Source organism: Leuciscus leuciscus, assembly GCF_965113295.1.
Source record: "Leuciscus leuciscus genome assembly, chromosome: 2".
Classification (NCBI taxonomy): Eukaryota; Metazoa; Chordata; class Actinopteri; order Cypriniformes; family Leuciscidae; genus Leuciscus; species Leuciscus leuciscus.
This window is the reverse complement of record NC_138726.1, coordinates 55693011-55981368: the sequence shown is the minus strand read 5'-3', so window position 1 is coordinate 55981368 and position 288358 is coordinate 55693011. Positions and strand designations below refer to the sequence as shown.

Genomic DNA, 288358 nt, shown 5'->3' with positions numbered 1-288358 from the left:
GACTATAATGGACGTTCTATTGTCTTTGTCCAGTCTAGACACAGTGTTATGAACTAGCAGCGCTCAACCGCATGTTCTCAGTGTATGTTAACCTGACATAGTCCTGTGCCATGAACAACAAAGTTCATCGGACTCAGTGAAATCTTGGTTGTACATGGTTGGAAATTGAAATCCATGGCTTAGTGTGGATGTCAAAACCAAAATGGCATATTACTTAACAATTAGTTAATAGTCATGTGCCTCAACAAGTAAAGTCATAACATAATGATGCATTTGCAAATCATTAGTTAATGATTAATTAAAGCAGACAACTGGAAGTTGAAGTACATTGCCTTGACCAATTGTGGTAAGTAACGCATTGATTTAGACTTTTAGTTAATAAAATAAGTTATTAATGAATTAATACATTATGACACATTTAATTAATAACAATTCATATATTACTTTATATTAATCATTTAGAATCTTCATGATGCAGTAATCATTAATTAATGGTTTAGTTCTTCATGAGTCATACATTAACACATGATTATCTGTGCATTAGTTAAGCATGAATTAATGGTTATTAGTGCACCCGTATTGTAAAGTGTTACCAAATATTATATATAGTAATTACATACGGTTTTTCTTTTTACTTTTATTACGACAGCCAGTAATTACGAGAGCCATCTGCAAACGGAACAAAAGTCCGCAAGTTTTTTTTATTTAATTTTTTTATTCAAGCTGTTTATTCTTTTACAAGTCCGCAAGTCACAAATAATGCAGTCAAGCTTCATGTCAAACCATTTTCTTTTCACTTCTAGGACTGTTCGATTAACAGATGAAACTCCATTAACTGCATCTATGCTGCCAAGCTTCCTTTTTTTTAGGCCTGATACGCCACTATGTACGCTTGAAAACAAAATGTGGCGTTTTGAATGAACTTCTGATAATAAACTTCAATTTCTGCATCTGAGAAATTTCTCTTCTTCATTCGTTTTTGAGAAGACAAGTTGAAATCCTTCGTTTGGTGTCATAATATGATGCCCATATAGCCTATAGTTTTCAGTCGGTTTTAATGGGCGGGATTTATGGTAATTTAGAGAATGAGCGTGCACACGCGTCCCATTTACAACTGACTGGAATTCATTAACACACACACACACACACACACACACACACACACACACACACACACACACACACACACACACACACACACACACACACACACACACACACACACACACATTTCACTATCACATCTGACGTTTACGAAGTATTTCTGAATCAGGAGAAGAATTTTCGGGAATGTCGCCTTTACGCGCAAATCACTCACATATTTACTCGTATATTTACGATTTCATGAATGAGACCCATTGAGTGATTAATGAGTGTCTGTGTTAAGTAACTGTCGAAAAGTTCGATTAATGTGTCATTTGAACTGCGCATGTATATGATTTGTTACTGAAATGTTGAATCAGAAATGAATTATTGTACGTTTGCCTTGTGTTTTCCAAGGCTGCGTTTTCTTGTTCTCTGTTTTTTTTCCTATGTGAACGTGATCGGCAAGTGTATCCTGTTTTGTGCCATAAATAATCCTGTGGAGGTGAATCGCCTGCCTATTGAATACAATTAAATATGCACAAATGGCTAGCTGACCAGTGCCCATGGACCGGTTTCCACTTTGAACCATAATTTGAAACCATCAACTGGTAGGATAATTACAATTTTCTTTTGTTTTTCGGACTCACAGGACTTTTAATTTGTGAAATAAATTTATTTATTTTTACATCTGAAATGGAGAGACTTCAACTGATCGAGAGAAGTCTGAACAACTCTTTAAACTGAATCATTTGATTCACGAACTCTGGTCAGCTACGTCGTTATTCATGTTGTTGAACATACTATTTTACTATACAAAGATAAGGTGGTTAATTGGAAGGAATGATGAATCACATTGTCTTTTGAGTCAAATCCGATATCGGATTACTAGTATTTCTTTCGTCAACAAAAATTATAACTAAATATTGTCGTCAACGAACCACGTGACGAAAACGAGACGCAACGTAAATGCTGGTCATGTGACAATAACTATAATTAAATGTATAATGCAATATTGTTGACGAATAAAAACGAGACTAAATGTGGTTTACAAAATAAAAACTATGTTAAAATGTCTCTTCATTTTCGTTGACCAAAACGAGATGAAATGTTATGACGCTATTTCGTCTTGTTTAGTCACATTATTATTATTATTATTATTATTTTGCAGTATTTCTGTTTCCCGTGTCTCACTTCAGGGGCTGCATCAGGGCGCACTGCGCAGACGACGTCACTTCCTCAAGCCCCACTCGCGACATTATTTAGAAGATGCAGCTGCGGTGAGTTAGCGTAAACGACAACAAACAAAGTTAAGTCTGACGCCCGTTTCACACATAGGGCCCGATTTTAACGATCTGAAACGCAAGTATCAAGCGCGAAACGCAAGTAACTTTGTGGCCGGGTCTTGGGCGCTGTTGCTATTATACCGGCGGGATAAATTACTCTTGCGCTCAACGCAAATCTAAAATGTGTTGGTCTGCAGTAGCTTCATTACTCATAGGTGTGGTTTGGGTGTAACGTGAAATAAACCAATCAGAGCGTCATCTCACATTCCCTTTAAGAGCAGACGCGCTTATTCTATAGCGGATTCCTATTATAACGGTGGATTTGCCAGACGCGCGCCAGCAGCGATTCACAGCCGAGGAGACCGACGTTCTCGTCAGGGCCGTAAAACACAGAGAAGTGACATTGGGGATGGAGAAACACACCCAAATTAACTTCGGTTAAACAGGCGTATTATAATTTGGGTAAATGTGTAAACTAGAAGTATGCTTTTATAATTTATCTATCTATCTATCTATCTATCTATCTATCTATCTATCTATCTATCTATCTATCTATCTATCTATCGTAATGTATGATTTGCAAAAATGAAAACGGCTGCTTCTGTGTGAGAGAATCAAAGTGTATGTGCGTTGTGCACACGCTACATTGATTATGGCCAAGCATGCGCCCTTAAAATAGCATAAGAATAACATGTGCAACGCGCCACTGACTTTAAACTAGATTTTTTCAGTTAGTGGCGGAATTGTTTTCTAAACGTGCAAAATAGCATGAGGGAACGTTTGCGCCGGAACACGCCGCCTCTTTGCGCTGAACCGCCCCCGGGAGCGCAAGTGTATTTCTTAGTTAACCGACGTGCGTCTGTGGAGGGAAAAGTCCGCTGTGCGCGGGTGCAAAATAGGAATGATACATGCGTCGGTGTACAAAGTCAATTGCGCTGGGTGCAAGATAGGGCCCATACTCCGTGTGCAGTGCATATGCGGTGCAGGAGCAGCACTCGCTATAGTGCTTTCACATATGCTGCGTTTGCAGTGCGTAACTGATCCACGGCTGAACCACAAACACATACTCACTATTTTTATTTCAAATCCAGAAGTTATCAAATACTTTTATTTAAAAAAAGTTTTGTCAGCATTACGATTCTCTTTGTACACACATACTCTTTAATGGTCGTAATTCACTTTTAAGCACAATTTAAACAATGTATTCAATGCACTACTTCTATCTAGATTTATTAGCAAGTGGTAAAATATTTAGCCATATAGTTATATTAAAATGACAAATATTTTAAATTAAAACTTAAAATTGACAAAAACAACCAACTCTCATGCCTTTTCTTTTGCATTTAAATTAATACAGTAAATCTTGGATGTCAGAAAGAACTTGTTTTTCAACCTCCACGAATGAGACGAGTGTTACTTTTCTGTTCACTATTTTCGCTATTTTTCCATAGTGATACACTATATTGACTGGGTTAAATACAATTGCATTTCTAAAAAGAGACTAAAATACAATTTTCATTGACTAAAACTAGACTAAGGGCGCTTTCACACTTGGTTCGATTGCCTGTTCCTAACCCGAGTTCGATTGCTCCCCCCCTGCCCCCGATGGACTTGTGTTCACATATTATTTGTATCCGAACCGCAGTATGCTTGTGTCATCAAGTTGCAGCTGGTGCGTAATCGTGTTGCTTGGTAACCGCTATGAATGAAAAAGCGTCAAAATGGATAGAATTGCTCGCTTCACATTTGTTCTTTTTTTTTTTTTTTACCTTTGGTTTTGTTTGAAAAAAATCGTTCCAAAGGCAGCGGGCTGTCCGCCGAAGACAATTTTTGCGGAGGCAGCCAGAAATCATCTCTCTGCTTGCAGTGCGTCAATCCCGCTTTTCATCAAGTTAAGTGTATACATGACGAGAATAATTCCTGTTAGTGATCCAGAGCGCGATCCATTTAGACGCCGACAAACTTTATTGCTGCGGATAAAACAATAAACCTCCGCAGAAGCATTCCAGAGGTACTCCGCGAGGAACAAAACATGTTCCAAACATAAAACAGGCTATAACCACCTGACCGTTAGTCCGATTGACTTGAAAATTGGTATGCAGTGTCTTGGTCCAAGGTGTCATGTATGTCTATGAGGACATTGGTGTATCTCGAAAAACATGGCTGCCATCGGCCAATGATTTTGAGCACCTATTAGACAAGGTTAACGGAGGCCGATCGGAACGAAACTCGATGGGCATGTTCGACTCATGGCCCTAGAGGTCTGTAAGAATTTTGAAAGAAATCGGCCTCTAGTTGGCGCTAACGAGTTTTATGGCTCTGTAACCACGTGGTGTTACACTTATCGTCACAAAATGCATATCATTTGATAGATCTGCTCATGCTGAACAACTTTGCCTCAAGAACCATTGCTGTCAATTAAAACGTTCATTAAATATTTGTAATTATGTTAAAAACCTACTTTTGCGAACTAGTCCTAGGTTTTTCGCCCGATCAGAACCAAACGAGTCTAGGACAATTCTATGGACTCTTTAGATCAATAATTATCAAAAAAAAGTTGAACTTTTGCATTTTTCGCATGGGTATATTGGGTCATAAAGAAAATGGGCGTGGCAAAATGCACTCAAAAGCCTATAAATCCTAAAGGAAAACTCAGAACTTCACGAAAATTGGTGAGCATATGTGTCATAACATTCTAAACAAGCATGCAAAATTTCATGTAGATCGGACGATAGGTGGCGCTATAACTGTTAAAAAGCTTTAAAACCATATATTTCCTATGATAAATTGCCTGTATTGGCTGTAAATTGTGTTTTCCATATGATCATATAATGTTTATAAAATGATGTTAAAAAACCAGTGCAATACAATTCTCTGGACTCACTAGATCAATAATTGTCAGAAAAAGTTGAACTACTTCATTTGGATAGCTATAATAGGGTCACTTCAATATGTAGCCTTAAAATGAATACCATATTAAGCCAATAAGTGGTATTTTACTGCCCCCTGCTGTCATTTCATCATACTACTCCCTAATATTGTTATATAATTCATATTTAGACTTTATAAAATCATTATTTTAACATTTAACATGAAAACGAAAGTAAAACGGCATTTAGGCCACGCCCCCCCAGTACAAATTCACTCATAACTTGAAAACGGAAAGTCGTTGCGTGCTCAAATTTTGATGGTAAGGTCCTCTCCACGCTCTTGATCGAAACGTGTCATCGCGGGCCTCGGGAGCGTGCCCCCCCCGCGCATGGCAAGTCCGCGGGACCCCCGACTTTGAACGACCGCAACTCCCGACCCAAACCACCCTGAACCTTGTGTGAGAGCTCGTTGGAAAGGGCCCGTCCTTGGCTAACTTCGATTCAAATGTGGTGTAATTTGCCCTGGGCATTCCAGAGATAAAAGCCCCAAAAGACATGCCTTTGAACAGTCATAACTCCCGGGCCCAATCGCCCAAAAACACCGCGATGGTCTCATTCAACAGGGCTCCTCAAGCACTATCTATGCTCTGAGTTTAAGAATTTTTCGCCTTCTGGTTCCCGAGATATAAGTGAAAAACCAAATTCCCATTCATTAATTCATTCAATCACTTCAACTGTAAGATGGAAGCAGAAATACCACTGTCCACTAGAGGGAGCAGCAGTATTACATATGATCTTTTCATTAGTTTTCAGTATTGGGAAACAAACAAATGCTTTAAAAAGCAATCTTTTTTTCTTTTTTTTTTTCTTTTCTTTTTTATATTATTAGATCACAAAGGAATTCCTATAGAGCAATAAATATATTTTCTCAATAACATATCCCAAAACATTAAAAACATATTTGTGTGTGTGTGTGTGTGTGTGTGTGTGTAAGCATGCATTATTGAGTTAACATGGAAAAACTGGATTTCTTTAGTGCAGAAAACTAGTGAAAATCATGAAGTTTAAACTGAAAGTGAGCCAATAAGTGGTCTTCTACTGCCCTCTGCTGGCCATTCTACTTATTAATGAAGTCTTTTCACATGTGCTTTTCACATGTGCTCACATTCATATTTAAACTCTAAAAATCACTTATATAACAATAACTATTATAACACAATCAGATTTTGTCAGTGTTTATCACTTCATTTGCACTGACACTTCACATAATTGCTAGTAATGTGGAAAATCATGGTAAATCATAGTAAATAATACTAGAATGTGGTGTATCAAGGTAAATCATGCTAGAATCCTGGCAAATCATTCTAGAACATGGTATATCATGGTAAACTATGTTAGAATAGGGTAAATCATGGTAAACTATGATAAATCATGGTAAACTATGATAAATCATGGTAAACTATGATAAATCATGATAAACTATGGTAAACCATGCTAGAATCACAGTAAACAATGGTAAATAATACTAGAATGCGGTATATCATGGCAAATCATTCTAGAACATGGTAAACTATGCTAGAACAGGGTAAATCATGGTAAACTATGATAAATCATGGTAAACTATGATAAACTATGGTAAACCATGCTAGAATCACAGTTAACAATGGTAAATCATACTAGAATGTAGTATATTATGGTAAATCATGGTAAACTATGGTAAATCATGCTAGAATCATGGTAAATAATACTAGAATGTTGTAAATTGTTGTGGGAGGAGCCTATTTTACTAAAATGGCTATAACTCAAGAAGTAAATGAGATATCTTCACCAAACTCAGTACACATGTGTATGGGTTCAATTTGAGGTCACAGTAAACAATTTTATGGAGATCGGTCCATAGATGGCACTATAACTGCTATAAAAAGCTTTAAAACCATATATTTTCCATGGTAAACTGCCTGTATTGGCTGTAAATGGTCTTTTCCGTCTATTATGTCAGTGGTTACATGCTTGCTTAATAAATCTTAATAACTTTTGATGCTTTTGTGCTTAAATGCCTTAAAGGCCTTAACTGCTTGAACCCCGCTAAATGCTGCTTGCAGCTTTAATTAGGGGTTCAAGCACGAAGTGCTGAAACCCTATTGTAATTGTACTGATTTTTATTATTATTATTCTTCTGCCGTAAAACGCATCGTGCAGCCCAAACCGTAAGGGCTAGAGCCTTGAAACTTTGCCAGATGGTAGTACAAAAATCGAGGAGAGGTTATCAAATTATGACGCCGATTGGCCCATAGGTGGCGCTATAGCAACCAAAAGCGCAAAACTGATCATAACTCCTAGACGGTAAGTCATAGACTCAAGTGTCTTATATCATTGGAAAGCTGGACGCCTGACGAAAAAAACGTATATCTCCGATTTTATTTCCGCCATGATAGATTTTCCGCCATTTTGAATTTTGTCGAAAACCTACTTTTGCGAACTAGTCCCTGGTTTTTTGCCCGATCGGAACCAAACCAGTGCAGAATTGTTCTCTGGAGTCTGGCGATCAATAATTATCGAAAAAAAGTTGAAATTTCGATTCATGGTCGCTAGGGGGTGCAAAATTAACGTTGTGGGAGGAGCCTATATTACTAAAATGGCTATAACTCAAGAAGTAATTCAGTAAACTTCACCAATCTTGGTACACATGTGTCAAAGGTCAATCTGAGGTCACAGTAAAAAAATTGCGTCGATTGGCCACATGGTGGCGCTATAAAACAAAAAAAACGTATAGACACCTGACCGTTTTTCCGAATGACTTGAAATTTGGTATGCAGTGACTTGGCCCAAGGGGCCATGTATGTCTAAAAGGAAATTGCCGTATCTCGAAAAAAATGGCCGCCATTGGCCAATGAAATTTGAGCACCGTTAACGAAGTCCGATCGGAACGAAACTCGATGGGCATGTTCGACTCATGGCCCTAGAGGTCTGTAAGAATTTTGAAAGAAATCGGCCACTAGTTGGCGCTAACGAGTTTTATGGCTCTGTAATCACGTGGTGTTACACTTATCATCACAAAATGCATATCATCTGATAGATCTGCTCATGCTGAACAACTTTGCCTCAAGAACCATTGCTGTCAATCAAACCGTTCATTAAATATTCATGAATATGTTAAAAACCTACTTTTGCGAACTAGTCCCTGGTTTTTCGCCCGATCGGAACCAGACCAGTCTAGGACAATTCTCTGGACTCTCTAGATAAATAATTATCTAAAAAAAGTTGAACTTTTGCATTTGCCTGGCTGTAACAGGGTCATTTAGGAAAGGGGAGGGACAAAAAAACACTCAAAAGCCTATACAACCTAAGGGAAAACCCCAAACTTCACAAAAATCGATGAGCATGTGTGTCCTAACATGGTGAAGAAGCATGCCAAGTTTCGTGAAGATCGGACAATAGGTGGCGCTATAACTGGCAAAAACGTCTCTTCTTATTAGGGGTTCAAGCATGAAATGCTGAAACCCTATTGTAATTGTACTGATTTTTAGGGGTTCAAGCACGAAGTGCTGAACACCTATTGTATTTGTACTGATTTTTATTATTAGGGGTTCAAGCACGAAGTGCTGAAACCCTATTGTAATCGTCCTGATTTTTAGGGGTTCAAGCACGAAGTGCTGAAACCCTATTGTAATTGTACTGATTTTTATTATTATTATTATTATTATTATTCTTCCGCCGTAAAACGCATCGTGCAGCCCAAACCGTAAGTGCTAGAGACTTGAAACTTGGCCAGATGGTAGTACAAAAATCGAGGAGAGGTTATTAAATTATGACGCTGATTGGCCCATAGGTGGCGCTATAGCAACCAAAAGCGCGAAACTGGTCATAACTCCTAGACGGTAAGTCATAGACTCAAGTGTCTTATATCATTGGAAAGCTGGACGCCTGACGAACAAAACGTATATCTCCGATTTTATTTCCGTCATGATAGATTTTCCGCCATTTTGAATTTTGTCAAAAACCTACTTTTGCAAACTAGTCCCTGGTTTTTCGTCCGATCGGAACCAAACCAGAGAAGAATTGTTCTCTGGAGTCTGAAGATCAATAATTATCGAAAAAAAGTCAAAATTCCGATTCCTGGTCGCTAGGGGGTGATAAATTAAGGTTGTGGGAGGAGCCTATTTTACTAAAATGGCTATAACTCGAGAAGTAAATGAGATATCTTCACCAAACTTGGCACACATGTGTAAGAGGTCAATCTGAGGTCACAGTGAAAAAAATTGCGTCGATTGGCCACATGGTGGCGCTATAAACAAAAAAAAACATATAGACACCTGACCGTTTTTCCGAATGACTTGAAATTTGGTATGCAGTGTCTTGGCCCAAGGGGCCACGTATATCCAAAAGGATATTGGCGTATCTCGAAAAACATGGCCGCCATTGGCCAATGAGGTTTGAGCACCGTTAACGAAGTCCGATCGGAGCGAAACTCGGTGGGCATGTTCGGCTCAAGCCCCTAGAGGTCTGTAAGAATTTTGAAAGAAATCGGCCACTAGTTGGCGCTAACGAGTTTTATGGCTCTGTAATCACGTGGTGTTACACTGATCATCACAAAATGCATATCATCTTATAGATCTGCTCATGCTGAACAACTTTGCCTCAAGAACCATTGCTGTCAATCAAACATTTAATTAAATATTCATGAATATGTTAAAAACCTACTTTTGCGAACTAGTCCCTGGTTTTTCGCCCGATCGGAACCAGACCAGTCTAGGACAATTCTCTGGACTCTCTAGATCAATAATTATCGAAAAAAAGTTGAACTTTTGCATTTGGGTGGCTGTAATAGGGTAATTTATAAAAGGGGCGTGGCAAAATACACTAAAATGCCTATAAATCATAAATGAAAACTCAGAACTTCACAAAAATTGGTGAGCATATGTGACATAACATCATTAACAAGCATGCCAAATTTTATGGAGATCGGACCAAAGGTGGCGCTATAACTGTTAAAAAGCTTTAAAACCATATATTTCCCATGGTAAACTGCCTGTATTGGCTGTAAATGGTCTTTTCCGTCTATTATGTCAGTTGTTAAATGCTTTCTAAATAAAACTTAATGTCTTTTGATGCTTGTGTGCTTAAAGGCCTTAAAGGCGTTAACTGCTTGAACCCCGATAAATGCTGCTTGCAGCTTTAATTATTATTATTATTCTTCTGCCGTAAAACGCATCGTGCAGCCCAAACCGTAAGGGCTAGAGCATTGACACTTTGCCAGATGGTAGTACAAAAATCGAGGAGAGGTTATCAAATTATGACCCCGATTGGCCCATAGGTGGCGCTATAGCAACCAAAAGCGCGAAACAGCTCATAACTCATAGACCGTAAGTCGTAGACTCAAGTGTCTTATATCATTGGAAAGCTGGACGCCTGACGAACAAAACGTATATCTCCGATTTCATTTCCGTCATGATAGATTTTCCGCCATTTTGAATTTTGTCAAAAACCTACTTTTGCGAACTAGTCCTAGGTTTTTTGTCCGATCGGAACCAAACCAGTGCAGAATTGTTCTCTGGAGTCTGACAATCAATAATTATAAAAAAAAAGTCGAAATTTTGATTCATGGTCGCTAGGGGGTGCAAAATGAACGTTGTGGGAGGAGCCAATTTTACTAAAATGGCTATAACTCAAGAATTAATTGAGTAAACTTCACCAAACTTGGTACACATGTGTAGGAGGTCAATCTGAGGTCACAGTAAAAAAATTGCATCGATTGGCCACATGGTGGCGCTATAAACAAAAAAAACGTATAAACACCTGACCGTTTTTCCGAATGACTTGAAATTTGGTATGCAGTGTCTTGGGCCAAGAGGCCATGTATGTCTAAAAGGATATTGGCATATCTCGAAAAACATGGCCGCCATTGGCAAATGAGGTTTGAGCACCTATTAAACAAGGTTAACGAAGTCCAATTGTTTTATGAGTTTTATGGCTTTGTAATCACGTGGTGTTGCACACATCCACACAATATGCATATCATTTGATAGATCTGCTCATGCTGAACAACTTTGCCTCAAGAACCATTGCTGTCAATCAAACCGTTCATTAATTATTCGCAAATATGTTAAAAACCTACTTTTGCGAACTAGTCCTAGGTTTTTTGCCCGATCGGAACCAGACCAGTCTAGGACAATTCTCTGGACTCTCTAGATCAATAATTATCAAAAAAAAGTTGAACTTTTGCATTTGGATGGCTGTAATAGGGTCATTTATAAAATGGGCGTGGCAAAATACATTAAAAAGCCTATAAATCCTAAATGAAAACTCAGAACTTCACAAAAATTGGTGAGCATATGTGACATAACATCATTAACAAGCATGCCAAATTTTATGGACATCGGACCAAAGGTGGCGCTATAACTGTTAAAAAGCTTTAAAACCATATATTACCTATGGTGAATTGCCTGCATTGGCTATAAATGGTCTTTTTAATCTATTATGTCAGTGGTTACATGCTTGCTAAATAAAACTTTATAACTTTTGATGCTTTTGTGCTTAAAAACCTTAAACACCTTAACAGCTTGAACCCCGATAAATGCTGCTTGCAGCTTTAATTATTATTATTATTCTTCCGCCGTAAAACGCATCGTGCAGCCCAAACCGTAAGAGCTGGAACCTTGAAACTTTGCCAGATGGTAGTACAAAAATCGAGGAGAGGTTATCAAATTATGACGCCGATTGGCCAATAGGTGGCGCTATAGCAACCAAAAGCGCGAAACTGCTCATAACTCCTAGACGGTAAGTCATAGACTCAAGTGTCTTATATCATTGGAAAGGTGGTCGCCTGGCGAACAAAACGTATATCTCCGATTTTATTTCCGCCATTATAGATTTTCCGCCATTTTGAATTTTGTCGAAAACCTACTTTTGCAAACTAGTCCCTGGTTTTTGGCCCGATCGGAACCAAACCAGTGCAGAATTGTTCACTGGAGTCTGAAGATCAATAATTATCGAAAAAAAGTTGAAATTTCGATTCATGGTCGCTAGGGGGTGCAAAATTAACGTTGTGGGAGGAGCCTATTTTACTAAAATGGCTATAACTCAAGAAGTAATTAAGTAAACTTCACCAAACTTGGTACACATGTGTAAGAGGTCAATCTGAGGTCACAGTAAAAAAATTGCGTCGATTGGCCACATGGTGGCGCTATAAAACAAAAAAAACGTATAGACACCTGACCGTTTTTCCGAATGACTTGAAATTTGGTATGCAGTGTCTTGGCCCAAGGGGCCATGTATGTCTAAAAGGATATTGGCGTATCTCAAAAAACATGGCCGCCATTGGCCAATGAAATTTGAGCACCGTTAACGAAGTCCGATCGGAGCGAAACTCGGTGGGCATGTTTGGCTCAAGCCCCTAGAGGTCTGTAAGAATTTTGAAAGAAATCGGCCACTAGTTGGCGCTAACGAGTTTTATGGCTCTGTAATCACGTGGTGTTACACTTATCATCACAAAATGCATATCATTTGATAGATCTGCTCATGCTGAACAACTTTGCCTCAAGAACCATTGCTGTCAATCAAACCGTTCATTAAATATTCATGAATATGTTAAAAACCTACTTTTGCGAACTAGTCCCTGGTTTTTCGCCCGATCGGAACCAGACCAGTCTAGGACAATTGTCTGGACTCTCTAGATAAATAATTATCGAAAAAAAGTTGAACTTTTGCATTTGGGTGGCTGTAATAGGGTAATTTATAAAAGGGGCGTGGCAAAATACACTAAAAAGCCTATAAATCATAAATGAAAACTCAGAACTTCACGAAAATTGGTGAGCATATGTGCCATAACATTCTAAACAAGCATGCAAAATTTCATGTAGATCGGACCATAGGTGGCGCTATAACTGTTAAAAAGCTTTGAAAACCATATATTTCCTATGGTAAATTGCCTGTATTGGCTGTAAATGGACATTTCCATCTATTATTTCAGTGGTTAAAAGCTTTCTAAATAAATCTTAATGTCTTAAATGCTTATGTGCTTAAAGGCCTTAAATGCTTGAACCCCGATAAATGCTGCTTGCAGCTTTAATTATTATTATTATTATTCTTCTCCGCTAAAACGCATCGTGCAGCCCAAACCGTAAGGGCTAGAGCATTGAAACTTTGCCAGATGGTAGTACAAAAATCGAGGAGAGGTTCAGAGATTATGAACCCGATTGGCCCATAGGTGGCGCTATAGCAACCAAAAGCGCGAAACAGCTCATAACTCCAAGACCGTAATTCGTAGACTCAAGTGTCTTATATCATTGGAAAGCTGGACGGCTGCCGAACAAAACGTATATCTCCGATTTCATTTCCGCCATGAAAGATTTTCCGCCATTTTGAATTTTGTCAAAAACCTACTTTTGCGAACTAGTCTGTGGTTTTTCGCCCGATCGGAACCAAACCAGTGCAGAAATGTTCTCTGGAGTCTGAATATAAATAATTATCGAAAAAAAGTTGAAATTTCGATTCAAGGTCGCTAAGGGGCGCCAAAATGTATGTTGTGGGAGGAGCCTATTTTACTAAAACGGCTATAACTCCAGAAGTAAATGAGGTATATTTACCAAACTCGGTTCACTTGTGTAAGAGGTCAATCTGAGGTCACAGTAAAAAAATCGCGGTGATTGGCCACATGGTGGCGCTATAATATGAAAAAAACATAAAACAGGCTATAACCACCTGACCGTTAGTCCGATTGACTTGAAAATTGGTATGCAGTGTCTTGGTCCAAGGTGCCATGTATGTCTATGAGGACATTGGTGTATCTCAAAAAACATGGCCGCCATCGGCCAATGAAGTTTGAGCACCTATTAGACAAGGTTAACGGAGGCCGATCGGAACAAAACTCGATGGGCATGTTCAACTCATGGCCCTAGAGGTCTGTAAGAATTTTGAAAGAAATCGGCCACTAGTTGGCGCTAACGAGTTTTATGGCTCTGTAATCACGTGGTGTTAAACTTATTGTCACATTATGCCTATCATTTGATAGATCTGCTCATGCTGAACAACTTTGCCTCAAGAACCACTACTGTCAATCAAACCATTCATTAAATATTTGCAAACATGTTAAAAACCTACTTTTGCGAACTAGTCCCTGGTTTTTGGCCCGATCGGAACCAGACCAGTCTAGGGCAATTCTCTGGACTCTCTAGATCAATAATTATCGAAAAAAAGTTGAACTTTTGCATTTGGATGGCTGTAATAGGGTCATTTAGAAAATGGGCGTGGCAAAATGTACTCAAAAGCCTATAAATCATATATAAAAACTCAGAACTTCACAAAAATTGGTGAGCATATGTGACATAACATCATTAATAACCATGCAAAATTGTATGGAGATCGGACCATAGGTGGCGCTATAACTGTTAAAAAACTTTAAAACCATATATTTCCTATGGTAAATTGCCTGTATTGGCTGTAAATTGTCTTTTCCATCTATGCTCATATAATTTTCATATAATAATGTTCAAAACTAGTGCAGTACAATTCTCTGGACTCTCTAGATCAGTAATTATCAGAAAAAGTTGAACTACTTCATTTGGATGGCTATAATAGGGTCACTTCAAAATGTGGCCTTGACCAAGTGTCCCCGAAAGCTTATATCTTTTAAGATGCTCAGATCTTCTTAAAAACAAGTCAGAACACTGAACAAGCATGAGAAATTTCAGACAGATCGGACAAAATTTGACTCTATAACAGTTAAAAAGGGGAAAATGATATGGATGTAATGGCATATTAAGCCAATAAGTGGTATTTTACTGCCCCCTGCTGTTAAAAAAATGGTAATTTTGTCATATTGTTCTATAATTCATATTTAGACTTTATAAAATCACTCTTTTAACATTTACTATCACAAGTAGTCAGAATTCATCTGAAGTATTACTACTGACAATTGTGTCAGATTTAGAAATGTGATTCCTGAAGGAGACTTGCAGTAAACAGTTTGATCACATCATATAGTTCAAATGTCTGTATCTACAACAGAATGTGTGTGTGTGTAGTCTTAGGTTTCTGAATACATTTTGAATAATCTGATTAATAGTTTACAAAGACTTTGTGAAATGTTTTTAGACCATTCAAATATATTTTCATAATGACATATCCCAATAGCATTGAAAAAACTATTGTGTGTGTGTGTGTGTGTGTGTGTGTGTGTGTGTGTGTGTGTGTGTGTAAGCATGCATTATGGAGTTAAAATGGAAAAACTGGTTTGCTTTAGTGCAGAAAAATGGTGAAAATCAAGGAGTTTCAAGTGAAAGTGAGCCAATAAGTGGTCTTCTACTGCCCTCTGCTGGCCATTCTACTTATTAATGAAGTCTACTCACATATGCTTTTGCATTCATTAGACACAAAAAATCACTTATTTAACAATAAGACACAAAAAAATCACTTATATAACAATTACTATTGTAGCACAATCATTTTAGCACAATCAAATGAAATGTACCACTTCATTTGTACTGATAAATTTACATTTACATTTAGTCATTTAGCAGACGCTTTTATCCAAAGCGACTTACAAATTAGGACTAATTTAAGCGAGTCATCATAAAGAGGCAAAAAACAACAACAACACAAGAAGTGCTCAAAATACGAAGTTCAGGTATTATTCAGAGTAGCATAAGCCTGATAAGTGATGTTTCAAAGGGAAGCACATCTTTTTTTTTTCTTTTTTTTTTTATGAGGTTAAGTGCTCACGGAAGAGATGGGTTTTTAGCTGTCTTTTGAATGTTGTCAGGGATTCTGCATTCCGGATGAGGGTGGGGAGAGCGTTCCACCAGCATGGAACTGTGAATGAGAATGTTCTGGAAAGTGATTTAGTGGCTTTCTGTGATGGAACCACGAGACATCGCTCGTTGACCGATCGTAGGTGTCTGGTAGGGATGTAGACTCGTAGTAGTGAGTGAAAGTAGGAGGGAGCTGAGCCTGTGATGGATCTGTAAGCATGCGTCAATGCCTTGAACTTGATGCGAGCAGCGAGAGGTAGCCAGTGTAGAGAGATGAACAGAGGAGTGACGTGGGCCCTTTTTGGCTCGTTGAAGACAAGACGAGCTGCAGCATTCTGGATCATCTGTAGGGGTTTGATTGCACATGCTGGAAGTCCAGCCAGAAGGGCATTGATACTTCACATAATTGCTAGCAATGTGGTAAATCATGGTAAATAACGCTAAAAACATGGTAAATCATAATAAATAATACTAGAATCCTGGTACATCATTCTAGAACATGGTATATCATGGTACATCATGCTAGAACATGGTAAATCATGGTAAACTATGCTAGAACAGGGTAAATCATGGTAAACCATGATAAATCATGATAAACTATGGTAAATCATGTTAGAATATGGAATATCATGGTAAATCATGCTAGAACATGGTAAATCAGGGTAAACTATGCTAGAACAGGGTCAATCATGGGTAAACTATGATAAATCATGATAAATTATGGTAAATTATGGTTAACCAAGCTAGAATCACAGTACACAATGGTAAATCATACTAGAATGTAGTATATCATGGTAAACCATGGTAAATCATGCTAGAATCATAGTAAATAATACTAGAATGTGGTAAATTGTTGTGGGAGGAGCCTATTTTGACTAAAATGGCTATAACTCAAGAAGTAAATGAGATATCTTCACCAAACTCTGTACACATGTGTATGGGTTCAATTTGAGGTCAAAGTAAAAACAATTATGGAGATCGGACCGTTAAAAAGCTTAAAAAACATATATTTCCCATGGTAAACTGCCTGTTTTGGCTGTAAATGGTCTTTTCCATCTATTATGTCAGTGGTTACATGCTTGCTAAATAAAACTTAATGTCTTAAATGCTTATGTGCTTAAAGGCCTTAAATGCTTGAACCCCGATAAATGCTGCTTGCAGCTTTAATTAGGGGTTCAAGCACGAAGTGCTGAAACCCTATTGTAATTGTACTGATTTTTAGGGGTTCAAGCACGAAGTGCTGAAACCCTATTGTAATTGTCCTGATTTTTATTATTATTATTTTTCCGCCATAAAACGCATCGTGCAGCCCAAACCGTAAGACCTAGAGACTTGAAACTTTGCCAGATGGTAGTACTATTGCTCGCTACTCAGATACACGGACTCAGCCCAATCGGCCCATAGGTGGCGCTATAGCAATCAATAGCGCGAAACTGCTCAGAACTCCCAGACCGTAAGGCGTAGCTTCAAGTGTCTTATATCATTGAAATCCAGCGCTCCTGAAGAAAAAAACGTATATCTCCGATTTCATTTCCGCCATGATAGATTTTTCGCCATTTTGAATTTTGTCAAAAACCTACTTTTGCGAACTAGTCCCTGGTTTTTCGCCCGATCGGAACCAAACTAGTGCAGAATTGTTCTCTGGAGTCTGAAGATCAATAATTATCGAAAAGAAGTTGAAATTTCGATTCATGGTCGCTAGGGGGTGCCAAATTAACGTTGTGGGAGGAGCCTATTTTACTAAAATGGCTATAACTCAAGAAGTAATTAAGTAAACTTCACCAAACTTGGTACACATGTGTAAGAGGTCAATCTGAGGTCACAGTAAAAAAATTGCGTCGATTGGCCACATGGTGGCGCTATAAAATAAAATAAACGTATAGACACCTGACCGTTTTTCCGAATTACTTGAAATTTGGTATGCAGTGTCTTGGCCCAAGGGGCCACGTAAGTCTAAGAGGATTTTGGCGTATCTCGAAAAACATGGCCGCCATTGGCCAATGAGGTTTGAGCACCGTTAACGAAGTCCGATCGGAGCGAAACTCGGTGGGCATGTTCGGCTCAAGCCCCTAGAGGTCCGTAAGAATTTTGAAAGAAATCGGCCACTAGTTGGCGCTAACGAGTTTTAAGGCTCTGTAATCACGTGGTGTTACATTTATTGTCACAAAATGCATATCATTTGATAGATCTCCTCATGCTGAACAACTTTGCCTCAAGAACCATTGCTGTCAATCAGACCGTTCATTAAATATTCACGAACATGTTAAAAACCTACTTTTGCGAACTAGTCCCTGGTTTTTCGCCCGATCGGAACCAGACCAGTCTAGGACAATTCTATGGACTCTCTAGATCAATAATTATCAAAAAAAAGTTTAACTTTTGCATTTTGCGCATGGGTATATTTGGTCATAAAGAAAATGGACGTGGCAAAATGCACTAAAAAGCCTATAAATCATATATAAAAACTCAGAACTTCACAAAAATTGGTGAGCATATGTGACATAACATCATTAATAACCATGCAAAATTTTGTGGAGATCGGACCATAGGTTGCGCTATAACTGTTAAAAAACTTTAAAACCATATATTTCCTATGGTAAATTGCCTGTATTGGCTGTAAATTGTCTTTTCCATCTATGATCATATAATTTTCATATAATAATGTTCAAAATTAGTGCAGTACAATTCTCTGGACTCTCTAGATCAGTAATTATCAGAAAAAGTTGAACTACTTCATTTGGATGGCTATAATAGGGTCCCTTCAAAATGTGGCCTTGACCAAGTGTCCCCGAAAGCTTATATCTTTTAAGATGCTCAGATCTTCTTAAAAACAAGTCAGAACATGTGAAATATCACTCTGAACAAGCATGAGAAATTTCAGACAGATCAGACAAAGTTTGCCTCTACAACAGTTAAAAAGGGGAAAATGATATGAATGTAATGGCATATTAAGCCAATAAGTGGTATTTTACTGCCCCCTGCTGTTAAAAAATAGTAATTTTGTCAATTCATATTTAGACTTTATAAAATCACTCTTTTAACATTTACAATCACATATAGTCAGAATTCATCTATTGAAGTATTACTACTGACAATTGTGTCACATTTAGAAATGTGATTCCTGAAGGAGACTTGCAGTAAACAGTTTTGATCACATCATATAGTTGAAATGTAGTCTTAGGTTTCTGAATAAATTTTGAATAATCTGATTAATAGTTTACAAAGACTTTGTGAAATGTTTATAGACCATTCAAATATATTTTCATAATGACATGTCCCAATAGCATTGAAAAAACAACAACATTTTTCTTTGTGTGTGTGTGTGTGTGTGTGTGTGTGTGTGTGTGTGTGTGTAAGCATGCATTATGGAGTTAAAATGGAAAAACTGGTTTGCTTTAGTGCAGAAAAATTGTGAAAATCAAGAAGTTTAAAGTGAAAGTGAGCCAATAAGTGGTCTTCTACTGCCCTCTGGTGGCCATTCTACTCATTAATGAAGTCTACTCACATATGCTTTTGCATTCATTAGACACTAAAAAATCACTTATATAACAATTACCATTGTAGCACAATCATATTTTGTCAGAGTTTATCACTTAATTTGTACTGATATTTCACATAATTGCTAGCAATGTGGTAAATCATGGTAAATCACGCTAAAAACATGGTAAATCATAATAAATAATACTAGAATGTGGTGTATATCATGGTAAATTATGGTAAATCATGCTAGAATCATAGTAAATAATACTAGAATGTGGTAAATTGTTGTGGGAGGAGCCTATTTTTTACTAAAATGGCTATAACTCAAGAAGTAAATGAGATATCTTCACCAAACTCAGTACACATGTGTATGGGTTCAATTTGAGGTCAAAGAAAAAAATGTATGGAGATCGGACCATAGGTGGTGCTATAACTGTTAAAAAGCTTTAAAACCATATATTTCCCATGGTAAACTGCCTGTATTGGCTGTAAATGGTCTTTTCCATCTATTATGTCAGTGGTTACATGCTTGCTAAATAAATCTTAATAACTTTTGATGCTTTTGTGCTTAAATGCCTTAAAGGCCTTAACTGCTTGAACCCCGATAAATGCTGCTTGCAGCTTTAATTATTATTATTAGGGGTTCAAGCACGAAGTGCTGAAACCCTATTGTAATTGTGCTGATTTTTATTATTATTTTTCTTCCGCCGTAAAACGCATCGTGCAGCCCAAACCGTAAGAGCTGGAACCTTGAAACTTTGCCAGATGGTAGTACAAAAATCGAGGAGAGGTTCAGAGAGTATGACCCCGATTGGCCCATAGGTGGCGCTATAGCGACCAAAAGCGCGAAACTGGTCATAACTCCTAGACCATATGTCGTAGACTCAAGTGTCTTATATCAATGGAAAGCTGGACTCCTGAAGAAAAAAACGTATATCTCCGATTTCATTTCCGGTATGCAAATTTTTCCGCCATTTTGAATTTTGTCAGAAAACTACTTTTGCGAACTAGTCCTAGGTTTTTCGCCCGATCGGAACCAAACCAGTGTAGAATTGTTCTCTGGAGTCTGACTATCAATAATTATTAAAAAAAAGTTGAAATTTCGATTCACGGTCGCTAGGGGGCGCAAAATTAACGTTGTGGGAGGAGCCTATTTTACTAAAACGGCTATAACTCCAGAAGTAAATGAGGTATCTTCACCAGACTCAGTACACACGTGTAAGAGATCAATCTGAGGTCACAGTAAAAAAATCGAGGCGATTTGCCACATGGTGGCGCTATAACATGAAAAAAACATAAAACAGACTATAACCACCTGACCGTTAGTCCGATTGACTTGAAAATTGGTATGCAGTGTCTTGGTCCAAGGTGCCATGTATGTCTATGAGGACATTGGTGTATCTCGAAAAACATGGCCGCCATCGGCCAATGAATTTGAGCACCTATTAGACAAGGTTAACGGAGGCCGATCGGAACGAAACTCGATGGGCATGTTCGACTCATGGCCCTAGAGGTCTGTAAGAATTTTGAAAGAAATCGGCCACTAGTTGGCGCTAACGAGTTTTATGGCTCTGTAACCACGTGGTGTTACACTTATCGTCACAAAATGCATATCATTTGATAGATCTGCTCATGCTGAACAACTTTGCCTCAAGAACCATTGCTGTCAATCAAAACGTTCATTAAATATTTGTAATTATGTTAAAAACCTACTTTTGCGAACTAGTCCTAGGTTTTTCGCCCGATCAGAACCAAACGAGTCTAGGACAATTCTATGGACTCTTTAGATCAATAATTATCAAAAAAAAGTTGAACTTTTGCATTTTTCGCATGGGTATAATAGGGTCCTAAAGAAAATGGGCGTGGCAAAATGCACTAAAAAGCCTATAAATCCTAAACGAAAACTCAGAACTTCACAAAAATTGATGAGCATATGTGACATAACATCATTAACAAACATGCAACATTTTATGGAGATCGGACCATAGGTGGCGCTATAACTGTTAAAAGGCTTTAAAACCATATATTTCCTATGGTAAATTGCCTGTATTGGCTGTAAATAGTGTTTTCCATCTATGAACATATAATGTTCATATAATAATGTTCAAAACCAGTGCAGTGCAATTCTCTGGACTCTCTAGATAAATAATTATCAGAAAAAGTATAACTTCTTCATTTGGATGGCTATAATAGGGTCACTTCAATACGTAGCCTTAAAATGAATACCATGACATATTAAGCCAATAAGTGGTATTTTACTGCCCCCTGCTGTCATTTCATCATACTACTCCGTAATATTGTTATATAATTCATATTTAGACTTTATAAAATCATTATTTTAACATTTAACATGAAAACGAAAGTAAAACGGCATTTAGGCCACGCCCCCCCAGTACAAATTCACTCATAACTTGAAAACGGAAAGTCGTTTCGTGCTCAAATTTTGATGGTAAGGTCCTCTCCACGCTCTTGATCGAAACGTGTCATCGCGGGCCTCGGGAGCGCGCCCCCCCGCGCATCGCAAGCCCGCGGACCCCCGACTTTGAACGACCGCAACTCCCGACCCAAACCACCCCGAACCTTGTGTGAGAGCTCGTTGGAAAGGGCCCGTTCTCTGCTAGCTTCGATTCAAATGTGGTGTAATTTGCCCTGGGCATTCCCGAGATATAAGTGAAAAACCAAATTCCCATTCATTCATTCAAACACTTCAACTGTAAGATGGAGGCTGTAATTCCACTGTTGTCAACTAGAGGGAGCAGCAGTATTAGATATAGTATTAATCTTTTTATCAGCTTTCAGCTTTGGCCAACAAACAAATGGTTAAAGCTATTATTTTTTTTGACTGATAATATAGATCACATTGAAATATATGAAATGGTTAGACCATTAAAATATTTTTTTCACAATAACACATCCTAAAGACATTGAAAACATATTTGTATATGTGTGTGTGTGTGTGTGTGTGTGTGTGTGTGTGTGTGTGTGTGTGTGTGTGTGTGTGTGTGTGTGTGTAAGCATGCATTATTGAGTTAACATGGAACACACTTATATTACAATAACTATTATAACACAATCATATTTTGTCAGTGTTTATCACTTCATTTGCACTGACACTTCACATAATTGCTAGTATTTATACCCCCCAAATTTGCATTTTCCAGTCCATGTTCTAGGCCAGGCAGTGTTAATGTGGACCTGCACAGCCGAATCAGCAGAAGATCTGCAGGTATTGTGAAGAAGCAAGCAAGGACAATAGTGAAAATGGCAGATCATGTATATATATGTTATGTCTGAGGCTGTGCTGCGGATTTGAGAACTTTTCATTCCTTTCCCACAAAAGAGAACTGTCAACAGGCATGGTTGATGTTTACAACAGGATACCTCACCATTTTAATTCAAAGCTGTTAGTTTGCTCTTAACGGAGGCCGATCAGAACGAAACTCGGTGGGCATGTTCGACTCGTGGCCCTAGAGGTCTGTAAGAATTTTGAAAAATCAGCCACTAGTTGACGCTAACAGGTTTTACGGCTATGTAATCACGTGATGCATATCATTTGATAGATCTCCTCATACAGAACAACTTTGCCTCAAGAACTACTGCTGTCAATCAATTTGTTCATTAAATACTTGCGATTATGTTAAAAACCTACTTTTGCGAACTAGTCCTAGGTTTTTCGCCCGATCGGAAATATACCAGTGCAGTACAATTCTCTGGAAGCTTTAGATTATTAATTATATAAAAAACTTTAACTTTACCCATTGGGTAGCCATAACAGGATCATTTAGAAAATGGGTATGGCAAAAAACACTCAAAAGCCTGTAAATCCTAAACAAAAACTCAGACAACTCACTAAACTGCCTTATGTGCTTAAAGACCCTAAATGCTTGAACCCCGCTAAATGCTGCTTGCAGCTTTAATTATTAGGGGTTCAAGCACGAAGTGCTGAAACCCTATTGTAATTGTACTGATTTTTATTAGGGGTTCAAGCACGAAGTGCTGAAACCCTATTGTAATTGTACTGATTTTTATTATTAGGGGTTCAAGCACGAAGTGCTGAAACCCTATTGTAATTGTCCTGATTTTTATTATTATTTTTCTTCTGCCGTAAAACGCATCGTGCAGCCCAAACCGTAAAAGCTGGAACTTTGAAACTTTGCCATATGGTAGTACAAAAATCGAGGAGAGGTTATCAAATTATGACCTCGAATGGCCCATAGGTGGCGCTATAGCGACCAAAAGCGCGAAACTGCTCATAACTCCTAGACCGTATGTTGTAGACTCAAGTGTCTTATATCATTGGAAAGCTGGATGCCTGACGAACAAAACGTATATCTCCGATTTCATTTCCGCCATGATAGATTTTCCGCCATTTTGAATTTTGTCAAAAACCTACTTTTGCGAACTAGTCCCTGGTTTTTCGCCCGATCGGAACCAAACCAGTGCAGAAATGTTCTCTAGAAACTGAAGATCAATAATTATCGAAAAAAAGTCGAAATTTCGATTCACGGACGCTAAGGGGCGCCAAAACGTACGTTGTGGGAGGGGCCTTTACTAAAATGGCTATAACTCCAGAAGTAAATGAGGTATCTTCACCAAACTCGGTACACATATGTATGAGCTCAATATGAGGTAACAGTAAAAAAATCGCGGCGATTGGCCACATGGTGGCGCTATAATATGAAAAAAACATAAAACAGGCTTTAACCACCTGACCGTTAGTCCGATTGACTTGAAAATTGGTATGCAGTGTCTTGGTCCAAGGTGTCATGTATGTGTATGAGGACATTGGCGTATCTAAAAAAACATGGCCGCCATCGGCCAATGAAGTTTGAGCACCTATTAGACAAGGTTAACGGAGGCCGATCGGAACGAAACTCGGTGGGCATGTTCTACTCATGGCCCTAGAGGTCTGTAAGAATTTTAAAAGAAATCGGCCACTAGTTGGCGCTAACGAGTTTTATGGCTCTGTAATCACGTGGTGTTACACTTATTGTCACAAAATGCATACCATTTGATAGATCTCCTCTTGTTGAACAACTTTGCCTCAAGAACCATTGCTGTCAATCAAACCGTTCATTAAATATCCGTAATTATGTTAAAAACCTACTTTTGCGAACTAGTCCTAGGTTTTTCGCCCGATCGGAACCAAACCAGTCTAGGACAATTCTATGGACTCTCTAGGTCAATAATTATCAAAAAAAAGTTGAACTTTTGCATTTTTCGCATGGCTAACAGGGTCATTTAGAAAATGGGCGTGGTAAAATGCACTCAAAAGCCTATAAATCCTAAACGAAAACTCAGAACTTCACGAAAATTGATGAGCATATGTGTCATAACCTGCTTAAGAAGCATGGAAAATTTTATGGAGAGCGGACCATAGTTGGCGCTATAACTGTTAAAACGCTTTAAAACCATATATTTCCTATGGTAAATTGCCTGTATTTGCTGTAAATGGTGTCTTCTATCATATAATGTTCATATCATAATGTTCAAAACCAGTGCAGCACAATTCTCTGAACTCTCTAGATCAATAATTATCAGAAAAAAAGTTTAACTTCTTCAAAAGGTGATTTTATATGAATATAATGACATATTAAGCCAATAAGTGGTATTTTACTGCCCCCTGCTGTCATTTCATCATACTACTCCCTAATATTGTTATAAAATTCATATTTAGACTTTATAAAATCATTATTTTAACATTTACAATCACATTTTGTCAAAACTCATCTATTGAGTATTACTATTGACAATTGTGTTACACTGAGATATGGAAATGGACGAAAGTAAATGAATGAAATGAAACGAAAGTATAACGGCATTTAAGCCACGCCCCCAAATACAAATTCATTCATAACTCGAAAACGGAAAGTCGTTGCGCGCTCAAATTTTGATGGTGAGGACCTCTCGGGGCTCTTGATCGAAACGTGTCGTCGCGGGCCTCGGGAGCGCGCCCCCCCGCGCATCGCAAGCCCGCGGACCCCCGACTTTGAACGACCGCAACTCCCGACCCAAACCACCCCGAACCTTGTGTGAGAGCTCGTTGGAAAGGGCGCGTCCTTGGCTAGCTTCGATTCAAATGTGGTGTTATTTGCCCTGGGCATTCCAGAGATAATAGCCCAAACAGATATGCCTTATAACAGTCGTAACTCCCAGCCCCAATCGCCCAAAAACACCTTGATGGTCTCATTCAACAGGGCTCCTCAAGCACTATCTATGCTCTGAGTTTCAGAATTTTTCGCCTTTTGGTTCCTGAGATATAAGTAAAAAAAACTAATTCCCATTCATTCATTCAAACACTTCAACTGTAAAATGTAAGCTATAATACCACTGTTGTCCACTAGAGGGAGCAGCAGGATTACGCATGATCTTTTAATTCGCTTTCAGTATTGGGAAATAAACAAATGCTTTAAGAAGCAATCTTTTTTATTACGATGTTTTTTGTTTTATTATGATATTTGTATATATTTTATTTTTTTATTATGATTATGAACGGTTTGATTGACATTAGTGATTCTTGAGGCAAAGTTGTTCAAGATGAGGAGATGAAGATATTTTCACAATATCACATCATAAAAACATTGAAAACATATTTGTCTTTGTGTGTGTGTGTGTGTGTGTGTGTGTGTGTGTGTGTGTGTGTGTGTGTGTGTGTGTGTGTGTGTGTGTGTGTGTGTGGATGTGTTTGTGTTTGTGTGTGTGTCTGTGTGTGTAAGCATGCTTAAAGGGGTGGTTGATTGTGATTTCACTTTTTTCATTTTAAATAGTGTGTAATGTTGCTGTTGGTGCATGAACATTATCTGCAAAGTTGCTGCGCTGAAAGTTCAACGTAAGCAGAGATATCGTCTTTTAAAAATCAGGAAGTTTAATGCCTACAAAAACGACTCGAATGGGACTACAACGAGATACTTCCCGGGTTTTATACGTAGCTAACCCATGCAAAAAAGGGGGCATGGCCATATTTCTGCGGCTTTGTCGAAGAGGAAGAGTTATAGTGGAGAGCTGTAGCCATGCCGTCGAAAGTGTGTTATTTTCACCCAGCTGCCTTCTGTGTTCGGGCTTCATACGGACGCTGTAGTTCGTCAACAATGGCTAAAATTTATGTTTGATTATGTTCCTGAAAATGTCAATCGTAATAGCTCTCTGTGCTGCGCATTTTACGGAAGACAGCTTCCAGAATCTCCACGAATTCAATGCCGGATTCAACAAGAAACTCTTACTAAAACATGAAGCAGTTCCAACTTTACAACCAGAGACAACAGTTGTTGGGCCACAACCTGTAAGTAAGACTTAATCATTTTAAATGTATTTGCATGTATAATTTCAGACGTAATGTTTTAGTTTTATCAAGGACGTAAACAAATGCCAGCGCTGGCTTTAGTAGCCACTTACACGTACAAACGCGTACAAACATTTTGGACCTGAATTTGTAATTATGTACTAATTTTGTAAATGTATTTTCCATGTATATTTTATGACGATCGATTTGATCAGGAACGTAAACCAATGCCAACGCTGTTTGTTTATAGCCAGTTAGTTCGATGCTATTTTGTGTGTATAAGACAAACGTGTATAAAGTTACAAAAAATTATATAGCCTAATCGCAACAGCAAACTTCAGCTGCTGAAGTTAAAACAATAATTTTAAAAAACTGTATTACTCAGTCATTTATTCAGTTATATTAAATGTTTAATCAGGAGAAAACCGTATCTCAAAAGCTAACAAGCAGCAGTAGCATTTTCAAGTAACAGCATATCGGAATTCATATATAATAATAGTAGATTAGAATAGAATAATAATAATAATAAAAAATTTACCATTCAGAAACGTTTTGTAAGAGCCGTGTTTGCGGAGGTTGCTTGACTCTCTTCATTGCCGCTTTCTGGGTCTGATTCTGGCTCAAACTGATACGGCAGTATTGACACCATTATTTACATTTGACCGGAGCACATGCAACTTTCGCCCGTAAAGGTAATGGGCGTGAAGTTTCCGGACAACATGCACTACGCAGTTTAGCCAATTACAACACACCGGCCCAACTAACCAATCTGAGCCCATTGCCTGTTTCCGAGGGAGTGGTTTCATAGAATCAGGAAGTCAACCAGTCGTTCAAATGACAGAGGAGAAAGCAGCTTACAATAAAGGTGAAATTTATGAAAAATAAGACTTAAAAAAAACAAAAAACCCCGAAGACATGTTATATTGCACCCCACAAACACAATCATGCAAAGAAAAAAAGCAGTAAACCACCCCTTTAATGGAAAGAACATGGAGAAACTGCTTTGTTTTACTGGTGGATAAAAAAGTCTTTCAAATGAAAGTGAGTCAATTAGTGGTCTTCTACTGCCCTCTGCAGGACATTCTACTTAATAAAATATTTTCATCTGTGCTTTTGCATTAGTTTTTGGACTATATAAAATTACTTGCATGAAAATCACCTATTATAACACAGTCATGTTTTGTCAAAGTTTATCACTTCATTTTTACTGAGCTCTCAGTTTGAACAATTCTGCCTCTCAGTGATTAATTTGAAATCTGAAAATGGTGTTATACAGAGGAGATTTGCAATTATCATTTTGTTACCTATCTTTTATTTTAAATATCTACATCTACAAAAAAAATGTGTGTGCATGTGTGTGTTCAAGCATGGTTAGTGTATTAAGTATTATTGTTTAAGTATTATTGTTTTCATTTACATTTTAACCACCAGAAGAACACTCATTGGTTCATTCTGCTCACTAAAATATTATTTTTCATTTTTTTTTCCATTTGAAATATTGTTTAAACTTAATAAAATCATTAAAATAACATTTCAAATCATATTTTGTCTGTTTATAAATCCCACAGACTCACATTGGCTGCAATACTAATGTTTTTGTAAAACACAGACCTGATAGTCTAATCTGTGTGTATTGTGCATATATTATTGATATTATTACTATTGCAAATCATGTTATTGTAACTCATATCTTAATAGAATATTATTTGTAATTTTAATTCTTTATTTCTTAATTGTTTTTTTATGATTACTACAGATATTATCACCAAAGATATCAACTACACCTTCACTTTTAGTATTGATACGCTGCACACACAGCACAATCACACACTCACTAATGCATTCAAATAAATGTAATCTTACTGTGCTACTTTATTTGTACATGATTAGAATGAACAGAAATCTAAGAATATTTTTCTTCTTTTGTTAAAGCCATTTCAGACTCCAAGTAAGCATTATATTACTAATCATCTATTTTAAAGGTGCCATACAATTGAAAACTGTATTTATCTTGGCATAGTTGAATGATAAGAGTTCTGGACATGGAACTGACATACCGTGAGCCTCAAACACCATTGTTTCCTCCTTCATGTGTAAATCTCCTGTTTGCAAAAGACCGCTGAAAAATGAGTGAATCCCACCATAACACCGACTGTGACGTTGGAGTCAGGATCATTAATATTTATACCCCCCAAATTTGCATTTTCCAGTCCATGTTCTAGGCCAGGCAGTGTTAATGTGGACCTGCACAGCCGAATCATCAGAAGATCTGCAGGTATTGTGAAGAAGCAAGCAAGGACAATAGTGAAAATGGCAGATCATGGATATAAATGCTATGTCTGAGGCTGTGCTGCGGATTTGAGAACTTTTCATTCCCTTCCCACAAAAGAGAACTGTCAACAGGCATGGTTGATGTTTACAACAGGATACCTCACCATTTTAATTCAAAGCTGTTAGTTTGCTCTTAACGGAGGCCGATCAGAACGAAACTAGGTGGGCATGTTCGACTCGTGGCCCTAGAGGTCTGTAAGAATTTTGAAAAATCAGCCACTAGTTGACGCTAACAGGTTTTACGGCTATGTAATCACGTGATGCATATCATTTGATAGATCTCCTCATACTGAACAACTTTGCCTCAAGAACTACTGCTGTCAATCAATTTGTTCATTAAATACTTGCGATTATGTTAAAAAAACTACTTTTGCGAACTAGTCCTAGGTTTTTCGCCCGATCGGAAATATACCAGTGCAGTACAATTCTCTGGAAGCTCTAGATTATTAATTATATAAAAAACTTTAACTTTACCCATTGGGTAGCCATAACAGGATCATTTAGAAAATGTGTATGGCAAAAAACACTCAAAAGCCTGTAAATCCTAAACAAAAACTCAGACAACTCACTAAACTGCCTTATGTGCTTAAAGACCCTAAATGCTTGAACCCCGCTAAATGCTGCTTGCAGCTTTTATTAGGGGTTCAAGCACGAAGTGCTGAAACCCTATTGTAATTGTACTGATTTTTATTATTATTATTATTATTATTATTATTATTATTATTATTATTCTTCCGCCGTAAAACGCATCGTGCAGCCCAAACCGTAAGTGCTAGAGACTTGAAACTTGGCCAGATGGTAGTACAAAAATCGAGGAGAGGTTATCAAATTATGACGCTGATTGGCCCATAGGTGGCGCTATAGCAACCAAAAGCGCGAAACTGGTCATAACTCCTAGACGATAAGTCATAGACTCAAGTGTCTTATATCATTGGAAAGCTGGACGCCTGACGAACAAAACGTATATCTCCGATTTTATTTCCGTCATGATAGATTTTCCGCCATTTTGAATTTTGTCAAAAACCTACTTTTGCAAACTAGTCCCTGGTTTTTCGTCCGATCGGCACCAAACCAGAGCAGAATTGTTCTCTGGAGTCTGAAGATCAATAATTATTGAAAAAAAGTCGAAATTCCGATTCCTGGTCGCTAGGGGGTGATAAATTAAGGTTGTGGGAGGAGCCTATTTTACTAAAATGGCTATAACTCGAGAAGTAAATGAGATATCTTCACCAAACTTGGCACACATGTTTAAGAGGTCAATCTGAGGTCACAGTAAAAAAAAATGTGTCGATTGGCCACATGGTGGCGCTATAAAAAAAAAATAAACATATAGACACCTGACCGTTTTTCCGAATGACTTGAAATTTGGTGTGCAGTGTCTTGGCCCAAGGGGCCACCTATGTCTAAAAGGATATTGGCGTATCTCGAAAAACATGGCCGCCATTGGCCAATGAGGTTTGAGCACCGTTAACAAAGTCCGATCGGAGCGAAACTCGGTGGGCATGTTCGGCTCAAGCCCCTAGAGGTCTGTAAGAATTTTGAAAGAAATCGGCCACTAGTTGGCGCTAACGAGTTTTATGGCTCTGTAATCACGTGGTGTTACACTGATCATCACAAAATGCATATCATCTTATAGATCTGCTCATGCTGAACAACTTTGCCTCAAGAACCATTGCTGTCAATCAAACACTTAATTAAATATTCATGAATATGTTAAAAACCTACTTTTGCGAACTAGTCCCTGGTTTTTCGCCCGATCGGAACCAGACCAGTCTAGGACAATTCTCTGGACTCTCTAGATCAATAATTATCGAAAAAAAGTTTAACTTTTGCATTTGGGTGGCTGTAATAGGGTAATTTATAAAAGGGGCGTGGCAAAATACACTAAAATGCCTATAAATCATAAATGAAAACTCAGAACTTCACAAAAATTGGTGAGCATATGTGACATAACATCATTAACAAGCATGCCAAATTTTATGGAGATCGGACCAAAGGTGGCGCTATAACTGTTAAAAAGCTTTAAAACCATATATTTCCCATGGTAAACTGCCTGTATTGGCTGTAAATGGTCTTTTCCGTCTATTATGTCAGTTGTTAAATGCTTTCTAAATAAAACTTAATGTCTTTTGATGCTTGTGTGCTTAAAGGCCTTAAAGGCGTTAACTGCTTGAACCCCGATAAATGCTGCTTGCAGCTTTAATTAGGGGTTCAAGCACGAAGTGCTGAAACCCTATTGTAATTGTCCTGATTTTTATTATTATTTTTCTTCTGCCGTAAAACGCATCGTGCAGCCCAAACCGTAAGAGCTGGAACTTTGAAACTTTGCCATATGGTAGTACAAAAATCGAGGAGAGGTTATCAAATTATGACCTCGAATGGCCCATAGGTGGCGCTATAGCGACCAAAAGCGCGAAACTGCTCATAACTCCTAGACCGTATGTCGTAGACTCAAGTGTCTTATATCATTGGAAAGCTGGATGCCTGACGAACAAAACGTATATCTCCGATTTCATTTCCGCCATGATAGATTTTCCGCCATTTTGAATTTTGTCAAAAACCTACTTTTGCGAACTAGTCCCTGGTTTTTCGCCCGATCGGAACCAAACCAGTGCAGAAATGTTCTCTAGAAACTGAAGATCAATAATTATCGAAAAAAAGTCGAAATTTCGATTCACGGACGCTAAGGGGCGCCAAAACGTACGTTGTGGGAGGGGCCTATTTTACTAAAATGGCTATAACTCCAGAAGTAAATGAGGTATCTTCACCAAACTCGGTACACATATGTATGAGCTCAATATGAGGTAACAGTAAAAAAATCGCGGCGATTGGCCACATGGTGGCGCTATAATATGAAAAAAACATAAAACAGGCTTTAACCACCTGACCGTTAGTCCGATTGACTTGAAAATTGGTATGCAGTGTCTTGGTCCAAGGTGTCATGTATGTGTATGAGGACATTGGCGTATCTAAAAAAACATGGCCGCCATCGGCCAATGAAGTTTGAGCACCTATTAGACAAGGTTAACGGAGGCCGATCGGAACGAAACTCGGTGGGCATGTTCTACTCATGGCCCTAGAGGTCTGTAAGAATTTTAAAAGAAATCGGCCACTAGTTGGCGCTAACGAGTTTTATGGCTCTGTAATCACGTGGTGTTACACTTATTGTCACAAAATGCATACCATTTGATAGATCTCCTCTTGTTGAACAACTTTGCCTCAAGAACCATTGCTGTCAATCAAACCGTTCATTAAATATTCGTAATTATGTTAAAAACCTACTTTTGCGAACTAGTCCTAGGTTTTTCGCCCGATCGGAACCAAACCAGTCTAGGACAATTCTATGGACTCTCTAGGTCAATAATTATCAAAAAAAAGTTGAACTTTTGCATTTTTCGCATGGCTAACAGGGTCATTTAGAAAATGGGCGTGGTAAAATGCACTCAAAAGCCTATAAATCCTAAACGAAAACTCAGAACTTCACGAAAATTGATGAGCATATGTGTCATAACCTGCTTAAGAAGCATGGAAAATTTTATGGAGAGCGGACCATAGTTGGCGCTATAACTGTTAAAACGCTTTAAAACCATATATTTCCTATGGTAAATTGCCTGTATTTGCTGTAAATGGTGTCTTCTATCATATAATGTTCATATCATAATGTTCAAAACCAGTGCAGCACAATTCTCTGAACTCTCTAGATCAATAATTATCAGAAAAAAAGTTTAACTTCTTCAAAAGGTGATTTTATATGAATATAATGACATATTAAGCCAATAAGTGGTATTTTACTGCCCCCTGCTGTCATTTCATCATACTACTCCCTAATATTGTTATAAAATTCATATTTAGACTTTATAAAATCATTATTTTAACATTTACAATCACATTTTGTCAAAACTCATCTATTGAGTATTACTATTGACAATTGTGTTACACTGAGATATGTAAATGGACGAAAGTAAATGAATGAAATGAAACGAAAGTATAACGGCATTTAAGCCACGCCCCCAAATACAAATTCATTCATAACTCGAAAACGGAAAGTCGTTGCGCGCTCAAATTTTGATGGTGAGGACCTCTCGGGGCTCTTGATCGAAACGTGTCGTTGCGGGCCTCGGGAGCGCGCCCCCCCGCGCATCGCAAGCCCGCGGACCCCCGACTTTGAACGACCGCAACTCCCGACCCAAACCACCCCGAACCTTGTGTGAGAGCTCGTTGGAAAGGGCGCGTCCTTGGCTAGCTTCGATTCAAATGTGGTGTTATTTGCCCTGGGCATTCCAGAGATAATAGCCCGAACAGATATGCCTTATAACAGTCATAACTCCCAGCCCCAATCGCCCAAAAACACCTTGATGGTCTCATTCAACAGGGCTCCTCAAGCACTATCTATGCTCTGAGTTTCAGAATTTTTCGCCTTTTGGTTCCTGAGATATAAGTAAAAAAACAAATTCCCATTCATTCATTCAAACACTTCAACTGTAAAAAAAGCTATAATACCACTGTTGTCCACTAGAGGGAGCAGCAGGATTACGCATGATCTTTTAATTTGCTTTCAGTATTGGGAAATAAACAAATGCTTTAAGAAGCAATCTTTTTTATTACGATGTTTTTTGTTTTATTATGATATTTGTATATATTTTATTTTTTTATTATGATTATGAACGGTTTGATTGACATTAGTGATTCTTGAGGCAAAGATTTGCAATTATCATTTTGTTACCTATCTTTTATTTTAAATATCTACATCTACAAAAAAATGTGTGTGCATGTGTGTGTTCAAGCATGGTTAGTGTATTAAGTATTATTGTTTAAGTATTATTGTTTTCATTTACATTTTAACCACCAGAAGAAGAACACTCATTGGTTCATTCTGCTAACTAAAATATTATTTTTCTTTTTTTTTTCATTTGAAATATTGTTTAAACTTAATAAAATCATTAAAATAACATTTCAAGTCATATTTTGTCTGTTTATAAATCCCACAGACTCACATTGGCTGCAATACTAATGTTTTTGTAAAACACAGACCTGATAGTCTAATCTGTGTGTATTGTGCATATATTATTGATATTATTACTATTGCAAATCATGTTATTGTAACTCATATCTTAATAGAATATTATTTGTAATTTGAATTCTTTATTTCTTAATTGTTTTTTTATGATTACTACAGATATTATCACCAAAGATATCAACTACACCTTCACTTTTAGTATTGACACGCTGCACACACAGCACAATCACACACTCACTAATGCATTCAAATAAATGTAATCTTACTGTGCTACTTTATTTGTACATGATTAGAATGAACAGAAATCTAAGAATATTTTTCTTCTTTTGTTAAAGCCATTTCAGACTCCAAGTAAGCATTATATTACTAATCATCTATTTTAAAGGTGCCATACAATTGAAAACTGTATTTATCTTGGCATAGTTGAATGATAAGAGTTCTGGACATGGAACTGACATACCGTGAGCCTCAAACACCATTGTTTCCTCCTTCATGTGTAAATCTCCTGTTTGCAAAAGACCGCTGAAAAATGAGTGAATCCCACCATAACACCGACTGTGACGTTGGAGTCAGGATCATTAATATTTATACCCCCCAAATTTGGATTTTCCAGTCAATGTTCTAGGCCAGGCAGTGTTAATGTGGACCTGCACAGCCGAATCATCAGAAGATCTGCAGGTATTGTGAAGAAGCAAGCAAGGACAATAGTGAAAATGGCAGATCATGGATATAAATGTTATGTCTGAGGCTGTGCTGCGGATTTGAGAACTTTTCATTCCCTTCCCACAAAACTGTCAACAGGCATGGTTGATGTTTACAACAGGATACCTCACCATTTTAATTCAAAGCTGTTAGTTTGCTCTTAACGGAGGCCGATCAGAACGAAACTCGGTGGGCATGTTCGACTCGTGGCCCTAGAGGTCTGTAAGAATTTTGAAAAATCAGCCACTAGTTGACGCTAACAGGTTTTACGGCTATGTAATCACGTGATGCATATCATTTGATAGATCTCCTCATACTGAACAACTTTGCCTCAAGAACTACTGCTGTCAATCAATTTGTTCATTAAATACTTGCGATTATGTTAAAAACCTACTTTTGGGAACTAGTCCTAGGTTTTTCGCCCGATCGGAAATATACCAGTGCAGTACAATTCTCTGGAAGCTCTAGATTATTAATTATATAAAAAACTTTAACTTTACCCATTGGGTAGCCATAACAGGATCATTTAGAAAATGGGTATGGCAAAAAAACACTCAAAAGCCTGTAAATCCTAAACAAAAACTCAGACAACTCACTAAACTGCCTTATGTGCTTAAAGACCCTAAATGCTTGAACCCCGCTAAATGCTGCTTGCAGCTTTAATTATTATTATTATTATTATTATTATTCTTCCGCCGTAAAACGCATCGTGCAGCCCAAACCGTAAGTGCTAGAGACTTGAAACTTGGCCAGATGGTAGTACAAAAATCGAGGAGAGGTTATCAAATTATGACGCTGATTGGCCCATAGGTGGCGCTATAGCAACCAAAAGCGCGAAACTGGTCATAACTCCTAGACGATAAGTCATAGACTCAAGTGTCTTATATCATTGGAAAGCTGGACGCCTGACGAACAAAACGTATATCTCCGATTTTATTTCCGTCATGATAGATTTTCCGCCATTTTGAATTTTGTCAAAAACCTACTTTTGCAAACTAGTCCCTGGTTTTTCGTCCGATCGGAACCAAACCAGAGCAGAATTGTTCTCTGGAGTCTGAAGATCAATAATTATCGAAAAAAAGTCGAAATTCCGATTCCTGGTCGCTAGGGGGTGATAAATTAAGGTTGTGGGAGGAGCCTATTTTACTAAAATGGCTATAACTCGAGAAGTAAATGAGATATCTTCACCAAACTTGGCACACATGTTTAAGAGGTCAATCTGAGGTCACAGTAAAAAAATTGCATCGATTGGCCACATGGTGGCGCTATAAACAAAAAAAAACATATAGACACCTGACCGTTTTTCCGAATGACTTGAAATTTGGTATGCAGTGTCTTGGCCCAAGGGGCCATGTATGTCTAAAAGGATATTGGCGTATCTCGAAAAACATGGCCGCCATTGGCCAATGAGTTTTGAGCACCTATTAACGAAGTCCGATCGGAACGAAACTCGGTGGGCATGTTCGGCTCAAGCCCCTAGAGGTCTGTAAGAATTTTGAAAGAAATCGGCCACTAGTTGGCGCTAACAAGTTTTAAGGCTCTGTAATCACGTGGTGTTACACTTATTGTCACAAAATGCATATCATCTGATAGATCTGCTCATGCTGAACAACTTTGCCTCAAGAACCATTGCTGTCAATCAAACAGTTCATTAAATATTCATGAATATGTTAAAAACCTACTTTTGCGAACTAGTCCTAGGTTTTTCGCCCGATCAGAACCAGACCAGTCTAGGACAATTCTCTGGACTCTCTAGATCAATAATTATCAAAAAAAAGTTGAACTTTTGCATTTGGGTGGCTGTAATAGGGTCATTTATAAAATGGGTGTGCCAAAATACACTCAAAAGCCTATAAATCACAAATAAAAACTCAGAACTTCACGAAAATTGGTGTGCATAAGTGACATAACATCATTAACAAGCATGCCAAATTTTATAGAGATCGGACGATAGATGGCGCTATAACTGTTAAAAAGCTTTAAAACCATACATTTCCTATGGTACATTGCCTGTATTGGCTGTAAATGGTCTTTTCCATCTATGATCATATAATTTTCATATAATAATATTCAAAACTAGTGCAGTACAATTCTCTGGACTCTCTAGATCAGTAATTATCAGAAAAAGTTGAATTACTTCATTTGGATGGCTATAATAGGGTCACTTCAAAATGTGGCCTTGACCAAGTGTCCCCGAAAGCTTATATCTTTTAAGATGCTCAGATCTTCTTAAAAACAAGTCAGAACATGTGAAATATCACTCTGAACAAGCATGAAAAATTTCAGACAGATCGGACAAAATTTGACTCTATAACAGTTTAAAAAGGTGAAAATAATATGAATACAATGGCATATTAAGCCAATAAGTGGTATTTTACTGCCCCCTGCTGTTTAAAATAGTTATTTTGTCATATTGTTTCTATAATTCATATTTAGACTTTATAAAATCATTATTTTAACATTTACAATTACATTTAGTCAAAATCCGTCTGTTAAAGTATTTGTGTGTGTGTGTGTGTGTGTGTGTGTGTAAGCATGCATTATGGAGTTAACATGGAAAGACTGGTTTGCTTTAGTGCAGAAAGCTGGTGAAAATCATGAAGATTAAACTGAAACTGAGCCAATAATGGTCTTCTAGTGCCCTCTGCTGGCCATTCTACTTATTAATGAAGTCTTTTGAAATGTGCTTTTGAATTCATAATTAGACATTAAAAAATCACTTATATAACAATAACTATTATAACACAATCAGATTTTGTCAGTGTTTATCACTTCATTTGCACTGACACTTCACATACTTGCTAGTAATTTGGTAAATCATGGTAAATCACGCTAGAAACATTGTAAATCATAGTAAATAATACTAGAATGTGGTGTATCAAGGTAAATCATGCTAGAATCCTGTTATGTCATTCTACAACGTGGTATATCATGGTAAATCATTGTAAACTATGCTAGAACAGGGTAAATCATGGTAAACCAAGTTTATCATGATAAACTTTGGTAAATCATGCTAGAATGTGGCATATCATGGTAAACCATGCTAGAACATGGTAAATCAAGGTAAACTAAGATAAATTCATGGTAAACTATGCCAGAACAGGGTAAATCATGGTAAACCATGGTAAATCATGATAAACTATGGTAAATCATGCTAGAATGTGGAAAATCATGGTAAATCATGCTAGAACATGGTAAATCAAGGTAAACTAAGATGAATTCATGGTAAATCATGGTAAACCATGGTAAATCATGATAAACTATGGTAAATCATGCTAGAATGTGGTATATCATGGTAAATAATACTAAAACATGGTAAATCAAAGTAAATTAAGATAAAATCATGGTAAACTATGCTAGAACATGGTAAATAATGGTAAACCATGGTAAATCATGATAAACTGTGGTAAATCATGCTAGAATGTGGTATATCATGGTAAATCATGCTAGAACATGGTCTTTTCCATCTATTATGTCAGTGGTTACATGCTTGCTAAATAAAACTTTATAACTTTCAATGCTTAAAAACCTTAAAGACCTTAAAAGCTTGAACCCCGATAAATGCTGCTTGCAGCTTTAATTAGGGGTTCAAGCACGAAGTGCTGAAACCCTATTGTAATTGTACTGATTTTTATTAGGGGTTCAAGCACGAAGTGCTGAAACCCTATTGTAATTGTCCTGATTTTTATTATTATTATTTTTCCGCCATAAAACGCATCGTGCAGCCCAAACCGTAAGACCTAGAGACTTGAAACTTTGCCAGATGGTAGTACTATTGCTCGCTACTCAGATACACGGACTCAGCCCAATCGGCCCATAGGTGGCGCTATAGCAATCAATAGCGCGAAACTGCTCAGAACTCCCAGACCGTAAGGCGTAGCTTCAAGTGTCTTATATCATTGAAATCCAGAGATCCTGAAGAAAAAAATGTATATCTCCGATTTCATTTCCGCCATGATAGATTTTTCGCCATTTTGAATTTTGTCAAAAACCTACTTTTGCGAACTAGTCCCTGGTTTTTCGCCCGATCGAAACCAAACTAGTGCAGAATTGTTCTCTGGAGTCTGAACATCAATAATTATCGAAAAAAAGTTGAAATTTCGATTCATGGTCGCTAGGGGGTGCAAAATTAACGTTGTGGGAGGAGCCTATTTTACTAAAATGGCTATAACTCAAGAAGTAATTAAGTAAACTTCACCAAACTTGGTACACATGTGTAAGAGGTCAATCTGAGGTCACAGTAAAACAATTGCGTCGATTGGCCACATGGTGGCGCTATAAAACAAAAGAAAACGTATAGACACCTGACCGTTTTTCCGAATGACTTGAAAATTGGTATGCACTGTCTTGGCCCAAGGGGCCATGTATGTCTAAAAGGATATTGGCGTATCTCGAAAAACATGGCCGCCATTGGCCAATGAGGTTTGAGCACCGTTAACGAAGTCCGATCGGAGCGAAACTCGGTGGGCATGTTCGGCTCAAGCCCCTAGAGGTCTGTAAGAATTTTGAAAGAAATCGGCCACTAGTTGGCGCTAACGAGTTTTAATGCTCTGTAATCACGTGGTGTTACACTTATTGTCACAAAATTCATATCATTTGATAGATCTCCTCATGTTGAACAACTTTGCCTCAAGAACCATTGCTGTCAATCAAACCGTTCATTAAATATTCATGAATATGTTAAAAACCTACTTTTGCGAACTAGTCCCTGGTTTTTCGCCCGATCGGAACCAGACCAGTCTAGGACAATTCTATGGACTCTCTAGATCAATAATTATCGAAAAAAAAGTTGAACTTTTGCATTTGGGTGGCTGTAATAGGGTAATTTATAAAAGGGGCGTGGCAAAAAACACTAAAATGCCTATAAATCATAAATGAAAACTCAGAACTTCACAAAAATTGGTGAGCATATGTGACATAACATCATTAACAAGCGTGCCAAATTTTATGGAGATCGGACCAAAGGTGGCGCTATAACTGTTAAAAAGCTTTAAAACCATATATTTCCCATGGTAAACTGCCTGTATTGGCTGTAAATGGTCTTTTCCGTCTATTATGTCAGTTGTTAAATGCTTGCTAAATAAAACTTAATGTCTTTTGATGCTTGTGTGCTTAAAGGCCTTAAAGGCCTTAACTGCTTGAACCCCGATAAATGCTGCTTGCAGCTTTAATTATTAGGGGTTCAAGCACGAAGTGCTGAAACCCTATTGTAATTGTACTGATTTTTATTATTATTAGGGGTTCAAGCACGAAGTGCTGAAACCCTATTGTAATTGTACTGATTTTTATTATTATTATTAGGGGTTCAAGCACGAAGTGCTGAAACCCTATTGTAATTGTACTGATTTTTATTATTATTATTATTATTATTATTATTATTATTATTATTATTCTTCCGCCGTAAAACGCATCGTGCAGCCCAAACCGTAAGTGCTAGAGACATGAAACTTGGCCAGATGGTAGTACAAAAATCGAGGAGAGGTTATCAAATTATGACGCTGATTGGCCCATAGGTGGCGCTATAGCAACCAAAAGCGCGAAACTGGTCTTAACTCCTAGACGGTAAGTCATAGACTCAAGTGTCTTATATCATTGGAAAGCTGGACGCCTGACGAACAAAACGTATATCTCCGATTTTATTTCCGTCATGATAGATTTTCCGCCATTTTGAATTTTGTCAAAAACCTACTTTTGCAAACTAGTCCCTGGTTTTTCGTCCGATCGGAACCAAACCAGAGCAGAATTGTTCTCTGGAGTCTGACGATCAATAATTATCGAAAAAAAGTCGAAATTCCGATTCCTGGTCGCTAGGGGGTGATAAATTAAGGTTGTGGGAGGAGCCTATTTTACTAAAATGGCTATAACTCGAGAAGTAAATGAGATATCTTCACCAAACTTGGCACACATGTTTAAGAGGTCAATCTGAGGTCACAGTAAAAAAAATTGCGTCGATTGGCCACATGGTGGCGCTATAAACAAAAAAAAACATATAGACACCTGACCGTTTTTCCGAATGACTTGAAATTTGGTATGCAGTGTCTTGGCCCAAGGGGCCACCTATGTCTAAAAGGATATTGGCGTATCTCGAAAAACATGGCCGCCATTGGCCAATGAGGTTTGAGCACCGTTAACGAAGTCCGATCGGAGCGAAACTCGGTGGGCATGTTCGGCTCAAGCCCCTAGAGGTCTGTAAGAATTTTGAAAGAAATCGGCCACTAGTTGGCGCTAACGAGTTTTATGGCTCTGTAATCACGTGGTGTTACACTGATCATCACAAAATCCATATCATCTTATAGATCTGCTCATGCTGAACAACTTTGCCTCAAGAACCATTGCTGTCAATCAAACACTTAATTAAATATTCATGAATATGTTAAAAACCTACTTTTGCGAACTAGTCCTTGGTTTTTCGCCCGATCGGAACCAGACCAGTCTAGGACAATTCTCTGGACTCTCTAGATCAATAATTATTGAAAAAAAGTTTAACTTTTGCATTTGGGTAGCTGTAATAGGGTAATTTATAAAAGGGGCGTGGCAAAATACACTAAAATGCCTATAAATCATAAATGAAAACTCAAAACTTCACAAAAATTGGTGAGCATATGTGACATAACATCATTAACAAGCATGCCAAATTTTATGGAGATCGGACCAAAGGTGGCGCTATAACTGTTAAAAAGCTTTAAAACCATATATTTCCCATGGTAAACTGCCTGTATTGGCTGTAAATGGTCTTTTCCGTCTATTATGTCAGTTGTTAAATGCTTTCTAAATAAAACTTAATGTCTTTTGATACTTGTGTGCTTAAAGGCCTTAAAGGCGTTAACTGCTTGAACCCCGATAAATGCTGCTTGCAGCTTTAATTATTATTATTATTATTCTTCCGCCGTAAAACGCATCGTGCAGCCCAAACCGTAAGTGCTAGAGACTTGAAACTTGGCCAGATGGTAGTACAAAAATCGAGGAGAGGTTATCAAATTATGACGCTGATTGGCCCATAGGTGGCGCTATAGCAACCAAAAGCGCGAAACTGGTCATAACTCCTAGACGATAAGTCATAGACTCAAGTGTCTTATATCATTGGAAAGCTGGACGCCTGACGAACAAAACGTATATCTCCGATTTTATTTCCGTCATGATAGATTTTCCGCCATTTTGAATTTTGTCAAAAACCTACTTTTGCAAACTAGTCCCTGGTTTTTCGTCCGATCGGAACCAAACCAGAGCAGAATTGTTCTCTGGAGTCTGAAGATCAATAATTATCGAAAAAAAGTCGAAATTCCGATTCCTGGTCGCTAGGGGGTGATAAATTAAGGTTGTGGGAGGAGCCTATTTTACTAAAATGGCTATAACTCGAGAAGTAAATGAGATATCTTCACCAAAATTGGCACACATGTTTAAGAGGTCAATCTGAGGTCACAGTAAAAAAAATTGCGTCGATTGGCCACATGGTGGCGCTATAAACAAAAAAAAACATATAGACACCTGACCGTTTTTCCGAATGACTTGAAATTTGGTATGCAGTGTCTTGGCCCAAGTGGCCACCTATGTCTAAAAGGATATTGGCGTATCACGAAAAACATGGCCGCCATTGGCCAATGAGGTTTGAGCACCGTTAACGAAGTCCGATCGGAGCGAAACTCGGTGGGCATGTTCGGCTCAAGCCCCTAGAGGTCTGTAAGAATTTTGAAAGAAATCGGCCACTAGTTGGCGCTAACGAGTTTTATGGCTCTGTAATCACGTGGTGTTACACTGATCATCACAAAATGCATATCATCTTATAGATCTGCTCATGCTGAACAACTTTGCCTCAAGAACCATTGCTGTCAATCAAACACTTAATTAAATATTCATGAATATGTTAAAAACCTACTTTTGCGAACTAGTCCCTGGTTTTTCGCCCGATCGGAACCAGACCAGTCTAGGACAATTCTCTGGACTCTCTAGATCAATAATTATCGAAAAAAAGTTTAACTTTTGCATTTGGGTGGCTGTAATAGGGTAATTTATAAAAGGGGCGTGGCAAAATACACTAAAATGCCTATAAATCATAAATGAAAACTCAAAACTTCACAAAAATTGGTGAGCATATGTGACATAACATCATTAACAAGCATGCCAAATTTTATGGAGATCGGACCAAAGGTGGCGCTATAACTGTTAAAAAGCTTTAAAACCATATATTTCCCATGGTAAACTGCCTGTATTGGCTGTAAATGGTCTTTTCCGTCTATTATGTCAGTTGTTAAATGCTTTCTAAATAAAACTTAATGTCTTTTGATGCTTGTGTGCTTAAAGGCCTTAAAGGCGTTAACTGCTTGAACCCCGATAAATGCTGCTTGCAGCTTTAATTATTATTATTATTATTATTCTTCCGCCGTAAAACGCATCGTGCAGCCCAAACCGTAAGTGCTAGAGACTTGAAACTTGGCCAGATGGTAGTACAAAAATCGAGGAGAGGTTATCAAATTATGACCCCAATTGGCCCATAGGTGGCGCTATAACAACCAAAAGCGCGAAACTGGTCATAACTCCTAGACGATAAGTCATAGACTCAAGTGTCTTATATCATTGGAAAGCTGGACGCCTGACGAACAAAACGTATATCTCCGATTTTATTTCCGTCATGATAGATTTTCCGCCATTTTGAATTTTGTCAAAAACCTACTTTTGCAAACTAGTCCCTGGTTTTTCGTCCGATCGGAACCAAACCAGAGCAGAATTGTTCTCTGGAGTCTGAAGATCAATAATTATCGAAAAAAAGTCGAAATTGCGATTCCTGGTCGCTAGGGGGTGATAAATTAAGGTTGTGGGAGGAGCCTATTTTACTAAAATGGCTATAACTCGAGAAGTAAATGAGATATCTTCACCAAACTTGGCACACATGTTTAAGAGGTCAATCTGAGGTCACAGTAAAAATAAATGCGTCGATTGGCCACATGGTGGCGCTATAAACAAAAAAAAACATATAGACACCTGACCGTTTTTCCGAATGACTTGAAATTTGGTATGCAGTGTCTTGGCCCAAGGGGCCACCTATGTCTAAAAGGATATTGGCGTATCTCAAAAAACATGGCCGCCATTGGCCAATGAAGTTTGAGCACCGTTAACGAAGTCCGATCGGAGCGAAACTCATTGGGCATGTTCGGCTCAAGCCCCTAGAGGTCTGTAAGAATTTTGAAAGAAATCGGCCACTAGTTGGCGCTAACGAGTTTTATGGCTCTGTAATCACGTGGTGTTACACTTATCATCACAAAATGCATATCATCTGATAGATCTGCTCATGCTGAACAACTTTGCCTCAAGAACCATTGCTGTCAATCAAACAGTTCATTAAATATTCATGAATATGTTAAAAACCTACTTTTGCGAACTAGTCCCTGGTTTTTCGCCCGATCGGAACCAGACCAGTCTAGGACAATTCTCTGGACTCTCTAGATCAATAATTATCGAAAAAAAGTTGAACTTTTGCATTTTTCGCATGGGTATAATTGGGTCATAAAGAAAATGGGCGTGGCAAAATGCACTCAAAAGCCTATAAATCCTAAACGAAAACTCAGAACTTCACGAAAATGGGTGAGCATATGTGCCATAACATTCTAAACAAGCATGCAAAATTTCGTGTAGATCGGACCATAGGTGGCGCTATAACTGGCAAAAAGGTTTGAAAACCACATATTTCCTATGGTAAATTGCCTGTATTGGCTGTAAATGGATTTTTCCATCTATTATTTCAGTGGTTAAAAGCTTGCTAAATAAAACTTAATGTCTTAAATGCTTATGTGCTTAAATGCCTTAAATGCTTGAACCCCGATAAATGCTGCTTGCAGCTTTAATTATTATTATTATTATTATTCTTCCGCCGTAAAACGCATCGTGCAGCCCAAACCGTAAGTGCTAGAGACTTGAAACTTGGCCAGATGGTAGTACAAAAATCGAGGAGAGGTTATCAAATTATGACCCCAATTGGCCCATAGGTGGCGCTATAACAACCAAAAGCGCGAAACTGGTCATAACTCCTAGACGATAAGTCATAGACTCAAGTGTCTTATATCATTGGAAAGCTGGACGCCTGACGAACAAAACGTATATCTCCGATTTTATTTCCGTCATGATAGATTTTCCGCCATTTTGAATTTTGTCAAAAACCTACTTTTGCAAACTAGTCCCTGGTTTTTCGTCCGATCGGAACCAAACCAGAGCAGAATTGTTCTCTGGAGTCTGAAGATCAATAATTATCGAAAAAAAGTCGAAATTGCGATTCCTGGTCGCTAGGGGGTGATAAATTAAGGTTGTGGGAGGAGCCTATTTTACTAAAATGGCTATAACTCGAGAAGTAAATGAGATATCTTCACCAAACTTGGCACACATGTTTAAGAGGTCAATCTGAGGTCACAGTAAAAATAAATGCGTCGATTGGCCACATGGTGGCGCTATAAACAAAAAAAAACATATAGACACCTGACCGTTTTTCCGAATGACTTGAAATTTGGTATGCAGTGTCTTGGCCCAAGGGGCCACCTATGTCTAAAAGGATATTGGCGTATCTCAAAAAACATGGCCGCCATTGGCCAATGAAGTTTGAGCACCGTTAACGAAGTCCGATCGGAGCGAAACTCATTGGGCATGTTCGGCTCAAGCCCCTAGAGGTCTGTAAGAATTTTGAAAGAAATCGGCCACTAGTTGGCGCTAACGAGTTTTATGGCTCTGTAATCACGTGGTGTTACACTTATCATCACAAAATGCATATCATCTGATAGATCTGCTCATGCTGAACAACTTTGCCTCAAGAACCATTGCTGTCAATCAAACAGTTCATTAAATATTCATGAATATGTTAAAAACCTACTTTTGCGAACTAGTCCCTGGTTTTTCGCCCGATCGGAACCAGACCAGTCTAGGACAATTCTCTGGACTCTCTAGATCAATAATTATCGAAAAAAAGTTGAACTTTTGCATTTTTCGCATGGGTATAATTGGGTCATAAAGAAAATGGGCGTGGCAAAATGCACTCAAAAGCCTATAAATCCTAAACGAAAACTCAGAACTTCACGAAAATGGGTGAGCATATGTGCCATAACATTCTAAACAAGCATGCAAAATTTCGTGTAGATCGGACCATAGGTGGCGCTATAACTGGCAAAAAGGTTTGAAAACCACATATTTCCTATGGTAAATTGCCTGTATTGGCTGTAAATGGATTTTTCCATCTATTATTTCAGTGGTTAAAAGCTTGCTAAATAAAACTTAATGTCTTAAATGCTTATGTGCTTAAATGCCTTAAATGCTTGAACCCCGATAAATGCTGCTTGCAGCTTTAATTATTATTATTATTATTATTCTTCCGCCGTAAAACGCATCGTGCAGCCCAAACCGTAAGTGCTAGAGACTTGAAACTTGGCCAGATGGTAGTACAAAAATCGAGGAGAGGTTATCAAATTATGACCCCAATTGGCCCATAGGTGGCGCTATAACAACCAAAAGCGCGAAACTGGTCATAACTCCTAGACGATAAGTCATAGACTCAAGTGTCTTATATCATTGGAAAGCTGGACGCCTGACGAACAAAACGTATATCTCCGATTTTATTTCCGTCATGATAGATTTTCCGCCATTTTGAATTTTGTCAAAAACCTACTTTTGCAAACTAGTCCCTGGTTTTTCGTCCGATCGGAACCAAACCAGAGCAGAATTGTTCTCTGGAGTCTGAAGATCAATAATTATCGAAAAAAAGTCGAAATTGCGATTCCTGGTCGCTAGGGGGTGATAAATTAAGGTTGTGGGAGGAGCCTATTTTACTAAAATGGCTATAACTCGAGAAGTAAATGAGATATCTTCACCAAACTTGGCACACATGTTTAAGAGGTCAATCTGAGGTCACAGTAAAAATAAATGCGTCGATTGGCCACATGGTGGCGCTATAAACAAAAAAAAACATATAGACACCTGACCGTTTTTCCGAATGACTTGAAATTTGGTATGCAGTGTCTTGGCCCAAGGGGCCACCTATGTCTAAAAGGATATTGGCGTATCTCAAAAAACATGGCCGCCATTGGCCAATGAAGTTTGAGCACCGTTAACGAAGTCCGATCGGAGCGAAACTCATTGGGCATGTTCGGCTCAAGCCCCTAGAGGTCTGTAAGAATTTTGAAAGAAATCGGCCACTAGTTGGCGCTAACGAGTTTTATGGCTCTGTAATCACGTGGTGTTACACTTATCATCACAAAATGCATATCATCTGATAGATCTGCTCATGCTGAACAACTTTGCCTCAAGAACCATTGCTGTCAATCAAACAGTTCATTAAATATTCATGAATATGTTAAAAACCTACTTTTGCGAACTAGTCCCTGGTTTTTCGCCCGATCGGAACCAGACCAGTCTAGGACAATTCTCTGGACTCTCTAGATCAATAATTATCGAAAAAAAGTTGAACTTTTGCATTTTTCGCATGGGTATAATTGGGTCATAAAGAAAATGGGCGTGGCAAAATGCACTCAAAAGCCTATAAATCCTAAACGAAAACTCAGAACTTCACGAAAATGGGTGAGCATATGTGCCATAACATTCTAAACAAGCATGCAAAATTTCGTGTAGATCGGACCATAGGTGGCGCTATAACTGGCAAAAAGGTTTGAAAACCACATATTTCCTATGGTAAATTGCCTGTATTGGCTGTAAATGGATTTTTCCATCTATTATTTCAGTGGTTAAAAGCTTGCTAAATAAAACTTAATGTCTTAAATGCTTATGTGCTTAAATGCCTTAAATGCTTGAACCCCGATAAATGCTGCTTGCAGCTTTAATTAGGGGTTCAAGCACGAAGTGCTGAAACCCTATTGTAATTGTCCTGATTTTTAGGGGTTCAAGCATGAAATGCTGAAACCCTATTGTTATTGTAAGGATTTTTATTATTATTATTATTTTCCCCTAAAACGCATCGTGCAGACCAAACCGTAAGAGCTGGAACCTTGAAAGTTGGCCAAATGATAGTGCTCAATTTGGGGAGAACCTATCAAAATATGGCCCAGATTGGCCAATAGGTGGTGCTATAATGACCACATTTACTAAATTGGTCATAACTCATACATAGTTTGTCCTAGAGGCTCAAATTTAGCATCACTGTGATCCCTGGCTCCAGACGAACAACATGGCTATCTCCAAATCCCGATTTGAGCAAAAAAAAAATTTATATGGCCACTTTTGTCCAAAGCCTACTTTGGCAAACTAGTCCCTGGTTTTTGGTCCAATCGGAACCAGACCAGTCTAGGACAATTCTCTGGACTCTCTAGATCAATAATTATTGAAAAAAAGTTGAACTTTTGCATTTGCCTGGCTGTAACAGGGTCATTTAGGAAAGGGGAGGGACAAAAAACACTCAAAAGCCTATACAACCTAAGGGAAAACACCAAACTTCACAAAAATCGATGGACATATGTGTCCTAACATGGTGAAGAAGCATGCCAAGTTTCGTGAAGATCGGACAATAGGTGGCGCTATAACTGGCAAAAACGTCTCTTCTTATTAGGGGTTCAAGCATGAAATGCTGAAACCCTATTGTTATTGTAAGGATTTTTAGGGGTTCAAGCACGAAGTGCTGAAACCCTATTGTAATTGTAAGGATTTTTATTATTATTATTATTATTCTTCTCCGCTAAAACGCATCGTGCAGCCCAAACCGTAAGAGCTAGAGACTTGAAACTTGGCCACAAGGTAGTACAAAAATCGAGGAGAGGTTATCAAAGTATGAGCCCGATTGGCCAATAGGTGGCGCTATAGCGCAAAAAACAAAAAAAAATCACTATTTTGCTCATATCTCAATAACCATTTGTCTCAGCTTCAAGTGTCATACATCATTGGAATCCTTGGCTCAAGCCGAACAAGAAATATAGGAGGTATTTTATTTCCGGTATGCAAATTTTTCCGCCATTTTGGATTTTGTCCAAAACCTACTTTTGCGAACTAGTCCCTGGTTTTTCGCCCGATCGGAACCAAACCAGTGCAGAAATGTTCACAGTAGTCTGAATATCAATAATTATCGAAAAAAAGTTGAAATTTCGATTCACGGTCGCTAAGGGGTGCCAAAACGTTTGAAGAAGGCGGAGCCTATTTTACTAAAATGGCTATAACTCCAGAAGTAAATGAGGTATCTTCACCAAACTCGGTACACATGTGTAAGAGGTCAATCTGGGGTCACGGTAAAGAAATCGCGACGATTGAAGACTAGGTGGCGCTATAATATGAAAAAAACATAAATCAGGCTATAACCACCTGACCGTTAGTCCGATTGACTTGAAAATTGGTATGCAGTGTCTTGGTCCAAGGTGCCATGTATGTCTATAAGGACATTGGTGTATCTCAAAAAACATGGCCGCCATCGGCCAATGAAGTTTGAGCAACTATTAGACAAGGTTAACGGAGGCCGATCGGAACGAAACTCGATGGGCATGTTCGACTCATGGCCCTAGAGGTCTGTAAGAATTTTGAAAGAAATCGGCCACTAGTTGGTGCTAACGAGTTTTATGGCTCTGTAATCACGTGGTGTTACACTTATCGTCACAAAATGCATATCATTTGATAGAGCTGCTCATCCTGAACAACTTTGCCTCTAGAACCATTCCTGTCAATCAAACCGTTCATTAAATATTCATGAATATGTTAAAAACCTACTTTTGCGAACTAGTCCCTGGTTTTTCGCCCGATCGGAACCAGACCAGTCTAGGACAATTCTCTGGACTCTCTAGATCAATAATTATCAAAAAAAAGTTGAACTTTTGCATTTGTATGGCTGTAATAGGGTCATTTATAAAATGGGCGTGGCAAAATACACTAAAAAGCCTATAAATCCTAAATGAAAACTCAGAACTTCTAAGCTATTTTTTTTTTTGACTGATAATATAGATCACAATGAAATATATGAAATGGTTAGACCATTAAAATATTTTTTTCACAATAACACATCCTAAAGACATTGAAAACATATTTGTGTGTGTGTGTGTGTGTGTGTGTGTGTGTGTGTGTGTGTGTGTGTGTGTGTGTGTGTAAGCATGCATTATTGAGTTAACATGGAAAACACTTATATTACAATAACTATTATAACAATCATATTTTGTCAGTGTTTATCACTTCATTTGCACTGACACTTCACATAATTGCTAGTAATGTGGTAAATCACGCTAGAAACATGGTAAATCATAGTAAATAATTGATGGTCTCATTCAACAGGGCTCCTCAAGCACTATCTATGCTCTGAGTTTCAGAATTTTTCGCCTTCTGGTTCCCGAGATATAAGTGAAAAACCAAATTCCCATTCATTCATTCAAACACTTCAACTGTAAGATGGAGGCTGTAATTCCACTGTTGTCAACTAGAGGGAGCAGCAGTATTAGACATAGTATTAATCATTCTAGAATTCTGGCAAATCATTCTAGAACATGGTATATCATGGCAAATATGCTAGAACATGGTAAACTATGCTAGAACAGGGTTAATCATGGTAAACTATAATAAATCATGGTAAACTATGATAAATCATGATAAACTATGGTAAACCATGCTACAATCACAGTAAACAATGGTAAATCATACTAGAATGTAGTATTTCATGGTAAATCATGGTAAACTACGGTAAATCATGCTAGAATCATAGTAAATAATACTAGAATGTGGTAAATTGTTGTGGGAGGAGCCTATTTTACTAAAATGGCTATAACTCAAGAAGTAAATGAGATATCTTCACCAAACTTAGTACACATGTGTATGGGTTCAATTTGAGGTCACAGTAAACAATGTTATGGAGATCGGACCATAGGTGGTGCTATAACTGTTAAAAAGCTTTAAAACCATATATTTCCCATGGTAAACTGCCTGTATTGGCTGTAAATGGTCTTTTCCATCTATTATGTCAGTGGTTACATGCTTGCTTAATAACTCTTAATAACTTTTGATGCTTTTGTGCTTAAATGCCTTAAAGGCCTTAACAGCTTGAACCCCGATAAATGCTGCTTGCAGCTTTAATTATTATTATTATTTTTCCGCCATAAAACGCATTGTGCAGCCCAAACCGTAAGACCTAGAGACTTGAAACTTTGCCAGATGGTAGTACTAATGCTCGCTACTCAGATACACGGACTCAGCCCAATCGGCCCATAGGTGGCGCTATAGCAATCAATAGCGCGAAACTGCTCAGAACTCCCAGACCGTAAGGCGTAGCTTCAAGTGTCTTATATCATTGAAATCCAGAGCTCCTGAAGAAAAAAACGTATATCTCCGATTTCATTTCCGCCATGATAGATTTTTCGCCATTTTGAATTTTGTCAAAAACCTACTTTTGCGAACTAGTCCCTGGTTTTTCGCCCGATCGGAACCAAACTAGTGCAGAATTGTTCTCTGGAGTCTGAACATCAATAATTATCGAAAAAAAGTTGAAATTTCGATTCATGGTCGCTAGGGGGTGCAAAATTAACGTTGTGGGAGGAGCCTATTTTACTAAAATGGCTATAACTCAAGAAGTAATTAAGTAAACTTCACCAAACTTGGTACACATGTGTAAGAGGTCAATCTGAGGTCACAGTAAAAAAATTGCGTCGATTGGCCACATGGTGGTGCTATAAAACAAAAGAAAACGTATAGACACCTGACCGTTTTTCCGAATGACTTGAAAATTGGTATGCACTGTCTTGGCCCAAGGGGCCATGTATGTCTAAAAGGATATTGGCGTATCTCGAAAAACATGGCCGCCATTGGCCAATGAGGTTTGAGCACCGTAAACGAAGTCCGATCGGAGCGAAACTCGGTGGGCATGTTCGGCTCAAGCCCCTAGAGGTCTGTAAGAATTTTGAAAGAAATCGGCCACTAGTTGGCGCTAACGAGTTTTAAGGCTCTGTAATCACGTGGTGTTACACTTATTGTCACAAAATTCATATCATTTGATAGATCTCCTCATGTTGAACAACTTTGCCTCAAGAACCATTGCTGTCAATCAAACCGTTCATTAAATATTCATGAATATGTTAAAAACCTACTTTTGCGAACTAGTCCCTGGTTTTTCGCCCGATCGGAACCAGACCAGTCTAGGACAATTCTCTGGACTCTCTAGATCAATAATTATCAAAAAAAAGTTGAACTTTTGCATTTTTCGCATGGGTATAATTGGGTCATAAAGAAAATGGGCGTGGCAAAATGCACTCAAAAGCCTATAAATCCTAAACGAAAACTCAGAACTTCACGAAAATTGGTGAGCATATGTGCCATAACATTCTAAACAAGCATGCAAAATTTCATGTAGATCGGACCATAGGTGGCGCTATAACTGGCAAAAAGGTTTGAAAACCACATATTTCCTATGGTAAATTGCCTATATTGGCTGTAAATGGATTTTTCCATCTATTATTTCAGTGGTTAAAAGCTTGTTAAATAAAACGTAATGTCTTAAATGCTTATGTGTTTAAAGGCCTTAAATGCTTGAACCCCGATAAATGCTGCTTGCAGCTTTAATTATTATTATTATTATTATTCCGCCGTAAAACGCATCGTGCAGCCCAAACCGTAAGTGCTAGAGACTTGAAACTTTGCCAGATGGTAGTACAAAAATCGAGGAGAGGTTATCAAAATATGAGCCAGATTGGCCAATAGGTGGCGCTACAGCGCAAAAAACAAAAAAAATGCATATTTTTGCTTAAATCTCATTAACCGTTTGTCACAGACTCAAGTGTCTTATATCATTGGAATCCTTGGGTCAAGCCGAACAAAAATGGCCTCAAGGATTTCATTTCCGGTATGCAAATTTTTCCGCCATATTGGATTTTGTCCAAAACCTACTTTTGCGAACTAGTCCCTGGTTTTTTGCCCGATCGGAACCAAACCAGTGCAGAAATGTTCACAGGGGTCTGAATATCAATAATTATCGAAAAAAAGTTGAAATTTCGATCCACGGTTGCTAAGGGGTGTCAAAACGTTTGAAGGAGGCGGAGCCTATTTTACTAAAATGGCTATAACTCGTGAACAAAATGAGATATTTTCACCAAACTCGGTACACATGTGTATGGGTTCAGTCTGGGTTCACAGTAAAAAAATCGCGACGATTGAGCACTAGGTGGCGCTATAACATGAAAAAAACATGAAAAGGGCTATAACCACCTGACCATTAGTCAGATTGACTTGAAAATTGGTATGCAGTGTCTTGGTCCAAGGCCCCATGTATATCTATGAGGACATTGGTGTATCTGAAAAAACATGGCCGCCATTGGCCAATGAAGTTTGAGCACCTATTAGACAAGGTTAACGGAGGCCGATCGGAACGAAACTCGATGGGCATGTTCGAGTCATGGCCCTAGAGGTCTGTAAGAATTTTGAAAGAAATCGGCCACTAGTTGGCGCTAACGAGTTTTATGGCTCTGTAATCACGTGGCGTAACACTCATCCACACAATATGCATATCATTTGATAGATCTGCTCATGCTGAACAACTTTGCCTCAAGAACCATTGCTGTCAATCAAACCGTTCATTAATTATTTGCAAATATGTTAAAAACCTACTTTTGCGAACTAGTCCTAGGTTTTTTACCCGATCGGAACCAGACCAGTCTAGGACAATTCTATGGACTCTCTAGATCAATAATTATCGAAAAAAAGTTGAACTTTTGCATTTGGATGGCTGTAATAGGGTCATTTATAAAATGGGCGTGGCAAAATACATTAAAAAGCCTATAAATCCTAAATGAAAACTCAGAACTTCACAAAAATTGGTGAGCATATGTGACATAACATCATTAACAAGCATGCCCAATTTTATGGAGATCGGACCAAAGGTGGCGCTATAACTGTTAAAAAGCTTTAAAACCATATATTACCTATGGTAAATTGCCTGCATTGGCTGTAAATGGTCTTTTTAATCTATGATCATATAATTTTCATATAATAATGTTCAAAACTAGTGCAGTACAATTCTCTGGACTCTCTAGATCAGTAATTATCAGAAAAAGTTGAACTACTTCATTTGGATGGCTATAATAGGGTCACTTCAAAATGTGGCCTTGACCAAGTGTCCCCGAAAGCTTATATCTATTAAGATGCTCAGATCTTCTTAAAAACAAGTCAGAACATGTGAAATATCACTCTGAACAAGCATGACAAATTTCAGACAGATCGGACAAAATTTGAGTCTATAACAGTTTAAAAAGGTGAAAATAATATGAATACAATGGCATATTAAGCCAATAAGTGGTATTTTACTGCCCCCTGCTGTTTAAAATAGTTATTTTGTCATATTGTTTCTATAATTCATATTTAGACTTTATAAAATCATTATTTTAACATTTACAATTACAATTAGTCAAAATCCATCTGTTAAAGTATTAATATGTGTGTGTGTGTGTGTGTGTGTGTGTGTGTGTGTAAGCATGCATTATGGAGTTAACATGGAAAGACTGGTTTGCTTTAGTGCAGAAAACTAGTGAAAATCATGAAGATTAAACTGAAACTGAGCCAATAATGGTCTTCTAGTGCCCTCTGCTGGCCATTCTACTTATTAATGAAGTCTTTTGACATGTGCTTTTGAATTCATAATTAGACATTGTAAATCATAGTAAATAATACTAGAATGTGGTGTATCAAGGTAAATCATGCTAGAACATGGTAAATCATGGTAAACTATGCTAGAACAGGGTAAATCATGGTAAACCATGGTAAATCATGATAAACTTTGGTAAATAATGCTAGAATGTGGCATATCATGGTAAACCATGCTAGAACATGGTAAATCAAGGTAAACTAAGATAAATTCATGGTAAACTATGCCAGAACAGGGTAAATCATGGTAAACCATGGTAAATCATGATAAACTATGGTAAATCATGCTAGAATGTGGAAAATCATGGTAAATCATGCTAGAACATCGTAAATCAAGGTAAACTAAGATGAATTCATGGTAAACTATGCTAGAACAGGGTAAATCATGATAAACTATGGTAAATCATGCTAGAATGTGGTATATCATGATAAATCATGCTAGAACATGGTAAATCAAGGTAAACTAAGATGAATTCATGGTAAACTATGCTAGAACAGGGTAAATCATGGTAAACCATGGTAAATCATGATAAACTATGGTAAATCCTGCTAGAATGTGGTATATCATGGTAAATCATGCTAGAACATGGTAAATCAAGGTAAACTAAGATGATTTCATGGTAAACTATGCTAGAACAGGGTAAATCATGGTAAACCATGGTAAATCATGATAAACTATGGTAAATCATGCTATAATGTGGTATATCATGGTAAATCATGCTAAAACATGGTAAATCAAAGTAAATTAAGATAAAATCATGGTAAAACTATGCTAGAACATGGTAAATAATGGTAAACCATGGTAAATCATGATAAACTATGGTCAATCATGCTAGAATGTAGTATATCATGGTAAATCATGCTAGAACATGGTCTTTTCCATCTATTATGTCAGTGGTTACATGCTTGCTAAATAAAACTTTATAACTTTTGATGCTTAAAAACCTCAAAGACCTTAATAGCTTGAACCCCGATAAATGCTGCTTGCAGCTTTAATTATTATTATTATTCTTCTGCCGTAAAACGCATCGTGCAGCCCAAACCGTAAGGGCTAGAGCCTTGAAACTTTGCCAGATGGTAGTACAAAAATCGAGGAGAGGTTATCAAATTATGACGCCGATTGGCCCATAGGTGGCGCTATAGCAACCAAAAGCGCGAAACTGATCATAACTCCTAGACGGTAAGTCATAGACTCAAGTGTCTTATATCATTGGAAAGCTGGACGCCTGACGAAAAAAACGTATATCTCCGATTTTATTTCCGCCATGATAGATTTTCCGCCATTTTGAATTTTGTTGAAAACCTACTTTTGCAAACTAGTCCCTGGTTTTTTGCCCGATCGGAACCAAACCAGTGCAGAATTGTTCTCTGGAGTCTGAAGATCAATAATTATCGAAAAAAAGTTGAAATTTCGATTCATGGTCGCTAGGGGGTGCAAAATTAACGTTGTGGGAGGAGCCTATTTTACTAAAATGGCTATAACTCAAGAAGTAATTAAGTAAACTTCACCAAACTTGGTACACATGTGTCAGAGGTCAATCTGAGGTCACAGTAAAAAAATTGCGTCGATTGGCCACATGGTGGCGCTATGAAACAAAAAAAACGTATAGACACCTGACCGTTTTTCCGAATGACTTGAAATTTGGTATGCAGTGTCTTGGCCCAAGGGGCCATGTATGTCTAAAAGGATATTGGCGTATCTCAAAAAACATGGCCGCCATTGGCCAATGAAATTTGAGCACCGTTAACGAAGTCCGATCGGAGCGAAACTCGGTGGGCATGTTCGGCTCAAGCCCCTAGAGGTCTGTAAGAATTTTGAAAGAAATCGGCCACTAGTTGGCGCTAACGAGTTTTATGGCTCTGTAATCACGTGGTGTTACACTTATCATCACAAAATGCATATCATTTGATAGATCTGCTTATGCTGAACAACTTTGCCTCAAGAACCATTGCTGTCAATCAAACCGTTCATTAAATATTCATGAATATGTTAAAAACCTACTTTTGCGAACTAGTCCCTGGTTTTTCGCCCGATCGGAACCAGACCAGTCTAGGACAATTCTCTGGACTCTCTAGATAAATAATTATCGAAAAAAAGTTGAACTTTTGCATTTGGGTGGCTGTAATAGGGTAATTTATAAAAGGGGCGTGGCAAAATACACTAAAAAGTCTATAAATCATAAATGAAAACTCAGAACTTCACGAAAATTGGTGAGCATATGTGCCATAACATTCTAAACAAGCATGCAAAATTTCATGTAGATCGGACCATAGGTGGCGCTATAACTGTTAAAAAGCTTTGAAAACCATATATTTCCTATGGTAAATTGCCTGTATTGGCTGTAAATGGACTTTTCCATCTATTATTTCAGTGGTTAAAAGCTTTCTAAATAAATCTTAATGTCTTAAATGCTTATGTGCTTAAAGGCCTTAAATGCTTGAACCCCGATAAATGCTGCTTGCAGCTTTAATTATTATTATTATTATTATTATAGGCTAACAATAATAATTATTATTATTATTATTATTATTGTATTATTGTATCTGTCACGGTACAGAGAGAGGCAGACAGGTAAATAGTGAAATAGATGTTTCTTGAACAGAGGCACGGAGAGGAACAGCACGATGAGACTGGTGAGTAAGCAGTGGAGAATCAGAACAGGATGATGAACTGAGCTGGGTGATAATATAGATGTCTGTGTGCAGATGGAGGGACAGGATACGGCAGACTGATGATTGGAGACAGAAGACGGATGATGGGCGATCGGAGATTCGAGGGTGAAGTTCAGGTAAGTGATCTTCAGGTGAGGCGAGGAGTCTGTACATCAGGTAAGGACGAGACCAGACAATGAAGTGAAGGGGAAGTGTCTTTATATAGTGTGCGTTGATGATGAAGTGCAGGTCCGGTGAATCAGAGCGGAGTGTGCAGATCTGGTGACTCCGTGACAGTAATATTGTTATTAATAATAACAACTTTTTTGTAGACGTCTGACAGAAATAAAGTCAAACTGGTTAGGAAGAAGTGAAGCTGTAAAATGCTGTTTATGGAGTTGTTTAATCCTCCTCTGCTGAGATCTTGAGAGATTTAATGTCTTCTTTTATCTTCCGTTGATTTCATCTAAGACTGTGGCTGAAGTAGTTCTTGTGTTTCTGCTTGTCTCTTTTTCTGTTCTCTTCTTTCCTTCATTGATTCTGCTTGTTAACAGGCTTATTAAAGCTGAGATGATTAATATACACAGATTTTGTGGCTCAGACAAGGTCCAGTTCTGGTTTATTTCTTTGCTCTTGGCTGACATGTGGCACTGCTATGGCCTGCTTGTGGTCCAGATCTGGCAAACAGGAGTGGGCCACCCAACAGGGCCGTCATTCCACACCGCATGTGGGCCAGATCATCATTCTACATGTGCCAGATATGGGCCGGATCTGGGATGTCACAATGTTGCTATGTGGGACTGTATCATGATCATCACAATAAATTTCAACAATAAAGAGCAGTGAGACTGTGGGATCAGGCCTACACAACACTATAGTTTATCCCATCTTCAGCTGAATACATTAGAAACAGAATAAAGTTTGTACAGAATATGATCTTATACTCACAGATGAGAGGCAGTGCACTGGAGCCCATACTGTCACATTAATAGACTGTTTTAACAGCGCTGGGTGCTAAAACACACACTTCCTGTGTTTAAACAGTCATTTCACACTTCAAGAAGAGATGAGGGAGGAGGACACAAAACTCTAAAAAAGTTATTCCGGTAATTGTTGTAGAAATGCACACTGCCAGACACTACGGAATAAAAAGGCTCATTTGAGATGCGCCTCGCCTCACATTCAGCCGAGAGTAGGCGGCTATGGAATTCCAGAGCTGACTAAATAAATAAATAAATGAGGAAATATAAAAAAATAAAAAATAAAAAAATAAAAAAAACATAAATAAGTACATAAATAAATATACAACGGAATGTATTAATAAATAAATAAACGACTAGGTCTATTTATACTTTAATTTCCTTATTTATGTATATTTATTTATGTCTAGATTTTTTTTTTTTTTTACATTAACGTATTTATACATTTATATATTTCTACATGCGAATGTATGGACAACGAAACCTGCAAAAACAGTAAATACATAAATATGCAAACAAATAAATAAATCCACAAAATTCTACACAAATAAATATGTAAATAAATAAATGTGGTAATAAATACATAAATCAGCATATTCCTGCATAAGTATATATACATAAAATAAATGTAATAAATATAAATAGTTAAATGTGTGAGGAGATAAATAATGAAATAAATAAAACGATGTTGGGGCAAATAAAAATATTTCAAAGGAAATGGTAAACAGAAAATTTATTTAATTATTTATTTTTCCTTTAACAGTTTATTCATTTTTGAATGTAACTACTTTTTTTTTTTTTTTGACATAACATGCTAATGAGAGGGTGTCAACCAAACACCAGAAGGCCATGTATGCCACCATTGGCTGATTGCTGTTGAGATTGACACCTTATTATGTCTATATGGTTGACACCCTCTTCATTACATGTTGAGGCAAGGAAAATAAATACGAAGCTACATTCAAAAATGAATAAACATTTAAAAGGAAAAAAAAGACAACTTATAATTTAGCATTTCCTTTAACATTTGTTTTATTTCCTCCAACATTCATTTTATTTATTTGATTACTTCCTCACACATTCAATAATTTATATAAAATGTATGTTTGCAGGAATATGTGGATTTATGTATTTATTTATTTTATTATTTTTTGTTTTGGCAGGTTTTGTCCTCCATACCCAATGAGGGGACCCATGTTTTACCTCAGACATAGCAATCGAGCTTAGAGTGGCAGTGCTGAAGCTTTGAGGGCACAGTGACACCTTGTGGTGGGACCAAACGAATCGCAAGAGTTGTATCACAGAGGCCCGTTCTTCCTTTTGATATTAGCATAGGGCAGTGCATAATTTATGATAAAAACCTTTATGATGACAATGATACTTCTCTGAGCGAAGCATCATGCCTGAACCAGCGAAGCATGTGACCTGCTCAGATTTAATAAAAACACAGAGGTATATATATATATATATATATTTATAAACAGTTATATATATCTGTTTTCCACCAACATAATTCATGAAGAACAATCTGCCGATTCAGATGAACCCTGCTCTGCCTTTTAAAATCCATTCGCATGATCAGAAATCAAACAGATTTATTTCCTTTATATTGTTGAGACTTACAACATCCCCATCCCCTATCTCCTCTATTCATCTTTACAAAATTAAGAATATTCATCATGCTTTCATGTTTGAATATGAATTGATTGTAAATCAGTTGAGCTTCATGTTTCATAAAACATACTTTTTTTTTGAAAATGTTCCCCAGTGACCGCAGACAGATTCGTCTCAGAAACTCACGACAACCACAGTCAGATCTGGTATCAGGTCTATTTGAGCTCTGTGGGTTTAACCATGTCTGACAGTAAAGTGGGTTAAAATAAATATAAACTCAGTACTTCCGCATTGCTCAAGATCATCAAGCTATTTACAGTCACTCGGCATGTACAAACTCAGCGTAAGATAAAGTTTCCCTGAAGATAGAGATTGTAAAACTATTGTAAAAATTACAATAGTTTTACTGTAACAGCTAGCATGTAGTGACATCCAATAAAGAGATGCACAATGCAGAATGCCATAAACACAAAGAGCAGGAACACTATACATCTACTACAAACTTCAAGATGGAAAACAGAGTGCTTATAAACACAATACATGGTACTCAAAGAAACGGGGAACCAGAACCTTCAATTCTTCACACAAATATGATAATGCTGACATGTACACCTGCTTATATTTTAAGAGAGAGAACATTATGTAAATATTAATTTGTTTGCAGCTCTTCAACACAAACCCAATCTAAACAGTGCACCTCTGTGTTGTGCACATCAAATAAAATCAGTCTCAATAAATAAATGTAATTTCCAATATGCTACCTATTTGTTATTCATGATTAAGTAGTATCACTGAAAACCTATTTTTACCGTTAGTGACATGAGGCAAAATAATTTAGAATGAAGGATAAACTAAAATTTACAGCATTTCAACAAAACTTCTCCTCACGTATTTACTGTAAAGGCTGCTAATGGATCACTGAGGGTAAACGTCATATTATGCAACTACGCATTACTTTACAGAGAGCTTATGACCTAGCCACGTTCTGCCTTAAAGGGATAGTTCACATAGAAATTAAAATTCTGTCATTAATTACTCTAATGTCGTTCCAAACCCGTAAGACCTTCGTTCATCTTCGGAACACAAATGAAGATATTTTTGATGAAATCTGATGGCTAAGGGGGGCTCAACTGACAGCTATTTAATTAACTCTTTGAAGGCCCAAAAAGGTAGGAAAGACATAGTTAAAAAAGTGCGTTCAAAAAACGCATCCGGGAGTAAGTTCATCCAACTCAGAGTAGGTTCATGGCTAACACACAAGACATTCTCAACAGAGCGACTAATTGACAAATCACCATGAAACGTTCGCTAAGAAAAAAGCGCGCCATACTTTTTCTTTCTTCTGCTTTTGTAAAATGCCAAATTGCATATACTTGGTGTAACGGTCACCAGCTGGAGTGCCCTTGAGAGCCACCAGAGGGCACTCCACATCAGACACTCACGTTCACTCTCAGACTACATTTCCCATACTCACTGCCCGGACTCATCATCTCTGATCACTCATCACAGTCACCTGTACCTCATTATCACTGATTGCATTCACCTGTGTCCCATCACCCTGTTAGTCTCAGTCTATTTATACCATGTTCATTCATTCACTCACCGCGAAGTCTTGTTTTACTGTTACTACATTTCTGAGCGTTATTTACCCGTGTTTGATTCTTGTTTTGCTGACCTTGGACTGTTTCACCGTTTCCTGATCGTTTCTCTGCCTGGCCTGACTCGGATTGTTTATTGGACTCTGATTATTGCTGCCTGCCCTGACCTCTGCCTGTTATTTGGATATTCTCTGTGTTTCCTCCTTTGATCTGTTCGCTGTTGATGACCCTGCCTGTACGACTACTCCGTAAATAAACTGCATTTGGATCTTCACCTTCGAGTCTCGGAGCAGTTCGTAACACTTGGTGAATTTCGCCACCTGTTTGGTGGTTGTGCAATCATTTTCAATCTTTTCATTTAATAATCTTTTAAGTCCTCCTGTGGTGAAAATCAAGATTTTAATGTTGTTTATGTGTCTGTGTGGTGTTTTTAATACGCTTTACGCCTAATCATGTGTAAATAAGTCGACACCATTGCTGAGTATTTTCTCCTTAAAATTGCAGTGAACCAAAGACAGTCTCAAAAACACGCTTTGAAATCGCTGGTGTTTCTGACGTCACAAACTACCTTGTAACCAATCAGATCAACGTGTGATTGTCAACGAGTGGATCTCTGAGCTGAGTGAGTGGAGGTGGGGCTCATTTGCATATTCATAGAACCGCGTATACTAAATGTGGCAAGGGTGTAGAGTTACATCATTCAAGCTATCTTAAGGCATGACAGGGGTTTTTTCAAGGAAAAAACTTTTAAATAGGCTATGTCATTTTGGTGATCAAAGATGAGTTTTAACGGATACAATTATTGACTACAGGGGGACTTTTAATTACTGCGAAAAAATAATTATACTGTTTGTTTGATGCTAATTATATAATAAAAAAGACTGATTAAACTTAATAATAGTTTGTGATTGAAAAGATAGTGTAAAAGCAATTTTCAGAGATGAATAAAAACAGCATCAAAAGGTGTAAGAAACTTTCAAGAGGCAAAATTGTTTTAAAGAGAAAAGGTTTATTCTTTGAGGATTCTTTTCACAGCTGCAGCCACCCAGCTGTGAAACAGAATGACCTAGTGGACTCAATAAACAGAGACATTTTATACAGGTTTCTGACATTCTTGACTCCTCCTTTCCCAGTTTCTGTAAATTTCCTTAAAGACATCTTATATCTCAAGCTGGTATGGACTGGTTTCTACGTTGCTTGAAAGGTAAGATATATCATTGTAGCCCCTCACCCAGGTCCTACTCGCCTCGTCAGGCATTCTAACAAGGAGGCTAAAGAATACAGCCCCTAGCATCAGTCGCTAGAGTGCCTCTTGGGATCAGGGAAGTGAGGTTTTACTTGCACAACATACTAGCTGGCATCCGTTACATCATAAATGTTTTTTTATTTTTATATAGTTATAGAAATACATTATAACTAACCCGGGGCTATGAGCTGCTCCGGAGCAGGTTATGTTCAGAGAGCCTGCGTTTTTGGAACCGAAAGTTGAGGTTATCCGCTTACTTACCCTTAAACATACCCAGGTATGTCATAACCTGCTTTCTGGAATACCCCCAGGTGTTCGTCACTAATGGTCAATCATTAATCACTTAATTATCTCATTAACTTCAACACTGCTTCAGTGTTATTTTAACACCCTGTATAGTGTAGGCACAAATGAACATAGAGCAGTGTAAAATTAACACTTGGTATTTTGCCATGTACCCAAAAACAGACAGAACATGATGCCATGTGGAAACTTGTGGGTCAGCGTTAAACACACCAACCACAGACAAAATTTCCCTCTGTGAGTAACATATATTGTGCAAGCTTCACCAAGAGATTATTGTTGTTACTTCATGCTTCTCCTTTGTCATTATAAATCTTGTTTGCACATGCTTTCCTCTGTGTTTGTATTTCAGTGTGTGAGAGAAATTTAAAAATTAACTGTCGGTATCAATCCTAAAATAAATCCCAGGTATATAACACACTGTATGTGTGGTCTGTACGCTTCTTTTGAATCCCATGAATTGCAGTGACAACATATGAAGTTCAGGGACTGAACAAACATTTCCAAATTGTTGCAAGTCACATAGTTAGACCACATACTGCTGTCTAAAGAAGTACACAATTACAAGCAACTTACAAGATGAACATGACAACTAATGTGTTATAAGCAATAATATTTGTAGTACACAAATTTAAGATATAATAATCCAGTCAGCTTAGATGCGGTAGTGAAATGCAGAAAATATGACAAAGAGAACTAGTTATATAGTGGACAATATTTATGCAGCTTAAAGTGTATGTTGTGCTGTATCCAATAAGTATGATATATGGCCTAAAGTGTTTAAGAATGGTCTATAAATATCTGCAGGGCAATGAGGTTCTGTTCTGTAGTTTGCACTTGACCTTGATCTGGATTTGCATGATTTGTCATGTTTCATTAATACCTCATTGTTTATTGACTTATTTCAGGTCATCAGTGTTGTTACTGCATGGATGATTCAGCATTGATTTTTGCACCCCTTTATTTTGTCAAAAAGCTCTAAACACAAGCAGGAGTGATCACAATTATTCATGAATGTCCAAATAGAGTTATTCAAACAGGAAAAAGGCATCAATGAGTCTTAAGGAAATCATTTATAAATCCCAATTACCAATCCACTGGCAATGTGTGATTTTTAAGTCAAAATTGATTATAAATTATGCACTTCTATATAGCCAAGATTTATTTATTTATTTATTTATTTAGGTGTTGATGAATGGTGAAATGTCTTTGTCAGGCTATTGGGTGAGATTTTCTTCTTCGCCTTCTCTCTTGAGTACAGGAAACAACTTTCTTTAAAACAGACTGTGTGTTTGACAGCGTGTCATTAATAGATCATTATGGAGCTCAGTTCACTTCTTCTGATGCTCTGTGAGTATTATTTTCTCCTTTCAAGTCAAGTCATGTCATCTTCATTTATATAGCGCTTTTAACAATGTAGATTGTTCCAAAGCAGCTTTGCATTGATAATAGGAAATTAAAGTAAAGTGTTTTGGCTTTATAGCAGCTCTAGAATAAAGTTATTGTCCAGCTAAAGTAATTATGCATTTATTTTGCATTAGAGCAAATATCAGGTTTTGATATGTATTTTAACTCATTCATGCTGCTCTTATTCTATCCGGCAGAAGAATTATGTTTATAATGTGTGTGTCAGCTTGTACATCTTCAATGTTTACAGTTCAACTGTTTGACTCTTGAGCTTTCAGCAATCAGAAGTTGCTTATCAAAATATGAGGTCTACTTATGATGTTTGTAAAAACCTCTTTAAGCAATGATTTGTCAATTGACGGAGTTGGAAATGACGGTCCCCTTTAGCTTTGTTATTGTTTAGTTGGGTGGTTGTGATTCGCTGTGTGGTGGTCTAAGCAGATTTGTTGCTTTGGTTGAGAAGGTGATTTGTTGAGAATTTCCATCTTTTTGCCGCATCAGCATCTGATAATTGACTTGTTTCTTTCATGTTTAAACTGAAATCAGGTTCATTTTTCCCCTTTTTGTTTCTTAATTTGAGGTCATTCAGAATACTTGTTTGAAGTTTTCCTGATTTCAGTCCTACAGATTTTTGCATTGACTAAATTGTCAGTGCTGATTCCAACTCTTTTTTTTTTTTTTTTTTTTTTTTTTTGGGAACTTAGTTATTCTTGTTAGGGAAGAACTTAGTTAGGGACTTGGTTATTATTTACATTCTGAATCTGATGTTTGTATAATTCCACATGCCTCTTTCTTTCTTTCATTTGACCTATTCTCAATTAATTATTATTCTTTTTTTATCCTTTGTTCTTTATTAAAACATTAAAATTATAATTTCAATACTGCATACAGCATTCAATACTGCATACAGAGTCAGAAAATATATGCTGAATGGAGATAGAGCAGGTATAGTTAGTTTAATTACGGTTATAACTTATTTGTCATCTTGTTTTTTGTCCCCAATTAATACAAGCCTGTTGTAGCGGACCCTGTCTGAATGATGGCCAACAATATACTGATGAGTTTTATGAAGTTTATTGTACATCACACAAAAGATGAAGCGTTAGTTTTACTCCAGAGAATCACTGTAAGAGCTGAGTAAACACAGTATAAGAAGTGCGCATTAAAGTTTTGTCCATAAACGCTCTCTCTCATTTTCATTATCATTAACATCAGGCAAGTGTTATTTAAATAAACTCCTGATGTAGCCTACTTAGAAACAAGCGGGACGGTGTGTGCAAAGTGTGGGTCAATAAACAAATGTAAGTTGACTGTTTACAAAGTTAATGATATGCTGGTTAAGGAGTTTGTCAAGCCTTGATACAATGTTATCCTTTTATTATTGATTAACAGTGATGAAGCAGTTTATCGCGTGCTGTCGAGTGCACGTGAATGTGCCGATTATGTTCAATATTAGGCCTACTTCCAATTAATTAATAATGCACCCCGTGTTTGATTTGTATGTATGTATGTGTGATCATCACATTAACAGCTGAAATATTTTGTTTCTGTTTCTGATTATGTGCCGTTCATTTAAACCACTTCATTTTTAGTTTCGGTTTTGAATATTTTACCATTTCTGACCACTGGGTGGCGGTGTTGCGTAAAAATGTCGTTGCTTGTATATTGACATTGCTTGTATATTTTATTCGACAATTGAACTTGATAATCTCTTTATTTGAGAGATTTGGTAGCTTTGTGGAAATAATGTTTGTGTAATAATACACAAGACATTTGTTCATATATATCTTTATTCCTTTCCCTTTGTAAACACACTATTAAGGTGTAAAGCCTATGTACTGCTGTGTTGTGTACAGCCAAAGATTGTCAACAATAAACCTCCTTTGCCTGGAACTGATCGAATCCAGTGTGTTCTGACCAACACCCTATTGAGGAAAGCTACATATAAACGTACTCGGTTACCTAACGTAACCTCTGTTCTCTCTAGAGAGGGAACGAGTATTGCGTAAGTTTAGCTTACTGTTACGGGCGGACGGACACCACCCCTAACATAAATGGAGAGACGCACACAGAACAGCTCGTGTCCAACATAAGGGGTATGTTTATTTAGTAGGTTGTTCAGAAACAGAGGCAGTAATACTGAGGCGGAACGCTTTTGTTTCCCGGGGTGGACTCCTAACGCTTCAACGACAGCACGGCAGTGCATAGACTCCTGGCTCAGGCTCTGTGTGCCTCCAGGTGTGCTTCCGGAAAGCTTTTGTAGCTTCAGTATACGGCTGCGCTCAGGTGTGGCTCATCTGTAATTAAGAGCAGGGGAAACTCAAACACATAATTAGAACACAGCGGAGCTGAGGGACGTAACACCCCCACCCCGAAATGGTGACCTGTCGCCATACTCTAAACATAGGAAATACTTATTTTTACTCTAGCCTTCTGTGTTCAGCTTTCAGGTATCTGTATAGGCCTATGGAAACAAAATAGAATTACAGGAATGTAGTACTTTGATGTATAAGGTCAACTCATAGGCAATACACACTTATGTGTAAAAAAGAAAAAAAACATCGCTAGAGACTTATATTAGATTAGCAGGCTCAATAAACTAAAGTAAATCTCAGAGTAAATAACGAGTATATACGAGTATATATTAAAAAAAATTCATAAGAAAATTATTACTATTAAGCATCCACCCTAGACAACGCATCTGCGACAATATTGTCTACTCCTCGGATATGTACAATTTGGAGGTTAAACGGTTGAAGCAACAAACTCCAGCGCATTAACCTGCGGTTAGAATTGTACATGCGACTGAGGAACTTGAGTGGGTCATGGTCAGTATAGACCTTAACTGGATGTATGGTAGAACCCAAGTACACTTCGAAGTGTTGAATAGCCAATACTAGAGCCAAAGTCTCTTGCTCGATAGTGGAGTACCTTCGCTGGGCAGAATTAAACTTCCTTGAGAAGAAACTCACGGGATGATTTACATGGTCTGCACCTGACTGCAACAGTACGGCACCGGCGCCTACGTTGCTAGCGTCCACAGCAAGCTGAAACGGTCTGTTAAAATCTGGCGCAGCGAGCACGGGAGTTGTCAGTAAGAGAGCCTTGACGTTTTCGAATGCTCGGTTACAGGACTCCGTCCATTCAAACTTAGTTTTGGGGCTCAATAGGTTAGTGAGGGGACAAACCACAGTCGAAAAGTTCTTACAAAAACTGCGATAGTAGCCTACCATTCCTAAAAATCGGCGTAACGCACGCCGGTCGCAGGGCACAGGAAACTCCTGAATAGCGGCTACTTTAGCCATTACTGGCAAAACATGTCCTCTACCAACTATCCGCCCCAAGTAAGTGACAGTGGCTTTTCCGAACTCACATTTTGCTAGATTAATTGTGAGATTTGCATTGGATAGTCTACGGAAAAGCTCTCGAAGTTGTGTTATGTGTTCGGACCAGTGTGTACTATATAGGACTATGTCGTCCAAATACGCCTCGCAATTTGACATTCCAGCTAAAACAATATTTACTAAACGCTGGAATGTGGCAGGTGCATTCCGCATTCCGAAAGCCATAACCTTATAATTCATAAACGCATCGGGGGTCACAAAGGCTGATATCTGTTTTGCTCTTGGTGTAAGGGGCACCTGCCAGTAACCTTTTAGGAGGTCGATTTTAGTGACAAATGTAGCCGAGCCAACACGGTCCACACAGTCATCCATCCGCGGTAGTGGATAGCAGTCTGGCACAGTGATGGCATTAACACGCCTGTAGTCCGTGCAAAACCTGTAAGTGCCATCAGGTTTTCCAACTAAAAGGCACGGGGAACTCCACGGACTAGAGCTAGGTTCAGCAATATTATTCTGTATCATGTACTCAACTTCCCGTTTCAGGATAGCTCGCTTTTCTGGGTTTACTCTATATGGGTGCTGTTTAATCGGGCCCTTACATTTACATTTATTCATTTAGCTGACGCTTTTATACGAAGCGACTTACAATTGCTATATATGTCAGAGGTCGCACGCCTCTGGAGCAACTAGGGGTTAAGTGTCTTGCTCAGGGACACATTGGTGTCTCACAGTGGATTCGAACCCGGGTCTCTCACACCAAAGGCATGTGTCTTATCCACTGCGCCACTACCACCCCTTATCACCCACGTCTATGTCATGTTCCAGAACGGTGGTCACAGTCGGAACATCTCCGAATAATTCAGGAAAATCATCTATCACAGACGATATGTCAGTTGCTTGAGAGGGTGTTAAATGTGGCAAATGATTTACAATACCGGACAGCATAGCGGAGTTTTTAAGTCGACCTTCAATCACGCACCGCGACGGAGGAGTCACCTCATCATCATCATCTACCAGTGAAGACGGCAACACGGGGACCTCGACAGGACCGGGTACGTTAAGGTCACACAAGCTATTTTTAACCTCTTCACGTGTATAATATGGTTTAAGCATATTTACATGACAGACGCGAGAATGTCTTCGTCTGTCTGGGGTCACAATTACATAATTCAGATCCGATATTTTTTTTTCAACAGTATATGGTCCACTGAATCGAGCTTGAAACACAGAACCGGGCACGGGTAAGAGAACCAACACTTGGTCTCCAGGTTTAAACGAACGGGCTCTGGCCTTGCGATCATACCATGTTTTCATGCTAGATTGGGTCTTCTCTAAATTCTCTCTAGCGAGTTCACGCGCTCTGTGTAGTCGGGTGTGAACGTCACTTATAAATTGTACTGCACTACGAGAGGTAGGCTTGCTCATCCATTGATCTTTAATGACGCTCAAAGGCGTGCGAACATCATGAGCAAACACTAGTTCTGCAGGGCTGAAACCAATTGACTCTTGCACGACTTCTCTAGATGCCATAAGCATCCAAGGAATCGCCTCTTCCCAGTCTGCACCCACCTCCAAACAATATGCACGCAGCATAGATTTTAGCGTCTGATGGTAACGTTCGAGAGCGCCTTGGCTCTCCGGATGGAACGCGCTAGAAATGCGGTGCTTAATTTGGAGCGACTTTAGGACTTGAGAGAAAACACGCGAAGTGAAATTGGTTCCTTGGTCCGTTTGAACGACTTTCGGTAGCCCCACAAAAGCAAAGAATTTTAATAGAGCCCAGGGGCCTCATGTATCAATCTTGCGTACGCACAAAAACTTTGCGTACGCCAGCTTTCACGCTCACGGTCGTATGTACTAACAGTGAAATTAACGCGAGAATGTGCGTTCATCCACGCCAATTTCATGTCTGGCGTACGTACATTTCTCATTGTTTTTGTCCGTTGGCGACTCTTACAGGCAATGAAGTGAAGTTACAAACATTACACAACGAATTTTCGTTCTACAAGTCTATCGCACCACCACCTGTGGGAAGCATTGCTATTAATTTGCAATTTATAAAATAATTGACATAATATTGTCACACGAGCATTATGGGAATATTCTATCAATTATGCAATTAAGTAAGAACATATAAAAGCATATGCAAACTGATACAACCCTTAGTCTATGGCAATGACAGCTTTGGTTTAATGTCCACCTTTATATCAGACCATTTCTTTTTATGGTCATTTAGGGTAGACGGTGTACAGTTGAGACACCTTAAATAACTTGTGTTCGCAGCAAGCACAAGTTGTGATTTTTGCTGTGCGAGCGTATTAGAGTCCTCTTTGATCGTGGGAAATTTGAACAACGGACGCATCTCCGATCCGAAGATATCGGGGAAAGTTTTTTTTTTTCCTAAGATATGATGTTCACTTCACCATGCACTCTCCACAATGAATAGCTTTTTATCCCTATATGACTGTTAAACATAACTGGTATCACCACAAACGTTATTCTGTGCCCTAAAAACGGACATATTTCATGGTACTGTGTCATGCAAGGTAATTGCAAAATCTAGAGAAATGTGCGAGGTGGCCAGCGGGGGATTGTTGAGACACATATCTACTGTACCCCCGATAGAGTTCTATTAGGAAACACACTGTTTAGTTGTTCAGTGTGATGATAACAGGTTAAACGTCGTAATTAGCCAGCATAGGACGCAAATTAAAATAAAATTAGATATTTGTGATATTTAAACTGTGTATTATTAAGAAATATTGTTAATATCTTGTTCCTGCTTTATACATTTTAACCAGTGCTAATTTAAATAAAATGAATGAATATAAATGGATGAATAAAAAAAATGTTGCCCAATTGTTATTTTCTTTATTTGTCTTTATTTTTTATTATTTACAATGAATGGTTAGTTACCTTTACATCATTAAAAATGGGTGTCTCAACTGTACCATGCACTGTCTCAACTGTACCACATATTGGTACAGTTGAGACAAAGTTGAGACAAAAAGCACCTTATTTTTATGATCTAATTGTGGAAAATATAAACTACTTGTAGGAATTATTGATTGATAATATCTTAGTCTACAAGCTAATGAAATGTCATGTGGCATGTCATGTGGAAATTCACTTCTTTTCAGTGTCTATTTTTGTGTGGAAAATCAAAACGCAAAAAGTGTCTCAACTGTACTACTCTACAGTGCGACTTTCAGATCCCACCGGCATCAGCCAAACTCTCCCACTCATATTTTTTCCTTTTGTTATTAATTCCGGAGGACAAAGTTCCAAATAATTTTTTTTTTTTTTCGTTTCTACCTCCGATAGTAGCACCTCCTCCAATTCACTTTCTGTAAAGTTTCGTTTCTTGCCGCCATTTTATTACTGTTTTCTTTTGCCAAAGTGGACTCATTACCATATTTAAATTAATTTAATTAAGGGAGGAGACTGGGTGGGGCGTTGTGCTCGTGCATGTGCGCTCAATTTTACGTTAACTGGGATGTACAAAGAGAATATGCGTGGGATCCTTCGTACGCAGAGATTCATACATCTGGTTTTTTTTGTGCGTACGCACATTTACAGCTTTGTCCGTACGCAATGTTTTAGTATGAATTCAACGCAAGTCTTTGTACATGAGGCCCCTGGACACAATTCTAGCAGTGATTTTTCTCAGAGGCACCGTCTCTGGGAAACGAGTAGCAGTACACATGATTGTTAGTAGATACTGATATCCACTCTTAGACCGTGGAAGAGGACCGACGCAATCAATGATTACTTTCTCAAAAGGCTCACCCATGGCAGGTATGGGGTACAACGGTGCAGGTGGAATTACCTGGTTTGGTTTACCACTCACCTGGCAGACATGACACGATTTACAATACCGTCGCACATCACGCTTCAGCCCTGGCCAGAAAAAGTGACGAAGAACGCGGCCGAATGTTTTAGTCACACCTAAATGACCAGAAACACCATCATGCGCGACACTCAGAATAGCACGTCTGTTTCCAGACGGCATAACGATTTGCTCAATGTCATTCCATTCATTACTTTTCTGAGGTCTCCACCTCCGCATAAGTAAGCCGTCTCTGATGAAATAGGTCGGACTCTCGCTTGCACGGTCTGAAACCCGTGCAAGCGGAAGGGGTGGTGGTGGCGCAGTGGATAAGACACATGCCTTTGGTGTGAGAGACCCGGGTTCGAATCCACTGTGAGACACCAATGTGTCCCTGAGCAAGACACTTAACCCCTAGTTGCTCCAGAGGCGTGCGACCTCTGACATATATAGCAATTGTAAGTCGCTTCGGATATAAGCGTCAGCTAAAAAAAATGAATAAATGTAAATGAAACAGATTGAACTGCATTAAAACATGAAACAAGAGAGGGGTCTTTTTGTTGAGCATCAACAAGTTTCTCTAACGACAACGAGACATCTGATTGTTTTTTCTCTCTTTTCTCCTCGGTCACCATAGGCACAGGTCTACTGCGGCACTGAGTGAAATCGGGTTCGAAAAGCCTCTCACACTCTGCAGGGTGAGCGACGAAACTGTCACACAGGTTGACGTCACTAGGAGGCGCTGCACCCTTCAACCTCTGAGTCTGCGACCTAGTGACGACACTAGCGGGAAAAACCTCTGGGAATTTTTGTGCGCACTCATCGGGGCTCTTTTGAATGAGCGGCACAGCCACTACCTCGGGTGGAACATCGCCACGGTTCCACACGTTTCCACCTGCTAGGTCATTGCCAAGGAGAAACGTGACACCGGGGATTGGCAAAGAGTCTTGAACACCAACAACCACATCACCACACACCAAATCTGAATCAAGACGCACGCAATGTAACGGCACATCAAGAAAACCCATCTCGATTCCTCGAACAAGGACACTACTACCAGTTGCAGTCTTTTCAGACAACGGCACCAAGCCGCGAAGGAGTAAAGACTGTGCAGCTCCCGTATCACGCAAGATGCGCACAGCGACAGCCTCCTCACCAGGCACAGATACGGTCCCATTCGTCAGAAAGGGCTCGTACATGGACTGGGGTTTCTCTGATTTTAATGCTGCACGAAGGACAGGCGACATTTTCTTCGAAGAACTAACGAGACCCATTGGTTTCGTGGACTGTTTTTTTTTTTATATTAAACAGTCCGCCACAACATGCCCGGGCTTTTTACAATAAAAACAGTGTCTGTCTTCTTGCTTTACTGCATTCTTTTTCGTGTCTATATCAGTGGTCGTAGAGGGGTTAACTCTCAAGCGAAAACGTTCCCTGGCAATGTTATGCGTTAAGACATATTCGTCAGCAAGTATAGCAGCTTCAGAAATAGACTCGGCCTTCTGCTCAGCTAAATAGGTTGCCACAGCGGTTGGCAGGCAGTTCTTAAATTCTTCTAAAAGAATTAGTTCACGCAATTTCTCCTGACTATCAACACGCTGTGATGAGCACCAACGATCAAACAGGGCTGCTTTATCTCGACCAAATTCAACAAAAGTTTGACGCTCCGTTTTTTTAAAGTTCCTAAACTTCTGTCGGTATGCTTCAGGGACCAGCTGATAGCACCTCAGAACTGACGCTTTCACAACATCATAGTCACCGCTCTGCTCCACTGTTAGCGACGAGTAAACCTCCTGCGCCCGTCCCACTAAAACGCATTGCAGGAGGAATGCCCATGCAGTTTTCGGCCAATTTAAATTAGTCGCGACACGCTCAAAGTGGGGAAAATATTTTTCCACATCTCTTTCCACAAAAGGGGGCACAAGTCGGATGTGGCGAGTGACATCAAATGAATTAGGGTCAGAAGGAGCGACACCTTCCCTCTGAGCCGCGATTTCTAACTTTCTCAACGCGAGTCGGTTTTCAAGTTCATGCTTACGTGCCTGTGCTTGCATGCGCTCACGGTCGAACTCAATTTCCTTCTCTCTGATACCTAACTCTCTTAACCGAATCTGCAGCTGTAACGCTTCTGTAGACACGGAGGATTGTTTCTCTACAGGCAGAATGCCCTTACTAACCAAAGCAGCTTGTAAGACGGTCTTGATTGTATCTTTGGTGCGCTTTTCAGCAGAAGTGAGCTCAACCTCGTAAGTTGCAGCCAAATTCAGTAACTGCTCTTTCGAAAATTTCAAAAATAACTCGATAGAGGGTTCTTTAACGAATACTTCCTCTGTTGCCATTTTAACGCGTAATTTTTAAAGAGCTTGTTAACGTTTAATTTTAAAGGTAAAGACAGTTAAAGCGCGCACAAAATTTAAATTACAAAAACTACAAATAAACACTCACCAAAGCAGTTTAACTGCGACAAAGCTACGAGGTAGCGAATATCTAAAGTGGTCAAACGAAAAGCACAATATAGGCTACAAACGACCACGAATTTTAATGTCCACCCACAAATTAATCAATACGCTAGTACAATCAGAATTCCAGCGCTCACTAAATAGGCGATATGCCACAAATTATCACAAGCTATACAACTAAACTAAAAGGTATTCTGATAGGCAAAAATGTTGTCCCACTTCTCTAACTAACTATACACAAAACCAAAACAAAATCCTAAATACCTACGCAATCTTCAGTGGCTTACTCAGCTCGAGGCATCTCCTACGTGCCCCCTCCTGAGATATCCACCAAAATAAAATAAACGTCAACTAAACAAAGGAACAGACAATCATAATTGCTCACCAGAACACTCACCAAAATGTTGTAGCCTTCAAAAGTTCCGCAATTCACACTAAAGTCCGACTTAATCAAAATTATTAATCTCGGACGAGCCCCCAATATGTTACGGGCGGACGGACACCACCCCTAACATAAATGGAGAGACGCACACAGAACAGCTCGTGTCCAACATAAGGGGTATGTTTATTTAGTAGGTTGTTCAGAAACAGAGGCAGTAATACTGAGGCGGAACGCTTTTGTTTCCCGGGGTGGACTCCTAACGCTTCAACGACAGCACGGCAGTGCATAGACTCCTGGCTCAGGCTCTGTGTGCCTCCAGGTGTGCTTCCGGAAAGCTTTTGTAGCTTCAGTATACGGCTGCGCTCAGGTGTGGCTCATCTGTAATTAAGAGCAGGGGAAACTCAAACACATAATTAGAACACAGCGGAGCTGAGGGACGTAACACTTACGCTACGGGTAAAGTCATCTTTTCTCGAGATATGAAGCAAAAAAAATTATCCTTAATTTTTATATCTTGTCAACGCAGTGCGGCAGCAAGCAGACCTAGAGCAGGCAATCTAGCGTGCTCATAGGCTGCTCTGCGGCAACTGCAGCAGCCTATCACTGAGCCCTTGGCGTGACGTCACGCCCAATGAGCGCGAGCAGCGCGCCTACGCGTCACGGCCCGAGGCGGGGCGTGGCAGAGGGTATAAATATGGGCTGAGAGGCTGCTTTCACTGGTTTTTGTCGCAGAAGCGAGTGAGCTCGTGGCGCGAGCACGGCGGGTTACGCAATACTCGTTCCCTCTCTAGAGAGAACAGAGGTTACGTTAGGTAACCGAGTACGTTCTCTTACGAGAGGTTCTCTCGTATTGCGTAAGTTTAGCTTACGCTACGGGAACTCCCTTGTCAACGCCGTGCGCGCCCGGCATCCACTGAATGAGTCCCAGGGAAGCCCGGGGAACACGAGAGTGTGAGCCAGGCGGCCAATGATATGGCTAGCGCAAGTACATAAGCACATAGTAGGGGGAACAGAACGGCGCGGCCGGTCTGACTAACCAACCCTTATATTGTACAGCTCAACCAGGAGGGCTAAATCAAACAGCAGTAGCCCGCGCACAGAAGTGGGCCGGCCTACGCGAGATTTAGACTGATAAAAGTTTAGCCTGCAGGGCGGGAACTTCTAGATTGTAAAATCTAACAAATGTAGACGGGGAGGCCCAGCCCGCCGCCGTACAAATGTCATGAATAGAAATTCCGCTAGTCCAAGCCCATGACGAGGCCATGCCTCTAGTAGAGTGGGCTCTAATACCCAAAGGGCATTGCAGGTCTTTAGACGCATAAGCAGCTGCAATAGCGTCCACTATCCATCTGGACAGAGTGTGTTTCGAGGCGGCGAGACCCTTGGTGCGCCCACCAAACGAAACGAAAAGCTGCTCCGAGCGCCTCATGGCGGCGGAGCGCGTAATGTAATTTCTCAGCGCTCTGACAGGGCAAAGGAGATTACTGTCAACTTCGCTGCCGGTAGCCGGCAAAGCTGAGAGAGAAATGACCTGTGCTCTGAAGGGTGTGCCCAACACTTTGGGGACATAACCGTGTCTCGGTTTGAGAATGACTTTAGAGTCATTAGGTCCGAACTCGAGACATGCCGCGTTAACTGATAACGCATGGAGGTCACCCACACGTTTGACTGAAGACAGGGCTATCAGAAAAACGGTTTTGAGCGTGAGGTATTTCATATCCACAGTTTCCATGGGTTCAAAGGGATGCGCTTTCATGGCCTCTAAGACCAGGGAAAGATCCCAAATAGGAACCGAGGGGGGTCGCGGGGGGTTCATCCTCCTAGCTCCTCTAAGGAAGCGGATAATGAACTCATTCCTCCCTAATGCGCGGCCCAGCGCCGAGTCGGAAAAAGCTGATATGGCCGCAACATATACTTTGAGCGTGGAGGGGGACCTGCCCATGTCCAACAGCTCTTGGAGGAAACAAAGCACACGCGACACCTCACATGTTTGTGGATCCAGCCCTTGGGCGGTGCACCATTTATTAAACACAGACCATTTAGATGTGTAGAGCCGTCTCGTAGAGGGAGCTCTAGACTGTGTGATCGTGTTCACAACCCCTATTGGCAAGTCAACGGGTATCCGTTGACTATCCATACATGCAGAGACCAGCGCTCTGGATGAGGATGCCAGATCGAGCCGCGGGCTTGAGAGAGAAGGTCTCTTCTCACCGGTATCGGCCAGGGGGGTGTGTCCGCCAGCCGTATTAGATCTGGGAACCACGTTTGATTCTCCCAATACGGGGCTATGAGGAGCACCGTGTGGCGCGCTTCCCTGATTCTCCCGATGACTTGTGGCAGCAGAGAGACAGGGGGAAAAGCGTAAAGCGGGCCGCTGGGCCAGGTTTGGGCCAGCGCGTCCTCGCTCTTGGAAAAGAACCGTGGGCAGTGCGGGTTGTCTTTTGACGCAAAGAGGTCGACTTCCGCTCTGCCGAAACGGCGCCACAGTGACTGGACTGTTTGGGGATGCAAAGACCACTCCCCCAGGGGAACATTGTCCCTGGACAGTCTGTCTGGACCCTCGTTCAGGAGACCCGGCACATGCGCGGCTCTCAGCGAGCGCAGTGAGTGCTGAGCCCACACAAGGAGGCGTTCCGCCAGGGCGCAGAGTGTTTTGGATCTGACACCGCCCTGACGGTTCACATAGGCTACCACTGACATGTTGTCCGTGCGGACTAGTACATGGTGGCCCTGTAGGTATGGGAGGAAGTGCTTGAGCGCTTTCTCGACCGCCAGCATCTCTAGACAGTTTATATGAAGGTGACTCTCCTGGTCTGACCAAGGGCCATAGACCGGTCTGCCCTCTAATAGCGCTCCCCAACCTAGGTTGGACGCATCTGTCGAGACAACTTTCCGGTGCGAGACAACTCCCATCGTCACTCCCGTGCCATACCATTCGGCTGCTAGCCAGGGCTGCAGGGCTGAAACACAGCCATGATCCACTCTGACTCGTAAGCGGCCGGCCGTCCAGGCTCGGTGAGGCACTCGCGCTTTCAGCCAGCGTTGAAGCGGGCGCATGCGCAGTAAGCCCAGCTGGAGCACTGCTGCAGCTGAGGCCATATGCCCCAGGACTCGCTGGAATGTCCTCAGCGGAACCTGACTGCCCGTCTGGAAAGACGCGGCGAGATGTCGAATGCGGCGCGCGCGCTGCTCTGACAATCTGGCCGTCATAGCCACCGAGTCCAGTTCTATTCCGAGAAAGGAAGTCGACTGGCGGGGCAGTAATGAGCTCTTGGTCCAGTTGACCGAGAGACCCAAGCATTCCAGATGGCTGAGAAGCGCTGTTCTGTGAGACAAAAGCTCTGCCTCTGACTGCGCGAGGACTAGCCAGTCGTCCAGATAATTCAGTATCCGCATTCCTTGTCTCCTCAGGGGAGAGAGAGCCGCGTCCATGCACTTCGTAATGTACGGGGTGCTAAAGATAGACCGAACGGCAGGACGGTGTACTGATATACCCGACCGTCGAAGGCGAATCTCAAGAATGGCCTGTGACGGGGTATTATCTGAATCTGAAAATATGCGTCATTTAGATGGAGAGAGATGAACCAGTCTCCCGGGCGAATTTGCGCAAGGATTTGTCTGGTTGTGATCATTTTGAACGGCCGTCTCATGAGAGCTTTGTTCAAATGTCTCAGATCTAAAATAGGTCTCAGCGCTCCGTCCTTCTTGGGTACGAGGAAGTAACGGCTGTAAAGCCCGACTCGCTCAGAGAAGGATAAACCTGTTCTATAGCCCCTTTGCGCAGCAGCTTCGTTATTTCTGCTTGAAGCAGGTGCGCTGCTTCTAAAGTCACTTTTGTCTCCGTCTGCGCTAGAAAGCGCGGGGGGCGACGAGCGAATTGAAGCGAATAGCCGTGTTATATAGTATTCAGCACCCATTCTGACACGCCCTGAATAGCTTCCCATGCTTTTGCACGCATAGCTAGGGGTCGAATGGTCTCTGGGTTCAGATCGCCGCGCTGAGCGGGATGGGGAACCTGTATCAGAGAGGATGGGGCGGCGACGCGCCGCCAGTGCTCGAACACGGGGGCTGGAAAACAGTGCTGACTGGCTGTACAGCATATGATGGCTCGATCGCTACGGATGGAGCGAGTTTTGCTGCTAAACACCCCTGGCGCGAGAGCGGCGTGGGGGTTGTCATGTCTGAAAGTGGGTGCGCGTGCTCGTGAGCGGGCGCAGAGTTTACACTTATAACACGGCCAGTGTTTGGGAGCTTTGTAACCCGAGGTAACTGAGTGGCAGAGCAAGCAGCGGGTAGTTGTGAGCACAGGGTTGTGGGCACATTTACTACACTTGGTACTCGAGCGTGTGTCCGCTTTATGAGAGTGCGCTCTGAGCGTGTTACCATGGGGATAGTGTTTGTGTGTAGTGGTGAGCACATTTTCTACACTTATGACACCTTCGGCCAGAGCCGGAATGTTTGTGAGCTTTGGAGGATCTGCAACCCGGTGTAACTGTGTAACAGAGCGGGCAGTGGGTAGGTGTGGGCACAGAATTGTGGGCACATTCTCTACGCTTAGCACTCGAGCGGCGCATGCCCGCTATGAGAGTGCGCTCTGTGAGCGTTACCGGGGAGACCGTGTTTGTGTGTAGCAGTGAGCACGTGGGAGTGGGCACATATTCTACACTTATAACACCATTGGCGTTATAGGAAACTGATAGAGCGAATGCTTTGATGGCTCATATGTTTAGACGCTCATAAATACTCAAGCACCATCCTGTGAGCGGGAGGGTGCGAGATGCGGGTTCACTTTCTGAATGTAAGCAGAAAAAATATATTTATCTGCCGCCAGAGTCGGATTCGAACTCGGGTCTCCCGCACGGAAGCCTAGTGTTCTGCCACTGAGCCACAGGGGCACACATAAGCTCTCAGTTAGCGCGAGTATATGACAGAGCGTCGTGTTTCGTTTCGGCGTTTGTTTGCAGGCGCGCGTGTATTAAACAGGCTCGTTTACTGCAGTATTAGTATTTCCAGCCGCCTGAACTTTAGAGGGGACTGAGAAATATGTCAGGAACGGAGTTTAGTCCGACCTGGGTGGGACTTCCTCTTTTCGCCGGTGCTCGTGACGTCCGCTCTGATATCCCTTGAGAACGGCGCGGTTGCGCGGCTCGGACAAAGGGAGAGAGAGCGGGAAGATGTCATCATGTGCTGTGACATCGTTAGTTTGCAGACGTGCGTGTATGAAAACAGGCTCGTTTACTGCAACATAGATATTTCTAGTCGCCTGTAGCTTAGGAGGGGACTGAGAAATGGAGGTGGCCGGTAGGTGACGCGCACGACCGAGACGCGGGGTAGCTTTCTTATAACGTAAAGGAAGCCAGCCCGTGACCGCCTACTTCTGACATCCCTTGTGAGCGGCGCGTTTGCGCGGCTCGAACAGAGGGGGAGAGCGCAGGAAGGGCGAGCGTCGTCATGTTTTGCGTAGCGTTAGTTTGCAGGCGTGCGTGCATAAAAACAGGCTCGTTACTGCAATATATGTATTTCCAGTCGCCTGAGCTTAGGAGGGGACTGAGAAATATGTCAGGAATGGAGGTTAGTCCGCTAACACTCTACTCTCCTTTAGCCAGTGACGGGGGGGTAGCTTTCTTGTAACGTAAAGGAAGCTATAGCCCGAGACCGTCCGTTTCTGACATCCCTTGTGAGCGGCGCCGTTTGCGCGGCTTGACAGAGGGGTCTGACGTCATCTGCTTCGTCCCCTGAGGCGACGGCAGTGCGGGCAATGGCCGGCCGCTGCGCGTCGGTGAAGGGCGGGGGAGAAGGAGAGAGCGAGGCTCGCGGGAGGGGCTCCGGCGAGCGCTCAGCTGTCATACCCGGCTCGCTGTACGCAGCCGCCCGGGTAGAAGGCCAGGCAGAGAGCGCAATCACAAGGCGGTCTCCGTCGCTGAGCGTGGCTCTGCACGAGCACAGGATGAGCGAGGCATTTGAAACAACGTCTCGCGCTCTTTTAGATGCAAAGTGTGTCGCGGGGCGAGCACACAACACACACACATAGAGCAAATAAAGGATATATTCGCCGGATAGCGAAGCAGGCAGGGAAAGCTGAAGGCGGCGAAGGCGGCCGGCTTCCTCAGTCTGAGATCCTCGGCTTGCTGGTCGCTTGTTTCGACGGCGGCTTCCTCAGAGTCCAGCGATGCGGAGAGCTTCGCTGAAGAGACAAAAATCAGTGAAAGCAGCCTCTCAGCCCATATTTATACCCTCTGCCACGCCCCGCCTCGGGCCGTGACGCGTAGGCGCGCTGCTCGCGCTCATTGGGCGTGACGTCACGCCAAGGGCTCAGTGATAGGCTGCTGCAGTTGCCGCAGAGCAGCCTATGAGCACGCTAGATTGCCTGCTCTAGGTCTGCTTGCTGCCGCACTGCGTTGACAAGATATAAAAATTAAGGATAATTTTTTTTGCTTCATATCTCGAGAAAAGATGACTTTACCCGTAGCGTAAGCTAAACTTACGCAATACGAGAGAACCTCTCGTAAGAGAACCATCACCTATTACAGTCCAACCTTTTCAGTCCTACTATCGAACAAAAGGGACGGGTTTATGTGTCAACTGGCTGTCGGAGAGATTTGAGAGTGAGAAAGAACAGCGGGTATTGTGTATCTTGTGGAAGAGTTTCAGATATTTCAATATCGATATCTATCGGAAAATCTATATTTTTGACATAAAGCTTACTCTCGTCACGTAATCCGTGAACTCTGATTCCTGCTGCACTATGTACGAGCTTGTGTTGGATGAGCTGGATGGAATTGAAGCGACACTTATCCAACTGACTCACGAGATCTCGTCACAGTCGTAACACAAACTACAGAATGAATGAATGAGGCAATTATATAGCACTTTCATACGTACTAATGTACACCCGAAGCACTTTACAATTATCAGGGAATCTCTCCTCAACCACCACCAGTGTGAGCATCCACTTGGATGATGCGACGGCAGCCACAGTACAATGGCGCCAATGCGCCACACACACACACACACACACACACACACACGCTATAGGTGGAGAGCCAATTCAGTGGATGGGGATTATTAGGAGGACATGATTGATAAGGGCCAATGGGTGGAATGAGGCCAGGACACCAGGGTTCCACCTCTATTCTTTACGAAAAGTGCCATGGGATTTTTAATGACCACAGAGAGTCAGGACCTCGGTTTTACGTCTCATCCAAAGGACGGTGCTCTTTGACAGTAGCCTATAGTGTCCCGAAACTACGCTGTGGCGTTAGGACACACACAGACCACAGGGTGAGCACCCCCTGCTGGCCGCACTAACACCTCCTCCAGCAGCAACCTGGTTTTCTCAGGAGTCTCCCATCCAGATACTGACCATGCTCAACCCTGCTGAGCTTCAATGGTCTACAGGGTGATATGGCCAGCAGCCATATCACCCTCTATGCATATGAATGAATGTTTGTTTTACTGAAATACATTTCTGTGAATGTGGAATTTTCTTATAAATGTTTAGAATGACATGCATATGGACACCATACAAATATATGTCTTAATTTTTCAAAGCAGCATCTATAATTTGTGTTCTCTCTCTCTATTTCTCTCCCTCTTCGTTTCTTTTTGGGTTTTTTAGCGCTGACTTCAAATATCCATTCTGGACACACTCAATGTGAGTTGCATATTTGTTCTTTATAAAACAATACATGACACGTGACCATGATGACATGAGCAATACAGACATTACGTCCGACTGTACATTAACTCAATAATGTTTAACTCATTATATTCTTCCAGATAGACCAGTACCACATCTAATTGTATATCCCCAGAGATCTGTGTTCACGGGAGACACAGTAACTTTCACATGTGATCTGGGAATCTCGACTGGATGGACGTTTTCCTGGTTCATCAAGACCATGTGGATCAATTATGGCATAATAAATCATTATCAATTGATCAATGTTCAAGCCTCTGATGGAGGACATTATGGGTGTTCTGCAACCAGAATAATGTTCTACAACACAGAGTACTCAGAGTGCAGTGAAATGGTTATGTTAACAGTACAAGGTAAGCTTTTCTTTGGTTTTGTTTGTCTATACTGTTAAGTACAAATATTACAAAAATGTAGACTACCACTACTAAAGATACCCTGATCAGAGCCTGACTCCACCCACTGGCAATATTTGAAAAAGCCTTATGCACCTGAGACCCGCTTTCAATAATCATGTTCACATTAGCAGATAATGAGTTGCCATGAGAACGACTGACATCTTTAGCTTTTCATACAGATTACATACACAAAGAATATTTGCTTTCGTTTTGAATTAGATAATTTAATAGCAGAGACTTAAATTTTTATAAAGATATATTGCTTATGCCTGTGTGACTAGTATTCGCTGAGTTTTGTTTAAGTTTAGAGACGTGCTCCAGAAAAAAAGTTCACGGAGACGGAGAGGCAGACAGTATAACCTGTTTTCTTTATTTTACAAAAGTACAATGGTTTATTTTTTTTCAACTGTAAGTGGACACATCAAAAAGTAGACATTTAACAGTTTATCTGATACGCCGGCGCGTTTGTCAACCCCAGAGGATTAACTTTAGCCTAATAGGAAGGAAAAAAAATTGTGATTACAAATATATGCTCACTCACATCAAGACGCCGCTGCTGTGGTGGAGTCCATGCAGGAGGAGCAGCGTTTAGCACTGCGTCGCTTTTCAGCGCGAGCTGTGTGGAGAAGCCCATCTTACCTTAATGCTATGCTAACTAGATGCTAATATACGCTATCCTGATTGTTTTCAATACTCGCAATTCCAACTCCTGACTCACTACAGTGGGTTTGATGGAACAAGATGTTTTTATACCAGGGTCTGCTAAGGGCGTGGTGAGCTGGTGCCTGCTTATGTCACGTGGCACCACAACTTCCAATATGAAAATTCAACTGCAGTAGCAACTGTTCAACCTGAAGAGGGCAGCACTCCTATATTGTAGAATTGAAACACTTCATACCCAAATGTCAAAAAAATTACTCGAATTAATGAACAGCATTGATAAAGCCCCAGTATTACAGATCATTAACTAAAAAAAGTTGTTTTAGGGTTTAGTTACCCTTTAACATGTAATTTCAGTGGTTTTAATTCACACAAACACACACACACATACATTATTGTGGCATTAAACATACGCCATTTATCTTGTTTAACACGTTCATTTTGTCATTATTTGCTATATCCATCCAAGTAAACAATCAGACAGGTCTTATGGAAATAATATATATATATACTGTATATATATACTGTATATATATACAAGCTATGTCTGTGTGTTTATGCTGCATGAGTAATATATGCAATATATTACACATACAGTACTATATCTGATCACATATACATCTATATATTATGAGGTGTATTACTGAATACAAAATTACATAGGCTATATTATGATATATAAGTAAATATATTGTCACATATTAAATAAATAAATAAATAAATAAATAAATAAATAAATAAATAAATAAATAAATAAATAAATAAATAAATAAATAAATAAATAAATAAATAAATAAAATTCCATGGTTTGTTTGTTTTTTTATTAAAAGTTTCTCGTATCCCATTTGTGTGCGAAAAGACCTATAATTAAAGGGTTCATAAACTGCATTATTTTATTATTTTATGTTTCCTGGGGTGCACTTGCATCACTATTATGATTTTTACATCAAAATTGTAATAATTTAATAATAAAAGGCATTTTTCCTATCCTGATTTTAGCCCTCTGATTTGAATGCTCTGTTTTAATGGGCGTGTCTGCTGTGAGCATTCAGTGTAAACGCCCACTCTGCTGTAATTGGCTAACATCTTTGCATATGGAAATAGCTAAGTATTACATGTGGAATTCTCTCGAAAACGTTTAGTACATTTTTACTATTCCAGTTCTCAAGTCAAGTCACCTTTATTTATATAGCGCTTATAATACAGATTGTTTCAAAGCAGCTTTACAGTGATAACAGGAAAATAATGCAACAAAGTTTATTTCACTGTATAGCAGATCTAGAAGAAAATAGTGTCATAGTCCAGCTTACGTAAGTTCAGTGATGGTTCATTTTGTAAAGTTATTAATTTAGTTCATATATAGCCACTCTGGAGAAAACAGTGACGTCATCGTCCAGCTCAGTTCAGTTCTCACATAATGGTGTCAATGCAGGCAGATCAATAATATTGTTGAATGTTAAGTGTCCCCAACTAAGCAAGCCAAAAGCAAAAGGTTTTTGCTAACAGTGGCAAGGAACCAAAACTCTATCAGGTGGCAGAATGGAGAAAAAAAACCTTGTGAGAAACCAGGCTCAGTCGGGGGCCAGTTCTCCTTTGACCAATGAACGAACAGTGTATTATAATTCAGGGACCATTGTAGGTCAGAAGTCAGATTGGATTGGAACATTATTCAGAATATTTATCCAGTTCCATCTGGTTGAAGATCGTAGTCATCACGCCGGTATGGAGACGGGTTTGTTGAGGATCAGTGCCACTGACTGTCGTGTCTTCACATGGGAGAGTCTAGTTGACACAATCTCTACGGCGTTGTGGTCGTGTCTAGGCTCAGGTCTGATCTGGATACGGCCAGAATCCGGCTGTCTACAGTAAACCTCGGAATAAACAGAAAGATTAGTGCAGATGCCATTCTTCTTATGATGTAACAACGAGTACATTGGGTGTTATAATAAGTGCTCCCGGTTCTGGCTGACCTAGTTTATAGGTTTATGAGTCGTGGAATCGAGAGTCGGGGCGTTTGCAGTTGAAATTGAAAAAAGCAACTTTGAGCGAAAAAAGCGCCCGACGTCATCTGGGTTTTTTTTAAGCTTTTTTTTTTAGAGCACTCGTGATTAGACTGACAGGAAAGCGGACTCCCTGGTTACTTAGCAACATAAAAAACACAGCACACTGCCAGTTCTGTGTGATCGGGCCGATTGGCCGTGCTGTGTGCCTCGCGTTTTCGAACCTGAAAAACGCGTTAGGTGTGATCAGGGCTTAACTAAAGTTAAAAAAGTGAAATCATAGTCAAGGAACCCTTTAAGTCATTGGTAAATTCTAAGCACTATGATCTCCATATCTCTCTTTGAGTGGTCTGACATGTCATTTGTTGGCACAAACAAAAATGTGAGTTTGGTCTGGCACTATCTTTTGGTTTGAATAATGGAGGGTGGAGGTGGTATGTTTAGGAAACACACTCAGAAAGTACTTGGGATAAAAGCATCCACTAAACAAATAAATGTTAAAGGTCCCATTCCATGGATTATTTTTATTATTTTATAATGTTTCCAGGGGTGCCCTTATAATGTTAGTATGTTTTTTAGATCAAAAATTGTTATAATTTAGAAATAAAAGGTATATTTCCTAGCCTGATTTCATTCCCTGTTTTGAACACTCTGTTTGAAGGGGCGTGTCTGCTGTGAGACTTCAGTGTAAACGCCCTCTGCTGTGATTGGCTGACATGCTTGCATATGAAATATCTGGCATTACATGTGGAACTATCTGGAAAACTTTTACTATTACAGCTATCTGGATTAACGAATCGTGAGAATTTTTTTAAGTATTTAGATATATTCCCATCACATAAAAGGTTGCAGTGATTATGAGCATTGAGCAGATGACAGCCTGTTGATCGCGTGAAAGATCTTATCATTGCAACGCAGTTTCTGCACTCTCACTAATGATTTCACCAATGCTAACATGAGGCATATAAATAAAGTAAGAGCTTCGTTGTGCAGTGTAACAGCGTCATTGATTTCATAACGAGTTTTGGCAAGTGTCAGATAAACTCGCGCTGTGTGATTGACAGCTTGGGCGATTGGAAAGGGATTGTTCTTTGATCGCTTTCTGTATATTAATCACAGTTTAAGTAAGATTATTTTCATTCTACTAAGAGAAACGATGTGAAGAGTGATCACTACTTCCATATTAAATCACTACTTACCGCTTGCTGGAATATAGTTGAAATTGCCCCCTTCGTCAGTATGAAACGCTGAGAGAAGTCTGCTTGATATTATCCCAGGTTAGAAAAACAGTCCGTGGTGAAAAGGACAGAGCAAACTAACAACTTCGAATTAAACTTTTGCGGTATCCGATTATAGATAAACATCAACCACGTCTGTTGACATTTCGCCATCAATACGCCTGTGTTCCTGTGGGCGGAGGTTACGGTTCTAGTGACATCATTAAAGAAGGAAGTAGAGGGGTGTAGTCCAATCGAGCCGTTTTTTGTAGTCAACTTCTGTTAAATAAAATATCTCGCTTGGCATTGAACTTTGAGCTTTATAATTTTACAGATATTATTTATACTTTAACAACAACATTACACACTAACTAAAGTTTGAAACATGGGATCACATAGAACGGGACCTTTAATGCAAATCATTATTATCATTATTCGTTATTTTGGCTTTTTTCGTTGGGTGCTATTAGTAAAAGTGGAACAACACTTTTATATTTAAAAGAAAACATTTTCAGACAAACTGACAAATATGGAACATAATGCCTGTGTTTTGTTTTTTTGTTTTTTTCATTATTTATTTGTAAAGCACATTTAAAAACAACCCATGGACATGGTTGACCAAAGTTCTGAACAGAACAGAATAATCAGAACAAAGATAATACAATATAATAAAAATGCAAGAGCAATCAATACAATTACAAGCAATAGAATGAATAGTACATTGAATATAATGCAATTGAAGGTTAAGAGAGTACATAAAGGATCCACATTAAGAAAGTGTTTTTTGAGCTTTGATTTAAAAGTGGCAAATGACAAAACTGTTCTAATTGATAGTGGTAGGCTATTCCATAATTTGGGGCCTGCTACTGCAAAGGCTCGGTCACCTCGATGTTTCAGTCTCGATCTGCGCACTGCGAGCAATCCAAGGTTACTAGACCTAAGTGACCTAGGTGGGTTATGGTAGTGTATTAAGTCAGATAAGAACCCTGGTGCTAGGCTGTGTAATGATTTAACAACTAAAACTAAAATTTTAAACTCAATTCTCTGTTTGACTGGTATCCAGTTAACTTGAGAGTTGTTTGTGAGAGATACACTCAAGGTTGTTTCACTTTGTAGATAAACCGCAGCTGATTCTGACTGTAAAGCCCCAGAGTTCAGTGTTCACTGGAGACACAGTTACTCTCAGCTGTGACTTGGGAAGCTCAACTGGATGGACGTTTCACTGGTGGAAAGACTCAAACTGGGAATCCAGTGATTATGCAGGAACTAAAACAATCAGTTCTGTGAGAGTCTCTGATGGAGGAACATACGGGTGTAGAGCACAGCGAGGAAACTACTACACAGACCTCAGTCATGTTAAGATAACAGTGAGAGGTAAGGAATCTTTCTATATTTTGAGTTTTAATGACTTTCAGACATGTGAAATGTGTGTTTGCTTATTTCACAGAGAGACCCAAACCTGTAGTGAAGGTGAAGCCTGATGTTCGTGTGTTCAAAGGAGAGAGAGTCACTCTCACATGTGACATACAGGAGACAGGAGTCTGGAGGTACAGCTGGTATAAAGATCAAGATAACAGCAGAAGAACAGACCAGATCTATTACAGCACAGGACAAGACCAGATCTATATAATCACATCTGTGGATCCGTCTCATGCTGGTCTGTACAGCTGTAGAGGAACTCTGACAGAAACCCTACAGAACTCAGAGATCAGTGATGGAGTTACACTGACAGTATCAGGTGAGTGAGTTTATCTTTTCCTCACTGTGACAATCATGAGCCCACAAAGACATTAGATAACCAGGCAAATGTTGCTTAGTTTGTCTTTGTTTTTACTGCTTTTCACTGAAATAGTTGCAGCACACACTACTATCATGTTCCAATTCAGTTTATGTTCTAGATAACATTTTGCAAACAGACGTTGGTCCAATCAGCGATGGTGACTCTGTGACAGAGATTATGAGGCTATTTTAGTTCACAGAAAGTACACTCAAAGTCTCAATGTGCAGGACAGGTAGACTTAGCCTATGTCCTCAAGATATTTTCAGTTCATTCTAGTTGGCCTTCTCTTCATGTTATCAAAAGATGACTTGTAACCAGTGTATTGTGAAAGCTTGGATGTTATAGTTTGCCCTCGGTCAGACAGAGTCAAGATAAATGTCCTATAGAGGAGGCAGCCAGAAGGCGTATCTCCTCTTTCAAGCATTATTCATTGATTAAAAGAAAAAGAAAAAGAAAAAGGTCAAGTTGTGACCACTTTAATTCTGTAAATGCAATGGAGAATAGATCTGTTTTGAAGAAGCTCCTCTTGTTTTTGGAACTAAGAAATAATCTCCATGTAGTTTGTGACCTTAACACATAGAAACTATGCAGCTGAATATCTATTGGGAAACCATCATTTTCCACATCTATACTCTAATATCAGTGTTACACAAGTACATGTGATGTTTTCTGACTATTGTTATGTCCTATGAGTATCTAGGGTTCTTTTCTTAACAGAACATAACAAAATGAATGTTTTGAAGAGCATTTGTCTGGGTCCTGCCACAGCACCACAACAACAAGATCCTTTTTAACACCTTTATTCAAAGGCTCTTAACATATAACAGTTTACTTTCAGAGTAGGCCTACAACTTAAGCCCTATTCGCACGGGATAAGTATTACCTGGTGACCTCTAGTCATTTGTAATTGCGGATGTTGTCTGTGATCTTAATCCCGTGCGAATCGGCCATGTCTGTAATTTGGCGGGGTCTTATATCATTTTTTCAAGGTTTTTGTTTCCTGTGCATGCGCTTTTTTATCCATCTTTCGCGAAGAATGGAGGCTGCGTTGGAGTGTTTTGATTTTGGGTGCTGGGTCATATGGCTGAAAGCTCATGGTTTTGATTTGTTCTTTTGTCTATTTTTTTGTGCTCTGTTCTTGAGGTGTTATACCCTGGAAATCCAGAGTTCTCGCGAGAGCACAAGTTGAATTTGCTCAGCGAGTTACTCTGGCGTCGAGTAATGATGCTCATTAAATATGCCCTTGTATCCGAGCTGCACCAATCACATCGGGTTATCTGATATAGGCGGGCCAGAGGCGGGCTAAACAGATGACGACAGTGCTGTGACGTCAAAGTCATTAGTAAACACTGCAAGATGGCTATGGATGAACACCAGTTGTTTGAAACGGCTTTGGCCGCTACAATGAACGAGTTAGACTTGCCTTTTATCTAAAACAGGAACAGAAGACGCCGCTCGAATTGTTCCTTTGCAAGAAGGGCGTTTTTGCTGTTTTGCCGACCGGATACAGCAAGAGTCTAATTTACCAGTTAGCTCCGTTGGTAGCTATCGTATGGGGCTTATTGTGATTGGTCGTAGTGTTATCCAATTGCGTGCAGTGAGATTTTCAAATGCATGCTTGGTGCCGCCCCTCGAGCTGGACGATTTTCATTAGTCAATGCCAGACCATTAATCTTTCAGATTAAGGTCTGGATTTCCAGGCTGGAGGTGTTATAGAGTAAAGCAACAAGCCCTGTGAAGCCGTGGTTTACAGTAAATTTAGAACAGCTAAGGGACACTGTTAGGCAAGACGCCGAACACTCTTTTTATGGCATAGTCCATAAAAATATTTATTTTATTTATTTATGTTTGTAGTGTAATTTACAATGACTTCGAACACAGCTTAGCCAATCAGAATCAAGGACTGAAACTCTCTATTTTATAAGGTGTTTTTAAATATGCATTTTGTGTTTTTACACTTTATGTTTTGCTCCAGCACCTGTTCATAAATTATTTTATGTGAGTGCATCTTTTTTTCTCTTTTGTTGAACTATAGAATTGAGAAGAAAAGAAAAAAAAAAGAAGAAGAAAAAGCATTTGTTTGTTTGTTCTCATGTGTTGGTTGATTTTATCAGCATATGCCAAAGATAGTTGACAATTTTACAGTTTACATACATTTCTTGTGTTTGTAGACGGTGACGTGATTCTGGAGAGTTCTGTTAATCCTGTGATTGAGGGAGAGACTCTGACTCTACACTGTTTACATCGATCTACAAACTCCCCGATCCTCAGCGCTGATTTCTATAAAGACGGATCACTGATCCAGAATCAGACGACAGGAGAGATGAGCATCACTACTGTCTCAAAGTCACATGAGGGTTTCTACTACTGCAAAACAGAGAAAGTACAGTCACCCCACAGTTGGATCTCTGTAAAAGGTGAAAATGCATCAGCGCATATTTGTAAATGCATAAGAGTGCAATGCTTTCATGTTTTCTTGCTTGTGTATAACTTTGTCAGTTTGTTTTTCCAGAAGCTTCAATCTCAGTCCCCAAACTTCTCAGTTTTCTACTGGCAGCCTTCATGTTTCTGCTCGTGTCCATCATATTGGCTGTCAAATGCTACAGAGTTCATGGTGAGATCTCCTTTCTTTCAGTGTGACTGTTGAATTTCAGTGTGACTGTTGAATTTGTTGAATGCTCTGTCAGTTTTATTAACAAACAACACAGTATCTCAGGTTTGTGTGTGCATTTGTTCTACGAGTCCACCAGGGTTATTCAATAATGCAGAAAAGTGTGATATGCAATAACTTCCTAAATAATGTGATATGCGAAACAATAATGCACAAAACAGAAGTTGAATAATCAAATGTAAAAATAAAACTGCTGAGGCTTTACTGTAAAATAAACACTCCTATAAAAGTTATAAACGTTCTTCAGTCAAGAGCAGTGAGTGATTTTCTCTTTGTTTTTGTTGTTTTTTGATTAACATTAATGACACAGTCAACCGCAGGTTCATAGGCTGCTGTCACTTTAAGACATAATGCATGGATCCAGTATACTGATACACACGCGTTTTTCTGTCTCAACAGTCTATGTTCACTTAGCACATGAATACTCACCAAGACTGGCCTTTTGACATATTTTTTTGTGTATTTGGCCTTACGAGCTGTGGAAGAGAACTGAATTCGGGATTGTGCGCTGTCCGAGAAACCGCTTTGTGTGCATGCGAGTACCGCATTGAGTTTTTTAAACTATTTTTTAACATTATGTATATTACACGGATGTAACAGTCATGTGTACAGTCTGTTCTTTGCTATCTGCATTAAGCTAGCGTTTTGATTTGACCTAACTTTACATTCAGTTATTGCAAGCCATTGCGATATGCATATCACAATATGTATTTGTGATATATTGTTCAGTCCTTATAGAAGGTTTAGATTGTTTAGAAATAAACAAGGGAACATTTGTAAATATATTTAGCCAGAATTATTTTATAAGTTACATGGAAGTAGTAAAGTCAAATGCTTCTGTAGCATTTGTCATATAGTAAAGGAGAAAATTGTTCTACAGCCATTAGTCTGTAGTCATTATGATGAACTTTATGTAAAAACAATAAATGTATATGTGTCTTCATTTACACTGCAAGGTTAATGTGTATGTGTGTTTGTGTTTTACAGTTAAGCCTGATGAGATTATGCCATATACCAATATACAGTCACAGAGGAATGGAGTCATGATGAATCAATGAAATCAGAACTCTGTTTTCTTATATTCTAAAAGATACTGGCAAATGCACAGCAAATTGTCTGGTGTAACATGTTTGAAATTTGTTTTGATATATCCCGTCTGTATTATTAACCTTGAGTCTTGATTTGTTTTACTATGCAACTTAATTTGTTCTTTTATTTTAAATAAATCTGCACACCATCTGTTTGGCTCAGTTAATTATGTTTCATTCACCTCAGGCAGAGTAGATGGTTGTTAATTTGGCAGATGACTTTATCCAAAGCAGCTTACATTGCATACATTTTTTTTTTTATAAGTTCAAGCATTCCATGGGAATCGAACCCATGACCTTGGTGTTGCTAGCTTAATGCTTTTTGGGCTACAGAATTAAAGATAAATATAATAATACAGCACAAAGGAGTTTCCTTCTAGCCATGTAACTGTTATTGACTGCTGTTCAGTTTGCTGAAGCACATTTTATCAGTAACCTGGAGATAACCATAGACTAGAAGGTGTGTTCTTAATATGTTGTGCATAATTGCCTCTCAATTTGGAAATGTCAAACATGGCAGATCTGATACTTGATCTAAGAACCATAATTTTCAAATGATCCGGTGCCTTTGCTTTTTAACCCTTAAATATGAAAGTTATTTTTGTTCGAGCCTCTATTATGCTCTAACATGTAGTATAAATAATAATAATAATAATAATAATGTGTCTTTAAGAGACTGTCAGTTTAACTGATGTGTTCAGTAATTCAGTTAAACCATTGCATCATATTTTGAAAACATTCTAAACTGTAATGAGCTTTTGCCTTTTTGGTGCAATATCAGAGTCGGTAAACGATTCCTGTGACCAATGCACTGCATGCACATCATTTTATTTGCCCTAAATTATTAAAGGGGTGGTATAATGCCCTTTTCACAAGATGTAAAATATATCTATGATGTCCCCAGAGTGTGTGTGTGAAGTTTTAGTGCAAAATACCCCACAGATATTTTTATATAGCAAGTTAAAGTTGTCACTTTTTGAGGGTTTGCAAAAACGCACCGTTTTGTGCCTGGCCCTTTAAATGCAAATGAGCTGCTGCAGAGGGCGGGGTTTCAAGAGCTTGTGTGTGTTAGCAGCTGCTGTTACCTCACGCAGACACACTAAAATGACAGAAACTGTTCTGCCTTTAATGTTAAACGGAGTCAGATAAGGATGGAGAGACTCAAGAAGAAGTGACAACATGTAGAATGCAACAGGACGTCTATAGCTGCATTGGTCTGATGAAATAAAGGCCACGCTTCATACAGATGTCTTTGTAGTTTATTTTGTAGCTCTCTCTCTTCAGTAAACACCGTAGACACCGTGAAAACTACAAGAAATAAAAACATATACTCAAAATATGCATTTCTCAGTCCTTCACAAGTCTCTCGAGCCAATGTCCGATGAAATGCACGTGAATGTTGCAACAGAAATACGACAAATACAATCAACATCATGAATAGCACATCACATTACACGTAAAGTAATATAAAACAACACTATAAACATTATGAAATATATAAAGGCAAATTACCGTGTGCGCCTCTCAAACCATGCAGATCAGCAATTCCTTCTCAGACTACATGTCGTGTCTCTGCATCCATATTCGTTCTGACCCAAAAATGACGCAGACCCGCTCCAAACTGAACCGGGTCATGTGACACATCACGTTTTCTACGTAAATCTTACTTAAAGAACCCCTAACTTTAAACACCTCAAAGGGCATACATTATAAATATCGGCTTCTGAATATCACAATTGTTTTAAATTGAATGAACTCAAATTGACATTAATTTATAACAAACACATAAATACACATATCAACAAAAACATGTCCTTTGACAGTTACAACGTCTCTGAATGGTTAGTTGATGAATTTATGTCGCTGATGTGGAGTTAACTATCTTCAATTAGGATATTCTGTCATGATAAATCTATAAATTGCTCATATATGAACTGTTGTGAGATGCACACAGAGTGACTTTCTATTGCATGTGAAAAGATGGATGCTAAAGTTTGAGCTGACTCACAAATGTACTCTTAAATACAACAACTTTTCCTCTTCTCAACATGGACTGCGTGTTCCCAGGGGCGGGGTTTATGTAAATTCTAGGGTTAGTGATGTCACTAACCCGAGAGGAATGTCGTGTAGTCCCAAGCAAATATCTCCCTTTGCTTTGAACTTTGAGCGTTGTAACTTTGCAGATGTTGTTTATGCTCAAACAGCAACATTACACAATAACTACAGTTAGAAAAGTGAAATCACACTCAACCACCCCTTTAAACAAGAACCTCAAACCCACTCAGAATGAAACCATGCTTGTATGTTGCAACCGGTCAGATAATGAATTCACAAAGTATGAATAATAGCCTACAGTCATGCAGTTTTAGCAGTGTTCAATTTCTTTAAGTAAACATGGCTGATATGGCAAACATCCTTATAACAACTTGTCTTGGTCCTGTTGTAATCATCATAATTTAAAGTGATTAAAAAAAATGTGCATCAGTAACTGAGAAAATTAGTTCTGATCACACCATCCAATTACCAAATTTTAATTATTGTGTTTTTATTAAGGCTTACTTACATAATGAGTTATTAATTTCACGAGTTATTCAGCTGACAAGTTTAGTTTAGTACCGAGTCCTTCATCAACGCGCGTGTCTGTGCTCATTATTGACCTGCTGAATGCACGGAGTTTGAGCTTCGTTCTGGTATTCTAAAGCCATAAAGCAGCGAGATATGTAAGGAGCAATAGTAACTGCAGATAAACATCAGACATGAGAGTCATGAGAGTCACACACACAGACAAATGTGTGTGTGCTTCAAGCTTCACAAAACAACCTCTGAATGAAACACTCTACAAGTCCCTCAGCGATCTTTCTAACATTAAAGCATTGTCAAAGTGCTAGCTCAAAACCAGGATGACACACTGCATCTTTTACCACTGTTAACACACAAAATTACATGAAATATACACGCAGCCTTGTTCATTACCGGTGCACGCTTTGGATTTGATCTAACAATGTTTAAATAAATGTTCACTTGTCGCGTGTTTTAGTCTTCAATTAAAGTTCAATCTCTCTACTCGATGTGTACGTTGTTTTTACTCTACTAAACTCTTTTACAACTCCAGCTTTATTCCAAATATGAAAGGAGAAAACACAAGCAAAGGCGTTAGTGGAGGAGCAGACACTGAACAGAGCAGGTTGAGTCTACGCGGTTCTCATGCTGCGGTTAAATACGCTGCGGTTCATTGTCGATCACAGTCAGATTGTGTGAGTCCAGATTCACTCAGAGAAATCATGGCAGAAACCGCTCCAGCATCCGCGACCAAAGCGGCCAAGAAGAAATCAGCAGCTAAAAGCAAGAAAGCAGGTCCAGGCGTCCGCGAGCTGATCGTCAAGGCTGTGTCCGCATCTAAAGAGAGGAGCGGTGTGTCCCTCGCCGCCCTGAAGAAAGCGCTCGCTGCCGGTGGATACGATGTGGAGAAGAACAACTCCCGCGTCAAGACCGCCGTCAAGAGTCTCGTTACTAATGACATCCTAGTCCATACTAAAGGAACCGGCGCCTCGGGATCCTTCAAACTCAACAAGAAACAGACCGAGACCAAGAAGAAACCCGCCAAGAAAGCGGCTCCTAAAGCCAAGAAGCCCGCAGCCAAGAAACCCGCTGCCGCTAAGAAGCCCACAACTGCAGCAGCAAAGAAGCCCGTCGCTAAGAAATCCCCGAAGAAGGTGAAGAAACCCGCCGCTAAAAAGGCAACGAAGAGCCCCAAGAAGGCAAAGAAACCGGCGACTCCTAAGAAAGCAGCGAAGAGCCCCAAAAAGGCAAAGGCGGCCAAACCCAAAACGGCGAAACCTAAAGCAGCAAAACCTAAAGCCGCCAAGCCTAAAAAGGCAGCTCCCAAGAAGAAATAAACTCTTTTTTTTTTTTTTTTTTTTTTTTTATAAAATCAAAAAGGTTCTTTTAAGAGCCACCCACTAATTCATAGTGAAGAGTATTATTTCATCAGTCATCCGTTCAATGAAAGTCATTGTTACCGCGAAGACAATACATGGGCCCTTTATATTCATGTGCACACACATTTATCCCGTTTCACAGACAATGAAGGCTTAAGCCTTGTCCCAGACAAAAATGCATATTTTAGCTGTTTTTACTGAAAGAAACTTGCACTAACGTATCTTAAAATAGGTCGGTGCCATTGTTTTATCTCAAGATGCACACCAATAGGCCTAATGTGTGTGGTTTTTTTTTGTTTGTTTTTTTCAAAGGCACGTTTATAAAAGCTACTTATATTTCCTAATTGAACTAAATGTCCTAATCCTGGTTTAATTTGAGACGTAATACATTTAAATTTTAACATTTTGATTAAATATGTGTCTGTTCGTAGACGTTTATGTTCATGCCAGTGAACTTTGAAACTGCATTGCTTCAAGAGCGACTTTAATTCATTATTATGCGTAAAACCAGACAGGTAAAGTGAAAAATGGTAATTCAACATGCTTTACAAAGTCATACATACTAAATAAAAAATAAAAATAGTGAAAATTAAGAAACTGAAGAAATTAATGACCCATTAAAAACTTAAAGAAGGACATTAAAAGTAGCAAACACATTAAAAGTAGCAAACACTATTGAGAATAGTAGAAAGGGGGTTGGGTTTGGAGGGAAGTTCACTGATTGGCTCGATGATGTGTTCAGACCCAAGCCAATAGGAGACTGGTGAGCTTTCTTTTAAAAGTCAGAACACAGCTTTCGAAGGTATTATTCTCCGCAATAGAAGAGCAATAACTGCAAACTACAATGAGTGGAAGAGGTAAAACCGGGGGAAAGGCTCGTGCTAAGGCCAAGAGTCGCTCTTCCAGGGCGGGACTGCAGTTCCCCGTCGGCCGTGTTCACAGGCTTCTCCGCAAAGGCAACTATGCCCAGCGTGTCGGTGCCGGAGCTCCGGTGTATTTGGCCGCTGTGCTCGAGTATCTGACCGCTGAGATCCTGGAGTTGGCTGGAAACGCCGCTCGGGACAACAAGAAGACCCGCATCATCCCTCGACACCTGCAGCTGGCGGTGCGCAATGACGAGGAGCTGAACAAGCTTCTGGGTGGCGTGACCATCGCTCAGGGTGGTGTGTTGCCCAACATTCAGGCCGTGCTGCTGCCCAAGAAGACCGAGAAGCCCGCGAAGGCCAAGTAGACTGACGGAAGATTCTCTTCAAACCAAAGGCTCTTTTTAGAGCCACCCAATTTCTTCCTGAAAGAGTTATTTTATTCGTCCCGTCTTTATTAAATGTTTTATTAAAGTCAAGTCAAGTTTATTTGTATAGCGCTTTTCACAATACAGATTGCATCAAAGCAGCTTCACAGTATTCAATTAAAATAATACAACAAAGTTTGTTTCAAGAGGAATTTATTGATTGATAAAATTAAATTAAATATCCCCAAAATATCCCCAACTGAGCAAGCCAAAGGCAACAGTGGCAAAGTCCGTTTGATAAACGGAAAAAAGGCAGGAGAGCCAATGAACTGACCGTTCTTGTACTATTACAATGCTGACAATAAAAAAACTAAAATCAGTTTATTTTCAATGATGTTTGTATTCTTAAAAGCTGACTAGAAATACATGTCCCTAAATAATTCCAATGAGTAACATGTTTTATTGTTATCCAGTCTCACTGCACTATTTGTAAGGATTTAATGAATGTATTATGCAAGTGCATATAGTTTTATTAGCATGGCTAAAGAGATTTAAACTGATACATTGATATAAATACAAATAAATGAAACATAAGGTACAGATTGAGTATACGTACATATCTCAGTTTTTACTATTAGTTCGACAAGTCCAAGTCCAACTCTACACTTTCAATAATATTTTTAAAAATCAATCACCGGTTTTTACAGTACAAAATATAAAACTGATTTCGCCTATTCTATTTTCATGTATACAAAGAAACAAATGATGTTTGGGCGGGAACCACAAACTGTCGTGTCTTGTTTGAAAACAGGACCAACTGTCATTAACAGACGCCAGATAATAACCAATCGAATGCCTCTGAAGCAAAGCCATCCAATGAGCGCATGGCAGCCCTGGGCTTAAATACGCGCTGTGTGCTAGTGAACTATTCATTCATTCATTCGTTTTTCTGTTCACAGCTGTAACAGGACTTTGTTGAAATTATGGCGAGAACTAAGCAGACCGCTCGTAAGTCCACCGGAGGAAAAGCCCCGAGGAAGCAGCTGGCCACTAAAGCCGCCCGTAAGAGCGCACCAGCTACCGGTGGCGTTAAGAAGCCTCATCGTTACAGGCCCGGTACCGTGGCGCTGAGAGAGATCCGCCGTTATCAGAAATCCACTGAACTGCTGATTCGCAAACTGCCCTTCCAGCGCCTGGTGAGAGAAATCGCTCAGGATTTCAAGACGGATCTGCGCTTCCAGAGCTCGGCTGTCATGGCTCTGCAGGAGGCGAGCGAGGCTTATTTAGTGGGTCTGTTTGAGGACACCAACTTGTGCGCCATCCACGCCAAGAGAGTCACCATCATGCCCAAAGACATCCAGCTGGCCCGCCGCATCCGCGGAGAGCGCGCTTAAATCCACTGTGTATCAATCATACAAACCCAAAGGCTCTTCTAAGAGCCACCTCAATGTCTCTAAAAAAAAAAAGAAATTTCTTAATTGAACTCAACCTGAATTCAGTTTTGTGGCAACTGCACAAACTTGTTGAAGGTCATATTAAGTAGTTTTGAGTTGTATTAAACGCGTGCTTTTTATCATAATAAAAGTAGCACAATGGCAACAATACATGCCAGGGAGCAGGAAAATATTTAGATTTACAGTCTTATGTAATTGACAGATTGTAGTTGCATTGTTTCTGTTGTTCTAGCTGTCTCCATTTTCCTCCTTTAGGGTTGATTTTGGATGTAAAGAGGCTCTTGGTGATTGGACCAAAGAAGAGATCTGAAGGACAAGTTTCTCAGAATTCCTCTGAAGGAAGTGTACCAAGCTTTAATGACGCTGGCGCCCTCCGCTAGACATTTAATTTCGTTGCAGTTTAGGATGTGTTTTTGAATCACCTGACTATCATTTCTGCAATTTGCGGATCTGGTTCAATTTCTAGCGGATTTTTGTTCATACTGTGTGCGTATATCTTAAAAGTAGCAAAATACTCTTTCATGTATAGCCTATAACCTATATTGGTATTTTTAATTGCTACTACGTTATATTATGTTAAAAGAATGTTTATTCCTTGGAGGCAGTCAATGCACGCGTAAGCTCGTTCGCACATTCATTTAAGCATAAAAACGCTGAATTAGACTTTGAATGTTACTTTATGTATATTATGTGGAAGTATTTAATTATTTTTCGTCTGATATTTGATTTAAAGTGAATGTGTATAAACCTGGGGAAGTTTACAGCTGCTACACTTGTATAAATATGCACAATTATATTTATGCTATTGCATTACTTTTTTTATTGTTCAGTTATTACTGTTTCTGCCTCATGATTGTATCTATATTCATTATTGTTCATTTATAGAACCACACCCATACTGATGCATGAATCAAAAGACAACAGTAAAGAACTTTATTGTGGACCTGGACCAAGTGATTTATTGTTCTGCCTGAATAATCTGTAGCGGTTGTCATCTAGTTTAAGATCCGCACCTTAACAACTTTCATACAGGGAGCTCTCTCTGATGATTGCTGTGTGTAAAGACTGATTTCTGTGAAATCTCTCTCTTGTGGTGTTTAACAGAGTGCTGTTAGTTACTTTTGCTACAGTTGGATCTTTTGATATCAGTGCCCTATTGATACCGTATAACAACTTTATTTTTTGAGAAGCTGTAGGTTGTGAGTGCCTTATGTATTTCTGTAGGCCAAAAGGCCCCCACTTTTTCTCCTGTAAGGAGGTATGGTATGTTTTGTTTCTTTTATTTTGATTCGTAGAGAACTTTTGTTTGTTTATTGTTTAGGCATTAGCTCACCCCTGAAATTATTTATTTTTTGCTTCCTAACTGTTTGTTTCTTTGTTTGTTTGTTTGTTTTGTTTAAGAAATTGATTTGTTAAAACCACGAATATCACTGTGAAAATAGCCCGGAGAACAAGAAAATAAAAATGGGTAAATACAAAGTATTTGTTTGTCATTTGTAACACCCTGACCTAGACCAGGGACCATAACAAGAGCTTTCTTCTTGAAAGAATCAAAAATCAAATACATATAGGCAACTGTTTTATCTCTTCCAGAAAAAGGTTAAAGAAAGGCTTACACTTACAATATTTATACTTGTGTACAAAATATTTGGCCAGAAACAAAATTATCTTTATCTGAAGATAAATCCACAGGAGCAAAGTACATCAAAGTCGTCAGAAATAAACCTTCGGAAAAAAAACATTTGGGGATAGCAAGGATGCATCATTTTATAAGACTTTTCTTTGATCGAATTTTTTTTTTTTTTTGGGTGGCAAAGCCCACACTTCTCAAGTAGCCCGGTTAATTTCAACTACATGTCAGTTACAATAAATGATGGCATTAGGACAAGAGACAACATTTTTTTCTGGAAAAAAACACAAATACTCCTGTTGTTTGATTTGGTGGTAAGAGATAATTTACCAACATATGTATCAGATCAATTTTTTTGATATCTTGTTATTTTGTAGCTTGTTATTAAATCCATTTATAAACATAACAAACCCAGAAGGGATAATATCTAATTCCTTTGCTGTAATTAGGATTTTATAAAGTGACAAAAAATATTCATATTTTAAAGTAATTCCTTGGCCATTGAACTAATAACTGACTCACTAAAATTATATTTAAATATTTTTACATTTAGCAGACGCTTTTATCCAAAGCGACTTACATTGCATTATCCTATACATATATACATAGGTATGTGCAATCCCCTGGGATCGAACCCACAACCTTGCGTTGTTAACGCAATGCTCTTACCACTGAGCTATAGGAAATATTGAATATTGAACTATATTTCCATAAATAGTATGCAGAACGTGATGCCACAGTGATTGCTTGTTCCCTGAAGTGTGTGTTTGTTTGTTTGTTTTTTTAAACCAAGCTTTGGGCTTCTCACTGCAGATCCATGGGTGGGGTATGAGATCCAGCTCTCTTGAATGTAATTTGGGAAAGTGGTCGTATTGGATGAAGTTAGACGATGGTGCAACCAAACCCTCATACCCACCCATAACTCTATCCCTCCACCCATTATATCCACAGAGGTGGAGCTGAACTACGTCAAACTCGACGTCCAGAGAGGTGGAGCTCCATGTCATTTGGTGGACACCAGTTGGAGAGTAGCGTGTCGAGTGACGTTTAATAGAACCACCCATGAATTTGGTTTCAACTAGGTCCGCTAGCCGACTATAAACCTCTGTTTTCCAGCGGCAGTTCTGTATTCTGTTTGTGAATTGAATTTGCAGTCATGTCTGGAAGAGGAAAAGGCGGTAAAGGACTCGGGAAAGGAGGCGCTAAGCGTCACCGAAAGGTTCTTCGCGATAATATCCAGGGAATCACTAAACCCGCTATTCGTCGTCTTGCTCGACGTGGCGGCGTCAAGCGTATTTCTGGCCTGATCTATGAAGAGACTCGCGGTGTGTTGAAGGTGTTTCTGGAGAACGTCATTCGTGATGCTGTGACTTACACTGAACACGCCAAGAGAAAGACCGTCACCGCCATGGATGTTGTGTACGCGCTGAAGCGACAGGGACGCACTCTGTACGGGTTCGGGGGTTAAAAGATCCACGAAGAAGAAAAACCCAACGGCTCTTTTAAGAGCCACCCACATTGTCAAACAAAGAGTCAGTTTAAGCCACGTCCACCATGCCATTATTTATATAACTGTATCAGATTTGAGAACGAGCTTCATTAATTAGCTTTTAGAAGACGTTATAAAATAATGTAGTGATACTGTCAGTATATTTTCATTATCTTATACCGAAAGGTGTCTAAAATAGTGTTGCTTTCAATGGTGCTGGAATGCATTTTTATTTTAATTTACTGATGTCAAAGTTGTGATTTACAAAATAAAAAAACGAAATTGTATCAAAGTTAGCAGAAGTGAAAATGCAAAAACAGGAAGAACTCGAGTGGGCTTTTATTTACTATTTGTGTAAGGTTCGTTTAAACGGATAAAATTGTTTTATGAATCAATGAAGATCTGTTGAAAAACGGTTTAAAAGGGTGCCTGACCTGGTCTCTTTCCTCCAATACTCCCTTTATAGATCTAATGGGGTCTAAAATGTCACGATGGTGCACAATATTTGTCTAGAACTGCTTATTTTCTCAAAATATTACTATATTCTATAAATAAAGCGAGCGGGAAATAAACCGGAAACAGCCATGGTGTTGTTCAAACATTTGGCGGTAGGCGGGGCTATTATTTAACCTCATGTGATTGGCCCTCGTTCTTTCGTAATGCTTTGATTTGTCCAATGAAATACGAGTTTGTGGGTTTGGCCTATTTAAAGAGACAAACAATGAGATGGTTCCGCTAAATTAGCATAGGACAGTGAATAAAAGCCTCTGTATCACACATGAATTCACATTGATTCCACAGTTTTGCGATCATTCAGCATCATGCCTGAACCAGCGAAGTCCGCACCTAAGAAGGGCTCGAAGAAGGCCGTCACTAAAACCGCCGGCAAGGGCGGAAAGAAGCGCAGAAAGTCCAGGAAGGAGAGCTACGCGATCTACGTGTACAAAGTCCTGAAGCAGGTTCATCCCGACACCGGGATTTCCTCCAAGGCGATGGGAATCATGAACTCTTTCGTCAACGACATCTTCGAGCGCATCGCCGGTGAAGCGTCTCGTCTCGCTCACTACAACAAGCGCTCCACCATCACATCGAGAGAGATCCAGACCGCCGTGCGTCTGCTGCTGCCCGGAGAGCTGGCCAAACACGCCGTGTCTGAGGGCACAAAGGCTGTGACCAAATACACCAGCTCAAAGTAGAGCTCAGCTCAACACACAACACAAAGGCTCTTTTAAGAGCCACGCATGTTGTCTTTAAAAAGAGCTTCACTTTTTCTGCACCATTTTTGGTTCAATAGTTTAAGAAATGGTGTTCTTGTTTAACATTCTTGCTGTTTTTGGTAAAAAAACTAACGTGATCATTGAAGTTTTTCATTAATATGCTACTATTTTAACAACCTCAAAAATAAGTCTTTTAGGTTAGATTGTGTGTGTGTATATGTGTATATATATATATATATATATATATGAATATATAGAAGAATTAATATTTAAAAAAAATATATATATATATGAAGAATTTATAAAGAATATATATATATATATTTTTTTTTTAAATATTAATTCTTCTATATATTCATATATATATATATATATATATATATATATATATATATATGAATATATAGAAGAATTAATATTTAAAAAAAATATATATATATATATATTCTTTATAAATTCTTCATATATATATATTTTTTTTTTTTAAGGGAGTGGATTCTGGAATCCACTACATGCTTCAATAAATATCTAATGAGTGATTATAATCAAGGTATTAATATTTTCCTTCTAAATATCACATGAGTTGAATGACTTTTCTAAGCTTATGAGATTTTACTTTGTTATAGAAGTTACCAGTGTGATTACTGAAATTTTCTTTTTATGTGTTCTTTAATGTCTGTATTTGATATTTGAATGCAGTAACAGTGCTTGTTCATTTAGCACGGCTTCCAGAAATGAATTATTCTTTAATGTGTCAATACATGCATCTGCTTTTCTAGGTACCCTGACAACTATGGTCATTGAAGTCTATAGTTTAAGGGTCATTTCTTTGTTAAAGCCTTACTTTCCAACCTTGGAAAAGCTGTGTGTGTGTGTTTGTCTTATTGTTTACAGGTTAAGGAACCACTGGCATTATTGGAGATTGACTGACTTATTTTCTTCGACATGTTGGTCCCCAGTAACCCAAATCTGAGAACTGGAAGGTCACAACGTGCCTAACTTCAGGGTCCGAGTGTCAGCTGCATAATCGATGGGAGATATGCTTCAGTCTATCTGTATATGTGTGGAAAATTACTATATTTATCTTTCTTAGCCAATCAGAATAATTCAACCTGAATCAAGGACATAGTTCAGACCTCGGTGTAGGGTATAATTGCTGTGATCTTTGTAACTGTAAGCGGGGCGGCCTACGAACTCCTGTGTGAGTCTTGAAGCTGACTTCTGCTGATGAAACTGCAAACTATCTTCAGTAAAACTTTTCTTCAATTTATAATAATTCTGGTTCCGGGTCTTCATTCATCATATCTGGTTCTTGGTCTTTGACTGTAAATCCCCTTACTATATATATATATATATATATATATAGAGAGAGAGAGAGAGAGAGAGAGAGAGAATAATTAATAAAATAAATAATATGAATAAAGACACTATCATAAATATTGACCAGTTTGGAAAATGTCACTGCTTATCTGTTTTGTCTTATTAAAGATATTCCATCTGAAATGAGCATCATAAGCAAAGGGTCCTGGTGGCATTTTTATTATTTATTAGTACAATTCTTTTAGAATGAAAAGTTGACCAATTTTGTCATTTTATAGAAATAATGTCAGTGGAGATCTGTTTGCTCGAAATACAATACACCTGGATTTTCACACATTCAATACATATTCAACATATCAGATATAGTAGCATCTGTCTCAGCTTTTACTAACATTTTTCAAGTTTGAAATTATCATGTTTGTGAGTAGAAACATACAGTATATGTGCTGAAATTGCATCACGCTGTCAGTGGAAAGAACATTTCTCATTCATTTAGGCCTGTTATAAAACTTTACCTTGCACTGCCGACTTGTATTACTGTACATTACTCACTCATATTACACTGCTCACCTATATTACACTACTCATTAATATTACATTAAATTAATGCAATGTTTAGGGAGCCAATGCAGTGTTGACAGAACCTGGCTAATATGGTCATACTTCCTGGTTCTAGTAAGAACTCTAGCTGCTGCGTTTTGGACCAGCTGTAGTTTGTGTATTATGCGTGGTATAAACCCATTCGATTATTACAATAATCTAGCCTTGAGGTTATGAACGCATGAACTAACTTTTCCACATTTGTTATTGAGAGCTTATGTTGAAATTTAGATATATTTTTAAGATGGAAAAATGCAGTTTTACAGATGCTAGAAACATGGCTTTCAAATGAAAGATTGGTATCAAAGAGCACACCCAGGTTCCTAACCGACGATGAAGACTTGACAGAGCAGCCGTGTTAGACAGTATATTAATTATCTTTAAATAATAGGATGGGAAAGTAGAATTTAAAAAATTATATATTGCTTGAGTAATCTTTTTTTTATTATAAAGTTTTTTTCCTCCTTTCCATTGATGCTTTAAATTCCAGTCCAACCGCCATTAAACCAGAATAGTAAAGAAGACCATTAAGACAGAAGAGATGACAGAAACCATTAAAATATTCCTGGTAGAATAATAAATCAAATGTGTACAAAACAGATAAGAGAAAATAGATTCCTAAATATTAATTTAGGCCTAATGTTGTGGATTTTAACTCATAGCCAATATGTGCAGAACATTGCTGAACTGACATCAAAGAGTTTTGCTCTCTGTTCAGAGTTGAACAAAAGTGGCTCTTAAAAAAGAAAACAAATTGTGGTTTTCATATAAGTGTTGTTTTGGTCAGCTTGAAGCACACAAACATTATCCGAGCCTGTTTGTGACTCATAAGACGACAGAAGGCATATAGTAGATTGTGTACAGCAGGTTTATCATTTAAAGGCTTATTTGTGAATCAACAATGATAAAGTCGCTTCACCTGTCATCACTTACTCACCCTAATGTTGTTCTAAACCTCAATGGCTTTCTTTCTTCTGTGGAACATTAAAGAAAATAATTTTGTCCATACAATGAAAGTCAGTGGTCACTAAACGCTCTTACTTGTATCGAAATATCTTGTGTTCGGTAGAAGAATTGTCCCTTTACAAATGAATGCAAATGACACACTGACACAATTAAACAAAGTGGAAACTTGTTTTTACAGCATTTAATAATCTAGATTAACGTTACAAATTTTGGCCTCAGACTCTGATGTTTTCAAATTGGAAAAGTCCCTAAATTTAGGCTTAAGAGGTTGAATAAACATCCACAAAACTGAGACCTGCAGCAAAACAACATTTTTAAATTGTTTTAACATCATTAAATGTGTTTTGTTATAGTGTGAGCAAATCCAAGTGGAGAACCAGTTGCAGTGATTTGACTGAAACTGTAAGAAACCAGACGAGTCTAGTCTAGAGACCAGTAAACTCAACACTAATTCATTATCCTCATCATTTCAGTTCAACACCATCATTTAAAAAAAAAAAAAAAAAAAGAAAAGAATCTGTCTTAATAAATATATAAAGCATAATGGCCCATTGTACATACCTGACTATGTTGTGAATTAGCATGTATAGTGGTTAAAAGGAAATTATGACCTGCGCTCACAGAGTCACAGACAGACTCTTGAGACTCCAGATGATGTTTGTGTGCTTCAAGCTTCCCAAAACAACAGCTGTACAAGAGCCTCCTAACGCCCATCACTGATGCTGATTTCATTAAAGTCTCTTTCAGACTGTTAGCTGAGCACACAAATGACCAGTTCAGGCTTTTATCACCTTTTTCATAAAAAATATCCATCAGATTTGCACGCGGCTTTCCCCCGCGGCTGATGCTCGTCTTGGATTTGGTCTGACGAAAGCAAACGTAACGTTTCCTCTTTGCATTTTTTAGTCTCAAATGAAAGCCCAGAACCTCTGCTTGGTGTTCACTTAGTTTTGACTGAATCAAACTATTTAACAGCTCCAGGTTTGCTCCAAATGTAAGAGAAGAAAACACAAGCGTCAGCGAGCAGCAGAAACCGAGCGGGGCAGGTTGAGTCTACGAGGTTCTCATGTGTTGTTTAAGACCGCAGCGCCGCTCGAGCGCTATTCAAAACATTACTGAAACTAGACAGAGTTTGAAAGACTACAGATCCGATCAGAGAGACAGAGATGGCAGAAACCGCCCCAGCCCCCGCTCCTGCCGCCCCGGCCAAAGCACCCAAGAAGAAGTCCGCCGTGAAAGCCAAGAAAGCCGGTCCAGGCGTCGGCGAGCTCATCGTCAAGGCTGTGTCCGCATCCAAGGAGAGGAGCGGTGTGTCCCTCGCCGCCCTGAAGAAAGCGCTCGCTGCCGGTGGATACGATGTGGAGAAGAACAACTCCCGCGTCAAGATCGGCATCAAGAGTCTGGTGACTAAAGGCACCCTCGTTCAGGTCAAAGGGACCGGTGCCTCGGGCTCCTTCAAACTCAACAAGCAGCAAGCCGAGACCAAGAAGAAACCAGCCAAGAAAGCGGCACCTAAAGCCAAGAAGCCCGCAGCCAAGAAACCCGCTGCCGCTAAGAAGCCCAAAACTGCCGCAGCAAAGAAGCCCGCCGCTAAGAAATCGCCGAAGAAGGTGAAGAAACCCGCCGCTAAAAAGGCAACGAAGAGCCCCAAGAAGGCCAAGAAACCAGCGACTCCTAAGAAAGCAGCCAAGAGCCCCAAAAAGGCAAAGGCAGCAAAACCCAAAACGGTGAAACCTAAAGCAGCAAAACCTAAAGCCGCCAAGCCTAAAAAGGCAGCTCCCAAGAAGAAATAAATCTAACGTTACTGTTGGTTTCTCAACGGCTCTTTTAAGAGCCAACCACTGACTCTGAGTTAAGAGCAAAACTCATGTATATGATTGATTAGTTAATTCTGGAATCAAATAACCATGATGTGACTTTCGACCACTTAGACTCATGCAATTAATGAAGTCACCAAGTTTAGGTAAAACTCAAGTAAACCAATCTTATTTGTAAGAAATTGATTAAAAAGGCCAAAAAGCTTATGATGGTTCAAACAGGGTGATCACAGTCTAAATAGGATGTTGATTAACAGTACAGAATATATACACTACATAATATGCTGGAGAAATGTGACAATAGAAACAACAATGGCAGTGATTCAATTCCAATATTAAAATAGGATAATAATTCGTTACAGTATCAGATCTAGTCAATGTGCACAGAATAGTGTATGAAAGGTGAAGCACTGTTGGTAGGAAGAGTGTATAATACCCATTTTTGAATTTTCTATCAAACATGAGTCTCTTTTGTCAGTGTCTATGGTGTCTAGTCAATACATGTGATCGTTCCAAAAAGGGGGTTGGGTTTTGGAGCGAAGTTCAATGATTGGTTTGAAACTTATCACAGTCTAAACCAATGGGCGACTGGCACTCTCGTTTAAATACAGAATGTGCAATCATTGTTCTTAATCATTCTGTTATTTTCGTCAGAACGGTCTGTTGTAGTAACTGTTCTTAAAAATGAGTGGAAGAGGTAAAACCGGTGGAAAGGCTCGTGCTAAGGCCAAGAGTCGCTCTTCCAGGGCGGGACTGCAGTTCCCAGTCGGCCGTGTTCACAGGCTTCTCCGTAAAGGCAACTATGCGCAACGCGTCGGTGCCGGAGCTCCGGTGTATTTGGCCGCTGTGCTCGAGTATCTGACCGCTGAGATCCTGGAGTTGGCTGGAAACGCCGCTCGGGACAACAAGAAGACCCGCATCATCCCTCGACATCTGCAGCTGGCGGTGCGCAATGACGAGGAGCTGAACAAGCTTCTTGGTGGCGTGACCATCGCTCAGGGTGGTGTGTTGCCCAACATTCAGGCCGTGCTGCTGCCCAAGAAGACCGAGAAGGCCAAGTAGACTGACGGAAGATTCTCTTCAAACCAAAGGCTCTTTTAAGAGCCACCCAATTTCTCCAAGGAAGAGTGTTTTCATTCGTCTGATTTTTATTTGATTTTCTATTAAGGTTAGCTCGATAAAAACAAATAAAAATGGCAGAAGAATGTCCATGAATTGAAAGTTATGTACAAGGTTGGGTATTAATAAATAAAAACGTTAATCAAAGTGACAGGTTTAAGATTATTTCTTATGGAAACGCTCTTTTAAGTGTCAGCTTTTCAATGAAGCCATTTCTTTAAATCTTAAAATCTGACTAGAAATGCATGTCTCTAGATAATTAATTGAGTAATATGTTTTATTGATATCCGGTCTCACTACACTATATGTAAAGATTTAATGAATGTATTATGAAAGTGCATATAGTTTTATTAGCATAGCTAAACATATTTAAACTGATATCAATTCAAAGAAATGAAATATAACGTGGTTAAGTACGTTCTTATCTCAGTTTTACTATTAGTGCCACAAGTCCAACTCTGCACTTTCAATAATATTTTAAAAATCAATCACGGGTTTTGCTGTATTCATGCCTATTCTATTTTCACGTCTACAAAGAGAAACAAAGGATGTTCGTGAAAACAGTAGGCGTACAGCCATTGGCCAACTGTCATTTACCGACGCCAGACAATAACCAATCAAATGCCTCTGAAGCAAAGACATCCAATGAGCGCATGGCAGCCACGGGCATAAATACGCGCTGTGTTACAGAGAACTATTCATTCTTTCGTCTTCTTCACAGTAATAACTGATCTTCCAGGAAGCAATGGCGAGAACTAAGCAGACCGCTCGTAAGTCCACCGGAGGAAAAGCCCCGAGGAAGCAACTGGCCACTAAAGCCGCCCGTAAGAGCGCACCCGCTACCGGTGGCGTTAAGAAGCCTCATCGTTACAGGCCCGGTACCGTGGCGCTGAGAGAGATCCGCCGTTATCAGAAATCCACTGAACTGCTGATTCGCAAACTGCCCTTCCAGCGTCTGGTGAGAGAAATCGCTCAAGATTTCAAGACGGATCTGCGCTTCCAGAGCTCGGCTGTCATGGCCCTGCAGGAGGCGAGCGAGGCATATTTGGTGGGTCTGTTTGAGGACACCAACTTGTGCGCCATCCACGCCAAGAGAGTCACCATCATGCCAAAAGACATCCAGCTGGCCCGCCGCATCCGCGGAGAGCGCGCTTAAACCCCCAGCTGAAACAGTCATACAAACCCAAAGGCTCTTTTAAGAGCCACCTCAATGTCTCACAAAAGAGGTTTTCTTTGAGCTTGCTTTATAAAGCCATGTAATTATATTGATACAGATCAGCTGAAATATTCGTGTTTTTTTTTTTTTTATGAATGGTATCAGCACACTGATCTGCCCTTGTTTCAAGATCACATTACGTAGTTCTAATAAAAATAAGCTATATTTCCATAAACAGTATGCAGAACGGTCCGGGTATCGTTCGTTCATTTGTTTTTGCTCTCACATACGAAAAAGAAAAAACGAGAAAACAGCTCCTTTTTCCGTTTTTTCGTTTTTTTTTGAAAAACGAAAAAACGAAATTATGACTTGATTTTTGGTTTTCCCGTTCTTGCACGGAAATCAGAAAAACAACTTGATATTGGTCCGTGTACGTTTTGATAGTTTGTTTTCCAATTTGAAATGAAATAAGCAGAAACGAGAAAACGGCCCCTTTATTCGTTTTTTCGTTTTTTTTTAAAAAAACGAAAAAACGAGATTTCGGCTTGAGTTTTCGTTTTTTAGTTCACAGGCAAAAAACGAATAAATGACTTCAAAATTCGTTTTCCACATGTGGGCGGCCTGACACGCCCCCTTCCGCCGATTGGTCAAGCAAATCTGAGCATGTGACGTCATCAGTTGTCGCTCCGGTCAGGTCTGCTCAACAAAATAATAGTCCTCTACTATGGCTACAGATTCTTAAACTGTACAGGGCAGGTCCTACTGGGCTTTCTTCTGTGCAACTTTACACGTTTCACAGAAATATTTACATCAGAAATATTAATTATTAGTCTGCCACCAGCCCGTTTTATGTAGCTGTGCGGAGTTAAATCTGCTGACAGCGCCGAGCGGGAGACGCTCACTGACCAATGTTCAGATCAGCAGTCAGAACTTTTCTTTTAGACGCTCCGTTTTGCCACGGGATGGTGATTGCAAATACTGTAATGCCAATCGGCTGAGGGTGGGTACCGATGATGGTGAAATACAGTTTTACTGAAGCTGTAATCATAGCCGCGACCCGCGAGAATGAGACAGATGATTGACAGGACGATAGCGAAGGCAATTAAAGGCGCAAGATAACTTCTGTTAACAAAAACATAAATAAAAAAAAAGTTTAATATAAGTGACTTTGTCTTTGTTTTATTGTTTTTGTTGGTTTTAATCAAATCATTGTGAACCACAAACTGAGCCTTCGTTTTAAAGGGCAATTTCCAAATATATTTAATTTTTTTGTTATAATATGGGTATTTTATAATACAGCATAAATAAAAACAAACACACGTAATATGTATGCCTATAGGCAAAACACCACAGTTTTTTGGTTTTGTTTGTGTGAACTTTTATCCCCAACCATATTTCTTCATGGGCTCCACGCCAGGGGTCACGCTCAGCACCCCTACTTCCCATGGTAGCCTACTAACTGTAATTATGCTGACCCAGTTTATATGTAAAATCTTTGGTATATGTAATATCTAAAAACACTTTACAGTGTGATGGAAATAAACTTTTCTTAAAGCGTGTTGTATATCACCACAGATTTATTGACACCCTTCTATCTGTGTTGTATACTGAAATAGACAATTGTCCTGCAGAATGATGAGGTTTTTTGTAATAACACAATTATACCATAAAAAAAATAATATATATATATATATATATATATATATATATATATATATATATACAGTGCATAATTTGTAAAGTGGGAGGTCCCGGAGCGCAGAGGGGGTGTGGATCCGGCCACTCAAAACGGGGGTTGGAGGTAACAGAACAAAAAAAAAATAAAATAAAAAAATACACTGCCTACGTAGCTTCTCTGCAGGGACAGCGCCAGAGAATTGTTAACGCATGTGCTGAGTGGGTGCTAGATCATTGACGGGGAGCTGCGCAAAACTTGGCCACTAAATATTTAATATTCAGTTATGTTAATGATCACAATTACAGTTTTAATTTGATTAAATTGAACAAGCGCAACATTCAGCATTCAATCAAATAGGCCTATTCTAAAAGATGTAGGCTATTATTAATAATAATGTTATTTCAACACAATATCTCGTTATTTCGAAATAATATGTGTGCGTGCATCCGGTGACGCGTGTATTGATTTTTATTAATAAACAAGTGTTTTCTCTAAAAGTGTCGACTCGGCTGCAAAGATGAAGTTGACGATCGCCATCTCCGTGTGAACTCGCTTATAGAGAGAAATGCACATAAATAAGCCTAATGGATTACATAATCAGAAAGTAGCCTTTTTCTTTTTTCGTTTTGAATTATTTCGTTTAAAGACATTTCAAGCTTTGTGTATTTGATGTATTTGTCATGTCTGTGTGAGGCATACGCTGAGTTTCGTTAAGTTAGGATCGCGCGGGCGCCTCCGTTATATTTGTTTCATAGGCCTATTCATTAAATACAGGCAATTGGTTGATGAAAAATTGATTAAAATTAAGATACAATTTATACAAAACGAAATTCACTTTAAAGAAAGGCTTTCTACAAAACAACTTCAACTTCAACGGTCAAAATCATGTCTGACCCGCTCCATGTCTCATATTGCGCATCCTATCTTACTCGGTCGTGCTGTTCACTTTTCATAAATCAACATAAATGGAAGAAAAAATAAAAATAACATTATAATATTTTAACAAATATGAAACTAAATGCGCTTTTTTAATGGCTACAATAGTACGCCTACATACTCTCTATTTGTACAAATTTCTGCACATTCATTTAATTCTGAATTTTGCAAACACAAGTTGAAAGGCATTTGTTCAAATCAAGTTCACGGATAATTGTGCGTGCATTTATTAATCATTATGATACTAAAATCCTAACAAATAGGCTATGCTATGTACAAAAAATCAGATGAGCCCATAATATGAACGCATTTACACGTTAAGCATTTTCCTCCCATAGAAAAACATTATCGCTTAATGTGGCTTAATGCAGATTAGAATGTCCCCTTATTATGTCGAAATAACAAGATATTATGTCGATACTAGGCTACTGTGTCCACCGTGGTCTCCTTTTTGATCAGCGGGAACGATTTTTGCTTTTTTGGGATCTGACTGTCCAGCGTATTTGAAAAAGTTAAGCAAACTTTCCTGTCTTTTTGACATTTTTCCCCTGAGTGAAACGATCGAGGCTAACAGCAATCTCAACTCGTACAACAAGCGCGCAAGTCATGTGTCACAAACATTGAACACTACACAAACAGGAAAATTTTTTTTTTTTTTTTCATTTAGGCAATTAATTTTAGTGACACAGGAGGTGCCGGATCCAATAAAAAAGGTTCCGGATCCAATGTCGGAGGTGACGGAACATGTTCCGGCGTGTTCCGGCTCAAATTAAGCCCTATATATATATATATATATATATATATATATATATATATATATATATATATATGTGTGTGTGTGTGTGTGTATGTATATATGTGTAAAGGCAGGATCACCTACTGGTGGAACCTAAACGGAAGTCCAGTCCTGGCTGTATAATCAAACAATAAAAACGAGAAACAATGCATGCCATCAAGAACATTTATTGATTCCACAGGAACTTGATCCAGTTTCCCCCATTTTTACTAATAACTACTTTGTGTTAATTAACTACTTTCCGTTTGGGTTTCACCAGTAGGTGATCCTGCCTTTACACATATACATATACATATACATATACATATACATATACATATACATGTACACACACACACACACACACACACACACACACACACACACACACACACACACACACACACACACACACACACACACACACACACACATATATATATATATTTTCATGGTATAATTATGTAATCTGCTTATTGTGAGCCTAAATGAGTAAATTGGTATTCAATCATTATCAGGCTGACTTGCCACCAACTACTGGTGTTTTTTTATATATTGAAAGTAGTGTTTCATGTTGTCACTTCACATTTAATAGCCTCTTAGAATGAAATTGCTATGCAAATTCACAGTGCCTCCTTTGAGCTGCATTAGACAGTGTGTAATGTACATCTAAATGCAGGGTCAGATTCTGCTTCTGTGCCACCTATACTGCAAAGCTGGGTGTTTGTTCATACAAAGTTAATCAGACAGCCTAAAGCCTCTTATGTTGTTGATTTATATTTCAAACAACAATTCAACATTTGCTCACAATGTTTTTCTTACAAAAAACCTCATCATTCTGCAGGACAATTGTCTATTTCAGTATACAACACAGATAGAAGGGTGTCAATAAATCTGTGGTGATATACAACACGCTTTAAGAAAAGTTTATTTCCATCACACTGTAAAGTGTTTTTAGATATTACATATACCAAAGATTTTACATATAAACTGGGTCAGCATAATTACAGTTAGTAGGCTACCATGTAGGGGTGCTGAGCGTGACCCCTGGCGTGGAGCCCATGAAGAAATATGGTTGGGGATAAAAGTTCACACAAACAAAACCAAAAAACTGTGGTGTTTTGCCTATAGGCATACATATTACGTGTGTTTGTTTTTATTTATGCTGTATTATAAAATACCCATATTATAACAAAAAAATTAAATATATTTGGAAATTGCCCTTTAAAACGAAGGCTCAGTTTGTGGTTCACAATGATTTGATTAAAACCAACAAAAACAATAAAACAAAGACAAAGTCACTTATATTAAACTTTTTTTTTATTTATGTTTTTGTTAACAGAAGTTATCTTGCGCCTTTAATTGCCTTCGCTATCGTCCTGTCAATCATCTGTCTCATTCTCGCGGGTCGCGGCTATGATTACAGCTTCAGTAAAACTGTATTTCACCATCATCGGTACCCACCCTCAGCCGATTGGCATTACAGTATTTGCAATCACCATCCCGTGGCAAAACGGAGCGTCTAAAAGAAAAGTTCTGACTGCTGATCTGAACATTGGTCAGTGAGCGTCTCCCGCTCGGCGCTGTCAGCAGATTTAACTCCGCACAGCTACATAAAACGGGCTGGTGGCAGACTAATAATTAATATTTCTGATGTAAATATTTCTGTGAAACGTGTAAAGTTGCACAGAAGAAAGCCCAGTAGGACCTGCCCTGTACAGTTTAAGAATCTGTAGCCATAGTAGAGGACTATTATTTTGTTGAGCAGACCTGACCGGAGCGACAACTGATGACGTCACATGCTCAGATTTGCTTGACCAATCGGCGGAAGGGGGCGTGTCAGGCCGCCCACATGTGGAAAACGAATTTTGAAGTCATTTATTCGTTTTTTGCCTGTGAACTAAAAAACGAAAACTCAAGCCGAAATCTCGTTTTTTCGTTTTTTTTAAAAAAACGAAAAAACGAATAAAGGGGCCGTTTTCTCGTTTCTGCTTATTTCATTTCAAATTGGAAAACAAACTATCAAAACGTACACGGACCATATCAAGTTGTTTTTCTGATTTCCGTGCAAGGACGGGAAAACCAAAAATCAAGTCATAATTTCGTTTTTTCGTTTTTCTAAAAAAACGAAAAAACGGAAAAAGGAGCTGTTTTCTCGTTTTTTCTTTTTCGTATGTGAGAGCAAAAACAAATGAACGAACGATACCCGGACCCAGAACGTAATGTCACAGTGCTTGCTTGTTCATTTTTAAACATATTGCTTTGAAGGACAACTGGGCTTCATTGGTGCAGGAGAGGCTTCTCACTGCAGATTCATGGGTGGAGTGTGAGATCAAGCTCCTCCTCTCTGAATGTAATTTGGGTAATGGGTGAAGACAGACGGTCCAACCAACCCTAACACCCACCCACAACTCTATTCCTCCACCCATGAAATCCAGAGAGGTGGAGCTGCATGTCCTTGGGTCCGGGTATCGTTCGTTCATTTGTTTTTGCTCTCACATACGAAAAAGAAAAAACGAGAAAACAGCTCCTTTTTCCGTTTTTTCGTTTTTTTAGAAAAACGAAAAAACGAAATTATGACTTGATTTTTGGTTTTCCCGTCCTTGCACGGAAATCAGAAAAACAACTTGATATGGTCCGTGTACGTTTTGATAGTTTGTTTTCCAATTTGAAATGAAATAAGCAGAAACGAGAAAACGGCCCCTTTATTCGTTTTTTCGTTTTTTAAAAAAAAATGAAAAAACGAGATTTCGGCTTGAGTTTTCGTTTTTTAGTTCACAGGCAAAAAACGAATAAATGACTTCAAAATTCGTTTTCCACATGTGGGCGGCCTGACACGCCCCCTTCCGCCGATTGGTCAAGCAAATCTGAGCATGTGACGTCATCAGTTGTCGCTCCGGTCAGGTCTGCTCAACAAAATAATAGTCCTCTACTATGGCTACAGATTCTTAAACTGTACAGGGCAGGTCCTACTGGGCTTTACACGTTTCACAGAAATATTTACATCAGAAATATTAATTATTAGTCTGCCACCAGCCCGTTTTATGTAGCTGTGCGGAGTTAAATCTGCTGACAGCGCCGAGCGGGAGACGCTCACTGACCAATGTTCAGATCAGCAGTCAGAACTTTTCTGTTAGACGCTCCGTTTTGCCACGGGATGGTGATTGCAAATACTGTAATGCCAATCGGCTGAGGGTGGGTACCAATGATGGTGAAATACAGTTTTACTGAAGCTGTAATCATAGCCGCGACCCGCGAGAATGAGACAGATGATTGACAGGACGATAGCGGAGGCAATTAAAGGCGCAAGATAACTTCTGTTAACAAAAACATGAATAAAAAAAAAGTTTAATATAAGTGACTTTGTCTTTGTTTTATTGTTTTTGTTGGTTTTAATCAAATCATTGTGAACCACAAACTGAGCCTTCGTTTTAAAGGGCAATTTCCAAATATATTTAATTTTTTTGTTATAATATGGGTATTTTATAATACAGCATAAATAAAAACAAACACACGTAATATGTATGCCTATAGGCAAAACACCACAGTTTTTTGGTTTTGTTTGTGTGAACTTTTATCCCCAACCATATTTCTTCATGGGCTCCACGCCAGGGACGCTCAGCACCCCTACTTCCCATGGTAGCCTACTAACTGTAATTATGCTGACCCAGTTTATATGTAAAATCTTTGGTATATGTAATATCTAAAAACACTTTACAGTGTGATGGAAATAAACTTTTCTTAAAGCGTGTTGTATATCACCACAGATTTATTGACACCCTTCTATCTGTGTTGTATACTGAAATAGACAATTGTCCTGCAGAATGATGAGGTTTTTTGTAAGAAAAACATTGTGAGCAAATGTTGAATTGTTGTTTGAAATATAAATCAACAACATAAGAGGCTTTAGGCTGTCTGGTTAACTTTGTATGAACAAACACCCAGCTTTGCAGTATAGGTGGCACAGAAGCAGCATCTGACCCTGCATTTAGATGTACATTACACACTGTCTAATGCAACTCAAAGGAGGCACTGTGAATTTGCATAGCAATTTCATTCTAAGAGGCTATTAAATGTGAAGTGACAACATGAAACACTACTTTCAATATATAAAAAAACAAGTACACAAGACAAGATAATGATAAATCATTATCAGGCAAGTCAGCCTGATAATGATTGAATACCAATTTACTCATTTAGGCTCACAATAAGCAGATTACATAATTATACCATGAAAATATATATATATATATGTGTGTGTGTGTGTGTGTGTGTGTGTGTGTGTGTGTGTGTGTGTACATGTATATGTATATGTATATGTGTAAAGGCAGGATCACCTACTGGTGAAACCCAAACGGAAAGTAGTTAATTAACACAAAGTAGTTATTAGTAAAAATGGGGGAAACTGGATCAAGTTCCTGTGGAATCAATAAATGTTCTTGATGGCATGCATTGTTTCTCGTTTTTATTGTTTGATTATACAGCCAGGACTGGACTTCCGTTTAGGTTCCACCAGTAGGTGATCCTGCCTTTACACATATATACATACACACACACACACACACACACATATATATATATATATATAGGGCTTAATTTGAGCCGGAACACGCCGGAACATGTTCCGTCACCTCCGACATTGGATCCGGAACCTTTTTTATTGGATCCGGCACCTCCTGTGTCACTAAAATTAATTGCCTAAATGAAAAAAAAAAATAATAATTTTCCTGTTTGTGTAGTGTTCAATGTTTGTGACACATGACTTGCGCGCTTGTTGTACGAGTTGAGATTGCTGTTAGCCTCGATCGTTTCACTCAGGGGAAAAATGTCAAAAAGACAGGAAAGTTTGCTTAACTTTTTCAAATACGCTGGACAGTCAGATCCCAAACAAGCAAAAATCGTTCCCGCTGATCAAAAAGGAGACCACGGTGGACACAGTAGCCTAGTATCGACATAATATCTTGTTATTTCGACATAATAAGGGGACATTCTAATCTGCATTAAGCCACATTAAGCGATAATGTTTTTCTATGGGAGGAAAATGCTTAACGTGTAAATGCGTTCATATTATGGGCTCATCTGATTTTTTGTACATAGCATAGCCTATTTGTTAGGATTTTAGTATCATAATGATTAATAAATGCACGCACAATTATCCGTGAACTTGATTTGAACAAATGCCTTTCAACTTGTGTTTGCAAAATTCAGAATTAAATGAATGTGCAGAAATTTGTACAAATAGAGAGTATGTAGGCGTACTATTGTAGCCATTAAAAAAGCGCATTTAGTTTCATATTTGTTAAAATATTATAATGTTATTTTTATTTTTTCTTCCATTTATGTTGATTTATGAAAAGTGAACAGCACGACCGAGTAAGATAGGATGCGCAATATGAGACATGGAGCGGGTCAGACATGATTTTGACCGTTGAAGTTGAAGTTGTTTTGTAGAAAGCCTTTCTTTAAAGTGAATTTCGTTTTGTATAAATTGTATCTTAATTTTAATCAATTTTTCATCAACCAATTGCCTGTATTTAATGAATAGGCCTATGAAACAAATATAACGGAGGCGCCCGCGCGATCCTAACTTAACGAAACTCAGCGTATGCCTCACACAGACATGACAAATACATCAAATACACAAAGCTTGAAATGTCTTTAAACGAAATAATTCAAAACGAAAAAAGAAAAAGGCTACTTTCTGATTATGTAATCCATTAGGCTTATTTATGTGCATTTCTCTCTATAAGCGAGTTCACACGGAGATGGCGATCGTCAACTTCATCTTTGCAGCCGAGTCGACACTTTTAGAGAAAACACTTGTTTATTAATAAAAATCAATACACGCGTCACCGGATGCACGCACACATATTATTTCGAAATAACGAGATATTGTGTTGAAATAACATTATTATTAATAATAGCCTACATCTTTTAGAATAGGCCTATTTGATTGAATGCTGAATGTTGCGCTTGTTCAATTTAATCAAATTAAAACTGTAATTGTGATCATTAACATAACTGAATATTAAATATTTAGTGGCCAAGGTTTGCGCAGCTCCCCGTCAATGATCTAGCACCCAGCACATGCGTTAACAATTCTCTGGCGCTGTCCCTGCAGAGAAGCAACGTAGGCAGTGTATTTTTTTTTTTTTTTTTTTTTTTTTTTTTGTTCTGTTACCTCCAACCCCCGTTTTGAGTGGCCGGATCCACACCCCCTCTGCGCTCCGGGACCTCCCACTTTACAAATTAAGCACTGTATATATATATATATATATATATATATATATATATATATATATATATATATATATATATATTTTTTTTTTTTTTTTTTTTTTTCATGGTATAATTGTGTTATTACAAAAAACCTCATCATTCTGCAGGACAATTGTCTATTTCAGTATACAACACAGATAGAAGGGTGTCAATAAATCTGTGGTGATATACAACACGCTTTAAGAAAAGTTTATTTCCATCACACTGTAAAGTGTTTTTAGATATTACATATACCAAAGATTTTACATATAAACTGGGTCAGCATAATTACAGTTAGTAGGCTACCATGGGAAGTAGGGGTGCTGAGCGTGACCCCTGGCGTGGGGCCCATGAAGAAATATGGTTGGGGATAAAAGTTCACACAAACAAAACCAAAAAACTGTGGTGTTTTGCCTATAGGCATACATATTACGTGTGTTTGTTTTTATTTATGCTGTATTATAAAATACCCATATTATAACAAAAAAATTAAATATATTTGGAAATTGCCCTTTAAAACGAAGGCTCAGTTTGTGGTTCACAATGATTTGATTAAAACCAACAAAAACAATAAAACAAAGACAAAGTCACTTATATTAAACTTTTTTTTTATTCATGTTTTTGTTAACAGAAGTTATCTTGCGCCTTTAATTGCCTCCGCTATCGTCCTGTCAATCATCTGTCTCATTCTCGCGGGTCGCGGCTATGATTACAGCTTCAGTAAAACTGTATTTCACCATCATTGGTACCCACCCTCAGCCGATTGGCATTACAGTATTTGCAATCACCATCCCGTGGCAAAACGGAGCGTCTAACAGAAAAGTTCTGACTGCTGACAGAACATTGGTCAGTGAGCGTCTCCCGCTCGGCGCTGTCAGCAGATTTAACTCCGCACAGCTACATAAAACGGGCTGGTGGCAGACTAATAATTAATATTTCTGATGTAAATATTTCTGTGAAACGTGTAAAGCCCAGTAGGACCTGCCCTGTACAGTTTAAGAATCTGTAGCCATAGTAGAGGACTATTATTTTGTTGAGCAGACCTGACCGGAGCGACAACTGATGACGTCACATGCTCAGATTTGCTTGACCAATCGGCGGAAGGGGGCGTGTCAGGCCGCCCACATGTGGAAAACGAATTTTGAAGTCATTTATTCGTTTTTTGCCTGTGAACTAAAAAACGAAAACTCAAGCCGAAATCTCGTTTTTTCATTTTTTTTTAAAAAACGAAAAAACGAATAAAGGGGCCGTTTTCTCGTTTCTGCTTATTTCATTTCAAATTGGAAAACAAACTATCAAAACGTACACGGACCATATCAAGTTGTTTTTCTGATTTCCGTGCAAGGACGGGAAAACCAAAAATCAAGTCATAATTTCGTTTTTTCGTTTTTCTAAAAAAACGAAAAAACGGAAAAAGGAGCTGTTTTCTCGTTTTTTCTTTTTCGTATGTGAGAGCAAAAACAAATGAACGAACGATACCCGGACCTCCTTGCTTGAGCACCAGTTGGAGAGTAGCGTGTCGAGTGACGTTTAATAGAACCACCCATGAATTTGGTTTCAACTAGGTCCGCTAGCCGACTATAAACCTCTGTTTTCCAGCGACAGTTCTGTATTCTGTTTGTGAATCGAATTTGCAGTCATGTCTGGAAGAGGAAAAGGCGGTAAAGGACTCGGGAAAGGAGGCGCTAAGCGTCACCGAAAGGTTCTTCGCGATAATATCCAGGGAATCACTAAACCCGCTATTCGTCGTCTTGCTCGACGTGGCGGCGTCAAGCGTATTTCTGGCCTGATCTATGAAGAGACTCGCGGTGTGTTGAAGGTGTTTCTGGAGAACGTCATTCGTGATGCTGTGACTTACACTGAACACGCCAAGAGAAAGACCGTCACCGCCATGGATGTTGTGTACGCGCTGAAGCGACAGGGACGCACTCTGTACGGGTTCGGGGGTTAAGAGATCCACGAAGAAGAACAACCCAACGGCTCTTTTAAGAGCCACCCACATTTACACACAAAGAACAAGTTTCCAAGTGGTTAAAAACGATATTAAGTGAAGATTAACGAGATTATGAGTTGTTGTTTGTGTTTACGTTTCGGTAATAGAACTGTTATTATAACATTCCCCGCTGGTCATTATGTGGCAATTAAATATGATAATATTATGTGTTTTTGTAGTATGAATTATGTATTTTATTTTCTAAGTTGATTAATAAATGATCAATACTTTCAATATTTAATACTGCAGTGCATTACGAAAAATGCTGGAAAATGAAACAAAGAAACATGATAGAATGGGGGATGGTAGTAAAACATGAGGCGATGGGCGGGATTAACATTTAAAGCCTGTGATTGGGTGTCCTACAAGTCAAGGGACTTTAAATGTAGCCAATGAAATCATTCTGTGGGTTGGTCCAGGAAAACTAGCAATCAGAGAAGGACTTAATTCCCTTTGGAAATTAGCATAGAGCAGTGGATAAAAGCCCGCCTGTAGTATCACAGCTTTATTGTACTAGTTTCTCTGCCTGAAACAGAATGCCTGAACCAGCGAAGTCTGCACCCAAGAAGGGCTCGAAGAAGGCCGTCACTAAAACCGCCGGCAAAGGCGGAAAGAAGCGCAGAAAGTCCAGGAAGGAGAGCTACGCGATCTACGTGTACAAAGTCCTGAAGCAGGTTCATCCCGACACCGGGATCTCCTCCAAGGCGATGGGAATCATGAACTCTTTCGTCAACGACATCTTCGAGCGCATCGCCGGTGAAGCGTCTCGTCTCGCTCACTACAACAAGCGCTCCACCATCACATCGAGAGAGATCCAGACCGCCGTGCGTCTGCTGCTGCCCGGAGAGCTGGCCAAACACGCCGTGTCTGAGGGCACAAAGGCTGTGACCAAATACACCAGCTCAAAGTAGAGCGAGCTCCGCTCAACACACAACACAAAGGCTCTTTTAAGAGCCGACCATACTGCCTTTTAAAGAGTTTAAGTTTTTTTTTTTTTTGCACTCTGGTACAATAGCTCTAAGAACAAACAATACTTGTTTGTTCTTGCTGATTTGCTGAAAATTCAATCCAGTTAAATAATAGCTGAAATTTAGTTTTTCATTAATGGAAGAATTTTACAACAGTCTCAAAATGAAACATCCTGCAGTTAGTTTAAAACCTCGGTTCAGTTATGTATTTTTTTTTCTAGTTGAGATTTCTGCACAAATCTAAACCACCTTGCTGTATAGAATAAAATGGCACAGGATTATCCATACATTTGCTTTTTAAAAATAATAATTAGATAAGTTGATTCTTCTGAAACTGTTCATAGATGATCATAATTTGCTTTAATTGTGATTAATAACAGAAAAGTGACAACAGACGTAGGCAGCTGCTCACAAATGTTTGGAAAATTATCACTGCTTGATCGGTTTTGTCTTATTTAGAATATTCTATCTGAAATGAGCATAATAAACAATCATGCAATTTTAGTAATATCGCACATTTCATACACATTGTTAATTCAAAGAGCTTTAAATGAAAAAAAAAATAACATAATCAAGATAATCACAACAGATGCATAACAAATAAAAATAACATGCATAAATAAAAATAACAATAAAAGCATCTAAAAATGCTTATACTACAGGGCCGTTGAATGCTTGAATCTGATTGGTTGACGAACGTTCTAAGGTGTGCATTATTTGGCGTGGCCAGGGGTGGCCGTGGCCACCCTTGGTCTAAGCTTGGCCACCCCTCTCACAACTGCTGTTTCTGTCTCTTTTTATTGACAAAAATTGCGTTTTTTTAAAACCACAAAAAACGTGAGACTTTTCAGACGCACACTCCAACTTCACCTCAGCGCCAGGCGCAAGTCAAACGAGTGCAGAAATGTGCAAGTGCCGAATGAGCTTCAACAGAACATCAGACAGTGATATGCACATAGTAAATATTGAGTCAATATTTCTCAACTGGGGCCCGTTCTTCGTACGTCGCTAACTCAGTTAGCTGGATTTGATTGTTGACGATTTGGCATGATCTTGGATTGTTTGGTTTTCGACGCTCATCCTGGACTTGCTGTCATAGCAACAGGTGCGCAAACTTGAACCTGCTCGTGAGCAGGCTTATTTCATGTAAACAGGATTAGACTGCGGCTTCATAAACGGAGCTGATATGGGAAGTCCAGCGCAGCGCGATAGTGCACTTTCTGAGATGTATATATTTTTTCGTGACTCGTGAGATTGTCGTTTACATTATAAAATTGTTGGAAACGCACATTTATTTTCGACTTGTCGGAGTCGGGCTTTAACTACAGCACAAACTGTTTGCATTGCCCTAAGATTATTTGCGAGTGGCTCTTTCCTTTACACTATTGGAGATGCGGAGAACTTGATGGAAAGTGCTGTCTGTCGTGTCATTCGGAGTTTACCTGGCGCTTTTAGGTTTAAAAAACAGTTTTAGGTTTTTTTGTGGCATTTCCAAGCCACTTAAGACCCAATGTTGTAAAGCAGTTTTTTTTTTTTTTTGGCTATCATAATTTTTTATGAAGATCATGCAATCATGACCATGCCGATTACAGTATGTGTCACTCAGGCTTCACTAACGTGATTGGTACCATAGACTATAGGCTACCATAGACCATCAAGGCCTCAATGAAGGGGATTATGTGAACAGAAAGGGGGTTCACAATGTAAATGTGCAGCCCAGTTACTATTGGGATTCTTAATATTCCAGATTAATAATATTATATCAAATGTAAAAAAGGCAGTTGACTAAAATCTTCCATATCACAAATGTGAAAGCAAAATGGGCAGGATCTGTGCATGACTTAAGAATTTTCAGAAATTCACATTTATGCACATTATTTGAAAGTGGTAAGGAAAGTTCCACAATTAAATATCAAGCTCGCTGTATTACATACACTTATGCTGATCCTAACAGAACTGCATTTTTTCATAGGTGATTATGACATGTTCCTGCCTGCAGACAATATGACCCCATTCCCTGACCCAAACCAGTTACAATGCAGCTCTAGCCAGGACAAGGCAACACAATGAAATGAACTTTGGCTAACTAAAGGGAAGATTTCAGTGTCTGATAAGTCTGAGGGTTGCACACCTGACAGGGCCTGTGACATTGTTGCATGTGCCATATTACACAACAACAAAAAAAAAAAAAAAAAAAAACACTTTTCATTAAATGTTTCATAAAAGACAAATATGCTTAGTTCCTTGGGTTTTATTTCAATTGTTCTTTGTAAAGAAAAGCCAGTGGTCAAGTGCCTGCAACAAGAGATATTAGACACATGCCTCATGCAACAAATAAAAAGGAAAAGTTGGCTATCCACTGCCCACCTGTAGGCCTATGTCTCCTCTGTCTGTGCTGACTCTTCTGTAGGCCTTTCTGTAGATGTGGAATCCTGCAACTTATATTGCAGCCATAAAGCATACAAGTATAAATTAAGTAAAGTTATTTAAGCACTTGCAGGTAGGCTAGTTCCTCCATATGACAGTTATCTGAGAGGGTTTATTCACTGTCCAGTACAATGGAAACAAATGGACATTACAAAGTCTTATACTTTCTTTCCTTTGGAAAGTTAGAAAATGTCCACTTACTGCACATATTTCAGCCACCACTTTCTTGGGAACAGATACAAGTGTTGGTGTATTATGTAAAGGTGCACAAAAGAGGAACACACAATGTCATTACAATGAACTACACTCGGGAAAAATGTGATCAATAACTCATGGCAAAATATTTTTACATTAACATAAGTTTATCAGTTTTCACTTTCACAAGTCAAAGCAATTCATCATTACTCAAGATTTAACAGTTGAAATGACTATACAACTAAGATCTTTTCTTTTTTTCCAGCCTTTTTCTTGGTTGCTTTTATAAACAGACAACCATTTATTTAACAGTTCCTTTTATAGAAGAGACTATAATAACTAAAAATTACCATTATGTAGAATATTTTTGTACTTCACTTTTATTTGTTTCCATGTTCTAGTGTGGTGACTCTGACATTACAATGAACAAAGTAATTATGCAATTATTAAAATACAAAAATATAGGCTAATAAGTGATAAAAACATCTAACATGGCCACTTCTAACGGATTTCAATTGTCTGCTACTTTTTGCCAGCCCTCTCTCCTGGCTTTTGCAGACTTTGAGGTGTTCCCTGGCGTTTTAATTAAACATTAAGATTCCGAATAAACTTCGACTATTAGTTCTTGCTCTGCTGCGGAGAAAAACTGTGCACGCTCTTTGGCCACGCTGAACAGCCAATAGCAGCGTTGCTGATCAATGTTTCTACTATCGATACATATCCCCTTTTCAACCAGCGCATGAACGCGCAATTATCTCAGATAACTCAATCCAGCGATACTAATCATAAACAACAGGTGTGTTCGAAGAACCGAGTTAGCCAGATCATGATTAGCACGATGATATCATCTTGGATGTGTCATTTGATCTCGGATGTAATAAGCAACGTACGAAGAACGAGCCCCAGGTGGGTTGCAAGACCGGTTTGAGTAAGTCGAATAGTGTGCAGTCAACAACAAACGTAATTCTCTTTTTTTCTCTGTGTGAAAGCTTGTGACACTTCTGTCAGATGCTGAGAAAAGGGCGTTGTCCATATTCAGTTGGCTATCTTCGGTAACATGAGATGTTGTCAGGCCAAATGTCAGTAAAACTAACTAACTTTCCTGTCATACGGCTGACAGCCGTTGTACTGTGCTTCTACGCGCAAATGCGGCGAGCTGTAGTCATAGTTATGTCGTCAATTAACTCATGTAAGAATCAAAAAGGCGATTAAAGCTGTCAAAACTGCATGCATGTATTTGTTATATGCGTCACATGTGTCTGGATTAAAATATTCTGCTATGTGAGATCACAATATAAGGCACAAACTGATATGTAATGTTTTAATGTCTAAATAAATGTGAGCACTGTGCATTTGTACTAGATGATAGGCATTCATTTTGCGTTCATTTGTAAAGGACAAACAAAAATGGATAATTTTTAAATCCATAAAATAACTAATTTTACATTCTGGCAACATTACATTATGAAAAACATAACATTTTACATTATGTGCTGTTGACTTCCGCCTTGTTCACATTCTTGCACATGGGGATTCAAAAGAGAACTTTTGTTTTCCTTTTTAATTTAGGTACGATAGAACTGTTGCAATTATTTATTTTGACAACTAATATTGAAAGTTTTTTTTTTTTTTTTTGGACAAACTCAGAGTTGGTTGAAGAGTTCATTGATTATATAAAACGCATTGAAGGTTGAATAATTTTTGGACTACAGTAGTTATCTGCATGTTATCTCATCCATGAAGATGCAACAATGTAGAACAAGCTATTGGATATTTTGAGAACCAGAACCAAGCTTACTGAGCAAATTGAACTTTAGCTATAGTGTGTGCCCTTTTATTACTATTTAATTAATTTTAATATGAGGTGGTGGGTAATAATAATAAAAAAAAAAAATTCGCTCAGTGTTCCATGATTCCTAATTCACTACTAACTCAATTACAATTAAGTACAAATTAACTTTATTCAGTTGTGTAGGCACTAAAACAGTCCAATACATTATAGTCAAATTATTTGTTATGATAAAATTATTAAGATTTCTGTGCCACCACCCCAGACTGGTTGCTGGCCCTTGCCTGGCCACCCCTATGAAAAAATCCTGGCTCTGCCACTGTCAGGGAAACGCACGGCTAAAGTAGTTCGAGCCAGGTCTTGACCGCATCACAGTTCCATATCACTTCGCGTAGTCAACTGTAATAACGGAAAGTAGGTTACTAGGTCACAATTCATAACAAGAAAAAAAATGACAGACAAGTTTGTTTTTCCGGAAGTAAATTTTTATATTTATGGTGAATATGAAAATTGTGACAACTGGGCGACGGCAGTATTTGATAACCCAGATGAAAAAACTAATAAACGGAAGAGGACATCAAAAGCAGCAGACAACAAAAGACATAAAACAATCAGCGAAGAACAGCTACAGACTCGAGGGCGAAAAACATGAAGAAAACACCAAAAAACAACAACAGCTTGGGCTGTCAATGTGTTTAACGACTGGCTTAAGGCCAAAAATACGTCTGTGGACAAAGTAGAGAGAGACGGGGCAGACGCTTTAAATCTCCAGCTGCGGGCTTTCTATGCCACTGTCCGAAACGCATCCGGCGCAGAGTATTCAGTGTCAAGTTTACTCTCCCTACGAGCTGGACTGAACCGCTATATATCCAAATACAACATCATTGGGCAGTCAGAATTCACATCATCCAACGACGTATTCAAGGCCGTCATCAAAAAGTTTCGCAAGGCTGGGAAAGACTCCAGTTCTCATCATCCTCCCATGTTGACCGCTGAGCGCATTCATATACGTATCTGTCACCAGACACAGCAGCCGGGCTGGTTCGCAAGGTCTGGTTTGACATTCAGCTGAACCTGGCAAGGAGGGGGCGTGAAGGAAATCGAGAATTAAGAAAGCATTCATTCGTCATTAAAAAAGACGAAAATGATGATGAATATATTTGCTTGTCTTATAATGCAGAAACAAAAAAACACAAAAAGCCCACCGATCCCAACAAAGACTGCTACCATGGATTAATGTTTGCCAATCCAGGGGACCCCCTTTGCCCTGTTATAAGTTTCAGGAAGTACATCGCCAAATTCCCACCTGATGCCACATCCTTTTATCTTCATCCACTGAAAGCCCCACAGGAGGAGCTTGACGGAGAGATTGCTGGTATTCCCACGAACCGATGGGTGTGAACTATCTTGGAAACATGCTTCCGCGCATCAGCGGGGCAGACGATTTTGGAAACAGGTTAATAATGTACTTGGGAAATCAGGGCGGGCTACAACTAATTTGAACCTGAATAATGAAAGTATAGATGATCCAGCTACCATTGCTAATGCTTTTAGTTTACATTTTTCCCTAGCACCACAAGTACAGACTTTTACTTTTCAACCTTATCTGACTGCTTGTTTCCAGCCAGGCAGTTCCTTTTCATTTACAGAGGTCAGCCCAGCTGATGTGCAAAGGGCCATAAGTGAACTGTCCTCTATCAGTGCTGGTCCAGATGGCATCGAGAATAAGTTTATTAAAATTGGTTCTCATGTACTAGCAGTGCCATTGGCCTCACTTTTCATCTTGTCGTTTTCTTCTTGTAAATTTCCTGGAAATGTGCTAAAGTTATCCCACTTCACAAAGGTGGCGATTCTGAAAATATTAATAACTACAGACCCATTTCAATCATTAATAGTGTTGTAAAAGTTTTTGAGAAAATAATATTTTTCCAATTATCGAATTATTTAGCTGACAATAACCTATTATCTCAATGCCAATCTGGATTTAGAAAATATTTTTCTACCACTACAGCACTTCTTAAATTTACCAATGATGTGTTTTCGAGTTTTGATAATCGTATGTGTACATGTGCATTATTCTTAGATCTTACTAAAGCTTTTGACTTAGTTGATCATTATTTACTTTTAGACAAATTGTATTCTGTTGGTCTGTCTACCTCTTCTTTGCTTTGGTTCAATTCTTATTTACATAATCGTCGCCAGTGTGTGTCCTTTGGGGGCAGCATCTCTTATTTCACTGATATTGACAGATATCCTAAGGTTCCTCTCTCGGGCCTTTACTTTTTCGATATTTATCAATGATCTTCCGCACAGCTGTACTGAATGCAATATCCAACTTTATGCTGATGACACGGTTATTTATTGTTCCAAACCTAATATTTATGACATCAGCACTACATTACAAAATGGTTTTGATTCAAACCAGCGGTGGCTATTGTCCAACAAGCTTCTACTTAACAAATCCAAATCATATTTAATGCTTTTTCAAAAAAACAAACAATCCTTCATCTGAAAATTCATTAAAAATTGTATTTCTTGATCAAACTCCCATAAAACCTACTAGGCAGGTCAAATATCTTGGCCTTTGGCTGGACTCTGATCTTTCTTTTAGCACTCATGTACATAATATAACTAATAAGCTCAACTGCTCACTTAGAATTTTATACCAATCAATTAACTGTTTTAAGTTTCCCGTTAGAAAAATAATTGTTTCTCAACTTTGATTGCCAATCTTGGATTATGCCGACACTGTATATCAAAATACTACAGCCTCCTGCCTTCCGTCTCTTAACACTGCCTACAATAGCCTGTGTAGATTTATCCTCCGCTGCCCCTACAGAACACACCATTGTGAAATGTACCATCATCAGCTGTCCTGGCTGACCCTACCAGATAGAAGGCATTTTCATTGGTTACAATTTATTTTTAAATGTATTTATATGGATTATCCTTCCTATTTAAAACAATATCTAATTCCATTTAGATCATTTTATAACTTGCGACACAATAACCAAATCTATTTTCTCATTCCTCAAATCAATAAAGAAATAGGAAGATATGCATTTCAATATAAAGCACCGTATGAGTGGAATAACCTTCCAATTTCAATTCGCTCTTTGACTTCTTTTCCAATGTTTAAAAATGCCCTAGCTCAACATTTTCAGAATACATGCAATTGTTTTTAATTTTTAATTTTTATTTTTTTATTATTATTATTTTTTGTTGATATCTTTGTGCTGGTTTGAGGGCACAGGTCAGGACAGATGCTGGAGCATTATCGGTGGTCATTACTGCACTACTGCTCTATAGTGGTTACCACTGATAGAGTTGATATCCTTAAAATGGATTAAATGGAACCTATTTTATGCATGGTGCATTAATCCTTTATATTTATGTGTGCATACGTGTATACGTGTTTACTGTGGTCTAGATGTGTGTCCAACCTTTGGAGAGTCTTGTATGAGTGAATGTCTTGTTTGTATGAGTTATGTATTATATATTTTTGCAATTATCATTATCATTTTGTGTTTTTTGTTTCATTTGTGTATGTGTTTTCTGTTTAATTTGACTGCCGCTGTAAGGTCAATGTCAATTTTTGTACCTGGACTCGAGGACCCCCTCGAAAACGAGATGGTTCATCTCAGGGGTTATTCCTCTTCAATAAATAAATGTCAATAAATGCTGTCAGAAGAAGCAGGGCTGGAGAGCAGGCAGAGCATGTCTGTCACAGGGCACAAGTGTGAAACAAGCCTGAGAAGCTACTGGGCACCTTCCGCTACAGAAAGAAAGAAATGGAGCTTGATCCTCTCAGGAAACAAAAGTACAAGCGAAAATCAAGCCAAGGATCACCAGGAAAAAAAAAAGAAAAAAAAACCCTCTGCTAACATGCAGCCCAGTGCGCTTGATCTGCCATTTTCGATGTCTAACTTCACAATCAATGGAAATGTGCAGTTTAATTTGAATAAATAAAGTAGGCTATATAGTCCTATCTATAATCAATAGAAAATTGAACTGAATATACATAAATAGATAGTCCTGCTGCACGGGTTTTCGTTAGGCCTACAGCCTACTGTCAATAATATAAAAATAAAATTAACAAATGAATTAAAACTAATGAATTAATAAATTAATTAAATATTGACGCACATGCTTTTCTGTCTCATTATTGCAACCTCTCTCTGTCTCTCTAATAACTGCACTAATAACTGCATTAGTCTGCTATCAGTGGCTCAAATCTCCGTTACTAACTCTTAAATGACGTTTTGGAATTAGCAAAGAAGGCATGGGAATTGATGCGTAAGAAATTAGTCCTACATATAAGATCGTTTTAATGACAAAAACTTGACAAACGTCTTGAAATACATCATCTGAACAATTTTTCGAGGTGTGGTAACTGTAGTATAAGCGGAGTAATTGACTCCAGGCCGTTGAATTATTACAAAAATAATGCACACCCGAGGTGGTAATGCGGTCATGACGCGAAGCGGAGTGGCCGTTACACCTCGGGTGTGCATTATTTTTGTAATAATTCAACGCCTGGAGTCAATTATTCCTTACTTACTAAATTCAGGATGTTCCTATCTGAATGGAAGAGTTTCAGTTTGTGATTTTACATTATCAACACCAGCTGTGTCTCTTCACCCCTAATGGAGCGCTTGAACGTATATAGGCTATATACCTGCTTTTCATGTGTCAAGTGTATTTTACACCATCCCATGACTTAGAGACATGGTGTCTCATCTGAATGCACAACCAAAATGATAACTCTCCAATGCTCTAAAGCAGTGGTTCCCAGACCTGTCCTGAAGGCACCCCAACACTGCACACCTGATTCAACTCATCAGCTCATTAACCCATGTGATAAGTCCATGGGAGATTTTGGTGCCTATATCTGAACAGTAACAATGTCGGCCCAGATCTGTCCCATGTACCAGATGTGGGCCGGATCTGGGCCGACACTATGTTCCTGTCTGGGTAGCGACCTAAAGGACTCCACAGATGCCATTGTGCATTCCTGTGGTTCCTCCTAGTCCACTCTCATCTCCCATCTCCACTGTTTTGAGTGTGTTCAGCTTCAGGCTGTCATGACCAGACAACCAGCTGTTAACCTCCGGTCTACTCATCGCTGTCATGATAGAACAAGGTTTTTAGCAGCTTGATGCACACGTGTCTGTGTGACTGATATTAACCTCTGTTAACTGTAAACCACACTGAGGCCAGCGAACAACAGTCAACCAGTTTAGTCTGGTTTTAGAGGCAGTGTTTTAGCAGGTCTCTTTTCACATCACACATTCTCAAACTGTTGTCACAGCTCTTCTGTTTTTAAATGTTTTCTTCACAGGATCACACATCTAGTAGTAAGATGGTCAGCATTTTTGCATATAACTGTTCAGTTTAAAACTTAGATACTGAGAATGTTTAACAGTTTAATCAGTAACTGCATCTTTCCATCGGTATACTGCTTACGGTGGCTGCCCCAAATTAAATTAGAAGAATTAATAAGAGGTATGTTTAATGAAAGGGTTTGGTTGCCAGACAAGTCAAAATTTGAATAGGCATATAATATAGGTTACAAAAAGGTTTTCAGATCAAAGAGTGTTATTTAACAAAACAAAATAATATGTTTGTTTTGTTTTGTTTTTATGACAAAAATTAATGAAAACTCAAACAGTACCAGGGAGATTGCTGCTTAAGTTCAGTTCATACTTCCATTTGATTTCATAAAACAAAAAAACTTGATTCACAATATGTTTCAACAACACAAACTTTTAAATTCTTTTTTAAACATTTTAAAATGTTTAATGTTTAAATTTTAAAATGTTAACTCAGTTATTTGTGTTAAAAATCAACAAAACGAAGGGGAAAAAAACAAGAAAGAAAATCCAACAAGTGATTGTGTGTGTGTGTGTGTGTGTGTGTGTGTGTGTGTGTGTGTGTGTGTGTGTGTGTGTGTGTGTGTGTGTGTGTGTGTGTGTGTGTGTGTGTGTGTGTGTGTGTGAGTGTGAGACTGCGTGAAACAGCCACACCCGGCCACAGAGATTCCAGCAACAACAAAAAAGGAATATAGACATTCAAATGCTGTGATAGTCTACATACAAAAAAGATAAAATAACCAGGTTTTGTGTGAAAAGTAGAAGGTCTCGGCTTTGTAATGGTAAAGCAAGACAAGTCAAAGATAATTCTGTATGTAGGCAATTATTTATAACATAAAAAAGCATTACAGCCATATGTCAGGGCTATTTCACACATCATGCATCAGTGGTGCACGAGCTGCAGTGCAACTGTCAGCTCATGTTACTTTCACCCAGTGCACGATCAACACAAGTTCTACACAAATCCAATTCTAACTTAAATATATTTTAAATACCATAAATAACCAGCACCATAAGTTATTTCTCTTTAGTACATTGGATATTTATTTTGATAAGTACTACCAATTATTATAAAATGGTTATTCAGAGTGGGCCATTGAGATAATCATTCAGTTTAAATAAAAAGGGTAACTGTTATCTGAATTCACTTGCATGTATGGTAAACAGATGAGTATGGAATTCAAAGTAGCAGGTTTGCACTTAGCTTTAGCATTCACAGTTATGTGTTGCAGGAGCTGGCTGGTGTGCGGCGCAGACGAAGTACTGGCAGGAGACAAAGCGATAAATGCACATCACATTCATTCACAAGCTAAAGGTGATTCATGAACTTCCTAAAAAAAATCAGGTGACAGTGCAAGAAAAACAAAAAAGAGTGATTTATAAATTCCATTCACCCTGTTCTATATTGAAAGCACTACATCAACACATTATTCGATGTTGTAACAATGTAATATGTTAGAACATTTAAGAGAAGTTAAATATCTCTAGTAAAATAGCTCTCTCTCTCTCTCTCTCTCTCTCTCTCTCTCTCTCTCTCTCTCTCGAAGTATGAAATGACTGTTAAATAAAGGAAGCATCTGGTTTTGAACACACATCATTGTGGCAGTATGGGGTCGAGTGAACTGTCCTTCATCCTCTGTGAGTATTTGATTGTATCTTGTATTTATATTTACATTGATTCATTAGATGTTTTAAAGCAACTTACAACGTTGCATTTTCGCATGAGTTGTTTCGCGGACCCCCTGGACCCCACTTTGAGAACCCCTGGGCACAGAATTCTGAAGGAAATGTTAGTTTCTGAACTGGTGCCGTTGGCTGTTCAAGCGTCAATGTGCTGAACTGATGTGAGCAGCCACTGTTAGCCAATGAAGAGAGATATAAAGAGGTGTGGTGTGGGCTCTCTTAAGCACTTTAACCAGTGTGCTGCCGTGTTCTGTATCATTTGTAGAGGTTTGATTGCATACTTAACAATAAAGATGCTGATTGCACAGTTCTTTTGCGGCTATATAAACTGTTGGTTTGTTCCCGGCTGGATTATGGGAGCATAGTTTATAGCTCTGCTAGATTTGGAATTGTCCTGTAATAAGGCAGCTGAAACTTATCCACATATTTATCATCAGCATTTCTTTAAAAAGCCCTTTTCCACATCATAATCATATCTATACTGATGGGTCAAAGATTGACAATCACGTATCTGTAGCAGCAGAAAATGGCCACCAACAGTATTTCATTCGTAGACCAAAGTTCCAATTTTACAGAAGAAGCAGGAGCTCAGCAGAACAGTATATCAAGTTTGTAATAAATATCTGTTTTACACTCTGTTAGCGATTTTACAGTTAAAGACCCAAGGACCAGATATGATTAATTAAGACCAGGAATTAGAAGTGCAGTCAATTTAAGACAAGAATCAGAATTATAATAAATTGAAGAACATTTTTACTGAAGATAGTTTGTAGTTTCATCAGGCAGAATTCAGCTTCAAGACTCACAAGGAGTTTGTAGGCCGCCCGGCTTACACCAAGGTCTGAACTATGTCCTTACTTCAGGTTGAATGATTCTGATTGGCTAAGAAATAGATAGTACATTTTCACACATGGACTGATAGGCAGAAGCACATCTCCATACTGTGTACGGCTGCCACCAGAACCCTGAGTTAGGTACGAGTGGCCCTCCGAGGTCACCAGACTTTGTGTGTAGGCACCAGCATGTCGAAGAAAACAAGACAAGACAAAATTAGACAGCCAGTCAAACTCCCGTCATGAAAAACATAGGAGTCAGGATATAGCTTCTTAGCTCCTTTTAAAGGGGTGGTATAATGCCCTTTTCACAAGATGTAAAATAAATCTCTGATGTTCCCAGAGTGTGTGAAGTTTTAGCTCAAAACACCCCACAGATATTTTTACATATTATGCATGTTAAAGTTGTCACTTTTTGAGGGTTAGCAAAAACGCACCGTTTTGTGTCTGGCCCTTTAAATGCAAATATGCTGCTGCTCGCGTCACAGGGGGCGGAGCATCAAGAGCCGCTCCATTACCTCACACAGACACACACTATGACAGGAACTGTTCTGCCTTTTATATTTAAACGGAGTCAGACAAAGATGGAGAGACTCAAGAAGAAGTGACAACATATAGAATGCAACAGGACATCTCTGAATGGTTAGTTGATGAATTTATGTTGCTGATGTGGAGTTAACTATCTTCAATTAGCATATTCTGTCATGATAATCTATAAATCGCTCATATATGAACTGTTGTGAGACGCACAGAGTGACTTTCTATTGCATGTGAAAAGACAGATGCTACAGTTTGAGCTGAATCACAAATGTGCTCTACTACAACAACTCTTCCTCTTCTCAACATGGACTGCATATTCCCGGGGGCGGGTTTTATGTAAATTTTAGGGTTGGTGATGTCACTAACCCGGGAGGAATGTTGTAGTCCCTACCAGCAGTTTGTTGTAGTCCTTAAAAAACAATTTCTTTAAAAGCAAATATCTCCCTTTGCTTTGAACTTTGAGCGTTGTAACTTTGCAGATGTTGTTTATGCTCAAACAGCAACATTACACACTAACTAAAGTTAGAAAAGTGAAATAATACTCAACACCCCTTTAATAGAGACTCTTGTTGAGCATGTACCATTTCTTAAAAAAAAAAAAAAAAAAAATCAGGCTTCCAGTGCACCTCAGAAAATATTATGAAACAAAACAATGCAGATCTGGGGCCGTATTCACAAAGAATTTTAAGGCTAAAAGTAGCTCCTAACTGGCGAATTTAGGAGCAACTCCTAAAAATAATGGGCGTGTCACCCCTAACTTTAGGACTCCTAATTGTTTTCACTAAGAGTAATTCACGAAGCATTTTAGCCCTAAAAGTAGCACCTAAGTCTGGAACAGCTTAAAAGAAGTCGAGAGGACTCCTAACTCACTAAGACCTATTCACAAACCGCTTTTTGTGGCATTTCACGTTGCGATGTTTTGAAATGCGTATGCGGCGGCTACAGGAGCTTCCAATCGCGAGGGAACAATTTCGCATTGTAGGCATAACTAGGGATGCAATAACGCCACCACCAACAACAACCAAAACTAGGCTACTCATTGCATGTAAACTAATTGTAACGTTTCATTGTGAATCAAATTAAAATGTTCTTCTCTTTGCAAACGTAGGCAGAGACATATAGTGACAGATTAATTCAATAATGTTGCAAAGATATTGCATCAATCCATATGTTTCATTAGGCTACTAGGCTATTTGTTTTGCCTTACTCTTTATTCATTTAGGCTATTTATTCAGTTCATCATCTTCCGTCCTTCGCACTACTTGTGTAGCGCACGCATTCTCAGACCTGTCACCTGTCACTCATCATCGTAGGGTAGGTGTTTGGAATCATTCCCGCGTTACAATCATCAGCCAATCAAGGTTGTCACTTCAGTCAAGCTCGTGCATGAGTAATGACGTCATCCATATAGCAACGAAGACTCACTCTTAGTTTAGGAGTTGTCATTTTTCTTTACTAAGAGTAGGTCTGAAAGGCGTTGTGAATAACTTTTAAGAGAAAACTCCTAGCTAAAATCTTTTAGTGCGATTTAGGAGTACTCCTAGTGGTAAGATAAAATGCTTTGTGAATACGGCCCCTGGACCCCTTTAAAACTAACTTCCTGATTCAGTGTGCAATACCATATTTGACAGCTAGAGGTCCTAATTATTCTAACATTGACAAAACCCATGAGCAGAACAGTCTGGCTCTAACTATAAACAATCTTCCCAAAACACCCAGATGACATGTTCTTTCTCTCAGTGAGAGGAAACTTTAATATAACACAGTAAGGTAAAGACTTTAACTTAGAAATGCTTACTTAAACTATTGGTTCCAATGACCTTTGTGACCTATAGTCGTCATGGTGAGCTAGAAGAACAGATATACCTTTTAACACGTTGAAGACCTTTCTCCAACAAAACAAGTCCATATTTCATTTCTGGAAGCCGTTCATATGTGCAGTTCTTCAACAGCTGTTCATTTGTTATTTTTCAATGTTTTAATAATAAATGCTTACTGTGTTTGTTTAGTCCTGATGCTGTTATTCGGGCACTCTGGACACACTCAAGGTAAAAAAAAAATATATCCTTCATATTATCAAATCACTGTTTAAGATCAGTAACTTTATTTCTAAAGGCTAATTCAATGCACCGATATATGCCATCCAATGCAGACTATCACCAGATTACAGCATGTCATTTTTTTAAACATTCCACGACGCAGGAAATGGAAACTGGAAACCTGACAAACGTCTGTTGCCATTGGTCGGTGTCTGTCTGTGCAGTTTGAATTAGTCCTGAATGACCAAAGATTAATACGGACTTCTGTCGGTCTACAAAAAAAGTTGTCAAAAAACAACCAAACACAACAGATTACATTGCTTGATTTTTAATCTTTCAATATTTGCCCTTATGTGTGTTAACTCAAAAGCAAAACCTGTAGTGAAGGTGAAGCCAGATCAGCGTGTGTTCAGAGGAGAGAGAGTCACTCTCACATGTGACATACAGGGAGGAGGAGACATTCAGTGGAGATACAGCTGGATTAAAGATGGTTCAGTCATACCACACACTGAGAGAGTCTACGACATCACATCTGCTTCTGATGGTGGTCAATACAGCTGTGAAGCAAAGAGCATCAGTGATGTTTTTACACTGACTGTATCAGGTGAGTCTTCATATTCAACTGTTTAATGCTTATTTAAAAACTGTATTTGTGTTTGTTTGTTTTTCTGTATCAACCACATCTGTTATTATAAGAGGATGAAGCATATATTGCTATAATGAAGCAATTCACTTTTAGTCATTATTCTGTTCAAATGCAGAACTGAATAAGAGGTTTCATTATAGTCAAATAGCGTGCAGTTTTCAGTGATTTTTATGCTTATGGTTCCCGGTCTCCTAAAATCCATAAAATTTGTGATATTAAATTAATTGTCAGCTAATATCTACCTTGGAAAAAATAGGCATCTTCCACTGATGCTTCAGACTGTGATGTCAAATGTTACTGCTGTTCAATTATACATGTATGTGACCCTGGACCATAAAACCAGTCACAAGTCACGCGGGTATATTTCTGGCAATAGCCAACAATATACATTGAGTCAAAATTATCGATTTTTCTTTTATGCCAAAAATCATTAGGATATTAAGTAAAGATCATGTTCCATGAAGATATTTTGTAAATTTCCAACCGTAAATATATAACACATTTATTTTTGTGAGTGAATGCAGCACAATCGCCAACATAAATGATTGATATTGATTTTGGGCTATCCGATCACTTAGCCATACTATTCAATTTGGAGCTACCTGATATACTTACTTTACTTCCCGTATTATTCACTACCGCAAGTGGAGATCTATCGCGCCCACTGACTTCTCTGACTTTACTGACTCTGCTACTAGCTGTATTTTACCAACTGATGCATTGGATGACAAAGTAAATAGGCTGTACACAATTCTTTCATCCGGCCTGGACACTTTTGCTCATCTGAAGTCACGTGCTGTCTCTTTTAAACGATCTGCCCCGTGGTATAACGATGATCTGCACGCGAAGAAAACTCAGTGTCGCAAAATGGAGCGCAAATGGCGCTCTACTGGTTTAACTGTGTATCATCAGGCCTGGAAAGAAAGCTTGGGTGAATATAGGACTGAAATTGTATTGACAAGGTCTGCTCACTTTTCCCAGATTATTGCAAGTAATCAAGATAACCCTAAAAAATTGTTTAATTCAATCAACAATCTTTTAAACAGAAATAATATGTCCAATGTCTCTTCTTCTGTTCAATTATGTAACAGGTTTCTTGTGTTTTTTAGCAATAAGATTGAGGGGATAAGACATCAGATTACTACTACTAATACATTTGTTACCCAAAAATTAAATAACATAGAATTCTCTGGTGTTTATCTTTCAGAATTCTCCAAGTTAGATTCTCAATCCCTGTGTAATGTGGTTTTAAAAATGAAAGCACCTCAAATGTTGATCCCATACCAGCTAGGTTGTTTCAGTCATGCTTTTCTTCATTGTGTCCGGCTGTTTTGAGTATTATAAATGACTCTCTGTCTTCTGGTGTTGTGCCATCTGCACTTAAAATTGGCGCTGTAACCCCTGTTCCAAAAACAAATAGCCGTGACTTTCAGAATCTAAAATCTAAAATCTTAGAACGTATTGTTGCCTCACAATTGCTCTCTCATCTGTCTGTAAATAACCTCTTTGAGCCTCTTCAATCTGGCTTCCGTAAAATGCATAGCACTGAGACAGCATTAGTTAAAGTCACATGACTTATTGATGGCTTCCGATTCTGGATGCTTATCAATACTGATTCTGCTTGATCTCAGTGCCACCTTTGACACTATTGATCATTGTACCTTACTTTCTCGCCTAGAGTCTGTCTTTGGTGTATCTGACTCTGCTCTGAGCTGGTTTAAGTCTTATCTCTTAGATCGCAAACAATTCGTTGTGCTGGGTGGCTGCAGATCTGAGGTTGGCGTGGTAAAATATGGTGTACCTCAGGGTTCAATTTTAGGTCCTTTACTTTTTAGTCTTTATATTTTTCCTCTTGGCCAACTCTTGAGGTCTCTTGGTCTTGATTTTCATTTTTATGCTGATGACACCCAGATATACATTCACTCAAAACCTGATGTAAATGTGGCTGCTTCAACATCTTTCTAACTGTATCAGAGATATCAAAAATTGGATGTCTGTTAATTTTCTATGTCTAAATAGTGATAAGATTGGTTCGCCTCACCAGTTACGCAGAGTGAAACCTGTAGCTTTACATGTGGATGAGTAATTTTGATTCTAATTTAACATTTGATCTTCACGTATGTAATACTGTTAAAGTTTATTTTTTTTCATCTCAGAAATATATACAGATTACGGTCCATGCTGCCTTTTCCTGTAGCTGAAAAAATAATCAATACTCTGGTTTTCTCTAGAATTTATTATTGCAATGCCTTGTTAGCAGGAGCATCAAAATCTATTTTGAACAAACTTCAGTGGGTACAAAACTCTGCTGCACGTATTCTGACTAGGACAAGACATAGAGATCATATAAAACCTATTTTAGAGACCTTGCACTGGCTACCTGTCAAAATTTCGTGTTGATTTTAAGATTCTTATGTTGACCTGCAAGGCATTAAATGGACTTGCTCCTCAATATCTATCAATATCTAGCTTTTAATACCCTACATTCCGACATGTAATCTTCGCTAGGCCGATGCTGGTCTTTTAGTTGTTCCAGTAACGTACCTAAAAACAATGGGTGATAGGGCGTTCTCTTCAGTTGCCCCAAAGTTATGGAATTCTCTGCCTTCCGAAATTAGAAATGCACCATCCTTGAAAATGTTTAAATCATCCCTTAAAACTTATTATTTTAAGGAAGCATTTGGGTGAAAGGTGATTTTTGTGGTTGTTTATGTGATGTATTTTATGGGTTTACTATATGTCTTGGATACTTATTTTTAAATTGTTTTTGGGTTTGTAAAATTGTTTGTAATACTTTTTTGTATTGTGTTTATCATGCCTATTTTATCTATCTTAATTTTGCTTATGTAAAGCGCTCTGAGAATTGACTTTTAAAAGCGCTATACAAAATAAAGTTATTATTATTATTATTATTATTATTATAAATGGACAACTTTAAATGAGATTTTCTCAATGTTTCAATTTTTTTTTTTTTTTTTTTTTGCACCCTCAGATTCCAGATTTTCAAATAGTTGTATCTCGGCCTAATATTGTCATATCATAACAATCATACCATACATCAATGGAAAGCTTTTTATTATTATTATTATTAATTTTTTTTAGCTTTTAGATGATGTGTAAATCTCAATTTTAAAAAAATTTACCCTTGTGACTGGTTTTATGGTCCAGGGTCACATATATGATCAACTCGATTTTTTACTAAGAAAACAAATACATTTTCTGTCCCAAAAACAACAAATTTAATTAGTATTTTATTGGCAAAAATGTATTAACTCATATATTCAGTTCAGAATATTTTCTTTTACTCACAGATTTCCCCACATCTACAGTGACTGTGACACCAGACAGTCCTGTATTCACTGGAGAAACAGTCAATCTGATGTGTGTGATAAACTCTGATCACAGTGACTGGAGATATGAGTGGTATAAATACAGTGTAAAGTTACAGACGTCTGAGCGTTACACTGTAAACAGAGACACTCTCACTATCAGAGGAGCTACTGAGTCTGATCAGGGTCAGTACTGGTGTAGAGGACAGAGAGATGGAAGACCAAACTCATCAACATCAAGCTCTCTTTCTCTCTCTGTGAAGGGTGAGTTGAACATCATTGTCCTCCTAAACTCATTCTGCTATGATCACACATACAATTGAGAGACTGTGGTTTTGTTCAAAATGGAAAACTATCTCACTGCTTGCTTAAGGCCGGCATACACTGCAATTTCAGCAAGGTTACCTACTCGGACTGTATGAGTATGGCATTAGATGAAAAGCCAAAGCTCACGATTTATGTGCTCACACTATATGGTCCGATCATCGATCTGTGACTTGACTGCTCACACCATCCACCTTATTCCTACGCTCCATGACACTTTGCACGAATTATGGGTGTAACTTCTGTTAAGCTGTAAACAATCAGTGAAAGGCTCTATATATAATATAATAGGCTATTCCCAACACTTTGAGAGGTTTGAGAGGTGGCGCCCCGCCAAATCTCGCGAGAATCACCTTTACGGCACGTAATTTTTGTATGAAATTGTGAAACATTACCTGGTCAGTAGACATCTTCGGAGTCTATCTGTGCCTGTTCGATGTGCGACGCTTCCATCCTACTGAACAGGTACCGGTATACAGGGGGGAGGGGATCAGGCCGTGAGTGCAGAGACGGCTCTGCGTGAGTGGTATTTACGACAGTAACGTTTAATACAAGTACTTCACAGCGACTCTAGGGGTCGCTGTTTGACCAAAACGGAAACTGCATAGTATGCCTTTAATGATTTCTTTCATTGCAGCCTATGGAGGAACAGAAATGACTCGGATTTCATTAAAAATATCTTAATTTTTTGTTCTGAAGATGAAAAAAAGAAGAAAAAAAAGTGTACCACTATGCTGCTTGACAGTGCACATTTTACTTCACTTAGTTCCCTAAGTGGAGAAGTGACTATTAAGATAACAGTCCACAGTTAAAGGGTTGAATGAATGAATGAATGAATGAATGAATGAATGAATGAATGAATGAATGAATGAATGAATGAATGAATGAATGAATGAATGAATGAATGAGGCATTTATATATAGCGCTTTCATATGTACTTTCATAGCAACAAAACCCCACAACACTTTAGAAAACTGCTAGATAGATTGTAAGCAAAACCATGATCAACTCAGAATAATAAAAAGTTAAGGCTGCAGTAAACTCACCCCTGTATTAATTTCCTGCATAAGCTCATCCAATTTCTCTCCAAGGCTTCTTTGAAGACTTGAAGATTGTGACAAAGCGTGGTGTGTAGCGATCCACAGCACCATAAAAAAATACTCTGCAGTCTGCAGATCTGTGGGGACTATCCTGTTCAACTCTGCAAAGACCTACAACACAGGCAAAAAAAAGAAGGAAAACAAAGGCATGGGACAGTGTGGACATTTTGTCAATGCACGGTCAGGCCTACAGGCCAATTCTAAAGCCAAACCTAAACAGAATGTGGTTTCTCATGGTGGAAAAAAGGATATGATCCCTTTATTGCTAAAATCGGGTCGAAGACAGAAAATGCTTTTTCCACAATAAGAAAACTTTATTTCATTTAATGTGAAAAGTACATTATATATAAATATGGGGGTCTTCACAATTCTTATCCAAGAATAAAAAGCCAAATATATGACAAGCCTATAAGCTTTGACAATTCCTTATTAAAAAAATAAAAAAATAATTATAAGTCTAACTATCGAGATTTTAAATAACTAGGGATGGAACTTTTTTTACACCACGTACAAACCACTGAAATTTTTATCCAGAAAAACTGCAGCTCATCTGTTTACTTGCATTTGTTTACAGTGCAGTCTTGCCCTCAGCAGGGCGCCTATATATTTATTATGTCGATGGTGGCGACAAACAAGGTGCAAGGCAAAACCGGAACCAAACACATAAGTGAACACAGAAACAAGGGGAACTTCGAATTAATTTAAAAGTCAGTCTGTAATAAAAGTCCATACAAAACACAAGACACAGCACCGGGATCATGACAGTCTGTCACATAACCTGTTAATACTCCCCTGAGTTTGGCTGAGACTAACTAATTCTTAGTTATAAGACTAATTCTTTAGCTATAAGTTTAAAGTTGGTTGAACTTAAATTTGGAAGTTCACTTGTTACCTTTGTTTGCTTGATTAAGTTAGTGCAATATTTAATACATTTACTTTTAATTACAATAATTTTATAGTATAGTGGTTTCGTTGATGGCGGAAAATATACAAATAAAGTCTAATTTGGTCTTAAATGCAAGTTTTATGTATACATTTTCAATGAAATGTTACAACAAAATGTAATTTATCTGTAAACTGTGTAGCTGTTGATTTGCCATCCCTATGCTTTTCTTCTCACATGCACGTTGTTACTTTTGACCATGTTTGCCCTTATTCTCATTTTTAATAAATTTGTACCTTTTGATAGTCATTCTGTGTGTGTAAAGTGATATTATAATGTTCAAGATTTCTGGGTTTAATTTCAAACCCATTTTGGGTTCATTTTAATCCAGCGATGTAGTAATCTTACTCCAAAATTTAGGTTAAAAAGCATTTAACCAAGTATGCTGGGTCAAAACAACCCAGCAATGGGTTCGTCCCTTTTTAACGCAACGCTGGGTTGCCAAAATAAACCAAATTGGGTTACAACAGTGTACAACAGTATATTATTTAACTGTATATGCTACATTGTCACATGACCTCATCACTTTGCATGTTTAAGTCTGTAATATTTTTACACTCTTAAATGATGTAAGATTTGTAAATGTTGTACAAGCTGCAATTCTGTGACACGCAAATAGAAAATAACATGCATGTATAGACTCAGTTTACATGACACAATATACCCAGTCTTTCAGTTTATACAAAGTTTATCAGTATATAGTTTATCAATCAATAATGTTGATGTAATCAATACAAACAAACTTGATCTTTCATTTTTAATACAGTGTTTGTCTCATAAGGAGGTTTTGAGTTCATAAACACTAACATTGATCATGAGACTGTGATGCTGTTTTAATCAATATTTACTCATATGTGTATTAATACAGGAAAACCTGTAGTGAAGGTGAAGCCAGATCAGCGTGTGTTCAGAGGAGAGAGAGTCACTCTCACATGTGACATACAGGGAGGAGGAGACATTCAGTGGAGATACAGATGGTTTAGAGATGGAGACACTGACTATCCATTTACAACATCAACAACAGCAGAGATCAGTTTCACAGCTGATCGTGTGTCTGTCAGTAAATACAGTTGTAGAGGAGAGAGATCAGGCTCACACACAGACAGTGATGCTGTTACACTGACTGTATCAGGTGAGTCTTCATATTCACGTCTGTTTAATGATCATTTAAAATCCATATTTCAACACTTATGATCTTCTGTATCAGCCACATCTGTTCTTATAAGCAATTCACTTTTAGTCATGATTGTCTTCAGATGTCTTGTGTGTGTTGCACATTTTTATCAGGATATGTTTTAAAACATCATGTAAATTTGAAAATGTAAACATTTTCCAGTGTTATTGGCGTCTCCATCTTTGAGATTTACTTTAGTCACTGTCGCTATAGTTACAGGAGATATTTACTACTATAAAAAATATATATATTTGGGTTTATTCTGACTCTGGTTAGTTCACCCAAAAAAATGAAAATTCTGTCAGTAATTACAGAGACAATTTTATACTTTGGTAATTACTCGCCCTCATGTTGTTCCAACCCCGTAAGACCTTTGTTCATCTGTAGCGCGTCTGTGTTGCACGTCACCACGTATCACACATGACCAGCATCGCCCAATAGTGAGCCTACGTGGTGACGTGCAACACAGACGCGCTACGCTTAAACACTACGTGAACTAACTCGAGGCCCAGAGAGAAGGAAATGAAAAGTGGAATAAAGTCGTTATTTTTGTTTGTTTTTGCGCACAAAAAGTATTCTCGTCGCTTTATAAACTTAAGATTGAGCCACTGTAGTCACTTGGACTATATTAACGATGTCTTTAATACATTTTCTGGGTCAGCAAGTTATAGTGTCTTAGAAGCCTGTGGAGGAGTGATCCAGCTCTCAGATTTAATAAAAAATATCTTAATTTGTGTTCCGAAGATGAACGAAGGTCTTATGGGGTTGGAACAACATGAGGGCGAGTAATTACTGACAGAATTTTCATTTTTGGGTGAACTAACCCTTTAATGCACTTTGTCACTGTTGCTGCAATAAAACTTCATCATTGAGATCTTCAACATCCTCAAAACATTTACAAAATGTAATTATTTTACTTTGCACTGAAAGAGATGTTTGAGTCAGTTTGTGTTTCTGTCTTTCTTCTCAGATTCCCCCACATCTACAGTGACTGTGACACCAGACAGTCCTGTATTCACTGGAGAAACAGTCAATCTGAAGTGTGTGATAAACTCTGATCACAGTAACTGGAGATATGAGTGGTATAAAGACAGTGTAAAGTTACAGACGTCTGAGCGTTACACTGTAAACAGAGACACTCTCACTATCAGAGGAGCTACTGAGTCTGATCAGGGTCAGTACTGGTGTAAAGGACAGAGAGATGGAAGACCAAACTCATCAACATCAAGCTCTGCTGTTTCTCTCTCTGTGAAGGGTGAGTTGAACATCATTGTCCTCCTAATCACATACAGTATATATAATCGAGACACTGTTCAGACTGAACTACTTTATTTTTAAATACAGTAAACAGGGCCTATAATGAACACTCATGAGCCAAATGGGAGTAAAAAACGGCGAGTGTATGAAACGCTGTCACTCGCTATTTGACCAGTAACAGTTTTTAAAATTCTAACAAATGCAGTGTTGAGACAACATGAACATGAACAAACGTGAATGACGCTCTGTACAGTTGACGGGTCAGTGCTTCATTATCACGAAAGTTTAAGCCTCTCCAATGTAAATGTTCAAGGAAGTGGAACAAGCGAAAGGGAATTGGTAACTCGTGTGCTGTGTGTGAAGTTTAACATCTGAAGATCGGCCCTGAAAGACACTTCTCTCAGACAGAGTGTGAAGTTGAGCTCTCTTTCATGCCTACCGGCGCTTCAGTGGACAAATTCACTCCAAATTATGTCAAAAAACATAGTCTTACATAGTCGGTTATGTCTTAAGCGAACGCAAACACAAAACGCATGATCCGTGTATTCAGCCTTAAAGTGACATCATCTTCTTCATGACTGAACTGAGCAGATCATGGGAATTGGTGGTGAAGTGTGTTCTGTGTGTGTTCAGACTCAACACACTGTTATATAATCTGTAATGATAAATGTTCAGTGTTTGTTCAGTGTTGTTGTTTAGTGGAGGATTTCACACTCTCTCATTCATACACTTGCTCATATTCTTTCACATGTGTATTTGTTTCTTAGGCAGAAAGTTCAATATCTTATGCAAATGTTATAATGTCAGTGTTATTGTTGTGGTTTGTGTTCAGTAATGTTATTAAAACTAAACTCTTATAATATAGCTCTATATGATTTTTTTTAGGCAACCATCTAGATCTCTTGGATAATTGTTATAAACTATAGGTAGTTTCTTAAATAACTGAAAATTACAGATTTATAGTTATAAGTTTAAAGTTGAGTGAACTTAAATTTGGGAGTTTACTTGTTGCCTTTGTTTGCTTGAATAAGTTTCTGCAATATTTAATAGAATTACTTAAAGTCAAAACCAATTTGAATTAAAACATTTTCGTTGGTGGAGGATAATATACAAAAAAGTCTAATGTGGTCTTAAATGCAAGTTATTTTATCAGTCTTCATAAAAAAATAAATTAAAAAAAGTATCTGATGATTTGTCTTTTTTCTTCTTTTTTTTTTTTTTTTGCTTTTCTTCTCACATGCACACTGTTACTGTCACAAACTGCCCCGAGACAAGAAGGTTGAGGATCCAAATGCAGTATATATTGAACAGGGTAATCCAAAGTACAGGCAAGGTCAAACACAGGCAGTCCATACAAACAAACACTACAAGGCAGGGAACACGGGCAAAAGAGTAATTCACGGAACAGGCAAGAAACCCAAAACCAAGAGACATGAAACAAGGGCGAATGCTCAGAATTGCAGTGTGACACTAAACAAGACTTCACAGATAATGAATGAGAAAACCAGGCGTATATGAGTTGAGCTAAACAAGATAATGAGACACAGGTGAATGTGGTAATGGATGAAGAGTGTGGGCAGTGAGTTATGGGAAATATAGTTTGTGAGGGAATGACAGTAGTCTAATGTGGAGTGCCTTCTGGTGGCTCTCAAGGGCACTCCAGCTGGTGACCATTACAGTTACTTTTGACTATGTTTGCCCTAATTCTCATTTTTAATAAAATTGTACCTTTTGATAGACATTATGTGTGTATAAAGTGATTCAATAATGTCCAAGATTCTTTGTTTTATTTTCAAACTATTTTGGGTTAATCTTAATCCAGAAATGTATTAATTTTACTCAAAAATGTTGTCAATCTGCTGCCAAATTGGGTTTTTAACCCAGCATTTTGTAATGTACAACAGTTTATTATTTAACTGTATATGCTACATTGTCACATGACCTCATCACATTGCATGTTTAAGTCTGTAATATTTTTTACACTCTTAAATTATGTAAGATTTGTAAATGTTGTACAAGCTGCAATTCTGTGACACGCAAATAGAAAATAACATACATGTATTATAGACTCAGTTTACATGTATGACACTCTTTACCCAGTCTTTCAGTTTATACAAAGTTTATCAGTTTATAGTCTATCAATACTTAAAAACAATTTTGATGTAATCAATACAAACTTCCAACAAACTAGATCTTTCATTTTTAATACAGTGTTTGTCTCATAAGGAGGTTTTGAGTTCATAAACACTAATATTGATCATGAGACTGTGATGCTGTTTTAATCAATATTTACTCATATGTGTATTAATACAGGAAAACCTGTAGTGAAGGTGAAGCCAGATCAGCGTGTGTTCAGAGGAGAGAGAGTCACTCTCACATGTGTCATACAGGGAGGAGGAGACATTCAGTGGAGATACAGCTGGATTAGAGATGGAAACACTGACTATCCATTTACAACATCAACATCAGCAGAGTTCAGTTTCACAGCTGATCGTGTGTCTCTCAGTGGTGAATACAGGTGTAGAGGAGAGAGATCAGGCTCACACACAGACTTCAGTGATGCTGTTACACTGACTGTATCAGGTGAGTCTTCATATTCACGTCTGTTTAATGATCATTTAAAATCCATATTTCAACACTTATGATCTTCTGTATCACTTCACTTTTAGTCATGATTGTCTTCAGATGTCTTGTGTGTGTTGCACATTTTTATCAGGATATGTTTTAAAACATCATGCAAATTGTGACTTTCCAGTGTTATTGGCGTCTCCATCTTTGAGATTTACTTTAGTCACTGTCGCTATGGTTACAGGAGATATTTACTAATAGAAAAGATGAGTTTTGTGCTGAAGTCAGAGAGAATGACGTGACTCACAGATAATGATGTTAAATGAGTTCATGAAGTCTTCAGATAGTCTGATGAAGTTGATTCAGACTCAGTATCTCCTCATATGAGCTTGTAGTTGGAGATCTTCATCTCTCCTTCAGGAGCTTCATTCTGCTTTCTATGGCGAGTCAGAGGTGTTTGTCTGAGATCGTGACGGAGCCAGAGCCTCAAAACAACTGACATGACAAAACTAATGACAGTACAACAGCAAAATACAACTAATACTAGGAAATATGAGATAAAATCATCTATAAACTATATAGTGTGAGAAATGTTAGTCTGCCCCGACTCAGCTTCCACTTCAAGATATGTATTAGAATATGTTTCTTCCCTAAAAGAGCTTAATTATCATAGAGACGATTCCTCCTGATCTCAGTAATATGTAAACACTACCGGAGTGAAACTCTATCACTTCTAGTGTGAAACGGCAGCGGGACGTCGAGAATAATCCTGTGTTCAGAAGATACATGAAGGATACATGGAGTTCCCGTCTCAAACAATATCAAAGATGTGGGAACGGAAGGCTTTCACTTTCATTGTTATCCTCAATTTACTTTTAAGACAAAACTTCATTGACATGAAGAGCTGGAAGAAGAATGTAATACAGTATATAATGTTTGAGCAGAGATTATTCAGGGTTTATTCTGACTCTGATGAACGCAGGGGCTTTAATGCACTTTGTCACTGTTGCTGCAATAAAACTTCATCATTGAGATCTTCAACATCCTCAAAACATTTACAAAATGTAATTCTTTTACTTTTGCCCTGAAAGAGATGTTTGAGTCATTTTGTGTTTCTGTCTTTCTTCTCAGGTTTCCCCACATCTACAGTGACTGTGACACCAGACAGTCCTGTATTCACTGGAGAAACAGTCAATCTGAAGTGTGTGATAAACTCTGATCACAGTAACTGGAGATATGAGTGGTATAAAGACAGTGTAATATTACAGACGTCTGAGCGTTACACTGTAAACAGAGACACTCTCACTATCAGAGGAGCTACTGAGTCTGATCAGGGTCAGTACTGGTGTAGAGGACAGAGAGATAGAAGACCAAACTCATCAACATCAAGATCTGCTGTTTCTCTCTCTGTGAAGGGTGAGTTCAACATCATTGTCCTCCTAAAAATATGGATCACATTATTCAACAATAAGCAATTCCAGCTGTCACATGACCTGATCACATTGAAATTTTAATTTCATTCAATATGTGAATACAGATAAAAAGATAAAGATAAATGTGACGTCAAGAGGAAGCAGCTTCGAAATGAGACACAGATACAATTTACATTCTAGTGCATATTGTCGACTGGGCGGTTGTGCAATCATTATATTATGTTATTATCTTTTTAATCTTTAAACTTTAATCAGTTTTTTTTATTACTGATTAAACTATTGAAAAGAAACTTTTTTCTTTTAAAAAAACAATTCCAGTCCATGTGTAAAAAAAGGTAACGCAAAAGTAACATAACACATTACTTTTCTAAAAAAGTAACAAAAAAAAGCAATTAGTTACTTTTTAAGGGAGTAAAGCAATATTGTAATGCATTACTTTTCAAATTAACTTTCCCCAACACTGACTGTCAGTGTAGCAAACAAGCCTTAAGACTTTTGCCATTGGTCCTCAGTCAGACCGAGGTCAGGATAGAAATGGTGTTACAATAACTTACAGAGCCTCAGTTTATCTGTTCTCATGGCCTGAGAGTGTCGGCAGTTTTTCAGACTAAAATACTGTAGTAAAACTGACGCCAGATCAGCCTGTGTTCAGAGGAGAGAGAGTCAACTCTCACATGTGACGTACAGAGGGGAGGAGACATTCAGTGGAGATACAGCTGGTTTAGAGAAGGAAACAATCATATGAACAGTTCAGTTTCACAGCTGATGTTTCTGATCAGTGTTTGTCTGAGATCATGACGAAGCCGGAGCCTCAAAACACATGAGAAAACTAATGACAGTACAATAGCAAACCAGAACATATTAAATATTAGATACAATAATATAAACTACATGGTTTTGTAAGAGATATACAAAATAATTTTCCCTGAAAGAGCAGTTTGAGTCACTTTGTCTTTCTTCTCAGGTTTACCCACATCTACAGTGACTGTGACACCAGACAGTCCTGTATTCACTGGAGAAACAGTCAATCTGAAGTGTGTGATAAACTCTGATCACAGTAACTGGAGATATGAGTGGTATAAATACAGTGTAATATTACAGACGTCTGAGCGTTACACTGTAAACAGAGACACTCTCACTATCAGAGGAGCTACTGAGTCTGATCAGGGTCAGTACTGGTGTAAAGGACAGATAGATGGAAGACCAAACTCATCAACATCAAGCTCTGCTGTTTCTCTCTCTGTGAAGGGTGAGTTCAACATCATTGTCCTCATAAACTCTCTCTACATCAGGGATGGGCAACTTCGGTCCTGGAGGGCCACTGTCCTACAGAGTTTAGCTTCAACCCTAATAAAACACACCTGAACAATCTAATCAAGGTCCTCAGGATTACTAGAAAATTACAGGCAGGTGATTTTTTTCAGGGTTGGAGCTAAACTCTGTAGGACAGTGGCCCTCCAGGACCGAAGTTGCCCATCCCTGCTCTACATGATCATGATCACACAACCAATCGAGAGTCTTTCATTGCCAGATGTTTAATTTACACTGAAAATAAATACAGTTTGTCTTTTGGGGGTTTAATTGTATTCAATTCTCTCTCTGCTGTTGTGTTCAAAACCATTTCAAGGAGCAAAACAATGAAACTGAATGCAGAGGTCTGAAAATACATTTTAAAGATGCAGTATTTTTAAATTTAACATGGCAAGAGTCCAGATAAAACAAAGAAACACAACAGATAAAGACACATCTGAACATAGACATGATAATTATGCACAAACAACCTGTCGAACAACCAACCTCTACAATATTAAATGCTCTGATACTTGTTCCATGTGCATCAAAATTAAGTCATCTTTTTTCTGGGCGAAGACTCAGAATCATGCCAGAATAATTTTTTTCTGATGAAGACAAATGCTCATTTATTTGAATCTTGAGGATCTGAATCTGTTGTTGTTCTCCTGCAGATCTAAAGCCGAAGCCTGAACTCACATCAGATCCTGCAGGAGCTGCACTGACTGGAAACACAGTGACTTTGACCTGTCGCATGGATCCATCCACTCGAGACTGGGACTTTTACTGGTACAAACACACACTGAACCCTGAGACAGAGAAGACAGAAACAAACTCCTACAGCCTGAAGATTGATTCAGTGTCTGATGGAGGCCAGTACTGGTGTAGAGCTGGAAGAGGGAAACCAGTCTATTACACACAATACAGTGATGCACTGTTGGTAAATGTTACAGGTGAGAGAGACTGTAGTGTGTGATGCAACAAATACAGATCAGAGACAATATCTACACAACTTCTGAAACTATAAATGCAATAATCTGTGTTTGTACAGTGAGTCCTAAAGCTGTGCTGACGGTACGACCTGATGAACGAGTGTTTAGAGGAGAAACAGTCTCTCTCAGATGTGATATAAAGTGGGGAGGAGACACTGAGTGGACATACAGATGGGAAATAGAGGGAACCAACAACCAATATAAAAACACTGTCAGCCGAACCTCAACACAAGAGTTGAACATCAGCAGTGTTGATCTCTCTCACCGCGGTAAATACAGCTGTACAGGACAGATACACACTCAAAGCTCTCAGCGCAGTGATGCTGTTACACTGACTGTCTCAGGTGAGTGTGTGTTTGTTGTGATCAGCTTCTCCATCAGTTTCTCTACGGCTCTGTAACTCGTGATGTTTTGTTCAGCTGAAGCTCAGGCATCAGTGCGAGTGTCTCCACAGCCGTGGCTGACTGAAGGAGAATCAGTGACTCTGATCTGTGAGGTTTCAGGCTCCTCTAAAGGCTGGACGTTCAGCTGGTTCAGAGATCATGATCATCTGTCAGACAGCAGCAGAGGAGCTGGAGGATCTTACACTCTCAGTCCTGCTGCTCTACAGCACACAGGAGTTTATACGTGCAGAGCAGAGAGAGGACGACCAGCCTATTACACACACAACAGCAGCTCACAGACACTGTGGATCACTGGTGAGGGTTTATGCTTGTGCTCATCCGGATCTGTGTTTCACTGCAGTCTCTGTGCTGTCAGTTTTGATTGAGATTTTCCTCTTTTCAGGAGTTTCTGCTTCAGTGTCTCTGGTCATCAATCCCAGCAGAAGTCAACACTTCTCATCTGACTCTCTCTCTCTGAGCTGTGAGGATCAGAGTAACTCTGCTGGATGGACAGTGAGAAGATACACAGACAAAGACACACAAACTTGTGCAAAACAAACAGGATCTGGATGTGTAATGGACTCTCTCAGCACATCTGACACTGGAGTGTACTGGTGTGAGTCTGAATCTGGAGAGAAACGTCTTCCTCGAAACATCACTGTACATGGTGAGTCCAATCACACTTACAACTATAAAACACAATAATGTTTATAATCAACATTTTTTTTTTCTTATGAGATCAGGTAAGACTACACAAGACTAATATAAAAAGCTCAGGAAGTAAAAAGTACAATTCAATTCATAATATCAATATTTTGATTATGTATTGTTTTGCTATATTCTTATTATTTACAGTATTAAACACACATTTCTTGTGTTTGTAGACGGTGAGGTGATTCTGGAGAGTTCTGTTGATCCTGTGATTGAGGGAGAGACTCTGACTCTACACTGTTTACATCGATCTACAAACTCCCCGATCCTCAGCGCTGATTTCTATAAAGACGGATCACTGATCCAGAATCAGACGACAGGAGAGATGAGCATCACTACTGTCTCAAAGTCACATGAGGGTTTCTACTACTGTAAAACAGAGAGAGGACAGTCACTCCACAGCTGGATCTCAGTCACTGTGAACTGTGAGATGATTTTATTTTATTCATGAGCATCTGATGAGATACGCCACACGAATACTAGAATACAAGTCTCTGGCTCTTATTTCTGCTGGAGCACAATCAGTTATTGTGTCACATAACTCACAAGAATATGACATAAGTATTAAATCAAATCAAAATATACTGAATACTGTGCCTGTTATTGTAACCAATTACAATTGAAATAATCAACACATCATAACCAATTTCCTATAGTTTAATGAAATGAACAGTGTTGTTTTTACAGCCAATCAACAATAAAATAAAATTAGATGACTTTCGTGTCACAATCTGACTGTCTAAAAATGTATTACTTTTAATTTGAAATCAGCAAGGAAGGAATCTGAATGTGCTTATGTAGTCGGTATGTCAGTATTTTTGGGTGAGGAGTTTTATCCCCTTAAAATAAATTACCAAAAATCAATATACAGGCAAACAAAAGTGCCATAATGTCTCGTTTTAAGGAATGCTGGCCTCCATTTCATCCCTAAGCCTTGTTTGCTGTCATTAAGGACATGAATGAGAATTAAGGTTTTGATTAAAGCACATATACGGTAATGTTGATGAATGAAGTTATCAAAATAATAGATGTATGTAGAAGTGTTTAGAATCTAAAGCAAGTTTAGTTTGTAGAATTTTTTTTGTTAATCTCTGCCTTTAAAGGAGAACTTGGTAACTTTTTTAACTTAATAAAACTGTCTAGAAATCATTTGGATGGTTAAACAACCTGTTCTGGTGATATTGGTGACTTTCCCCGCTCCCCCCAGCGTTCCCAGGCGGAAAACCAACCTTGCAACTTGCAACACTACCGTCCCGGCAAGTTAGAAATTGGAAGTCTCGTGAGAAGCGAGAACTAGAACGAGAACGAGCGCGAAACACAAATTGCTTTACGGCAATTCGACATAAACACACACACATGTATGATGTATTACCAGATGACCCACCTCGGTAGACATAGCTCCACACGATACAGTTAGGCTTGCTCCGATCAAAACAAACGCACATGAGCAGCGGTAGAGAGGGGGAGGAGGCCGCCGCAAGTGAGTTTTTTACGACTGTGTTGTGAAATATACGCCCCCCCACAGCTGTAGGGGGAGCTCGTGGGGAAAACATGCGACAACAAAAGGGAAAATCAGCGAAGAAGTGACAAGAGTTCGCTAGAGTTACCGAGTTCTCCTTTAATGCATAGCAATAGAGACAGAGCGCAACGCGTCATAATCTGAAGACCACGCCCACCAAGGGGGAAAACAAACCAACTGTCTCCATTGACTTTGCATTGCGAGAGGCTGCCTCCTTGTCATTTCTTGCTTCTAAGAAAAGACAGAATAATGCCTAAAAGCTGCTATGTGACAAGGTGTACAGCAAACAAGCTAAGAAACCCAGAAATAAGTTTTCATAAGCTGTCGACCCCAAAAAACGAGCGTTTGAGGACATAAAAGTGGATACAGGCTGGAACGAATGGGTAAATTGTGGGATCCTGACACTCAGTATGCACTAAAAATACACTACGTGTCTAGTAAGTTAAACATTTGGTCACTGGTGAGTCAAATATCCAAATGTCAGTTTTATATATTATATTTCTGTAAGATAAACTATCCTGTGTTGCCGATTACGGTCTCCTCCAGCGGGCGTACGTTAGTTCTCAGAGTAATGAGACACGTGACGCTCTGTCTCAACTGCCTGTATCCACTTTTATGTCCTAAACACTCGTTTTTTGGGGTCGAGAGCTAGTTTTTTTTTGCTTCTTTGCTGTACACCTTGTCACACAGCAGCTTTTAGGCATTTTTCTGTCTTTTGTTAGAAGCAAGGAATGACAAGGAGGCAGCCTCTCGCAATGCAAAGTCAATGGGGACGGTTGGTTTGTTTTCCCCCTGGGTGTGGGCGTGGCCTAAATACGCTCTGTCTCTATGTTGCTGAATAATGTTCTTGTGTTTCTGTTATTCAGGTCAGATTTCTGTCCTTAAAATCCTCAGTTCTCTTACGAGAGGTTCTCTCGTATTGCGTAAGTTTAGCTTACGCTACGGGTAAAGTCATCTTTTCTCGAGATATGAAGCAAAAAAATTATCCTTAATTTTATATATCTTGTCAACGCAGTGCGGCAGCAAGCTGACCTAGAGCAGGCAATCTAGCGTGCTCATAGGCTGCTCTGCGGCAACTGCAGCAGCCTATCACTGAGCCCTTGGCGTGACGTCACGTCCAATGAGCGCGAGCAGCGCGCCTACGCGTCACGGCCCGAGGCGGGGCGTGGCAGAGGGTATAAATACGGGCTGAGAGGCTGCTTTCACTGATTTTTGTCTCTTCAGCGAAGCTCTTCGCATCGCTGATCCTTGAGGAAGCCGCCGTTGAAACCAGCGCTTTGCAAGCCGAGGATTCTGCCTGAGGAAGCCGGCCGCCTTCGCCGCCTTCAGCTATCCCTGCCTGCTTCGCTATCCGGCGAAACATATCCTTTCTATTATGCATTGTATTTCATGTAAAGCTCCGCTCAGCGACAGAGACCGCCATGTTATCTGCACTCTCTGCCTGGGACCGGACCACGCTGCCCTCGCCCTCGCGGCGGGTGGCTGTGAAATGTGCGAAGAACTGCCGATGTCGACCCTGCGGGCTCGACTCGCCTTGTTCGACGCTCCAGCTGTCTCTCCGTCTGCCGGGCCGCGCAAGAAGAAGCGCCGCTCTCAGAGGCCACCGGAACCCGCAGCAGCAGCTGAGCGCTCGCCGGAGCCCCTCCCGCGAGCCTCGCTATCTCCATCTCCTCCCCCCCTTCCCGACGCGCAGCGGCCGGCCTTTGCCCGCACTGCCGTCGCCTCGGGGGACGAAGCGGACGACGCTGTTTTAACGGACAGCTGCTCTATCCTGGCCTCGGACAGCGAGGAGTGGTCTGGCTCCACCTCCTCTGCACAGGAGTCTAGCCGATCCCGCGCCAGTGTCGACGCGGAACTGCTCCGCCTCCTCACCAAAGCGGTCGAACAATTGGGACTCGACTGGTCCCCACCGAGGGCGCCCGCGCCTAACCGACTTGACGGGTGTTTTCTGCCTAGCCGCCGCCCAGCGCCTGCCTCTAGGTCAGCACCCTTCCTGCCTGAGCTCCACTCTGAGCTCTCTAAGTCGTGGAACGCCCCATTCTCCGCTAGACTCCGCTCACCGGTCTCCTCGACCCTCTCCCAAGTGGACGGGGCCGCCGAGAAGGGATATACTCAAATTCCCCCGGTGGAAGATGCTGTGGCAACGCACCTTTGCCCGCCATCCGCCAGATGGCGCTCAAAGTCTGCCCTGCCGTCCAAGGCCTGCAGGACCACATCAGCACTCGTCGGCCGCGCCTTCTCCGCCGCCGGCCAGGCTGCTTCCGCCCTGCATTCAATGGCTGTGCTCCAGATCCTCCAAGCCGATCTCCTCCGAGAGCTGGACGAGAAAGGCCCGGATCGCGCCGTTCTCACGGACCTGCGTAGCGCGACGGACCTCTCCCTTCGCGCCACAAAGTCCGCTGCACAAGCCATCGGGAGATCTATGGCCTCGCTCACCGTCACCGAAAGGCACCTTTGGTTGACGCTGGCGGATATGAGCGAATCCGAGCGTTCAGTGTTCCTCAACGCACCGCTCTCTCCCACCGGCCTGTTCGGCCCAGCGGTCGCCGGGATCGTCGATCGCTTCTCGGAGGTGCAGAAGGCATCGCAGGCGATGAATCTCTTCCTGCCCCGCCGCTCGAGTTCGTCTGCAGGCCGCTCTCAGCAGCCTCCTGCGCGGAACTCTTCTCAGCGCTCTGCCCAGCCTCCGTCTTCGCAGCGACGACAGGGCGGCCGCCCTAGGTCGCGCTCAACCAGCCGTCACAAACCGCCTCCCCCCCGGGGACCCCGGCCCAAGGTGACGCTCAAGCCTGAGCCCGCGAAGTCCTCCTAGCGGCTGCAAGGAGGAAAAGATGGCTGAGTCCCGCTGCGGCCGGACCACCATCAAAGCGCCCAGCTCTGCCAGTCCCCTTAGAAAAGGCTACTGCAGCAGCTTACATCGCAGCCAACGAGCCAGTAATACAACTCTCTCGCCTGCACACAAACGCCGTTTTCACGGCGACCCAGAGAAATCTCATAAAGAGTATGGTTTCGGGTTTTCCGGCTCACGCCGAAGGTGTCATGAGTGTAGAATTTGTGCCCACGCCCCAGTGCTCACCACTACACACAAACACGATCTCCCCGGTAACGCTCACAGAGCGCACTCTCATAAAGCGGGCACGCGCCGCTCGAGTGCTAAAGGTAGAGAATGTGCCCGCTCTTCCATGCCCACACCTACCCACTGCCCGCTCTGTCACACAGTTATCCCGGGACGCAGATCCTCTAAAGCTCCCTTACACTGGCCGTGTTGCATATGTAAGCCCTGTGCCCGCTCACGAGCGCGCGCACTTACTATCAAACACGTTAAACCTCATGCCGCTCTCGCGCCACGGGTTTCTAGCATCAAAATGTGCCCCGTCCCCAGTGACCGAGCCGTTATGTGCTGTACAGCCAGTCACCATTGTTCGCGAGCCCCCATATTCGAGCACCGGCAGCGCGCGCGCCGCCCCGTCCTCTCTGATAGAGGTTCCCCATCCCGCCCAGCGCGGCGATCCGAACCCAGAGATCATTCGACCCCTAGCTATGTGTGCGAGAGCATGGCAAGCTATCCAGGGCGTGTCAGAATGGGTGCTGAATACTATAATGCACGGCTATTCGCTTCAATTCGCTCGCCGTCCCCCGCGCTTTCTAGCACGGACAGAGACGAGAGTGAATACAGAAGTAGCGCATCTGCTTCAGGCAGAAATAGCAAAGCTGCTGCACAAAGGGGCTATAGAACAGGTGCATCCTTCTCAGAGCGAGTCGGGCTTTTACAGCCGTTATTTCCTCGTACCCAAGAAGGACGGAGCGCTGAGACCTATTTTAGATCTGAGACATTTGAACAAAGCTCTCATGAGACGGCCGTTCAAAATGATCACAACCAGACAAATCCTCGCGCAAATTCGCCCGGGGGACTGGTTCATCTCTCTCGATCTAAAGGACGCATATTTTCAGATTCAGATAATACCCCGTCACAGGCCATTCTTGAGATTCGCCTTCGACGGTCGGGTATATCAGTACACCGTCCTGCCGTTCGGTCTATCTTTAGCACCCCGTACATTTACGAAGTGCATGGACGCGGCTCTCTCTCCCCTGAGGAGACAAGGAATGCGGATACTGAATTATCTGGACGACTGGCTAGTCCTCGCGCAGTCAGAGGCAGAGCTTTTGTCTCACAGAACAGCGCTTCTCAGCCATCTGGAATGCTTGGGTCTCTCGGTCAACTGGACCAAGAGCTCATTACTGCCCCGCCAGTCGACTTCCTTTCTCGGAATAGAACTGGACTCGGTGGCTATGACGGCCAGATTGTCAGAGCAGCGCGCGCGCCGCATTCGACATCTCGCCGCGTCTTTCCAGACGGGCAGTCAGGTTCCGCTGAGGACATTCCAGCGAGTCCTGGGGCATATGGCCTCAGCTGCAGCAGTGCTCCAGCTGGGCTTACTGCGCATGCGCCCGCTTCAACGCTGGCTGAAAGCGCGAGTGCCTCACCGAGCCTGGACGGCCGGCCGCTTACGAGTCAGAGTGAATCATGGCTGTGTTTCAGCCCTGCAGCCCTGGCTAGCAGCCGAATGGTATCGCACGGGAGTGACGATGGGAGTTGTCTCGCACCGGAAAGTTGTCTCGACAGATGCGTCCAACCTAGGTTGGGGAGCGCTATTAGAGGGCAGACCGGTCTATGGCCCTTGGTCAGACCAGGAGAGTCACCTTCATATAAACTGTCTAGAGATGCTGGCGGTCGAGAAAGCGCTCAAGCACTTCCTCCCATACCTACAGGGCCACCATGTACTAGTCCGCACGGACAACATGTCAGTGGTAGCCTATGTGAACCGTCAGGGCGGTGTCAGATCCAAAACACTCTGCGCCCTGGCGGAACGCCTCCTTGTATGGGCTCAGCACTCACTGCGCTCGCTGAGAGCCGCGCATGTGCCGGGTCTCCTGAACGAGGGTCCAGACAGACTGTCCAGGGACAATGTTCCCCTGGGGGAGTGGTCTTTGCATCCCCAAACAGTCCAGTCGCTGTGGCGCCGTTTCGGCAGAGCGGAAGTCGACCTCTTTGCGTCAAAAGACAACGCGCACTGCCCACGGTTCTTTTCCAAGAGCGAGGACGCGCTGGCCCAAACCTGGCCCAGCGGCCCGCTTTACGCTTTTCCCCCTGTCTCTCTGCTGCCACAAGTCATCGGGAGAATCAGGGAAGCGCGCCACACGGTGCTCCTCATAGCCCCGTATTGGGAGAATCAGACATGGTTCCCAGATCTAATACGGCTGGCGGACACACCCCCCTGGCCGATACCGGTGAGGAGAGACCTTCTCTCTCAAGCCCGCGGCTCGATCTGGCATCCTCATCCAGAGCGCTGGTCTCTGCATGTATGGATAGTCAACGGATACCCGTTGATTTGCCAATAGGGGTTGTGAACACGATCACACAGTCTAGAGCTCCCTCTACGAGACGGCTCTACAGTGTTTAATAAATGGTGCACCGCCCAAGGGCTGGATCCACAAACATGTGAGGTGTCGCGTGTGCTTTGTTTCCTCCAAGAGCTGTTGGACATGGGCAGGTCCCCCTCCACGCTCAAAGTATATGTTGCGGCCATATCAGCTTTTTCCGACTCGGCGCTGGGCCGCGCATTAGGGAGGAATGAGTTCATTATTCGCTTCCTTAGAGGAGCTAGGAGGATGAACCCCCCGCGACCCCCCTCGGTTCCTATTTGGGATCTTTCCCTGGTCTTAGAGGCCATGAAAGCGCATCCCTTTGAACCCATGGAAACTGTGGATATGAAATACCTCACGCTCAAAACCGTTTTTCTGATAGCCCTGTCTTCAGTCAAACGTGTGGGTGACCTGCATGCGTTATCAGTTAACGCGGCATGTCTCGAGTTCGGACCTAATGACTCTAAAGTCATTCTCAAACCGAGACACGGTTATGTCCCCAAGGTGTTGGGCACACCCTTCAGAGCACAGGTCATTTCTCTCTCAGCTTTGCCGGCTACCGGCAGCGAAGTTGACAGTAATCTCCTTTGCCCTGTCAGAGCGCTGAGAAATTACATTACGCGCTCCGCCGCCATGAGGCGCTCGGAGCAGCTTTTCGTTTCGTTTGGTGGGCGCACCAAGGGTCTCGCTGCCTCGAAACACACTCTGTCCAGATGGATAGTGGACGCTATTGCAGCTGCTTATGCGTCTAAAGACCTGCAATGCCCTTTGGGCATCAGAGCCCACTCTACTAGAGGCATGGCCTCGTCATGGGCTTGGACTAGCGGAATTTCTATTCATGACATTTGTACGGCGGCGGGCTGGGCCTCCCCGTCTACATTTGTTAGATTTTACAATCTAGAAGTTCCCGCCCTGCAGGCTAAACTTTTATCAGTCTAATCTCGCGTAGGCCGGCCCACTTCTGTGCGCGGGCTACTGCTGTTTGATTTAGCCCTCCTGGTTGAGCTGTACAATATAAGGGTTGGTTAGTCAGACCGGCCGCGCCGTTCTGTTCCCCCTACTATGTGCTTATGTACTTGCGCTAGCCATATCATTGGCCGCCTGGCTCACACTCTCGTGTTCCCCGGGCTTCCCTGGGACTCATTCAGTGGATGCCGGGCGCGCACGGCGTTGACAAGGGAGTTCCCGTAGCGTAAGCTAAACTTACGCAATACGAGAGAACCTCTCGTAAGAGAACGTACTCGGTTACCTAACGTAACCTCTGTTCTCTCTAGAGAGGGAACGAGTATTGCGTAACCCGCCGTGCTCGCGCCACGAGCTCACTCGCTTCTGCGACAAAAACCAGTGAAAGCAGCCTCTCAGCCCGTATTTATACCCTCTGCCACGCCCCGCCTCGGGCCGTGACGCGTAGGCGCGCTGCTCGCGCTCATTGGACGTGACGTCACGCCAAGGGCTCAGTGATAGGCTGCTGCAGTTGCCGCAGAGCAGCCTATGAGCACGCTAGATTGCCTGCTCTAGGTCAGCTTGCTGCCGCACTGCGTTGACAAGATATATAAAATTAAGGATAATTTTTTTGCTTCATATCTCGAGAAAAGATGACTTTACCCGTAGCGTAAGCTAAACTTACGCAATACTCGTTCCCTCTCTAGAGAGAACAGAGGTTACGTTAGGTAACCGAGTACGTTCTCTTCTGGCAGCTTCTCCGTATCTGCTAGCGACAGTCGTGCTGCTTTACAAATGTTACAGAGCGAGAGGTAAAACTTCTGTCTGACACACACACACACACACACACACACACACACACTCTCTCTCTCTCTCTCTCTCACTCTCTCTCTCTCTCTCTCTCTCTCTCTCTCTCTCTCTCTCTCTTCTCTCTATCTCGATGGTTTGATCAAGCTAGAGTTTTCTCCCAAAATATGACTTAATTTTTTAGGAAAATTCTGTTAAATTAATCCCTATTAATCTGACATCCCTATTTTTATGGATGTTTTTTTGGGTGTAATGTTGTGATAGTCCTCTCTCTACAGCCTGACAGTGATCACTCAGTCTATCTGGTTAGGGTCTTTCTCACTTTATGTGACACTTTATCAACCTCCCCATTCATTCCATGTTTCTTGTAGTATTAGACACACATATACACATATATATATTCACACACATACATTTTTTCCTTCTCTCTTTCTCTATAGCTCTCTGGGCCCTATCTTGCACCCAGCGCAATTGACTTTGTGCACCGACGCATGTATCATTCCTATTTTGCACCCGTGCACAGCGGACTTTTCCCTCCACAGAAGCACGTCGGTTAACTAAGAAATACACTTGCGCTCCCGGGGGCGGTTCAGTGCAAAGAGGAGGCGTGTTCCGGCGCAAACGTTCCCTGATGCTATTTTACAGGTTTAGAAAACAATTCCGCCACTAACCGAAAAAAAACTAGTTTAAAGTCAGTGGCGCGTTGCGCATGTTATTCAGATGCTATTTTAAGGGTGCATGCTTGGCCATAATCAATGTGCACAACGCGCATACACTTTGCTTCTCTCATCTACACAGAAGCAGCAGTTTTCATTTTTGCAAATCATACATTATTACGATAGATAGATAGATAGATAGATAGATAGATAGATAGATAGATAGATAGATAGATAGATAGATAGATAGATAGATAGATAGATTATTATAAAAGCATACATCTAGCTTACACATTTACCCAAATTATCATACGCCTGTTTAACCGAAGTTAATTTGGGTGTGTTTCTCCATCCCCAATGTCACTTCTCTGTGTTTTACGGCCCTGACGAGAACGTCGGTCTCCTCGGCTGTGAACCGCTCCTGGCGAGCGCCTGGCAAATCCGCCGTTACAAGGGAATCCGCTTTAGAACAAGCGCGCCGGCTCTTAAAGGGAATGTGAGATGTCGCTCTGATTGGTTTATTTCATGTTACGCCCAAACCACACCTATGAATAATGAAGCTACTTCAGACCAACCCATTTTAGATTTGCGTCGGGCGCAAGAGTCATTTATCCCGCGGGTATAATAGCAACAGCGCCCAAGACCCGCCCATAAAGTTACTTGCGTTTAGCGCTTGACACTTGCGTTTCAGATCGTTAAAATAGGGCCCTCTGTCTTTTTCTGAGTTGGAAATTAATGTTTTTTGTGTGTTTTTTCACAGTTCCATCTACTGAAAACCAAAGTCAGTATGCCGTAACAGAGGAAGAAACTTCAATCTGATATTAACATGTTTTAAAGGGATAGTTCACTTTGAAATGAAATTTTGGTATGTTTTAGCTTACCTCAAGGGCATCCAAGATGTAGGTGTCTTTGTTTCCGCACTAGATTCAATTTTGATATTTTTAGGTCAAACCGTTCTTGTCTGTCAGTCATATAATGCAGGTCTATGGTCACCACCTCAAAGAGCATGCACAGAGTCCAAATTAAACAATTCCCCATCGTAAGTACACATTGATGGCCTAAGACACGAAACGAGCGTTTTGTGTGAGAAAACGAACAGTATTTATATAGTTTTTACCTCTACACAACCACGTCCAAGTGATCTGAGGGCGCGCGCGCTTCCTGGTGTGTGACGTGTGCGCGCGTTCTGGCTTAGTCTGCGCAAGCGCCTGGTTGTGTACAAGAGGTAAAAACGATATAAATACTGTTCGTTTTCTCTCACAAACCGCTCGTTTCGTGTCTTAGGCCATCAATGTGTACTTACGATGGGGAATTGTTTAATTTGGACTTCTCTGTGCACGCTCTTTGAGGTGGTGACCATAGACCTGCATTATATGACTGACAGACAAGAACGGTTTGACCTAAAAATATCTAAATTGAAACTACTGCGGAAAAAAAGACACCTACATCTTGGATGCCCTTGAGGTAAGCTAAAACATACCAAAATTTCATTTCAAAGTGAACTATCCCTTTAAGAGATTCATAAGATTCATTTTCCATAATTCTGTCAACATATTTGATTTATCTTATATCATTTGTCATCAAGCATGATAAATATTATGTTAGTGTGTTATTCTGCTTCTATATGGTCCATATTATTGTTATTATTATTTAGATTCGTCATCACCTTAAAATAACTAGATTCAGTGACCTTATATCTTTGTAACGTCTGTTCTTCCAATAGTAAAAGCTTGACATTTTGTTGGTTTTGGTTTCCCGTTGCCTGTTCGGTTTCGCTTGTTTAAGTAATTTGTAAACATACAGACCAAAGTGTTATTCTGTATCACAATGTGTTGATATAACAGTTGAAATAAATGCATATATGCAAAAAAAAGAAAAAAGAAAAAAAAGTGTAATGTCTTTGTCTGTCTCACATTTGTATCATAATTTGTAAACTATCATCTAACCGTAAAAAAAAATGTCTTAGTATATCATTTAATGGCATTTCATTGTAAGATACAGAAAGTCCTTTAGATGCTCAGGGCCACAAAACTGTTAAAACTATATGCATTTGACAACAATTTTATATCAGGCCTAAGAATGAAAGTGTTTATTTACATTGACAGAATGATTCTCTATTAAGCACAGAGAAGTTTCTACTCACAAACATCATTTTGAATTTAATTTTCAGTAAAGCTGAGACGGAGACGTCACAAATATCTTGAAGTTTATTGAATGTGAGGAACAGCAGGTACTTTGACATTTTAACAGAACAATCCTCCAACAGCAACAATGCAGCTAATAATATTATAAATAAGTCAGAGGAATCCTGTCCACCATAGAACTTATATTCAACACATGAGCTTGGCTGTAAAGAGGACACTCAAATAACGGCACAAGAACTCTGACACAAGTCATAGATATGTGTATTATTGTACTCTGGCTGCTCCAGTCAGTTTTGTGGAAGAGATTTTATCTTTAACCCATTTAATCCCACTGGTCACAATTGTGACCACAATTTTTCTTTGCATATTTTAGTGTGAAATTAAAAAGTAACTCATATTATGAAGTACATATTCATATATAATGAAAATGTAAGATGTCTATATGAGTTTATGGCAGGTCTAACATGATTAGTTTGTTTGGTTATGTGACCACACACATTTATTTCTTGGTACTGTCGTCTTAACGGAAGGATGACATAAAAGCTCAGAAAGAACAGGTAAGAATACTAAGTTCCTTTTTGAATAGCTTATACATTTTTTGCACATATCATCATGAAAGGGTTACCTATACATACACATTGAAATTAAATTAATACATGATTTATTCTGTTGTGAAACTGCAGATAAATGAAGACGGTTACAATAGTGACCGGTGGTATAACACAGGGAGTCTATGTTCCCCATATGTAATTCTGTGTTATTTTTATGAACTCTCTTTCAGACTGACTTTAAGTCAAGTTTTGGATTTACTTAATAATAATTCATAATTTGTTACATTTATAAAGCGCTTGGGTACTTAAAGCGCTTCACATATGGAAGGGGGAATCTCCTCAACCACCACCAATGTGCAGCATCCACTTGGATGATGCGACGGCAGCCATATTGGACCAGAACGCCCACCACACACCAGCTTACTGGTGGAGAGGAGACAGTGATGAAGCCAGTCAGTATATGGGGATGATTAGAAGGCCATGATGGACAGAGGCCAAGGGGCAAATTTGGCCAAGATGCCGTGGTTAAACCCCTACTGTTTTTCGAAGGACATTCTGGGATTTTTAATGACCCCAGAGTGACTCTCTGAGCACCGTCCTTCTCATCCGAAGGACAGTGCTCTTTGGCAGTACAGTGTCCCCGTCACTACACTGGGGTGTTAGGGCCCACACAGACCACAGGGTGAGCACCCCCTACTGGCCTCACTAATACCTCTTCCAGCAGAAACTCCTGGTTTTCTCAGGAGGCCTCCCATCCAGGTACTAACCAGGCTCAGCCCTGCTTAGCTTCAGTGGGCAACCAGTCTTGGGCTACAGGGTGATATGGCTGCTGGAGCTGGATATGCTCTGTCTTCCAGAGACTGGGTTAGGTCAAGGGCCCAGTGTAGTGATGGGTTTGGCTGAACAAGCTTGTGTTCCAGGTGGATGCAACTTCATGCATGACATGCCTGGACTCTACGCAGTGCTGTGGTGAACAGTTGGCTGTTCCACAGAGATGTCATGAATTGTGACTATGATCTCCTTGGATTTCAGCAAGCAGTTGCCCAAAGTCTCCTGAAAAAATTAGGTACTGCACCAAAAGGACAAGGGAGGCCATCCTCAATGTCAGCTGCTGTGACTGATATACCCAGGTTTGATGGTGTTGCCCACTGGCTGATAAACACAGGTAGGCAGGACACAGTTGTGATTTAAAAAAATAAATAAAAAAATTCCACTGTTATTTCTTTAGGAAGGTGATATATAATGAGTTCCACACCAGCACACAGTTGTGCCTGTTGATTGATCATTTTTGTGATGCTTTCTTGTTATTCATGAATTGTATGTTCCTTGGCATTGTTACATGTTTCCTACCATAGGCTCATTTTTAATCATTTGTTTATTTTAATTTGTTTATTTTAATTTATTATTTTATTTCTGTACTTTTTTTTTCCATTTTGTAATTTTAAGTATTTTGCATCATTTATAATGATTGCATACTAAGCAATTTCCTATAATTTATTATTTCATCATAATTTATTAAAATATTTGTGCTGCTGCATAGGATTGCTATTTTGTCATTTTTTTTTTTAAACTGGGCCAGACAATGTTTAACTATTTGTTAATCGAATAAATCACTTCAACAATTTAATTCTGTCTTCAAACTAATTTCTGGAGATTTTTAATTTATTATATACCCCATAGACTTAGACTCCCTGTGTTCTACCACCGGTCACAATTGTGACCAGAGATAAAACTCTTATTTTCATGGACTTTTCAAATATTTTTTTGCATTATTGACATTGATTGTTTAATATACTTGCAAATACCACACAAACACATACATTTCATCTCTGGGAAAAATTTGGGATTAAATGGGTTAAGATGTGTGTGACCATCATATGACAGTAAACAAGCACACACACATCTCCTTCTAATGATTGTTGGTGGCCTCCACTCAAGAATGAAATATGATGAACAAGTCTAAGAATGCTCCACATATGGTTGAAATACCATCATTGGCCTAGAAGGATATAGTCAAGTCAAGTTTTGTTTATAGAGCACAAGTTTAACAACCGTAGTTTATCCAAAGTGCTTTACAATAAATCAATAAAAAATAAAATAAAGAGAAAAAATAGGAGATAAAAATCAAGCATTAAAATCATTCAGTGTATATACATACAACGTAGAACACCGACTAATTTAAAATACATACACAACATTTCTCGAATGCAAGAGAGTAAAAATAGTTATTTCAGCTGGATTTAAAAGCAACCAGAGATGGAGAGGTCCTGATGTTTAAAGGTAAATTGTTCCAGAGCTTTGGGGCGATTACTGAGAAAGCTCGATCACCTTTTGATTTACACCGAGAGCGAGGGACAGATAAAAGTGACTGATCACAAGATCTTAGTGACCTAGAGGCTGTGTATGGCCTAATAAGATCACAAATATAATCTGGGGCCGAACTATGTAGAGCCTTGTATGCAAAAAGAAGGATCTTAAAGTCGACTCTAAATTTAATTGGTAGGCAATGCACTGAGGCAATGATAACATTCTGGGAGTCAAGACTATAAAAGAGGAAGGATGCCCTCCCTTCGCTGTCACACTCTGCAGCCGCTCTGTGTGACTGTACGACTGCTGGCCTTTTCTTGCAAGAAAATAAACCTCATCAAAGACTACTGGAAATGTTTGTCTCTTATTCAGCGATAGAATTGTGTTTGCCACCACAGTCTCTAAATAATGCGACTACAAAAAGGAGAAACTATATAAATCTGTTTTAGGAGTGAACATTTTTCTTTCATTTATTTCAACAGGCATCGCTTCATCTGTACCATGTAGCTTGTAATTGCATGGTGTTATGATGATTCGGCTCAACGTAAAGCAAGTAAAACTGAAGCAAGTAAAAAAATTACTATAAAATAATCTTATAAAAAATATAGTTCTTTATTGAACCATCCGATTTGTTTTCTCCAAATAGCTTCTTATCAATAGATTCACTAAATCACACAAAAGTTATTTACCTTGATGCCCCAAAAACACTATAAACATAAAAGCAGAAGCAGAGTTTTAAGCTGAGGCCTGAATGAGAAAATGTTATTTCCACTGAGTGAGTGATGAGATATCAAATGTTTCTACTCACAAACCTGATTATTTTGAACTTGATTGTCAGTAAAAGCTGAGACAGAGACATCACTATATCGAATGTATGTGTATTGAATGGAGTATGGGGAGGCTGCAGACCTGGAGCGGTAGATATTCGCCCCAGGCAGTTTTACGGCCCTGTTGTTCCTAATGTGTCCAGTAGGGGGAGGCTGTACAGCGACACGAATTGAGGTATGTTAAATAATCTGCTATTATTGTTGTTTAGCAATGATGCAACATTTATTATTTATAAACGCTTAGCTAGATAGAGCTAGGGTAGGTAGATATCAATTCGTTTCTATATATCTATAGCTGGGTCTATAATTTATTTCGAGAGACAAAAAGTTCTTGAGGCTCAGGTTGATGTTCTGTCTGGCTCAAACTTAGCTAACCACGTGTAGGTTTAGCTGCCCCTAGTCTTCTCTACTCACTTTCAAATATAAATTTTCTTTTTAATTTTCTTTTGTTGCCTGTCTGTAGCTTGCGTGAGATGGCCTCTTCTGGTAAGACTCTGTTTACTCCTTGCATTAAAACACACTCCACATGGGGCAACATTACAGTAGATTTTGGAAATATGTGAACTTTTTTTTCTTTTTTTTTTTTTCTTTTTTTTACAGTCTATGGTGTGAACACACTAAAGACACATTTATAATAGGCATATATGTAATACAATCTCTCTCTCTCTCTCTCTCTCTCTCTCTCTCTCTCTCTCTAAGTAAAGAGTTGAACAGCACACTCGCTCAAATATTTTGATTATTTCCAACATCATACATGATAAAACCCACATTTAAAAACTTTTCCCATATGGTTTGAATGTAGATTCTGGTTTGAGTTGTTTCTTATAAATGAGATGATCTAATTATCTAATTTATATCTTAATATACATTTTCCTTAAAATAGCTTACTGATCTGGACTAAAATGTAGGATATGTGCACTTAATGTGGGTTTTATCATACTCTGTCTTTACCAAGTTCTCTTTAACTTGCATCTCATAAAGGTGTGTTTGCTTTAGCTACTTAACATTTACATTTACATTTATGCATTTGGCAGACGCTTTTATCCAACTTAAGGAAATTAAAATCTCTCTCTCTCTCTCTAAACTTTAAACTGTCTAGTAAATAAACGACTTGCAGAGATATACATGGACATGTTTTTAATGTCATTTTGAATTTTCTCTGCACAGTCCATCATCAGTGGCCAAAAGAAATCAAAGTGGCTTGACACATTTTCCAAAAGTGTTCCAGAAACAAGTGCCTGTGCCGTTGTACTTTGAAGATCAAAAGCAAATTGATGCAATCCACACTCACCTGATATCAATTCTGGGCAACACACACACACACACACACAGTGACAAGATAAAATTCACCATAGGTGTCCTTTTTCAATTTCTTTATGTTAATTTTTTTTTGTCAGTGAGTGGAAGCACTTTGACAGGAGAATAGAAAAAACAGCTAAAGAGTGGCAAGCCATAGGGGAGTCATCATAATTCTTTTTTTTTTTTTTTTTTTTTTTTTCTGTGAACAACAATATTGTCTCCTTCTTATAAATGGCCCTTGGAATTTTAGAAAAGGGATAAATTGTGTTTGTCTTCATGAAATGCTAAGTAGGACACTGTTTTGTATGACAACCAATAGAGAATAGTACAGCATTCATCAAGGACCCATAGGATACACGGTAGTGATGTCACGTATGACACTGAAGCTTCGATGCGCGTATCACACAAGTGACACAATTTCTAGTGAAGCCCCGTATCGGGGTGTGTATTGGTTTATTAGAGTCACGTGATCGATGACAAACGAAGCCTCACTTTCTGTCAAATCACGTGCTTTGGGTGTCAGAAGGCTCGAACTCCAGATCTTATTTAACGAGTCATTGTTGCCTCAGTCTGGTTGATGTGTTTGTGAGGAGAGTGCTGTACTTTGAAAGTTAATCAATATATTACATTTAAATAAACCAACATTTATTTTTCACTACTTAGGCTATAATTTTTTCGTTGTTTTTGTGTCTTTTTGTAAAATCTTTGCACTTTTTGGTGATTTTAGGTAATTTGGTGTTGGTATTTGGGTTTAGGGTGGGATTAGGGGGGAAGGGGTGTTGGTGTTTGGTTAAGGGTTTGTATTTAGAGCAATGGCAATTAGCCAAAAATAATAAATATAATTAAAAACTTTATCACCTTTCTGTCATTCCTACAGCTAAGCACTATCAGTAACAAGTGTCATAAGCACATTTAATAACAGATGATCCTATCAGACAATGTCCTTATTCATTTTGTGTGTGTGTGTGTGGAGAGAGAGAGAGAGTAGGCCTACATTAAATCTTGTTGAATCATATAAGCTTATATTATATTTTATTGTCACACTTTAATGGGAAAATGAATTTATTTAATGAACAAATCAAACACAAACATGTAAGGCTTTTATTTGTACACATAACATTGAAACTATGGAGTGTGTTGTGGTTGCTTCATCTGCCATTGCTTCTAACACAGGCTTCTGGCTGCTTTATTTTAAATAACCACCAGATGGCGCTGTTCTCGACCAGTTCTCGAAGCTTTGAATCTTTTCCCGGAACAGTCAGGAGAAAGCCTCGTTTCCACCTATGGTTTCCACTGTCGGGCCAGGGCCGGGCCGTGCTAGTGCGTGCCAGGGCCAGTCGCGTTTCCACTGTCACTTCCGGGGCTTGATCGGGGCTTACTCGGGGCCAACGGCCAGGATTTCTGGCCCATCGAATACCTTGGGCCAGCTCGGGCTAGAGGCGTGGTCAAGGTAAAAGGCGGAGTTTATCGGTGTTAGGGAAAGTTATGGTCTGCGGCAAGATGCACATTTCACTTTTTTATATCGCGAAATTTAAACGCTGCTCGAAATGGAGAATCGCCTGTACTGGTCTGTCGAAGATACCAAAGCTCTTCTGAGCATTTGGCCAGAAGAAAGGGTACAACGTCAATTTGACGGCGTGTGCAGAAACGAGGACGTTATAAAATACATCGTTGCTGAACTTGCTAAGCTAAGCATTCAGCGAACAACGCTTCAAGTTCGGGAAAAAATAAAAAAGTTGCGGGCGCAGTACAAGGCGATTAAAACGCACAATGGACAAAGCGGTGCCCAGAGAAGGAACTTTCCATGGTTCGACTTGATGGACGACGGTGTGCTGGGTCACCGTCCCTCTGTTAGTGGAGAGACAAGTCGGGACACTATGGCAGCCGCGGACGGTGAGTTAATATGCTATCTTCATAAAATCTAAGTTTTCTAACTTCCTAAGAAAACAAATAAAATATTGCATAAGTGGCTCATATGCGTGTTTATGTTTTGTGTGCTAGAATCGTCATCCCAGAGTGCTTTATTTGACTCAGAAGTGGAGCAGGGACCGTCTACTACACTTCCACTGCTAACGTCGACACCCGGTATGCAAAAAAATATACAAAATACACCACAGAAGTATTAAACATTTTGTTAGTTTCTTGACAGTATGTAATTATTTTAAATATTACAGAGAGACATGGCGGCCCTGAAGATCTAACCATAATAAGAGGAGGATCACATCACATTCCACAAAGGACTAGACCAGGTATTTTTGCGTTTAATGTATCTGCTAAATATATGTAACAAACTTTACAGTTTGGTATACTGTATGTGCTATACCACAATCTATAATCTATCAGAAGACATCCCAAATATCCTGCTTATTTTTGTGTCTGCTTTTACAGAGAGTCGCAAACGCAAAGCTGCAAATTTGGCATCAAGGGAGTTTTTGCAGTGTATGCGGGACATAACACAGCAACAGATGGAAGAAGAGCGGGAGCTGAGAAGAGAAGAAATGAAGAAAGAAATGATGATGAGACGAGAGGAATTGGACTGTGATGCACAACTCAGACGGGAGGAGATGTCACAAAGACAGAAAGAATCTGAGTCTTTTGCATCAGTGTTCAGTAATTTGACCGCAGCCCTTCTCCAGAGGAAGTAGATGGACAAAACATCTATCTTTCTGTTTGCCTTAATGCCTTAAAAGTTTTTTTGTGTAAATAGTAGGCGGCTACTTAAAATCACCTGCCGTTTCGTTTGTGCACATTTGTAATAGTACTTCTCTAAAGCACCTGTTTTGTTTAATTTGTATTTTTGCACTCTGATGTGAACTTAATATATAAATAAAGTAATAGCTGTGCTATTATAACTGAGGCAAATGGAAATCATGCTTATTAAGGGGCACATTATCAAAAGCAAAATACACATTATTATAGTAAAATATTATACACATATTATAAGGCATATATGTAAAATGAATGTTACTTAAATACATTCTTTTTAGTAATTCATTGTTGGTTCATGTTAGTTCACACTGCATATATGTTAGAAGAAAAAAAAAATTCTTATGAAAACCTATTGTAAAAGTTTCCTACATGATAATAAACTAAAATATAAAGACTTTGTGACTCAGATAAGCCATTAAGGCAGGTATTGGTATAGACAACTATGCATACTGATGGTCACATTATTTAAACGGCTTTCTGATGGGCACCTTTTGTATTCTGTAATGCAAATACAATCCTAGTCAGTAGAATGATAATTAGGCTATAAGACATTTATTGGTATAGACTATGCTTATTGATGGGCACATTATTTAAACGGCTTTCTGGTGGGCACCTTTTGTATTCTGTAATGCAAATACAATCCTAGTCAGTAGAATGATCGTTAGGCTATAACACATTTATTGGTATAGACTACTATGCTTATTGATGGGCACATTATTTAAACGGCTTTCTGGTGGGCACCTTTTGTATTCTGTAATGCAAATACAATCCTAGTCAGTAGAATGATCGTTAGGCTATAACACATTTATTGGTATAGACTACTATGCTTATTGATGGGCACATTATTTAAACGGCTGTCTGATGGGCACCTTTTGTATTCTGTAATACTGTAAACAGTGTAAGCAGTTTCACATTTAAAAGTACCATTAACAGAAGTGACCATATCTAAAAACATTTGAACAGACAAATACTTACAACTGCAATAAATACATAAAAACATACCTGTAGAGCTGAGTATTTTTGATTTTATTTAAAAAGAGTGAGAAGATTGTTTAATTGTATGTTATTTAAAAAAAAATATTGCAGTATTCACTCTGTATGCTTAAATGGCCTATTGCTTATTGATCAAATAATGTCTGATGTAACCATGTACCATTTAGGATAAAGAATTGTATTCAAGTCACAAAACAGGGTTACGCCAAATCTTCATTTCAAATATTTTATTTGTAACAAACACAATATAACAACAACTTACAATTATTGCTGCTGCATGAACAACTGTTGCAGAGCACTTCTTGCATCTGAACGCTCATCACCAACATTGCAAGGTGAACGTTCAGCATCTTTATCACGATCACACCACTCTGGTATAAATCTGTCCATGTACAGTTCACACAAGTTGTGCAGTGTACAGCATGTCTCCACCATATCAACAACAACATTTACATTGCAGTCATTTCGCTTACTGAGACACTTCCACCTTCCTTTCAACCTCCCAAACGCATGTTCAACCACACAAAGGGCTCGACTTGTTCGCATGTTGTAAAGTTCTTGGCCCTCTGTAAGCCTGCCAGTATCAGGATATGGTTTTAGCAACCATTTCTGCAATGGGTAAGCAGAATCACCAAGAATGAAGTAGCCAACATCAGTTCCACATATGTTTTTTACTCTGCCAGAAAAACCATTACTGTTTGTGGCCCAAGCCCATAGGCGTGACTTTCTGAGGACACTAGCGTTGTGTTCTCTCCCTGGCTGTCCAACATTCAGGTCCCAGAACATCCCTTTGCCATCCACAGTTGCTTGTAAAATTATGGAGTGCCAACCTTTTCTGTTGTGGAAATCTGATTGATATTGTGGAGGTTTTAATATACGGATGTGAGAACCATCAATAGCACCCACGCACTGTGGAATTCCAAACCTCTCTTCGAAGTAATCTGCCATCTCAGATAGTTTGTCCTGGTCTGGTGTTTTGATGAACTTGGGCCGAAGTATTGCAATCACAGCCTTGCAAAAGTCATGCACACAGCGGCAAACAGAAGTCCGACTGACAGCAAACAGGTTGGCTACCGTCCTGTACTCTGTTGTTGATGCTAGTTTATACAATGCAATGGCTACCCGTTTCTCCAGAGGAATGCATAATCGATATGTTGTATCTTGTCGCTGTAGTGCAGGCTTCAGAGTTGTACAAATGTATGTGAATGTTTCTCGGGAAACTCTGAAGTCGCCCAGCCACTGCTCATCTGTAAATCTTTGAGCAGTGTTCTCCCACCAGTCACTTGTTCGCTGATAGGCCCACACCTCAGCGGTCCGCATTATATTGGTGTAGTAGTGATGCATCATCTGGAAAATAATAGAATGAAGTGTAAACATTAATTCCATAATTATGTTACAGATCTGTACATGAACATAAATGAAAGGCACTTCTACAGCATTTATAAATATTTGCTAACCCATTTACTAATACATTTTTACACTCCAATGTTTTATTTGTTAAAATCCGTTAACGCACTGTGAACTAACATGAACAAAGTGGTACTATAAACACTAGGCTACTTCCCTAATTATGCGAAATACATATGCATATACAAAATCATGGGTATAAATAGATGTATTATCAGACGAATAATACAATGAAAGTTTAACATTAACGTTACCTCCTAATTATATTAATATAGCAAGCAAGATATGATAAGCTAGCAAAATATTTGTGTTTTTTCAGCAGACAGTAACGTAAATACAGTTAATGAAAGCTCATAAAAACAACTCTGTGCTATATGATTTGAAGTTATGCTCACATCGACTACAAGATACGAATGAACTATACTATAAACGGAAATATTTACCGTTTCCATCCATAGCTGGCGACTCTGCATTCGCTGTAACCGAATCGCACGTCGTTGGATCGCTCTCTTTCGCCTTGCAGCCAACATAAGCTTTCGGCGTTGTCGCCGCTGAACCTCCATCTTCTTATCTTGGCTTTGCTGCCTCATCTTCCACCAAGCAAACACCAAAAAGAGCAAACAAACAGACGCTTCGGTCCTCTCCATCTTGATCGTTCTGTAATTTTAGCAAGCTAAGTGTCCTGCCTGAATGAACATCATAATTCCCGCTGAAATGGGTGGGGTTGTATGACATTTGATCCAGGAAGGCGTGTTAAGGGCGGGGTTTAGGGCAGCGCTGCAGGGCTAATGGCCCGGCAGTGGAAACGCAAGCCCGGTGCTTGAGGCCCGAGGCCCGAGGCCACTGGCCCGGCTCGGCTCGCTGTTAGCCCTAGCCCGGCCCTGGCCCGACAGTGGAAACGCGGCTGTGATTCATGAGGCTTCATTTCCCCATCCCTATTACACGGTACTGTATGTCTTATGGGATAAATATGGTTAATATCTAAATGTAACTTTATATAAATTCACAACATATTTCACTCAGTCTCCTGTATAACCTATGGTGAATATAACTATTCTACAGTAGGTCATATATTATTATTTGTCATCTGATACAACTATGTGTATTATTAACATTTGACTTCACAAAAACAAATAGTCTTCTGTAGGCTGAGTGAAGAGAGTGAAGCCCAACTGAATATCTACAGATATTTTAATCCTTAGTGCAGATCTACACTGTAACGTTTATATTTAAATTAACAAAAAAACAAGAATTGGTCAGTCTATGGACGGGACGGTTATTAATGTGTAAGTTTTGAGCGTCGATTTAATGATGTTATTTCGCAGTATATCCCCTTACTGTACGCATCAGGGACAACAGGCCATGAAACTGCCTATGCCGTATATCTACCGGCTCCAGGTCTGCAGCCTCCGCATGTTGAATGTGTGAATCTCCAGGTTAATATAGTTCAAGCTAAGAGATCTCCACTGACAATACTGCTATAAAACAACAAAATTGGTCTCAACTTTTTTTCTTTTAAATAACAGTACTAATAAATGGGGGGGGGGGGGACCCTTTATTTATGATGCTCATTTCAGATGGAATATCTAAGACAAAACAGATCAAGCAGTGACCAATTAATCCCATTAAAGTGATTAATCTCAGTTATGATAACCTTTGAACATCTTGAAAAAGGGTCTTCAAACTCCTAAAATTGAGGTGAATATTTGTGAATGTGCTTTAAAAAAAATTAAAGCAAACTTATGATTACTCCTGTGCCATTTTATTTGTGTAGAAGTCTTATGTTCGTGTTTATCACAAGAGACACAACTCGATCGATGTTCTAAAATAACTACAGGATGTTTCATTCTGAGACCGTTATAAAACTCTTCTATTAATAATAACTAAATAGAACTAAAATTTAACTATTACATTTTCACCAAAATCAGCGAGAACGCCAGAAAACTCTGATTTGTCCTTAAAACTATTATACCAAAACAGTGCAGGAAAACTGAAGCTCTTTTTTAAAGACAACATGTGTGGCTCTTAAAAGAGCCTTTGTGTTGTGCGTTGAGCTGAGCTCTACTTCGAGCTGGTGTATTTGGTCACAGCCTTTGTGCCCTCAGACACGGCGTGTTTGGCCAGCTCTCCGGGCAGCAGCAGACGCACAGCGGTCTGGATCTCTCTCGATGTGATGGTGGAGCGCTTGTTGTAGTGAGCGAGACGAGACGCTTCACCGGCGATGCGCTCGAAGATGTCGTTGACGAAAGAGTTCATGATTCCCATCGCCTTGGAGGAGATCCCGGTGTCGGGATGAACCTGCTTCAGGACTTTGTACACGTAGATCGCATAGCTCTCCTTCCTGGACTTTCTGCGCTTCTTTCCGCCCTTGCCGGCAGTTTTAGTGACGGCCTTCTTCGAGCCCTTCTTGGGTGCAGACTTCGCTGGTTCAGGCATGATGCTCCAATCAGAGAAACTCAAAGTACAATAAAACTGTGATATTTCAGGCGGGACTTTATGCACTGCTCTATGCTAATTTCCAAAGGGAATTACGTCCTTCTCTGATTGCTAGTTTTCCTGGACCAACCCATAGAATGATTTCATTGGCTACATTAAAAGTTCCTTGACTTGTGGGACACCCAATCACAGGCTTTAAATGTTAATCCCGCCCATCGCCTCATGTCCTTCTTCCATCCCCCATTCTATCATGTTTCTGTTTCATTTTCCTGCATTTTTCGTAATGCAATACACAGCACTATTAAATATTGAAAGTACAATATTGATCATTTTAGTTTAATCAATTTGAAAGAAAGAAACACAAATTATACTACAAAAAAGACAAATAAAATTATTAACATATTTCATTGCCACATAATGACAAGTGCAGAATGTTATAACAACGATTTTATCACTAAATGGGGATATTTGGGGGATATTTAATTTAATTGTATCAATCAATAAATTCCTCTTGAAACAAACTTTGTTGTATTATTTTAATTTAATACTGTGAAGCTGCTTTGATACAATCTGTATTGTGAAAAGCGCTACACAAATAAACTTGACTAAATGTGAACACAAAAAATAGCTCATAATCTCGTTAAACTCCACTTAATATAGTTTAACTACTTGGAAACTTGTTCTTTGTGTGTAAATCTGGGTGGCTCTTAAAAGAGCCGTTTGGTTTTTCTTCGTGGATCTCTTAACCCCCGAACCCGTACAGAGTGCGTCCCTGTCGCTTCAGCGCGTACACAACATCCATGGCGGTGACGGTCTTTCTCTTGGCGTGTTCAGTGTAAGTCACAGCATCACGAATGACGTTCTCCAGAAACACCTTCAACACACCGCGAGTCTCTTCGTAGATCAGGCCAGAAATACGCTTGACGCCGCCACGTCGAGCAAGACGACGAATAGCGGGTTTAGTGATTCCCTGGATATTATCGCGAAGAACCTTTCGGTGACGCTTAGCGCCTCCTTTCCCGAGTCCTTTACCTCCTTTTCCTCTTCCAGACATGACTGCGAATTCAATTCACAAACAGAACACAGAACTGCCGCTGGAGAACACAGGTTTATAGTCGGCTAGCGGACCTAGTTGAAACCAAATTAATGGGTGGTTCTATTGTCACTTGACACTGGTGCTCAGCAAATGATATGCAGCTCCACCTCTCTGGACGTCATATGGGTTGAGTTTGATGTAGTTCAGCTCCACCTCTGTGGAAATAATGGGTGGATGAATTGTGGGTGGGTGTTAGGATTGGTTTGACCGTCTATCTTCAACCATTACCCATATTACATTCAGAGAGGAGGAGCTTGATCTCACACTCCACCCGGTGAGAAGCCTCTCCTACACCAATTAAGTCAAGTTGTCCTTCAAAGGAAACCTTTTTTTTTTTTTTTTTATCACTTCAAGAAACCAGCACTGTGACATTACGTTCTGCATACTATTTATAGAAATATAGTTTATTTTTAATAAAACTACTTAATGTGACCTCAAACTTAAGAACAATGTGCAGTTGCCATTAGTTACACATACAAATAAATGATTATTTCAGCAGAGCTGTATCATATATATATATATATAATTTTTTTTAAAGCAGGCTTTGTTTTATTTTTTTGTTCTTTTTTTGAGACATTGAGGTGGCTCTTAAAAGAGCCTTTGGGTTTGTATGACTGTTTCTGCTGTGGATTTAGGCGCGCTCTCCGCGGATGCGGCGGGCCAGCTGGATGTCTTTGGGCATGATGGTGACTCTCTTGGCGTGGATGGCGCACAAGTTGGTGTCCTCAAACAGACCCACCAAATATGCCTCGCTCGCCTCCTGCAGAGCCATGACAGCCGAGCTCTGGAAGCGCAGATCCGTCTTGAAATCTTGAGCGATTTCTCTCACCAGACGCTGGAAGGGCAGTTTGCGAATCAGCAGTTCAGTGGATTTCTGGTAACGGCGAATCTCTCTCAGCGCCACGGTACCGGGCCTGTAACGATGAGGCTTCTTAACACCACCGGTAGCGGGTGCGCTCTTACGGGCGGCTTTAGTGGCCAGTTGCTTCCTCGGGGCTTTTCCTCCGGTGGATTTACGAGCGGTCTGCTTTGTTCTTGCCATGGTTTCTCAGTGAAGAAGACAAACAAATGAATAGCTCACTGTAACTCAGCGCGTATTTAAGCACAGGGCTGCCATGCGCTCATTGGATGGCTTTGCTTCAGAGGCATTTGATTGGTTATTGTCAGGCGTCTGTAAATGACAGTTGGCCAATGGCTGTACGCCTCCTGTTTTCAAAGACGAGACAAGAGTTTGTGGTTCCCGCCCGAACATCCTTTGTTTCTCTTTGTACATGAAAAAAGAATAGGCGAAATCAGGTATAAATTTGTACAGCAAAACCGGTGATTGATTTTAAAATACTATTGAAAGTGTAGAGTTGGACTTGTGGCACTAATAGTAAAAACTGAGATAAATACATTTCCTTAACCACGTTGTGTTTCATTTTTTTGTAATGATATCAATATATCAGTTTAAATGTTTAGCCATGCCAATAAAACTATATGCACTTTCATAATACATCCAGATAATAACATTAAAATGATCTATGGACATGCATTTCTAGTCAGATTTTAAAGAATTAAAAAAATACCGTCATTGAAAATAAACTGATTTATTAATAGAATCTCAGACACTAGAGCTTTGGTTTTCTTAAGACAACTCTCTCTACATACATACATATACAACGAATTGTATGGTTGTCGTATAGTTTCTCGCATGGTATAGTAGTACAACAGTCAATTTATGGGCATTCTTCTGCCTTTTTTTTACCGTTTTATCAAACGAACTTCAAAAAAAAAAAAAATCAATAGAAAGTCAAATAAAAATCGGACGAATGCAAACACTCTTTCTTGGAGAAATTGGGTGGCTCTTAAAAGAGCCTTTAGTTTGAAGATAATCTTCAGTCAGTCTACTTGGCCTTCGCGGGCTTCTCGGTCTTCTTGGGCAGCAGCACGGCCTGAATGTTGGGCAACACACCACCCTGAGCGATGGTCACGCCACCCAGAAGCTTGTTCAGCTCCTCGTCATTGCGCACCGCCAGCTGCAGGTGTCGAGGGATGATGCGGGTCTTCTTGTTGTCCCGAGCGGCGTTTCCAGCCAACTCCAGAATCTCAGCAGTCAGGTACTCGAGCACAGCGGCCAAATACACCGGAGCTCCGGCACCGACGCGCTGGGCATAGTTGCCTTTGCGGAGAAGCCTGTGAACACGGCCAACGGGGAACTGCAGTCCCGCCCTAGAAGAGCGACTCTTGGCCTTAGCGCGTGCCTTTCCACCGGTTTTGCCACGTCCACTCATTTTCAAGAATAGTTACTACAACACACTGTTCTGACGAAATTAACAGAATGAATAAAATCAATGAACTCACATACTGTATTTAAACGAGAGTGCCTGTCGCCTATTGGTTTAGACTGTGATAAGTTTCAAACCAATCACTGAACTTCCCTCCAAAACCCAACCCCCTTTTTGGAACGATCACATGTATTGACTAGACACTGACAAAAGAGACTCATGTTTGATAGAAAATTCACAAAAATGGGTATTATACACTCTTCCTACCAACAGTGCTTCACCTTTCACACACTATATTCTGTGCACATTGACTAGATCTGATACTGTAAAGAATTATTATCCTATTTTAATATTGGAATTGAATCACTGCCATTGTTGTTGTTTGTATTGTCACATTTCTCCAGCATATTATGTAGTGTATATATTCTGTACTGTTAATCAACATCCTATTTGGACTGTGATCACTGTTTGAACCATCATAAGCTTCTTGGCCTTTTTAATCAATTTCTTATGAATAAAATTGGTTTACATGAGTTTTACCTAAACTTGGTGACTTGGGTGAAAGTCACATCTTAGTTCTTTGATTCCAGAATTAACTAATCATTCAAATACATGAGTTTTGCTCTTTACTCGGAGTCAGTGGTTGGCTCTTAAAAGAGCCGTTGAGAAACAAACAGTAAGGTCAGATTTATTTCTTCTTGGGAGCTGCCTTTTTAGGTTTGGCTGCTTTAGGCTTTGCTGCTTTAGGTTTCACCGTTTTGGGTTTGGCGGCCTTTGCCTTTTTTGGGCTCTTGGCTGCCTTTGCCTTTTTTGGGCTCTTGGCTGCTTTCTTAGGAGTTGCTGGTTTCTTGGCCTTCTTGGGGCTCTTCGTTGCCTTTTTAGCGGCGGGTTTCTTCACCTTCTTCGGCGATTTCTTAGCGACGGGCTTCTTTGCTGCTGCAGTTTTGGGCTTCTTAGCGGCTGTGGGCTTCTTGGCTTTAGGAGCCGCTTTCTTGGCTGGCTTCTTCTTGGTCTCGGCTTGTTGCTTGTTGAGTTTGAAGGAGCCCGAGGCGCCGGTCCCTTTGACCTGAACGAGGGTGCCTTTAGTCACCAGGCTCTTGATGGCGATCTTGACGCGGGAGTTGTTCTTCTCCACATCGTATCCACCGGCAGCGAGCGCTTTCTTCAGGGCGGCGAGGGACACACCGCTCCTCTCCTTGGATGCGGACACAGCCTTGACGATGAGCTCGCCGACGCCTGGACCTGCTTTCTTGACTTTCAAAGCGGACTTCTTCTTGGGCGATTTAGCCGGGGCGGCAGCAGCGGGGGCTGGGGCGGTTTCTGCCATCTCTGTCTCTGGTCTGAACTGTAGTATTACAAACTCTGATTTCAGTAATGTTTTGAATAGCGCTCGAGCGGCGCTGCGGTCTTAAATAACACATGAGAACCTCGTAGACTCAACCTGCCCCGCTCGGTTTCTGTTGCTCGCTGACGCTTGTGTTTTCTTCTCTTACATTTGGAGCAAAACTGGAGCTGTTAAATACTTTGATTCAGTCAAAACTAAGTGAACACCAAGCAGAGGTTCTGGGCTTTCATTAGAGACTAAAGAACGCGAAGAGGAAACGTTACTTTTGCCTTCGTCAGACCAAATACAAGGCGAGCATCAGCCGCGGGGTGAAGCCGCGTGCAAATCTGATGGATATTTTTAATGAAAAAGATAATAAAAGTTTGAACGCGTCCTCTGTGTGTTTAGCTAACAGTCTGAAAGAGACTTTAATGAAATCAGCATCAGTGATGGGAGTTAGGAGGCTCTTGTACAGCTGTTGTTTTGGGCAGCTTGAAGCACACAAACATCATCCGGAGTCTCAACAGTCTGTCTGTGACTCTGTTTGGCCATTATCTTCGGTCAGCAGAGTATCCATATTTTATCTCATTAAACACGTTAAATACATCGTTGATGTAGGCCAACATCATATCACGACATAAACATTTAATTGTAATGTTTGCCTCCTGATTCGCCATTCATCTCCTATATGGAACAATGTGAATAGAAATGATGGAAATTGTTGCTCATTTAAAGGAAGGGACAGCACAGGTCATAATTTCCTTTTAACCACTATACATGCTAATTCACAACATAGTCAGGTATGTACAATGGGCCATTATGTTTGATATATTTATTAAGACAGATTGTTTTTCTTTTTTAAATGATGGTGTTGAACTGAAATGTTGAGGATAATTAATTATTGTTGCGTTTACTGGTCTCTAGAAGTGTCTTGTCTGGTTTGTTACAGTTTCAGCCAAATCACTGCATCTTGGTCTCACTCGGATTTGCTCAGACTATAACAGAACAAATTTAATGATGTTAAAACAATTTAAACATTTTGTTTTGCTGCAGGTCTCAGTTTTGTTGAAGTTTATTCAACCTCTTATGCCTAAATTTAGGGGCTATTCCAATTTGAAAACATCAGGGACTGAGGCCAAAATATGTAACATTAATCTAGATCATTAAATGCAAAAAAAAAAAAAAAAAATTTCACTTTGTTTAATTGTGCCAGTGTGCCATTTGCATTGATTTGTAAAGGGACAATTCTTCTACAGAACACAAGATATTTCGATAGTAAGTAAGCAGTTTAGTGACCACTGACTTTCATTGTATGGACACAATTATTTTCTTTAATATTCCACAGAAGAAAGAAAGCCACTGAGGTTTGGAACAACATTAGGGTGAGTAAATGATGACAGAAATCTTGGGTGAAACCCTATGACACACAAATACTTTGAAACACAAATAAGCCTTTAAATGATAAACCTGCTGTACACAATCTACTAGATGCATTCTGTCGTCTCATTGATCGTTTAGACAGACTATCAAGTCAAATTTGTGATTTTATATTATTCAAACATTTTGAAAAGAAGAAATCTGAATGACAGATCATCTGCTGAGCAAAGACATGAGTCACAAACAGATAATATATGTGAGTAATGTAAGTGAGCAGTGTAATGTAAGTTAGCAATGTAATATAGGTAAGCAGTGTAATGTAAGTGAGAAATGTAATGTAAGTGAGCAGTGTAATGTAAGTGAGCAGTGTAATATAAGTGAGTAATGTCTCCACACTCACTCACTTACAAACAAACATCTTTTTTTCGCCTATCGTGCGTCTACTCTACACCCCTACCACAAAAAAAAAAATTACAAAATAAATAAATAAATAAACGGATTATATCCAAGACTTCAGTCATAAATTAGTATTAATATTGATAGCATCACTGGTAGCTTCGTTGCTAACTCACTGTCCATCTGTTAAAATGGCGAATATATCAGATGTAAGTAGTCTACCTTTTGGTGCAGGTGAGGACACATTTGAGCTGCACGCACTGCAGTCTGAGCTGGAAGCTGTTGAGAAACAGATCCACGACCTTTTATTGAGACAGGCCGAGCTGAGAGACCGGTGTTTGGCTCTTGAAACATCACGCGCCGATGCACACAAATCAGTGTTTAACGTTACTAACCCGCTGACTCCGACCGCGTCTACTCCGTGCGTTCCTCAGCATCGGTCGCAATCAGCCATGGTCTCGTTCACTCCGGTGTTGTGCCGAATTTCGACCCCCTGCCAAATTATTACCCCCCTCGTTGAAGTCAGTACCTGATTGCCTAATCCTAACCCCACCCCTAATCCTAACCCCTCCCCCACAACTAATCCTAAACCTACCAATACTAGGGGGGTAATAATTTGGCGGGGGTCGAAATTCGGCACAACACCGGCTCCAACACGCCACCACGAAGCCTGGGTGGTTCCGCAGCGGAAGACGCGAGTCAGGTTTAGACCAAGACTTTCTCCGACCCTCCCGGTTTTCGAGTTATCCACACAAAACCGCTTCTCCCCTCTACGCGAAACAGAACGCGATGCTGTGATCATCGGCGATTCCATCGTTCGGCACGTACACGCTACGTTAGGTAAAAGTAAGGTGCACAGTCACTGCTTTCCTGGTGCTCGTGTTTCTGAAATCGCTGCTCGCGTTCCCGAGATCCTGAACGGTGACGAGCGCGTCGGAACTGTGGTCCTGCACGCGGGAGTGAACGACATCAGGCTGCGCCAGACGGAGATTCTGAAGAAAGACTTCAGGAATCTAATCGATACGGTACGTAGCACATCGCCTGAAACAACGATCATTGTGTCAGGACCGCTTCCCACGTACCGATTAGGGCATGAAAAGTTCAGCAGATTATTTGCGCTAAATGAAGGGTTAATGTCATGGTGCAATGAGCAGAAACTGCTCTTTGTAAATAATTGGAATCTGTTTTGGGAGCGTCCTAGGCTTTTCCGTGCTGATGGCTTACACCCAAGCAGATTCGGAGCGGATCTTCTGTCAGATAACATCTCCAAAATGTTAAATACCCTTTGACTAGTAACCAAAAGTCCAAATCAAAGTCTCTGCTGCACCAATTTAACTGATATAAATACTAGTGTAGAACATTGCATAGAAACCGTGTCTATTCCTCGTTTAGTGAGATCAAATAATAAATCTACTGCAGGATCTAGGAAAAATCGAATTGTTATTAAAACAGAAAATGTTGCTATTGGTAAACAAAAACTATTTCTAAAGCTAGGTCTTCTAAACATTAGATCACTCACACCTAAGGCAGTTATTGTAAATGAAATAGTCACAGATAATAGCTTCGATGTACTTTGCCTTACTGAAACCTGGCTTAAACCAAATGATTATTTCGGTATTAATGAGTCTACTCCTCCTGGAAACTGTTATAAGCATGAGCCCCGTCTGATTGGTCGTGGCGGAGGTGTTGCAACCATTTATAAAGATATTCTAAATGTTACTCAGAAAACGGTTTATACGTTTATTTCATTTGAAGTACTTGTACTAAATGTTACGCTCTTAGATGTTAGAAAAACATCCCTATTATCTCTAGCCTTGGCTACCGTATATAGACCGCCAGGGCCTTACGCTGATTTCCTAAAAGAGTTTGCAGATTTTCTCTCAGACCTATTAGTCAATGTCGATAAAGCATTAATTGTTGGAGATTGTAACATACACGTAGATAATCCAAATGATGCGTTAGGAGCTGCGTTTACAGATTTATTAAATTCATTTGGGGTCAAGCAAAACGTCACCGGACCAACACATCGTCTTAATCATACACTCGATTTAATTATATCACATGGAACCGAGCCAACCGATATAGTTATCATTCCACAAAGTGATGATGTCACTGACCACTACATGGTAACTTGCATATTACGTACTGCTGTAATATGTCATGCGGCGCCGCGTTATCAACCAGGCAGAACAATCCTCCCATCCACCATAGATAATTTCTCAAATTGCTTATCTAATCTGTCTCAGCTGCTGCCTGAACCCAAACAAACAGATGAACTAGAAGAACTAACTAGCACTATGAGCACCATTCTCTCTAGAACATTGGATGTGGTTGCACCTATTAAATTAAAAAAGGTCAGAGAGAAAAATAAAGCACCATGGTATAACAATACTACGCATGTTTTAAAGAGAGAAACCTGTATTTTAGAGCATAAATGGAAACAAACTAATTTAGAGGTCTTTAGAATCGCGTGGAAAGACAGTATGTCACGTTATAAAAAGGCCCTAAAAGCGGCCAGGGCTGAGCACCTCCGCAAACTAATAGAAAACAACCAAAACAATCCAAGGTTTTTATTTAACACCGTGGCTAGACTAACAAATAAACAGACGAAGACCGCCAGGGCCTTTTGTAACATATGAAATATGATTTTCAAAAGACAGGTTGCAATCGAGTATAATACCCAGGTCTTTTACTGTAGAGGATAAAGTCCTCTATGAAAGTCCTCCACGGGTGACCCGAACAAAATATCCCGTTACAGTTCAGTAGTAATGATTTCATGAACTTCTTCACTGAGAAAATAGAAAGCATCAGAACCACAATTGTAAACGTTCAATCTTCAATCGCGCCTTATAATTCAGCTTCAATTATCACCCCGCAAGAACAATTACAGTGCTTTACAACTATAGAACAAAAAGAGTAAAATAAACGTATCACTTCGTCTAAAACAACAACATGTTTATTAGATCCTAAACCAACTAAACTACTGAAAGAAGTGTTACCTGTAGTGGAAGAGCCTCTCCTCAATATTATTAACTCGTCTTTATCTTTAGGTCATGTTCCAAGAACATTTAAACTGGCAGTTATAAAACCTCTCATTAAGAAACCACAATTAGATCATAATAATCTAGCAAATTATAGACCCATTTCAAATCTTCCATTTACAGTATGTCTAAAATATTAGAAAAAGTGGTGTCTGCTCAACTGGGCTCTTTCTTGCAACAAAATGATATCTATGAAAAGTTTCAGTCTGGATTCAGACCGCATCATAGCACTGAAACTGCGCTCGTTAAAATCACAAATGATTTACTTTTAGCTTCTGACCAAGGCTGTATCTCAATACTAGTTTTACTTGATCTTAGTGCTGCGTTCGATACTATAGATCATACATTACTCTTAGATCGACTACAAAATTATACTGGTGTTCAAGGACAAGCACTAAGCTGGTTCAAATCATACCTATCTGACCGCTACCATTTTGTCTATTTAAATGGAGAAAAATCGATCATAACTCCAGTAAACTATGGAGTGCCGCAGGGATCTGTATTAGGCCCTCTGTTATTTTCCATATATATGATGCCACTTGGAAATATTATAAGGAAACATGGAATTAGTTTCCATTGTTATGCTGATGACACTCAAATATATATTTCATCACGGCCAGATGAAAACGTTAAATTTTCCAAATTGACAGAGTGTGTTAAAGATATAAAAGATTGGATGACGCGTAATTTTCTTTTATTAAATCCAGACAAGACAGAGGTAATACTTATCGGTTCAAAAAACCGCCCACAAAACCTCGCACAATACAACTTTAACATCATAGGATGTCCTGTTACTTTATCCTCTACAGTAAAAGACCTGGGCCCGTATTCATAAAGATTCTAAGAATCCTCTAAGAAAACTCTTAATTTAGCTTAAAAACTTTTACGTAGGAGTCTTAGCTTAAAAGCGATTCGGGACCGATCTGAGAGCAACTCTGAGTAAGGAAAAGACAAAAACTTTCATCTTAGTAAGGAGGCGGGGTTGACCCCGTTGCTATGTATGACACAATCTTTTGAAGACTGTGATTGGTTGGTTGTCCAAGAAGAAAAGAAAAAAAAAAGTGATTTTAAGTATAGGGTCTATTCTAAGCCTTCACTTTGAAATTACATGCGTAATTTTTCCTATTTGACCGTTCTCACACACACACACACACATTTTATATGTGTATATAAATCCTTTTTTTTTTCTTTTTTTTACCATGCTGTTAATTTCCTATAAGGTATTTGATTGGCTTAGAATGATAAAAATTGTTCCACTCTTTCCAATTACACTGATTGCTGGCATGTCTATTTAAGTGGTGGTTTGAATGTTGGTTTTAATGTATCAAACATGGAATTTTCCCAGTTGCCAAATATCGTAATGTAGTGATTACTTTCATTTCTGGCGCTGTGCTGTATCAGAGATGTTAGCGTGTCTCCAATAAGATCAGTCACAAACATGATCCCTGCACGATCTAATCTATAGCGTCTTCTTAACTCACTGTTATACATTGTCTACAACACATTTCTTCTCCCTCTTCGTCTTTCTGCCATTTTCTCCTCTGCTAAAGAAACTCTTAAGCCTCTTAAAAGTCCTCGTCCGTGCTCCTAACAATTTTGAGCTTAAGACCTCTTTTAAGGGTTAAGATGCTTTCTGAATTACTTTTTTCTTTACTAGGATTTTTTCTTTAATTTTAAGAGTAAACGGCCACATTTCTAAGAATTTTCTTAGAATTTTGTCACTAGGAGCTACTCTTTGCATTAAGATTCTTTATGAATACGGGCCCAGGGTATTATACTCGATTGCAACCTGTCTTTTGAAAATCATATTTCATATGTTACAAAAACAGCCTTTTTCCACCTTAGAAACATTGCTAAGCTACGTAATATGCTATCAGTTTCTGATGCAGAAAAGTTAGTTCATGCATTCATGACCTCGAGACTGGATTACTGTAATGCTTTATTAGCTGGTTGTCCTGCATCCTCAATAAACAAGCTACAGTTAGTCCAAAATGCCGCCGCTAGAGTTCTTACGAGATCAAGAAAATATGATCATATAACACCGATTTTATCATCACTGCATTGGTTACCTATAAAGTTCCGTATTAATTACAAGGTATTGCTACTGACTTATAAAGCCCTAAACGGCTTAGCTCCAGTCTATTTAACGGATCTTCTATCACCCTATAATCCATCGCGCTCTTTAAGATCACTAAATTCAAGGCTTTTGGTCATACCTAGGATATCCAGAACCACCAAAGGAGGGAGAGCATTTTCACATTTGGCTCCAAAACTCTGGAATAGTCTTCCTGATACTGTTCGTTGCTCAGACTCGCTCTCCCAGTTTAAAACTAGATTAAAGTCGCATCTCTTCAGCCAGGCATTCATATAATCCTACAGATCAAACTACAATCCGTCCTCTAGCTCATAAATGCCAGAGGAGAACTGGCCCCCGACCAGTGTTGGGGAAGTTACTTTTAAAAAGTAGTGTTTGCTCGTTACTCGTTACTTTTTAAAAAAGTAATCCGTTACTTTACTTAGTTACCCCGTTTGGAAAGTAACTTTTTACGTTACTCGTTACTTTTACGTTACTTTTATGTTGCTTGACTTTGGGCAGAACCCAATATCTGTTCCTAAATATGTAGACATAAAGTTATACAATGGAGGACATAGGCTAACAGGTAATTATTTTGTGCTCTTTATTATAAAAAATAGTATCAATTTCAAAAGAAAAAAAGTCCTTCTCATTGGCGCTGCTGTGTGCGGCAACTTTTATTCTCAGCCGGCTCTGCATCATGGGGTAGAGTGCGACACTCCGCGATGAGCCGTGTGCTCGCGCCACTTCTCTCCGCTCCGCTTCCCCTATCCACCGAACTTTAAATTTCGGCAACAGCCAATAAAGCTTCCCTGCTCTCTAACACCGGTGCGAATCGTGTCTTGATAACATAGGACAAAATGATATAGAAGACATAAGCTTAGTTTTCAGACATACGACTCACTCTATCAAGGGAGTAGGAGAAAAAAAAGCGATTTTGAGAGAAAAAAATTTTTTTTTGTTTAAAAGTACACATATTCAAGCTTTCTATATATTTCTCAGGTCTGTGAGACAAGTAGCTTATGAGTTTCGGTTCATTTACAGTATGGAGAGGAGCTCCAGTTCACGCGCTGGTGCCATCATGATTATTTTGCATGCCATATTTACTTATTTATTAAAATCAGGCAATTAATTGGTTGGTAAAACATTGATTAAAATTAAGATACAATTAATACAAAACGAAATTCGTTTTAAAGAAAGTCTTTCTACAAAAACAAACTTAATAAAGTGGTCTAAATCATGTCTGCCCACTCCATTTATCTCCCGATATATTGCACAAAATTATGATCTTACTCACGCTTTTCACTTTTCATATAATCAACATAGATTAAATTATTTATTTATTTATTTTATTTAAACATAAATATGAAACTAAATAGTTTTCTTTAATTTACTTCTTATTTAATTCAGCCAACTGGTTGATAAAACATTGATTGAAAATAAGATACAATTAATACAAAACGAAATTCACTTTAAATACAGGTTTTCTACAAAAACAAACTTAATAAAGTGGTCAAAATCATGTCTCCACACTCCATTTGTCTCCCGATATATTGCGCAATTTTTTTATTTAATTTAATTTAAACATAAATATGAAACTAAATCGTTTTCTTCAGTTCTCAACAGTTCTCTTCTCTCAAGCGCGCAGCTGAGGCAGTGTCGCTGTCAAATATATCCATGGGAAAAGTAACGTTGCGCCGAATTGAAAAAGGAACTACGTTTCGTTACCAAATTTTTAGTAGTAACGCGTTACACTACTTTTTACCCAAAAAAGTAGTTACGTTACTGTAACTGTACTGTAATTTTAATTTAATACTGTGAAGCTGCTTTGATACAATCTGTATTGTGAAAAGCGCTATACAAATAAACTTGACTTGACTTGACTTAATGTAATGTAAGTGAGCAGTGTAATGTAAGTGAGCAATGTAATGTAAGTGAGCAATGTAATATAAGTGAGTAATGTAAAATAAGTGAGCAGTGTAATGTAAGTGAGAAATGTAATGTAAGCGAGCAGTGTAATGTAAGTGAGCAGTGTAATATAAGTGAGTAATGTAATGTAAGTGAGTAATAAGTGAGCAGTGTAATTTAAGTGAGTAATGTAATGTTAGTGAGAAATGTAATATAAGTGTGCAGTGTAATATAAGTGAGTAATGTGATATACATTACTCACTTATATTACACTGCACACTTATATTACATTACTCACTTATATTACATTTCTAGTAGTGTAATAAGTGAGTAATGTGATATAAGTGAGTAATGTGATGCAAGTGGGCAGAGTAAGATAAAATTTTATAACTGGCCTATATGAATGAGAAATGTTCTTTCCACTGACAGAGTGATGCAATTTCATGACATATATGTTTCTACTGATCTGTTGAATATGTACTGAATGCGTAAAACTCCAGGTGTTTTATATTTCAAGCTAACACATCTCCACTGACATTATTTCTATAAAACGGCAAAATTGGTCAACTTTTTGTTTTAAAAGAATAGTACTAATAAATAATAAAAATGCCACCAGGACCCTTTGCTTATGATGCTAATTTCAGATGGAATATCTTTAATAAGAATAAACAAATCAAGCAGTGACATTTTCCAAACTGATGTATCCAAAATGGTCAATATTTATGATAGTGTCTTTATTCATAATATTTCTTTTATTAATTATTCTCTATATATTATCATTCTTTTACATGTTTTTGAGTTCTTTAATTTCTTTATATATATATATATATATATATATATATATATATATATTACTGTATGCTTTATGTTTGATTATTTCCAAACGTAAGATCTTTGGTGTCTCTTCTGTGCTGTAAGATTGAGTGAGTGTGATTTCCATCATCTATCTTTGACATTTGACCTCTGACCTAGCCGTTACACCAACTATGACATATTGGCTATGACTTCTTATTAGACCAAAGCAAGCATAAGTTTAAGAGGATGTAAGTTTCCTGCATAAATATTCATTGCTTTTATTTTGCTCTTCACCTCTACTTCTGCTTCATCTCTTCTATCTATCTATCTATCTATCTATCTATCTATCTATCTATCTATATATATATATATATATATATATATATATATATATTATTCGTATTCTTATTCTTATTTTAGGGTGAGAAGCTCGGTCACTCGAGAGTAGCTCAGAGTAGAGCCGCTGCTCCTCCACATCGAGAGGGGCCAGCTGAGGTGGCTCGGGCATCTGTTCCGGATGCCTCCTGGACGCCTTCCCGGGAATGTTGGTTCCCCGGGGGAACCAACCCGGGGTCCCGAGGAGACCCCGGGGAAGACCTAAGAGGGACTATGTCTCCCGGCTGGCCTGGGAACGCCTCGGTGTCCCCCCGGAAGAGCTAGAGGAAGTGTCTAGGGAGAGGGAAGTCTGGGCATCTCTGCTTAAGACTGCTTCCCCCGCGACCCGGCCCCAGATAAGTGGAAGAAGATGGATGGATGGATGGATATATATATTTTTTTTTTTTTTTTTCAAATTTTATTTTCGACAGTCTGCCTGGATCCCATTGCACCACAAACATTTGTGAGCAGCCGCCTACATCTGTCACATTCCTGTTATTAATCTCAGTTCAAACTGATTAGAATCATCCACAAATATAAACAATTTGAAAAAGGGCCCTCAAACTCCTAAGATTGAGAGGCTACTGCTTAACATTTATGAATTTGCTAATGTTAAATATATAATATAAATATATATATATATATATATATATATATATATATATATATATATATATATATATATATATATATATGAAGAGTTCAGATGCAAAAGCCTCTAAATGCCATCTGAAATTTTCTTCTAGAATGATCATTTTTATCAAGCTCGCATATTTAAATTCAATAACTTCACTTAAAAGGCAATGAAGATTACCTATTAATTATCATTTGAGTCAAATTACTGAACTTAAATACACAAGCTTGATAAAAATGATCATTCTAGAAGAAAATTTCAGATGGCATTTAGAGGCTTTTGCATCTGAACTCTTCATATATATATATATTGTAGGAGGATTTACAGTCAAAGACCCAGAACCAGGGAAGACCCGGAGTCAGAATTATAATTAAGTCCTCTACTGCCATCTGGCAACATACCCTTTCTTTGGACATTTCTTGAAATTTGAAAATAAACATGAGCTCTGATTGGTCTTAAATTCATGGTAGAACCTGGTGGTAACCAATGATATGCTTTGATGACATCACATGACACTACACACCCTTGCACTGTCATTCTTTTCACACACTTTTGATGACTCCAGTTGCTGAAGAAGTGCTTGTGAATATGTGAAGATTTTCCAAAATTTTTCATATTTCTTCAGAATATAAAATTACATGAAGTATCTGGGGTAAGTTCTAATCTTTTTTCAATCATTGTTACATTGTTTTGATACTACTATTACCTTTTTATTCAATAAAATAGGTATGTTGCCATATGGCAACATTGTGCGGTAATGGAACCTGTACCGTACCCAGATCAGATCCAAGAAGTGGTACCACCGCATTGTGTTCCACTTCTTTGATCTTACAGTGATGCAGGCATGGTTGCTTTACCGCAGGGACTCTGATGCCATGGGAATTTCACAGAAGACACAATTGAGCTTACTGGACTTCAAGGTCAATGTGGCACTCTGCCTTACACAGGTCAACAAGGGCACCACCAAACGAAAAGGTAGACCCTCACAGAGTTTGGAGGTCCGTATAGAAGAGAAGCGGCACAAAGGACCCACTGCCCCCCTTCCACTAAGCAGCATCCGTCTTGACCGCTTTGATCACTGGCCAGAGATGGGTGCACCAAAAGGAAGGTGCAATAGTCCTGGCTGCAAGGGCATCGTCAGAGTGGTTTGCTTTAAGGCGTTTCACATTGAGTAGTTTCACTTGAACAGTTCTTATGAGTTTGCGTCAGATGTTTTGTAAATGTTGTTGAAATAATCGTTTCACATTGTTGAACAGTTCTTATGAGTTTGTGTCAGATGTTTTGTAAATGTTGTTGAAATAATCGTTTCACATTGTTGAACAGTTCTTATGAGTTTGTGTCAGATGTTTTGTAAATGTTGTTGAAATAATCGTTTCACATTGTTGAACAGTTCTTATGAGTTTGCGTCAGATGTTTTGTAAATGTTGTTGAAATAATCGTTTCACATTAACAGTTCTTATGAGTTTGCGTCAGATGTTTTGTAAATGTTGTTTAAATAATACTTTGAAAATTAGTTTCATATTTTGTACACAAAGCTCTTGAAAACATTTTAAATAATAAAAACAATTTCATTTCTAAAAGAAAGGTCTGTAATCATCTATGAATTTCATGTCATTTTGGGAGAAAACACATCAGGGCTGTTCCATTGTCGCACAATGTTGCCATATGGCAACACACCCAAAAGTACCCCCCGAAAAATAAAATAAAAAATATATAAATATGTTAATTTGAGTCTATTTTATATATAATAAAAAAACACTGTAACATTTTTTTCCATGATTGCATAATAATGCGTGCAGTAGAGGGTTAAGTGAAGAAAAGTTTTACTGAAGATAGTTTGCAGTTTCATCAGCAGAAGTCAGCTTCAAGACTCACACAGGAGTTCATAGGCCACCCCGCTTACAGTTACAAAAATTACAGCAGTTATACCCTACACCAAGGTCTAAGCTGAGTCTTTGCTTCAGGTTGAATGATTTTGATTGGCTAAGAAATATAAACATAGTAATTTTCCACACATATACAGATATACATATATACACTCTGACCCTGAAGTTAGGCACGTTGTGACCTTCCAGGTTGCAGATTTGTGTTGCTGGGCGCCAGACTGTCCAGAACAACAACTCAAGTCAATCTCCAATAATGCCAGTGGTATTAGCCAGAAATTACCCTTAAACTATAGACTTAAATGACCATAGTCAATGACAGATGCATGTATTGACACGTTAAAGAATAATTCCATAATTCATTTCTGGAAGCCGTGCGAACTGTTCCTGCATGCAGATATCAAACACAGACATTAAAGAACACATGAAAAGAATATTTCAGTAATCACACTGGTAACTTCTATAACACAGTAAAATCTCATAAGCTTAGAAAAGTAATTTAACTCATGTGATATTTAGAAAGAAAAATATTGATTAATACCTTGATTATAATCACTCAATAGGTATTGAAGCATGCAGTGGATTCCAGAATCCATCGCTTTCAAAATATATATAAATAATCTATGTTCTAACCTAAAAAAGTTGGTTAAAATACTCTTATTAATGAAAAACTAACCTGAGCTAAAACAGATTGTAATACTGTTCCACCAAAATCAACAAGAATGTTAAACAGCAGTATTTATTCAACTATTGAAACAAAAATAGTGCAGAAAAATTGAAGCTCTTTTTGAAGACAACATGTGTGGCTCTTAAAAGAGCCTTTGTGTTGTGTGTTGAGCTGAGCTCTACTTTGAGCTGGTGTATTTGGTCACAGCCTTTGTGCCCTCAGACACGGCGTGTTTGGCCAGCTCTCCGGGCAGCAGCAGACGCACGGCGGTCTGGATCTCTCTCGATGTGATGGTGGAGCGCTTGTTGTAGTGAGCGAGACGAGACGCTTCACCGGCGATGCGCTCGAAGATGTCGTTGACGAAAGAGTTCATAATTCCCATCGCCTTGGAGGAGATCCCGGTGTCGGGATGAACCTGCTTCAGGACTTTGTACACGTAGATCGCATAGCTCTCCTTCCTGGACTTTCTGCGCTTCTTTCCGCCCTTTCCGGCGGTTTTAGTGACGGCCTTCTTTGAGCCTTTCTTGGGTGCAGATTTCGCTGGTTCAGGCATGATGCTTCAGTCAGAAATAATCAAAGCACAATAAAGCTTTGTTGCTACAGGCGGGCTTTTATCCACCGATCTATGCTAATTTCCAAAGGGAAGTACGTCCTTCTCTGATTGCTAGTTTTCCTGAACCAACCCACATAATGTTTTCATTGGCTACATTAAAAGTTCCCTCACTTGCAGGACATCCAATCACAGGCTTTAAATGTTGATCCCGCCCATCGCCTCATGTCCTACTACCATCCCCCATTCTATCATGTTTCTTTGTTTCATTTTCCCGCATTTTTCGGAACGCAATGCAGTAAAATATTGAAAGTACAATATTGATGATTTCAGTTGTTTAATCAAACTGAAAAACATCAATACATAATTAAAATACATTAAAACATATTTCATACTACAAAAACACAGATCATCACATTACCTACGATTATCTCATACATTATTCTTAGGAATCGGATGAGATGTTAAACTGAGGTCCTGGCTCTCTGTGGTCATTAAAAACCCATGGCACTTCTCGTAAAAAGTAGGGGTGAGTCCTGAAGGCCAAATTCCATCAATTGGCCTTTGCCAATCATGGCCTCCTAACAATCCCCTTCCTTTGAATTGGAGTTTTAAACCACCACCACTTTTAAAAGCCCAGGGGAATGTCTCCTTTAATAAAGTTTAAAAATAATGACATACATATTATCTTTATATTAGAAATTATATATATATAATTTTTTTTTTTTTTTTAGTTGACACCACCTATTTTGTCATGTCCCTCACGGCCTTCTATAAAAGTGTACTTGGGATATGAATAATAAAATTAGAAAAAAAGTCCATACATTTTGCCATTCCCATGAATATCTATCTGTGCTTTTTTGCTGGTAATGTTTTTTTTTTTTGTTTTTTTTTAGTTCATGATTATTCACTAAAATCACATTATTTAGTTCCGTCCCTCATTAATCCCTCAACCCCGTTACACAAATCATTCTCCCCATAAAAGTAATGAACAGATCCTTATGTGACATCAATAACAGGAAGTAACATCATAGAAGTCTTCTGAACAACACTGTGTGTAGACACAGAAGTTACCACCTTCTTTTATAACTATAACTTATTTAGAATTGTGATATTGTGGTTGTCAAGCTCAACCCTGTTACATCAAATAAAGATAGAATTCTATTACTTGTGAAAATGATCTTTGTTATTTCAACAATATACATGATTTCTTAATACCACGTATGCCATGTGCTCTCCTGTTATTCACTACATGTAGAGCAGTGGCCATTTTCGAGCAAAAAATCACAACCCCGTCATGCTCAAAACCCTGTTACTTTTTTGCCACGAAGCGCACACACATGCAAAAAAAAATTAAAAACACAAATACATGCTCGTACACACACACACACACACACACATCAATAAAGCAGAAAAGTAATATGTTTTATTTTGATGACCTATTTAGTCAATAATGTTCTAATGTATACTAAGTTATTGTTGTTTTTCCTGCAGTCGGGTTAATAAAACTGAGTTACAATTGCAATTTATATCTGTTGTTTTTCTTGGTTCCATAATGAAATACAGTGCTTATAGAAAATCTTACAGTGAATTTGAGTAAAAAACTATGTATATGTATATGCTGTATTTGTCTCTTCAACCCCGTTACCATCTTCAACCCTGTTACCCTAGTCTCAATCCTGTCACACCTACATTTTTATTAATTATTTTTTTAAAGTTTATGAATAAGTAATTTAATGTTTGTTGAAACAAAAATGATGAAGTTGCTGTCACAAAAAGTGCCCATTTCAGGCTTTCGTATAGCATAAGGGTAATATTATATGTACATTTTACATTTCCAATTACTGAATTAGTATGAGAGACATCTGATTAATAGAAAAATGTTGATTTCATTACAAATATATTTTATAATCATATTCAGAGAGCTCCCATAGTGTCCATAATGGGGTTGAAGACTAATAGTGCCCATATCTTAAAATAATTAGTATTTGATGCCTGAGGTGGGAACATATGTTTTTCTGGAAGTTAAATGTAATTAATGTTGTGGGGTGTTCAGAAAGTAATACATGAGTAAAAAATCTAAAAATGTGCAAGTCCAAATCGTACCGGTTTCGTGGAATGACTCAAATATTGTTAGAAGGCACTTCAAAATTGTGCATAAATCCCCTTCCATTGAATTGGCTCTATAACTCTCCTCTCCACCTATAGCTGGTGTGTCCCGAGCGCACTGACGCCGTTGTACTGTGGCTCTAAGGGGAGGCTACACAACGACGGTGTTTGAGGAGAGATCCATGATATGAATTGAAGCGCTTTGGGTGTGCAGTAGTACATTTGAAAGCGCTATATACGTGCCTCATTCATTTAATAATTCAATTTAGAATGTTATAACGCGTATTAATGAATCACACCATGCGTGTAAGATGCAACTTCATTTCATTTTAAGCCCATGGAAACTTGTTCTTTGTGTGTAAATGTGGGTGGCTCTTAAAAGAGCCGTTGGTGTTTTTCTTCGTGGATTTCTTAGCCCCCGAACCCGTACAGAGTGCGTCCCTGTCGCTTCAGCGCGTACACAACATCCATGGCGGTGACGGTCTTTCTCTTGGCGTGTTCAGTGTAAGTCACAGCATCACGAATGACGTTCTCCAGAAACACCTTCAACACACCGCGAGTCTCTTCATAGATCAGGCCAGAAATACGCTTGACGCCGCCACGTCGAGCAAGACGACGAATAGCGGGTTTAGTGATTCCCTGGATATTATCGCGAAGAACCTTTCGGTGACGCTTAGCGCCTCCTTTCCCGAGACCTTTACCGCCTTTTCCTCTTCCAGACATTTCAACAGATACTCTTCAATTGACAACAACAGAAAACAGAAAAAAGCTGTGTGGAGAAGAGTTGTTTATAGTCGGCTAGCGGACCTAGTTGAAACCAGATGAATGGGCGGTTCTACTAAACGTCATCCGACACGCTACTCTCCGAGTGGAGGGTCGGGCGGTTGAGAACGCTGGACTGTGATTGGAGCATTGATGGAGGGAAGTGACGTTGGTACTGGAAGTGACCCGGAGATGGAGGAAAATTCTAGCAATGCTTTATAAAAATATTGAAAGTTTTGTGATATTATATCCAAACACTACAAAAAGATTTCCTGTACTGAGATAAGTTTGCCAGGGCTGCCCTATTTTACCGTTTTTATTCCTGCTGGTGGTTGAATTATTGTCATTACGTGTACATTAGATGTAGTCCTATTATTAAAGGATTGTCTATTTTTGGCAAGGAAATTCGAGTAACTCCATTAGCGGATGATACAGCTCTCTTTTTGAGAGACAACCATCAGATTGATAATGCTATAACCAATGACCAATTTTCAGCTGCTTCGGGTTTAACGCCTAACAAATCTAAATGTGAAATCTTATGTCTGTATCAGACTGAAGAGGAAAAAAAGTTTAATATACCTGTTAAGAATTGTGTAAAATATTTAGGTATTCATATCTGCAAAGATCACAAGGAACGTCAACAACTTAAGTTTTCACCTAAATTGAAGAAAACTAAAACAATACTGAATTTATGGCTTCAAAGAGACATTTCTAATTTAGGAAGGATTCTTTTGACTAAAGCAGAAGGTATTTCAAGATTTGTCTATCCTGCCCTCTCTCTTAATGCACTGTAAAAAATTCAAAAGTCAAAATTTTCTAGTGACTGGTCACATCTATAAGTGCAATTCTTGTTGCAATAGTCTGTTAACATTGGCTCAATGAGAAATAATACGTCAGACTAATTGAAAAATTTAGATATGATCTAGAAATTTTTGACTTGGGGATGTAATTTTTTTTTTACAGTGTGTCCATGATTCAATATGTAAAGATATAAATACCATATTTACGAATTTTGTGTGGAAAAACAGACACCATCATGTAAAAAAAAGCAGTGTTCTCTGGTTCTAAGGATGAAGGTGGATTTGAACTTTTGTACTTTTGGGACTTGAATTAAGGTGAAATGTTTGAAGGAATGTTTGAGAGCACCAGAGTCCTTATGGTACTTCATCCCCAACAACATTTGTAATAGTGTAGGAGGCCTACAATTTTTATTGAAATGTAACTTCAATATTACAAGATTGCCGCTAAAACTATCCCAATTTTATCAACAAGCTCTTTTGGCCTGGAAGCAGTCATTCTCAAAACTTTTCTCCACACAAGTCCATCTTATGGAAAAATGAATGCATCACTAAAGGGAACAAGTCACTCTATTTGCAGAAATGGATCGGTAGAGATATTATCTTTTAAAATTACTTTTTGATTGTAATAACCAATTACTTAACTATGAATCCTTTCTCAGAGAGAAGGCATTCCCGATAACGTTCAAATAATATAACTACATTTTTAAAACTATACCTAGTGGCTTATTAGAACTAATGAAAAGTTATAAAAAAAACAAAATTAAGTTCCTGGCTTTAATTTTACTCTTTATATAAACGGTATGGATATTATGAGCAGCAATTGGACTCTAAATGTAAAGAAAATAAATTTTTCTGGAATTCTCACTTTACTGAGATTGATTGGCATGGGGTGTGGCTTGTTCCCTTTAGATTTTGTATCACGAACAAAGTTAGGGAATTACATTTGAAAATATTGCATAATATATATCCCACAAACTTGTTTATCTCAAAATTCACGCCTGTTGATAATTGTTGTAGCTTTTGTAAGACAGAACAAGAATCGTTAACTCATCTCTTTTATGGTTGTTCATTTTGTATTAAATTCTGGAAAAGTGTTGAAAATGATATGGCATCTAAAACAACACATACAATCACACTTGAAGGGAAACAGATTATTACCTATTTTGACTGTAAAGATAGAAATGTATGTAATATTGTAAATCTCTTTATTTTACTTGGTAAGTTCCATTTTCATAAAGAATTTTTTTTCAAATCAAGACCATGTTTTAAATTATTCCAAATTTAAACTGACATATTCTGAGTCTCTTAAATTAGTAAAAAAAAAAGAAGAAAAAAAAAGCTATGTTAATAACTGATATATAATAAATACTTTTTTTTTAATATAAAAAAATCCTGTTATCCCTAAGTTTGTAAGTCTGTTTTATTATTATTATTATTATTATTATTATTTCATACTTGTTATTAATTTTATGTTATGTGTAATTTGATGTATAATCTTTGTTTATGGACCGTGATGACTGAATGTATGTAAATTGAATTCTAAATATTCAATATAAAAAAATATTTAAAAAAGAGGAACATTCTAGCGGTAGGAATGCAGGAGTAAATCATTGGAGGAAAATTGCCAATCGTAAGAGAAAGAAAACTTGTAGAAACGAATTCGTGAAAAAGCCAGGATGCAGGTGTGGTGAAGCGACGAGTCCCACCTTAGGATTGTGAAAAGGGCAGGATGCCAGCATGGACTAGCAAAGAGGATTTTAAGGCATTGATGAAGTTTGCTGATAGTAATTTGATTAATCCACTAAAACTTACCATGGCATTAAAAAAAAGTAGTAGGAGATATACAGTAGAGAGTGCCAAGACTCTTCTAATTTTCTGTAAAACTGAAAAACAGCAGAAAGTGGCACAGCGAATAAAATGCTTGGACAATTGGTGAGTTTTACAATGCCGAGTGACAGAGTTGGTAGGTTGGTAAAAGCTTGGAAGAGCCAGGACATTTTTAATAATAATAATGTGTTACATTTATATAGCGCTTTTTCTGAGACCTCAAAGCGCTTCACATAGAAGGGGGGAATCTCCTCAACCACCACCAATGTGCAGCATCCACTTGGATGATGCGACGGCAGCCATATTGCGCCAGAACGCTCACCACACACCAGCTTACTGGTGGAGAGGAGACAGTGATGAAGCCAATGAGTATATGGGGATGATTAGGAGGCCATGATCGACAGAGGCCAAGGGGCAAATTTGGCCAGGATGCCGGGGTTACACCCCTACTCTTTTTCGAAGGACATACTGGGATTTTTAATGACCACAGAGAGTCAGGACCTCGGTTTAACGTCTCATCCGAAGGACGGATGTAAATCCCAAGTCCCAAAAGTACAAAAGTTCAAATCCACCTTCATCCTTAGAACCAAAGAACACTGCTTTTTTTTTACATGATTTTAATGTAAATCCGATTGTATTCGTCTGAAAGAAAAATGTCATATACATCTATGATGGCTTGAGGGTGAGCAAACCATGGGCTAATTTCATTTCTGTGTGAACTATCCCTTTAAGGGTAGTAATCTTTGGAATTCTAATTGAAGTATCCACATATACTGTGAGCAGCGTGTCGGGGGCTAAGGTGATTGAAGCGAAAAGACTGAAATGTGTAAAGTAGATATTCTTTCTGTAATGCTTCAGTTTGCTGAGGAAAGAATGCCAGAGAGAGTGTACATTGGATATGTCAGTTATGTGGTAAGAGCATATGTACCACCTCCAATCAGATGTTTTAAATGTTAAAAATATGGGCATGTTGCTACAGTCGGTAAGGGAAAACAGCAATGTGCTAGATGTAGTGGTATCCATGATGACTATGGTAAGCGTGAGCAAGGGACACAGCTAAAATGCTGTAACTGTGGAGGTGAACACAGTGCTGGATTTGGGGGATGTGTTGTGCATAGGGACGCTGTAAAAATCCAGAACATCAAGATGAAAGAGAGGATAGGCTATCATAGGCAGTTAAATAGGTGAAACAGTAGTGTTGGGGGTAACTCATTACAAGTAACTTGAGTTAAGTAATCAGATTACTTTTTCAAGTAACATGGGTGGTGGTAGCGCAATGGATAAGACACATGCCTTTGGTGTGAGAGACCCGGGTTCGAATCCACTGTGAGACACCAATGTGTCCCTGAGCAAGACACTTAACCCCTAGTTGCTCCAGAGGCGTGCGACCTCTGACATATATAGCAATTGTAAGTCGCTTTGTATAAAAGCGTCAGCTAAATGAATAAATGTAAATGTAAATGTAAGTAACTAGTAAAGTAACGCATTACTTAAAATTTACAACAAATTATCTGAATTACTTTTTCAAATAAGTAATGCAAGTTAGTTTGTTTTCCCATTTATTGACTGACAGCTCTCCTGTCCTCATGTTGAGACAAATCGAAGTGCAGAGGCGTTGTGTGTAAACATGATGGTTATTTTAGTTCTAGACTAAATGTGAGCATGCTCATCTCACTTGCAAAAAAAAATAATAAAAAAATCAATATTCCTCAAAATGAATAAAATAAGTGAAATGCAGAATCAGAATACTATGCAAACCTCCAATAACTAAATATGTTAAATAAAACATACATTGTTATGCATTTGATCTCACTTTATTGACCAATGTACTTGCTTCTGACCATTGATGATTCAGTTAAACCACAAGCAAAAATGACTGTCGATTTGTTTAGTTTTTATTGGTAAAATAAGTGTTAACCTTTTTTCTCCTTCATCCTATTCTTCTGTTATCCAGAATAGCAGCAGCTGAATGGTTTATTACAGCTGCATGCGCCCTCTACTACACTAATGAATATGCATTTCCTTCAGCCTGAGGCTTATTATTTCACTTTTGGTGTGAAGGGGTCTTTACATTAACCAAAAATATAAAAAAAATTGTTATAAATAAAAAAAACAAGCCAAGCCCAGGTGAAATAAGTAAAGAAAAATAAATGTAACATTACTTTTATATAAATAAATAAAAAGTAACTAACGCAATTAGTTACTTTTTAAGGGAGTAATGCAATATTGTAATGCATTACTTTACAAAGAAACTTTCCCCAACACTGCGAAACAGAAGGAAGATGATCAAGGAAAGGATCCAACAGTCTCAATGAAGTAAATCCCCATCACAACATAGTTTAGATGAAGACTTTTTAACAGTTGAGTTCATGGCATTTTTAGCTGAGGTAATAAACTACACTGTACAAACGACAGCAGAACTGAGAGGATCAAAATAATTAATATCTAAATAAATCATAATTAAGGCAGCTGAAAAACATCTACAGTTTGAGGGGATCAGTCTGGAACAACTAAATGAAAAACTGAAGGGTCAAGTAGTAGATTCACAAGCAACATTTGGAGGCTCTTAATGGTATTATTAGTACTACAGTGTAATGCAGATTAACAAACAATCTCTGTAACTTTAATTTCCTATTATCAAACTGTAAAGCTACTTTGAAATAATCAATATTGTTAAAATCGCTATAAATGAAGGTGACTTGACTTGACAAGAAATATATAATGATAAATAATTTAAAGTATTGTAGTTGGGAAAATTATTGGAAAAATTAAAGGAAGATATCGTTTCCATTGTGGACAATTATGTAGCAAAGCAATTCAAGCTAGAAATAAGGCTTTTAAAAAGGTTAGGAAGACATATATTTGATGACTTCATTCTATGAAGCACAAGCACAAGCCAATGTGAGACGGGTAATTCGAGCTGCTAAAAAGAACTACTGGAGAAGTTATTGTGATTCTTTAGGAGAGAAAATAGATGTCAGTGAAGTACGGGGTATGATCAGAAAGACGGGTGGTTTCAAAATAAATTCTGGTCTACTTGTTCTGAGTAACGGGGAAAGAATAGCTGTGACTAATGTTGAAAAAGCAGAAATGTTAGCAGAGGTGTTTGTTAAAGTATTAATGATAACATATCAGAAGAAATGAAAATAAATAGAGAACAAAGTAGAAAGGAACGTCCAAATATTATGATGGAGAAAAGACCTTATAATGATCATTTTGATGTGTAATTTTCATTACTTGAATTAAAAAGAGCTATTGGGGGAGTTATGCAAACACTTTTTAATAAAGTGTGGAGCACAGGGAGACTAACTTTTTCGTGGAAACTGTTTTTTTATCCCTGTATCAAAGCCAGCCAAGATCAAGCATGATGCTACAAATGATATACCTATATACCAAATTTGCGTAAGATAATGGAACGTATGATTGTGTGTAGATTCAATTACATTTTAGAAAGGAAAGGGATTATTTCACCTCACCAGAGTGGCTTTCATAAAGAACGCAGGTCATTAGATGCTGCCATATGTTTAGAGACATACATAAGAAAGGCTCAAGTCAATAAAGAGGTGATAGTAGGCATATTTTTCTATATTGAAAAAGCTTTTGACATGTTTTGGAAGGAGGGACTGTTAATAAAGTTGGAACAATTAGGGATTGAAGGCAGAATGTTTAACTGGGTTAAATTAGATTTTTTTTCTTAATAGGTAAGGGTTGGATCATCATATTCCAGAATACATCAAATAGATAATGGTACTACAAGGAAGTGTATGCAGTCCAATTTTATTTAATATCATGATAAATTAAGTTTTCAAAATAGATATAGGAAGACCTCTCTATACTGATGATGGAGCAATATGGAAGAGGGGTCGTAATGTATCACATGTGACAAAAGTCTTACAAACAGCGATTAATGAACTGTCAGTTGCTAAAACTCAACTAGTCTGTTTTGCGAAGAGAAATCATATCCCTGAAATAAAAGTAAAACTATACGGTAATGTATTTGAACAAGTTAAAGTTAAAAGATATTTAGGGATATGGATGGATTCCAGGTAAACTTTCAAGACACAAATACAGATATTGTTAGAAAAATGAAGAAAAAAAAATATATATATATATAAAGATATTTGCAGGAATGAAATGAGGAGCTAGTCGAAAATATTTACAACAAATGTATTGTCCATTGATCAGGTCAGTAATTGATTACGGATGTGTTATTTATGGATCTGCATCAAAATCCTTGATTAAGAAAGTTAAAACAGTTCAGGCACAATCATTAAGAATATGTTGTGGGGCTTTTAGATCAGTTTTGATTGGACAACAACTAAAGATGCTATCTGGGCATTACCGAAATTTCAGTACGTCTCTCTATTGTAATACCAAATATTCCTCCTTGGTTGCGTCCTACGCCTCTAGTAGATTTGTATCTACAATATAAGAATAAGAATGAAAAATCTATAGCTAAGAAGGTTGTCTGGCAGTTATGTGAAGCATATTGTTCAAGACTATATATTTAAAGATGGGGCAAAGTAAGTATTCAGACAAGGACAACCAATTATGCATCCATTTTTACATCAGAGTTGGTAGCAATTTTGTTGGCTATTCAATGGGTGGAGGATGTTAAGCCAACAAGGGCATTTATTTGTTCAAACTTGGTCCGCTTTTAAATAAATGTATTACATGGGGAGTCAACAACAAGACCAGAATTAATATATGAGATACTTATTAAAAAAAAAAAGAAAAAAAAAAAATAGACACTCAGGAGAGTCAAGAATACAGAGAGAAATACTTAGTTCTCTAAATAACAGGATTGGAAAGTAGAATTTAATCTACATATGGCATAATTATTACTTTTAATTATTTTATTTTTTAATAGTGCATTTTATTTAAACCCCATTTATTTACAGTATGAAATATTTAAAAAAATATATTTAAAAAAAAGTGTACTTTAACACTTCAAGCAAGTGTAACCCATTAGTAGGATTTATCACACAGAAAAAGAAAAGGAAGACAAATATGTATTTGGGTCTGAGCTCACCAAATACATATAATAATGTACATCTCAAATAGAGTCGCCAGATGACGGTATTCCTCCACAGTGGAATCCAGCGCGGTTCTCCCTCACTGCGCGAACCCAACACGATCACCAAGCGTTGAAACAATCCAAACTAATGCAATAAAACAGTTGAGACATACATTTAGAAAAATATTGACGACGATGGGTTAAATTAACGATAGCAACACATGTAGCTCACATCTCTCTCTTCAGTGAGCTGGCGCGCATGTGACGTCAACACCCATCAACGCAATTCTTTATTATTTTCGTCCCTCAGCGAAAACTAAATAAGAAATATTTAAAAAAAAAATATGTTTTAACATTTCCTGCATTAGGCGAGGAAAAATATAAAATACAAATGAAAATACATATATTTCGTATTTATTACAATATTCCGCATACGATTATGGAACCACCATGGTTTTGAATAAAACTACTTCATGCAGTCGTGACCTTAACGCAGAAGATTCTTCAGTCATCGCAAAGCCGATTCAAGCTTATGATAGTCATGATACTCATGTTGCGTTTAGTTATGATAAACTGTTTTATTTCAGCAACAGTATCAAAAGCATTCACACGCTAAACGCAAAAAAGAGAGAAAAGTTCAATTAAGAAAACCGCCTTTTAAATATTTTAAGTGGCTCTTAAAAGAGCCGTTGGTGTTTGTAGGACTGTTGTGTATTTAAGCGCGCTCTCCGCGAATGCGGCGGGCCAGCTGGATGTCTTTAGGCATGATGGTGACTCTCTTGGCGTGGATGGCGCACAAGTTGGTATCCTCAAACAGACCCACCAGATAAGCCTCGCTCGCCTCCTGCAGAGCCATGACAGCCGAGCTCTGGAAGCGCAGATCCGTCTTGAAATCTTGAGCGATTTCTCTCACCAGACGCTGGAAGGGCAGTTTGCGAATCAGCAGTTCAGTGGATTTCTGATAACGGCGGATCTCTCTCAGCGCCACGGTACCGGGCCTGTAACGATGAGGCTTCTTAACGCCACCGGTAGCGGGTGCGCTCTTACGGGCGGCTTTAGTGGCCAGCTGCTTCCTCGGGGCTTTTCCTCCGGTGGACTTACGAGCGGTCTGCTTAGTTCTCGCCATTGCTTCCTGGGAGATCAGTTATTACTGTGAAGAAGACGAATGAATGAATAGTTCACAGTAACACAGCGCGTATTTATGCCCGTGGCTGCCATGCGCTCATTGGATGGCTTTGCTTCAGAGGCATTTGATTGGTTATTGTCTGGCGTCTGTAAATGACAGTTGGCCAATGGCTGTACGCCTCCTGTTTTCAAAGACGAGACAAGAGTTTGTGGTTCCCGCCCGAACATCCTTTGTTTCTCTTTGTACATGAAAAAAGAATAGGCGAAATCAGGTATAAATTTGTACAGCAAAACCCGTGATTGATTTTAAAATACTTTTGAAAGTGTAGGTTGGACTTGGACTTGTGGCACTAATAGTAAAAACTGAGATAAATACATTTCCTTAACCACGTTGTGTTTCATTTCTTTGTAATTATATCAATATATCGGTTTAAATGTTTAGCCATGCCAATAAAACTATATGCACTTTCATAATACATTCATTAAATCCTTACGGATAGTGTAGTGAGACCGGACGGATAATAATAACATATTAAAATTATCTTGGGGCATACATTTATAGTCAGATTTTAAAGAATTAAAAAAATACCATCATTGAAAATAACCTTTTTATGAATGGAATCTCAGACACTAAAGCTTTGGTTTCCTTAAGAAATGTATCTCTCTATCTCTATACATATATACAACGCATTGTATGGTTGTTGTATAGTTTCAAGCATTGTATAGCATAAGAACAAAGTCAATTTATTGGCATTCTTCTGCCGTTTTATCAAACTACCTTTAATAGAAAAATAAAATAAAAATAGGACAAATGCAAACACTCTTTCTTGGAGAAATTGGGTGGCTCTTAAAAGAGCCTTTGATTTGAAGAGAAGCTTCCGTCAGTCTACTTGGCCTTCGCAGGCTTCTCGGTCTTCTTGGGCAGCAGCACGGCCTGAATGTTGGGCAACACACCACCCTGAGCGATGGTCACGCCACCCAGAAGCTTGTTCAGCTCCTCGTCATTGCGCACCGCCAGCTGCAGGTGTCGAGGGATGATGCGGGTCTTCTTGTTGTCCCGAGCGGCGTTTCCAGCCAACTCCAGAATCTCAGCAGTCAGGTACTCGAGCACAGCGGCCAAATACACCGGAGCTCCGGCACCGACGCGCTGGGCATAGTTGCCTTTGCGGAGAAGCCTGTGAACACGGCCAACGGGGAACTGCAGTCCCGCCCTAGAAGAGCGACTCTTGGCCTTAGCGCGTGCCTTTCCACCGGTTTTGCCACGTCCACTCATTTTCAAGAATAGTTACTACAACACACTGTTCTGACGAAATTAACAGAATGAATAAAATCAATGAACTCACATACTGTATTTAAACGAGAGTGCCTGTCGCCTATTGGTTTAGACTGTGATAAGTTTCAAACCAATCACTGAACTTCCCTCCAAAACCCAACCCCCTTTTTGGAACGATCACATGTATTGACTAGACACTGACAAAAGAGACTCATGTTTGATAGAAAATTCACAAAAATGGGTATTATACACTCTTCCTACCAACAGTGCTTCACCTTTCACACACTATATTCTGTGCACATTGACTAGATCTGATACTGTAAAGAATTATTATCCTATTTTAATATTGGAATTGAATCACTGCCATTATTGTTTGTATTGTCACATTTCTCCAGCATATTATGTAGTGTATATATTCTGTACTGTTAATCAACATCCTATTTAGACTGTGATCACTGTTTGAACCATCATAAGCTTTTTGGCCTTTTTAATCAATTTCTTATGAATAAAATTGGTATACATGAGTTTTACCTAAACTTGGTGACTTGTTTAATTGCATGAGTCTAAGTGGGTGAAAGTCACATCATGGTTATTTGATTCCAGAATTAACTAATCATTCAAATACATGAGTTTTGCTCTTTACTCGGAGTCAGTAGTTGGCTCTTAAAAGAGCCGTTGAGAAACAAACAGTAACGTTAGATTTATTTCTTCTTGGGAGCTGCCTTTTTAGGCTTGGCGGCTTTAGGTTTTGCTGCTTTAGGCTTCGCCGTTTTGGGTTTGGCTGCCTTTGCCTTTTTTGGGCTCTTGGCTGCTTTCTTAGGAGTCGCTGGTTTCTTGGCCTTCTTGGGGCTCTTCGTTGCCTTTTTAGCGGCGGGTTTCTTCACCTTCTTCGGCGATTTCTTAGCGACGGGCTTCTTTGCTGCTGCAGTTTTGGGCTTCTTAGCGGCAGCGGGTTTCTTGGCTGCGGGCTTCTTGGCTTTAGGAGCCGATTTCTTGGCTGGCTTCTTCTTGGTCTCGGCTTGCTGCTTGTTGAGTTTGAAGGAGCCCGAGGCGCCGGTTCCTTTGACCTGAACGAGGGTGCCTTTAGTTACCAGGCTCTTGATGGCGATCTTGACGCGGGAGTTGTTCTTCTCCACATCGTATCCACCGGCAGCGAGCGCTTTCTTCAGGGCGGCGAGGGACACACCGCTCCTCTCCTTGGATGCGGACACAGCCTTGACGATGAGCTCGCCGACGCCTGGACCTGCTTTCTTGGCTTTCACAGCGGACTTCTTCTTAGGCGATTTAGCCGGGGCGGCAGCAGCGGGGGCTGGGGCGGTTTCTGCCATTTCTTTCTCTATCTCTGATCGGAACTGTAGTATTACAAACTCTGTCTGGTTTCAGCAATGAATGAACAGCGCTCGAGCGGCGCTGCGGTCTTAAACAACACATGAGAACCTCGTAGACTCAACCTGCCCCGCTCTCTGTCTGCTGCTCGCCGACGCTTGTGTTTTCTTCTCTTACATTTGGAGCAAAACTGGCGCTGTTAAATAGTTTGATTCAGTCAAAACTAAGTGAACACCAAGCAGAGGTTCTGGGCATTCATTAGAGACTAAAAAACGCGAAGAGGAAACGTTACTTTTGCCTTCGTCAGACCAAATCAAAGACGAGCATCAGCCGCGGGGTGAAGCCGCGTGCAAATCTGATAGATAGTTTTAATGGAAAAGTTTATTAAAAGTCTGAACGCGTCCTCTGTGTGTTTAGCAAACAGTCTGAAAGAGACTTCAATGAAATCAGCATCAGTGATGAGCGTTAGGAGGCTTTCGTACAACTGTTGTTTTGGGCAGCTTGAAGCACACGAACATCATCCGGAGTCTCCGAGTCTGTCTGTGACTCTCATGTCTGGCCCTCATCTTCGGTCAGCAGAATATCCATAGGTTATCTCATTAAACACATCGTTGATGTAGGCCAACATCATATCACGACATAAACATTTTAATTGTAATAAAATATGTTTGTCTCCTGATTCGCCATTCATCTCCTATACGGAACCATGTGAATAGAAATGATGGACATTATTGCTCATTTATAGCAAGAGACAGCACAGGTCATAATTTAATTTTAACCACTATACATGCTAATTCACAACATGGTTATGTATGTACAATGGGCCATTATGTTTGATATATTTATTTAGACAGATCGCTTTTCTTTTCTAAATGATGGTGTGGACTGAAATGATGAGGATAATGGATAAGTGTTGAGTTTACTGGTCGCCAGAAGTGTCTCGTCAATGGTTTCTGTCATATCTTCTGTCTTAATAGTCTTATTTTTCAAGTCTGGTTTAATTAAATAAAATTACTTTAGCAATGTGTGATTTTCTAATTCTCTTTTCCAATCCTATTATTTTGAGATAATTAATTATTTCTCTCTTTATTCTTGACTTATAACCTAGAATACTGTCTAACACGGCTGCTCTGTCAAGTTCTGTGGAGTACCGCTCCTTTTTGGGAGATTTCACTCTGTCAGAGAATCACCCAGAGGGTTCCCGACCCATACAATTCCATATAATTTTTTCTATGGAACGTGCTTTCTCATCATATGTAACTTTAACTTTTGCAGCGATTGGTGGGATTTGGTTTGCTAAAAAATCTAGCTGAGTTCACCTCTTCCATTAAATGCTTCCTGGTAGCATGCAATCCAAAAGCTCATTTTGCACAGTATTTTATGTTCCCTTGAAGACTGTGGCAGTTTTCAAATGCTCCTCAAACACCTCGTCTAGCGACACTACTAACTCGACCAGTCCACGAAAAATGCCAGAGTAAAATGAGTTGTGTAATATAAGTGAGCAGTGTAATATAAGTGAGCAGTGTAATATAAGTGAGTAATGTAATGTAAGTGAACAGTGATATATAAGTGAGCAGTGTAATGTAAGTGAGTAATGTAATGTAAGTGAACAGTGATATATAAGTGAGCAGTGTAATGTAAGTGAGTAATGTAATGTAAGTGAACAGTGATATATAAGTGAGCAGTGTAATATAAGTGAGCAGTTTAATATAAGTGAGTAATGTAATGTAAGTGAGCAGTGTAATATAAGTGAGCAGTGTAATATAAGTGAGTAATGTAATGTAAGTGAGCAGTGTAATACAAGTGAGCAGTGTAATATAAGTGAGTAATGTAATGTAAGTGAGTAATGTAATGTAAGTGAGCAGTGTAATATAAGTGAGCAGTGTAATATAAGTGAGTAATGTAATGTAAGTGAGCAGTGTAATATAAGTGAGCAGTGTAATATAAGTGAGTAATGTAATGTAAGTGAGCAGTGTAATATAAGTGAGTAATGTAATATAAGTGAGTAATGTAATGTAAGTGAGCAGTGTAATATAAGTGAGCAGTGTAATATAAGTGAGTAATGTAATATAAGTGAGTAATGTAATATAAGTGAGTAATGTAATGTAAGTGAGTAATGTAATATAAGTGAGTAATGTAATATAAGTGAGTAATGTAATATAAGTGAGTAATGTAATGTAAGTGAGCAGTGTAATATAAGTGAGCAGTGTAATATAAGTGAGTAATGTAATGTAAGTGAGCAGTGTAATATAAGTGAGTAATGTAATATAAGTGAGTAATGTAATATAAGTGAGTAATGTAATGTAAGTGAGTAATGTAATATAAGTGAGTAATGTAATATAAGTGAGTAATGTAATATAAGTGAGTAATGTAATGTAAGTGAGCAGTGTAATATAAGTGAGCAGTGTAATATAAGTGAGTAATGTAATGTAAGTGAGCAGTGTAATATAAGTGAGTAATGTAATATAAGTGAGTAATGTAATGTAAGTGAGCAGTGTAATATAAGTGAGCAGTGTAATATAAGTGAGTAATGTAATGTAAGTGAACAGTGATATATAAGTGAGCAGTGTAATATAAGTGAGCAGTTTAATATAAGTGAGTAATGTAATGTAAGTGAGCAGTGTAATATAAGTGAGCAGTGTAATATAAGTGAGTAATGTAATGTAAGTGAGCAGTGTAATACAAGTGAGCAGTGTAATACAAGTGAGCAGTGTAATATAAGTGAGTAATGTAATGTAAGTGAGCAGTGTAATATAAGTGAGCAGTGTAATATAAGTGAGTAATGTAATGTAAGTGAGCAGTGTAATATAAGTGAGTAATGTAATATAAGTGAGTAATGTAATGTAAGTGAGCAGTGTAATACAAGTGAGCAGTGTAATATAAGTGAGTAATGTAATGTAAGTGAGAAGTGATATATAAGTGAGCAGTGTAATATAAGTGAGCAGTGTAATATAAGTGAGTAATGTAATATAAGTGAGTAGTGTATAATATAAGTGAGCAGTGCAATAAGTGAGTAATGTAATTTAAGTGAACAATGTAATATAAGTGAGCAGTGTAAGATAAAGTTTTATAACTGGCCTATATGAATGAGAAATGTTCTTTCCACTGACAGAGTGATGCAATTTCAGCACATAATGTTTCTACTCACAAACATGATAATTTCGAACTTGAAAAATGTCAGTAAAAGCTGAGACAGATGCTACAATATCTGATATGTTGAATATGTAACTGAATGTGTGAAACTCCAGGTGCTTTATATTTCAAGCTAACAGATCTCCACTGACATTATTTCTATAAAACAACAAAAATAGTCAACTTTTTATTCTAAAAGAATAATAGGCTACTAATAAATAATAAAAATGCCACCAGGACCCTTTGCTTATGATGCTCATTTCAGATGGAATATTTTTAATAAGACAAAACAGATCAAGCAGTGACATTTTCCAAACTGGTGTATCCAAAATTGTCAATGTCTATGATAGTGTCTTTATTCATTATATATTTGATTAATTATTTTTATATATTATTATCATTTTACATGTTACTGTATGATTTATGTTTGATTATTTCCAAATGTAAGATCTTTGGTGTCTCTTCTGTGCTGTAAGATTGAGTGAGTGTATTTTCCATCATCTATCTTTGACATTTGACCAGTTACTCTGACCTAGCCGTTACACCAACTATGACATATTGGATAAGTCTGTTTGACCTTTTCTTATTAGACCAGAGCATAAGTTTAAGAGAATGTAAGTTTTCTGCATATATATTCATTGCATTCTGCAAATATCTTATTTTCTCTATACTCTGATCTTCACAATCTTCATCTGTTAGATACAATACTTGGGATTTTATTATAAACTATTTATTTTAATTTGTCTTTTAAATTTCACATTTATTAATTTGTTATTCCTCAATCGAATTTTATCTTTGACAATCATTGTTTGTCAGCCTGGATCCCATTGCACCACAAACTTTTGAGCCTGTTAAATTAATCTTATATTAATGATATACTAAACTGAGCTAAAACTTGGATGATTGTTTTAGTTTTCAATAAAAACAGTAAGAAAGTTAAACAATAACACTTATTTATACTTAACTATTTTACCCCCAAAAAATAAGGAAGACTGAAGCTCTTTCAAGACAATATGGTCGGCTCTTAAAAGAGCCTTTGTGTTGTGTGTTGAGCTGAGCTCTACTTTGAGCTGGTGTATTTGGTCACAGCCTTTGTGCCCTCAGACACGGCGTGTTTGGCCAGCTCTCCGGGCAGCAGCAGACGCACGGCGGTCTGGATCTCTCTCGATGTGATGGTGGAGCGCTTGTTGTAGTGAGCGAGACGAGACGCTTCACCGGCGATGCGCTCGAAGATGTCGTTGACGAAAGAGTTCATGATTCCCATCGCCTTGGAGGAGATCCCGGTGTCGGGATGAACCTGCTTCAGGACTTTGTACACGTAGATCGCATAGCTCTCCTTCCTGGACTTTCTGCGCTTCTTTCCGCCCTTGCCGGCGGTTTTAGTAACAGCTTTCTTCGATCCCTTCTTGGGTGCAGACTTCGCTGGTTCAGGCATGATGCTTCAGTCAGAGAAACTCAAAGAACAATAAAGCTGTGTTGCAACAGGCGGGCTTTTATTCACTGCTCTATGCTAATTTCGAAAGGGAAGTACGACTTTCTCTGATTGCTAGTTTTCCTGGACCAACCCATAGAATGATTTCATTGGCTACCTTTAGTTGTAGGATAGCCAATCAGAGACTTTAAATGTTGATCCCGCCCATCGCCTGATGTCCTACTACCATCCCCCATTCTATTGTTTGTTCTTTGTTTCATTTTCCGGAATGCAATGCAGTATCAAATATTTAAAGTACATTATTGATCATTTCAGTCGTTTAATCAAATTAAAAAACATTAATTAAATACATAATTCATACTATATAAACACAAGATCACATTACCCCCGTTTATTTCAAATCCAGACTCAAAACACATTATGTTTAGCTATGCATTTACTGAATGAGCACTGTGCCGCTGTTCGTACAGTACTGTATTTTAATTTTAGTTTTAATTATTCTTATTTCTTTTAATTATTTTAATTTCTCCTATGTAAAGCACTTTGAATTGCCATTGTGTATGAAATGTGCTATATGAATAAACTTGCCTTGCCCCCGTTTATTTCATACATTATACTTAGGAATCGGATGAGACATTAAACCGAGATCCTGACTCTCTGTGGTCATTTAAAAAAAAAAAAACCTTGGCACTTCTCGTAAACAGTAGGAGTCTAACTCTGAAAGCAGAGTGCCAAATTCCATCCACTGGCCCTTATCAATAGACTCCATTTCTCGCTCTCTTCCTCTTGTCTGTGTGTGCTGGCACCGTTGTATCATCAAGTGGATGCTTCAGACACTGGTGGTGGATGAGATTCCGGATTTAATTGTAAAGCGCTTTGGGTGTAATAGTACATATGAAAGCACCATAAGTTAATTATATTAGAATATTTAATTATACAATGACCACTGAAAATGTTGTAACACTTATTACCGAATGGAAAAACCATAAATAATTCACAATAATCTCGGTAAAATATCACATAAATTTACTTGGAAGCTTGTTCTTTGTGTGTAAATGTGGGTGGCTCTTAAAAGAGCCGTTGGGTTTTTCTTTTTTCGTGGATCTCTTAACCCCCGAACCCGTACAGAGTGCGTCCCTGTCGTTTCAGCGCGTACACGACATCCATGGCGGTGACGGTCTTTCTCTTGGCGTGTTCAGTGTAAGTCACAGCATCACGAATGACGTTCTCCAGAAACACCTTTAACACACCGCGAGTCTCTTCATAGATCAGGCCAGAAATACGCTTGACGCCGCCACGTCGAGCAAGACGACGAATAGCGGGTTTAGTGATTCCCTGGATATTATCGCGAAGAACCTTTCGGTGACGCTTAGCGCCTCCTTTCCCGAGTCCTTTACCGCCTTTTCCTCTTCCAGACATTTCAACAGATACTCTTCAATTCACTACAACAGAAGATGGCTGTGGAGAAGAGTGGTTTATAGTCGGCTAGCGGACCTAGTTGTAACCAGATGCATGGGCGGTTCTGCTAAACGTCAATCAACACGCTACTCTGCAAGTGGAGGGTGAGGCGGTTGACAAGACAACACTGGACTGTGATCATTGGAGCATTGATGGAGGGAAGTGACGTTGGTACTTGGAGTGATCCGGAGATGGAGGAAGATTCTAGCGGTAGGAATTGAGTAAATTATTGGAGGAAAATTGCCAATCGTAAGAGAAAGAAAACTTGCAGAAACGAATCGGGAACTGTTCTGAATAAGCCAGGATGCAGGCGTGGTGAAGCGATGAGTCCCACCTTAGGACTCAAGCAATCCGATTGGTTCAAAGCACGTTTTATGAGTAACGTTATTCGCTTTAGTGCCTGCATGGTTACAAATTACACAAAATCACTTTATAAGAAGTCATTTGAACTACGGTATAACGACAATTAATGTATTTCAACTTATATGTTTCATATACTAATGTATATCCGAAGCTATAGATTGTGAAATAAAAAAAATGTAGTTCGTTTTTAGTTAGTGTTTTTGGTTAGCATAGTAATGCTATTTTCATAGCTATCCGATGAGCTTGACCTGAGCTGATAGTGCTTTATACTGCCTTATCATACGTGTATTCACTGCAATTCGTAATGTATTGTCATTATTTGTATAGTACTGGTCGGCGCAATATGTTGTGCACATTTTGTTATTAAAAGAACCATAAGTATATGAATTTGTGTTCATTATAATTGTCATTGTACATTTCATTGTCCATGTACATAAATGACAGAATGCTAGCTATGTTTTGTGTGTTCTTTGCATAAATATTAATTGGTTGTCTAGCCTTGATTATAGAAGAGTGTTAGAGAATACAATTACAGAATCACAAATTTTAATGTAATCAATCAAACTCATTATTACATGTAATAATCTTTTGTTTTTATTCTGATTAATGAAAGAAATTGCATTTTTAGGTATGTTTAGCTCCAACCCTCAAACCTGAAGACTTTGATAAAAAAAAAATCCAGGTGTCCTCGATTAGGGTTGGAGGTATAGGTATATAAAATGTACTGACTGCTGCTTTGTAAATTTTTATCAGGAATGGCCAACTTCAGTCCCTTTTTTAGGTCTCCTTTTCACCTCAAAAAAGGGACTGAAGTTGCCCGTTCTTGATAAAAATTTACAAAGCAGCAGTCAGTACATTTATATATGTGTATGTATATATATATATATATATATATGAATCTAGCAAGCCAAATATTCCACAAGACCCTTTCTTAAACCAATTTTTTAAAAAGGTCAGGATGACATGTATTTGATGACTTCATTCTATATATATATATATATATATTTTTTTTTTTTGTCTTTCCTTTGCATTGATGCTTCACACTTACACATTCAGAGAGGGGAAGCTGGACTTCACACTCATGGATCTGCAGACCTCTCCTACACTCCAATGAAGAAAACTTGGTTTTGAATTGTTTTTTTTTTTTTTTTTTTTTGCTTTATCAGAATGGGATGACACTTGGTGACTTTTGTTGTATTAGCTATGTTAACACACCCAAAAATCATGGACATGATTCGGACATGTTAAAGGGTCGTAAATAATTACAGTTTGTATATAGTTAAAATAATATGTATTATTATTATTATTATTACATTTGTATTCCTGTTTTTTAACCTACAGTTTGATAATGATTGTTTGCTGTTATGTTATTTTATGTTTTTGCTGTTAGATCATAATTGTTGTTCCCTTCTGAAGTTTTATTACCATTTGCAGAATTAAACTGAATAAAATACCAATTAATTACAAAATGTCTGTATAAAGTGTTTTGAATGATCACTATCCATCCCTTATTTTGATATAATTATCAAATACTGAGTAACAAAAGTGCTTGCATTGTGTTCCCTTTCTAACCAAATGTTATTGTTTGATTGTAATCATAATGCGAAACCTGATACTTATCTAACAAAAATATCTTAACCTTGACTAAAAGTAGTTTTTTAGAATATCTCTCTCTCTCTCTCTCTCTCTCTCTCTCTCTCTCTCTCTCTCTCTCTCTCTCTCTCTCTCTCTCTCTCTCTCTCTCTATATATATATATATATATATATATATATATATATATATATATATATATAAGGAGAAATCATGTCTAAAAAAAAATTGTGGGAATCAAAAAGCCTCTATGTATTTATATAGGGAGCTACAGTATAGCCTACAGGCGGTTACACGACATTACACCCGTTTCTACTTTTTTAACGCCACTGGATGGCGCTTTTCTCACTTCAAAAAATTTATTGTAGAGGTCTGAACGCTATTTTAATGTGAAAAGTTGCATTTATTTTAAATTATTAAATTATTTTATTTTAAAATTTAAATTATTAATTCTAATGGAAAAAATAGCTCATAAAATTTATTATAATTATTGCATAGGACCATAGAAACCATTCAAAATTCTTAATAATAAAAATATATTATTGAATAAAAATATATTACTTTGGTTTAAAAAAAAAACTTTACATTTTAAGGCTTCGGTCACTTTTGACTGCAAAGGAGACAAGTGTGACTCCTAAACGAAGAGGACCGGAGGGTTGCTTTGAAGGGATGGATTCTGGAATGCACCGCTGCTTCAATGTGTTATGAGAGATTATAATCAAGGTATTAATCAATATTTTTCCTTCTAAATATCAAATGAGTTGAATGACTTCCCTGGAGATTTTACTTTGTTATAAAAGTTAACGGTGTGATTACTGAAATGTTCTTTTTATGTATTCTTTAATGTCTGTAGGCTATTTGATATCTGAATGCAGTAACAGTGCTTGCTCATTTTAGCCCGGCTTCCAGAAATGAAATATGGACTTGGTTTGTGTTTGAGACAGGTCTTCAACGTGTTAAACATATAGGGGTCACTGAAGCCAATAGTTTAAGGGACCATTTCTTTGTTAAAGCCTTACTTTCCAGTTAGACTAAAGTGTAGCTCTCCTTCAGAGAAAGAACGCATTATCTTTGTTGAAAGGCCAGCTATGCATATATTGAGACATTAACGCCCCCTTGTGACTTTAAGACGCATTAGTCTGATTACTCAGCATTTTTCCTTTTAACGTTTCAATATTAACCGGAAGCAGTTCGGAGAGCTCGTATAGAGACTTTGCTAGTGTCCCGCTGTTATTGTTGTTGCAGAGTGCGTTCATATACAAAACCACTCAAACTACGGTACACTCCAAATTACTCTGCCATACCCTCTACTACTTGTAGCCTACTACAATTGTTCACTCAACCCAATTCTCCGACTGTAAATGCCTCTACAAGCCTCAATCCATTAAAGTGTACTTCGTCTCTGACCAGACGACTTAGCCCATGTCTGCTCAATATCCACCAGCACCACATTAGTCTACCCCACAATCTTGATGTCTTAAGAGGACTCTCCTGTTTATAGTTAGAGCCTGGCCACATCCAACCTTGGAAAAGCTGTGTGTCGGTGTTGTTGTATTTGTATCCCTCTGTAACCCATAAATCATTCTCAAACATATCCATAATCTGCTGCAATCAAATATTGCCCTTACCTTTAGATTAAGGATGTAGGATGTCGATTCAAGGTCCTCGACGGTGCCTAACCAGTTCAATCTTGGATTCGAATGCGTTTGCCAGTATTAATATTCGATTACAAAAATCATGAAATATTGATAGGGAAAAATTACTCTTAGACTCTTAGTTTTACGAATCACCAAAACATGATTTCGTTTAAAAAAAAAAAAGAAAAAAAAAGATTCAGAATAATACAAAGACAAAAAATTAAAAAGGCAAAAATAACATAAACATGTAAAAGTCTTCACCCGAGATGTGGCCCCGAAACAAAAAACACTCCAAAGCTTTTTATACTAACTCTGTTCTGGGCCGTCTTTTAACTATGGGCTGTTATTAGGCTATAACACAGCTAATTCCCTTATAAGGTCAAACTTTGGACTTAGCTTGCAGAAGCACATATTGAAAATATCTATTTTCTTTTCACACCTATTTTACGCAGCACATACACAAAAGCTTTATTTGGTAAGTTTGACTATCGCAGCCCTTTTGACCTTTCTCTAGTTTCGCACATTTTCTAGGTCTAAGGCGAACGATGTTCACAGTTCCCTTTAAAAATACATGTGGTCCTAACAACCTAAACATATCCAGTCCACATACACCCACACATATAACACATCTAACAATGACTCTTAAGTTCGCAGGCCACGCTCAAATTAGGCTTTAGCCCTCTATGGTATGGCAACATAGTCTATTTTAGCTTTTTTATAATAAAAACGTAATAAAATTTAATTGGTCAATGCTCTCTAAGGGGAGGGGAACTCAAATACTAACCAATGAAAATACAAAAGAGTGGCCACATGACCCACAGGGGTTCATTTTGGTCCCTCTTTCAGCACACGTGCACATGTCACATGGCTCCATATTTTCTCCACTGAAAAGGGCATTTTTCACTAATTCCTGTCCAGATAATCCATTACAAAAAATCAGAGTCACCTTCATTAGTAAGTAAAGAAGTATTTTCAAAAACTTTACATTATATATCATCAAATGTTTCGTAGGAAATTACATAAAACTGCATGTTGCCTCGAGGCAACATTGTACCATAATGGAATCAAATAAGGCCATACCAGGCATACTAGGTTTGAATACAAGTATATTTTATTTGTAAGGAAAGAAGTTTGAATTATCTAAATGTATTTGCATTTTTGCAAACTGAAAACATTTGGCCACTATAGTGGGAAATCGGACAAATAGTGACAGGTCATTTGGCCACTATAGTGGGTAATCGGACAAATAGGGGGTTCGTGGGACGATGGCGTGGCTTGTGAGTGGTCAGCGGGGCCCGACGGGTCATTTGGCCACTATAGTGGGTAATCGGACAAATAGGGGGTTCGTGGGACGATGGCGTGGCTTGTGAGTGGTCAGCGGGGCCCGACGGGTCATTTGGCCACTATAGTGGGTAATCGGACAAATAGTGGGTTCGTGGGACGAGGGCGTGGCTTGGGAGTGGTCGGGGGGTCAACGGGACATTTGGCCACTATAGTGGGTAATCGGACAAATAGTGGGTTCGTGGGACGAGGGCGTGGCTTGGGAGTGGTCAGGGGGGTCAACGGGACATTTGGCCACTATAGTGGGTAATCGGACAAATAGTGGGTTCGTGGGATGGGGGCGTGGCTTGGGACCGGTCAGGGGGGTCAACGGGACATTTGGCCACTATAGTGGGCAATCGGACAAATAGAGGGTTAGTGGGACGGGGCGAGTGGCGCCAAACTGAGGATGAAGGCGGCCCTACTTCTGGGGGTCTCGGATAATCGGGGGGCTCCCGTCAGGCCCCCCCTGACACCACACGAGTCATTAGGTCGGCCGGGGAGGTCTTCCACATGTTTGATCTTGCTGTTGTTGAGGCCTGGCTCCTCTACCGGAGAGACAGCAGAGTTAGGATGAGGTTCATATTAGGATAAGGTTATGGTGATTGTTAATGTTTTACCTTGAAACAACACCGATTGTAATGTTTTGATATGATAACTTGATGATATGATGGTTTGTAGTACTTGCGTTCCACGATGGTACAATGTTGCCTGAGGGCAACAGCTGGATAATAAATGTTACTTTTTATTAAATATGAAATGTGTAATTCTTTAAAAACTTGACAAATATGTTTGTTCAAGTGTTTAGTTAAAGAAATTGATGTTTTGAATAAATACATACATTTTTTCTTCATGAAAATGTCAAATGTTTAAATTTGTCCATTGTGGTACAATGTTGCCTTGAGGCAACAAACTTTTAATTAATAAATAAATTTAAAAATAATAATAATGTTTATTGATATTGTTATAGTGTAAATTTTTAAGCAGGAAAAACATAACAAACAATTATTTCCTCACTGATTTCATATTGCGTAGGGGAGACCGGGGACAGTTGCAACACTTTTTGCAATTGTCTCAATTACTCAGAGACTATTTGGACTAGACCAACCAAATTTGTATATATTAAACTTGCATCTGTCTGCTAATTACCCATACCATTTAAAGATGATTATATATGACATATCGTTCACAGTATTTATTTGAATGGAAGAAGTCAGATGTTGCAACTGACCCCGACCCAGGGACGGTTGCAACATGTTAAAAATACCTTAAATTTCATTAATTAACTTAAGCTTTTTGTCTCAATGAGCAAAGAATTCTGAAAATATTAACTGTTTTAGGCCTACTATAATATTATAGTATTATTTATTTCAATAATATTATTGTAGCCTATTATTTATTTATGTAGTCATATTTATCAAATAACAGTTATTGAGTTTTGTTTGTTCATGTGTAGAACATAGGCCTACATAGATTCAGTGTGCAGGTGTTACAGATGCTATTCAATCTCTCCATATTTCAGTGTCAGACAGGAAGAATTTAACAATTTGCAATGCAACAAACTTTTATTAAACATGCAATTTATAACATGTTGCAACCGTCCCCAACCCTATCAGCCATGACAGAACATCATATGCCTGCTAGACACACTGACTTTGACACATGCTAACCATGTCACTTAGAAGTCAACAAAACAATAATTCAAACGAAGTAAGTTTTGATTAATTCATACAAAATTTCAGGACAGTATGACAAAAATATATCTCATGAAAAAATGTACTTTCATACCTCCAAAACAAGTTTTGTTCAATAAATGCAGCAGCAGATGTTGAATATGTCTACTGTCTTTTTGGAGAGGGGAGGGTGTAACTGTGCATGTGCAGTATGAGTGACATCACTCTAGCTTGTTTCTGACTGAAGAAAAATGACATGTTGCAACCATCCCCTGTTGCAACTGTCCCCGGTCTCCCCTACCATAGAGGGTTAGGTAATTTGAGCTTATCCTGCAAGTTAAACACATCCTCATTTGAGATGTTTATTTCATTTTCAACCATAAAACTGTTTGCAATGTGTATTACTTTCCTATTTAATTGTTTAACTTGTCTGATCATTTTTATTAACTGCTGTGCACGATGAATCAGTCCATTCTTAGGGAGTTAAGCCTTAGTGGAAGGTCTTCGTCTACGCCTTTCTCTCCTTCTTCTCCGTCTTGCGAGCTCTTTTTGCGTTGTCCCTCCGGAGGGGTTCAACTATAACATCGTTTTGGTCATTTCCATCCGTAACGTTCAATGCATGCAGAGAGTCATTAATATACACTACCGTTCAAAAGTTTGGGGTCAGTAAGATTTTTTAATGTTTTTAAAAGAAGTCTCTTCTGCTCACCAAGGCTGCATTTATTTGATCCAAAAAAAAAAAAAAAAACTGTAATATTGTGAAATATTATGACAATTTAAAATGACTGTTTTCTATTTTAATATATTTTAAAATGTAATTTATTCCTGTGATCAAAGCTGAATTTTCAGCATCAGTGTCACATGATCCTTCAGAAATCATTCTAATATGATGATTTGATGCTCAAGAAACATTCATTATTATTATCAATGTTGAAAACAGTTATTTACATTTTTATTTCATGATGCTTTGATGAATATAAAGTTCAAAAGAACAGCATTTATCTGAAATCTAAAGCTTTTGTAACATTAAACATATACCGTTCAAAAGTTTGGGGTCAGTAAGAATTTTAATTTTATTTTGGGGGGAAAGAAATAAAATAAATCAATACTTTTATTCATCAAGGATGATTTAAACTGATCAAAAATTACAGTAAAGACATGTATAATGTTAGAAAATATTCTATTTTAAATAAATGCTGTTCTTTTGAACTTTCTATTCATCAAAGAATTTTGAAAAAAAATTGTACACAACAGTTTTCAACATTGATAATAATCATAAATGTTTCTTGAGCATCAAATCATCATATTATAATGATTTCTGAAGGATCATGTGACACTGAAGACTGGAGTAATGATGCTGAAAATTCAGCTTTGATCACAGGAATAAATTACAGTTTAAAATATATTAAAATAGAAAACAGTCATTTTAAATTGTCATAATATTTCACAATATTACTGTTGTTTTTTTGTTTTGTTTTTATAAATGCAGCCTTGGTGAGCAGAAGATACTTCTTTTAAAAACATTTAAAAAAATCTTACTGACCCCAAACTTTTGAACGGTAGTTCAATATACTTGGTTTGAAAAAACCTTCAAAAACTATTTAATGCAATCTTGACCTTTATGAAGTTTGTGCAATTATCACAAAATATTCCAATTTAATTGGTTGTTCAAGATGCGCTTAGTTCTGAAAAATAGTTTACTTAAGTTAGACAGGTCGAAAGCAATAATTCACATGCTAAACCAAACGCAAATAAAAAGAAGAGTTAAGCAAAGGAAATCTCTAATTTTTGAGACATTGAGGTGGCTCTTAAAAGAGCCTTTGGGTTTGTATGATTGATATACAGCGATTTAAGCGCGCTCTCCGCGGATGCGGCGGGCCAGCTGGATGTCTTTGGGCATGATGGTGACTCTCTTGGCGTGGATGGCGCACAAGTTGGTGTCCTCAAACAGACCCACTAAATAAGCCTCGCTCGCCTCCTGCAGGGCCATGACAGCCGAGCTCTGGAAGCGCAGATCCGTCTTGAAATCTTGAGCGATTTCTCTCACCAGACGCTGGAAGGGCAGTTTGCGAATCAGCAGTTCAGTGGATTTCTGGTAACGGCGAATCTCTCTCAGCGCCACGGTACCGGGCCTGTAGCGATGAGGCTTCTTAACGCCACCGGTAGCGGGTGCGCTCTTACGGGCGGCTTTAGTGGCCAGTTGCTTCCTCGGGGCTTTTCCTCCGGTTGACTTACGAGCGGTCTGCTTAGTTCTTGCCATTGTTTTTATGTAGTTCAGTTACTACTGTGAACAAGAAGACGAATGAATGAATGAATAGTTCTCTAGAACACAGCGCGATTTAAGCCCAGGGCTGCCATGCGCTCATTGGATGTCTTTGCTTCAGAAGCATTTGATTGGTTATTGTCTGGCGTCTGTAAATGACAGTTGGCCAATGGCTGTGCGCCTCCTGTTTTCAAAGAAGACACAAGAGTTTGTGGTTCCCGCCCGAACATCCTTTGTTTCTCTTTGAATAGAATAGGCGAAATCAGGAATTAATTTGCACAGCAAAACCCGTGATTGATTTTTAAAATATTATTGATAGTGTAGAGTTGGACTTGTGGCACTAATATTAAAAACTGAGATAAGTAGTACATATACTTAACCACGTTATGTTACAATTCTTTGTTTGTATTGATATCAATATATCAGTTTAAATATTTTTAGCCATGCTAATAAAACTATATACACTTTCATAAAGCATTCATTAAATCCTTACAAATAGTGTAGGGAGACCGGATAACAATAAAACATGTTACTTATTAAAACTCTCTTAACATGTTCCTTAGCATGTTCACATTTTTTATAGTAATCATTTCTAGTCAGATTTAAATAATAAAAAATTGGCGTCATTGAAAAACTGATTTATGAATGGAATCTCAGACGTGTGTGTGTGTGTGTGTGTGTGTGTGTGTGTGTGTGTGTGTGTGTGTGTGTGTGTGTGTGTGTGTGTGTGTGTGTGTGTGTGTGTGTGTGTGTGTGTGTGTGTGTGTGTGTGTGTGTGTGTGTGTGAGATATGCTTTGTTTCGTTAAATTTCGTTTATATATAGTCAGCATTGTATTGTAGTACAAGAACTTTCAATTCATGGGTATTCTTCTGCCATTGTTTTCCCCCTTTGTTTTTAATCACACGAACTTTAATAGAAAAATCGAATAGAAATAGGACGAATTAAAACTCTTTCCTGGAGAAATTGGGTGGCTCTTAAAAGAGCCTTTGGTTTGAAGAGAATCTTCAGCCAGTTTACTTGGCCTTCGCGGGCTTCTCGGTCTTCTTGGGCAGCAGCACGGCCTGAATGTTGGGCAACACACCACCCTGAGCGATGGTCACGCCACCCAGAAGCTTGTTCAGCTCCTCGTCATTGCGCACCGCCAGCTGCAGGTGTCGAGGGATGATGCGGGTCTTCTTGTTGTCCCGAGCGGCGTTTCCAGCCAACTCCAGGATCTCAGCGGTCAGATACTCGAGCACAGCAGCCAAATACACCGGAGCTCCGGCACCGACGCGCTGGGCATAGTTGCCTTTACGGAGAAGCCTGTGAACACGGCCGACGGGGAACTGCAGTCCCGCCCTAGAAGAGCGACTCTTGGCCTTAGCACGAGCCTTTCCACCGGTTTTACCTCTTCCACTCATTGTAAATTACAGTTGTTGTTCCTTTAAAAAAAAAAGTAATAGTGATACTTTCAGTAGCTGTGGTCTGAGTTTTAAATGAAAGCTCGCAAGTCTCCTATTGGCTGTAGTCTGAATACATCATGGAGCCAATCAGTGAGCTTCCCTCCAAACACCCCCCTTTCTGCTTCTCACGCCTAGCACCTCAATCCAACAGCCTCTTAGCTTCCTTTTAATGTATTTTAGTTTAAATTAATTCGTTTCTACAGTTTTTATTTCTTAATGTTCATTGTTTTTTAATGTAAAGCACTCGGAATTACCATCATGTATAAACTGCTATACAAATAAACTTGCCTTGCCCATTATACTTTGGTTGAAAACAAATATAATTGATTAAAATGAATCAAGTTGGTCTTGAAGCTGTGAAGTTTTATAGTTTATTGCTATAAACATTTCTAATGACGTCTACGAAGATACTTCAGATTTCATCAAAACGTTCACATTATCATCAAATTGTATGTCGAAATGTGTGTGCACATGAATATAAAGGGCCCGTATTGTCTTCGCGGTAACAATGACTTTCATTGAACAGATGACTGATGAAATAATACTCTTCACTATGAATTAGTGGGTGGCTCTTAAAAGAGCCTTTTTTGAGTAAAGAAAAAAGAAAATGAAAAAAAAAAAAAAAGGGAAAAGAATGAGTTTATTTCTTCTTGGGAGCTGCCTTTTTAGGCTTGGCGGCTTTAGGTTTTGCTGCTTTAGGTTTCGCCGTTTTGGGTTTGGCCGCCTTTGCCTTCTTGGGGCTCTTGGCTGCTTTCTTAGGAGTCGCTGGTTTCTTTGCCTTCTTGGGGCTCTTCGTTGCCTTCTTAGCGGCGGGTTTCTTCACCTTCTTCGGGGATTTCTTAGCGACGGGCTTCTTTGCTGCTGCAGTTGTGGGCTTCTTAGCGGCAGCGGGTTTCTTGGCTGCGGGCTTCTTGGCTTTAGGAGCCGCTTTCTTGGCGGGTTTCTCCTTGGTCTCGGTCTGTTTCTTGTTGAGTTTGAAGGATCCCGAGGCGCCGGTTCCTTTAGTCTGGACCAGAATGTCATTAGTAACGAGACTCTTGACGGCGGTCTTGACGCGGGAGTTGTTCTTCTCCACATCGTATCCACCGGCAGCGAGCGCTTTCTTCAGGGCGGCGAGGGACACACCGCTCCTCTCTTTAGATGCGGACACAGCCTTGACGATCAGCTCGCGGACGCCTGGACCTGCTTTCTTGCTTTTAGCTGCTGATTTCTTCTTGGCCGCTTTGGTCGCGGATGCTGGAGCGGTTTCTGCCATGATTTCTCTGAGTGAATCTGGACTCACACAATCTGACTGTGATCGACAATGAACCGCAGCGCATTTAACCGCAGCATGAGAACCGTGTAGACTCAACCTGCTCTGTTCAGTGTCTGCTCCTCCACTGACGCCTTTGCTTGTGTTTTCTCCTTTCATATTTGGGATACAACTGGAGTTGTAAAATAGTTTAGTAGAGTAAAAACAACGTACACATCGAGTAGAGAGATTGAACTTTAATTTGTAGACTAAAACACGCGAAAAAGTTACATTTATTTTAGAATCGTCGGATGAAATCCAAAGCCAGCACCTGTTATGAACAAGGCTGCGTGTATATTTCATGTAATTGTGTGTATTAACAGAAGTAAACTACTGAGTGTGTTATCTTGGTTTTGAACTAGCACTTTAACAATGGCTTTAATATATGGAAGATTGCTGAAGGACTTGTGGAGTGTTTCATTCAGAAGTTGTTTTGCGCAGCTTGAAGCACACACACATCTGTCTGTGTAACTGCTCTGCATCTCTGGTCACTGATGATTCCCACACGTTATAAAGATGCAAGAACCCTAAATAAAGTTCAAAATCACAGCACCTGATCGCTAAGATATTTTTGAACTGATTAATAAAACTTAAAAATGTATTGTTATATGTGAAAGCATTATAATAACATAACAATGTTGGTCGTGATTTCTTTCTAAATGTATTAATGCATAGGCCTATTTTTTTTTCTCAAATTCTAAAGCTTCATTGTTATTAAGTTAAACACTGACACGATTAAAGTTTTTTCCAATTGCTAACACACAATTTTGCAAACTGGTTTTATCAAAATACTTAACACAATTCACAATACAAATACCTAATATATCCTGCAAAATTAAGCACTGCAACCAAAACTACATATAGTATCATCAAAATCAAACTTTTGCATGAAATGGCACACACTTCATTTCATATTACCAGATTTTTGTCTAACCAACACACTGATGGGCATAATGAAAAGCACTCTCATCTTTAGTATGCTTTGCCATAATACTAAAATAGTTCAAATTGTAGAAAATTCTTCAGATTGTTCACATGCACATAAATATTTGCATATACACACACATCCTGTAGAAACATGTTTTTTATATATATATATATATATATATATATATATATATATATATATATATATATATATTTTTTTTTTTCACCAAACAAGTTAGTGCAACATATGCACAGCAGATATATTTACAATGGACTGAACAAAAATATGCTCACAAAAAAACAGTAAACTGAAAAAGATTGAAGTGTTAAAGGTGCATTGCGCAACTTTTCATGTTAAAAATACCCGTTTTCTAACCCATACATGCTTAAACAATTGCCTGATGGGCTGAATGAGCCCTTCTCTGATCACTGCGATTGTCTCTATAATCCTGTACAGTAAAATAAATAAGAGGGATTCGGGTCGGAATTTGAGACTGGGCGTGACGTCATGCGCGTTCACGGCACGCTCACCTGGCTATGTCTGGCAGGTTTGTGTATTCGCCGCCATTCTCCGTAGAAGATGGATTCTAAGAGACCGGCTTGTAGTTCATTTCAAACACCAACGCAAACTCCACGTAAGATAAAAAAAAGAAAACTTTTGTCTAGTGCAAAAGACAACCTCTGGTTGCAGTTTCGCTTGCCGCCAGAGGGGGCATAGTTCTGCAAAAACTCAGAGACTTGCGCAATGCACCTTTAACAGTTAAAGGTGAACTAAGTAACTTTTTTACCTTAACTGAACAGCTTCGGAGTCATTGGAATGGTTATATAACTTATTTCGGGTTGAATGGTGGTCGTTTCGCACCCCCCTGGTGCCCGTGAGCGGAAAATACGCACTTGCAACTTTGAGCCGGCGGGCCGCCGGCCGCTGCGTCAGGAAGTCTCGCGTGATATCAGGTCTCGCGATGTAAACAATTGCTTTACGGCCAAAAGAAATCTGCTAAAATGCTGTCATTATTGCGCTCCCTCACGCTGTCCGAACCCGAATGAAGAAGACGTTTAAAAAATGTCCCATCTGGGCAACTCCGGTCCTGGAGGGCCACTGTCCTACAGAGTTTAGCTTCAACCCTAATCAAACACACCTGAACAAGCTAATCAAGGTCCTCAGGATTACTAGAAAATTACAGGCAGGTGATTTTTTCAGGGTTGGAGCTAAACTCTGTAGGACAGTGGCCCTCCAGGACCGAAGTTGCCCACCCCTGATCTATAGCCTCTGGTGTCTGAGAATCACCAACGAGTTTTTACAACAGTGTTGTCAAATATCTATTCCGAAGCTGTGGGGGGAGCTCTAGAGAGAAACCTGCGAGCAAAAAGCGAGAATACAGCGAAGAAATCCCGAAGCTACTGAGTGCTGCTTTAAGCATTGAGGTGTATCGGCCAATTAGCTCATGTAGTGTCATTTTGAATAGCAGTGTTTTGAAATGGCAAACATGTGACTTTATGTCAGATTGTTGTGTCTTATGCAGAGAACGGTGTTCAGTGCATTTAAAAAGTGCCATTTTGAATTGCAAAATGTGTGTAAAGCAGTCTTTTAGAGACTTGAGAAGAGGTTTTGCTCTCTGTGTGTCAGTTTAAATAAGTGTGCTGTGCATGTCATTTTAGTGTGTTAGCAATTGGAAAAAAAACTGTAAACATGCCAACATCAGTAGTAGTTTGGGATTATGGTGTAGAGGTTGCTGCCTCTTTAGGAAATAAATCCATCACAAAATGTGCAAATTTTGGATATTTGGTGCTCGATTGATCTATTTTCACATGAGAGTTCATAAATCATTACTTTAAACCAGAAACCTAAATTAAGATATTTGCTAACTTCTTTGGATGAAGGACCATGCAGGAGATCTATGAGGAAAAAGTCTCTTATCTTCTTTAACCTAAAAGGAGTAGTTCACTTTAAAATGAAAATTACCCCATGATTTACACCCTAGTTATATTAAAGGTTGTATCAGCGATTGCAGGCCCAAAAAAGGCCCAAACATAAATGATCACATTCATCTAATCTTTCCTAACGATCCACTAGCTGCCCGCCCCATAAGCAGGCCGTCAAAAAACGGGGTGGGTGTTGTGAGGTTTTTTGACGGCCTGCTTATGGGGCGGGCAGCTAGTGGATCGTTAGGAAAGATTAGATGAATGTGATCATTTATGTTTGGGCCTTTTTTGGGCCTGAAATCGCTGATACAACCTTTAATAACACCGGAGTTATATTAATTAACACCATCATATTGAAGCTCAAAAAAGTGAATCCATCCATCATATAAGTGCTCCACACGGCTCCAGGGGTTAATAAAGGCCTTCTGAAGCAAAACAGTTTGAGTAAGAAAAATATTCATATTTAACATGTTACAAAGTAAAATTCTAGCTTCCGGCCAAACGGCCGTTCACAGTACTTACACCTAAAGTGCAACTTATGCAACTTGTGATGCCAGAAGTAGCGTAAATATCAGCAGTATGTCGCATTACTCGCATAAGTTGCGCTTAGACTTAAGTCCTTAGACTTAGTCTTTAAGAAGTCCTGACTATATCTGACTGTCAAATATTTAAAGCTTATACAAAAAGCCAGTGGCATTGATTATGAAACCTCAAATTCAAACAGCAATACAGTCAAATCAGACAACAAACCTACCTGACATTATCAAATTAAGGTTACATTATGTATTATCTGCCATATATTTTTAAACAGGAAGTTTAAACAGTTGATACTATGACATAAACATATATAAAGCTAATTAAAGGGGAAGTGTTTGTTTCCATTATCTTAATTTCTGAGTAACACCAACCCTGATTCTCATTGCTGTGATCATCATGTCATTTCTCTACATCTATTGCTATATATACATCAACCACCTGTACCCACAGTGACCATCAGAGGCCTGAGAGTGGAAGAAAGCCTGTCAGTTTGACATGTTTTTTCCACTACTGCTCTGTGGGTTTAACCAATTCCGACTCTAAACAAGTGACAAAATAATGACAGTCAGAATACTTATTGTCATGGGTCTCACAACCAGTTTTGAATCACGTACACAGATCGTCATTGTAAAGACCACCTCTGATATTATCACATATAAACCTTTATGCAGCTGCAGAAGTTTGATTGACAGCTGTAGATAATGACTTAGTTTGGCTTTAAATCACTCACACTGACCAGCCAGTCACTCACACATCTCACACTCTCCTTCTACGGAGTTGAAAACTGATAAAAGTGGCTGTGGACCGGATGTGTCGTTGCGTTGTAAAGTCACCCAGAAATTCTTGGTAACACTGGTGTTTTCATACTTCCCTTTTCTAAGGCTCTGAGACTGTCAACATTTGGCAATACATATTTTGACTAGTCTGACAGTAATTCATAATGTTTGGTTTAAAGTGATCTGCATAAAGCCCAAATCAGATCCAGCATTGAAATTAATCACTTCTCATTCAGTCTGATGTAGATTTGCATTCATTCCTAATAAACCATCGTTATAACATATATGAACATGCCTAATAAGACTTTTCTTAAAATGTATTCAAGGCTCTTTATGAGGAACTCTTTCACAATAAAAAAAAATATATATATATATATATATATATATATTTTTTTTTTTTTTTTTTTTTTATTGTGAAAGAGTTCCTCATAAAGAGCCTTGAAGCCTTATAGTTTTTGTTTCTCTCTTTTGTTCTAAATTCTTATTCGGTTCTGAAATCAAGGAAGTATAAGCAACTGTGAACTACGTTTTCTTCTGTGTTTGTTCAGGAAGTGTTGCGTCTATAAGACAGACTGTGTGTTTGACAGCGTGTCATTAATAGATCAGGATGGAGCTCAGTTCACTTCCTCTAATGATCTGTGAGTATTTTTTTCTCATTTATGCATCATTTTCACATTTTGTATAATGATCTAGTGAATCAGTGTTTATCTGTATTTCATCTTTTTATAGTGAATCTGTTTTTCATTTATGCTGCTAATAATTTGAGCAGCAAATCAGTCTGTGGCTCATGATATCCACACTGTTAATTTAGCGTAAAATATAATACTCTTTTATCCTGTAAATTTCTGGTGAATTTTTACCGTGCGTGCGTGCGTGCGCGTGTGCGTGTGTGTGTGTGTGTGTGTGTGTGTGTGTGTGTGTGTGTGTGTGTGTGTGTGTGAAACACTAGCTGAATGAGAGTGTATTGATCATTACTGTGATTCTTCAGTCGTTCAGTTTATGGTTTGTAATGGTTCATGTGTTGAATCACACATACTGTCTTGTTCTGTAAAGTTACTTTGTTGTCTTCAGTAGATCTGCAGCATCTTATATCTTTAGCATAGTAGATCTTTAGTGTATCGTAGTCTTTTTGTGATGTGCTGACTGACATCAATGACCAACTTCCCATATGAAGCACTGATGGCACGCAAGATAAGATCCGCAGTCCAATGGCTTGAGCTTCTCTTCACTTTGTGGTTGTATCATGACAGCATCACGCAGATATTCTTAGCAATGAAGATGATTTCATCACACTTCCTCTTTCATGCCCAATATCTCCAGTTATTATTGACTGCCTTATATAGATGTGAAAGAGTACAGATCTCTTTCATCAAATCAACATTGTCACACCTTGTTGTTTTTTTTCTATTTAAAAAAAGTTTTCTGCATGTTTTAATTTATCTCGCCCACCTTTTAAATGCGTGTGTGTGTGTGTGTGTGTGTGTGTGTGTGTGTGTGTGTGTGTGTGTGTGTGTGTGTGTGTGTGTGTGTGTGTGTGTGTGTGTGTGTGTGTGGTTTGTCTCTTTTTGCTTTTTAGTGCTGATTTCATACATCCGCCCTGGACAAACTCAAGGTGATTTATACATTTATATTTTATTCAAATCTTATATACAATAACACAGTGGAGCAGAAAGCATTTATAGCAGCATGTCAAGTGTTCATGTCATTTATTGGGTCCTTATGATACAGCTGAGCTGTGTATGAAACAAATGCCTTGTATGATTAATGTTTAAACATCTGAATGTTTTGTGTGATGTTATAGAGAGACCAAAGGCTGTAGTGATTATAGAGCCTGACAAACATGAAACCGTCACTGTCAGATGTGAAATACCAGGAACTGAAGACGACTGGACATACAGCTGGTTTAGAGACGGATCATCTCTGCCCTTCAGCTCTGACAGAGAATTCAGCTCCAAACCTGATGAATCTCTCAGTAGCATCAACGTCACCTGTAGAGGAGAGAGAAGTGATGAACAGAAGTCAGAGATCAGTGACGCTGTTACACTGACTGTATCATGTGAGTCTGATCCTCTTCACAGCTGAAATCAGTTACACTGGGAAGTGATGATGTGATAAAAAGGGCTTTTATTTGCACAGAAGAAAAGAAGGTGGTTGTAAATAAAGTGAGGTTATTGTTCTCAGCGAGCAGGGCATGATGTTTCTAGAGGAACAGAGCGGTTAGATTTATTGATATTTTAATTGTATTGCACTATTACTGGACAGATGAGAAATACATTTTCATTATCTTCTTTTATTCACTTATCTTGGTTTCTTTCAGATGTTTTATCATAACTTCTGTTTGTGCAGTTCTTCTAGAGACACCTAAAGCTGTTCTGACTGTTCAGCCTGAACCATCACAGATATTCAGAGGAGAGAATGTCACTCTCACATGTGACATACAGGGAGAAGGATGGACATACAGATGGAAGTGTGATGATAGAGAGCACACATCTAAAGAGAAAGAGTTCAATATCACTGCAGAGATCAGACAGAAGTGCAAGTGTAGAGGCTGCAGAGGATCAGACTGCTCTGACGAGAGTGATGAAGTGACTCTGACTGTGTCGGGTGAGTGATCATCACTTATAGAAATCATGATCTTGCTCAGATGGTATTTCAATATACAGTACAAATGCAGAATGATGCAAACATCACAGCAATTTACTGCTCTTGTTTTACTGTGAATTCACATTATAAAGTTGTCTTTAACCATGCTGCTATGAGAAATGTAACTGTTTACCACTGTAATTGTTTTGAAGTCACTGTAGGAGCATTAATTATTTAATATTTCTTATTGGTTATTCAGTGTCACGTGGGCACAGGTGATCACTTCCGTTGTTTGTTTGTTTGTTTGTTTGTTTTATTTACTTTGGTGGATTGTTTGAGCTAGTGTTGGAAGAGGTGAGTAGCGGGAGCCAACTTTCTGTTGACAGTATTGCATTAGTTAAACCATGTCTGCATATGTCAAGCTAAAATACAAGTAAAAATCAAGATTGCTAGTCTTCCTTTAGTAGTGAAATGACGATAGAGTGCGAGCGAGTCACAAGCTATCCTCTATGTGGCTATTGGATGCCGTGACCATAGTCACCATAATAACATTTGCATGGGATCTTGGACCTTGATCCTATTAAAATGTATTATCTAGACAAGTCAGAAATAAGTTATTTGGCTGATTTTAAGTTGCACTGTAAAAAAAAAATTATCTTAAAAAAAACAGTCAATGACTGTCGATGGCACTGACATGTTCATTGACACAGATATTTACTTTTGAGAGATGAACTAAGGATTTTGAGCAAGAGACTGGCTTTTGCAGGTAATCCATGGTGTTTTGCTATTTGTACAAATTGTTTTGAGAAATGCACTTACTGTTATGCAAATGTCGAGGATGATTTGAGAAATGTACCAAAGCGACTGAGAAAAACTGTAATGTCACAATACCTAAGATAACAGCTGGATTTTACAGATATTATTTGTAATTTTACCGAGTTTTGAGTACAATTTAAAATGAAAGAAAATGAACGTCAAAAAATGTACAGTGTAGTCAAACTATTCTTAGCAAGAATATGAATATTTACCAATAACTTATTTAAAATTCAAAACTGTTTGTAGATGGATCTTTCACAGTAGTGAAGCAACTACTGAAATACATCTTTAAAAGATGTGATGTCAAGATTTTTTTTTTTCTTATAAGCATCATCTAATGTTGCACAGACAACAAATACTTGACACAAAACACAACAATGGTGACACACAACAAACACACACACCGACATTAACATATCACCGACATTACAAAATAAACCAACAACACAAGTGTACCAAAAATAAGTTCAGCAAAACAGATAAAAGCAACAAGTATAGAAATATAAATAATTCAGCATAATCTGCATTGCATGCTGGGTGATGCACTGTAAAAATACAGTATGATGTTTTTGCTTTCCAATACTGTAAACTCACAGTAATACCATGATTTTCTTTAACAGAACAATTGTAAACACTTGCCTAAAATAGCCAGTTAAGTAGGCCTACTGTAGATTTTACATTAAATTTCTGAGAGTGCAGATACAAGAAAAGTCCTACTGTGAAATTACAAATTATTAACCTGTAAACTATTAAATTGTAATTTTACACTAAAATGTTTAATGTTTGTGCAGTGACAGAGTTTAGGACAGGTTGAGTCAATTCAGTTATGGCCTACAGTATTTCATAACCTCTGTTACTTCAATTACAGAGACACCTAAAGCTGTTCTGACTGTTCGGCCTGAACCATCACAGATATTCAGAGGAGAGAATGTCACTCTCACATGTAACTTACAGGGGGAAGGATGGACATACAGATGGGAGTGTAATGGTAGAGAGCACACATCTAATGAAAAAAAGTTCAAGATCACTGCAGAGTTCACACAGAAGTGCAGGTGTAAAGGCTGCAGAGGATCAGTCTGCTCTGACTGGAGTGATGAAGTGACTCTGACTGTGTCGGGTGAGTGATCATCACTGACTGACATCAGGATCTTGCTCAAATGATATATGAACAATTATTAATAAATTGAAAAAAAGAAGAAAAAAAAGGGGGGGACAAAAAACAGTACTAGTGAACATTTTTAGATGCTGCATGTTAGACAGACTGAACTGAGTTACAGTAAGCATCCGATTTTACAAGCCATGTCTCTCAGGATCTGTATCTGTATACATCTTTATGAGAGCTCTCATGTTAGATCATAAAACAGCCATACAATTACATTACTCATAATGAGCTGAAGGGTGAGGTAAAATTAAGACGCATTAAGTATAAATGATAGAAAACATAAGCAGTGATAGATGATGACTGAAGGCTGTATATTAACACAAGATCATGAAATATTTACAGACAAACCCAGAGTAACTGTGAAGCCCCAGAGTTCAGTGTTCACTGGAGACACAGTTACTCTGAGATGTGACGTGAGACACTCAACTGGACTGAGGATTATCTGGTACAAAGACTTCCAGAGAATAAAATCTGGTGATGAGACTGAAACACTGAGAGATGTGAGAGTCTCTGATGGAGGAAATTACAGTTGTGGTGCAAAAGAAAACCCCACAACACAAAGTCATAGAGTCACGCTAACAGTCAGAGGTAATGTGGCAATCTGATTTAATAAGAGTAATATTATTCAGATTAATGTCATCCATCAACAGTATCATGTTCTGTCAGTTAAACACAGTTAATGTCTCACAGGGAGACCCAAAGCTGTATTGCGTGTTCAGCCTGATGGACGAGTGTTCAGAGGAGAGACGGTCACTCTCACATGTGACATACAGGAGTCAGACGTCACTAGCTGGACCTACACCTGGAATAAAGATGATTCAGAGATTCATGTCAGTCAATCACAGGAATACAGAATCAGTTCAGTTAGTGAATCTCACACAGGTCAGTACAGCTGTAGTGGAAGAGAGACGCGAGGATCACGATACACACACACCAGTGATGCAGTTACACTGACGCTTTCAGGTGAGTGTGTTCAGATCAACTTCACATCATGAGTAAAAAACATCTGCAAATAAGAAACTGTAACCAACAGGTTAAAAAAATAAAACAAGCAGTGAGTAATTTAACAGTAAATACAACAGAGAATAGATTGGGTGAATTAATGTTTAATGTATTGAGCTGCTCTAGTTATTTAAAGGGATAGTTCACCCAAAAATGAAAATTAGCCCATGATTTACTCACGCTCAAGCCATCCTAGGTGTATATGACATTCTTCTTTCAGACAAACACAATCTGAGTTATATTAAAAAATGTCCTGGCTCTTCGAAGCTTTATAATGGGAGTGAATGGCTGTTTCTGTTTTGAAGCTCATAAAAGTGCATCTATCCATGATAAAAGTGCCTTAATGTTAATAAAGGCCTTCTGAAGCGAAGCGATGCGTTTGTGTAAGAAAAATATCCATATTTAAAACTTTTAACTAGCTTCCAGCCAAACGGCCATCACAGTCTACTTGCATAGCACAACTTCGCTTCAGAAGACCTTTATTAACCCCCGGAGCCGTGTGGAGCACTTTTATGATGGATAGATGCACTTTTATGATGGATAGATGCACTTTTATGAGCTTCAAAACAGAAACAGCCATTCACTGCCATTATAAAGCTTGAAAGAGCATGGACATTTTTTATATAACTCTGTGTTCGTCTGAAAGAAGAAAGTCATATACAGCTAGGATGACTTGAGGGTGAGTAAATCATGGGCTAATTTACATTTTTGGGTGAACTATCCCTTTAATGGATAGGCCTGTTAACTCTGCTGATAAGTAACATCAACAAAATTAATTTTAATAAAATAAAAATTATAATACAGTTTTTCTCAGTCGCTTTGGTGCATTTCTCACATCACTATTTACATTTGTACAACAGTTAATGCAGTTCTCAAAACAATTAGTACAAACTGCAAAACCTAGTTGATAACCTGCAAAAGTGTGTCACTTGCTCAAAATGGATAGCTCATTCCTCAAAAGCAAGTATTCATATCAATGAAAGTGTCAGTGTCATCAAGATGGAAAGTCCTGACACCATTGTTTATGAACAAGATAGTCAAATGGCTTTGTCATGTTTTCATTATGACGGTTTACTCTGTAAATGTTTTCCAATGCAAAAAAGTCAGATCTTGGTGACACTACCTGAAAATGCTCAAGACAGCACTATATACTATTTGCACAGCCATTTGAAAAATACAGTAAAGTTACACATTACTGTATTTAGTGAGGTAACTGAGTACAAGACACTGAATATGTATGTTTCACATTTTTACTGCATATGCTCTTTGCAATTCTAATTTGTTCACAGCATTGTGCAAAAGAACAAATACACCCTTATTTACAACAAACATAAACTCCCTTTGGGTAGAGCTGTGCACAACTGGAAACAATATTGCAGTACATATTGGAACTGAACATACAACATACATAGTACTGTAATCATTCATGCACATCCGGACGTTCCTCTCTGTCTGGTATAGACTATGGGACATTTTCAGGAAAAAAAAAAGATTTAAAAAAATGGTGTAAAATTAGCTTGACAGATTTTGACAACTAGTTCAACATTTTTTGTATGTAATGACTCAAGCAATGAAATGAGGACTATTAGTTTTATATGGAATGACTATTCAGCATTCACAAGTATAGTTCATTTTGACTGACATGACATAAGCAAATGATAATGTTATAAAACAGCAGAGAGTTGTATGAAAGCAATTGATGCATGTGCAAAAGCATTTGCAATTTGTTGGAAGGAATGAGAAACTTCTACAATGATGTGCACAAATGACTAAATGTTGTGGAGGTTGAACTAACTGTTGTGCAAATGTAAATAGTGATGTGAGAAATGCACCAAAGCGACTGAGAAAAACTGTAATTTAAGTTAATAATCAAATTGCAGATGATTAGCTACCCCGACCTTTTTTATTTGACCTACTGACCTTTTATTTTAAAACATCAGATTCTCATGCTCTGATCATTGGAGTGGCCGCAGGATTGAGCGTCTTGTTTCTGCTCATTCTCTTACTGGTCCTGCTGTGGCGCTGCAAACACAACAAAGGTTCCTCTCAACTCCTCAAAAATATACAGACAAAACTTCACTATTATGATTGATGGATTTAAAGATAATTCTATATAAATACCTGTGGGCAGGAAAGCCATTTTGCGTTTTGAAAAGCTGGTGTTTAGGAATCATTGCTAAAGTTTCTCTGTGTTTGAGCAGGAGGAGGATCTCCGTCTCCCTCGACTGAACATCAGCAGCACAACATCAGAACAGAAGAGCAGAAGAAGAGTAGACATACCCTCAATATCTTCAACTGCAATTATCTATTTTGAGATTTGAAATTACAATATACAGAATTATATACATCGACACTGACATGAACGGACTGATAGATAGATAGAGACAGAAGGGATGGATAGATAGATAGATAGATAGATAGATAGATAGATAGATAGATAGATAGATAGATAGATAGATAGATAGATAGATAGATAGATAGATAGATAGATAGATAGATAGATAGATAACTGACCTATAAAAGGGTGTAGTTTATCAACATTTTGTTTAATTTTATTTTCCATGATGGATAACAAAATAAGAACTCAATAAGTGAAAGAGTAAAACCAGAAAAAGACTCAATCTCACTCAGTCTTTCTTCAGACACAGACTCGGTGAATGGCCCTTCTGATGTGACCTATGCTGAGATTGACCTGAAACCAGTGAAGGAAATGGAGAAAAAGAAAGGAAACAAAGGTATGACCACACCGGACCACACGTTCTGCTTGTTTGCTGTGATAATGCAGTAATATAAACGCATACATAAATGATCGTTGTAAATAGTGATGTCATTTACATAGTGAAGACTCAACTCTTGTCATCTGTAGGACAGACCAGTGAGAGTTCTGCCACTGTTTACTCCAAACTCAACATCAAAACAGTTTAAGGTGAGGTAAGCTAAAAACAGCGCAAAATATCACAATATATCATACATATCATGCAATTAATTTAAAAAATCACATTTTATACTTGTATTTGTATGATTTCAGATGCTGTTGATGGTTATAGTCATATGACGAATGATCAGATGAGACACAAAACTCAATGTTGTGATTCAAATATGAACCAAAAGTTGGTGAATTGGAGATATTACCCTTATTATTAATAATCCATAAAAGTTGCAATAAAAATCTCATCAATGCCATTTTAACTTTATAATGTGGTTGAAATGTTGCCAATGTTTTTCCATGTTAGTGGTATATAAAGTTATAAAGTCTAGAGAAATAACTGTAATGCTTAACTGCTGATACAGAACCATATGCATTCATCTATTACTGTGATTACTATAGCATTATGTATGTTATTACAGAATTCTGAATATTATAAGAAAAAAAAAAAGAAAAACATTTGTAAATATTCTACAAGCTAACTCTGTATACCCATCATGTATTATGTATTAGTATGAATCTATCCTCTCGTTGTCCACTAGATGTCCCCATAGAGACGATCTGGTTGTTTCATGTCATTGTGTGATAGTTTTTGCTTTGTACTTGTGTTCTAGTGTCTTCTTTCTGTATTTACTGTGTTACTCTTGCATTAACACCTGCATTGCATTGGGCTTCAATCATGCATGTTAATTAAATCGTTTTTTAGATTTCATTTTTAACAGATTTGTTGTCATAGTGTTTTGCAAATATATATATATAAATTGCTGGCATAATGGTATTTAATTCAAATCATTATAGCCTATATTTTAAATTTGTGTGTGTGTGTGTGTGTGTGTGTGTGTGTGTGTGTGTGTGTGTGTGTGTGTGTGTGTGTGTGTGTGTGTGTGTGTGTGTGTGTGTGTGTGTGTGTGTGTGTGTGTGTGTGTGTGTGTGTGTGTGTGTGTGTGTGTGTGTGTGTGTGTGTGCGCCTGTGTATGACATTAAAGCCTTTTTTTATTATGAGTTGCACTCAAAAACAGAATGTTGGATTTATTCAAGACACACGTCAAGTGGTTCCACGCAAGTTGTAAGAACTAAATAAAGTACTATATCACTTACTGAGAAGTGAAGTGAAACTAATGTAGGGACTATTTTACACCAGGGATACACCTGTATCTTTCTGAGAAAGACTCTGGGGTTTATATGAACCACACATGTGCCTTTTTACAGTCCAGTTGAACACTATACTGGGGTGTTATTTTGGTCGATCGGATCACAAGTAGACGAGAGAGACACACACACACGTTTACACCTGGTGTTTCAGTCCGTCTCTTCTGTCCAAAGAGCAGCTCTGACATCAGCAAGACCAGCCGAACGCTGAGAGTGTGTGTTAGAAATCAGGAATGGTGAGAAAACATTGTGTCTGGTACGTTTTTCATCTTCAAACCAAACTTGGGTCTCCAGGCATCAAAGGCCTTGTCCCAAATGGCACCCTAAACACTCGCGGTCTTCCTACCAATCCACACTCTCGTGACGTAACGCCGCTTTGACTGTCGGGAAGAAGTCTGCTTCAGTGAGTGCGTTAAAGTCACCATTACGATGATCAGGGTTTGCTTTAGTCCTTGACTTTTTAACATTATTATTTTTATTATTTTTTATATGACTGCTGTAACTGTGTTTATGAGACACATTTATTATCTGTCTATAGATTAATCATAATCAGAACACTCAATGAATGTAAAACCAAACATTATTTGCTCTGAATTGTTTTAAAACCAAATTTAAGAAAACCATCATTCACTAAGTAAAATAAAGATAAATGACTTATAGATAATCTGTAAGACAAACAAAAGTACTTTTTTTTTTTATTCCAACTCAACTTATACTCACTTTTATATTAAAAATATATATATATTTTGAATATTTATTTATCTTTGAATTTTCTCTATGGCATTTTTTGAAAAACAAAATTTGAGTATCTTATTTCATTCTCCAAAAATAAATGTGAACTTCCTGTGTGTGCTGCCTGTGAAAACCACATCGTTTATATGCGGAAATCATTAATCATACGCCCCCGTTCAGCTAAAGACATCACAATCTGGATTCTACAGCTTTTTTCTTGCTTTTTTTAAACTGATTGTGTCAGTTTTTATATATTTTATATCTTCCTTAAATGAAACGAGTGCAGCCAATAAATAACAAATAAACAAACAAAAACAAAGAAACTCAGCAATTGCCTTTATTTTACAAAAATAAAACCTTTGTATTGAGCAAATGAGACTCATTCAAACCGGAGCACCAAAGAAATATAAAAAAAATCATGCAGTGCGTTTGAGAGAATGTGTAACACAGCAGACTCCATGATTCTCTTCAACATACCACCAATATTTTTGCAGTATACACTGTGCACTGTATGCCATTTTGTTTGCATTAAATACTTGGATGACCAACTGCATTTGCCAAAGATTAGCACAAGGTATCATCTGATCATTTCATTTCCAATTTGGAATGGAATAACGAGAAATGAAAAGATGGATCGTTTATTTGTTTTTGTTTTTTTTCGTTTAGTTTAATAAACGGAAAATGAGATTTCGGCTCGATTTCTCAATTTTCGTTTGTGGTTTACAAATCGGCTTATGGCTTTGATATTTTTTCAGCTTAACTTTTCATTTCCAGTGTGATGAATGAACGAGATATTAACATTTGTTCCTTGACTCATAATTTGATACAATTTTCAAATATTATGAAATTTTTACACAAAATAGAATAAACAATACAATACAATACAAAAAAAAAAACTGGCTGTATTAAACATGCTACACTATGAGGTCACTGGATAATGATATAGGACTGTTTTAAATATATAATTAATCACTGAACACACTCTTAAAAATAACGGTTCTTTATTGCCCCTTTATTGGTTTCATAAAGAACCTTTAAAATCCATGGAATCTTTCCATTCCACAAAAGGATCTTTAAATTGGAAAAGGTTCTTTAGATTTTTATAATATTCCTCACACTAAGAAAAAAATTAAGAACTGATCACTGAAAGGTTCTTTGAGAAACCAAAAATGGTTCTTCAATTGATATTTTTTCACATGATATCACACCCTTATATAAATACCCATCTGGAGGGCAAAACAAGGCTTTACTATATAAAATATTACTTATAAATATTATTATATTACTTTTAATATCACTAAGATAATGATATTATGAGACCAAATTCAATATACACCTTATTGATGATGCATACTATATACAGGTATGCAGATAAATCCAGAATATAAACACAACGCACAGTTTCTAATTGAGCATATTTCCAAAGAAAAACATTTTAAAGAAAATGCGTAACTATTTAACACATTGCGTTCATATTCTGGATGTTTTGCCCTCCAGGTCTCCGTCACGTAACCGGAAACTTTGAATTGCATCGCTACAAAACCCCCCGTTTGGGAACCTTTATTTTTAAGAGTGTAATGCATAACATTTCACAAACTTTTAAAATAAAAATACAGGCAGCATATGTGTATACTGCACAGTATTCAGTAAGCATCCATCATATGACCATATAATTCCTACTTATCTATTATTCAGTATTAAAAACACACAAAATATACAGTTTTTCCTTTTTCTGTGGTTTCTGTGGTTCTCCACTGCAGTGGCGTCTCTGACGTGTGCAGTATCTGTATGTGTCATATCTCTCCTAGTTTGCAGTAAACAGTGTTCATTTGCTCTGAATCGGGTTCTTCTGCCTTGTGTACTGTAGCTCTTACTTGAACAGTTCTGTCGTGTCCAGATCGCTGTTGCTCTGGATTCTCTATCATTAGCGTCACACTGTTTACTTGACAGGCCCTGGGCTGAGAAAGACACAAGCCAACAAATAAACAGGTCAAACAGAGTTTCACTGCATCTAACCTGGTAATATCAGGCACAAAATAAACCTGTAAAAGGTCAAACCTCACTATACAGTTATGATTCATCAAAACATAACATACATGTCGTGATGGAGTGTCGTAGATGGTTGCTTCAGTGTTGTTTGCTGGAGGATTCTGGGATGCGCCTGGCTTGTCCACTGTGCTGTAGATCGTTTCATGATGCTGTTCAATCACGGTATTCATGTTACGGCCTGTCACAGCGTGACTGGACTGATACAGAGAAAGAACAGAGTTAAGAATGACACTCACGACAAATAATTGCGTCCCGAGAGAGAATTTTACTGATACCTGCGGATGAACTTTTGAAGTCTTTCTTTTCTTGACAACTACAACAATCAAACTCATAAACAATCCCAACGCGACAGCGACGCCGGCGATGACCGCCATCCAAGAGATGAGGTCTGGTGGAGAACGCGGATCACTTTGCAGTTTTTCATGGCCTAGAAATATTAAAACACATTTTAGAAAGAGAAACAACAACAAATCAGTTATTTATACAAGGATGGAGTGTCTATTTACACTAAGTGTGAAAAGTCCAGCTTGTTGGTAGAGGTTATTTACACTGACTCCGCCCACTGACGTCTGATTGGGCCATACAAGAACAGTAGCAGAAGTGTCGCGGTGAGGTGCGTGACATAAAGTTCAAAGTGACCCGCGTTCGAATCCGCCTTTTGCTGAAATACGGTTTACTCCCATCACATATCAGATCAGAAAAGCATTTATTTCAAGAAAATATTCGAAAATTGGAAATAAAGTGTTTAACGTGTGTTTAATAATAAGGTGTTTATCGGTTAATAGTAGGTGTAGGGAGGGCTTTATTGTCACAATAACACAGCATCTATTTAATAATTTTAATAAATATAAATAATAAATAAATAAAATAATTTACACTATGTTACTGCATACCGTTTAATGTACAACAACACTGAGGTATATACAAGTGTAATTATAAGTATACAAAGCATGTAATTTTTACACTTACCTACACTTACAAAGAAAATACAATTTGAACATATTGTAAATAGCTGCTGCCTTTATTACTAGGGGCCAAGCACTGAAAGTGTATGGAAGTCTAAGCCAACCTAATAACTTTTGAACCGTAAGGGCTAGAAACTACATTTTAGATTTTGCATCAAGATTGCATCATATGACGTCATTTTCCATCATGTAAATCTTGAATTCCTTCATTTTTTATATTTTAAAAAACTTACTTTTTCAAACTCGTCCAACCTAGACGGTTGCTCCGATTTTCACGAAAATTGAACCAGATCGTCTTCAGATCATGCCGATAAAATGTTATTGAATTCAAGTTGATTCGTCAAACCGTTCTCGAATACCGCGCAAACTAATTTTACGTAGCGCTTGCAAAAACAGACGTAAGGCTGTATCTCCGAAACACTTTATCGTATTCAGACCAAACTTGGTACATGTCATCACAAGCATGACCTGAGGCCACATGCTGCGTTTCGGCGCAGCGCCACCTACTGGTCCGGAGATTCAAAAAATGGCTATTTTTGCGTATAATATTTGAACAGTTTGTCCAAAAATCATATAAGTAGTCTTGTTGGATTTGGGGCGTAATGCCGAGTCAAATGAAATCCGATTTTCCCATATCGGCCATTTTGGGCATCGACCATTTAGAATTTTGAATTAAAATTCAATATTTTTTGAACGCATGAACGTATCGTTCCAAAACTTGGTGTGTGTCATCGGCACGATGCTCTGAAAGAGTCTGAGAAGTTTTGGACAAGAAAAAAATATTTACATGCTTATAACTTTGGATTTGGTTGACTTATTTTCACGGGAGTCATCTCCTTACATTCCTGAATCCTTGCCGAGTCCAACGATACCGAACATGCTAGATTTTGCCTTATGGTTAACGCAATGTTGTAAATTAGCATTTAAAAAACATTTGCCAGTATCTTCGAAACCAGTAGACCGATGGAGACGAAACCACCGTAGGAAGTTCGAAAACATAGGTTGTTGGCTAAACACTAATGCCCAAATGTCAAAACTGTTATAGTAAGTGGCAAAAAAAATCCAATCAAATTCGCTTTTTATGCTCTCATGCATATAAATGTATATAACTCTAAAACAAAATTAGATATATTCACCAAATTTGACACACACATGTATGGGCTCACTCTGAAGACACATTAAAAAAAAGGTGGAACTACACCACTTGGTGGCACAATAATAGAACATAACAAGGACATTGCCATTAATTACAATATAATCTAATGATATTAAATGCTACATTTTACGAATGCATTGTGGCTCTTCAGCTATCAGGTTAACCATAAGCTACATTAGCATTAAGATATCTGAGATAACCTAATAAGATAACCTAATCTAGCCAAATCAAGCTGCTAAACCACATGCAACGAGACCCGAACCATTCAGGTCATGGGTTTGTATCATACAGTATGTGGCACATGCCTAGACTGCGATAGGTACTGTGGCCAGAAGTGGTGCAAAAGTTGCTTCAGTTCCAGACATGGTGCAGTCTGGCTATCACCAGACCAAGCTCAATCTTTTAAGATTGAACATTAGTCTGGGGAGTCTGCTCTGTATTTTCTACTGCACAAGAGGCGTGATCAACGGGCATAGTTCAAATGACTCTGTACGCAATTGGATAGTCAACCAATCAGACCAACGATCCGGGTGACGTACTTTGCAGAGCTACGCGAGAACTCCAGGCAGGAAATGTGTAACCAAACGTGTTGATCAGCGGTTTGCAGAAGCAGCAATGGAATCGAGAGATTTTTGCAGGTTATGCAAAATCAAACATGAAAGTTTGTGGTATTTACACCCATTCGAGCGATTGGTTTGCTAAACTAAAGAAGCCATTGAGCATCGTTGAGAGGTTAAAAGGAATTGGACAGAGCCATAACAGCTGGATTAAACCCGCCAATAGCGCGCCAGGTGGATAAGCCAGTTTTTGATTGGTTCCCGCAAATATGTAAAGGAAGCAGCAGAGATAAATGTACAGGTTTCCAGCCTGAGCTGCAGGGCGAAATCAAATCGCTGGCAGATCCGGCTGGGTTTACCCAGTCTAGACGTGGTGTCTATCTGAGAAGGAACTCAATAAATAAGACATGTGGTGCATTTATATAAAAATTCTTCATTTTGAGTTGATCCTCACTTGAAACGGTTTTTCATCGTGGAAGTTTTGCATTTGGTGAGCTAATAAAATATTAAAACTAGGTCAAATAGATATTTTGTGTACAGTTATTTAATTATGCCATCCGGTATCATGGACTCACTCTCTTGTTTCACACAAACACAGCTGCTGCCATTTTGTGACGATTGTTTTGAACACTCGATCACAAGATAACAAACAGTTACGATTTTAAAACAGTTTCATCTCAAATCAATATCTCTTATCCCCATAATTATTAATGTGTTGAAATGCTGTGTAATAAGTGGTATGACTGTATACTGTATCTCTTAAATGTGCATCTAGTTTGAACTTGCCGTGCTGCAACTGCTCTCTCCGCGGAAGCTTTACGTCTAAAGACCTAATAAAAAATTTCAACTCAGATCAATATTTCGTGTCTAATTATTTAATTATGTGACAAGTAGCGTGTAATAAGTGAAATAATGTACATCCAGCCTGTTGTTATCTCAGAATAAACCCCTTCAGGTGTGTGTGTGTGTGTGTGTGTGTGTGTGTGTGCGTGCGTGCGTGCGTGCGTGTGTGTGTGTGTGTGTGTGTTATCTGGCTGGATGTGCATTAACCCTTACTTATTTTATCTTATTTTATTTTAAATCACATATCATGTATTTGAAATCACATACTTCCCCACTATATAGTAGGCGAAAAAACAGTATGTGACAAAAGTAGTATATCTGAATTCACAGTCCTCATCAAACTCATTAAAGGGTAGGCAAAAAGTACCCGGATGACCTACTACTTCCAGCAAGTGTGCATACGATGGATACTTCACTATCCCAATGACAACGTCCAGATTACATTCACACTATATAGAAAATATCGTGAAGTAATTACTTAAAATTAGTACCTACTCAAGAGAGTAATGTATTCCCCTTTATACTTTAGAAAATTAGTTTACACTGACAATTTGTAAAATAGTTTCAAAGAAGCTTTACAGAAATGAATGAATTCATAAACATATGCAACACTTTAATTTGGCACTTTAGAGTTAGATAATAGGATGGTTATTGGGACACATATACACATATTTGTGACGATATAAACAATCAAGTAGTTTGTGGTGCCAAATTTAGCCAATCAACCGCCTCCATGTTTATCTTATTAAATATTCATGCTCTTTGTAAAGCCATGGAAACTATTTTTCAGCATCTGAAGGAAACAGTTCTTAACTTCAGACAGTGTTATAAACACTCCTCCGCGGTCCTTCATTAGAAACCAGAGGGGATTTACATGACCATGTTTCCACAGATGTGACAGCTATTAAAACACACACTCGTTGCATGCTGTACAGAAATATGCAAATAAGAACATTAACTCGGGGTTTACAAATGTGTGAAGCGTGAAACCCGAACCAAGATGAGTGTTAAATAAACTTACAATTAATGTTGGGAGAGTGAGAACGATTCTTGCTGACGTGGTTGTTGACTTGGCACCAGAAGCCACTGCGGTCCAGAACAGTGACAGTGATGTTGATGTTGATGTCGATGTTGGATAGAGAAGCCTGTGTCTCCTCACACACACTCTGGTCGCAGTCATACGAGGCCCAGCTGCCATCGATGGAGCAATTCACCGTGGCCCGACACACTCCAGCAGACGAATTTACATCATGGGGACTCACTATGATTTCCGGCACTGAGAGAGTGTCTGCAAAAAGGCCGTAGATGAGTTAGAGGCAACATCTGAGCTGATGTACTGAAGTATATATACAGGAATCAACATTTGAAGAGGATCAAAACCTTTCATCAAAGTTATGCATGAATTTTGAACCCGTTCTTGTCTTAGGACAACTTTGAGGAACTTTTTTGATCCACTTCAAATGTTGAGTACTACATGATGTATGTAAATAAAGATGGATGGATAGACAGATCTTACTCTCCACTGTAAGATTGAATGCAGCCAGAATTTCATCCTCCATGTCCGTAAGAGCCTCGTATAGTCCATTGTCATTCTCCTGAACGTCGTGTACGGTCAAAGACTGATCTGAGGAGTTTAAACTTATTTTTTCCCTAAAAAGAGTTGGAACTTTATTTGACTTTGCAAGCAAGTCTCTCCTGTTGAATCGTCGCCATATGACTTGAGACTGGTTTCTGGGACTGATGCTCAGACGGATCGATTTTCCTTTCAATCCATAAAGATTCTCTTGGCATTTAGCTGCAAAATCTGAAGGAATGAAACACAATTTAAGTCTGAATCATCTATTACATATCCGTTCAGTATTCTGAAGTTTGGTATCGTCCTACAATCATAGTGAAACAAGAAACTTAGCACTTTTTATGATTAACAACATTTGAACTTGTTTGTGAAACTGTTCTGCTGAAGTCAAAACTCCTGGTTTGTGGCTTTGCTGCAGTAACTCGCCTACAGCTGCAGCTCTTTTACTGGTGCATTGCATCAGCCAATCAGAAAGCAGTTCAAAGGTGCAGAACTTGACATTTCAAACTTTTGAAGGATGTCACTTATGTTCACTGCATTGACTTGATCAAAGAATACATATTAAAGTGTAATGTATTCCTGTGATCAAAGGTGAATTTTCAGCATCATTACTCCAGTCTTCAGTGTCACATGATCATTCTATGCTCAAGAAACATTTTTTTTTTTTGTTAAATTTTTTCTTTGGTGAATAGAAAGCTTTAAGAACATTAAAATATTAATCTTTTGTAACATTATAAATATTTTTACTGTCTCTTTTGATTTATTTGTCATTGCTGAATTAAAGTATTTTAAGTCCCCCTGTTGTGAAAATCCAGCTTTTAATGTTGTTTATTTGTCTATGTGGTGTTTTTAATATGCTTTAAGATAAACCATGTGTAAATTCATAAGTCGACAGCATTGCTGAGTATTTTCTCCTTAAAACTGCAGTGAACCAAAGACAGTCTCAAAAACACGCTTTGAAATCGCTGGTGTTTCTGACGTCACAAACTACCTTGTAACCAATCAGATCAACGTGTGATCGTCAACCAGTGGATCTCTGAGCTGAGTGAGTGAGTGGAGGGGGGGCTCATTTGCATATTCATAGAACCGCGTATACTAAACGTAGAGTTACATTCAAGCTATTCTAAGACATGAAGAATTTTTTTAAAGGAAAAAAACTTTTAAATATGTACTTTTGGCGATCAAAGATGAGTTTTAAGGGATAAAATTATTGATTACAGGGGGACTTTTAAAACTTAATGACCCCAAACTTTTGAGTGATACAACATGCTAAAGAAAGTCTGGAAATGGTCCACCGTGACGAAAGAAATGTCATATGAGTTTGGAAAGCACAAGGGGTGTTTAGTGAGAAATATGTCTTAATCTGAACAAGAAACTGTGAGGGAATCTTTAGATTATATTTTGAGCAGGGAAATCCATCATAAAGTAGATTCGTACCTAAACTGAAGCCAAAAATACACAGCAGAAAGAGTTTCATAGCTGTCAGCTCGACTTTGAAGACTGAAAATAAGACACCAGACTTCCTGTTGAGCACCTGCAGGGCGGAAACAGGAAAGAAAAAGAGAAGTTAATGTCAGCAGAGCAGTTTTCTGCAAAACAAGCTTTACATACAGAGCATCAAACCAAAAAAAGAATTGAAAAAATAAAAATATATATATAAATATATATATATATGAAATTCTATTTCAATTTCTGATATCCACTATAAATCCGCCTCAGACTACTTCTGTAAAGCTCAACAAAATAGAAAATATACACAACTGAAAATGAGCGATTATTGTACAGTGTGTGAGTGGGTGTGGGTGGGTGGGGGTAAGTTATGCAGTTAGTAGAGCGTATCAGTGTAATTTTCTGTCAATTCTGCTGGAAAATCTGAATCTCGCTGAATTTTCTGTGCATTTTTCACAGTTTTTTTTTTTTTTCACTATGAGTCACAGACAGCAGAAAAGTTCACCTCCACCAACACACACACACTCACACAGTTTCATAGTCTAAGTCTCGCCAACTCAACTAGCAGATATTATTCTGTATGTGAAATTTACTCTTTTCTAAGTCATGCAACTGTTTATGTATTAACCTGCTCAACCTGTGAACACTTTACACTTCAAACTTTACACACTTTATAATGTACAAAACTGGCATGTTGTCAAAAGTACGTTACTTGTGTTAAATCAGACATTGTTCAGAAACAGCTGTGCACAGAATGCAGATATGAACTAAAATGAAACAGATTATGCACGCACTCACATTTCAGTTATTACACGTCAAATGTATGAATGTAATAAATTGATGACATGACGAGAGAGTTATAACATCTTACCTGCAAGCTCTGCTGTGGTAAATGTCTTGAACAGGATGAGAGACAGATGTGTGTGTTTCCACTCACAACTGAATTATGAACTCTTCCTGTTCATTTGCATATGAACGAGTCCCATGACATAAACGTGACGTCTTTCGGAAACTCTATGATTAATACATCACAATTTGTTGATCTATCTATCTATCTATCTATCTATCTATCTATCTATCTATCTATCTATCTATCTATCTATCTATCTATCTATCTATCTATCTATCTATCTATCTATCTATCATCCATCCATCCATCTGTCTGTCTGACAATCTATCTATCTATCTATCCTTCCATCGTCAATCTCTCTATGTATCTTTCCGTTCATCATCCATACATCCATCTGTCTGTCTGTCTGTCTGTCTGTCCTTCCATCATCCATACATCCATCCATCTGTCTCTGTCCATCCATCCATCCATCCATCTGTCTCTGTCCATCCATCCATCCATCCATCCATCCATCTGTCTCTGTCCATCCATCCATCCATCAGTCTGTCCATCCATCCATCTGTCTCTGTCCAGCCATTCATCCATCCATCCATCCATCCATCTGTCTGTCTGACAATCTGTCTATCTATCCATCCATATATCTATCTATCTGTCTGTCTGTCTGTCTGTCTGTCTGTCTGTCTGACTATCTATCATCCATCCATCCATCTGTCTGTCTGTCTGTCTGACAATCTATCTATCTATCTATCTATCTATCCTTCCATCGTCAATCTCTCTATGTATCTTTCCGTTCATCATCCATACATCCATCCATCTGTCTCTGTCCGTCCGTCCATCCATCCATCCATCCATCCATCCATCCATCTGTCTCTGTCCATCCATCCATCCATCTGTCTCTGTCCAGCCATCCATCCATCCATCCATCCATCTGTCTGTCTGACAATCTGTCTATCTATCCATCCATATATCTATCTATCTATCTATCTGTCTGTCTGTCTGTCTGTCTGTCTGTCTGTCTGTCTGACTATCTATCATCCATCCATCCATCTGTCTGTCTGTCTGTCTGACAATCTATCTATCTATCTATCCTTCCATCGTCAATCTCTCTATGTATCTTTCTGTTCATCATCCATACATCCATCTGTCTGTCTGTCTGTCTGTCTGTCTGTCATTCCATCATCCATGCATCCATCCATCTGTCTCTGTCCATCCATCCATCCATCTGTCTCTGTCCATCCATCCATCCATCAGTCTGTCCATCCATCCATCCATCCATCCATCTGTCTCTGTCCATCCATCCATCCATCAGTCTGTCCATCCATCCATCCATCCATCTGTCTCTGTCCATCCATCCTTCCATCCATCCATCCATCTGTCTCTGTCCATCCATCCATCCATCCATCTGTCTCTGTCCATCCATCCATCTGTCTCTGTCCATCCATCTGTCTCTGTCCATCCATCCATCCATCCATCCATCTGTCTCTGTCCATCCATCCATCCATCCATCTGTCTCTGTCCATCCATCTGTCTCTGTCCATCCATCCATCCATCCATCTGTCTCTGTCCATCCATCCATCCATCCATCTGTCTGTCTGTCTGACAATCTGTCTATCTATCCATCCATATATCTATCTATCTATCTATCTATCTATCTATCTGTCTGTCTGTCCTTCCATCATCAATCTCTCAATGTATCTTTCCGTTCATCATCAATCCATCCATCTGTCTGTCTGTCTTTCCTTCCATCATCCATCCATCCATCCATCTATCTATCTATCTATCTATCTATCTATCTATCTATCTATCTATCTATCTATCTATCTATCTATCTATCTATCTATCTATCTATCTATCTATCTATCTATCTATCTATCTATCTATCTGTCTGTCTGTCTGTCTGTCTGTCTGTCTTTCCTTCCATCATCCATTCATCCGTCCGTCCGTCCATCCATCCATCTATCTATTACATTGACTAAGATATTATAATACAAAATCATTTAAGCAGCATAAGTCCCAATAAGTCTTAAACTGGTTTTGCATTCCATAATTAAATAAGCACTGACAGGACAGCAAAAACATCAACAAATATTGAGTAACAATCTTAAGTGTTTGGATTCTGTATGTACATGTGACTGTTGACAGTTACGCAAGTAAAAAGCAACGCTGTAAAGTGTGTTCCCCGCAGACGCAGACGCATCTGCTTTACTCTTTCATTTTCATGATGCTGGGAATTTTAGGGAATACACAGTGGATGTTTTTAATACTCACCTCACAAGAGCACAGGTGTTGCGAAACTGATTTACAGTAACACTGTCCACTGAGCACACAGATAAAATCACAGCGCGACTGCTTCAAAACTTCTCTTTTATTAAAAACAGTCATTTGAGATCATTAGCAGTTAAAGTGATGAAAGTCCAGTTCTGAAAGTGACTAAACAAACGGAAATTCATGAAACAGATGTTTCCTTACAGCCACAGTTAAAGACAGGCAAAATGTGCTTAAGATCAACCAAAGTCATTCTTTATCAACAACGTAAGCCATCTGATATAATAATAATAATAATAATAATAATGTGTTTTAAGTGGTTAACAGGGCATTGCTAAGTGGTTTATATCACCAAAAAAAAGTTTAATCGCCCATCGCTTATAAAACTAATTTCATAAAACTATTTAGACTTCACCTCAAAAATCTGCATGATTTGAAGAGTCTGTAACATAAAAAGTGCAGGACAGATTATGTGTGAAAGTTCAATAAGGTTAGGGGTTTGTTCAAATCACTAACAATAACAAAAAAAACGAACTCATTATTATTATTATTATTATTATTATTCATAATTCATAGGCACTTTGACTATATCCATTACTATAATTCAAAATATATTCTTTCACTCTTCTTCATTCTCTTCACATATAAAACAGACCATGTACAGTTAAGTTGGACCCAAAGAAAATATCAAAAATAAACCCTCCTCCTCGAGTTAAAGTGCTTTTAGTATTGTTAAAAAAAACATCATTGCGTTTATTCCAGTGACAAAAGATCAACTATAGGGAGAGAAAAACAAAAAACTAGATCTTTACCCAAAATAGCTCTATATACTGGCACTGTTAGACACAAGATAAAAATCACAAAGATGGATTCCAGTCTCTCAAAAAGACACGCACAAGTTATTCACTCTAAATGTTGTACCTTCGCTCTATCATTAACTACAGTACAGTGGTTTAAATATTATGATTTTTTTTTCAGTCTATGTCATGCAACCCTCCAGTCCATCGTAATCCATACTCCATCTGCAAAAATAGATCAATATCCACGTGTTTATAAAATCAGGTAATGTCCATCAGAGTTTACAGAATAGTTGTTCTTCTCAAAGTGTCTCAGATCTGTGGCATCGCTACTCTTGGCCACAAGGTGGTGAACTAGTCCATCGCAGTGAGCGGCTCCATCACACTGTACGTTTTGTCATGTATAAAGCAGCAGATCTATGTTGAATCGTCATTTGATTCCACATGGTCTAATAGTTTAGTAGTTTACAGTATTTTATGTCTGCGACTATGTTCGGAAAGGATCACTAGGAGACTGTGCCTACTGTATGCACTGCATACTATTTTTTTTAAAGTAGCAGCATGTAAATTGATGTGCATTATGCAGTGATAAGCATTTCAAATAGTAGTGTTGTCAAACGACCTCATCACATTATGCATTTAATTCAGAGAGTTATTAGCTGAAAACAATTAACATGCTTTATTTGCCTTTTTCATTGCATTTTTATAGGCCTATAACTTCTGGCAGTCCTAAAAATAAAAAAAAAGTCTGTAAAGTCAGGTTCCTCAACAGGTGCATAGAGTCAAGCTTCACACTACAAGCAGCTTTTGGGGAAATGATAAAAATCATGCAGGCGTGACAGTTCTGAAATCATAAGGCATGTTCGACTCGAAGTCAAACACACCAAGTGTACTGCATTGTGGGATACATATCCGAGCGTGCTCTGGTTCAGTTCTGGGTGCGTCTTACGGGGCGTTTACACAACAATTTTTAACTAAAAACGGAAAACTTTTTACGCGTTTCGGCCGTTAATGGACTACTTGCACAACTACTTCCGCGCTCTAGTTAGTACGTATCGGGAGTTTCCGGTTCGAGCGGTCAGCGCACCTCCATACATGAGAATGCAGATTATCACTATGTTTTATGGCTGCCAATTGATAAAAACAATGAATAATGATCTCTGTATTAATTATCTTGAGCCTGCTGAAATGTTCCTATAAATATATTTTCTTTCCAACTGTGCATTCTGAATAATAAATAGGCTAAATATATTTATCCACTAAGCTGCCGTAGTCCTATATGCTCGTCTTCTCATTAACAGTGTTTTTCTCTTTCTGACATCTCATACCTGTTGGGTTTACATATTTAAATGAAATTTACTATTAAAAGGATTGCTTGTGTGCGCTGGTGTTTATTCCAGTCTTTTAAAATAGTTGAATGAATGAATGAATGCTCGCGAGGTCCCTGTAACGGTGTTAAATATAGGCTAGGCTATTTTAATCAATAACGCACACAGCGTAGAGCAGAATGACAGTCAACTACTTTGAATATTACAGCATTTTGGGCATAAACATGTAAATTGTGAAAAGATTGACATTGAAAAATGACACAGAATGATTAAAATATTTAATCCAAATAAATAAATGTTGGTGGTTCGTACTGATGTTATTCCTCTGTTCTCACACACTTCAGCGTCGCGGTCACTAGTTTAGACGAACACTGACACCCTGTGGTGAAATAACGGCGTATGTTTAACACCCGCTGCTTTCTCAGATCAGCTTGGGTTGGATTAAAACTTCATGTTTCCGATGAGTTCGGAAAAAACTGCACACAGTAAAACATCAGAATATCCCTTCTCCTGTCTATAAAAATTGGCAAAAATTTTTATCTTATTGCGGATTCTGAATTTTAAATTTCATTTTAGGTGGCGTTTGTTCAACTCATTGACCACAGTACATTGAAAGTAAACATAACCGGAAATAAGTGAGACGTACTATTTCCAAAACGGAAGTGTGTCACAAAGCTCAGTGCAAGTGGTCCATTTACACGACAATAGCGTTTTGGGGGCCTGACAACGCAAACTATTTTAAAACGTGAATCAAATTGCACGTTTTTGAAAATGATACCATTATCGTCTTCGTGTAAACTACAAAAATGCGAATTTTGTGAAAACGGTGACATCATGCATGTCTATAGAAGTGTAGTGTTTCTTTACAAAGTGGCATCGCCATCTACTGGCCTGGCAGCAGAATACAGCGTCTTTATTAATCGTTTTCTCAGATACGTTTGAACGGGGAACGTTTTGACAACGTTGTCGCCTGTACGTGAAAAACGCAAAGGAAAATTTTTCCGTTTTTAGTACATCATTGTCATGTAAACAACATACCCTCAATCAGTTACCTATAGCTCCCGCGCTTGTGAATCAGTGTAGGACCCTGGTTAGCTTACACATTGGGACAGTGGCTGTGTTTGAAATCACCACCTATACCCTCATTCACTATTCCCTCCATTACTCCACTAATATAGTCCACTTGACGGAGTGAATGAAAACGAGTGAGTGAATTCGGACACTGAGTGCCGGAAGGGCTGCCGCTTTTACATAGTTTGTGCTGTTTAATAATCATTTAAAACTTAGCAAACTGGCAGCTCCAGCAGTAATGAAAAGATTTACCTTAAATTATGTCATGGAAACTATGTATAAACCTTAATTTAACTATTTAATAATCAATTAAAAAGGAATTTATGTCTGTATGACACTATGCTGGACCAGCACGGTTTGGAAAGTGGATGGATGTATCATGTATGATTCAGCTGCGGCGCCATCTTCTGGTCAGACGCGGGAATTTATTCAGTGCGCGACTCTCACAGTGCATTATTGGTATTTTCTAGCCATTGAGCGTACATCAGTTGTAAACTTGTTATTGCGGTGCATTATGGGATTGCATGAGTGCACTCGATAACGTCCACTATGGTTTCAGACACCACTACAAATGGCCGCTCCCTCAAACAGTGCCCTAGATAAGGGTATAGGGGGACTCCCTGATCAGTGCCCTGACTACTGAACTAGGGAGCTGATTGAGACGCACCCACCAGGATAGAAAAACGTGTCTGGGGCGCATGATGTGGCGCATGACCAAATGAAACATCCGGTGATTGCGGTAAAAGATTAATGCACTATTGCATTTGAAAATAACGTAGGCCTACAACCATCTACCCTAAACCTCACCAATAGTGCGAGAAAAAGCAAACATGAGGTACAAGCGCATTTGCTGAATCATCAGAAAACATCAAAATGTATTCGTTTACAAATCAAGTACTATGGTGACGATGTATTTAGGTCGTTACATAGTAACGTGCAAGGAACCGCGCAAAAATAAGTCTTTATAAACGGATAATCTGCCCCTGTAATCATAATTTACGTGAAAAGGAATCAAATTTGTGTCATTTGTGTTCTGTTCATAGATAAATACGGTCATGCTGTGCAGAGTTTTCTGCAGAAACAGCAAGAGTAGTATGCTAGTGTGCTCTTCCGAACATAGCCGCTCTCTTCTCTTCTCTATTTCATGCTTGCATGCCAGTGTACTTCAGCGCTAGCCAACTCTGCTGGCACGCTACCTAGTAAAACAGGTAAGCTCAGTGGCATAAAAAAAAAAAAAAAAATAGTTGGCTACCGCTGAATCAAACGAGTACTCAAGCAGTTTATCTCCATCAGATCCCTTTCTCAGTCATTCATCCAAGCTGTTTTTCTCTCTCTAGACGTTACTAATGCGGACGCTGTGCTGGTCTCGGACACGCCCCCTCTCCCGCCCCCTTTCCTCCCGGTAGCTCTCCTCCAATCGCATCTTCTCCGTGTCATGGTCTCCGCTGCCGCTGCCTTGGTGCTGCGGAGACTGTGTGCTGGGAGGCGGGGTTTGTTTAAAAACAGGCGGGGTCTTGGTCTTGGCAACCTTGTCAAAAAAGGCCAAATCTGCTACATACTTTCCGGATGGGGAGAGGGAGACGACGGGGGGGAACTCGTAGCCCCACAGGATCTCGTCGGGCAGGTAAGAGGTGCGCACCTGGCACGTGGCCGAGGTCGGCTCTACGGTAGCGCTCATGATCACGAGCAACTCAAAGTCAGCCATTTCCGGATCTGTCCACCCACCACCTTAGAAGGAAAGATACGTAGAGAATCAGACTTAATACAGTTCACTTCATCCCATGCTGTCATAAACCTGTATGGGTGGCGCATGAAAACATGCTCTCAAATCAGAAACTTACTCTGTCATATTGAATAGTTTTAGGGTACAGGGTAGCTATTTCAAAGTTTGCGTTCTCAAATGAACGGCCAAAACGCATTAAAAGTTTTCTGTTTTCAGTTAAAACAGTGTCGTGTAAGCGGCCCCTAAGTTAATAAATGAAGACCTCCGATGCAAAAGCCTCTAAAAGCCAAAAATGAGATACAAATATTGAGTGAAAGCTCTCCGCACATAGTATACGCTCATCAAATACTTTCAATTCAAACTCACTGAATCCCAGCCTCAGCCCATTCAGAAATGCCGGTACTTGGGTAGAAACCTATACATAGGAGCCTGATAAAAATGTTAATATTAAGCTAAAACATTAGCCACTTAGGCGGCTTTTGCATCTGAAGTCTTCAAATAATGATTTTTGCAATGGAAGTGAATCAATCAAAAACGAACTTTATCTGGACAATAACTTTATTCTAGAGCGGCTGTAAAGCCAAACAATCTCTGTCACTTTAATTTCCTATTATCACTGTAAAGCTGCTTTGAAACTGTCTATATGTGACAGTGGACCACAAAACCAGTCACATGGGTCACAATTTTGAAATTGAGATGTATGCATCATATGAAAACTGAATAAATAAGCTTTTCATTGATGTATGGTTTGTTAGGATAGGACAATATTTGGTCGAGATACAACTATTTGAAAATCTGAATCTGAGGGTGCAAAAAAATCAAAACATTGAGAAATTCTCCTTTAAAGTTGTGCATTTATGTTCACGATTGTGCTGCATTCACTCACAAAAATAAATGTTTTATATATTTATGGTATGAAATTTACAAAATATCTTCATGGAACATGATCTTTATTTAAAATCCTAATGATTTTTGGCATAAAAGAAAAATCTATAATTTTGACCCATACAATGTATTGTTGGCCATTGCCACAAATATACCAGTGTGAATTGTGACTGGTTTTGTGGTCCAGGGTCACATATTGTTAAAAGCGCTATATAAATGAAGGAGACTTAACTAGTTTTTAGGGACTTTTTCTTGGCGCTTAACATCCCGGTTGCATTACATACATATTCATTAAATGTATATTCTTAAAAGACAAATGTCAATGGGTTTAGAACAACATGGGAGTGAGTAAATTATGACAGAATTCATTTATTTCTGGGTGAATGATTCCTTTAAAATTAAGAAAGCCTTTCACAAAATTTTCAAAAGATGTGCAAAAAGCCCTTTAGAATAAAAACCGACACCATGCACACACACTGCATCAAAACAGACAACAGCAAGACAAGTAGATAGTTTAACACAATTCAGAAAAATGTGTTTAAAAAAAAATGGTGTGCAAGGAAACTTATGGCTCATACCAGCAGAAATACAAATGCCTTAAATCGTAAACATGCCATTTACCCACTGACACACACACACTCTCTCTCTCTCTCTCACACACACACACACCTGCATCAACATCCCACATTCAGAGCAAGAGACTGTCATCTGTGAAAACAGTCTCTCCTTTAACCCAGAGCCAGTTCTGCATTCTGGGAGCAAAAAACATGGGGTTTCATAATCCATAAACACAAGATCACTTCATCATGCTCACAAAACATTTGGCAAAGTGTGTTTCTGGAATGCATACACATTCATTCACACACAAATATACCCAATGCATAGACGTATTTGAACACTTAGGTCACACTTATACATGTCATTGCATCAGATATTGCATTATAAATATTGAGCAAGTATCATTATTTTACAGAAAGAATCACAAAAACATTTCAGAGATCTGTATTGTTTTAGTGTTATTGCTAAAACAACAGAAGGCAAATGGTGTGATAGTTTCTAATGCAATGACATTGAGATGGTAAGCACATTAAGCGTCCAAAACGGTTTCGGGCCAGTATGCATAGACAGAAGAATTATATAACATAAATGCTCATAAATTCACAGCATACTGGCTAATTAATGCTAATTCATTGACGTGTGGTTCACACTATGGCAGAGCTCAGTGGAAAGACCCTCAGGGGCCGTCAGTGTTTTCTAGCCGATCTGATGCGGCCTCCGACTGTGTCTTTAATGCGTTTGAGGAAAAGACACGCTTATATATGGGTCATTCCTTGCAGTGCCTTTTCATGTCCCCATCAAATATGATACTGTATTAAGGAAGAAAATCCTATTAGCTACTTTTCTTCTATTATAGTATCATAAATAAGTAAACAGTAAATGACTAATGCACTAAAATGCACTAATTTGACACTATTTATTAAGATATATTTCAGTATAATAATATTTTCACTGCATTGACAATAGTAGGAGGAATATTTTTCAAAACATCTCCTTTTGCAAACCTGACAGGTTTGGGACGACATGAGGGGGAGTGAATGATGACATGATATGTCATTTTGTTGGAATATTTCTTTATCAATTTCAGTAGGACAGCTCAACACACACCGCTCTCATTTGAGCTAGGGCTGCACAACATTGGAAAAATATCGGTATATATGGTATTGCGATATTTTGTTTTTCTGCAACATATATTGCGATATGGAAAAAATACAGGAATTTTCAACAGATGACTTGAATAGATCCTCAGTAATTAATTGTAATTAATTAATTAATTGTAGAATTATTAGGGTGATTTTGTTGGGGAGTGAATCTGTACTGAAAATAAAAACATTTTAAAAAATGTTAATTAAAATCATTTGAAAAATGACTGAGTGCAGACCGTACTTTTAAGGTTGAACGATTTGAGAAAAACCTGGAAAAGTTAGAAAGTTGAGATCTGCTGATCTCTACAAGAACCAACTCAAACCTCTTTCAGTAACCATAAAGTGAAAAGATTGAGAAAAAAAAAAAACTTTCCACTTGAGTTTTCCCACATTCCCAATGTTTTTGACACATTCAATATAACTAATATTACTTTGATTAAAAAAAAAAAAAATCAAAAAAAAAAAATCAAGCAAAATAAGAAATTCTACTATTGTACTATAAAGTAAAAAACAGTATTTAATAACACTAATAAGTAATTGTATTGTATAGTACAATATAGTAGAATGGTAAAATAGCAATACTAATATTTATGTTTTACACTGATCTTTTATTCTGGTGGTTTGTCTGCCGGTTTCAGAGAGAAGCGGCTCTATGTTCATTTACACACCGGCAGCTCATGATACACAGTGTTTCGATTCTCGGTAAATAAACCAAGGCTGAGACTCTGAAACTCTATTGTCCAGTTTCATAGACGAGGCTTAATCCCAATCCCAGACTAAAAGGCATGTGTGAGCTTCTTTAACTGAAACCAACTTGCATTGAAATATCTTAAAATATATCAGTGCCTTTGTTTGTTTGTTTGTTTTTTCTCAAGTAATGTTTTTTTCTTAGGCACATAAAAAAAATAAAAATAAAAAAAAAAGTCCTAATTTAACTATGGCCTAATCCTGGCTTAATCTAAACCTAGCCTTGTATTTTGTAAATTACATCCAAAGTAATTTCACTATTGCATTAAAGCAATAGTTCATCCAAAAATAAAATATTAATTTACTCACCGTCATGACGTTCCAAACCGAGACTTTGGTTAATCTTCGAAACACATCAGATATTTGTTAACGAAACCTGAGAGGTTTCTGTTTCACCATTGAAAGTGAAACTTAGAAGATCACTTTATACAATGAACACATCTAATTTAAGCTTTTATTTACATCTAAACAATGATGGACACATACATAGAGATCATCATGTAAGGTAAACACATTATAGTATCATCATAGAATGATTATTATTGATATATTATTGTGATTACAGTTATTGTGCGTGACGCACGAGAACCAATAAGGTTTGTTCTAGTGTGTGATGAACACACAAGCGCAAGTGTTTATATGTGAATACAATAAATCTGTTCATATCTCTATACAAGACTTGGATTAAACAGATCAATTAAGCTCGATTCGACACCTTTATGACTTTATGACTATTTTGTTTACCTGAACTGTCAATGAAGAGACAGAAACCTTTAAGGTTTTATAAAAAAATCTATCTTAACTTGTGTTTCGTAGATTAACATAAATCGTATGACATAAGGGTGAGTAAAATGCCAGGATTAAAATTTCTGGGTGAGGTTACGTCATTTTCCAGCTATTATTTCTATTTGTGCATCTCTAATTTGATACTAAGTAAACACACAATCTTTGCATACACCTCAGCAGGGACTCAAACATGTTCATGTTCAGTGGTTCATATGGCTTTAGGCTCCAGCACGCAGAGGCCCGTGTCTCTCCTCCTCAGCCTCTTACACAAACACAATGCCACATTCAACAGACGGGCACACTGCATTTAGGTTTTCTTTTTTTTTACTATAGATTCACACACACTGTGGGCACACATCCACACACGTACGTTTACACACAGCCCCTCATGCACTTACAGATTTAGACTGTAACGCAGCGACACGCTTTCGCACACGTTTTTAAAACCAGTGCCAGTTCCTCTTTGAGCTCCATTCATGTGCAAATGCGCTTCCATGGGAGCATTGTGAGTAGCTATTTCTACTTCATATTAATGTTATGGTCGACATACAAAAACAGAGTCATTTCTAGTTTCACAAGATGACACGGGAAGTCATCAAGAGTTTCATTTGGATTAGGTAGCATTAGGCGTAAGTGGGGTCTATTAAGTATAACCCTATACCGTATAATCCGACTACAGTCAATTACACTAGGGCGATCTGGCTAGACTACAGACCCGATGAGAAACAAGCACTGAGAAAGACACTATAAACAAATACACAAGGAGATGCACGTACAGGAAAACCCATAGATGTGCGAGATGAGAGTCGTATTCAGTGCAAACGCGGGGACCGGAGGGTCTGATAGCTTGGGCCCTCGATGGGGTAAAGACTGGGACCGTAACTGGATCCACGACCTGCGTGTCAGCACCAGGAACTGGGCTGCTTTGTGCTTCTAATGAGACGCTCTGGCACGCTCTCATACACGCATTCCAGCCAAAGAGAGAGAATGTATAAAAGAAAGAGGGATGGGGGACTGATAAAGCTACGACTGCAGAGAAAGTGAATGGGGGGGGGGGGGGGGGTAAAAGAGGGAAAATTAGATGGAGGGAGGAAGAAGAGACATGAGAAATGCAGCTCATCTGCCAATAATAGAAACCCCTAGTTCCTGTAAACATGCCCCGCTCACCGAAGCCATTATTACATTTTCTACAACTCACACTAAAACTTTGTGTTTGCTGCAGAGAGAACGTGAAATCTGCTTCTGTCTTTTAACCTCCAATAATTCAATAAAAAAATTTCCCACAAAGGATTTCTATAATTCCCAAACTCCAAAAACCCAGTCTTCCTGTTTGACCAGCTGACAAATGCCCAAAAATCCATTAAAAACCATCGAAACAGACGAATAAGCAGCTTGGCCAGGCTGCTATAAGCTTTTACTTTCCTGCATGGTCCTGATTTCTACCCTAAAACCGGCAAAGACTATTTTAGCGTTCACTTGGTTAATGGCTAAAATAACTTTAAACATCTTATTTTATAATGCGGGAAGATCTGTTGGTCACCAAAACACCTGAGACATTTAGTCTCATTACCACTGGATTTGAAGGTGCCTCAATACATAATTACAGTTGCATCAAAAAAACAAACTGTTTCTTGGCTGATCACTTCTGATGCTGGTTGTTTCTGATTGCCAAAGTGCTATTACTATTGCTTAAACATAAGCCGGGTGCACACTGTGCGATTTTGGCCACGATTTGGCCGTCTAAAACAAGTTTTGGAAATCCTAAAAGATTCATCTGATCCTAGGCTTAAATCTGAAGTGTTTGATCGTTAGTTTGACATGTTCACCGACAGTCGATTAATGACCGTTGCGATCGAATTTTACCTCAGACAAAATTCTGGCAGAGTCAGAAGATTTGACTCATAGTCCTGTAGTGTGACTTCTCGTACGACGACCATCAAATTGTCTTAGTTTTTCAAGACAAGACATTACCCAAATTAACATTAGAGTTTTCTTTGTAGTCACTAATTTAATCCCGCGTGTTACGCGCAGCTCACGGTGAACGAACGCGCCATTGATTGATGATGTAAAACTCCGGACAAGTTTTCTTGCGTGTCCGTTTTTAACGCGTCTTGACCGCCGTACAGTCTGACATCAATGACAACTGAGATCTTACAATGCGACATGGCTTACAGCGAGGATCTGACAAGCATCAGTCGTAAAGGACTATAATAAATCGTACAGTGTGAACCCGGCTTTAGTTAGAGTTAAGTCAAGTTAAGCTGATCCTAGGGTCTAGGCCGAAATCTGAAGTCTTTAATCGCTTAATGTTCACCGACAGCCAATTAATGACCATTGCATCAAATTTGAGCTCAGATGAAATTCTGCCAGAGTCAGAAGATTTGAGACACAGTCCTGCAGTGTGGCTTCTCCTACGACAACGTCAAATAAAAAACCAATAGTAGCACAGAAACTGATGATGAAATTAGTGCAACAACAACAAACCTTGGTACAAGCCTAGAGTGGCTTCGTTCCCTCCTTGCATAGTTTTGTACTTGTACTAAACATGTGCTAAACAAATAAACTACAAACCTCCACTCGCTCCACACATCAGCTTTGTTATTTTTTCTTTTCAAGAAAAGTCACCACCAAATTTAACGCAAGAGATTGTTTGTGTTTGCTATTCATGTAAATGCAGCTAACCGGCACCGAAAGAGTCATGGATGATGATGTAAAACTAAGACGAGTTTTATTGCGCGCGTCCGTTTTTAATTAATATCAATTAATATTTTAATTACACCGCTCTACAGTAATTTGAAAGTGATTGCAGTACCAGTTTTGGCCACAATCTTACATATGGCTCCTTTAATAAAGTCACCATCACCTTCATTGAGTCCACTATGTTTTCTCACTGACACGCCTCCAACTCATAAACTCAGGGCTCAAAGAAAGAGTTTCCCACTCATAATTATGAAATTGTGGTTCCTTTCATTTGTGTTCAACTTCTAAATACGATCTATCCGACATGACTTGAACACACCATTATATTTTGACTTGGGCCAGCAAGTAGGGCTGCACAATATATCGAAATTATCGAAATATCGCAAATGTATATATCGTGATATGCCATATCGCAACGGCTTGCAATAACTGGGGTCATGAAGAAAAGACAAAGAGAAAATCACTCGCTGCTCTAGGCTAGATAACTTTTGTAGCTTTAATAATAATCAGTATATAAATATTTAATTCATACAGTGAAAACTAAGTAGTGTTTTATTTTTACATTTGCTTATTCAGTTTCTGTTGTTTAATAAACCTAATGTAGGATAACCTGAAACCCTGAACCCTGTGGTTTACTCTGATGTTAAAATAACACTTCTTACGCTACAGTAAAACACTGATGTTCGCTTTCAGAAGTTGTAGGGATGTTTTCTTGTCACAAAAAGAATGTGAAACACGTATGTTGGTTATATCATTTTTAATATATTTTAAAGATACTTTAAGTTTATTTTACACACTTTAAGCATTATCGTATCGCATATCTAATATTGCATTATTTAATGAGTTATCGCATATCGCATTTTTCTTCAATATCGTGCAGCCCTACCAGCAAGCAAAAACCCAGAACACAACTAACAATTCCCTAGAATCGTGGCAGCAAGTTTTGCACAGGCAAACACTAAATGGACAAATCTAGCTCACGTTTACCCTCATGATTAATCAAGTAGAGGCAAAGTGGAAACATAAATTGAGCCAGCTACGCGCACTTGATTCAGGTGTGAAGTGTCAGTGGAAACAGGGCACCAGCGTGTGCTCAAAGTGCCAGAACTCCTCGATCTTTCTGCCTGCAGCATGACCTCAGCACTGAAACAGAGCTTCTCTGATGTCTTTGACACCTCTCCCCACACTGCTGTTTCACGTTTCTCTCGTGCGGCTCTCTATCCTCAGAGAAACTCTGCTGGAGCCGAACCACGCTGTCCCTGTTCTCAGGTGTATCCTACTGACAGTTTTCATCTGCCACCATACCTAGTGCCACCTCTGCACTCCCGCACAATCACAAAGAAGCTCAAATTAGTCTAAGCTAAAACACATTCATGCATTTGACAGACGCTTTTATCGAACAAAATATATATTGCATTCACAGAATACATTTGATCAGTTCATGCATACCCTGAAAATCGAACCCTGCTCTACTTTTTGAGCATCAGGAATCTCAAAGATGTTGGTGTAAACCCTCCTGTTCTACTCGCACTTCGGCAAGGTTTCTGGGAGTGTGCGCTAACAAGGACGCTAAAGACCGCAGTCTCTAGCGTTTGTCACTAGAGCGCCTCTTGAGATCAGGGGAGTGAGGTTTACCTGCACATCTCTTACTAGCTGACCTCCGCTACACTCACCCCCCTAAACCTCACTCCCATCCGGGTCACAGCACCAATGAAACCCCTCCAGTTCTATTCGCACTGCGACAAAGAGGATTCGAACCAACATTTCCGGCATGTGAGGTGTGTGCGCTAGAGGTCTTCTCGGGTCCTAAAAACTGTACCCGACCCGAATCGACCCGAATCACTACTTACCCGAACCCGACGTGCATAAATAAATTTTTTTTAAAGAAAAACCCGACCCGAGACAGACCCGATAAAATTAGACCCGAGTCCGACCCGACCTGACGCCATTTCCTTTAGAACCCGACTGGACCCGAACGTAAATGGCATTTACATTATGCACAGCCTGCAGCCCTGCGTTTCTTAAAAATGCACTTAACATAGACGCGCAAAGGCCTACGCGCTGAAGTGCTGAAATGTCAATCACACATCACTGTAACCCATTACATTCTATAAAATTTGGCATATGTTATTTACCGGACCATACGATGATTAACATTAGAACCACCACAGGGTAAAATTTACCGATGGCTGTTTTTCAAATGTAGCCTATAACAGATTTTCAATAAAATATCCAAAGTCTCCCAGTCATTGACTTTTACTAAAATTGTGTTATTTAGCCTACAATCCCGTTGTTAAAAAGTTGTTTAGATAAAACCAGATTAAAAACAAGGCATTAGAACCGCCATAGCAGGTCAAATTTTCCATGTAGGCATGTCTTTATTTTTGCAACTTTTCTTTATTTGAGCAACGTGTCTGCTTACTGTAAACAGTCAAACAACGCACGTTCAAAATAAGTTGTTTTAGCCTACTCATAAATGTTCAAACTTTGGATTAATTATTAAAACATTTTTTGCAATTTTTATCGTTTATTGTTTGCTGCTAATTATTCAAGTCTGCCCGTTTCCTGAAGAAAATTCCGATCTATGATGTAGCCTAATGAATATTTTTTTTTTCTGATAACCCCAAGTTTATTGGGATTGTTCTCTTATTCAAATTATAAATGATATAACTAAGCAAATTAATAACTGAGTAAATAAATGCGGAGGCAACCGTGCTTATAGCCCATTGCACGTAGAAGCGCGGATTCGCTCTCTCACTTAGAAAAAGTGAGAGAACGGTGTCATAGAGTTGTTTTAAATAATGCCCAACATAGTTTGGGTCTTCTCGGGTCCATTTGGAAAAAGCATATTTATTTTAAATTACCCGAGACCCGAGGCCACTAATACCGAACCCGACCCGTGTCCGAGACATTCGTCTGAGTTTTGGACCCGAAACCGCTCGGGTCTCGGGTCGGACCTCGGGTTTTCGGATCCAAGTGGACCCGTGAAGACCTCTAGTGTGCGCTAACAAGGACGCTAAAGATCGCAGTCTCTAGCGTCTGTCACTAGAGCGCCTCTTGAGATCAGGGGAGTGAGGTTTACTCACACAGCTCTTACTAGCTGGTCTCCGCTACACTCACCCCCCTAAACCTCACTCCCATCCGGGTCACGGCACCAATGTAACCCCTCCAGTTCTACTCGCACCGCGACGGGGGATCATTTGAATCTGCGTTACTGGTAGGGCTGTCACGATTCCTCGATTAAATTCAAGTACTCGATTTAAAAAAATCCTTGATTGCAATTTACCTGTGTCGAGAAACCGGCAAAAAAACGGAAGTGGCGCGTTCCACAGACGAGAATCCATGAACAGCATTATTAGACCATTTTATAAGGCTGCACAATGTATTAAAACCAGTAAAAACATACTATGGCATAGATAATGCCACTGAGTGCTTTAATCATTTACATGCGTGTAGGTTACGTGTGTCTCAGAGCGGCTCCGCGCACAGATGCTGCTCCACATGAACTGCTATCATTTACATGCATGGAACGTGTCTCAAACTCCATCTCTGCATATGCTGTGAGTTTAGGTTGCTTATAACGTTCATCTGGGAACGCAATGTGTGCCATTTCATCAGATTTGTAAGGTGAATCATTTATAAACCTACGCCAACACAGGAGAATACATCAATATGTTTCTAAATATGCAAACTGTTCTTTGCGATTTCAAAATAAAAGTCTAAAACCCTTTGCTCTGAGTTTGCATGTTTTGATGTCCACATTTTCTTATTCAAGAAATTACAGTGGCTGTAGCATTTCTATTTTAAAAGATGTTGCCAAATATTAATGATTAATTTACCATTTGAATTAAATATCGTATAGCCGAGAATTAACCAGGATTTGATCAACTGTAAAGTGTAACAACACCAGGCCGTTGGCGCCCTCTGCAGGAATTTGTTATAATACATAATATACATTAGTTGATTGTCTATATTATGTATATTATATTTTCCATTTTAACAGTGTTTTTCTATAAAACTATAATATGATTTTGATACTTTATTTGAAACAATTACTATTGCCTCATTGTAATTATTTATATATGTATTTTAAGTCATTTTAAAGGCTATTGTTTGCTTAGGTCTGTTTTTATTACCACAAAAAAATATCCGATTACTCAATTAATCGACAAAATAATCTATCGATAAACGTTAGTGACAGCCCTAGTTTCTGGCATGGGAGGCAGGTGCGCTAACAAGGACACTAAAGAGCGCAGGCTCTTGCGTCTGTCACTAGGGCACCTCTTGAGGTCAGGGGAGTGAGGTTTACCTGCACATCTCTTACTAGCTGGCCTCCGCTACATTGGCAACACCAACCCTTTGGTCGACACCTAAGGTTGCACCAGCTGAAATGGTGCCTCTTCTGTTCTGTCTTACACTTATGGCGCTTTTCCACTGCATGGTACGGCTCGGTTCGGCTCGGTACGGTTCGACTCGGCGCGGAACGGTTCGGCTCGCTTCGCTTTTCCACTGCGTGGTACGACTCGGCTCGGTACGGCACGGTTCGGTTCGCTTTAGCTCGGTTGCTTTTCCACTGCAGTTAGTACCGCTTCAAAGTGGGTGGGACTGATCGTTATAGTTGCCGTCTCTACTGCCATGACATCATCATATGAAATGCGAATTTTTTATTCCGTTTCCCCATCCGCTCCTCGGCAACCAACGAGAGGAACGTCTGCACCTCGTCCACTGACCACGATTCAGCCATTTCTTTTTTTAAGTTTATACTCTTTTTTTTTTTAAGCAAATACTTTTAAAACAGGCGCTACAGCGTTGGCTGTTGTCTACTGGCTATTTAAATCTAGCGGGTTTAGTGTCTCGTGTCGTAAATACAATGACGCTGGTAGTGATGATTCTGTCTGACCAATCAGTGCTCTGCAGTGTTTTCACGTCACATTTTAGTATCGGTACGGTACGCTTGGAACCTCAACAGAGGTGGTACCATTTAAAGCGAGCCGAAGCGAGCCGTACCGTACCGTACCGTACCATGCAGTGGAAATGCGCCATAAGCGTGTCGTACCGAACCGAGCCGTACCGTACCATGCAGTGGAAAAGCGCCAAAGCGTGCCGTACCGAACCGAGCCGTACCGTACCATGCAGTGGAAAAGCGCCATTACAGTACACAGTTGGCAGATGCTTGAACCAAGACCTAGTTGAGATAAAGATACCAGCTCAACTTCCATTAAAAAGTAAGGAATATGTTTTCGGATGGGACGCTCTAGACTTAGGTTTTCATACTGTATTCTGGAATTACAACATCATAACATTTTATTGTTCTAATAACTCTAGTTCTTCAAGGCTTGCGTACCTTTGGCGGCCCAGGCCCGCATTGGGCTGTTGTCATCTATTATGTGGTAGAAAGTGAGGGGCAAAATGAGGAAGGGACTGTCGCTGGACGTGTCCACTTGAAAGGCTACATTCCTCTGGTCCAGACGTACCGTCTCACCCTCTTTAGTCACTGACGTCTGCAGGAGCTTACCTGTCACCTGAGAAATCAGAGATATGATGAGCTGCATGTATACGAAGAATATGAGATTCACCATTCTTTCATCAGAATTTGACAGAGATGTGTTTACCTGGCAGCCCAGAAGGAGGCTCTTGCGCATGTTAGCGACACGGATCATGAGACAAGGTCGGCCCTCGTGATTGGCCACCACAGCATGCTGACTGAACTTCACCGTCTCGCCACGTTTTTTCGGCCGAGCTACCTATATATCACAGAATAAGTGTACATTTTAAATGAGATATTCCAGATCTAGTCATTGATTTAGTTTCGGTTAATTGCAATAAAACCTAAAATCACAATATGGCTTAGTGCAATTATCAAATTGCAAAGGCTGCAATTAAATTAAATATTATAAAATTATTATTACTACTATTATATTTTCTTAAATATTTAATATTTAAACACTTCAATTAAATTATTATTTCATATTTTTATATACAAATAATAATAATTATAATTATTAATATTATCATATTGATCTATAAATCACAAAATCTTTGAACAAATTGTGCAGCTCTACAAACAAGAATCGCAAACCTACAGCTTTTTTTTAAATCAAAATTTTGAAAATGAAAAGAAAATTGGCAACTCTATTTTTTTCCAGTGCCAGGGCTCTTAAAGGGATAGTAATTGCAATTTTACTGTTGTTCTGTCAAATAAAATAAATAAAAAATTGTTACATTAAAAGTTATTATTATTGTTATTATTACTATTATTATTATTAATTAGGTTTTTCTTATTTTTTGTCTTTAGCTGATTATAAAGCGATACGCAGGTAGTAGAACGAAAAAAAGTGCAGGGTCTAGAGACGCGTTTTTTAAAAGTTGAACTTTTAACTCGAGCACCACATTTTCAGGCTTGTGATCAGCTAAAACAAAAAAGAAAAAAAAATGAATAAATAATAATAATAACAATAATAATTCTTATTTTTATTTTATTTTATTTTACAGAACAACGGAAAAATTACAATACTAACATTATTTGTCTTAATTTCTTTGCTTTCAAATGTTAAACCACTGTGCTTTTATTTTGGCGGGAAACCGTAGGGAGATCTTACACTTCTCTTTGTTGACAACAGATTAATAAACGATTCTCATTACAAATTTGGGAAGATAGTTGGCGTATGTTGAGTTCCAAATGCAAATTATAAGTGACTCAAACACACAGTGCTTGCAGAGTATTTACTGTGAATCAATCTGAAAATGAACACAGTGCTGTGCTTTACTCTGAAACATGCAGTGTGTCAGACTATATATTTTTATATAATTACATCACAACCATTGCGTTTTGATGATTGCACTAAAGCCATATTACATTATCACAACCATGTATTGTCTTAATTCATAAAAGTTACCAGGCAACTGGTGAGTAACACAGTTTCAACTCAGATTTTTACTCGCATTTTGCGCTTTGAACCCAGACCTACATGCTAACAGTGTCCCGCAGATGGCGGCGCGAGCTCATGCAGCGCTGTCGGGAGTAATCCGTGCATGAAATAAATGTATAAGAAAACGAAACATTTAGCAGTTTCACTGTATTAATTAAGTCCATTTCACGATTTCAATCATCATACAGTAACCAGCCACCCCCCAACACCCCCTTATTTTTATCTGATTTACGCAATTCACATACTTTTAAGGTCGGAAAATTCGAAAATCCATATAAATGCGGAAAATTCACATCCCTGGTTTTTAGGAAGCTGTGTCATGCACCAGAGGCTGCAAAAGACATGAGACGCGAGTGCAATGGTTAAAGACGTCCGTCTAGCGCATTTACATTAAAAAGCATGACAATGTGACTAAAATGACAACTAAAATACTGTGTGTTTACCCAAATTTTAGTTGTACCTTAGCAAGGAAAGTTCCAGTGATGAAGATCTCCATCACCATGGTGATGACAAGCTGGACAATAAGCAGGATGATGGCAAGCGGACATTCCTCAGTGATGCAGCGAAAGCCGTAACCGATCGTAGTTTGCGATTCCAGGGAGAAAAGAAACGCTCCCGTCAGAGTTTGGACCTGCATCACACACGGCGTGTGATTGGATGGAGGGTCAAACTCTGGTGAGGAAGGACAAGACCCAGAAATAGCAACGATACAATATCATAGTAATATTTATGTACATAAAATGTGATTTAAGGCACAGTTGAGGAGCATCCTCACCTAGTAAATCTCCATGCACTAATGCCACTAAGTACCACAGCACTCCAAAGACAAACCAGGTGCCAGCGAAGGTGGCGGAAAACAGGAAAAGCTTGTAGCGCCACTGCATGTCCAGAAAGGTCGTCCACAGGTCACGCAGGTAAAGCGCCCCACGGCCGCTGACGTGTTCGATGCGAACATTGCTCCGCCCATCTTTAGATAGCACCCGTCGACGACGCCTCAACGCCGCGGGTCCGTTTCCCGGGGAAGCCCCGCCCCCTCCACCCAGGAGTGGCTTTAGGACGTCTGTCTGAGTCTGGGAGTGGCAGACCTTCTGAGGGGAGGGGCTACGGGAGGAAGGGGGCGTGGCTGAGGTCATAGCTGGGGGGGGAGAGACATGCTTTAAAGTGTGCGTGTTCACTGATCATGGTAAATGAAAAATCTCTAAATAGTTTATTTATAACTCAGAGTATAAAAGTCTGCAAATTAACTCCTTTAAAATGTATTTTTAGTTCAGTTCATTTTAACTGTAAAAGACTGTATAATGCGACAGTAAAATTCTTGCTAATTGGTTAATATATGGAGAAAAAGAGTAATAGATCTAATCTTACATTTCATGTAAATATATACAAAAATGTTTGGAAGTAAACAGAACAAATCAACTTATAATTTACAGTGAAAAACTGTAAACTGATATTCCCACAATGGGAAGAGTTTTGAGAAAATTCTGCTTTTATACTCAGTTTGCTAGTAAAGTCTCCCTGTGGTGAAAATCAAGCTTTTAATGTTGTTTATATGTCTATGTGGTGTTATTAATATGCTTTAAGACAAACCATGTGTAAATTCATAAGTCGACAGCATTGCTGAGTGTTTTCTCTTTAAAACTGCAGTGAACCAAAGACAGTCTCAAAAACACGGTTTGAAATCGCTGGTGTTTCTGACGTCACAAACTACCTTGTAACCAATCAGATCAACGTGTGATCGTCAACCAGTGGATCTCTGAGCTGAGTGAGTGAGTGGAGGCGGGGCTCATTTGCATATTCATAGAACCGCGCATACTAAATGAGCCAAGGGTGTTGAGTTACATTCAAGTTATTTTAAGGCATGAGGATTTTTTTAAAGTTTAAATATGTAATTTTGCTGATCAAAGATGAGTTTTAGGGGATAAAGTGATTGACTACAGGGGGACTTTAACTCCTTTAAAATATATAGCTAATATTGATTGATGGTAAAGTTGTTCATCTAAAACTCTAGATAAAGATTGTTAAAGCTTTCAGTTCGGCATGAGTTTTACATTTTTACAATCTCACGGTGAAACAAACTATTCACCATATTAAACCGTTCACAGACACTTCATAGCACAATAACTTCATTCATTTTTTACTCAGTCAACATGGCAGGTTTTCATACAAAAGACATTAAGAAAAAATGTTTTGCAGAAAGAAAATATAACAGTGTTTTGCATTGTGGCATTAAGACAATTAAGCATGTTTACCTTAATTGTCTTAGAATGTAGTCTAGTATTGCCATCTCCTCATTATTTTCAATGATTTTCTTTATTGCAATACATTTTCTTTAATGCAAGAAAATGTCATTAATTAAAATAGTTCATGTTTTATGTTTTAAAGGTATTTGCGGGGTAAAATGTAACCCAGACATCTCTTTGTTTGAGTGTTCACTGTTCAGGTTTTGCTGTTATAACAAGTGTATTGCAACAATGCTATTGTGATCTTTCATTTCTTTTCATTTAATTGCCATTTATTCTTTGCTAATAATTCCACTAATTTCTCTCATTTATCTGGGCAACATTGGACGTTATCAGATGGGACTCATACAAGCCACAGTAGGTTACAAAAACTACTAGTCTCAAGTTACTCTGACATAAAAAGTTGTTCTTTTTAACGAATTAACGGATCCAACAGTTATCTTCCCTGTGAGAAACCTGTCACCTTATCGCCTTCGGTAAAAACTAGGTCGTCTCGTAGCATTATAGAAGAATGGCACATGGGAAGAGAGAGGGCTCTATCTCTATCTGAGCTCTATCTGAAAGACGTGCATCGTCCAAGTAAAGAGAGACACATTAGGGACACATTAGTATCTAAAAAACGTATTTTCTAAGAGCTGAAACGAGGAAAGCTGCTTTCTCAGCGATCTTTATCACGGACACGTGAGCGCATCCTTCTCTCCCGAGGATTATGTGTGCCAGGCAGGGGTACAGGGCCGAGTTTGGGGGGCCAACCGACTGTGGTGGTCCGTTCCTCTTTCTTAACTCTACATTCAGACCCTCCAGCTGCCCAAGCGCATTAAATGCCCTTCATTCACACAGTGGAAGCAGCTGCCCTTTCTCATTTAAAGGCTGGTCGTCAACGCAGACCGAATCACATGCCGAGCTCGCTTGAAAAAAAGGCTGACTTATTCACCGTCCAAAAACACAAAACTGCAGGAAGGAATCAGAGATGGAAAGAACACCACAATATTATTCACTGCATTCCTCTGTTACACTGAGGATGACGTTTCCCAACCGTTCATCTTTAGAAACTTCAAGGTAGATGCAGCTTGGACAGCTTTTCCAACGGTTCACTCACTCCTTCTACGGCTTTAGCTCCAACGTTGTGTGTATGCAAGCCAAACATTGTCTATCTGGATGTTGTTAATCCCAAATTTTACTTCACAACGCAATCATACACTAGTCAAGAACCAATAGCATAGGAGAAACTTTTCAAGCTCCATCACAAACTACTTTTGCTTTTCTCTAATAAATCTACGGTGGCCTCAAAAGTATTTGGAAAGTTCAGACAAAAATGAAAATGCTGTCATCATAACCTCACCCTCAAGTTACAAACCTGTGTGAGTTTCCTCAAAACACAAAAGAAGAAATTCTGAAGAATGTTTATAATCAAACAGTTGTTGGACCCCATTGACTTCCATGTTTTTTTATTTCTTTTTTTTATTATTATTTTATGGTTCCCCACAACTGTATGGTTATAAACATTTGTCAAAAAATCTTCTTATGTGTTCAGAAACTCACACAAGTTTGGAACGACATGAGGGTGAGTAAATGATGACAGAATTTACATTTTTGGGTGAACTATCCCTTTAAGCAATTCTTTGAAACAAGAATTCCCAAAGTTTTGTCAAAACCTCTTTGACTTCTTTAAATAATTGAGATTTTAGATTAATATTTAACTTATTTAACAACACATGTCCACGGTTCTCTAATTCTCAAGTCAATTAATGGTCGGTTACATGACATGCACACTGCAACAAATAGTTTCTGCCTTAAAAGTTTAAGTAGAATCAACTTGGATGTTTAAGTAATTTTAACTTAAATGACATTAAACTGACTTTAAAAATGAGTTGAATCTTGTATAACTGTGTAAATTGCTTAACTTATTTTGATGAGTTAAAGCAATGTAAAAACACATGTTGTCATAACTTACTGATCATATAATTTTTAATGCATCATCTTTCATTTTGAAGCGTTTTTATTTGAAAATTATTTTTTATATTAATTTTGACAACTGTGTGAACTTGTGGAGAACTAACTTCATACATCCACACACAAAAAAAAAAAAAAACACCAGCTGATTCAAACACACTGATATGAAAATGATGGAGAAAAGTGTTTCTTCTAAGAAAAGAGATGCCTTCTCTACTTCTCTAGTGTTTCAGAAGATTCCTAGTCTGCAATCAATTAAAACCTTATGAGTATATATATATATATACACACACACACACACGAGTATCTTAAAATCAAATCTTTGTATATAATATCACCCAGCTCTATATTATTTTGTATATAATATAACCCATAAAGTATGTCTAACTTTACCTGCACGCATGTTACTTTACAGTTACCTCATGTAAAGCAATATAGCAAATCCCAAATGCTTGATTGCTTGTATCATTGCAAAAAAAAAATATGTGCCCAGCTGTAAACTGCTAAATGCGACTGTAAGGTGTGAAACCCTAAGGCATCTTAAACATTAACATCATGTTTTTCTGTAAAGCTGCTTTGAAACAATGCGTGTTGTGAAAAGCACTATATAAATTTATTTGGCTCATTAAATTCTTACAGGATCAATGATCTGAGCAGCTATAAATTAATTTTACGGAGTGTCTATTTACACTGGCAGAGTATAAATTGGCAGAGGCTATTTACACTGACTCCGCCCACTGACGTCTGATTGGGCCACACAAAATTACAAAAGACGCTGGATTGTCAGTGTACGGCTAAGGTGCGTGACAGAAAGTTTTGATGCAAATCGACCCGCATTTGACTCGGTTTACTCCCTTTTCCCAACACATATCAGATCGGAAAGGCATTTATTTTCAATAAAAATGAAGAAAATATTTGAAAAGTGGAAATGAATTGTCTAACATGGGTTTAAAAATAAAGTGTTTATCAGTTGGGGTTAGGGTTAGGTCAAGGGAGGGCTTTATTGTCCCAATAAGGCGGCATGATTTATTTAATAATAAATCAATTTTAATAAATATAATAATTTACACTATGTTAGTATTCCATACCGTTTAATGTGCAACAATACTGAAGTGCAAATATTATCTGCCACAATTTATAAGTATAAATAGCATCTAACTATTTACACTTATTGCAAAGAAAATACTGCATTTTTTACATATTTTAAATATAATTTTAGTGTAAATAGAGTCTATTGCTATTTTCACTATAGTGTAAATAGCCGCTGCCTTAATTTATAACTTTATACACTTATTGGATGTCAAACAATTGAATCATGTGCTTAATCTGTGAATTTTAGGACAAACTGCAAATACAAAGTTAATGTTTAAACAAAAGCATAACTAAAAACTCCACTGAGTCTCCGGAAATATGAAAGATCAACCTCTAAAATGTTCGATACGGACAGCGGCGATATCTTAGTGAGGTTACACAAGGACTGACTTTCCATTCATGCACTATGTTCAATCTCCCTCTCTTCTCGATCTTCCCTCTCTTGTTTAAATGTCTAAGTGGTAGTTCAGTCTCACTCAGCTTCTGCCTTCCGCACCAAATAAAATAAATAAATGAAATGAATGAGTACCAGGGCGATCTGATACGCTCTCCCCTCTCTGACCTCTCTCTCTCTCTCTGGACTCACACTGAGAGAATGAATAGGTATCTGTCTGGCTCTCTGTGCTCTGAATACTAACGGGACGAGGCGGTTCCTCGTCGAGACACGTGTTATGAGCAGAGTGTACACACAGCTGACCTCTGAACCCTGGCGAGTACGCGCCCACACGCGCGCACACAAGTACAGTACATACAGCAGACACTGAATGTGTGTTTCTCTTTTGATCTAAAGGCATAAATAAATGCTTGTACATTTAGCCTACGCATGAATATTTTACTATGAATATAAAGTGTCCAGAGTGCATGCAAACTCCTTCAATACTATTTAGAGGGACTGGAGAATTCTGTCAGCATTTACATATTTCAAATTGTTATTTTATGACTTTATTGATGTCCTACAATGTGTAAAACAGTCCTAAAGAATAAGGAGGCGTGTCCAGACTCATATTATACTCAAACACGCACTGATGTGTGCTGACATGACTTCACAGAGAGCGTCAAAAACCACACTTAAATAAGCCATGATAGTTTCACTGCGCAGTTTACAAACTGTCTTTGACTTTTTTTGTCACTCTTCCTCTCCTCCCTCAATCTCTTTCTTTCTCACTCCGTGTCCTGTATACACAAGAATCCTTTTGTTCGGAGAAGAGATGAAAGAGACAAAAGCCACCATTGAAAAATATAACACTGCGTGTGTGTGTGTGTGTGTGTGTGTGTGTGTGAGAGAGAGAGAGAGAGAGAGAGAGAGTAAGACTGGATAAACTGGAAGAGAGGGCAACTCTCTGAGAGAACAAAGGAAATTAACATTTGAACTCACTCTTGTGAAGGTAGCATCACCATTCGAGACGCAGGTCTCACCTCAGAATCATCCTAATCTACATCTCTTTCCCTCTTCCCCCATTCCTTCTCTCTCATGCTGAGATCACCAAAATTCACCCAAGAATCTATATGGTTTAATGTGAATAATTATCATACAGTATTACACATGTTTGGTATCATTTTAAATGTCTCAGTGCGACTGGTACAAAGGTCTCATTCCCACAGAAGTAAATAACTCGCACACAGAGGTGGGTGGGTCTTCCAGGCGAATGGCATCCTGTTCTCAAAGGTGTAAACTCAATGTAAATTGACATTGTTAGCAAATGTTTCCATGTAAATCAACCTCTGTCCCCAGTAAGTCTGGGACGGTGATTAATGCAAATTCCCACTGTGAACTCATGTTTACATCGTTCGTGGCGATTTGAAGCTCAAATACGCTCTATGTATGAACGCTGCTGACGTATTTCCGGTAGAATCTCAGCCAGCGTCTTTACTTCCGCATAGCGCGTTCTATAGCGAAGTGTACTAGCAGCAAAACTTTCATAAAATTCATTTTCTCAGAAACGGAGACAACGATTTTAGAAACCGATTCGCTAATCGTATTTCGCAGCTAATCGTAATACTCACCCTCAAAGTTGTCGATGTAGCTCGAAATATATAATTCAAAGCCCTTCTCTTTCTTACTCTTAGGTGTGACAGCTAAATGCCTCACATGAATGTTAACATCATTCACGTTAACCGCTGGAAGTTCTTGTAAACAGCGAGTGTAATTTGCCATTATCTCCACCGAATGCACCGATACATTTACCTGACATAATAAATTGTAAACATCTGATTTTATTCCAACTGACTCTGAAATTGTTTTCCCAAATAGATTGAACGGATTTGTATGTTTCCGCAAGTTTTGCGTCAGATTAGTGACGACTAATATTTGGCACTAATTCAAGTGTACTTGGTTTGCAAAGACAAGAAGTGAATTTCATTTTAGGGCAGCAAATGCTAGCCTGACTACGTCAGACTTCGTACTTCCGCTCAATTTCATTTCGCTTCTGTACTCAGTCTGAGACAGCGTCATAGCTTTCCGTTTTCCTCCGGCCTGAAAACAGCCGGGCCAATCAACGAACAGAGGGCGGGCTGAGAGCCGTGACGTAGACGCTGATTGTACCGTGGATGCATAGATTTACTTCACATAATCTGCAGAAGTCGTTCACAGCCATGTTCGCTCGATGGTTTTTGTTTTCGCATCATATGTGTGTTTACAGTGGAAGTTAGATGCGGCTGAGCATGCGCATAACACACGCCATAACCAAACATTATGTGATTGGCTTACGGGTAACCAATGATTTTAAACTTCAGACAAGCGCCCCCCCCGCGAGAGAGAAAACACTTCTCTATTATGCCATTCCAGACTCTGTCTACGAAGCAAAGCGAAGTAGCAGAGTTTGGTATTACCAGGCTAAGCAAATGCTGCTTGACCAACCTAAATCTGGGTGTGTCTAATTACCTCTGTTTTAATTTAATGTTGCTTTAGATAAGTGTATGCGGGAAACCACCGCATGGCCAATCCAAAGCTATTATAAGAGAAGTAAAGTTGGTCAGCTGTAATAGTGGCCATACCTCTACTGAAGTAAACATTTAAGTTAAATTCAAGTGTATGCAATTCCATGGGGGCTACACCACAGTATCTTTGATTGTGTAAGCGTGAATGTGATTTCAGGTAGCAACTACCACTGTTTGGTGATCAAAACTGATGAGCTTGTGAATGTGAGACCTGTGTTAAACAGAAGATGTGAGGACCACTGAGCGACAGTTTCCTAATCTGGAACGGGTTAAACATACTTAAAGAGTTAAAAAGAATAATCAAACATTCGCTCACTTTTAATGATGCTCAGATATCATTAAAACCTTTTTCATTTATGGAGTCAGATGAAATAACGAGGTAATTCATGTGAGAAAATGTATTTCATTTAATCTTGTTGTGCTGCGTAAAAGGAAAGACAGTAACGCGCAGAAACCTTCCCCGTATTATTGTAACTTTAGTTGGGCTTACAAGAGAGAGAGAAACCGAGAGAGAGAGAGAGAGAGAGAGAGAGAGAGAGAGGGGGGGGGAAAGGAGAGAATGACATTGAGAGATGGACAGACCGAAAAACAGACCGATATTAAAGTCTCTCATCAGTATTCAGTGGCTGTGCAAACTTTTACTTTCCTCTATTCACCAGATCCAATCCAGCTCTCACAGTCACAGTTAAATGTGCTTGACGTCTTTGATCCAGTGCAAAGTGTTCTGGAAATCACTCTGCCAACAAATCGAAACACTTAACAGATTGACATTTCTTTGACCATTTCCTTGATCCATCTATTGCACATTATCTCTATGCAAGCAGTCTGGTCTATTTATTTCATTAATAACTTGGTTTAAATCTCCAAAATAACCAGGTTGAAATTAATGAGGGGGGAAAAACAGTCCAAAGAGGAAACCCAAAAACTTTGTCAGTTGTGATGTTTGCCAGAAAGAGCCATGGGGAGCGTATCAGATCAGTTGAAAGAAGAAAAAAAAAGAAAAAAAAAGACCCACGCAATGTTGTGTTTCAGTCAAAGCCTATGAAATGATTTGATAGTGGCAGATATGCCTCCTCTTTTATATCTCTGCATCAGTAAATGTTATTTCTCTGCAGCTCATGAAACAGAAGCAGCGTTATTTAATTGAGCGGACTGTAACTGAATTTAAAAGCTTTAATCACTTAAAGTTCTAGTTATAAATCAATCTACTTAAAAAAAAAAACAGGTTGCACATTATTTGGTAACACTTTATTTTACAGTGTCCTTGTTACATATGTTACATGTACTTACCATAGTAATAACAATACATTCAGCATAATTACATGCAACTAACCCTCAACCAAATCCTAACCCTATAGTAATTAAATGTATAATTACACTGTAACAATGACACCTTAAAATGAAGTGTAACCCATTATTTTACAGTATGTGTACTTACAGTGTACTTCCCTAATAAAGTACTGGTAATATAAGGTAACTACATGGGTTACGGTTAGGTTTAGGGTTAGTTATTACACAGTTATTGTAATTACTATAATACGTACATCGTATGTACATGGGGAACAGGACTGTAAAATAAAGTGCCACCAAAAACCATGATATTTTAATGTCTAAACTTTGTGCAGACAAATGCATTTGACAAAACCAAAACCAATACCTGGAAAAAAAAAAAAAAGAAAAGCCATTTGCAAAGTTCAATTTCACAGTCAAATATTTCAAAAAAAAATTGGCACAAAAATTTGAACTTTGAAAGAGAGTGATACAAACTCAAATAAAACTAAAGCAATCTAATATTGACTAACATAAAGAGAAAATGCCTAATTATAGCAAATTAAATGACAAATTAAACATGTAACATGACATTTGAACAACTAGTCAGCAGGCTAAACAACTCAATATTCAACACATTATACAATCTGTACATTGTCACCCTGATTCTTATTATCAATGATATATGATTTTACATGAACAATCATAATGCATCTTGTTGACATGCACCTGTTTCAACGGTCTCATTTGGAGTTATCTACCTTGCAAGGATCTTCTTCAATCTATTGACTTATTTGAGGATGAGAAATATTGTTGGATTCAAAACTGCACATATTCCAAATAAACGGCATGCTTATGGCTTCATAAAGATGAACACAATCTCAGCACACAACCGCTAGGCCTCACAAGGTTTACTTCAGCACTTACCTTTAACTGAGGACTTGAACGCAGAGCTCTATTTGTGATTTGCAACAGTTTACTGCTGTTTTCCGATATCAGGACACATCAGAGGAGAATTTGAGGCGAAAGTTGAGAAGGCGTTCAGAATGAAGATAAGCGCGTGCCTGACAACTTTGTCAACATCATCATCATCATCATCCGCGCCAGGAGAGTGACAAGCTGCGGAGGTCTCATAATTCTACATGTTAATATTCAATAAACAAATTTGAAACTATTAACACTATTTTTAAAAATGCACTACCTAAACTGTCATGCAATCGGTCAAGCTAAAAAAATTATATATAATCGGTTCGACCCCAGCAATAAGTTAAGTGTCAGTCGGTCCTCGTCCCGGTCGAATGTTACCGATTTATTATGTAATGCCCTCCTCGCCCTCCTCTCTCTCTCTCTCTCTCTCTCTCTCTCTCTCTCTCTCTCTCTCTCTCTCTCTCTCTCTCTCTCTCTCTCTCTCTCTCTCTCTCAATCCTCCTCGCTATCTTTCTATCTCTTGTCTTGTCTTAAGTGGAACTGCTCAATAAGTTTTGTCAGCAGCTCTTATCTGAAAACTTTCGCCTCTCGTCTCAGTCCTTCCTTTCATTGTTGATGAAAATACGTACTTTCAGCGCCTCAGCACTATTTAATTCATTAATTCAGTGGCCCTCCGCTCCTCCTCCTCCGTCTGTAAATAGAGCCCTTGTTGAGCTCCTCCGCTGTTCAGCCTTTGTCAACTTTTCTGCTTGATTTAAATATGTCGAAATGAACAAACTGTATGTTGCTATTGTTCGGACGACACGTTCATTATTTATACATGCGACCTCGGATGTTGAATTTGTTCTGTGGCGATTTTTCCCCCCTTTATTTCTTTATCCAAGCGGAATTTGCGACTTTTAAAGTGACATGACTTTGAAGTCGATCCAAGTCCGCATGAATAACTGCGCAGAAAACAGGTGCAAACCTTTGAAAAGAGGCGCTGAAAGGGGCAGAGAAAAAGAATGACTAATTATTAAGTAGCTATTTGTATTATGTAGGCTAACACTATTTATTACTGACACTACAACTAAAATAATAATTTGTAAAAAATGTAGGCCTATTAAAATTGTAGCCTACTTTATTATTTAATTTAAGCATAATGTGGAGATAATTTTTTTAGACCTTTTTTTTTTTTATAAGAAATACTAGGGTCTAGGCAACTCCGGTCCTGGAGGGCCACTGTCCTACAGAGTTTAGCTTCAACCCTAATCAAACACACCTGAACAAGCTAATCAAGGTCCTCAGGATTACTAGAAAATTACAGGCAGGTGATTTTTTCAGGGTTGGAGCTAAACTCTGTAGGACAGTGGCCCTCCAGGACCGAAGTTGCCCACCCCTAAGATATTTATTTATTATTATTTTATTTTTTTTTATTTTTTTTTTATTAAAACTTGCCTGTAGGCTAAAGAATATAAGTTGAATGGTACAAGGGCCAATGGGTTACAAATAAGGTCTTATTTTCACACACACACAACCCAACGTTTGTGGGAGGAAAAATAGCCTAAATAAAATTTTAAAGATCGAGCTAATTTATGTCACATATTTGTTTGTTTGTTTGGGGGGAAATCTATTTTAAATGTTGCGTCAGCAGAATTGGCAAAAACGTAAAAACGGCGTCGTGCTTGATTTGAAGTTGAGGCAGAAGACAATGTAATAATGTGTATTTTTATTTTTTATTTTATAACAAAAGTTTTTCTAAATACGGTTATCCATCACACATAAAATCTCTGTAGCGGTTTCATTTATGTTGAAAGGCTATTTTTTGTTGGCGTCACCATCTAAAAACTAGGCTTAACAACAACAAGTGGCTGTCATCATGCCATCTAATGAAATTTAATTATTTACACTCTAAAGGTTATTTCTGAAGGCTGGACAACATGCTGAAGCTTGTTGTGGCGGAAGTTAAATTTACCGCGTGCCTAGACGGAGCAGACACATTAATCCTCACGCGACGGCACGAGACTCTTTTTCACACGCGCATCAATCTTGAGTTCCCGCCCATCTGCCAAAGCGCGCGATTTTCTTGGGCCAGAAAGAACCTGAGGTTCGGTAAGTTTCAATATTTATTTTGAGAATCAACGAAATCAAGGCCTCATTACTTAAGTATGAAATCTACCCTAATCGACATAATATACATTTAAAAAAAAATGTATCCTTAAACGAAGTATCCTAAGGTGTTCTCAGGTTGATTGAAAAAAAAATTCCCCATTGAGGTGTTGAGAAAAAGTGTCCCAATCAACCTGAATCACCCAGTCAGGGATGTAAGATGCAAATGAGAGGATGTAGATAAACAAGAGAAGAAAGGATGGATGGAAAAGAACAGAATGAGGCTCAAAAGGAAGCAGAGGTGATGTAAGTCGGTCAGGACTCCTTTTGGCTCTGTCGGAAGAGCCTTTTTTCTCCTTGTTCCCTCTCTTTGTTGACCCTTTTCTCTGGCATCACACTCCGTTTGTTTACTGAACACATGGTTCACTTGCTTGTTCCTACTCAACTTCCGTCCCTCTCTCAGTTTCTCCCTTAAGTGTCCCCTTCTGAGCCGTTGATATTCAATTCAGTATCATACCCTTTCTGCAGTTCAGTTTATACCACCTAAGCTGAACTTTATAGTGAGTTTCAATGCTTTTGTAGTTCAGTCCACAAACACACACACACACACACCGAGCGTTGGGACTTTCATTCAGGATTTTTATTCAAAGAAAGAGGAAACCATTAGGATGTCTGGGATAGCGGTGCCCATCTTCTGTCCGAGGGAGCCGCTCAGCGAAGTTTTATGCCTTCAGTCAGGGAAGTTTTATTTGGACAATCAGCGAGGGAAGTTTTATTAGGGTAATAATCAGTGCTCTGACTGTGTTAACTCCTGTAACTTACAGCTGGCCTCATGGTTCAGCCAAGGGATTCTCCTCATGTTCCTCCATTCCTGCGATCAGCTCCCTGGTCTCTTAGGAACGCTTCGCTCTAGAGCCCTCCTGTGGCTGTAAAGAAACCCTTCCAACTGGTAGGAGTCCATTCTCTGTAATATTAACTCAGACTATGGCCTGGTTTCACAGACAGGGCTTAGATTAAGCCAGGATTAGACTTTAGTTCAATTATTTAAGTACCGGTAGATTTATAAAACATGCAAGAAAAACATTAGCATCATGAGACAAAACAATGACACTGACATATTTTAAGATATATCGGGTCAAGTTGCTTTCAGATAAAACAGCTCAAACATGCATTTTAGTCATAAACCTTGTCTGTGAAACCGGGGGTAAATGTTCAATGTTGCATCATAATATTCTGTCATGCATTCTGTCTTTTTCTGACATTAGGGTTGACAACTTGGCATTAACACTTTTGGGAAGCACACATGCTCTGTGGTGGGACATGCAATACTCTATTAAACAGAATTTTGCTAATTATTTTACAATTGTGCATGCAGCTTTTATGACTTGCAGGCTAGTGGTGAAAAAACAGCAACAGAAAAAGAGTTAAGAATGTGAGCCTCCAGTAGAGGGCGGTACTGCACAAATAATCCCCAGTATTGACAGAATCAAGAGTACTTGGACAACTAGGGTATGTTTGTATTATCACACTACCAAACTGATTACTATTTCTGCGATATGAATGTATACAATGCATAGTATGCTATTTGCATTTTGAATGAATTCAATTAATTAGTTTGCTTCTTTTTTTTTGATCACACTGAAAAATTGTACTCTTTTACACAAAAATGCGGGGGGAAAAACGAACTAAAAATACATAAATGAGAAAATAGCTAACTAATATCATGATTTATACATGTGACCCAGTAAGGTGTACCATGTTTATGGTTGCATGTTGCGTACTGCTTAACATAGCCTACTATTTAAAAAATATATATATAAGTATATACTCTGCAATTCAAACATCCTGCCTCATAAACAAGATAATTGCACATCAGGTCTTGTCTGCCTCTTTTTTTGCACGTAGAGACTGGATGTCAATGGGGCTTTGCTCATATTTCACATTTTTTTACCTGAATTGGGATCAAAAAGGTGAAACATTGAGGTACACAATGTGAAAAATGCAGTAGCTTATTACCAGAGTGATGACTGCTGTCCTTCACATAAACTGTTTTTTTTTTTTTTTTTTATAGAATTGTGTTCTTCAAAACGTTTCCTTTTTTGTTCAGTTGAAGAAAGTAAGTCATACAGTTCTGGAGAACTTTTAACCAGTTTTTTATTTTTATTTTATCAAATGCATGAGCTGAAAGCTGTTATGATTTATGTTAAGATTAAGAATCTTGCCGTAACACCGTCCATAAGTAAGACTGAAACATCCAATCCCTTCACATAAGATGCTCTTCACCCTGAGTCAAGAGTCTCCAACACATTCAAAGCCTTGTTTTTTAATGAATGTTGTTTGTTGTCTTTTTTTATTGCATTTATCAGGCAGAAAACAGTGACTGAGAATCTAGTCTGTTCGTTACAATAACCAATAATCACCTGCCACCAGTTAGCTGTGTGTTAATACATGTATCTATCCATTTCAGACATTAACACTTTTATGTAAAGCTGCTTTGAAGCGATGTGCATTTTTTTAAACTGGCCTGACTTGATGTTATAAAGATCTCACATTTCCAATCTGTCTTTTTAGGTTTGTTCTGTAGTTTCCTCCATGTTATTGGTGACACATGTCCACTCATCTAATTATGAGTTCAAGGAGAATTCAGAATGCATCTTCTTTTTCCTGAAGGCCTGTTACTGAAACGTCTCACTGTTTGAAAGCAAAAGGCAGCAAGATGATTTCTCACGTGAAGAATCAGACGATAGAGGTCTTTTATCTCAAGTCATCTCTTTCTGCTTTTCTCAGTATAACTGCTTTCTGTCTTTCACGTGCAGGACACGGACAGGTTTGCATTTTGTCCTCAGCTTGTTACACCTAATATGAAACGGCACGTCCCCTCAAATAGCTCATCTGATTTTCAGTTTCAGGAGGAGCACGTTACAACAATAAAGTCCTTCAAGTTCACTCTTGTGGATGTGGCTGGTTTCACGCATGACACTGGATTCTCCAGATATGATCTCACATAACTCACTCTGATCTACAAAGATCGAATTTATGTCTGAGAGAAAAATGAGAGCATGTACAATCTCTGACATCACGAACAACGTCAATGTCCCCTTCATTGATGACTAATAGAGAAAACTCTGTTCTTGCCTGGCCAAATCCAACCTTGGAAAGGTGTGTGTGTGTGTGTGTGTGTGTGTGTGTGTGTGTGTGTGTGTGTGTGTGTGTGTGTGTGTGTGTGTGTGTGTGTGTGTGTGTGTGTGTGTGTGTGTGTGTGTGTGTGTGTGTGTGTGTGTGTGTGTGTGTGTGTGTGTGTGTGTGTGTGTGTGTGTGTGTGTTGTAGGGTATTCATGGGTTTCATCAGGTCCCTTTCCACAGGTGTATAAAATCAAGCACCTAGATTATGAATGCAGACTGCATTGTGCTTGATTAATACACCTGT

General features: G+C 38.8%; 30 protein-coding genes and 2 long non-coding RNA genes across 33 annotated transcripts; 12 read left to right on the top strand and 20 right to left on the bottom strand.

The window, feature by feature from the left end:
* Window positions 1-15899: 15899 nt before the first annotated feature.
* On the bottom strand, window positions 15900-21299 carry LOC309493356. Its single transcript, XR_014203862.1, has 2 exons — window positions 20133-21299; window positions 15900-17198 (listed from the first exon to the last, which is right to left on the bottom strand). It is a non-coding gene; the product is annotated as an uncharacterized lncRNA (long non-coding RNA).
* A 42787-nt stretch (window positions 21300-64086) lies between these two features.
* LOC309493199 (Fc receptor-like protein 5) lies at window positions 64087-164479 on the top strand. 2 transcript variants are annotated; one of them, XM_082162328.1, is made up of 19 exons: window positions 64087-64108; window positions 81798-81833; window positions 81959-82231; window positions 87267-87524; window positions 87598-87888; window positions 141070-141351; window positions 144323-144586; window positions 145599-145883; window positions 148199-148468; window positions 149585-149869; window positions 150851-151135; window positions 151851-152129; window positions 152228-152512; window positions 152588-152866; window positions 152955-153218; window positions 153436-153687; window positions 155648-155682; window positions 161896-161959; window positions 163371-164479. In XM_082162328.1, the coding sequence occupies exons 1-19, from the start codon at window positions 64102-64104 to the stop codon at window positions 163427-163429; spliced, it is 4053 nt and encodes a 1350-aa protein (XP_082018454.1). In that variant the 5' UTR covers window positions 64087-64101; the 3' UTR covers window positions 163430-164479. The 2 variants fall into 2 exon arrangements, with proteins under 2 accessions (XP_082018454.1, XP_082018455.1); XM_082162329.1 differs by lacking the exons at window positions 64087-64108; window positions 81798-81833; window positions 81959-82231; window positions 87267-87524; window positions 87598-87888 and adding exons at window positions 133565-133655; window positions 137083-137121; window positions 137483-137716 and having other exon boundaries at window positions 163371-164478.
* LOC309493358 lies at window positions 68111-239499 on the bottom strand. Its single transcript, XR_014203864.1, has 3 exons — window positions 239361-239499; window positions 237681-239261; window positions 68111-68295 (listed from the first exon to the last, which is right to left on the bottom strand). It is a non-coding gene; the product is annotated as an uncharacterized lncRNA (long non-coding RNA).
* On the top strand, window positions 94800-107507 carry LOC309492929 (uncharacterized protein). Its single transcript, XM_082161968.1, has 2 exons — window positions 94800-95583; window positions 106681-107507. The coding sequence occupies exons 1-2, from the start codon at window positions 94815-94817 to the stop codon at window positions 107325-107327; spliced, it is 1416 nt and encodes a 471-aa protein (XP_082018094.1). The 5' UTR covers window positions 94800-94814; the 3' UTR covers window positions 107328-107507.
* LOC309493298 (histone H2A-like) lies at window positions 96436-96902 on the top strand. Its single transcript, XM_082162473.1, has one exon. The coding sequence runs from the start codon at window positions 96472-96474 to the stop codon at window positions 96856-96858; it is 387 nt and encodes a 128-aa protein (XP_082018599.1). The 5' UTR covers window positions 96436-96471; the 3' UTR covers window positions 96859-96902.
* Window positions 97800-98301, top strand: LOC309493292 (histone H3.2). The gene has a single exon (XM_082162465.1). It carries the CDS (start codon window positions 97842-97844, stop codon window positions 98250-98252), a length of 411 nt encoding a protein of 136 aa, XP_082018591.1. The 5' UTR covers window positions 97800-97841; the 3' UTR covers window positions 98253-98301.
* On the top strand, window positions 101063-101648 carry LOC309493326 (histone H4). The gene has a single exon (XM_082162499.1). The coding sequence runs from the start codon at window positions 101099-101101 to the stop codon at window positions 101408-101410; it is 312 nt and encodes a 103-aa protein (XP_082018625.1). The 5' UTR covers window positions 101063-101098; the 3' UTR covers window positions 101411-101648.
* On the top strand, window positions 102208-102671 carry LOC309493314 (histone H2B-like). Its single transcript, XM_082162489.1, has one exon. It carries the CDS (start codon window positions 102253-102255, stop codon window positions 102625-102627), a length of 375 nt encoding a protein of 124 aa, XP_082018615.1. The 5' UTR covers window positions 102208-102252; the 3' UTR covers window positions 102628-102671.
* LOC309493304 (histone H2A-like) lies at window positions 107976-108617 on the top strand. The gene has a single exon (XM_082162479.1). It carries the CDS (start codon window positions 108036-108038, stop codon window positions 108411-108413), a length of 378 nt encoding a protein of 125 aa, XP_082018605.1. The 5' UTR covers window positions 107976-108035; the 3' UTR covers window positions 108414-108617.
* Window positions 109186-109676, top strand: LOC309493291 (histone H3.2). Its single transcript, XM_082162464.1, has one exon. It carries the CDS (start codon window positions 109216-109218, stop codon window positions 109624-109626), a length of 411 nt encoding a protein of 136 aa, XP_082018590.1. The 5' UTR covers window positions 109186-109215; the 3' UTR covers window positions 109627-109676.
* On the top strand, window positions 120892-121432 carry LOC309493324 (histone H4). Its single transcript, XM_082162497.1, has one exon. The coding sequence runs from the start codon at window positions 120913-120915 to the stop codon at window positions 121222-121224; it is 312 nt and encodes a 103-aa protein (XP_082018623.1). The 5' UTR covers window positions 120892-120912; the 3' UTR covers window positions 121225-121432.
* On the top strand, window positions 121772-122228 carry LOC309493309 (histone H2B-like). The gene has a single exon (XM_082162484.1). It carries the CDS (start codon window positions 121803-121805, stop codon window positions 122175-122177), a length of 375 nt encoding a protein of 124 aa, XP_082018610.1. The 5' UTR covers window positions 121772-121802; the 3' UTR covers window positions 122178-122228.
* LOC309493273 (uncharacterized protein) lies at window positions 170652-172508 on the top strand. Its single transcript, XM_082162444.1, has 4 exons — window positions 170652-171631; window positions 171740-171823; window positions 171913-171987; window positions 172127-172508. The coding sequence occupies exons 1-4, from the start codon at window positions 171286-171288 to the stop codon at window positions 172381-172383; spliced, it is 762 nt and encodes a 253-aa protein (XP_082018570.1). The 5' UTR covers window positions 170652-171285; the 3' UTR covers window positions 172384-172508.
* LOC309493232 (uncharacterized protein) lies at window positions 173653-175744 on the bottom strand. The gene is made up of 2 exons (XM_082162382.1): window positions 175291-175744; window positions 173653-174787 (listed from the first exon to the last, which is right to left on the bottom strand). The coding sequence occupies exons 1-2, from the start codon at window positions 175492-175494 to the stop codon at window positions 173705-173707; spliced, it is 1287 nt and encodes a 428-aa protein (XP_082018508.1). The 5' UTR covers window positions 175495-175744; the 3' UTR covers window positions 173653-173704.
* LOC309493317 (histone H2B-like) lies at window positions 176597-177437 on the bottom strand. The gene has a single exon (XM_082162492.1). The coding sequence runs from the start codon at window positions 177281-177283 to the stop codon at window positions 176909-176911; it is 375 nt and encodes a 124-aa protein (XP_082018618.1). The 5' UTR covers window positions 177284-177437; the 3' UTR covers window positions 176597-176908.
* Window positions 177980-178385, bottom strand: LOC309493331 (histone H4). The gene has a single exon (XM_082162505.1). The coding sequence runs from the start codon at window positions 178335-178337 to the stop codon at window positions 178026-178028; it is 312 nt and encodes a 103-aa protein (XP_082018631.1). The 5' UTR covers window positions 178338-178385; the 3' UTR covers window positions 177980-178025.
* LOC309493294 (histone H3.2) lies at window positions 178991-179449 on the bottom strand. The gene has a single exon (XM_082162467.1). The coding sequence runs from the start codon at window positions 179419-179421 to the stop codon at window positions 179011-179013; it is 411 nt and encodes a 136-aa protein (XP_082018593.1). The 5' UTR covers window positions 179422-179449; the 3' UTR covers window positions 178991-179010.
* Window positions 179953-180707, bottom strand: LOC309493299 (histone H2A-like). Its single transcript, XM_082162474.1, has one exon. The coding sequence runs from the start codon at window positions 180650-180652 to the stop codon at window positions 180266-180268; it is 387 nt and encodes a 128-aa protein (XP_082018600.1). The 5' UTR covers window positions 180653-180707; the 3' UTR covers window positions 179953-180265.
* Window positions 181300-182051, bottom strand: LOC309493277 (histone H1-like). The gene has a single exon (XM_082162449.1). The coding sequence runs from the start codon at window positions 181971-181973 to the stop codon at window positions 181335-181337; it is 639 nt and encodes a 212-aa protein (XP_082018575.1). The 5' UTR covers window positions 181974-182051; the 3' UTR covers window positions 181300-181334.
* On the bottom strand, window positions 194377-195713 carry LOC309493318 (histone H2B-like). Its single transcript, XM_082162493.1, has one exon. It carries the CDS (start codon window positions 195671-195673, stop codon window positions 195299-195301), a length of 375 nt encoding a protein of 124 aa, XP_082018619.1. The 5' UTR covers window positions 195674-195713; the 3' UTR covers window positions 194377-195298.
* Window positions 198087-198551, bottom strand: LOC309493327 (histone H4). The gene has a single exon (XM_082162500.1). The coding sequence runs from the start codon at window positions 198500-198502 to the stop codon at window positions 198191-198193; it is 312 nt and encodes a 103-aa protein (XP_082018626.1). The 5' UTR covers window positions 198503-198551; the 3' UTR covers window positions 198087-198190.
* Window positions 206860-207365, bottom strand: LOC309493290 (histone H3.2). Its single transcript, XM_082162463.1, has one exon. The coding sequence runs from the start codon at window positions 207309-207311 to the stop codon at window positions 206901-206903; it is 411 nt and encodes a 136-aa protein (XP_082018589.1). The 5' UTR covers window positions 207312-207365; the 3' UTR covers window positions 206860-206900.
* LOC309493300 (histone H2A-like) lies at window positions 208076-208638 on the bottom strand. Its single transcript, XM_082162475.1, has one exon. The coding sequence runs from the start codon at window positions 208581-208583 to the stop codon at window positions 208197-208199; it is 387 nt and encodes a 128-aa protein (XP_082018601.1). The 5' UTR covers window positions 208584-208638; the 3' UTR covers window positions 208076-208196.
* LOC309493279 (histone H1-like) lies at window positions 209272-209957 on the bottom strand. The gene has a single exon (XM_082162451.1). It carries the CDS (start codon window positions 209909-209911, stop codon window positions 209285-209287), a length of 627 nt encoding a protein of 208 aa, XP_082018577.1. The 5' UTR covers window positions 209912-209957; the 3' UTR covers window positions 209272-209284.
* On the bottom strand, window positions 214059-214491 carry LOC309493312 (histone H2B-like). Its single transcript, XM_082162487.1, has one exon. It carries the CDS (start codon window positions 214474-214476, stop codon window positions 214102-214104), a length of 375 nt encoding a protein of 124 aa, XP_082018613.1. The 5' UTR covers window positions 214477-214491; the 3' UTR covers window positions 214059-214101.
* LOC309493332 (histone H4) lies at window positions 214951-215945 on the bottom strand. The gene has a single exon (XM_082162506.1). The coding sequence runs from the start codon at window positions 215890-215892 to the stop codon at window positions 215581-215583; it is 312 nt and encodes a 103-aa protein (XP_082018632.1). The 5' UTR covers window positions 215893-215945; the 3' UTR covers window positions 214951-215580.
* On the bottom strand, window positions 224341-224831 carry LOC309493293 (histone H3.2). Its single transcript, XM_082162466.1, has one exon. It carries the CDS (start codon window positions 224773-224775, stop codon window positions 224365-224367), a length of 411 nt encoding a protein of 136 aa, XP_082018592.1. The 5' UTR covers window positions 224776-224831; the 3' UTR covers window positions 224341-224364.
* LOC309493302 (histone H2A-like) lies at window positions 225771-226207 on the bottom strand. Its single transcript, XM_082162477.1, has one exon. It carries the CDS (start codon window positions 226178-226180, stop codon window positions 225794-225796), a length of 387 nt encoding a protein of 128 aa, XP_082018603.1. The 5' UTR covers window positions 226181-226207; the 3' UTR covers window positions 225771-225793.
* Window positions 226797-227576, bottom strand: LOC309493272 (histone H1). Its single transcript, XM_082162443.1, has one exon. The coding sequence runs from the start codon at window positions 227475-227477 to the stop codon at window positions 226863-226865; it is 615 nt and encodes a 204-aa protein (XP_082018569.1). The 5' UTR covers window positions 227478-227576; the 3' UTR covers window positions 226797-226862.
* On the top strand, window positions 232242-240862 carry LOC309493224 (B-cell receptor CD22). Its single transcript, XM_082162374.1, has 12 exons — window positions 232242-232314; window positions 233253-233288; window positions 233478-233732; window positions 234023-234280; window positions 235944-236192; window positions 236580-236825; window positions 236928-237206; window positions 239180-239278; window positions 239441-239509; window positions 239882-239974; window positions 240106-240165; window positions 240268-240862. The coding sequence occupies exons 1-11, from the start codon at window positions 232284-232286 to the stop codon at window positions 240162-240164; spliced, it is 1674 nt and encodes a 557-aa protein (XP_082018500.1). The 5' UTR covers window positions 232242-232283; the 3' UTR covers window position 240165; window positions 240268-240862.
* A 1507-nt stretch (window positions 240863-242369) lies between these two features.
* On the bottom strand, window positions 242370-251579 carry LOC309493260 (uncharacterized protein). Its single transcript, XM_082162426.1, has 7 exons — window positions 251513-251579; window positions 250630-250726; window positions 249133-249420; window positions 248638-248904; window positions 244371-244522; window positions 244143-244292; window positions 242370-244004 (listed from the first exon to the last, which is right to left on the bottom strand). Exons 2-7 carry the CDS (start codon window positions 250667-250669, stop codon window positions 243840-243842), a joined length of 1062 nt encoding a protein of 353 aa, XP_082018552.1. The 5' UTR covers window positions 250670-250726; window positions 251513-251579; the 3' UTR covers window positions 242370-243839.
* A 4279-nt stretch (window positions 251580-255858) lies between these two features.
* On the bottom strand, window positions 255859-283474 carry kcnj10a (potassium inwardly rectifying channel subfamily J member 10a). Its single transcript, XM_082162386.1, has 6 exons — window positions 282844-283474; window positions 273201-273560; window positions 272886-273097; window positions 271109-271240; window positions 270841-271018; window positions 255859-258680 (listed from the first exon to the last, which is right to left on the bottom strand). Exons 2-6 carry the CDS (start codon window positions 273556-273558, stop codon window positions 258286-258288), a joined length of 1275 nt encoding a protein of 424 aa, XP_082018512.1. The 5' UTR covers window positions 273559-273560; window positions 282844-283474; the 3' UTR covers window positions 255859-258285.
* Between the last annotated feature and the right edge of the window lie 4884 nt (window positions 283475-288358).

What these genes read in the sequence shown, in the direction of transcription:
- LOC309493199 (XM_082162328.1), top strand. An exon ending in AGTTACACTGACAGTATCAG is followed by an intron (nt 87,889 to 141,069) that starts GTGAGTGAGTTT and finishes TTTTACTCACAG; the next exon opens with ATTTCCCCACATCTACAGTG. An exon ending in TGTTACACTGACTGTATCAG is followed by an intron (nt 148,469 to 149,584) that starts GTGAGTCTTCAT and finishes CTTTCTTCTCAG; the next exon opens with GTTTCCCCACATCTACAGTG.
- LOC309492929 (XM_082161968.1), top strand. Translation starts at nt 94,815, where the DNA reads ATGAAAGGAGAAAACACAAGCAAAGGCGTTAGTGGAGGAGCAGACACT. An exon ending in GGCAGCTCCCAAGAAGAAAT is followed by an intron (nt 95,584 to 106,680) that starts AAACTCTTTTTT and finishes GAAAGACTACAG; the next exon opens with ATCCGATCAGAGAGACAGAG.
- LOC309493298 (XM_082162473.1), top strand. Translation starts at nt 96,472, where the DNA reads ATGAGTGGAAGAGGTAAAACCGGGGGAAAGGCTCGTGCTAAGGCCAAG.
- LOC309493292 (XM_082162465.1), top strand. Translation starts at nt 97,842, where the DNA reads ATGGCGAGAACTAAGCAGACCGCTCGTAAGTCCACCGGAGGAAAAGCC.
- LOC309493326 (XM_082162499.1), top strand. Translation starts at nt 101,099, where the DNA reads ATGTCTGGAAGAGGAAAAGGCGGTAAAGGACTCGGGAAAGGAGGCGCT.
- LOC309493314 (XM_082162489.1), top strand. Translation starts at nt 102,253, where the DNA reads ATGCCTGAACCAGCGAAGTCCGCACCTAAGAAGGGCTCGAAGAAGGCC.
- LOC309493304 (XM_082162479.1), top strand. Translation starts at nt 108,036, where the DNA reads ATGAGTGGAAGAGGTAAAACCGGTGGAAAGGCTCGTGCTAAGGCCAAG.
- LOC309493291 (XM_082162464.1), top strand. Translation starts at nt 109,216, where the DNA reads ATGGCGAGAACTAAGCAGACCGCTCGTAAGTCCACCGGAGGAAAAGCC.
- LOC309493324 (XM_082162497.1), top strand. Translation starts at nt 120,913, where the DNA reads ATGTCTGGAAGAGGAAAAGGCGGTAAAGGACTCGGGAAAGGAGGCGCT.
- LOC309493309 (XM_082162484.1), top strand. Translation starts at nt 121,803, where the DNA reads ATGCCTGAACCAGCGAAGTCTGCACCCAAGAAGGGCTCGAAGAAGGCC.
- LOC309493273 (XM_082162444.1), top strand. Translation starts at nt 171,286, where the DNA reads ATGGAGAATCGCCTGTACTGGTCTGTCGAAGATACCAAAGCTCTTCTG. An exon ending in CACTATGGCAGCCGCGGACG is followed by an intron (nt 171,632 to 171,739) that starts GTGAGTTAATAT and finishes TTTGTGTGCTAG; the next exon opens with AATCGTCATCCCAGAGTGCT. An exon ending in ACTGCTAACGTCGACACCCG is followed by an intron (nt 171,824 to 171,912) that starts GTATGCAAAAAA and finishes TAAATATTACAG; the next exon opens with AGAGACATGGCGGCCCTGAA.
- LOC309493232 (XM_082162382.1), bottom strand. Translation starts at nt 175,494, where the DNA reads ATGGAGAGGACCGAAGCGTCTGTTTGTTTGCTCTTTTTGGTGTTTGCT. An exon ending in GCCAGCTATGGATGGAAACG is followed by an intron (nt 174,788 to 175,290) that starts GTAAATATTTCC and finishes ATTATTTTCCAG; the next exon opens with ATGATGCATCACTACTACAC.
- LOC309493317 (XM_082162492.1), bottom strand. Translation starts at nt 177,283, where the DNA reads ATGCCTGAACCAGCGAAGTCTGCACCCAAGAAGGGCTCGAAGAAGGCC.
- LOC309493331 (XM_082162505.1), bottom strand. Translation starts at nt 178,337, where the DNA reads ATGTCTGGAAGAGGAAAAGGAGGTAAAGGACTCGGGAAAGGAGGCGCT.
- LOC309493294 (XM_082162467.1), bottom strand. Translation starts at nt 179,421, where the DNA reads ATGGCAAGAACAAAGCAGACCGCTCGTAAATCCACCGGAGGAAAAGCC.
- LOC309493299 (XM_082162474.1), bottom strand. Translation starts at nt 180,652, where the DNA reads ATGAGTGGACGTGGCAAAACCGGTGGAAAGGCACGCGCTAAGGCCAAG.
- LOC309493277 (XM_082162449.1), bottom strand. Translation starts at nt 181,973, where the DNA reads ATGGCAGAAACCGCCCCAGCCCCCGCTGCTGCCGCCCCGGCTAAATCG.
- LOC309493318 (XM_082162493.1), bottom strand. Translation starts at nt 195,673, where the DNA reads ATGCCTGAACCAGCGAAATCTGCACCCAAGAAAGGCTCAAAGAAGGCC.
- LOC309493327 (XM_082162500.1), bottom strand. Translation starts at nt 198,502, where the DNA reads ATGTCTGGAAGAGGAAAAGGCGGTAAAGGTCTCGGGAAAGGAGGCGCT.
- LOC309493290 (XM_082162463.1), bottom strand. Translation starts at nt 207,311, where the DNA reads ATGGCGAGAACTAAGCAGACCGCTCGTAAGTCCACCGGAGGAAAAGCC.
- LOC309493300 (XM_082162475.1), bottom strand. Translation starts at nt 208,583, where the DNA reads ATGAGTGGACGTGGCAAAACCGGTGGAAAGGCACGCGCTAAGGCCAAG.
- LOC309493279 (XM_082162451.1), bottom strand. Translation starts at nt 209,911, where the DNA reads ATGGCAGAAACCGCCCCAGCCCCCGCTGCTGCCGCCCCGGCTAAATCG.
- LOC309493312 (XM_082162487.1), bottom strand. Translation starts at nt 214,476, where the DNA reads ATGCCTGAACCAGCGAAGTCTGCACCCAAGAAGGGATCGAAGAAAGCT.
- LOC309493332 (XM_082162506.1), bottom strand. Translation starts at nt 215,892, where the DNA reads ATGTCTGGAAGAGGAAAAGGCGGTAAAGGACTCGGGAAAGGAGGCGCT.
- LOC309493293 (XM_082162466.1), bottom strand. Translation starts at nt 224,775, where the DNA reads ATGGCAAGAACTAAGCAGACCGCTCGTAAGTCAACCGGAGGAAAAGCC.
- LOC309493302 (XM_082162477.1), bottom strand. Translation starts at nt 226,180, where the DNA reads ATGAGTGGAAGAGGTAAAACCGGTGGAAAGGCTCGTGCTAAGGCCAAG.
- LOC309493272 (XM_082162443.1), bottom strand. Translation starts at nt 227,477, where the DNA reads ATGGCAGAAACCGCTCCAGCATCCGCGACCAAAGCGGCCAAGAAGAAA.
- LOC309493224 (XM_082162374.1), top strand. Translation starts at nt 232,284, where the DNA reads ATGGAGCTCAGTTCACTTCCTCTAATGATCT. An exon ending in ACTGACGCTTTCAGGTGAGT is followed by an intron (nt 237,207 to 239,179) that starts GTGTTCAGATCA and finishes TTAAAACATCAG; the next exon opens with ATTCTCATGCTCTGATCATT. An exon ending in GCGCTGCAAACACAACAAAG is followed by an intron (nt 239,279 to 239,440) that starts GTTCCTCTCAAC and finishes GTGTTTGAGCAG; the next exon opens with GAGGAGGATCTCCGTCTCCC.
- LOC309493260 (XM_082162426.1), bottom strand. Translation starts at nt 250,669, where the DNA reads ATGAAACTCTTTCTGCTGTGTATTTTTGGCTTCAGTTTAG. An exon ending in TCACTCTCCCAACATTAATT is followed by an intron (nt 244,523 to 248,637) that starts GTAAGTTTATTT and finishes TAATATTTCTAG; the next exon opens with GCCATGAAAAACTGCAAAGT. An exon ending in CTTCAAAAGTTCATCCGCAG is followed by an intron (nt 244,293 to 244,370) that starts GTATCAGTAAAA and finishes TCTCTGTATCAG; the next exon opens with TCCAGTCACGCTGTGACAGG.
- kcnj10a (XM_082162386.1), bottom strand. Translation starts at nt 273,558, where the DNA reads ATGACCTCAGCCACGCCCCCTTCCTCCCGTAGCCCCTCCCCTCAGAAG. An exon ending in AGTGCATGGAGATTTACTAG is followed by an intron (nt 273,098 to 273,200) that starts GTGAGGATGCTC and finishes CTTCCTCACCAG; the next exon opens with AGTTTGACCCTCCATCCAAT. An exon ending in CTGGAACTTTCCTTGCTAAG is followed by an intron (nt 271,241 to 272,885) that starts GTACAACTAAAA and finishes TGTGATATATAG; the next exon opens with GTAGCTCGGCCGAAAAAACG.